The sequence below is a fragment of the Antechinus flavipes genome, chromosome 5 (genome assembly GCF_016432865.1).
Source record: "Antechinus flavipes isolate AdamAnt ecotype Samford, QLD, Australia chromosome 5, AdamAnt_v2, whole genome shotgun sequence".
In the NCBI taxonomy this organism is placed as follows: domain Eukaryota; kingdom Metazoa; phylum Chordata; class Mammalia; order Dasyuromorphia; family Dasyuridae; genus Antechinus; species Antechinus flavipes.
Window position 1 is genome coordinate 171,460,606 of NC_067402.1, and position 288,358 is coordinate 171,748,963.

The 288,358-nt window shown below is 35.0% G+C and overlaps 1 protein-coding gene and 1 non-coding gene across 5 annotated transcripts; one reads left to right on the plus strand and one right to left on the minus strand.

The window, feature by feature from the left end:
- The first annotated feature begins 8,374 nt into the window (after positions 1–8,374).
- Positions 8,375–197,277, plus strand: PRKCQ (protein kinase C theta). Of its 4 annotated transcripts, none has more exons than XM_051961551.1 (18): positions 8,375–8,720; positions 74,675–74,800; positions 82,058–82,257; positions 87,743–87,803; positions 98,230–98,392; positions 100,642–100,673; positions 100,766–100,851; positions 102,279–102,408; positions 108,093–108,202; positions 109,130–109,253; positions 118,134–118,294; positions 123,796–123,969; positions 142,476–142,567; positions 143,960–144,022; positions 167,509–167,647; positions 178,339–178,527; positions 190,371–190,499; positions 195,855–197,277. In XM_051961551.1, exons 2-18 carry the CDS (start codon positions 74,683–74,685, stop codon positions 196,008–196,010), a joined length of 2,127 nt encoding a protein of 708 aa, XP_051817511.1. In that variant the 5' UTR covers positions 8,375–8,720; positions 74,675–74,682; the 3' UTR covers positions 196,011–197,277. The 4 variants fall into 4 exon arrangements, with proteins under 4 accessions (XP_051817511.1, XP_051817510.1, XP_051817513.1 ...); XM_051961550.1 differs by lacking the exon at positions 8,375–8,720 and adding an exon at positions 47,708–47,724; XM_051961553.1 differs by lacking the exon at positions 8,375–8,720 and adding an exon at positions 74,209–74,458.
- Positions 197,278–268,794: 71,517 nt separating this feature from the next.
- Positions 268,795–268,899, minus strand: LOC127539571 (U6 spliceosomal RNA). The gene has a single exon (XR_007947996.1). It is a non-coding gene; the product is annotated as a U6 spliceosomal RNA (small nuclear RNA).
- Positions 268,900–288,358: the final 19,459 nt, after the last annotated feature.

The following is a 288,358-nucleotide window of genomic DNA, read 5'->3' on the forward strand; positions in this document are numbered from 1 at the left end:
ACATTTTTATAAATTTTTCAATTTTTTTATTTTTATTGTCATATTTGTTTTTTGAATCTTAGATTTTTTTTTAGTTTTCTGCTCTATTTTTTTAAATGCTCATCTATTGAGAGAACATCAGTTTTCTCTGGAATCAAACATAAACTCTTATTTTAGCATTTAAACTCAGTTTAAATGGTCTCTTCATATTTTTGCAGTCTTCTCACTCATTATTTGTCTCCATGTACTTGCCTGATGGGCTTTCCTCTCTGTTTTAGGCCAGGACTAACTCAGGTTAATTTAATTTCTAAAGTGGAATAAAATATTTTGAAAATATCTAGCAGTTTTAAAAAGTTGATTTTAAAATAACACAGAAGGGGTATTTTGCAAGGATGCAGCACTGATTTGGGTAAGGATTCCCTGAGTCTGCATTTTGCCATTAATCAGAAACACGTGTCAATTCTAAGAGAAACTCATGGCTCTTCTTGTACTTGATTTTGTAATTGGACAACCAGAAAGCAATGATAGTGGTTCAAGTTGCCTTGACTATACAGGACAATCCAGTTCCCTTCTCCTCTGTTAAGAGAAATAATTATTAATAACTAATTAAGATCAGGGAATATTGAGGGTTTTTCCCTCTTTTTATTTCCTCATTCTCTACTGGGTCAAGAAAGAGACTGATAATGAGATTGTTTAACATTCTCCTCAATCCTGGGTGAGATCCCACCCAATTGAGACATAAATGGTTTGGGTAGAGGTAGATTATATCTAAATTGGCCAAGGCAGGAATAGATGGATAGAGGTGTGTAAGTGTAACATAATCAAAGTCACATCCCCCAGCCACTCATTAAAATAAGCTCACTCTCATTATAATATTCATTCTCTTATTAACCAATCCAAGTTGATTTCTGCCTATCAGGAAGACCCACACTTCAAAACTATTTAAACTAGAAGGGGAGAATGGAAAAGTTTATCTTTGGCTTATGAGAGAAAGCCAATGACCATTATTTTATTAATTATTTGCTAGCTATGATTAACAAGTTGGTTAATTATCCAAAATTATGTCTGTTGGACTTTTCATTCATCACACTGTCTCAAAGGAACTCACATTTTAATGGGCAAACAACACATACAATGTATGTATTAGTGAAGGCACTTAACTTAACTTAAAACTTAAAAGGGAAGACTCTGGAGGCTGGGGATTGCCAATAAAAACTCCTGTAAAATGCAGTACTTCAGTTGTGTCTTAAAAAAGAAAATCAAAGAGGTAGAAGAGAAGAGGAAGAACATTCCAGGCATTCTTTTTCCTTTATATTCCCAAGACTTAGCATAGTGCTTAACATGGAGTAAGTGCTTAACAAATATTTTTGGATTAATCAATTGATATATTGATTGATTGATTTATTGTTTTTCCAAATTTTTCCTTAAAAGTTCTAATTTTATTCTTTATATTTTGCATCAATTATTCATTGTTTTTAATGTCTTCCATCCACTTTTGGAGTCCTTTTGGCAAATCTATTCTTCTATTCTCCGGTTCTACTTATAATTATTATAAAGTGATTGTCTTCTGAGATTTTATCCTGGGTTTTCTTAAGCCATAGTAATTGTTCATTGTATTAGGAGGTTTTTTAGATTTCTTACTGTTCACTTCTTTTAATCTGCCTACTAGAGATGGATGTTCTCCCCTTCTTGCTATTCCTTTCAAACTGTTCTAGGCTTTGCCTTGTTCTTATGATCATTCCAGTTCCTCAGTGTAGGGATCAGAGTGGGGATTGAGCTATAAGCAATCATAATCAGGTCTCACTCTTAACCTAGACCAGTCAGGTCAGGCTGAGAATGATTCTGTTCCATCCAGCAGTCATAGTCTGAGACACTTGTAATGGAGACTGTGATCCTATATAGAGTAAAGACCTGTCATTCTAGTGTCTGTGCTCTCCCACATTCCTAAGTGACCGAACTAAGCCAGAATCACAGTTGTTCTCCATTCTCTGAATACTTAGATTGTCATGCTCAGTGAGGTCCAGCAGCCTTGGATAGTATGGCCCCTCCCATTGTCAAATGAGGTTGAGCTGGTCTCGGATCTCTGACACAACATTGGATAGAATGGCAGATCTTAGGCTCTGCTCATTGACACAACCTTGTATGGAACCTAGGCTCTTTGATCTGTTTCCTATACTGGAAACCTGATATAGTAATGCTATTCTCTATACTCTGAAATCTTCCTCTATCCTTGTTAAGGATATAAGAAATGAGTATGAGAATTCCTCAGTAATGCTGCAGAACTGACGCTTCCATTTTTGTGATTTTCAATTTTATGTGGTTTTGATTTTTGTTATGTGAAAGTGTGTTCAATTGTCACAGTCATGTCTGACTCTATGGTCCCATTTGCAGTTTTCTTGACAAAGATACCAACGTTCTCCAGCTTATTTACAGATGAGGAAACTGAGGCAGACAGGTTTTTGCCCAGGGTTGCACAGCTAACAGGTGTCCAAGGCCAGATATGAACTCAGACCTTCCTGATTGTAGACCTGGTGCTTAATCCCCACCCTAAAATGTATACTTGATCATTATCAAAACATTGACTTCAGTTGATTCTTTGAACAAGTCATCTTTCTGACATCTTTTAATCACTCTAAATCAAGGCAGCTAATGCCTGCCTTCCTCAAAAGCTGACAATGATAAAATACTTTGAAAGTTCAAAAAACTTTAAAAATGTCAAAAACAATCAAGAAACATTATTTTTATTTTCTAAAATAATATATGGAGGAAAATGTTTTTCTCTAGCAAATGAAGTTGTGGGGGAGGAGAAGGGGCACGTGTGCACTTTCCCATCAATAACATGGAAAATCTGTTGAGAATCTTCCTAGTACTAACAGTGCTCCAAGAATGTTTATTTAATGAATGGCAGGCCAGTTTTTGCTGCAGGTCTTCAATATCTGTCTCTGGAGACCATCATTTCTTACTTTCAAGGCGCTGCTTCAACATTTAAGCCTCTAGATTTGTACCCCTGGAAGTAAGAAGAAGGAGAAAATACTTTCCTTGTCCCTTTGTCCCTAAATATAAAGTTAAACTATAAAACTTACTCAGTTCTCTGTGGGTATGAGGTACAACCTCTAAAAAGATTTTGGATATTTCTCTTCTTGGGTAAACATTTATGAAGCTCCTGCTCTGTGCCAAACGCTGTGATAAGTTCTGGGGGTACAAAAAGAGGCAAAAGAGTCTCCTTCTAGGAACATACAAACTAATAAAAGAGACTACAAAGGTTGAAAGTGGAGAAAGTTTAGGGAAAAAAATGAGTTCAGTCTTGGAAATTTTGAATTTGATGTCAACTGGACATCAAGATGTCTAAAAAGTAAATAGAGAAGCAAGATTGGAGATCAGCAGAGAGGTTCAGGCAGGATAGATAGATCTGAGAATCATCAGCATACAGATGGTAATTAAATACAAGGAAGCTCTTGAGTACTTATCAGTTAAGCAGTATAGAGGAAAACAAGTGGCCCACACTCCACACATCCAGTCTATTGCCTTCAATAGAATTTGTTTTTACAAATGTAAAATGTAGAATTAGTTCTACACTACTAATTAGGTGTCTGCAAATGAAGCATTGTCTTGCCAGCTATAAATGCCTTGTTTACTTAAAAAAATAGCAACATTTCAGCAGCCCTCTTTGTAGTGGCCAGAAACTGGAAACTGAATGGCTGCCCATCAATTGGAGAATGGCTGAATAAATTGTGATATATAAATGTTATGGAATATTATTGCTCTGTAAGAAATGACCAGCAAGGTGAATACAGAGAGGCTTGGAGAGACTTACATGAACTGATGCTGAGTGAAATGAGCCAGACCAGGAGATCATTATATACTTCAACAACGATACTGTACGATGATCAATTCTGATGGATGTGGCTCTCTTCAACAATGAGATGAACCAAAACAGTTCCATTTGTTCAATAATGAATAGAATCAGCTATACCCAGTGAAAGAATTCTGGGAAATGAGTATGAATCACTACATAGCATTTCCAATTCCTCTGTTTTTGTACCCCTGCATTTTTTATTTCCTTCACAGGTTAATTGTACACTATTTCAAAGTCCAATTCTTCTTGTGCAACAAAATAACTGTATGGACATGTATATCTATATTGTATTTAACATATACTTTAACATATTTAACATGTATTGGTCTATTTGCCATCTGGGGGAGGAGGGAAGGGAAGGAGGGGAAAAGTTGGAACAAAAGGTTTTGCAATTGTCAATGCTGAAAAATTACCCATGCATATATCTTGTAAATAAAAAGCTATAATAAAAAAAAATAAAGTCAGAATGGACATGAAAAAAATAGCCACATTTCAAAGTGGCTTTCTCAGAAGGTTCTTGTAAATGTTGTATCTTCTTGGCTATTTGGAGCATTTCCTATTTCTTTCTCTTCTTCCCTCCTTATCCATGTTTCCAACTCTAATATGATTTCAGCAAAAAGGTCAGGTCCGTTTCTGGCCCACAAAATTCTCCAAGTTAGAGCAGTCTCACAAAAAAGCGGCCTCTTTTAGGGTAAGGGGGTAGCAGATCAAACATCATCTCCAACTGTCATTAGAGACAAGTTTGCCGGTCCATTTCAAAAATAAGATGACATCTACATTTGTGTTTCTGAATTGCAAGGTTAATGAGTCAAAGAAAATGTCCCCAAATGACCTTTAAAAAATTTAGAACTCACAGGATACTCATTTTTAGCTCAATAGATGTCCCAATTCATAAACAAGAATCATTTCACCTATTGCTGAAATAATATCTATTAGCCACACAACACAAAAATCTTTAGGGCAGAAAAAGGGAAAGAGTAAAACAGAACATGACTGAAAACTCAATATATGTTTACAATGTCAGTAGAATCTAACCACCCATATTTGGTCTCCTCCAGGAAATGCCATTTCCTCTTCCAGGAAACAAAGGTGCCTCCACTTCTGAGCAGCAACAGTTTCTACCTACCATGAGTACTCTGTCATCACTTACAAATGTTATTAATGTAAAGTCATGAGAAAGCATGAAACACAAAAACAGAAGCATTTCTTAGAGGTGGGTGGAGTGAGGGAGAGGAGTTTGGGAAGCTGAAACTGAATCTGGGACTTACTTTAAAATGGCACCAAGGAGAACTACAAGAAAAACTGAAGGATGGTGCTTTATGTGAGAACAAAAAAAAAAAAAAACCCTGGTGTTTAAAAAACAACCCTACCACTTTGGAATGATTGAAGAAACAGCATGGCATTTTCTTTCTGGCTCCAAATATGGCCTACTCTCCCCAAATTTCTGATATATAAATAAAGATAAGGATTAAATCTGCAATTTCATTACTGCCAGAAAGACAGGAAGACCTGGGTCTCTGACTTACATGAACTGTTGCTAAGTGAAATGAGCAGTACCAAGAGATCATTATATATCTCAACAACGATACTGTATGAGGATATATTCTGATGGAAGTGGATCTCTTTGATAAAGAGAGCTAATTCAGTTTCAATTGATCAAGGATGGACAGAAGCAGCTACACCCAAAGAAAGAACACTGGGAAATGAATATAAACTGCTTGCATTTTTGTTTTTCTTCCCGGATTATTTCTACCTTCTGAATCCAATTCTCCCTGTGCAACAAGAAAACTGTTTGGTTCTGCACACATATATTGTATCTAGGATATACTGTAACCTATTCAACATGTAAAATACGGCTTGCCATCTGGGGGAGGGGGTGGAGGGAAGGAGGGGAAAAATGGGAACAGAAGTGAGTGCAAGGGATGATGTTGTAAAAAAAATTACCCTGGCATGGGTTCTGTCAATAAAAAGTTATTTAAAAATTTTTTTAAAAAACCCTATCTCTGATACTATTTATAGCTGTGTAACATTGAGCATGTTAGTTAACTTGTTACTGCTTTAGGCAAATATCTAATATCATTCAAAAACCCACTGAAAATCCCTATTACTGGGCAACTAGATAGTACAGTGGATAGAGTGCCAGACCTGGGATTAGGAAAAATTATCTTCCTGAGTTGGAATCTGGCCTCATATACCTATTAACTGTGTGATCCTGGCCAGGTCACTTAACCCTATTTACCTCAATTTCCTCATCTGTAAAATGAGCTGGAAAAGAAAATGATAAACCACTCCAGTATCTTTGCCTAGAAAACCCCAAATGGGAGCATGAAGAATAAGAGATTCAACAACAATGAATAGTAGAACCACTAAGGTTGCAGATTTCCTTCAATTTGGGGAGAAGAGGAAGTTTCTTTGAACAAGAGACTGGACTTTTTGTTTGTGACCAGTGGTGGGATGTCAAGGTTTGCCTCCTGGGCTATATTCACAACTCTAGTTCTGCTACATTCTTCTACTCATATGTGTCCTATTTTCAGTCAAAGATTATAGATATTTAGTCATGTCCTTTCAATTTTGGCATCCTCTTCTCCATTCGCTAATAGGCATCTTAACAATGCTCACTGAATGTTTAAAAAGAAAGTTTAATGTGAACTGAGTAACAACTATCCATAACATTTTTATGCTTTCTAATTTATCTATTTCATTTGGAGGTAGAAGAAATAGTGGAATTGGTGTCAGTTCTGCTTGGCTGTGAATAAGTCTCTTAATTTCTTTAAGAATCAATGTCTTTATCCTGTATTTTTTTTAAGAAGAACTAGGAGAAGGGTTTGAGCAAATGATCTTTTCTTTTCTTTTGGCAAGGCAAGTTAAATACCTGAGCAAGTTACTTGCCCAGGGTCACACAGCTAATAAGGGACTAATAAATGACTGACGATGGATTTGAACTCAGATATTCCTGACTCCAAGGTTGGTGCTTTATCCTAGCTGCCTTCATGCTGCCCTTTGAGCAAATGATCTTTAAAGTGCCTCCTAGTTCTAAATTCTATGATTTTTCTAATTCTGTATTCAGAAGTTCACTAACTAGAGGCCTGTATATTCAAGGTGGGTAGAATTCTGGACTTGAATTCAGGAAGAAATCAGTTCAAATGTGGACTCAGACATTTTGTTGCTATGTGACCTTGTATAAATCACTTTAACCTGTCTTCAATTTCTTCCTTTTTCAGTGCAGATTATAATAACTTGCACATGAGGGTGGGGGAGTTGCTGTGAAAACTAAAGAATATATGTAAAGCATTTTGCAAACCTTAATGATATATAAATTTCAGCTATTAATGTTATAACAACCTAACCTGTGTGGTTAGCTCTCAAAAGGGACTGTTATAGTATTGCTTCTCAGATTAATCTCATCTAAGCACCTTATTTAAAAAGTCAACATTAAGATTACCTATAGTGGTGCTTTCAAAAAAATTCTTTTTTATATCACAAATATCCAGAAATACTATCCCCTGAATCAAATGATACAGTAGTTCTATTAATATATCCAAAATTATTCCTCAATTGATATTCTTGTTAAAGTATTCAGATATACCGTTAAAAAGTCAATTATGAAAAAAACAACAGGATCCAAACAGAGTTGCTAAAAACAGTTCAACACTATCACTAAATAATAAAACTCTGAATAGAATCAGTCATTAAATTAAAGATAAGAAGCAACATCCAAGTTATCCTCAAGGAAAGGATTACCTGCAATCAGAAGCAGGATGGTAGAATGGAAAAAAGCTGGGTTTAGACTTAAAAAAAAAAAAAAAAAAAAAAGGTAGGCTTAAATCCTGACTGCAATTTACTAATTGTGAAACTCTGGGAAAGTCATTTCACTTGTAGTGTTAGATTAGTTGACCTCTAAATTCCCTTGGAGTTTAAAATCTATGATCCTATGAGTTATATGAGGGGTGGTTCATTAAAAAAATTTTTTTTCATAGTTCTGCAATGAGTCTAACAACCCTTACAGAAAAAAAATTTTTTTGTTAAACCTCGACTTCACACTGCAATTAAATATCTTTCATTTAACATTTTCATTGATAACTAAAAATATCTGGTGTCAGATTTGGAACTGAAAGTTCCGCCTTTGAAATGATTTAGTCCAACCTCAATCCATCATATTACAGGTGAGGAAACTGAGTCTCACAAGTTATAAGACTCCAATTCAATCAGATAACTAGTGACCTGGAACTAGTTACAGAGCCTAGATTTGAGTCTCATCACAAAGCTTCGCTTATTCTTCACCACAGCATCATGAATTGTATTTCCTACCTCATCCCGGCTCATCTCCAAACCTTTTTCTAAATTGATCCAAATCTGTCGTGGGTTTGATTTTTTTTTCCTGTAATATCCCTGGCAGAGAGAGAGCAATACGTAGAGCGTGAAGAAAAGAGTGGGAGAAAAGGGACTCTGGGGGAAAATCACTGAACATTTGAAAAGAGGGAACAGTTTGCAGCCTGTTTTCTGGAGAAGCTCAAATTCTACTTTCTCTACTTAGGAAAACGAGTATCTCTGATGGAACGGGAGAGACCCTAAGGGTCCAGGGGGAATGTGGAGACTGTGATAAGTCCCAACCCTGCGCCCTCCCTCCCCTCAGCCTCAGAGGCGGTAAGCGCAGCCCACACAGAGCGCAGCAAACTTGGCTTGCTCCCGAGCTGCCAGTCTGGGCTTAGCCGCCGGGGGAGCAGCATTGAGCTTGTTGGTCCCCTCCTCAAAGGGCGCACAAGCCGCCGAATTCAGACGGGTTCGCCAGGAGCGCACACAGGAGAACGCGCAGCTGTCCAGCAGACGGCCATCTAACAGAACAGGTTTCCAGCACACTTCAGCTCTCCGCTAGCCAGCCCGGCAGGTGAGAGCACTCTTTTCGCAAAAGAAAGAAAGCATAGGGAAAGGTAGAGAGGCGCCGTGGCTCCAACTTTTCCTCCAGACTGGAAGATCCGTCCGGCTGGGGAGTGGCGTGGCCATGCGGGCTCCGGGCTGTCCCGTGTGCCCTGCTGGGCCGTCGGTTCTCTGAGTCTTGGGGGCTGGCTTTAGAAAAAGCTTTTGGGCCTGAGGGGAGTGTAAGGGAAAAGGGGCGGGGGGTGGAGGCAAACGGAGCGAAGCCTTTGAAACCTTCCAAGAAGAGAGTTGAGGGTCTGAAGGAAACAGGAGTGAAAACGAAATTGAAAAAAAAAAAAAAAGGAGGGGTACAGCGGAGAAGAGAAAACACCCTTTTGTTTCTTGTGTTTGATTGTTAGTTGCACAGGATGTTGCTTAACAAGTATGGGAGGAAAGCTAAGTTTAGAGACAGAAAACCTGGCCTAAAATCCTGGCTCTGCCATTTACTAATGAAACTCTGGGAAAATCATTTCATTGTACAGATAGCCTCTTCTTCCCTCTTACCTTCCTATTGTCTTCATGTTTATAACATCCATCTATTCAGTGTGGCTGGTTATGTCTTAGAGGAGTGCAAATCCTTTAAAGCTTTGATGAACAGAGGAATTCAGAAAGGCGAATAAAAGTCAGATATACTTTGTTCTATGTTAGAATTCATCGGGGCAACCAACACCCGTTGACCACAACCATCGTTCCCCCTCTAAACCAAATTAATTTCTATTTCAACTGGTAAACTGAGGTGGGGAACTGAGGCGGGATCTTTGAAAATATCATAACTGAGTCAGGTTGCCTACTCAGACAAAGCAACCAACTTTGCCACTGTTTTAAGCCCTTGTTGTCAATATTCAGAAAATAAGCCTGTTTCTATAGTTAGAATCACATTTTGTACTCAAAAGATTAGCAGATAATTCAAATAAGTCTCTATGTTCTGTGGTGGAGGTTGTCTTGGTCCCATTTGAAGGATGACAGAATGGTAGGTTGGTCTTTTTCCTGGGAAACAATCCCACCAGGAGGAGTCTGCAAAGACATTTTCCAGCATCAATGTTGTCTTGTCCTATAGAAGCTGAGTCAGCTAACAATTGTAGGGCTAAGAGATTATTTAAGAATGTAAAGAACTGAAGAGGAGAATTGGTAACTGAGGGAAGGAACTAGCTAAATGAAAAGCAGAAAATGATGGGATTTTGCCAAGATAGCATTGAGGAAGAATAATTGGGGGTCACCTTGCTAACTCCAAGACTATTACTTTTCTAAGTATTTAGCAAGATGCAACTTAAATAGACTTTTTACTATCTATCTGCTCTTCAGAGTGACAGAGATGGTTCTTGTACTTTATTTCTTTAACCATTCTGTTTGTGCCAAGAGCCGATTTTTACACTCTAATCTAAGTGATTTAGAAGACTCCCTGAAGGAAGCTTGGAGCATAGTAGCTGACTATATTTCCTACATTTCCTCAGTTTTTCTCTAGAAATCAGATATTAATTCGTGTGTGTGTGTGTGTGTGTGTGTGTGTGTGTGTTAGTTTTATTCTCTATAGGGAATCATTATTTTGGAGAAATTTCAGGGTCACTCTCAGCTTTGACTGTCTCTTTTCACTTTTTGTTCAGATGATAATAACTCACAATTTCACAGTTACAATTTATAAAGCACTTTCCTCATGGACATCCCTTTGAGATGGATAGTGAAAACATCTGACAGATGAGGAAACTGAGATTGAAGGGCAAAAAATCTTTCTAAGTCTCTTTCCCATCTTTTCTCCAAACCTCAACACTTTACCCCGTCAGCTATATTTTACAATGATATATCTTGTGTGTATAATTGTTTGGACGTTGTCTGTCTCTGCATTCTGCCCATTAAAATATGAATTCCTTTAGAGTAGGGACCATGTTTTTGCCTTTATTTTTATTTTTAGCACTTAGCACAGTGCCTGGCACATAGTAAATCTTTAATAAATGTTGATTGACCCACTATTGAACCAAGAGGGTATCTTTGGCTTCCACCTCCACATTCAGTGAAAGTACCACCCTAGGATAAATAACCCTACTCAATTATGTTGCTCCACTATAGTCCTCTATAGTCTCCATTTTTAAATGGGAATATTTTATATTTACATTGTTTTTTTTCTAAACATAACTTTGTGCATTTTCTGTCCTTTATAACCAAGAATTTTAAAAAAGTTTTTTTAAAATAGTTCAGCAAAACCAAACAACGAATTAGCAGTAAAATCTGACAGTACATTTTATTGTTGGATGGTTTCGGTTGTCTTACTAATCATGACCCCATTTGGGGTTTTCTTGACAAAGATGCCAGAATGATTTGCCATTTCCTTCTCCAGCTCATTCTTGTGAAGAGGAAACTGAGGCAAACAGAATTAAGTTACTTGCCCAGTATCACATAGATAGTGCCTGAGACCAGATTTGAACTCGAGAAGATCAATCTTCCTAACTCCAGGCCCAGCACTATGTACCACAGTGACTAGCTCCCAGTATATGCAATGTCCCACATAGTTTCCTACCTCTGCAAAGAAAGGAAGCAGGCATATTATTTCCCCAGGACCAAGCTTTTTGTAAAACTTAACTCTAGTAATTTTCCAGGCTTACTGCATATGCCTGATCTACCACTGTAAAATGTTATATCAAACAGGATGGAGGGTAATATTTGTTGATTTAATAGCAAATTACATTTAGGGTTATTCACAGCAGTTTTAAGCTGTCTAGTTTCCACTGATGCCCATATATTCTATTGTTTTCAAGCAGGTGTTTACTGCTTAATTATCTTGTTAATCCTTTTATTTTGTTGATTTTGTATGCAGCCTTTTAAAGACAGGATGGAAAAGTTTTCAGAGACCTTACACAAAAACCTCAGCTGTGAAGCTCCTCCTTCAAGTTAGTAATTATGCTTTGCGTTGAGGATTTTTTTTTTGTCTTGAAAACATTCATCTGAGATATAAACAGTAACTTGGACTTGCTCCTCCCCTTGATTTGTTTCACACTAGCTATAGATTTTTTTAAATCTATTTTCAAACTGAAAAATCCTCCAGGATGATTTTTGGGTACACTTTGCTGTTGCCATTTTCCTTTTTTTTTTTTTTACAAGGCATACAAGTTGTGTTTTCTACTCTTACTCCTACTTAGGGTCTTAGATTTGGAGCTTTTATGGATAGCAAAGATAATGTTGTCCAACTCCCTCATTTTACAGATGTGAAAACTATCTAAAAATCTTCTGGAGTCTAAAAAACAGTACCACCATTTTAGAATGGATGAGCATAATTTTATTCCTCTGGCTCCAAATGTGGGCTACCTTTCTCAGTTTCCTATCTATCATATAAAGAAAGATAGAGGGAAAGGAATAAAATTGAATCTGCAATTTCCTTGGTAAGGGAGCTAACCTTAAAGCCAGGAAGAACTAAGTTTCTGTCCTGCCTCTTGCACAGTCTGGTTGCATGGCCCTGCCAATATTCTCAGCATCTCCTCTTCTACCCACTTGTGAGACATTATACAGAAATTAAATGACTTATCTGCATAGTAACAAGCACTAGGAGTAGTATTTGAACCAGAAATCAGTCTCTATTTCTTTTGAGTTCTCTATATACAATGTATCTTCAATTCCTATGTCCTTTGTTTAAAGTACATGCCTTTGAATTCTTTTCATTTGGGTCAAGTATTTGCAGACATTCTCCCTCCATCTCATTTCTTCTGACCCTGTCTTCTAGGGTCCAAATTCTCCTTCTCTTCTGCTAAGAAGACCAAATCCTTCGGCACCCAGCAATGAAGCAGTTGTTTTCCCTAAAATCCTCTATGGATGTGATCCAAAGTCTGAGGCTTAGGGTACAAGTCTGTAACTGGGATTCAAGAATGCTAGATGTTTTGATCCTAAAAGCATTCCTTAAGCAAAACAATTGGCTTATAACATTTCACAATAAACTTTTATTGTAGAATATTCCTGCTTTTAAATTAAGGATGATTGTCCTCTGGTTTAAAACTCCTCCTATATATCTGAAATAGTATATTTATAAAGACTTCTCTAAAAGCTTTTCACTGCATTAGTCAGGCTTAGATGACAAAACCCTTAACTGAAGCTTTATTTAATTTCAGGTGTCTTCTCCATTGTTGTGATCAACTTTTTAGTTCTTTTATTTCCAAAAGTTTTCCCCACATGCATTTTTAGGGTGTGATTTGACTATGAAAATTCAGACAAGAATTGTAGGCAATCAGCATGTGGTACATTTATTTTCTCTTGATTTTTTACCCAAAATCAAATCTATAGTTGAAAACAAAGAAAATTACTTCCTTCATTTAAGGCCATGAAAATCGTACAGTCTCCTTCCTGTATTTTTTATTTTAAAATTTAAAATCTCCCATTTAAATTTCCTTGATTGCATGAGTAATATACAAAGAGAATTACATTTAGTTTTCCTTTCCCATGTCTATCCAATGATTTACAAGAACAATGAATGACTTTGGTTGAGAAAGAAAAAATATGCTGAATTAGCAGGGGGACTTGAGGTACTAACTTACCCTGAAATGTCTCTTCCTTTGTTTAAGGAGCTGATTCTTTATTTCATGTGAATGAGCAACTATATACAATCATAGGGTGAAAAGGAAAATGGGAGTGGGGGAAGGCCATAGTATTATAGACTGTGACTTCAGGGAAAGGGCCAAGGATAATGCTTGACTCTCTATGTGTAAAAAACCTGAATACCCACATCCAATCCCAAAGCACACAGCCTCTAATTTGAGTAAACATTTCCCACTGCTTGATTTGTATATACATCCTTCTCAAGACCAATCAGGATTGATTTTAGAATATCAGAGTAGGAAGGACTCATAGAAATCTTTCGGCCAAATCCCCTAATATTACAGTTGAAAGTGTGGAAAGCCCAGAAAGATTAAATAACTTGTTTAAAGTCACACAGTCAGCTATTGGCAGGGGTTGCTCTAAAATTCCCATCTCCTAATCCCTGGTCTTGTGGCCTTTCTACTCTGTTGGCTGCCTCTGATGCCCATTATATTGCTTGGGGCTTTGATGCTTACCAGCCATGTACTATGAGCCTTCTTGTCCAAGCCTGTGTTATATTCTTCTGAGCTGGGTTAGGAATATGGACTTGCTAAAGATTTATTGATCTGGGATAATTAATTAGCCCTTGCACTGGCTAGTAGAATTTATTTTAAGCAAACCAGATTTGTGAAGATCTGAATTTTCAAAATAGCATGGGGAAATTTTAAATGGATACATGATAGAATTTCTTTGTTCATGTAATGGTCAGTTCAGTGTCAATGGTTGGGTTCCCTGCATCATCATTCACATTTTTATTCTACATCTTATTTCTAAGAATAATTCCTACTCACAGACTTAGGAATCTAGTTTTGAAGACTGTAATCATTTAAAAAGGGGATAGAGCATTATCAGAGATTCCCAAGTCTTTAAACAGCAATATAATTATGCAGGGGTTAGGGGTATAATCCAGTGATCTGGAAAATACACATAAAATGATTTGGATGTCCCTACATACTGAGAAGTCTGAATTTTTTCTTTTTTATGGGATTTTTACTTTAATTTTTTAAAAATTATACATATATTTTATGCATTTGAGTTTCTATACTTTTTTGTCATCTGCTGGCTTTGTATGAGGTCTGCAGTTTCCATGAAACTCCAAAAAAATCTCATTTAATTGCTTATATCAAGCCACAATATATTAACACCATGATTGGGAAAATTGCTGTGTAGAAAGGATAACTGTACAACCTTATAAACTTGTTGAAATTCAACTTTTTGGTTTACTAAAAGTTTTCAGCCCTTATCTACAAAGAGAAAAGACAAAGAAGTAGTATACCACTTTTAGCTGTTTAGACCTTATTAGTGAAATTAGTAAATAGTAATAGACATTTATTCAGACCTACATTCCATATGCTAAGTGCTATCCTTAAGACAAGAACAGCAAACCTTTGAAAATCCAGTGCTCTCTAAACTGTTGGTACCCTATGACACAGTGATACCCCTGTATCATAGAGAGAAAACATTGGACCTGGAGTCAGAAAAACTGGGATTTAAATCAAGGATCTGGCCTCAAACTCGCAGGCTTACTAGCTGTGTAAGTTAAATCACTTAACCCCTGTCTCCATTTCCTGGAAAGATATGTTGGATCTACATTGTAATTGGATCCTAGAGGGAACTGAGAACCAATAAAGATTATTAAACAGGGAAAAACTTTGGTCAGACGCATACTATATACAAATACAATTAGGCTGACTAAAATATACTATGTAACATTTTAAAAATTCAAGACATAATTTTGAGTTATTTGAATCTTTATATTGATAATGTCAGCATGCCTATTAGTAAAAGGATGGTCATTTGAACATCTCTCTTAGTCCAAAGACCTCTACAATTTGTCCTTGGCAGAAAGTGACAGCCAACTCTAATCGATTAACAATTAATGAGATAAATAAGGGCTATATTTCAGGAAGGTTCTTGGGGTATTTGAGTTGGATCACACAAATCTTGGTCAAAATGACTTATCAATTCCCATATCACTTGCCTGACAAAAGGAAAAATCCACATTTTCCCAGATCTGTCTGAGCAAATATAAGGAGCAGGAATACACCCATGAACCTAACCTGAGAAGGTCTTTTACAGCCTTTGATTACATCTCAGCCATAAGTCTTTGAAAGAGATTTCTCCTACTGATTGATTTTAGGATGAGGAAATAAAAAGAGGGAGAACTTTGGTCCTAATCCAAGAATTAGTAATACAAGAAAGAAATAATCATTTCTCTTAAGTATATGCCTTGTAACTAACCAAGAAAAATTGTATCAGGAGAGTTTTCTAGGAAAATCCAAGGTCCATGTGGTTAGAATTACTGACTCATCAATTCCAAACAGTCGGAAGAAAGGAGGTGCAGCTAGGTGGGGAAGTGGAGTGGATAGAGTGCCAGACTTTGTCAGTAAGACTCATCCTCCTAAGTTCAACTCTATCTCAGATGCTTACTAGCCATGTAATGCATTTGCCTCAGTTTCCTCAAAGATGAGCTGGAGATGGAAATGGCAAACTACCTCAGTATCCTTGCCAAGAAAACCCCAAATGGGGTCACCCAGAGTCAGACATGACTGAAGTGACTGAACAACAACAATATTCTCTTCCTTAGAAAATAAACCACAAGAATGACCTTATTTCTAAAGAGAAGTTCATCTTCATTGTGTGTTCAGAGATGCCATGTGTTGGTTAGTTCATCATTTTAAGACAATGCTTTTTATCTTTTTCCATTTTGTGGCTGGTCTCCTTATGTATTGTATCCTGGTCATCTTGATTTTTGTCTTGTAGTGGCAAAACTTTGGTAATTCTGGAGGAGAGAGTGGAGCTGATGACTCTGCAAAGCTCTGGCTCCCTTAAATCCAGTTCACATGCAAGTCAAGATATCACCCTCGTGGTGCCATTGGTCCTTTTCAAGACTGAAGGACAAACAGCAATAACATATTGTGTTAGAGCTGCACGTATTTATTTGATGCTCTATAATTTTTCCCAAAGCTGATTTCCTATGTAATGTATATTGTCTTACCACTTCTTTATTGACTTAATCAGCGTAAAAAGAGTGATAGAATTTGTAAGTCAGTGGCTTGAAAAGTGTGAACCTGTTTTCTCATGTAAACATTCTCAAAAATGGAAGCTACTGTAACTGTCATGCCACAAAAACTCTATTTGGTTAAAATGTAGTTGAAGAGTAGTGCTACTATTTCAATCAAATACATATTTAACAAATGCCTGTCTCCCCCTCCCTCCTCTCATTCTCCTCTCTTCCTTTTCCCTTTCCCTCTCTCTTTTCCCTGTCCTTCTTCCCCTTCTTCCTCTTTCCCCTTTCCCTCTCCCCCTATACCTCTCACAGAGGCAGGGGAGAATGAGAGGGGGAGAGAGGAAAAAAAAATGATTGGACCTGTGATTTCCTCAGCAACAATTTGAAATTTCTTTTACCAGTGTGTGCTAGCACCTTCTTTTAAATTTATACTTAGAGACACCTTATACCCTGATATTTTAATTTTTCTTCTATGTGTCCAAAATGGGACATGAGCTGTTTCTTCATGGTTTCAAGGCCAGTTCTAAGCAATTTAGGTGGGGAGGAGCATGATCTCAATGCCCAAGATCACACAGCATTAATAACAATTTCTAATTTATTCATTTTTGGTTCTTTATCATGGTAGAAGCCTGGACTTGGAGTTAGATTACCAGGTTTTAAGCTCTGGTTCTGTCATCTGCTAGTTCTTTTTTAAACTTTTAGTAATTCACTTTATCTCCTAAAATCTCAGTTTTCTTCTCTTTAAAGTCGTAGGAGAGAGGGTAGACTGTGTAATCTCAATGGAACTTTCTAATAATAATTTATGATTCCCATCTTTAAGATTATACCTTCATCCAGCCTTCCCTCCTTTTTCCCACCATTACTGAAGAAGAAAAAGAAACAAAAATATTGGAACAAATAACATATATAGACCTTTGAAGAACTATTGTTGATTAGTATCGCTTGCATTCTTCCACCTCGAAAGATCTGAAATTTCATCACTATGAATGAAAAGAGCTCCTGAGGAGTAATTGTGAAAGATAGTTGTATGCATTATAAAACAAAACGCCTTGGTGAATTTTTGTGTGCAGAAAAATTTTTCTCCAAGTGCCCAGCCTTTCGGTGAAGGACCTCTCAGAATTCAGGCCAGTTCCTAGATGGCAGACATAGTTCATCTCATTCTGGGGACCTTTTCAAATAATGGGACTTCAAGGTAGCAGAGTGAGTAGAGAACTGGACCTAGAGTCAGGAGGACCAGAGGTCAAATTTGTCCTTGGACATTTAACTGGGCAAGTCACTTAACCTCCATTTTCCTTGGTTTCTCCATTTGTAAAATGTGGTTAGAATACCTACCTCCCAGGATGGTTGTGAGGATCAACCAAGATAATAAATATAAAGAGATTAGCCCAGTGTCTGACACATAGTAAGTGCTACATAAATGTTAACTATGAGCTATTATTTCTGGATCAGTAATATCTGCCAACGATTATACTTTGAAACCATAGCTTTTAAGATTTCAGAACCATCTCCATGCTCCAATGATATTAGTATTTAAAATGATATAAGAAGTATACTAGTTTCCAAAATGAACTGTTTCGTGAAAGAATGTTGTTTTTAAAAGAATATATTTCTATCTTTTGCTTTCAAATCACTAGATTTTTCCTTGTCCTTTCCTGTTCCCTTTCCCAAATAACCAGTTTTCATAACAAAAAATTGTTAGAAGAGAAATAAATTCAGCAAGACTGTGAGACATCAAAAAGTTCTGGCACTATATAAAATGTTCCACAACTATGCACCAACATTTACAGAGGTATGAAGATAGCACAGTGAGTAGTAGAGGTATCAAGGTATTTCTGTCGTCTTGAGGGCCAAACTTTAAGTTATAATTTTGCAGCTGTCAGTTTAAATTTTTTGATTATTCTTATTTGTTCTATTTATGTTATAGTCATTGCCCATATTGTTTAGTTGGCTCTGCTTCTCTTTGCATGCATTAATGTCTTTACATGCTTCTTGATATTTATCATATTCATTATTTTTCATGGCACAATAATATTACATTATATTTATGTCCCACATTTTGTTTAGCATATTTGTGTTGTGTATGTTTTCAGTTCTTGGCTACTTGAAATTTGTAAATTTGCAAAACATACACATATTCATGTGATGAATGAAAAAGCTTTTTATTAAGTGCTCCCTATGTGCCAAGAAATGTGCTAAATGCTAGAAATACACCTAAAAAAAGCAGGATGATCCCTGACTGCCTTGAAGAAGCTCATGTTCTAATTAGAACAATCAGCTCATATTGGAGGCTTCAGCTGTAAGCCAAATGAAATATTTTGCAGTGTTATTTTCATCATTAAAAACATTCCTGTTTTTGATGTTGAGCCCATTCAGTAGTACCAGGGACTTTAGTGCCTACAAGATGAGAGCAAAATGAAATAGCTAAATGTGAATAAGTTTTTATTTTGTGGGAACTGTTTGTCCTTCTCCAAAGAAGAAAATGATTTAGAGTAGAAGATAGAATAGCAACCAAATCCATGATTTCATTGGTATAGGAAACTCCAAGGAGAGGAAATTTACTCTACCAGTTCATGCTGACCTCTTCTTTGACTTAGAGAGTTGCCGAAAATACTCATTTGAAAATTGGTTGCCCAAGATCACACAGCCAGCACGCATCAGAAGCAGTGCTTCAACCTTTTTTTCATAGCTTCAGGGTCAGCTCCCTAGGTACTATTTTATACTGCTACAGAATAAATCCAATAATATTCAGAAAATATAGAAGATATGGTATTAACCACCATAGCAAAGTCTTTTATGTTGGTGAAAATGATGGCCCCATAGCTACTTAATTTTGTATGTGAGGCAAGAATACAAAATTCCTCTTCATCCTAAAGACATGGTATTTTTTTCCTATGTTCTTTACCTCACTTGCCTTTCCCTAATTGTACATCTTAAAGAACTTTTCAGGTAAATTCAGGCATCCCACTTTTTCACTTTTATTTACTACCAGTGTTCAGAGAACAAATGCTACATAGTGGATAGAGCCTTGGTTAGAGTAAGCATAGATTTGCATTCAGATGCCTCCTCTATTACTTGCTGACTCTGAAGCTTACGAAACTCGCCAGGGGTCCTCAAGCTTTTTAAATAGGGGGGCCAGACTATAGTAAAAACAAAAACTTTGTTTTGTGGGCCTTTAAATAAAGAAACTTCATAGCCCTGGGTGAGGGAGATCTGCATCTGGCCCACTGGCTGTAGTGTGGGGATCCCTCATCTAAACCAAGGGTTCTTAACCATTTTTATGTTAGGCACCCATTCAGCAACCTGGAAAAGCCCAGGAACTCCTCAGGATATTTTTAATATCCAGAATAAAATAAGATCACGATGGAAGCCCATCATGTCAAAATTCAGTTATCAAAATATTTTTTAAAAGTTCACATACCCTGATTTAAGAACACCTGTTAAAGATCAGCCCCTAAATGTTTGCATATGAGAGTCCTCTGGGAAATCAGAAGTAGGTCCTTGACTTCTCTCTCTAGAATTAACTATGTATAAGTGGTTTGGGTAGGAGTGGAGGGCAAGGGGAAGAGAATCCGATTTATAATTACAGAAATGGGAAGTAATACATTAAACAACTTACACAATTTCACCTAGTGATTTAGTGGCCAAGAAAAAGTAAGAACCCTGTTGTGAAGCTTAAGAAGTGTTAAATGTTTACCAAAGTTATTTAAACTTCTATTTCAGTTTTTTCTCTTAGTTTTAAAAAGGATTTTTAATAATGTCCTTTCCATTATCAGTGGAATATAATATTTATAGAACACTTAATCTTTAGAAAAGGGTACTTTAGAAAAAAGAAAAATGTCTGAGATGGGGAAAAGATTTCCATTGCTTAATATATTACATTCGCAATTCAGAATTCAGCAATTACTATATAACACTGAGTTAACATGAAATCTTTTATTAAAAAAACAAACAAAAACAATTTGATAAAAAAAATCATAAACAATGATCTGTAGATAAGATGATAGGAAGTGGAATTAGGAAGTAGAAGGCAGGGCTCAGTGGAGCTTGGATCCAAGCTGAGGTCTCTGAACTTGGCTTCAAGAAGAATATAAAATTCTGCCTCAGTTACTTGCTGTTTGCCCCCTTGGAAAGTCACCTATGATCTGTGTTTCCATTTCTGTATCTGTAAAATGAAGGTATCAGATTTTGTACCTCTAAGAATCTTTCAAGCACCAAATCTGTGATCTTTCTATTACACTGCAATTCTTATGTTAGTACAACAGAGCTGATAGAATAGACGTCAACTATGAAAAAGAGACTGTAAGAATCTATTAAAATGTTCATTAATCAAAGGAAAGTGCAAGTGTGCTCAGTATAGACCTAGCATGCAGACATTTAAATATATCAAGTGGGTGATCTTTTCCATTGACAAAGTGTTCCAAATTTTTCAGTGCCATGTCTAGCCAGAGATGAAGCTATTTTTCAAATTGTTTAGCCAATTATAACACTACATTTGAAAGAACAAGTCGGATTTGTGAGAAAAAAAAATTGCAATCCTCTTTAGTAGAAAAATCTTCAAAACCAAGAAGAAAAAGATTTATTCATTTAGCTAGTTCCTTTCTGAAGAGGCAACTCTAGTATAGTGGAAAGAACACTGGATTTGAAGTCACAAGGCCTGGATTCCAAAGGGTTCTAAAACTGCATTTAACCTTTGACCTGGTAATACCAGTGCTTAGTTTGCATCCCAGAGAGATTATAAAAAAGGGGAAAGGACTTATATATACAAAAATATTTATAGCAGCATTTTTGTACAGGCAAAGAATGGGAAATTGGAAAAAATGCCCATCAGTTGTGCAATAATCAAGTTGTGTTATATGATTGTATTGAACTATTGTGCATGAGAAATGATAAGTAGAATAGTTTCTGAAAATTCTGGGAAGACTTGAGTAAACTAATGCAGAATGAAGTGAGCAGAACCAAGACAACATCATACACAACAATAGCAATATTGTAATGATCATCAACTGTGAAAGACGGCTACTCTGATTAATACAGTCAATCTGAGACAATTCCGAAGGACCCATAATGAAAAATACTATTCATTTCCAGAGAGAGGTCTTATGAATTCTAAGTGCAGATTGAAGCATATTTTTCCAGAGTTTTTTTTATATTTATTGGTTTTTGTTGTTTGTTCATTTTTGGTTTTTTTCTGCATTGTGACAAATGTGGAAATATGTTTTTCATGAAAAAACAAATAAAAAACCTGTATTCATTCTGAGTCTATCTGATGTATCTCAAAGAAACCTCAAATTCCAGTCTGGAAAATTCAAATTGGACTTGGTTCTTAATTATTCAATATCAAATCCTGTTTCAAATTTATTTTCTACCCAACAGATTGAATTTAATTATTAAAAATGAAATAGTTTTAAAATTATTCTTTATGGTACAAACTACCAACAGAGACCAAGTAATGTCTGAATTAAAATTCTCCAGAAATCAGTTCAAAACTGCCTTTTCCTAGTTTTCTTAGTGATAGATTGTTTTTAATGTTTTACAGAGTAATTGTGTGTGTGTGTGTGTGTGTGTGTGTGTGTGTGTATACGTACATATATGCAGTTTAACCTATATATCAGATTGCTTGCTATTTGGGGGAAGAGGAAGAGGTTTTCAACATTCATTTTTGTGTGTATTTGGAAAAATAAAATACTATTGAGAAAAAAACTTAAGTACTTTGCAAATCTCCTCCCCAAAAAACATAAATATATGCACATACATAATTATGTATACATTCCTATATATTCTCATTTTATCTTCTTAATTCTATTTATTCTGTAAGGTAATTAATGAAAGCATTATTATTCCCATTTCACAGATCTCTCTGGCTCTCATTGATTGACCAAAAATAGGCTTAGGGGCTATGTCCTATTTGGTTATTATTTGGGCCCTGATGGGCTTTTATAGATTTATATATATTATCTTTATATATTATATATAGAATACAAACAGCAGGTATTTCTCTTTTGACCAGAAACCCTTGATTCATATATATGTGTGTGTGTGTGTATGTATATTATTATGTATATATGAGACATATGCATATACATCTGTGTGTCTATGTGTGTCTAGCTCTTTATATTTTTAACTAGGTAAAAGAGGTCATTCCTTGTCTCAGTTCTTAGCTAGTTTTAATTGGACATTTCCTCCATCAAACTGAGACCTATTAAAGACCTTAGCCAGTTTGCTTTGCAGGGAAACAGGAGGCAGGTGATCTTGCACAGCCCTCCCTCATTCAAATCCAATTCACTTACATGGAAGGGTGTCACCTCCTATGTCATGGTCCTCTTCTAGAATGAAGGATAAACAAACAAAAAAAAAATGAGTTTTAGGTGACTGGAAATATACTGAAGGCAGTTAGAAGTATGGATCTGAAACTCAAAAGAGAAGTGAAGACCACAGATATAGATTAGATATAACTTTCTATAAAATTGCAGGTTGAAGACATGGGTGTGAATGAAATTGCCACAAAAGATAATATAAAGGGAAGAGGACAAGGGCAAATGCGGAAAGAAATAATCTTAAAGTGATAGAAAAAAAAAGAAAAGAATTCAAGAAAAAAATTGAATTTGACATTAGGAGGTCATCAGTGACCTTTGTGGGGACAGATTGAGTAAAGTGGGTGGAATCCAGATTTAGAGCACTGTGGGTAGTAAGGAAATAGAAACATTGTATCTAGACAAATTTTCCAGTTTAGAAATTTAGAAGCAATATGGAAGAAATAAAAGGAAATGGTGAAAGAAAAGAGGAAACCTCAGCCTTCATCTAGTTTGATCTGTATTTTAACAAGGATCCTCTCTAAACTCTCTAAACTTGCCCATGCCTTGAAGATGTCTAGTAAAGGAAAACTTGCCATTAAGGATAGTCTATTTTGCATTAGTTCTGTTAAGAAAGTTTTTTTCTTTCCTCTAGTCTAAATCTACCACTTTGCAATTTCTATCCATTGCCTCAGATGCACAAAAAGGAGTCTAACCTTTCTTCCATAAAACATCATTTTAAGTATACTGTCCTAAGCCTTCTCTTCCCCAGAATTAATATCCTTAGCTTCTTCAACCCCTCTTCAGACTTTATTTGATTCCCTAGAGTGTTGTGTTCAGTTCTGGCTCCCACCTTTTAGGAAATGGGATAGAGAACAGAGGGAGAGAGATTAGCTTTAGTGAATAGCAGGGATAGCTCTTGTTAACAAATAGGAAGGAAATGGTGATACTGAGTCCAGAGAGGAAAGGGGATAAAAGTAGGAGACAAAGCCACTGGCACATGTGAGATATTGGGGAAGAGGAGAAAAAGAAATTTTGGAACAGACATTGAAAGGAATGAGAATGGTTGATTAGGATAGAACTGAAGAACGCTTTGCAGACTGCTGGATGGTCCAATAATTTGGTCTCCAGATGTGAAGTCAGAAAGATTTATCTTCTTGAATTCAAATCTGGCCTCAGACTCTTACTAGCTGTGTGATCCTGGACAAGTCATTTAACCTTGTTTGTCTCAGTTTCCTCATCTGTAAAATTATCCGGAGAAAGAAATAATAAACCACTTCAGTATCTTTGCAAAGAAAACTCCAATTGGGGTCAAAGAGTCAGATACAACTGAACAACAAGAATGCTTGTCAAGCAGCAGTAAGAGTCTATGTGGGAAGTTATGTAAAAAATATGGATTGGGAAAAGTTGGCTCAACTTTGTGAGTTTTTTCATTATTGGTAATACTCAACGCCCTGGAACAGTAGTAGAGAAACTGTGTGCTTGTGGTTACCCAAGAATAAGGATGTGATGGCTGAGAATTTCTTCCAAGATATGAGTTCTCCGTTTTCCTAAAGGATTTCTGTAATCTTCATTCTCTATCAGTCTTCATTTTAAATTGAAATAATCAACTAATTTTTTAGCTCTTCTTATTAGGTTGTATTTCACAAGTGCCTGAGTTTTGTTTTGCTCTGTATGTGGTTTGGGGGAGGGAAAATGGAAATTATTTAAAAAAAAAAAGAGGCAACAAGACAGAGTTGAGAGTAAGTTTGGAACTAGGAAGACTCGAATTAAAATGTGTCTTTTGGATCATCCCAGGCAAATCATCTGAAGTTCTCGGGGTTCTCAGCCACCCTCTCTAAGACTATAACCTGCAAACAAAGTGTCAGCCTATACTGTGAAGGAACTAATCTCATCTGAGAGTTTCTTACATCAATTAAATCACAGATTCAGTCCCTAACCCTATTTGGTCTAAGCAGTGTTCTGGGACTTATCTCTGTTGTAGAGTTTTTGCATGACTCAGTTCCATATGTTTAGTAAATGTTATTGTAATTAGCCTTATGTGCCTGTTTTCTTATTCTTATCATTGGAACGACTGTCTCTGCACAGCTGTGTGAAAATAGATTTTTTTCAAAAGCTTTTAGACAAATCCAAAACTGTTTATAAGTACTCTTTTTTAAAAAAGCCAAGATGAGGGGAAAAAATCTGGTTCAGAAATGTTTTTTGACTGTGAAGAACTTTAACTACAATGTAATTTCCTTGAAATTTTCAAAGTAGTTTAACCACAGTGGTATGAGCTCTCCATTCAGAAATCTAACTTTAGGACAGTAGACAAGGTCCTGAGTATTCACAGAATTTTAGAGCTGGAAGGGACCTAAGATCATCCTGTCAAGTGCCTTCATTTTATAAATGAGAAAATAGATTTGTTTAGAAAAGGCAGACACCAGGTAATGATGAGGTTGATCTATAACAGACCATAGAATCATAAGACTCATGCTGGAAGGGTTCAGAAGCCATCTAGTCTAATTGTGCAGCATCTATGGGAAGAACATGGTAAAAATCACAAGGGAGGAGAAGGTCAAGCTTGGTTGTGATCCACACTGATGGAGGGAATACTGACATTGAAATCACATGCACTGATCTACATAGGCACAGACATTTAATAGCTGTGTCACCCTGGGCAAGTCATGAGTTCATATCTATCTTCAGATACTAATGAGGCAAATCACTTAACCCTACTTGCCTCAGTTTCCTTCTCTCTAAAATGAAAAGATACTCCAGTATCTTTGCCAAGAAAACCCCAAATGAGTCTCTAAGAGACAGATAATATTGAAACAACTCAATAACAACAACTAAGATAATAAATAATATACATATAAAGCACTTCGTAAACCTTAAAATGTCATATAAATGCTAACTATTATTAGTTGGCCATTCAGTAACATTTGCTAAATGTTTTCCATGTGTCAGGCAATGTGCTAAGAGCTGGGGAGGCAGAGAAAAGTAAAAGGACAGTTACTGCCCTCAAAGAATCTATAATTTAATTGTTATTATTATTATCATTATTAATTATTTTCTGCCTTCTAGTTAAATATGATCATACCACTGAGACTAGGTCTTTTCCCTTGATAGACTATACATCTGCTATCATTAAAATAAAATAAAATGCTTGGTAAATTCACAAATAAATGGGGAGAAGAGTAAAGTACATTCTTACATTAGTGCCTATAAAGTAACAATGAAGGGAAAGGAGTAGAAATAATAATAATAATTCACATTTTTATTACTATTTATGATCTACAAAGTACTTTTTTTCAAACTTATGAGACAAAGTACAATTATCATTATTCCCATTTTAGACACAAGAAAACTAGCTCAAAGTGTGTGATTTGTCAGTTTATCAGTTATGAACATGGACTTGAAGCTACCAAGTCTCTCAATTGCAAATCTCAGAATTCTTACTACAATACCTTACTGACTCAATGAACAAAGCAGGAAAGATAAAACAACCAAAAAGTAGTCATCCTGACTGCAATTCCATGAAAGCTAAAGAGGATAATCTTTACATATTCCATATTTTTATATCCATAACATAAATTACATGTATATGTATTCATTCTTCAAGATTTCATCCATCAATTAACACATCCCTTTACAAAGTCTCTACAGTATTCCAGGCTCTATGCTAAATGTTGGGGATATACAAATAAACAATGAAACCCCTACTTTCAGATAGTTACATTCAAATGAATTTACATAGTCTATAAATAAGTATAATGCATAATTGCTAGATTATTTCCAATTAGTTACAGGATTTGGGACACCCAAATATCATCCTCTCATAGCCATTCATAATGGATTAGATATCATTCATAATAATGTGCATTCCTATAGATATATGAAGTACTTTCTTTGAAACAATCCTGTGAAGAAGGTGAAATCCCATATTCCCCTTTTCTGGTCTCCCCTCAGGTGACACTAGATCATAGATTTAGAGCTGGAAAGGACATTAGTTCTCAGAATTACAATTTCCTTTTTTTTTTTTTTTTGTTTTGATGAAAATATATAGGATTAGAGAAAAGAGCCCTGTACAGGTCTCCTGAGTTGATTATATTAGCTATGACTTTTTCCAGTTGCTGATCCAGTATTTATACCCAGGTCTTCTTACTCCAAATCCACTATTATTGTATTATTTTCTTCTGTTTCACAGTCTGATTCAAATGATCAGTTTACTCATCTGGTGAGGTCATGTTGTCTGAAGTGACTCTTCCTAAAAATAGCTTGCAGATTCATCTTTCTAAAGTAAGGGGTTTCACCAAAGAGATATGCAAACAAACAAAAGTTCTACCTCCTGCAGGAAAGATGATGCTGACAGATCCCACCGCCGAGGTAAAGAGAAAACAGATGTTGCGATAATAAAGTGATTTATTCTACTTGCAGATGATTTTCCTTCACAATTAAAGTACGTGTTGCTGTGAGACAGGAAAATACCAATGGATTTTGGTAGCCAAGTGTGAATCGCTGGGACCTTGCCATCCTGAGCAGCCCTGACAAGGGGTAGCTAGGATCATAAGGAGCTGTGCTTCTTTCTTCAGCAGTCTGCAGCGGATGTGGGCTGAGTCGATGTCTTCCTTCTCTCCTTTAAAAGGCTCTAAGGGAAATGACTGTCAGCAACTACAGAATTCACATCAAGCCCATCTTAGTCTTTATAGTGTCACAGACATCCCTGATACATGGGACAACCAAACTTTTGCAGTCAGAAGTTGTAGCAACCAACCTTTGCTGATCCAGATTTTATCCATCTTTCAAGTGCCAGATCAAGGTTCTTACCTGTTCCATGCAACTTTCCCAAAAGACTTTAACCTTCTGGGAAATGCTGGTTGTGCTCTGAGTACCACACCCCTTGGCACTTGATTAGATACGATTATCCATAGTGTGATAGTATTATTAATGCACACTCAACTAGGTTATACATCCCTTTAAAGCAGGACATGTGATCATAGAATTTTATACAGCATTATATATGTAGATAACTAGAATAATCGAGCTGGGGATCTTTGTGATTATCCTGATCTCCTCATTTTAAATAGGAGAAAACTGAATGCTAGGGAGATAAAGGGATTTGCCCAAAATCACACACACACATTAGTGAGTGATTGTTCACCTTTTTTGTACCATAGATCCTCTGATAGTATAACTTATATAGGTTATACGCCTATAACTCCCTTTTTATAATAATGTTTTTAAATTAATAAAATACATAGGATTATAAAGAGAGCCAGTTATAATAATTTACCATTATCAAACTTAATTAAAAAACAAATCTCTATGGAGCCCAGATTAAGAAACTTTGAGTTAGTAAAATAGTTAGGACTAGAATTTGGTTCTTCTCATCCCTAATCCACTACTCTTTCTATTCAAAAGCCAGATTTGCTTCCTTGTTATCCCCCATAGTGTCCATTAGAGTAAACCTACAAGTTACATGATTTGGAATTGGACAACATGAATTTCCATCCTGGCTCTTCTGCTTGTACATTTCAGTTAATCTCTTAGGTCTCAATTTTTTTTTTCATTTGAATGAAACAGTGAAAAAAAAAAAAAGCTAAGTGCTTGCTATGTGCAAAACAATAGAAAAGGAAGATAGTCCCTGTTGTCAAGAAGTTCATATTCTAATGAAGGAAAAAACATATCTGTGGGTTTTAGCTGCAAGTCACATAGAAGATCTCATGGTCCTCAAGGTACAGAAGCAAAGCAGGTGCTAATGGCTCATCTTTTTGCCATTTCCACTGATAAAATCATTTCGGTTTCTGATGTTGAACCATTTAACAGTGTGAAAGCCTTTGGTGTCAAAACTTTTTCCCCCCTGAGTTTTCTGTAGGTATAGCTTGAGTAACTGCAGGAGCAGTTGCCAGGTTACACCTCCACAATGATTGCTTTTCAGGATGAAGGTTGTGGGCACCAGATTGGCTGTATTGCATTCCCAAAGCTTTTGGATTCATGGTCCTAGATTGTTTCCATCAGAGTCTAAAAAATGATGGTAAAAATGGGGGAGGTGGTTTGACTTGATAAATATATACTTCCTCTTGCCTTCTTCCCAGAATGCCTTGTTGCTTCAACTAGATTATAAAATGAAAAGATTAGACAAGAAGGACAAGAAGTCCTTTTCACCTCTGAATCAATAATTCTATAATCCTTTGATATTATGGTTTAGTCATCATTATAATTAAGTGCTAATTTATCTTAGGATAGTGCTTTCACAAACTCCCTTTGTACCTCTAATTCAATCACTGCCTGCTGAGGCAAAAATCCCCTTTCCATGTCAATATTCCCCATTCGCTTATTTCCAATAAGTTCTGTTCTGTTCCTCATTAGCCCCAGATTTGTTCAAATATATCCTTTGGAACTCCCATTCTTTCATCAACCAAACTCTTCTCCATCCTACGGTTCTTCCTCTTGTAATCTTCTCATTCCCTTGCCCTCAGGGAGACCTAGTTCTCTGTAAAAGATATTTCATATTCTATCAAGTCAAATAGAAAGGTTCCTCATTATATCTTTGCCAAAATTGTGAATCCTATCCACAACATTTCCCCAAATGGTCACATTGTAAGTTTTCTGAAGTTTTCAAGAAGAAGCTATCTTCAGAGGCAGCTCATTTTATTTTTGGATGGCCTTTTTATTAGGGAAGTTTTCTCTTACATCAGCAGTTCTTAACATGGGATTCACAGACCTCCATAAACTTCATAACATCTTTATTTCATTGTAATTATTTTCCTGTGCAATTCAGTGCATTCCACTCATGCATTTAAAAACATTATTCTGAAAAGCAGGCCCATAGGCTTCCAAACTTTCAAAAAAGCCCATTCCATAAAAAAGGTTAAGAATTCCTGACTAATGTTGAACTAAAGTCAGCACTCTTTCACATTAGTCAATTAAATATTTAAAGAAAGCTATCATATTCTTTCCTAAACCTTTTCTTCTCCAGTCTATTTTTTAAAAAGTGCTTTCGGTATCTCCTTGTATATCACATGTTTTCTAACCACTTTACCTCATTTCCTTTGTACATGTTCCAATTTATCAACATACCCTCTATAATGTGGTATATGGTCCTGGACACAAAACTGCAGGTGTGGTCTAGTTAGGAGAGGGCACCAACTAATCAACCTCCTACTCTGGACACTGTAGTCCTATTAATGAAACCTTAGTCCATAAAAAACGGCTTTGATGCCTGTTTGTGGGCTAGAGGTAACTCTAGGTTCTTGAAAGCACATCCTCTCCACTCTCCTCAATACCAGATGATGCTCTACCTAAGCCCTTTCCACCCACTCCCCGATAATGGGACAAGAAAAGTAGAAATTCATGTTTCCTATAACTATTTAAAAACCACTCTTCTTCTATCACCACACAACAATCTCTTCCCCTTTGATGTTCATTACATGTATTTATGTTGAACTGTCATCACTGAAGTCTATAGGTCCCTTCTCAAGGTGCTCAGAAACTATTTCACATTTTTTCTTCAGTGAAGGGACTCCTTTCAGTTTTTTTTTTTTTTTGTTTTGTTTTGGATTTTTGGTACATAGCATGGTATGTCTTATTCATAGTAAACACAGAATTAATATTTGTGGAATTGAATTAAAACACTTCTGTCATTAATGTGGGATTCCCTCTGTCTTTGGCTCTCTCTCTGTGTCTGTCTCTCCGTCACACAGATAGATAGTTTATGCATACAGTTATTTGCATGTTGTCTCCCCCATTAGACCGTGAATTCCTTGAAGGCTAGGATTGTTTTTTAGTTTCTTTGTATCCCTAGTGTTTATTACAATATACAGCACATAGAAAGTGCTTAATAAATGCCAATTGACAACTTGTAATTAACTTATCTATGAAGGGACAAAGAAAATGCCTTTATCTATACAATTACATACTGAAGAGGTCTTATTTGGAAGAAAGTCAAAGCTAATAACTTAAACAATAATAAAATAAAAGATTTATAAACTTCATATAACATAACACAATATAACATATATTAAGTATATATGCTAAGGTATGATACACTTACAAGATCAGGAGTACAAAGCACATTACATTGGTTTCTCATTTAATCTTTATCATAATTCTGTGAGAAAGATTAAACAAGTATTATTTTAAAAAATTTTCACATGACAAAACTCAGCAATCCAAGGCAGATTTTTTGATGTCAGACCTTGAGCACCCCCAAAAAGTTTTTATATGGCTTATATCTATCATCATTTAATAGATTAAAAATTAAAACATCTTAGTTTTATTATAAAAGTAGTTTTGATCTTTGTGGATACTCTGAAAGGGTCTTTTGCAGGGGTCCTCAAACTTTTTAAATAGGGGGCCAGGTCACTGTCCCTCAGACGGTTGGAGGGCCAGACTATAGTAAAAATAAAAACTTTGTTTTATGGGCTTTTAAATAAAGAAACTTCATAGCCCTGGGTGAGGGGGATAAACATCCTTAGCTGCCACATCTGGCCCGCATTTGAGGACCCCTGGCTAAGGATCCCCAGGCATCCAGGACCTCTCTTTGAAAATCACCAGTGTAACATCACATACAACAACTAGTAAATGCTTGAGCTGGGATTTTATTTATTTGTTTGTTTTTTGATGAGGCAGTTGGGGCTGATTTGCCGAGGGTCACATAACCAGAAAATGTTGTGTCTAAGGCCAAATTTGAACTCATGTCCTCCTGACTTCAGGGCTGGTGCTCTGTACATTGTTCCATTTTACAGCCTCTTGAGCTGGAATTTTAACCCAGGCCCCTGATCATAAAGATGTTAAACAACAGGTTTAGGTTTTTCATGCTATTATTTTTAATTTGTATTGAAAAACATTTTATTGGGTATGAATTATTTGATTTCATATATTCCCTGAATGTGCCCTATTCTTTCCTGCTTTAGAACTTTGGCATATACTGTTCTCTTATCCAGGACTACTTGTCTCTCTTCTCACCTCCATCCATCTAAATCCTACCTACCCTTCAAGATCCAAATTAAGTCCCATTCTCTCCAAGAAGCTATCTGTCCAGCATGATTTCTTTTTTTTAATTAAAACTTTTTATTTTCAAATATATACATGGATAATTTTCAATATTCACCCTTAAAAATTTTATGTCCTAAATTTTTCCCCTTTTTTCTTCCCACTCCCTCCCCTGGATGGCAAGTAATCCATTATGTTAAACATGTGCAATTTTTCTGTATATCTTTCCACAAATATCATGCTGCACAAGAAAAATCAGATCAAAAAGGAAAGAAAATGAGAAAGAAAACAAAATGCAAGCAAACTACAAAAAGAGTGAAATGTTGTGATCCATGCTCAGTTCCCACAGTCCTCTCTCTGGGTGCAGATGGCTCTCTTCATCACAAGATTATTAGAACTGGCCTCAATCATCTCATTGTTGAAGAGAGCCACTTCCATCAGAATTGATCATCACATAATTTTGCTGTTGCTGTGTACAATGATCTCCTGGTTCTGTTCATTTCACTTAGCATTAGTTCCTGTAAGTCTCTCCAGGCCTCTCTGAAATCATTCTGCTGGTCATTTCTTACAGAACAATAATATTCCATAACATTCATATACCATAACTTATTCAGCCATTCTCCAACTGATGGGCATCCATTCAATTTCCAATTTTGTTTTGTTTTGTTTTTTGCCACTACAAAAAAAAAAAAAAAAAAAAAAAGCTGTAACAAACATTTTTGTACTCAGCATGATTTCTTAATAAATGTATAATAATATTTTTTCTTTCCTCTGAATTCAACTGCAATTCAATTCAATAAAACCAGTGTTAAAGTTCTGGAGATGTAAGACAATTCCCTGACCTCACAGAACTTGAACTTTGCTAGAGTCTGTGACAATCCTTTACTTATTAGGTGTCCCCATATATTTCCATTTATTTTCTCTTGATCATATATTATTTTCCCAACTATGTTGCATATTTATTAGGCGCTCCTATATGCCTTACATAGTGACTGAAATAAAGCAATTACTCAAGTATCAGAATTAATAATTAATTTTAAATATTTAGAAAATAAATGATTAGAAAAGGGCTTGAGTTGATAAATGTTAGATCAACCTGGAATTCATTGGATTATACAAATACCTAGCTTAATCTCTATCTCAATCCCTTTCTCCCTTCTCTACCAAATTGATAAAAAAATAAAGGGAATAAACCTGTCCCCAAGGCATTGGGGGGAAATGTGAATTAATTATGTCTTTTAAGCTAAAGGAGGGAGTGAACTGGATGCTTCTCCAATAGATTAAGTCACCGAAGTGGTAAATAATTTAGATTTTAAAAATGCTGAGGATTTATGGGGATTTATTTTGTATCCTGCTACTTTGCTAAAGTTATGAATTATTTCTAATAGCTTTTTAGTAGAATCTCTGGGGTTCTCTAGAATACCATCATATCATCTGCAAAGAGTGATAGTTTGGTTTCCTCATTTCCTACTCTAATTCCTTTCATCTCTTTTTCGACTCTTATTGCAGAGGCTAGTGTTTCTAATACAATATTGAATAATAATGGTGATAGTGAGCAACCTTGCTTCACTCCAGATCTTATTGAGAAAGGTTCCAGTTTTTCCCCATTGCATATGATCCTTACTGATGGTTTTAAATATATGCTCCTGACTGTTTTAAGGAAAAGTCCATTTATTCCTATACTCTCAAGGGTTTTTATTAGGAATGAATGTTGGATTTTATCAAATGCTTTTTCTGCATCTATTGAGATGATCATATGGTTTTTGTTTGGTTGGTTATTGATATAGTCGATTATGCTAATAGTTTTCCTAGTATTGAACCAGCCCTGCATTCCTGGTATAAATCCTACTTGGTCATAGTGTATTATCCTGGGGGTGATTTTCTGTAATCTTTTTGCTAATATTTTATTTAAGATTTTAGCATCAATATAATTCAGATTTTAAAAACAAAGATTTACTACTAAATCATCCAGAATGGTTATCTGGATTTGGTCTTGATCTATTAAAGCTAAATACAATACACTGCAATTCATTATAGTTTAACTTCCTTGAAAGAAAGAAGGAAGAGAAAGAGATAAAGTAAAAGAAAGGCTGAATTAATTGTTTAGGCATTACATGGTTAGAATGAGATAACTTAGTACATAAGATAACAATAGACAAAATGTGTGTGGTTCATTAGAATTGGTACTAATGAGTAATCTTAAGACATTAATTTGCAGCTTTGAAAAAGAGAGAAACTTTTTTGACACTATATGGGAAATGGACTATTATCTTGTTTTTAAAGGTACCAGCCAAAAACAGAAATTCCAGTCTTCAACTTTCTTTTATCTATACTCATATGACTGATTTTCTGTGTGGTCTCTAAGAAAAAATGAACGTAGTGTTGCAATTCAAAATCCTACAGACTATGAGTCGAAATATCTGGTATTTAATTAGCTGTATGATTTTTGGCTTCTGTTTCCTCATCTGCAGTATTGAGCTGGGCTACATAATCTTTTGCAATTCTGAAACTCTGTGATCCATATGCTTTCCCCATTGGTAAGGCATCTATAATAAAGAAGCTATACATACATGCCTATTTTGTACATCGAGAGCAGTAATGTAATTTAATCACTATAAAAGTTCCCAGGATGGGAATTATAATAATTTGGCAAAATATGATTTTAGGTTTATTCCTTTTTCATACTGGGAAAGTAACAAGATAAGCTTGTTAAATAGAAAGCAATCTCAACTTCATTGTTCATGTTCTGACGTAAGTACCTCAGAGAAGGAAAAACAGACTAGTAAACTTTTGGATATGTTTTTTTATTTATAAACCTATCGTAAGTAACATAGCTTTCTTCCGCAGTTGCCTATTTTAAATGCATTGCTTATTTCTTTCCTCCAAAAAAGTTGTATCTTAGAAGTTCATATCTGAGATCATAGGATCTCATATCTAGAAAGCTCCTAGTGGCCATGTAGTTCAATCCCTTAATTTTATAAAGGAAACTGAGGCTCAAAAGACCTAAACCTCAGTAACTTTCTCAAGATCATATAGACATCAGAAAGTAGGACTTAAACCGATCCTCTGAATCCAGAAACTGTCCACTGTGCTACTCAGTTATCTGTGACAAAAACATGGAAAGAATGTTGTTTGTTTTCTTGCCCCATTCAACTCAGGTCTTTAGTAAGCAAATAATCAAGTGTCTATTAATCAATCAACAAGCATTTAACTGTGTGCCAAAGTGCTGAAGATACAAATATAAAAATGCAAGTACTTACCTAAAAAACATTCTACAGGGAGGATTCAAAATATTCACAGATAAGTAAGTATAAGATATATGCAAATAAGGATATAGTGATTTGAGGAGTTGGGGAAAACAACTAATTGGAGGAATCAGGGAAAACCTATTGAAGGAGGTAGATCTTGAACAGGACTTTGAAGAGACATGGGTTCCGAGAGTAAGAACAGAGAGCATTCCATATAGGGGATCAATAAGTGGCCAAATTGGGTGGGAGAGAATAAGATAGAGGGGGCAGTTTGAAAAAGAAATTGAAAAATAGGAACTCAATTATTAAAGTTTTAAATGCCAAATAGAGCATTTTATATTTGATCACATAGACAATGGGGAGCTATTGAAGCTTCTTGGGCACAAGTAGCACGATTAGATCTGTGCTGTATAAATGTTAAGTTTGGCAACTGTGTAGAATCAGGTGTCCTCAAATCTTTTAAATAGGGGGCCAGTTCACTGTCCCTCAGACTGTTGGTGGGCCGGATTATAGTAAAACAAAAACTTTGTTTTGTGGGCCTTTAAATAAAGAAACTTCATAGCCCTAGGTGAGGGGGATAAACATCCTCAGCTGCCACATCTGGCCCACGGCAGTAGTTTGAGGACCCCTGGAATAATCAGAAAGGAGGAGGAGGAAAGATTAGATTCAGGAAGATCAATTAGGAGATAATGGTAATAGTTCAGACCAGAAGTCATTAGGACTTGAACTAAGAGGTTGTGGTGTAAATAGAGAGAAAGGGGTCAGCTGAGAGATTGTTGAACTGTTGGAACCCCCAAAACTTGACAATTGATTGGATAAGGAGGTGAGGGGAGTGTATGAGCAAAGTAAAACATAGTCTCTATAGAGATTCCTCAGAAAACTCAGAAGACAGGAGAAAAATGGACAAATACCAAACTGATGACAATAATTATCAAGCCCCTTCTATGTGCCAGGTACAACTAAGTGCTACAAATATATTTTTAAAAGACCAAAGACAAACCCTGCTCTCAGAGAGCTTACAATCTAAAGTATGTGTATGTGTGTATGTATGTGTGAGAGAGACAGAGGAAGGAAGAGGCTGGGGGGGGGGGGCAGAATGACTGACAGGTGGACAGCCCGAATGACTGACAGGGAGACACAGAGAAAGAGAATGAACACTATATGCAGGATAAATAGGAAATGATTAAAAGAGGGAAGACACTAAAATTAAGAGAAATTGGGAAAGACTTCCCATAGCAAATAGACCTTTGGTTGGGACTTAAAGAAAGTCAGGGAGATAAATAATGTCATTCAATTAATAAGTCTTTATTAAGTGCCTTCTATGTGCCCAGCACTGTGACAAGTAATAGGAATACAAAAAGAAGTAAAAAGCAGTCCCTGCCTTCATGGAGCTTACTATCCAAATGGGAGAGAGAACATGCAAACAAACATAACAAAGAGAACTAAATACAAGAAAAAGAGGAGAAAATTAAAAGAGGGAAGGCACTAGAATTAAGAGGGATTAAGGAAGCCTTCCTGTAAAATATGGGCTATTAGTTAATATTTGAGGAATCCAGAGAAAGAGTTCATTCCAAGCATGGGGGATGAGGAGTCCTGCCTCCTTTTTGCCTAGTATCCTTTCCCTAAGGACATCATCGTCATCACAGATAAGATATTTATCTTGGCTGTTCAACAAAAATTGCTGCAGAATTGAATGAGAGCAAGTACTGATGACTAAATCTTTTGATGTGTCTTATCACAGCCTTCTGGAGAAGATGCATTATTGACTTAAAATGAAATGGTCTAATTTATAATATCAAAAATGGCCATTACCATCTTACTGATATTTTTATTGGCCTGTTTTTCTTCTAAGAGATATACAGATTCTGGCAGTTAATCTGAATTAGTAATCAATTTAGAAGAAAGGGGAGATATAGAGAGAGACAGAGACAAGAAAGAGAGAGAAATTTAAATACATACAAATATGTATAAAAATAGGCTTTTATATATACATACATACAACACATGAATAGAATCACGCAGTCTTAGAGTTGAAAGAGACCTTGGAAATAATCTAATTTAGCAATTCTTTATTTTGACCCATAGCTTTCTAATGACAAGGTGTCATGAATTTTAAAAATAGATAAGACTGATATATAGGGCAGCTAGGTAATAGAGTATAAAGTAGAGAGTTTAGAGTCAAATCTTAGTTGAAATCCTGCCTTAAATACTGACCAGCTGTGTGACCCTGAGAAAGCCACCTAACCTCTCTCAGCTTCAGTCTCTTCATTTGTAAAATGGGGGTGATGATAAAAGCATCAAACTCATAGGATTATTGTAAGGATCAAATGAGATAATATCCAAGTGCTTTGCAATATTAAAGTGCTATATAAATGCTAGGTATTATAATTTTATTCAATAATTTTTCACTAATGTCCAGTTCTTCATGACCCCAATTTTCTTGGCATAGATACTGAAAAGGTTACCATTTCCTTCTCCAGCTCATTTTAAAGAAAAAACTGAGGGAAACAGGGTTGTGTGACTTGCCCAGGGTCCCACAGCTAGTAAATACCTGAGGCCAAATTTGAACTTAGGAAAATGAGTCTTCTTGATTTCTGACCCATAAATTTATTCATTGTGCCATCTAGCTGCCTCTACTTTATAATTAGCATGCATGATGATTCTAAAGTAGGAGGGATATCAGAATCATTCTGGGGAGCCATTTAAACAATCCTCCTTCTACAGTTTTATGATTTGTCCAAGAACATCTCCCCTGAGTTAACAATTGGCTTTAGCCTAACTGTGGGAATCATTATATATTTCAAATTAGTGGAGTCCTTATTTAGAGGTTTTATCACCTAAGCAGAAAAAAATAGCCATATTTTATGAATTTATATAAAAACAGCTTTTTCATTTTATAATCCTCTAAGATTCATAGTCAGATACCTTAAAGAGTCTTCTATTCCCAAAGACAAGGAGATTGTACTATTGATATACTCAATATACAAAGCAGAGATAAAACCTAGCCACTGAGGAATTAGGGACACTTCTATGGACAAGTCATCCTGCCATCAACTTTTCCCTTTCTCCTGAACTGATGCATCCACTTGAGGAAACTAAGTCCCACTGAATGATTTCTCCCTTCTCACCTCACAGAAGTTAGGGGATCCAAAACCCTGACATCTGGAAAATCCATGTAAAAATTTGGGGCCCTTCCTCCATAGGAGAGAAGCCTGATTTTTTTTTTCTTTTATGGGATGTTTATGGTACCTTTTTTAAACTTTTGGGTTTAAATATTTTTCTGAGTCATCTGTTAGCTTTCACATGTGATCGGCATCTTCCATAAAACTTCCCCAAAAATCCATTTAATTTATTATGCCAACCCATGAAATATTGATACCATAATGAGAGGAATCATGATATGGAAGTAATAGCTACATACTCATTTAGGTCCCATTGAGTACAGTGAAATAATCTGCAGACATCAATTAAGTACCTGCTATGTTCCAGCACACCATTGAGCAGTAAGGACCTAAGGATGAAAATGAAATCTCTTTACTCAAGCAGCTTATGGCCTATTAGGGGAACAACTTGTCTTCTGATTAGTGTTACCTTGGCATTCCTCTGCTTTGGAACTCATTTTATTGGTATTTAAAGCATTAAAAGGAGAAAGAAATGCTTCAGCACTTGAGCTTTGCTCAGCACTTGTTGCTCTTGGTTGTTGTCCTGATTGAGCAGTAGGGAAGTGTCTCTACTGGGCCTGTATCCCAAAGCGATCATTAAAAGGAGTAAAGAAGTCATTTGTGCAAAAATATTTATAGTGGTCCTTTTTATAGTGACAAGGAACTGGAAACCCTATCAATTGTTGAATGTCTGAATAAGTTATGGTATATGAATATTATGAAATATTATTGTTCTACAAGAAATGATCAGCAGGATGATTTCAGAGAGACACGGAGAGACTTATATGAACTGATTCTGAGTGAAATGATTAAAACCAGAAGGACATTGTACATGGCAACAACATTATACAATGATCAATTCTGATGGATGCAGCTCTTTTCAACAGCAAGGTGATCCAGGCCAGTTCCAATGGTCATGTGATGGAGAGAGCCAACTGCATCAAGGGAGGGGAGACTGGTTATAGATCACAACATAATATTTCCCCTTTTTTATTGTGTATTTGGTTTTTTCTCATTTTTTCCTTTTTTGATCTGATTTTTCTTGTGCACCATGATAATTATGGAAAAATATATATGGAAATTATGGAAATATGGAAGTATAGAAGAATTGCACATGTGAAACATATATTGGATTAATTGCTATCTAGGAGAGGCGTTGGGGGACAGGAGGTAGAAAAAAATTTGGAACACAACGTTTTGCAAAGATGAATGTTGAAAACCATGCATATGTTTTGAAAATAAAAAGCTTTATAAAAAAAGGAAAGAATTTAAAGCTCCTAAAAATTTTCAATTTTTAACAAAATTTTACATGTAACTGGTTATCAAAATAAACTTTAAAAAAAATTTAAGTAAATAGAAATTAAGGGAGGCTGTTGTAAACAAGCTATTAGCATGCTAAGAGTTGATTTGTTTGAATCAGCATTAAGTGTGCTTTGGACTTAAGGCTTAGTTATTGTTTTTGAAAATGTAACCACAAAACCAGTTTTACTATCTAACCTCATAAATTGTTCAAGGTGTTGAAATGATGGATACAATCTCATTCTGAAAAGTAAAATTAGAAATGCTCTTTCTATTTTACATATTTCTTTTTTTTTTCCTTTTTCTTTTTCATTTTTTTCACGTGTTACAGAGGAAGGAGCTTCTCAGGGCTCCTGCAGAAAGTCACAGGAAGCCCAGCCTTGCTGACTCCATGGTGTTAGGTATTTTCAAATGCCGAGACTCCACCTGTGTGATTTTTTAAAAATTCTCTTTTTAAAAGCATACCCAGCAGGAAGTGTACTAACCAATTACCAAGTGTACAGAAATACAGGAACTGCTGGGCTAACGAACATCACTTCAAAGGGGATAAGCTGAAGAGCTACCCTAGTTCATAGCCAGGCCATCTTGACTTGGAGGATGGCAGCAGTTAAAAGGCTCTATTGAACTATTTCTTGCCTAAATGATGCCTTCTAAATGAGGTAAAGGTCAACAGGTTGAGAAGCACTTTTTTCCCCAGTAGCTTTGGTGCCTGCCAAAGGGCAGAAGAATAAAAACAGTAGGAGCATTCATCATTTTTCCTTTTTCTTTTTTTTTTTAGCAGAAACAATAAAACGATAGGACTTTGATTTTTACATGGTAACAAGTGCAATAAGGTTTTGCTCAATTTAACTCTAAGAACAATCCTACTAGCTTTGCTGGAGTTGGCACTCCACCTCCTAAATGAAACCTTTCCTGATCCCCTCTCTATCTACATATTAGCTTCAGTTTTCTCACTTTTGCTGTGTATGTGTGTGTATATACACTAATATTTGGATGTAAATGGATGGGACACAGACTTGGGAAAACATGGGTTAAAATCCTATCTCAGTTTCTTCTTAGTTATGTAATAATTCACTTTAAAAACATCTATCTGCTTTGGTTTCCCCAGCTGGAAAATGAGGTTGTTGGGCTCCATAGCTTCTAAGGTGTCATCTAACTCTAAGTGCATGGTCCTGTGAGTATACACTTGTTATTTGTTTATATCCTAAACATCTAGCACAGAGCCCAGAATATGAAAGGCCCTCAAGAAATGCTTATTGAATAAACCGATCGATTTCTAGTTGAGGAATCTGTGGTACAGAAAATGAATCTAAGCTCTGGGAGATCAGTGATAAACTAATCTTCCTTGCATCTCTGTTGTGAGCTGATTATCAAAATATGGTTTGCTCAAAGCCTCATAGGTGAGAGACAAATTATACTGTATTCCAAGCCAGTTGTTGAAGTATTGCCCAAAAGTTGACTGTGGTCCCTAGAACCGGAGCTGCTGACTCTACAAAGTTGGTTTCTCTGAGTTTTTGTATAATAATATTGAGGCTTTTATAAATATTCATTAACCTTAGCTATAGTTTGGGGTATTACTGGCACATGCTAGGCAGTAATAACACAACCATAGAGTCTTAGGGCTAGAAAGGGAACATAAAACACTAACTCTTATTTCACAGAAAGGGAAACTGAAACTGGAGAGATCAAATGATTTATAAAAGGTCACACAAGTAAATAACAATTAAGTCATAACTGAAATCAGGTCTCATTCCTCCCCTCCCTCAGCATACTACATTTTACAATATTCCAATATTTTAAAATTCATTGATAGGTCTAAAAACAACTAAAACCAGAAATCTGTAGTTGAGATAAACGATTGATTGGAGGGAGCTAGATGACACGGATAAACTGAGGCAAATAGGGAATAAGTGACTTGCCTAGGAACATACAGCTAGTAAGTGTCGATAGCTATATTTGGACTCGGATCCTCCTGATTCCAGACCTGGTCCTTGCCTAGCTGTCTCCAATGTGTTATATAAATGCTGACTATTGTTATTATTGGTGTTGTTATTGTTTTTGGCGAGGTAATTGGCATTAAATGACTTGCTCAGGGTCACATAGCTAGGAAGTGTTAAGTGTCTGAGGGCATTTGAATCCAGGTCCTCCTGACTTCAGGGCTGGTGCTCTTTCCATTGTGCCATCTAGCTGCCTCTGTTATTGCTATTATTATAATTACCACCAGAGCAGCAAGGTGGAATAGTGGATAGAGTTCTACCTGGAGTCAGGAGGACTCATCTTGATTTAAATCTGGTCTCAGACCATGTGACCCTGGGGAAGTCACTTAATACTGTTTGCCTCTGTTTCCTCATCTGTAAAATAATCTAGAGAAAAAAATGGCAAACCAATGTAGTATCTTTGCTAAGAAAATCTCAAATGGAGTCACAAAGAATCAGATACAATGGAGAAAATTATTATTACTATCATTATTTTAGCCAAAATTAACTGAATGCTTTTTAAATTAAATTTTGTTTTTTGATTTATGGAACAAAAGAAGTGTTTCTATGACATAGTACAATAAAATAATGATTGCACTAGAACTTTAAATGCACTATATACAACTTGCTGTTTCTTTCAAATATACAACAGTATTATCATGTAACTTTCTATTTTTTTCTTCCCCCCCATCCTAGAGATGGCTATCATTATACAAATAGGGGTATGTGCATGTGTCTCACACACACACACACACACACACACACACACACACACACATTTATTTATATATTTAAAATTATTTTGTGACTACTTCTATTTATCAGTTCTGGATGCAGATAGCACAAATACTCCTATACTTGCACAACCTTAATAGAATCCTCCTTCCTTTTCTTGTTCCTCATCCCCAAACTTTCTCCTTTAGAGTTAAACAGATTGCTAGGTGCTGTTCCAGTGCTCAAAAAACTAATTATGATATCTCTCTGAGGCCAAAAACCCAATATTTTTATGGCATTTATGCAAATATGGAGTATGGTAACTCAGTAAACATTTGCCCTTACTCATCACTACAGTGGCTGCAATGGAGTCGGGCAGCTGTCATTGATCACAGGAGCCACTGGCTTCTTGGCAATAAGGAAATGCAATTGATGTTCAATCCAGCTGTAGCACAGAGCACAGCTTATATGCATGCTTACGTAGAAGTTTGATTGTGGGATCATGGTAACCTGGAGCTGGAAGCTGCCTGAGAAAACATCCAACCCTTTCATTTTACAGAAGGGGACACTACGGTCAAGGATGTTAAGTGACTTGTCTAAGATCACATAGGCAGTGAGCATGAGAAGGAAGGGGTGAACCTATAACTTCTCATTGCACTGCCAGTGCTTGGAGAAGAATGCAGGGATCTTATTGCTGGGAATGACACCCATCTCCTCCAAAGCACTATGCAAGAATCATTTAATGACATCACTTCATCTTAATTTTGGCTTATCTAGAGTGTGATACTATCAGTCTCTGATTTTCTCTAAGAGTTACAATTTTTTTAAAAGAAAGCAGAAATTTTCTGTTCCCTGTTAAAATGTTGAATAAGTTATTTTGACTATAAGTACCAATATTAACTATAAAAAACTATAAGAACTGAAAAATAGAAGTTAACACATTTATTCTATACCAACTAAAAAAAAATTATGTGTGTGTTTCTATTTGTGTCTAATGATAGCCATCTCTGAAGTGGGGTGGGGGGTGAGTGGAGAAGAAAAAAAAATTCACATGATAACTTTATATATTTAAAGGTAATAGCAAATTATATGTAATAGATTTGCATTTTCATGTGCAATAATTTTTTATTATACTATGTTATGAAAATGCTAATTTTGTTCCATAAATTTAAAATATTTTAAAAATGTTGATAAGCTAGTAAGTTATTTTGTGAGCAGATGGATTTTTAAGAATACTATTTTCCAGAATATTTCCAGGTCTAAGGTTTTAGATAGAGAGTAAGTATATCATTAAGATGATCCAGTCACTTCCTTGAAGGTTCAAATCACTATTGTCTTTGTACTTGTGGAGCAAATGGTCTTGATACTATAATAAAAATCAACTAGCCATAATGTAAGGCTCAAGAAACTGAGGCAAGATAGAGATTAGAGAGTTTTAAATATTTTATTTTAGAGAGAGAGAAATTATGCCGGGGGCATTTTGCCCCCAGGACTGATGTCTCAAAGCATCCAGCAGAGAATATGAGCTTCCCATGAAATATATATACACATGGCTCTTAAGTTATCAGGACAGACAGAAGCAGGAGTGGAGGCCTAGCATCGAGAGTCAGAAGGGACCACAAATCTGGTTCTGACAGGGTGGGGAGTAGGACTATAAATTCTGATAAATTGGGATTAAGAAGAACAATGACAGAATGGGGGGAGGCTCCGGACATTTTGATAAATTGGGAAGGTCTGGAGTCATGATGTCAAAGATAGTCTTTCTCCTTATCTGGATTAAATTTAGGAGGGAGGGGTGATGTTTCAACCAGGGGAATTAAGGCAGATTTAAGGGGGATTAAGTTCAGGGAAACTGAGGCAGAACAATAAAAGGGAACTGTGACACAACAATCCTAGTTTCCGTCCAAGGTTATCAACTTGTCAGTTACTTAACCTTCCATTCCATCCTACACCTAAATTAAGACAGGTCTTTGCTAGAAAATAATAATTTTACATATGTTTTTAATTTATGGAATAAGATAAGCATTTCCATAACAGTATAATTTTTAAAAGATGATTGTACATGAAACTGCAAATTATTATGTACAACTTGCTACTCCTCTTAAATTTATAATAAAATTATCATGTAAATATCTTTTCTTCCCTTTTTGGGATAAGAATTCATTATTTGTTTTAAAAAAAATATATTGTTGGGAAAAGTAGTATGGCAGAAATTGGGCATAGCCCAATATGTTAAACCCTTTATCAAGCTAGGATAAGGTCAAAATGGATAAATGACCTGGATATAAAGAGAGATATTAAAATGATTTGAAGGACATAGAATATATTATCAGATTTATGAATATGTGTGAACAATTTATGAATAAATGAGATGGAGATCAAAGTGAAATATAAAATAGATAATTTTGATTATATTAAATTAAAAAAGATTTTGCAAATAAAACAAATGTAGCCAATCTCAGAACGAAAACAGAAGATCAGGGGTAGGGAAAACATCTATAGATACTTTTAAAGAAAAAAGTCTCATATCTCAAATGTAAAAAGAACTTTATAAAATCTATAATAATGAGTCATTCCACAATTGATAAATGGTCAAGTAGGCAGTTCAGTGAACAATTTATAATCATATTAAAAAACGTTCTAAATTATTACTGTGTAGAGAAATGCAAATTAAATTAGAACAGTCTTGAAATAATAACTATTAATAACTCATCTTGTGCTTTTTCCTCACAAAACCACTCTGGGGTGAGTAGTACAAACTTTAGTATCCTTATTTGATAGAGGAAGTGACTTGCCCAAGATAACACAGCTAGTAAGTGTCGGACACAGAGTTTGCTGTCTCCTAGTTCAGTGGTTTTTCTACTATACCAACTCATTCATTCCTTCATCAAATCAACAAATATTCACCGAGTTCAAAGGATGGTGGCATAGCAGAAATGTGCTGGAGTTACTCTAATCCTCTCAAAAGCTGATGTTAAATGTTTGGTGTGAGCTTGTACAGTTCAAAAATCAGCCAATGTTATGAATCCTGGATTGATTTATAATTTTGCTGATTATTAGACTTAAAGTAATGGAGAGAATGTTAGTAATTCAGGTAAAACTTTAAAATATGTCTTACATAAAACGTGAGTGTAATATATATACATATATATCACACACACATACATATATATGTTATATATTTCAGTCAATCAAACATTTATTAAGTGCTTACTATATGCTACATCCTGGGGATACAAAGAGAGGCAAACGATACTGTTTGCCCTCAAGGACTTTACAATATAATAGAAAACTTGTTGTTAAATATTTACTAGCCCCTGTAGGAACTGAAGGAGTTACAGAAAAGTCCTGCCTGAATTGTGTAGTGGAAAGAATTCTAGACTTGAAATCAGTGCATTTAGATACCCTACTGTCCAATTTATTTACTGCCTAGTACCAGTCACTTAAATTATCTGGACCACCCTTTTTTTCCTCTGTAAAATAAGTGAATTGGCTGGATCACCTCAAAGATAAAATATCTATATCTCTAAACCTATGGTTCTAGGATAAACACCTTAAAATTTAGTAGTACAAGCTATTCCCAATTTACCAATGGGAAATTATTTTTTTTTAATTTGTTATACCTACTCATTAAATTCCTGGGAAAGTCCACAAAAGATTATATAACCTACAATGTCCCTGATGTTTAGGCCTAATAAAAATTTCCTCCATAACAACAGGATTACGAGGATCAAATGGGAATATATTTGAAATGGCTTTGAACAATATAATGTACGCTTTGAATATAGTATATCATTATGGGGGAAAAAGTCCATTTGGACTTAGAGGAAGCAACAGCCCCAGAATTGAAAGCCAATGTTTGACCTTAGCTGAATCACTTAAATTCTCTAGACCTCATTTTTTTCATCTAGTAATAAAGAAGTTAGATTAGATCCAGGGATCTTCAAACTTTTTAAATAGGGGGCCAGTTCACTGTCCCTCAGACTGTTGGAGGGCCAAACTATAGTAAAAACAAAAACTTTATTTTATGGGCCTTTAAATAAAGAAACTTCATAGCCCTGAGTGAAGGGGATAAACGTCTTCAGCTGCGAATATGCCCGTGGGCTGTAGTTTGAGGACCCCTGAAAACATTAAAACTTCCTTTTGTGCTAAATTTTCATGAATGTCTTACTGATAATTAGGGATAGGGACTAGACTTGTGATTTCACTGACATTGGAAACTGGTGGGTAAGGAAATGCCTTCTATCAATGAACATCATGATGTTCTTCTGAAACTCTATTTTTGCTATTCAGTCTTTTTTCTGTCATGTCTGAGTCTTCATGACCCCATTTGGGGTTTTCTTGGCAGAGATACTGGAGTGTTTTGCCATTTCCTTCTCCAGCTCATTTTACAGATGAGGAACTGAGGTAAACAGGGTTAGCCCCTAGAAAATGTCTGAGGCCAGATTTAAACTCAGAGGAATATGAGCTGTCTTAACTCCAGGCTCAGCACTGGATGCATTGTGCCACCAAGATGTGCCTTGGAGTTCAGAGGCTGTAATTTGCCTAGAGTGACATAGCCAGGACAGGTCCCAGTAAGGATTTCAGCTTAGGTCTTTCTGGCTTCAAAGCTGCTCTCTATCCACTATGCCATGTTGTGACTCTTGAGCATATGGTCATAATTCTATGATAACAGAAACTAGCAAACTGAGGCTCCAAGTGTCTTGTTAAGAGATTAAGTGTCTTGTCATAGAAGGACTGTCAGTGGTAGAGCCAATAATTGAAGGCCAATATAGTAACTGACATTTAAAAAGCTTTTAAGGTTTACAAAGTCCTTTCCCCCGCAACCTAGTCATGTTCCCACTGCTTCCCTTGGTCTGTTACCACTGGCCTTGTAAGACCCCCAACACAGTCCCACAGTGCACAGTGTGACATGTGGTAGGAAATGAGAAGCCACTTCTTTGAAGAACAAAAATTTTCCCTTGGGTTTCAACATTTGAAATTCAAATTTATCTGATTACTTGGAAAAGAGCTCCAATTCCCTCAACAGTTAAGACTAAAGGGGGAGGAACCATTAGCAAACCTAGTGCCCTAAATCTTGCCATTATATGAATAGCTCTACTCTAATCTGTTAGAACCTGCACACTTTACATTCCTACTTCTTAAAATTTTCATGAGTCTTTTTGAGCATTTATTTCTCCACAAGCCCAATGACAGGGTCTCCCATAGGGTAGGTATCTACTAAAAGGCTTATTGATTGATTGATTGAAGTCATGTAAGCATATGGGCTAATTGCGATCTGTGACCTTTTCTTGGTTCTCCACCAGTGATACTAACACAATGCATTAGAAAGAGTGCAAAAAATAATAATCTGAAAACTGAGTTCTAGTCTTGACTTGTCACTTGTGAGTTATAAAACTTGAGCAAATGCATACTAGTTGGGTGACCTCCGGGAAGCTACAAAACCTCTAAGTTAGTTTTTTTGTATAACCTTGCCTCGTTTAAATCGAATTCACTTATAAGTCAAGACATCACCTTCCTGAAGCCATTGGTCTAATTTGAGAATGAATGATAAACAACAGTTCTTTTATGTGCAAATCATTATTCATCATCAGAAGGAAGGAATATCCAAGGTTAGAGCAGCAGTCCAAGTTTACATGACTTATTCTGCTACTAGTTTATCTATGAATTATAGATGCCTGCCCAGTCAATGTGCCATTATTTCATTTTACAGATGGGGGACCATTCATCAACTCAACTTAATCATAGAGGTAAGACAAAGGATTTTAAGAATAAATATGGAGAATATTGTCTATTTAGCCTTTAGTTTAGGTATCCTCTGGGGATGCAATCCACTAGCTAATGTAATCCAATAAGCAAATTTCCTTTAACTTGGTGCTTTTAAGGGAATTCAGGAGACTGAAGATATCCCATATAACTAAAGGGGCAGCTACAAGGAAGGTTTAGGAAAGGGAACAATGGTAGGCCTCTATGTCCCCGTACTGATTTTTCCACATTCCTTTTTATACCTGCAAAAATCTAAAGATAATTGCCTCTGATTCTCAATGGATACATCTATTTCAGAAGTTAGTTGATTTTTCCTAATTGAGTAATTTATTAGCTGGAGACAAATGCATTCATCCTGGCAAACCAAGAAGATCAGATCAGATCCATTGTTAATTATAAATGCAGTAGTAAAAAATGTAAAGACCCTGGAGAGCTCCAGTTGAAGTCATTAGGTTAATTCAGAATAGACTGACAAAAGCTTTAAGTGGATGGTGTCAATTTCTCAAGGATGCTTTTACAGGTTTTCAGAAACCTGAGAGCTTGAGGAAAATTGTTTTGCCAATAACTTCTTTGAAAGAGCTTTTGAGGTCTTGTCTTGTAATAAAGATGGCTTTTTGAAAGCCAATTTTTTTTGCAAGTAACCAAATAATTAAACAGTATGTTTACATGGCTTTCATAACCTGTGGATGATTGAACTAAATAACCATGGTTTTAAAAAATGATGCTAATGAAACCAAGGTTAATGGATTCAGCAACTTCGGTCACATTACAGAGCAGTTAGCTTTGTTCTGTTGTATGGTAATAGTCTCTGCCCTGCTCACCTCCAGCAGTCATTTCATATCTTTGTGCACCTGCCCGCAGGGAATAAACAAGAGAAAGTATGGATAGGTCAGTTCCAATTCACAGCCCATGACCAAGCACATCCCCAGTCTAAGTCAGTAGCATCAACTTCGTATTGAAAAAGAACATTTTAATCCCTCTCTTTTTTTTTGAGATTCATTTGCATTTATCAAAATTTTGGCAAGCTATTATTCTATACTCTCAACATCAAAAATTTTAATGTATGTTAGTGGACATGGTCTTTTTAAAAAAACATTTCTTTATTTTATTTTTAGTTTGTGGAATAAGAAAAGCATTTCCATAACATAGTATAATATTAACAATAATAATAAATATAACTGCCTACAAAACTGCAAATCTATCGTTTACAACTTGATATTCTTTTTAAACATATAATAGTTATCTAAAAATAGCTACCATTGGACACAAATGTATATATTTACATATACACATAGGCATACAAATATATGTAAATCTATTCTATGCAAATTTTTTTATCAGTTCTTTCTCTGATAGTCTTTTTTTTCATATAGCCCTTATAATTTGGATATTTATAGCCATCAAAATGACCTATTCCCTCAAACTCCTTCTTATAAAACAACATTGCTGTTTCTGTATACAATGATCTTTTGGTCCTATTCATTTCTTTTTTCATTTCTTCTACAGGTTTTTCCATGTTTCTTTTAAGATCGTTGAATAAGTTGTGCTATAAGATTATGATGAGTTTAAGATTATTAATGGGCTTAAAAATTAAGGTTTATCTCAGAAACTGCTCCAGGTCCTTATAAGCATATTAAATGTAAGGAAAGAAATTCACTTCAAAATCATGTAACATCAAAAACGTTCAAATGACATATACAAGATATGCGTTATTTGATAATATTTTGTACTTCTGTAGTACTCTCTTAACCTTGCTAATATTCTTTTATATAATATATATTATATATTATATGTCTCTGGGCAAATCATTTAACAGAATATTTTATTCTAAGCCCAAAGTTCTTTTGATTTATTGACTTAACCAAGTCTCAAAAACACTTTTGACATAGAAAGCCCACACAAAAAGCCTTCTCTTGTGCCTTATGGTAGCATGGAGGAGAACTTGCGTCCTGGAATGCTTTATTAGTAGAACACAGCTTTGAGCATAGGACTAATGGTGAACATATATATATGATTATTTGCAAAAGACCAAATTAAAGAGAGGCTGGTCTCCAGAAGGTTAGTCCTCTCCTGATGATAAATGATTTGGAGCATCAAATAAATGTTCTTGGGATTTGAATTGATGAAGTGATTTCTTCTATGCTTGAAATTATTCATCTTTGAAGTACTTAAGTGATACAAAGGAAAACGGAAGGTCTATTAATAATAATAAATAGAATTTCCCATCTCAAAATATTTAAGTGAACATTTTATTGGGGTTTTTTGTTTGTTTTCACATCACAGTTTTTCCCCCGAGTATGTTACTATCGCCTATCTATCTTTGAATCTTTTCTTGTGGTAAAGCAAAATAGTTAAATGAAAGCAATTAAGGGCAGCTAGTGGCTGATTCCAGGACTGGAATCAAGAAAACTCATCTTAATGAGTTTGACTCTAGCTTCAGACACTTACTAGCTATATATATAACCTGGGCAAATCGCTTCACCCTGTTTGAATCCATTTTTTCCTAAAAAAAAAAAAAAAACCCGAGCTGGAGAGTGAAATTGCAAACTATTCTAATACTTTTGCCAAGAAGGGGAGGAAGAGGGAGGAAGGGGGAGAAAAGGGAGAAGGGAGGAGGAAGAAGGAGAGAAGGGAGGAGGGAGGAAGAGAAAAAGGAGGAGCAAGGAGGAAGGGAGAGAAAAGGGAGAAGGGAGGAGAAAGAAGGAGAGAAGGGAGGAAGGAGAGAAGGGAGGAGGGAGGAAGAGAAAAAGGAGGAGCAAGGAGGAAGGAGAGAAAAGGGAGAAGGGAGGAGGAAGAAGGAATAAAGGGAGGAGGAAGAAGGAGAAAAGGGAGAAGGGAGGAGGAAGAAGGAGAAAAGGGAGAAGGGAGAAGGAGAAAAGGGAGAAGGGAGGAGGAAGAAGGAGAAAAGGGAGAAGTGAGGAGGAAGAAGGAGAAAAGGGAGAAGGGAGGAGGAAGAAGGAGAAAAGGGAGAAGGGAGGAGAAAGGAGGAGAAAAAGGAGAAGGGAAGAGGAAGGAGGAGAAAAGGGAAAAATGAAGAGGAAGGAAGAGAAAGGGGAGGAGGAAGGAGGAGAAAGGAGAGGAGGAAAATTTAACAGCTATAGTTAAGAATATTTAAAATGTCAGCTAAAACTCAATTTGAGCAATAATTAAGTCCATTGGGCAAATAACTACCTGTGGAAGATCTATTTGTGGATTGGGATAACATGTAGCCTGAACAAATAGCATCGAGTAGTAGATAGAGGATGGATCTTGGAGCAAAGTCTTAGGTTCAAATTTTACACCTAGCTATATGACACTGACTAAGATACCTAATCTCTTAGTGACTAGAAAACTCTTCAAGTCTCAGACTCAGTTCCAGAACAACTAAATCTGAATTGGTGGAAGAGATAATTTCCACATCAAGGAGATCTCTCCTAAGATAAAAATCAAAGGTCTAGAAGAAAAGAGCCTGAACACATAAAATCCATAGGCAATCATAAGACCTTATTTTAGTCATTCATTTGAGACTCCTCCTCCTGATGATCTTCCACAAGAAAATGACTGTTAAAGGTTAAAGGAGCAATAAATCATGAACTAGCAAAAATAGACAAACTGGAGTAAAAGGGAATGCATAGACCTGGAATAATCTTCAAAGCAGGTAGCCATTTCCTGAATTATGAAAATCTGATTGATCCCACAAGGATCCTTGTATTAAATTGTCACAGACATATCCACAATAGTGGCATCTGCTTTGATTTTTACACCAATCTTACTTTATCTTCTTAACAACTTGCATGCCAGGTATCACAGGTATATAATACTGGTCCCCATTTTTACAGCTGGAGGAGAGAGGTATGATTCAATGAAGAAATAGAAAAAGTCTTTGGTTTTTAGAGTCTAAAGACTTCAGTTCAAAACCTTATTCTGCTCCTTATTACCTGTATGATTTTGGAAAGATGAAGGTAGTGCTTCTTAGTGGTTAGAGTAATGAACTTCAAGTCAGCTGATCTATCATCACATTCTTTGATACTTATGGAATGTACAAATACCTCAACTTCTCAGATTCTCCTTTTTTCATCTTTAAAATGAGGATGATGATAATACCTATGCCATCTACCTCGTCATCATAGGAAGAGTGCTTTGCAAATCTTAAAGTTCTATATAAAGATGAGTTGTTATTCTAATTTCACTGAGCTTGTCTCATTTGCAAAATGCGTGGGTTGTACTAGGTAATTTATCTCCAATTCTTTCAGCACTATAAATGACTTGTCTGTAATCATATGTGCAAAAAGTTGCAGAGCCAGGAAGTTACCCCTGATTTTCTTGGGGTTCAGTTTTGTTATCTCCTAGTCTTCAAGGTTTAGGTGTCAGGCACTTTTCTAAAGTTTTATCTACATTTAAACAATGTTTTTTTTTTTTTCCTCAAGCATGGGTGTTTAATTTTGCTGAACCCAACTTGAAATTATTAGTCATTCAGCTTTATGAATCAGATCTTACTTTCCAAAAACCATTTCCTGTGTGTTTCTCCTGTATTTGCCCTCAATTAGCAGGTCATTTAGCAGTAAAGTCTAGGATTGCAAGCACTTAAAAAAAATCTTCCATTGATGTCTTCAATGGTCGGAAAGAATGTGGCACAGTTAATCAATCATTCAAACTGGGTTTATGTGGTAATATAGAAATATAAAACAGAACTGCCTTATGTTTCTCATAATTTTTTTTAAAATCTTACTTAATATTTTATTATTTTTCCCAATTACATAAATATAATTTGCACATTCTTTTAATTCAAAATTTGGAGGTGCATATTCTCTCCAGCTTTCTTCTTCCTCCTCCCCACGATTGAGAAGGTAAGCAATTTGATATAGGATATACATGTGTAATTACACAAAACACATTTCCATGTAAACCTTTCTATGAAAGATTTACAAAAATTACCAAAAAAAAAGACATAAGAAAATGAAAGTAAAGAAAAAGAATCTTTGATGTCCAATGAGGCTCTGAAGATGGGCAGGATCTTTCATCATAAGTCTTACAAAATTGTATTGGATCATATTGCTGATATTGCCTCATAATAATTCATAGTAGGTCATCATACTGCTGTTACTGGGTATAATGTTCTCCTGATACAGCTCATTTTATTTTGTATCAGTTCATGTGAATCTTTCCAGGTTTTTCTGAGATCATACTGCTCATTATTCCTTTAAAGCACAATAGTTTTCCATCATAGTTATATGCAACAATTTGTTCAGTCATTTCCCAATTATTTTTGTATACATGTCTTCTTCCTTTTAGATTTTTAATTCTTTGGAATACAGACCTAGTAGTAGTTTTGCTTGGTCAAAATTTATTTTATAGCACTTTGGATATAATTCCAAATTAGTCTCTAATAGTTGAATCAGTATACAACTTCATCAATAATACATTATTATTTTAATGTTCCCACATCTCCTCCAGTACTTGTCATTTTCCTTTTCTTTGATATTAGCCAATCTGACAGATGTGAGGTAATAGCTCAGGGTTGTTTTAATTTGTTTTTCTCTCATCAGTAATAATTTAGGGCATTTTTATATGGCTATAGTTGCTTTGATTATTTTATCTAACTATTCATATCCTTTGACCATTTATCAATTGAACAGTGGCTTTTATTTCTATAAATTTGATTCAGTGTTTTATATGTTTGAGAAATGAAGTCTTCATCAGGAAAACTCATTATAAAATTTTTTTTACAATTATGATTACCAACTATATATTTCCCTCCATTCTATTTTCCCGGTTTTTCCTACTCTTTCCTTTTATCCTATTCATTTTCAAAATTGTTTTGCTTTTGAGTTTTATCTCCTCCAAACTTCCCTGTCTTCTACCAGTTTCTCTGTGTCTTCTCTTGTCCCCTTTTCTTCTTACTTTCCTGTATGGTAAGATAGATTTCTACAACTAACTTAAAGTGTATATTATTCCACCTATAAGCCAGTTTCAGTGAAAGTAAAATTTGTATGCTCCTCTCTCTGCTTTTCCCCCATTTTCTCTTCCTGTATAAAATCTTTTAGCCTCTTTTACATCAGATAATTTATCCTATTTTACCTTCAGTGCATTCTTTTTTTCATATCTTAATTTTATTTTTTAGATTTTTTTTTTTAGATTTTTATATACTGCTGCTTTCTTGTCTGTGCATATACCTAACTGCCCCAACAATGAGAAAGCTTTTAAGAGTTATAAATATCATTTTCCTCTGTAAAAATGTAAAACTTTACTTTACTTATTACTTTTCTTTACTTTATTGTATATACTTATCCTTATGATTTCTCTTTTCTGTTTATATTTTTATACTTCTTTTGCATCTTATATTTGAAAGTCAAATTTTCTATTTAGCTCTGGTCTTTTCACCAGAAATGTTTGAAAGTCCTCTGTTCCATTGTATTTCCATTTTTGACTCTAAAGGGTTATACTTAGTTTTGCTGGGTAGGTGCCTCTTGGTTGTAATCTCAGGTCATTTGCCCTCTAGAATATTATGTTCTAAGCCCTCCAATCCTTTAATGTAGAAGCTGCTGAATTTTGTGTTGTGATTACAGCTCCACAATATTTGAATTGATTCTTTTTGGCTACTTGAAGTGTTTTCTTTTTGATCCAGGAGGTCTGAAATTTGGCTGTAATATTCTTGGGAGTTTTCATTTTGGGATCTCTCAGGAAGAGAAAGATGGATTCTTTCAATATTTATCCTTTGATGCTAAAATATCAGGTCAATTTTATTTGATTATTTCTTGAAAGATGGTATCTAGGCTCTTTTTTATCATAATCTTTAAGAAGTCCAATAATTCTCTGGGTCTGTTATCCACGTTAGTTGTTTTTTACAATGAAATATTTCACATTTTCTTGTATTTTTTTTATTTCATTTGATTGTTTCTTAATGTCTCATAAAGTCATTAGCTTTCCCCTGCTCAATTCTGACTTTTACTGAACTAATTTCTTCAGAATTTTTGTATCTTTTTATCTATTTGACTAATTTTACTTTTTAAGAAGTTCTTCTCTTCAGTGAATTTTTGGTTATTCTGCTTTGCAAGACATTCTTCTTTATTTGATTTTTGTGCCTTTTACCATTTAGCCAGAATAGGCTTTTTATCAGAATAGATTTTTAAGGTGTTTTTGTTTGTTTGTTTTGTTACTTCCTTTTCCAAGATGTTGTTTCTTTTTCACTCTCATTTCTCTTTCAAATTTTTCTTCTACCTCTCTTAATCTTTAAAATCCTTTTTGAGTTCTTCTATGATCTGAAACCAATATATGTTTTCCTTTGAGGCTTTGGATGCAGGAATTTTGACTTCAAAACACATACCTGAAAGAAGAGAATGATCTTCCCTATCACCATAAAAATTCTTTGGTCAGAAATTTTTCTGTTTGCTCGTTTTTCAGTGCATTTCTTGATTTGTAACTCTATGTTAACGTGAAGTTCTGCTCCCCAAATGGAGGGGGCACTGTCCAAAAATTAAGGGCTTTTATGCAGCTGTTTTCAGAGGTAAGTTTTTGACTTTTCCAAGGTGATATGATCTAGGGAGAGGTGTGTTTACTACTCTCCTATACTATGCACTATTTTCAACCCTGGAACTGTGACCAGGTCCCCTTACCCTCTGTGACCACAAACTCTGTTAAAGTGCTCCTTCTTGACTGGAACTAAGACCCAGGACTGTGACCCAACAGAGTCCTCTCCCTGGTGTCAGCAAAGGGACTTGTGAACCTCCTGCTACCCCTTGTCCAATCCCCCTTACAGTCTGTGGGCTGAGAGCTCCAAGCAGCCACTGCAATTGCTGATTCAGTTAACCCTGAAGCTTGCTCCCAGTTTATTGGATCTAATCTGTGCTGCTGTCACCTGGGTTGCATTGTACCAGGTCTTTCCTGTCAGCTTTCTAAATTGTCTTGGAATGGAGAAGTGTTTCTCTCCATCTTTTTGTGGGTTCTGCCACTCTGGAATTTGTTTAGAGTTAATATTTAAAAGTATTTGGAGAGTTTGGGGAAGAGCTTGGGCAAGTTTCTCCCTTTAATCATGGCTCCGCTTCCCTGAGATTTTTTGTGTTTGTGAAACTTGGTAATGTGAATTTTAACATAAAAATTTAAGGAAATAGACAATATTAGGAGTGAGAATGGGTGAAGAGATGTAACATGACACATTTCTTTCACAAAATGATCTGAGTTGTCCTCCAAGTTAGAGATGTCCTTCAAGTTTCAAGAAAGCTCACTACTCTTTGCATTTATACCCAATCATGGTGATCATAGATCAAGTTTTCTTTCTTCTATAGAACTACCCTTTTTACTTGATTTTAATCTGTGATTTAACATATTCCCCTGTCAAAGTTTCTCTCCATGGGGCAGATTTCTTAGGAAAGTTTTCAGTAAAGAGAAATCAGCAGATAACCATCCTTTTAGAAATTATTTATTAATCACCCATTATGTGCCAGGTTCTGAAGATAAAACTGCACTGAATGAAACAAAAGGCAGCAAGAAGTGATGCCCCATTTAAGAGTTCATAGTGGGGTGATTATGGAGTGCAATGGACAGAGCACCAACACACATCTGAAGGGCCTGAGCTTAAATGTGGCCTCAGACAATCACTGGCTGTGTGCTCCTAAGCAAATAATTAACCACATTTGCCTCAAAATGAAAAAAAGGACTCCATAGTCATACTATAAAAGCGTAGATATCTTCTTCCCTTACCCTTTTTACTTTCCCTTCTATAGCAACCCTGAGAGTCCCATTCCTAAAGATAAGTAGATAGACATAGATATACGTGTGTGTGTGTGTGTGTGTGAAAACATCATAGATTTAAAACTGAAAGGGACCTTTAAAAAAAAGTTAAGCCCAACTCCCTCCCATTTTTCAGGTGAAGAAAATGAGTGGTTAAATGAGTTGCCTACAATCACTTCTCATTCTATGAGAGACCTCATACTTATGTGAAAGCAAGTGGCAATGAGACCGTGGGGTTTTTTTTCTTTGTATTCCCAGTGCTTCGTGCAATGTCTAGCGTATTATATTAAGTGCTTAATAAACACTTGTTCATTGGTTGATTGATTAAAAAATCATGAAATAAGTCAACCCAAATTCATCTCTCATTATGGGCCAAGATTGGTTATTATGGGCTAATAACTGGGTATTTGTAAACAAGAGAATTATTCTCTAACTTTTGAATTTTTGAAGTTGAAATCCTCCCATTCTTTCGTGCTTACATTTCTCAATATATATTTAAATTTAATTGAATTTTCTTACTTTGTTAAACCTCCTACACCATTTCTTCCACTCAAGTTCTCGCTTCTTCCAAGAAACCCACAACTATACATCATCTGGCAGATACCACCATTTCCTTTGCCATGCAGAGTAGTATGATTATAGTTTCACTTCAATTCTTGAAGACTAGGAGGGAATAAATGAGGAAAATGTTGGGAAAGTACCTCAAGGTTTGAGAAGTCAAAACACTCTAATCCTTCACATTACCACATGTATAACACACATCAACTCCTCTGATCAAAAAACTTCAGTTTTTGCCAACTGTCTACTGAGTAAAGCTCAAACTATGCCTAGCATCCAAAACCCTCCACAATCTGACACTACCCTACTTTTCCAGCCTCATCTCCTATTTTTCACATTTGTCCAAACTGTTATTAGATTTTTGTTGTTTTTTCCATCATATTGTAATGCCAGAGAAACTGAGGCAAGATAGAGAGTTTTTAATATATTATTTGAAAGGGAGAGATTTACTGGAACCAATGGATCCATGATCCAGGGCTGAAGGAGACAATTGTCTCCAAGAATCCTGCAAACAATGTGAATTCTCAATGACATATATACACATGATTCAGATACAGAGGTAAACCGAGGCGGGGGCAGAGTCAATCCGTAGACTGAGAGCAGGAACGGGACTAACAATCCACTTTGGACAGGGTCAAGGGAATCATTCTGATAGGTAGGGAAGGGGTTGGGATCATGATGTCTAAGATAGAAGGTCTTTCTCCTTATTTGATCATCATGATTAGAAGGGAGAGGTGGTATTGCAGAACAATTAGGAACTGAGGCAAGACAATTTAGGGAAACTGAGTCAGGGCAATTTAGGCAATCTGAGTCAGGACAATTAGGGAAACTGAGTCAGGACAATAAAAGAACTGTGGCACAACAATGTCTGATTCTTTGTAACCCTATTTAGGAGCTTTTTTGGCAAAAATACAGGAATGGTTTGCCATTTCCTTCTCTGGCTCATTTTGTAGATAAAAACCAGATTAATGATTTACCCAAGGTTATCCAACAGTTAAGTGTCAGAGGATTTAAACTCAGAGAGAAGAATCTTCCTGACTCGACATACTTACTATCCACTGTGCAATCTAGCTGCCCAAGTCTGATTTAGATCTTTCAACCCAATTGTAAGTTTTCGAAGGAGAGTAACAATGCCTCTTAACTTTCTTCCCTAGTGCCATTTCATGCATTTATTAAATGTTGAATTAGTGAGTTTTTCCTGCCACCATGACATTTACTACCATTGATTGAAAATCACCCTCTGTGTGAGACATTCTAAGGGGGAAAAGTTGGATGGTTATTGTTCTGGGCAGAATCAAGTCAAAAAGCATTTATTAAGCTCTTGTTATGTCAGAATAAAGAAGAGGAGAATAAAGAATAAAGAATTAAGTAGGAGCAGAAACAGCCCCTGCCCTCAAGGAGCTTACATTTTAATGGAGGAAACAACATATAAATAAACAGATGTATAAAATAGATGGGAGTAATGCCTGCATTAACATCTGGGTGTTAGGAATGACCAGCAAGGATCTCATTTAGGGGATGAGATTTGAGCTGAATGATGAAGAAAGCTAGAAAAGCTAAGCAGTGGGGATGAGAAGGAAGAACATTGAAGACATGAGGGACAGCAGTGCAAGCCATGGAGATGAGAGATGGAATAGCACTCTACTCATAGCTGCTTCATAGAATACCTGAAAAGGAATAAAATGCAAGAGGACAAGAAAGGTAGAAAGGGACCATGTAATGATTAAATTGCCCAAAAAAGGAATTTATATTTGGTCCTCAAGATAGGGAGACATTGGAATTTGTTGAGCAATCTAGGAGAGGAGGATTCTCTATGTGGACAGACACAAAGAGTAGGAAACTCATAAATGATCATTTGCAACTTGCTTTGGATTTTTGTATGAAAGGATGTATGGAACATCTGTGTTGCACTTTTGTTTTCAAGATCAGCATCATAAAGGCCACCCCTGAAGGTTTTTTTTTCAGAATACAAAATTAGTAACACAATAGTAACAAGATGATCACATAACTCTTCTCTCTTCTATTTATAGATACTTCCCATCCCACAGTAATAGCAACAAGGTAACACAGAATACAAATGATCGTTTTACAAGATTCTGTTACTTAAATTGTCATATTTGGTTAGGAAGTTTTAACACTGGTGTTATTAGATAAGTGGCAACTATGATTATCTTTTTTCTATTTTAGATATTTGGCTTTTTTTTAAAAGAAGGAGAGATGTTACAAAAATAAGTAGGTTGTATGGCATTTGAAAGGGATTTCCCCCTGGAAACAGTATTGTTGATTAGTTTTTGAGGTCAATATGCAAAAGCCTATTTACCGCATCATTTAACTAGAATGCTATGCCAGAAATTTTGGTCAAAACCAAGGAGCTCCTTTTCATCAACTCAGAACAATTAACACCGTACCAAATAAGAGCAAACATATATATATATATATATGTTAATTAATCTTTGTTCTTAGGTTTAATTTATGCAGGAAAGGCAAGAATAGTTCAATAGAGAAAATTAGCATACTATATAATAACATAAATCATATCAATTAAAAATAATAAAATCTCAATATATTAATAGAACCAAAAACCCTTCTGATAAAATATTAAAATATAATATAAATAATAGAATAGAATATAAATAAATGATATATAAATATCATATTGTTTATATATTACATAATATATAATAAATATTTTAAATGGTTTCAAAATAAACCTAAAAAAACAGTAAGATGCAAGTAATTGTAATGAAGAAATACCTAAAAATTTCTCAGTCAGATTGGAATTTAAAAAAAAAAGTTGTTCACTTTCTCCACTATTATTTGACAAGGTATTAATAAGGTATAGCTAATGCTTGTTATGAATGCAAATTTTATTTTAGTTGTAAATGATATGATTGTTTACTTAAAGAACCCAGAGTAACAATGAAAACAAGTCTTTTTTATTTTATTTTATTTTTTGTTGTTGAGGCAGTTGGGATTAAGTGACTTGCCCAGGGTCACACAGCTAGGCAGTGTTAACTGTCTGAGGCTGGATTTGAACTCAGGTCCTACTGACTTCAGGATTGGTGCTTTATCCACTGCATCACCTAGCTGCCCCTGAAAGCAAGTCTTGATAATTAAAAAAGCTTTGATGAAACAGATACAAGATAAATCTATATTTAAAAAATCAAACAATAAAAACAAGAGAAAAAATTAGTAAAAAAAAATGCAATTTAAGATAACAAAATGGATTAAATATCTGGGACTTAATCTACCAAGTTATGTATAAAAGCAACCATAAAACATTTTTAATGTTTATCACTACTTCCCATCAGTAAACATGATAATTTTGTCCAATTATTCTACAAACATAGCTATAATGATTCCATTTCCAATGGTATAATTTACAGAAATACTGAACCTGGGCAACAAAAAATAAGAAATAATATCACAATATTATATTCCACAATAAATCTAAAATGGATATACAGCCTGATCATTAAAAGTTACACTGTAAAATTAGAAGAGAAGCAGATTATTTACATTTGATAGTTATGAATAGGATTTAGATTCTTAATCAAATGAAGAATAGAGACAATTGCAAAGAGCAAAATGATAATTTTGATTGCATCAAATTAAAAAAAAACTTTTGTCCAAAAAAAATTAATACATCTAAGATAAGAAGGAAAGTGGTTGACTATTGGGAGGCGGGGGCAATCTTTGTATCACATATAAATATATATATATATACATATATATATATATATGGGTTTGTGTATCCAAGATAACAATTTACAAATGATCTGTTAATTTACATAAAGACCCAGAGTAACAAAAACCATTAACAGCTTCAGTAAAGTAGCAGTAAAGTAGCAAATAGGAATATATTTTTTTTTAAAATAAGTCCATAATAATTAACATAAATATATAAGATCAAAAGCCATTCCAAAATAGATAAATGGTCAATGACAATGAACACAGAATTCTCAAAACAAGAATTGCAAACCCAAAACAACCACATGAAATAATTCTTCAAATCAATAATAATGAGTCATGTAAATAACAGCTATCCTGAAGTTATGAATATATAAAAAACAAATTTGGCCTCAAAGAAGATATAATAGAAGATACTTTCTCATATTTCTATTCAGTGTTGAGGGCTCCATGCATGTGAAACATGGTATATAAAGTCAGATTCTTTTTTTTTTTTTTTTGATGTATTGATTGGTTTTGTTTAAAAAAAATTTTTTTTCTAAAGGGATGGCTCTCTGAAAGAGGAAATGATGAGATTACAAAAGGAAATCTGGGCAATATTATAACAAAAGAAAACAAATATCTAGGAAAAGGCAGGAGAAAAAATAATACTATAACAATTATGCCTTGGGTAGTATGAGTTAAAGAAAGGTTGGTCTGGAGATCTAACCACCATTTATAATATTGATTTTTTAATAGGGAAAAATGTTTTTTATTGTGCATGAGGAATAGGGTATATGAAAACTCTGTACAAACCTCCATCCAGTCATAGTCTTAGAATTTCAGGGCTGGAAACTTTCATCTTCCCAGATGTGGAAACTGAGATCAAGAGAAATTACATGATTTCCCTTAGATCACAAAGTTAAGGTTAGTTTTTCCTGAAGATGAAGACTAATTGCAACCCTATCCATGAAGAACAAGAGGTACTGTACCATTATAAACCTCAAGACAATCATTGTTTTCCCCCCTAAATTCAAAATCATGCCTTTCTTCATGGATTCAGAGGAAGGTTACTCTTCTTTACTCTTTACTCTTGGCACCTACTACCACAGTCTGACTTTCTCTGGCAGAACTGAAATAAGATACATCCCTAAATATGGTTGGTATTCACCTTTCCCCAGAACTCAAGCTGCCAGATTAATCTACTACTCTCTGTCCTGAAGGGAGTAGGCAACTTCAGATTAACTCTTTATTATCCTCTTCCCTATCCTCTCAGTTTCTGATTTTATTTTTATCACAGATGAAAATCTGGCATTTGTTTAGAGAACTAGGTAGTACAGTGGCTCTGGAGTCTGGAAAAGCTTAATTCAAATCCAAGCTCTAATACTTACAGACTATACAACCATGGACAGGGTATTTAATCTTTGCCTGCCATATTTTCCATAGTAAAATGGGAATAATAATAAAATCTCCTCCTAAGGTTGCTGTGAGGATAGAATGAGAAAGTATTTGTAAGGTGCTTTGCAAATCTTAAAGTACTATATAAATCCTAGTTGTTATTTAAGATTTACAAAATATTTCACATACATTATCATACTTGAACTTCACAACAGTCTTGAGATTGAGTAAGTTATATCTTCTCTTAGAACTTAACCTTAGTCTCATAGCTAGAAGAGTACTTACTCTTACTATCCTTATTATATAATTAAGGATTATAATTCAGATCTCTCCTGACTTCCAAATCCAATGCTTTTTTTAAAAAATTTAACATATTGCTTCTATCAACATCATAATATCATAATAGTTTAATTGTGCAATAAATAACCAAATTGTTATTGAAATTCCAGATATGATAAAGGAAGAGGTAAGTCCCAGATTTCTTTAAAACATTTTAGATTTGAACTGTATTTTGAAGATTTTATAAAGGAATGTTATCTGAAATATCAAGTTAGCTAATGGGAAAGGCATTGAAAGACCAGTTATGTCTTTCTCTGTGAATTATAAAATTTTATATAAATATAAATTATTAGTAATAGTAACACTATATTAATCCTTGCTAATTATTTAATAAGAGAAAGCACTTATGGCACTTGAAGGTTTAAAAAAAATCATAAGATTGTGAGGTAGATGCTCTTGTTATCCCCATTTTATAGATGAAGACATTGAGGCGCAGAGAGATTAAGTAATTTTTCCAGAATTATACAACTAGTAAGACAGAATTGAGTCTTCCCAATTCCAGGTCCGACATTCTATTGTACCACTAGGAACTGAACCAATTAGAATCTAATAAGATGAACGTTAATGGGAATAAATGTAAAGTCCAACTCAGCTTCAAAAGATTAACTTCAAAGGTCAAAGAATTTTAGTAGAATATAGTTATGTAAGATTAATTGTCATTATATAGTAAAATAATGAGAATTAGCAATCATCAACACCAGAACATAACTCCTGAGAGACAGAAGATGTCCTATCAACCAACCAATCAGCAAACACTTATTAAGCATCTCTTATGTGCCAGGCAGCATTCTAGGTAATAGAGATAAAGAGTGAAAATCAGAATAGTCTTTGCTCTCAACACTGTAGTAGAGGGAAAAATCATGTGCACCATACAAACATAAAATAAATACAAGGTGACTGTGATGGGAGACACAAACAGCTAAGAGTTGCAGGAGAGACTTTTGAGTTAGAGATGGCTTTGTGCTGAACTTCAAAGGATTCTAAGAAGCAGAAGTAAGGAAACAAAAGGGAAGTTTTCCCACTGTTAAACAGTGGGAAAACCAATTTAGGTGAACACACTTTATAGGGAAATGACATATAATAAGCTTGTTGGAGCCAGGTTTTAAATGCCAAATGGAGGGGTGAAGCCAAAAATCCCAAAATACAGACTGAACTCTCCCTACATTCCATTTCCCTCCAAACAATCTTTAAAGTTTTTCCTCAAAACAAATTTTGGAGGAAATAATTGGAGGACCAATTAATGGTCAGAGGGAGGCATTTTTCTAGCCTAAGACAACTTTTAAGGTACACAAAAGATTTTATAGCTCTAGAACGGGCACAGATCTGAAACACAGCAAGAATACCAATTGGTAAACTTGGAGACAACAGCAACAGCTTTTGGGATTCTCAGCCAGAGATGGTAAGGGGGACAGACAACTGGTCAGAAAGAAATTATAGAGAACCTGTTGCTGGTATTGAATGCAGCTGCTGTTGATTGGCAACTCTATTGACTATCAGCAGTTATGGGTCGTAGTTCTGGATCACAATTCCAGAATGTAGAGGAGTGCTTGTGATTGGTCACAAGGGAGCAGGCATGCTGGTCATAGTTTTACTTGTGGCTGTGGGAGAGCAAGAGACCTTCATGGTTCCAGGGACAAGAGAGCTACCACCGCTGCAGGGGAGCAGGGGTCCTTCCTGGGTAAAGACCAGAAAGCATCTCAGGAGAACAGTGATGACACTTCTCCCAGGATAATACCACTTTGGAAGCACCAAAACTTGCAGAACCCCAGAATTAGCTTCCAAAACAACAGCATCAAAAAGCCTGAAGTGCCTCTCTACTTTCAGGTAAACAGAGGCTAAAATGAAAAAATAGGTGGGGCAGAGAGAGAGAGAGAGAGACAGACATGCAGACACAATCAATTTGACATAAAAAGCTACTAATGGCAAGGAAGCATAAAGTTAGAAAAAAGCAGCAATGTAAAAACATCTATAAGCAAAACCTCAAAGAAAAATGCTAATTAGATTCAAATCCAATAAGAATTCTTTGAAGAGTTAAAGAGATAAGAGTGGTAGCAGAAAAACTGGAAAAAGAAATAAATGATGCAAGAAAATTGTGGAGAGATTAATAGCTTGATAAGAGGCATGAACATTTTTGAAGAAAATATCTTCAAAAACATAATTGGCCCAATAATTTTTAAAAGGCATAAAAATTCATAGAAGAAAAGAACAACTTCAAAAGTAGATTAGATCACATGGGAAAAAAGTAGTACAGTGTGCAAGAATGCTCTAAAGAATGGAACTCTTTAAAAAAAAAAAAAAAAAGCAGAATTGGCCAAGAAAAGAAGTATGAAGGCTCATTGAAAAAAATAATTATTTAAAAATTGGAATTGGTCAAGTAAAAAGTATTTCTTTCTAGAAAGCGACTTCAAAAACAATCAGATGAAGTCAAAAGAATTTTTAAAAAAAGAAAATATGACCTCTTGAAAAACTGACTTAGAAAAACAGATTAAGTAGAGAAAATGTAAGAATTATTGAAGTCTATTATGTTTTAGCTGAAGTAATAAAGGTAAGGTTAGCAATCATGATGTCAGACAAAGCAAGATGAGACCCAATTAAAGAGTTAATCAGGAAAAGTAGCTTTTTTGCTGAAAGGTACCATTGACAAGGAAGTCATATCAAAAAGTTTTACAGTAAGTTTTTCCAATAATGGCTTCACTTCAAAATTGAGTCAAATTTGTAAATAATAATAATAATAAATAAGAGCTATTTCCCAAGTGATAAATAGTCAAAAGATATGAATAGGCAGTTTTCAGGAGACATAGGAGCTATCTATAGCCATATGAAAAAATGTTTTATTATAATGGGTCCTTCATAAATCTGTTTCTACTCACCAACTCATGCTCAACTTTACCCCTCATATCCAGTCATTTGACAAGTTCCAAAAGGTCTCTTTCTGCAATATCTCTTTTATTTATATATATATATATATATCCCTTTCTCTTTATCTCATAGGAGAGATTGATTTAGGATTTCAATGCTTATCTGGGCTATTTTAATAGCCTCTTCATTACTTACTTTGCTTCCTGTCTCTTTTCTAACTCATCCTCCCTACAAGAGATAAAATATTATCCCTAAAACATAGGTCTGACTATGTCATTTCATGATCTGATTGATTGACTTAATGATACCTCCAAGGTCATTCTATATAATCCACTCATTTTACAGCTAAGGATATTAATATCCAGGTTGCTTAAGTGATTTGTTTGTGATCCTACAGACAGTAAATATCAGATTTGAGATCTGAATATTAATACTTCAACTTATTTAACATTCATCATACTGTGGTTTCGGTCTCCCCTTCCAGACTATTCTATTATACCCATTCACATATTTTGTATTCTGGACAAATTGGATTATGTACTTTAATATCCCCTCAAATCTCTGACCATTCAGATCATTTCCTGTACACTTCTATTCTATCTCAACCATCTCAAATCTCACTATATTCTGTGGTACAGAACTCCAGCATTCCTCCGATTATAAAAACCCGTCTTTCCATATCATTTTCAGCCTTTGGCTTCCTAAAATAGTTATTTATCCTTATTGTGCCTCGCAGTCATTTACTCCACCACTAGTTCACTTCTGATTCACCAATTGCCTACTATATATTTCTTATCTGATTGCCCTGTAGACATTTCAAACTTAAATAAAACAAATCCAATTATCTTTCTCCCTCAAATGGATCATGTAGCATCTTGGTCCTGACTTTCCCCTGAGGGCATCAAAATTTGAATCTGGGTAGCTTCTGTTAACTTTAGGATTTGACTAGTGCCTAAGTCTGCAGATCAAAAGAAAAGAGATTGTAATTGTCATGTTAGAAATCAGGCCAACAAAATGTCAAATATTGGACAGGTAAAACTTCAACTAACAAAAAGAAATTCAAGCTATAAACAACTGACCCTTGAGTGTATAGATAGCCAAGAAAACTAAGATAAAATACTAGCTCAGATAGTTTCTTTATCCTGTAACTTTAAAGTTTCAGCACCAGAAAAGGGAAAAGCATATACATAGTAGATACTAATAAATGTCAAGTTAAATCTTGAGCAACAGATTTCAGCTTAATACAAGTAAATGCTTCCAAACAATTAAAACTACCCAAAAGTGTAATGGACTGATTCAGGAGACATTGATGCATTCTTTATTCCCTGAAATTCTCCAAGTAAAGACTAAATGACTACTTGTTTGGTTTACTTTTTGCTTAATCATTTTTTATTTTTCCAATTACATATAAAGATAATTTTCAACATTCACTTTTGGAAGATTTTAAGCTACAAATTTTTTTTTCTCCCTCCCTCCCTTATCTCTTCCCTCTGCAAAAGAACAAGCAATCTAATATAAGTTATACATACATACAACCACTTTAAACATATTTTCATATTAGTCATGTTGTAAAAGAAAAATCTACAACAAAAGGAAAATGAGAAAAACAGCCACAAAAGTAGAAAAGTATGCTTTGATCTACATTCAGTCTTCATAGTTCTTTCTCTATATGCAGATGACATTTTTCCATCCAAAATCTATTGGAATTGTCTTGAATCACTCTATGATGAGAAGAGCTAAGTCTGTCATGGTTAATTATCACATAATCTTGCTCATGCTGTGTACTCCTGGTTCTGCTTATTTCACTCAGCATCAGTTCATGTAAGTCGTTCCAGGATTTTCTGAAGTCAGTCTGCTCATCATTTCTTATACAATAATAATATTCTATTACATTAATACACCACATCTTATTCAGCCATCCCTGAAATGATGGGCATCCCCTCAATTTCCAGTTCCTTGCCACCACAAAAAAGCTACTACAAACATTTTTGCACATGTGAGTCCTTTCCTTTCTTTTATGATCTCTTTGGGATATAATCCAGTAGTGATAGTACTCCATCAAAGGGTATGTGCACAGTTTTGTAGCCATTTGAGCTAGTTCCATATTGTTCTCCAGAATGACTGGATTAGTTCAGGACTCCAACAATGCATTAGTTTCCCAGTTTTCCAACATCCCCTCCAACATTTATCACCTTAGCCAATCTGAGAGGTATAAGTCCATACCTCAGAGTTGTTTTAATTTGCATTTCTCTAATAATGATTTAGAATATTTTTTCTTACGACTATAGATGGCTTTAATTTCTTCATATGAAAATTGTTCTGAACATTTATCAATTGGGAAATGATTTGTATTCTTATAAATTTAACTCATTTCTCTATATATTTTAGAAATTAGGCTTTCATTGGAAACACTGGCTTTAAAAATTGTTTCCCAGCTTTTTACTTCCTTTCTAAATTGTTTTTTGTGCAAAAACGTTTTATTTAATGTAATGAAAATTATCCATTTTGCATTTCATAGCATTCTCTATTTCTTATTTGGTCATAAATTCCTCCAAAGATCTGACAGGTAAACTATCCCTTACTCTCCTAATTTGCTTTATGTCTACTTTGACCTTATCTTGATATTGAATTGAATGACCACTTGTTAGAAAAGATTCCTGTTCAGCTATGAAATTGTTTTAGGTGACCTCTTGAGGTTCTTTCTCTCTCAGTGATTTTGTGATTCTGTGACTATGCAATGAAAAGCTCTGGTTTTGTAGTCTTTGTTTCTATTTGTGCAAATAAATTCTTCTGTAAAGAATTTTGAACTTTCAGAAGAGAAAAAATGAGGACTAGCTTTGAAAATGAACTAAACAGGGCTCTTAACAAGACTTGAATTTGGGAAACATACTGCAAATTGCAATGAAGGGGAAGTAAAGATGATCTCACAACATTAACTGTACCCCTCCCACTCACCTCCCATACACACCCCCATAGAAAGAATTAACTGAGGACACAGGGAGGACAGAGATCTTCCAAAAATAGAATCACATGGGGGAAAGGACCTTTTATTTTTTATTAATACATGATGCTCTGCCACGAGTATTTTGTTACTTAGGGAAATTATCTTCCTTTTCCTTCCCTTCAGCCCTACTATATACAAAGCTGACTAAAGAGAAAGATCAAAGAATCACAGAACTTAGTACTTCCCATTACTATTTCATTTCTGTCATAATGCTGGTTTCAAGAACTGGTGATCAGCTTTAAAGTTCTGAATATCTACATAAGAAACTCTATATTTGTGAAATGGTTAATCACAGGAGTGTGCTAGAGCCAATTTCTACTATTTGGGGACAGCTGAATGTTAAATTTTCAGCATTGGCATTTACACCTCAGAAATCAACAAACACTGCAGATCATGGTTTGCTATATTGTTTGTTGATTGTCTAGACTTAGAAAAATAATGGAGAAAATATTAATAATGCTAATTAAAATGAAAACTGTATCATGCATACATAGGGAGAGGAGGGAGTAAGCCAGTTGTTAAACATTTACCAGTGCACCCTTGGTTAGTCACCTCCAGCAAAATCATTCCCTGATGTCTCATCGTGGCCTGGAAGTGATCCTGGGTTCTGAAGTTTTTGGCAGCAGAACATAAGCTCTGGCAGATCCTCCATAGCTGGAAAGCTTTCAACATGCCCCCAGTGATCATCTGTGTCAGTCATCTGATCATCCTTTATAAGCCCCTACCAGATGGTTGGCCACTAGCTAAAGATTTTTTTCCAGTATACCAGCTAATTAAAACATCTAAGAGAAAGACTTTTTCTGATATACAGGCAAAGCATCTTGCATGCATTATTGCTATTTGATCCTCATAACAATTCTTTGAGGTAGATGCTACTGTTATCTTCATTATACAGATGAAACTGAGTGGTGTTTGTAATGAAAAAAATCTCTGATAAGTGTATCTTTAGATCAGGGGTTAAGAGGTCTGTATCTAATATTTTGATAATTATTTCAACATAATTGGTTTCTTTTGTAATCCTACATATTTTTCTGCATTTAAAAATATTATTTTGAAAGCAAACATAAGCCCTACCACACAGCTAGGCAAATGAAACTGCCACTGCCACCTTGATGACCATTTCCCCTCAGACTCTGATGGGTAACATCTAGGACCCTGAATCCAATAGCCTTGGAAAAGCAATGCTTCAATAGAAGCCATAATCTATATAGAGATGCAGCCTTGCTACTATTACTACAGGTATTACAGCTATATCTATTGAAGATCTTAAAAAAGAAAGTTATCAAAGTCCTTGGCACTGTCAAAGAGTTCAGCATCAGAAACTGGTATGATTTTATCAGTGAAAATGACTTTAAAGAAAAGACATTACAGTTGGTAATTGCTTCACCCTAAAGATCATGAGATGTTTCCATCTGAAAGCTATTGCTTTCTATTTATCTTGTTTCACCCATTAGAAAGAGTTCCATGAAAATTCCATGAGTTCCATTGTTTGTATCCTCAATGTCTAGCGCAGGACTTTTTGCACATAGTAAGCTCTTACTAAATGATTTATTTATGCATTCATTCGGAGGAGACGATGACACAAAAAAGTTATAAGCACTCACTTTAGATACTGATTTCTAGAGAAATAATTTTCACTTATGTATGTTTAATACTTTGTGGTACTGAGTGTATAAGAATCAATGTTTGATGTTCCTTTCAACTAAAAAGGGAGTTTTAAAAACTTGAATTTTTGTCAACATCTTTTTCTTAAAATAGAAATAAAGCCATTTGAAGATGCAAAATCTGAATGATAGAAAAGTCAATATTATATCAAAGCACCATTTGTACTAGCTACCTCACAAATCTGCTTTAAGAAAAGGATTTTGTAAACCATCAAGAATTCTATAAATAGTCATCATCTTCCAAGTCTTAGAACCGTTTTGATCATTGTCAATCAAGGAAGTGTCCCAGGTGATGTAATCACAGTTGTCAAATAATCATATTCATCATCAAAAAACATTTATTAACTAGTTTACAAAATAAAATGAAAAGACAGGGTTTCTCCCTTCTCAGATCTCAAAATGCACATCAGATCCTACACCACATTTAAAGAATACAAAGAGACCACTACTAAAATATGGGACAAATGTAGAAATGAGATTAATAAAATGTTTACACAATGATCAAATAATGGTATCAATACGTTTGGTGAACTGATGGATGAATGATGATTGTTAAACTTCAGAGGAAAAAAACAAGGGTCAAGTAAGTCAGCCAATTCAAGTTGCAGGGAAGAGGAGATATTAGAAACATGCTCCTATGCATAGTAACTTAAGCCCTTGGTAACTCTAGATGTTCCTTACTATTCTAAGGCCAGGATTTCCCCATGTCAATCATGAGCTAAGATTGCCCAATTAGGAACACCTTGTGAAATGGCAAAACCCAATTTGGCTAAAGGTCACTGTAATACTAGGATCTACAAATAAATAGTCGATACAGTGTTTTAGTCTATTTCAAGGGTGTTTTAGAGAGATATATCTCCTAAAAAGTCACAAATATGGCAAAAGATGAGGGTTGTTACTCAATGCTTTGTCTTGAACTATGAAGTCATGACCTACCTTATCAAAAGACCTTATCCCTTAAGGAATAAATTTAAAAGTTTTATTTGTATTTATTTTAACTACAAGAATGGCACATTGCTTAGCAGTCCCTGAAGCCCATGAGGGCTCATGAGCTGAATGAATACCAAGCCCAAAAGTCACAGGACTATAAAATTCAACTTTGTATTATCAGAAAGTATAGTCCCACCAAAGCTTGCACTGACTTATAATTCCCACTTGAGTAAAACCCTCTGAATTTGCAGAGTAAATTGATGGCCAGGAAGCCTTGGAATCGGGCAGACCTGGACTCAAGTGACTATATGACCTTGGATGACTCATTTAATTTCCTAGTTGCCTTCAGGTGGCTCACAAAGAATATATGCTACTTATTTGAAGGTATTACTCAGGGAAGTAGCATCCCTTGCCAGGATCTATCTCTTTATTGACCCACAGGTAGAGATACTGTTCAACTAGTTCTTGAATTAGAGAACTATTGATAACAACTCCCATTTTATAGCATTTTGAAGACTTATAAAATACTTATCTCACAATAAATCCAAGAGGTAGAATATATAATGCAAGTAATAATGATTAGCATTTCTTTGACCCTCATAGGGACCACTTGATAGTGCAGTAGATAAGTGTCAAGTCTGAACTCAGATTCATCTTCCTGAATTCCAAACTGGCTTTAGACATTTAATAACTGTATGATCCTGGATAAATCATCTTAGCCATGTTTGCCTCAGTTTCTTCATCTGTAAAAATAAGCTGGAGAAGGAAATGGCAAATCATTCCAGTATCTGCTAAGAAAACTCCAAATGGGAATCACAAAGAAGTGGACATAACTGAAATCAACTCAAATAATTTGAGACACTTTTTGATTTGCAAAAACACTTCACAAGTATTATGTTATTTGATCTTCACAACAATCCTGGAAGATAAGTGATAACATGATCCCTGTTTTACCGATGAGGAAACTGAGATAGGCAGAAGATTAAGTCACTGGTCAATGATCATACAACTAATATGTGTCTTAAGACAGAATTTGAACCAAAGTCTTCTTTCAGGCCCCATGCTCTATCCATTAGGCCACTTGGTCATCTCATATCATGAAGAAACTGATGTGCAGAGGTTACCAGAATTGTATGAGTCACAAGGATAGTATGTATTAGGGATGTCTTTGGAACCCAAGTTTTCTGATCACAGGTCTTGAACATTTTAGAGGTACACTAAAAAGAAGGCATGAGTTGGACAATCTCACTCAGCTTCAGTTTCATTATTTACCAAATGGAAATTATCAAATTGTGGTGAAGATTAATGAGATAACCCATACAAGACACTTTACCAACCTTAAAATGCTATGTAGATGAGAGCTTCTATCATTTTTCATTATGACATAAGCCCTTCTCTTCTTTGCAGATAACAAAAGATGAGAAAAGCCCTCTGAAATTTTTTTTTGGAGTGCCCAGATTTCTAATTATTGTCCCCTATTTTTTATCCTAAAATATGATTATCCTTAATCTTCTCTCTTTAGATTAAGATGAAGGATGAATTGAATTGGTGCTATTATTGTCCTTGACTATCATGACAATTAAGGAAAGGCCTCCTGAAAGGCATGCTTCCGGTCAAGTCAAGAAACATTTATTAAACTCCTACTTTGTTCCAGGCATTGTCCTAAGCACTAGCGATATAAAGAACGGCAAAAATGCTATTTGTCCTCGAGGAACTCATGATCTAATGAAGGAAATACATGGAAACAACTACATACAAATAAGATAAACTAGAGATAATATTAAAGGAAAAACACTAACATGAAGGGTGATCCTGAGAGTAATAGAGAGCCACTGGAGCTATCTAGAGGCCAAATTTCCAGAAGAGAGACTCTTTTCCACTAAACCACAAATGATTAGGTATAGATATAGAAGAACAGGGAAACTAGGTGATGCAGTAGATAGAATGCCTGGAATCAGGGAGACTCATCTTCCTGAGTTCCAATCTGGCTTCAGAAACTTAACATCTTTTTTTTTTCATTTTTTTAAAATTTTTATTTAATAATTACTTTATATTGACAGAATCCATGTCAGGGTAATTTTTTTTTACAACATTATCCTTTGCACTTGTTTCTGTTCCAATTTTTTCCCCTCCCTCCCTCCACCCCCTCCCCTAGATGGCAAGCAGTCCTTTATATGTTGGATATGTTGCAGTATATCCTAGATACAATATATGTTTGCAGAACCGAACAATTCTCTTGTTGCATAGGGAGAATTGGATTCAGAAGGTATAAATAACCCGGGAAGAAAAACAAAAATGCAGATAGTTCACATTCGTTTCCCAGTGTTCTTTCTTTGGGTGTAGCTGCTTTTGTCCGTTATTTATCAATTGAAACTCAGTTAGGTCTCTTTGTCAAAGAAATCCACTTCCATCAAAATATGTCCTCATACATTATCATTGTTGAAGTGTATAATGATCTCCTGGTTCTGCTCATTTCACTTAGCATCAGTTCATGTAAAGAAACTTAACATCTTAATAGGTGACCCTGGACAAATCACTTATCCCTGATTAACTCAGTTTCCTCACCTTAAAATGAGCTACATAAGGAAATAGCAAACCACTCCAATATATTTGCCAAGAAAATCCCAAATGTGGTCATAAAGGGTCAGACACAACTAAAAACAACTGAAAATAGAAAGAAGATGAAATAGAAATGAAATGCACTCAATTGATAATGTGGAATCAAAAGTAGTAAAAAATTAAATCATGTGTCTTGACAAAGTCATTTAAGGATTTTAGAGATTTGGGACTGCATTCCTGGGTGGCCATATATTAATTAAGTCATACGTGAATCCAAACATTAAGATAATTGATTTATATTCATGGAAAGGAATGGTTTTGGTTATTTAACATTTATGAAACTTTTGATCATTGGACTCTTATGATATCCTCCATTTTCAAATGTTTCAAGTTACTTTTAAGTATTTCACACTATCCATGGAGAACTCTCATTTTAAAGAGTTGGGACGAAAATCTTTTCAATATAATTTGAGTAGGTGGTATAGAGCATGACACCTCATGTCAAGAAGATTTGTGTTCATACCTGTTCTCAGACACTAGCTGTGTAATACTAGACAAATCACTCTAAGTTCTTTCTGCTTCAGTTTCGTCATCTGTAAAATGAGAACAAAAATAATAATAATTGCATCAAAACCTCCCAGAGTGGTTATGTAAAATGAGATATTTGCAAAGTACTTTACAGATCTCTAAGAACTATATAAAGGTTAACTATGATTAGTCACTGGAGTCTGCTCCACCAAGTACATAAATAGGTCATGCAAAAATGATGTGGTATCATGTGTACATGTATATTCAAGTCAGCAGGCACTTCCTAAACTCATTTTCTTCTGTCTGTTTCCTGAGTATATACTCCAACACTGACTGAACAAAGAAATGACATGGCAAAAAAAATCAACATCCTAAGCAGTTCAACCGTTGAATCCTGTTTTTGTCATGGGCAGCCATAATCCCATGAGGTTATTGTTCCCACTGAGTTGAAATTGTCCTTCCAGAAGCATCCCAGTAACCTGTTATCCAGAGCTAGACAAAGAAGTACTAGTGCCCAGCTGTGTGTGGTATTGTGGCTTTGTGTTAGACCAACAAAATATGTTTTGCAGAAGGGGAAATAAAAAGCAATTGGCCACTCAAAGGGATTATCAGCCCCATTTGGCTCTGGCTGTCAGTGATAAGGCACTGGCCCCGGGTGGGTGACAGGAGGAATAAGTCTGAGAGACCTGAAATAGCCTTTGTCTTTTGTCTTTTGTCAAGGAGCTGTCATGTCACCTTTTCTTCGAATTGGTTTGTCCAACTTTGACAGTGGGCCCTATCAGCCGTGTCAGGGAGAAGTGGTCAGCCCTTACTGCGCTGTGCTTGTCAAAGAATCTGTTGAATCAGGTAAGTGACTGGAATAGCTTATTCAGGGGAAGAGAGACAGGAGGACTGGTACAGGAGGGCCCTGGAGGCCAACTTTGGGGCATGACTAGGGCACGGGCATTCACAGAACATGGCATTTTAAAACAGGAAGTGATAGCCAGGTTCAACGCGCCCAAACAGGGCACAGAGAGGTAAAGAAATAACAAAAGTCATATGGTTAATAGCATAGTCAAGACTAGAAATCAAGTCATTCAACTCCTTGGGCTAGAATTCTTTTCACTACGGTTCGCTGCCTCCTTTTGCTATAAATTCTGTTTCTGCCTTGAAATCTCCCTAACACACTCTATGGAGAGAGTCAAAAAGAGAATGAGGTACAGTTGGAGAAGTAGGGAAGGACTTCCTTTATAGAAAAAAAGTTGAGGTGGAATTGCCGACCTAAATTATCTAATCTGGCTATTTACACCCATCAAATTTCTTTCAGTTTGCTGAGTAGACTGTGTGACTTTAAAAAAAATCTATAAAGGAAGAACTTTCAACTATCTGGATGTCACTCAATCTCCCTAGCCTCCGTTTCCTCTTCTTTCAAATAAATTAAGATGAACTAAACAGTCTCTCTGAGGTCACTTCCAATTCTAAATTTGTATTCCTCTATCAGATATATAACTTCTGCCAAAATAAAAAATAACCACATGTGTGTGACCTGAATCTTGAATATATAAATGTGTGTATGTGAGAGAGAAAGAGAGGGGGGGAGGGGGAGAGGGAGAGGATGAGAGGGAGAAGATGAGGGGGAGAAGGAGAGGGGGAAGGGGAGAAAAAGAGGGGGAGAGGGAGAAGGGGAGGAGAAGAGGGGGAAGGAGAAAGAAAAGGGAGAGAGGGAAAGAGAGAGAGAGAGAGGGAGAGGGGGAAGAGAGAAAGAGAGAGAGAAAGGGAGAGGGAGAGAGAGAGAAAGAGAAAGAGAGGGGGGAGGGGGAGGGAGAGGATGAGAGGGAGAGGAAGAAGATGAGGGAGAGAAGGAGAGGGGGAAGGGGAGAAAAAGAGGGGGAGAGGGAGAAGGGGAGGAGAAGAGGAGGAGAGGGAGAGGGAGAGGGGGAAGGAGAAAGAAAAGGGAGGGAGGGAGAGAGGGAGAGGGAGAGAGAGAAAGAAAGAGAGAGAGAGACAGACAGACAGACAGACAAATAAAGGAAGAGGGAGAGGGAGAGAAGAAGAGAGGGAGAGAGTGAGAAGGAGAGAAGAAGAGAGGGAGAGGGAGAGGAGAGGGAGAGGGGGAAGGGGAGAAAAAGAGGGGGAGAGAGGGAGAGGGAGAGAGGAGAGAGGGAGAGGGAGAGGGAGAGAGAGAGGGAGAGGGAGAGAAAGAAATATAATTACAACAAGATCCTTTTTGTTGGCACCATCAACAAATATCCAATTAGTAGTTACTGAGTACCAAGAACTATGCTAAGTGCTGGATATCCAAACAGTGAAACAAATTCTATTCACAAGAAACCTCCATTTTAATTGGAGAATATAACATACAGAATGTTATTTATTTAGTTGTATGAAATTTGAGTTCTCTTCATCACTACATTTTTTCACTCTGCATCTCTTCAGGTCTTCTCTATCCTTATTCCAACCTAAATCTTGTGTTGTTTGGAGCCAGAAAAGGGAGGCAGCCTGCCTAGTGGAAAGAACATTGACTTTGGAGACTGAGACAGTCTAGTTTTGAATTTCAACCCCTCCTCTTTTCTGCTTCTGTGATCTAGTGCAAGTCAGAGAAATTATGAATTCCTCATTTATAAGGAGTTTATAAAATAAAAAAAAATTATATATAAAGTGAGTTTCAAAATATAAGATCCTTAAGGTCTCTTCCAATGCTACATCTCATGCATGTTAAGTCTAAGCCCTTTCCAGACGCCCCTTCTTTTATTATTACACTGTTTTTAATTTCTCACATCAGCAGATATGATTTATGGAGTTACTCTGCCAAGAACTAACTGATGTCAGTCTCCAATAAATCTTTCATGATTTGACATCAGAATCACAAATATAGAACTTGAAGGAGCCTTACAGGTCATCTAGTCCGACTCCCTTATTTTATAGATGGGGGAACTGAGGCAGTCTGAGATGGAGATTTGTGTAAGTTTACCCATATCATAAATAGCAGAAACAGAATTTGAACTCATATATTCTAACTCCAAATCCATCACTCTTCAGACTAGGAGCTGATGTGATAATAATGTGAATATATGAAGTACATTTGGGAGAGCATAATAGTTCAAATTTCAACATGAAACAATCATGACAGAGGCATCTATCACAGAACAAAGATTTGCCATTTATTATGTGAAATAGCTCATGGGCTTAGCTAGATGTGACGAAATAAGGCAGAATCATAGGTGATGAAGCAATGTTCTGAGTTCAGGGAACTTTATGGTCTCAAGGAATAAGAGGAACAGGTAGAGTCTAGAGCAGTGGTTTTCAAAGTGTGGTGCAGTGAATCCTGGAGGGTCTCTGAAATCCTTTCAGAGGGTCTACAAATTCAAAATTAGTTTTTTTTTCTTTTTATGATAAATATCTATTATGTAGCCCATATAAACAAAAACTCTTTGGACATATTCTCAAAAGTTGTTAATACCGTAAAGATACTGAGAAAAAGAGTGATCTAGAGAGGAAAGGGAGGAGTGTGGAGAAAGGAACCTCCCTTCCTAGGGAGGAACCAGGTAGTCTATGTGACTTACCATACCTCAGTCTTGTCTAAAGGTATGCTAATCAAGATAATCTCAGAGGCTGAAGACAGAATGGATGGATTGGAGTTACTAACAATGGAGGCAGGATGAGCTAATAAGAGTTCCAGCTTCACATCATTATTGACTAACAAGCCAGACTGGGAAAACTGATCTCTGGCATTTCCTGACTATGGGAACAGAATGTATTGGTTTAGAGTTCACATCATTGCTACTCTAAGTTTTGCATATGAGGAAACCCTAGTAAAGTATGTTGCAGATGGAATTCTCTAGGAGCATATTCCAGAAAATCTTTGTTTTCTCATATTCTCCAAAATTAAAAGTTGCTTGCTTCATGGATCATGACATTGTGGCAGTCACTTTCAACCTACCCAAACTGAAGGAAATGGTTTGTTGGCCATTGATCATCCATAGTCTCAGCTGAGTTTTCCTCTGGTTTGGTCTTTTGATATGGCCACCTCACTACCCCAGAAGTGAGTATACAGCTGCTCCCAAATGAAAACCTTTCAGATGTCACTGAAGTCTTTGAAATGCAAAATGCCTGCTTTTTAAAAATCAGCTTTTGACCTAATGGGCCTCCTGGATCTAGTTCTCTTTATAACCACAGGTCTCATTGACATTTGCCTCCCCCAGGGGGGGAATTTCTTTTTGGCTGAGTGTTTGAACTTGATCTAATCAGTAGTGTGGATCAAGGAACCGACCTTCTTAAAGAAAAAAAGTGGGGAAACTTTGCTTTTTTGAAAGGTTAACCTGTGGAATTGTTGAAGGCTTTTTTTTTTTTTCAATCAAGACCTAGTACAAGATCACACTGAGATTAAAGTAGCACTTCCTGGCCTCAAGACACATCAGGCTTTGTGACCATATTTTCCATGATAAGTCAGGCCTTGTCAGGGAAGAAGCTGATTGAAAAGTCCCAGGAAAGGGCAGGTGAGTGAAGGTCAAGCTGGTATTTAGGCTGTAAGAGTATGAGACGTCCAAAAAATGGCAAAGATTTCTAAATTCTCTTGTTCTTTCTTGGGTAGCAATTGATCTCAATTTGGTGTTAGGTACTTTTAGAAAATGAATGGGTATAAAATTCTGTTTTGAAGTATTTTGTTGGTGGTAGTGTTTTGATGGTGAATGGTTTGAGAAGAGAGAAAGAAACTGGAAGACACTAAAAGCCTTTTGTTTTTATTGGTATTGTAGACTTAAAACTGGAAAAGGCCTTCCTCAGAAGTCATCTAATCCACTGGTGTTAACTGAAATAGAAAGACCAACTGAAAGTCAAGTAGTGACTACACCCTTCAAGCTACATATTACTTAGAAAACCCACATACTAACATTATCAGTGTTCTGTTGTGGGGCAGTTGGTGGTGCAATGGATTGGGCTTAGAATCAGGAAGACTCGTGAAGTCATGATTTCAAATTCAACTTTAGATACTCATATGATCCTGGGAAAGTCGCAACACTCTTTGCCTCTGTTTCCTCATCTATAAAATGAGTTGGAGAAGGAAATGTCAAACTGCTCCACAGTATCTCTGCCAAGAAAATCCCAAATGGGGTTACATAGAGCCTGACGTGACTCAACAACATGTTTTATTGTATTTTTATTAATTTTGTTAAATATTCCTAATTAGGCTGTTATTAGGGAGTGTTAAAAGCTACCTGTCTATTTGACATCTCAGAAGTCTAATCACTTTGTTGTGAGGTTAAATGACTTGCCTAAGATCGCACAAGATCACTCCTATTTCCTGCTTCCCTATTACAGTAAGTGAAAATGACACAGAAACAACCACTTACCAACTCATCAAACTCATCATTTTTATTGTACAATAAAAGTATCATATCTTATGCAAGAGGACCAAAGTAACTCCCATAAATTAGTGTTTCCATCTTTACCAGAACTCATGCAGGCCCCACATTAGAAAGGCACCATGGTGTAGTAAATAGTGAAATGGAGTTAGTCAGAAAACTTGAGTCACATCTTATCTCAGACACTTATTAATTCCATAACTAAGGCAAGTCCTTTTATACTCATGGATCTCAATTTCCTCTTCTGTAAAATGAGGATGTTTGCCTCAATGGCTTCCAAGTCCCCTTCTAGCTCCAAATTTGTGATCTTATTATTATCTTCTCCCAGTCTATCTTTTGAACCTTTTTTTGTCCTTCATAATTCTATGTGTTGGACAGATTGGCTCAAACACTGTTACTCTCCATAATATTCTATCTTCCATGACTTTGTGCATATTGTCTCCAATGTCTGGAAAGGCACTTACTTGCCCCTTTTCCTCTCAGTACCTCCACATTCCTTCAAAGTTCAGCTCACATGCCATAGGAGGCTTAGGCTCTTCTTCTCGATTGCCTACTGACCATCTCCCCAAGGGAAATTACTTTGTATATATTCAAAATTTTCTATGAAAATACATATTGTTTCCCCCCCTCCAAAAAAAAAGTAGTCTTCTTGAAGCCAGGAATTGTTTTGATTTTATCTCTATATTATCAGAACCTAGCACATGTTAGGAATTTAATAAATGCTTGTCAAAATGAATTGCTGTTCAGGACACTTGTTTCTTACCCTCCAGAAATTTAGATTCAAGTAGTTTGTTTTTAGGCCATGAATCTGTCCCCTAAAGGAGGAGCTTTATCAGTTCCTTTGAAGGATATAATTTGTCATTTTATTTGCTTTAAGTGCGAAATCTCCACTACATTTATTCTAATGTCTCATCATGAAAGCCCTAGATTCTTAAAGCATATATGGGTAGCTAGATAACATCATCAATAGACCACTAGGTCTGGAGTCAGGAGGACCTGAAATCAAATGTGGCCTCAGGTACTTACTAGTTGGTATGCCTCTGGGCAAATCATTTAACCCTGTTTGTTTCAGTTTCCTTATCTGTGAAATGAGCTGGAAAAGGCAAACCACTCCAGTATTCCTGCCAAGAAAACCCCAAATGCAATCAGGAAGAGTTGGATATGACTGAAACAATAAAATAATAAAAAATTAGAGCACAATTCTGGAAGACTAGGGCCTCCTGGGCTGAAAAGTCTTTGACTAGAAGAGGGAAAAAGAAAAGTGAACAATTATTTATTAAATGCCTGTAACATGGCAGGCACCTTGCTAAGTGCTTTAGGGTTTCTATTTCATTTAACCTTCATAACTCCCCTGGAGATAGGTACTGTTATTCCCATTTACAATTGAAGAAATAGATGAAAGTTAAATAAATTGTCAGGGTCATTCAGCTGGATTTGAATTGGATTTTTCTAACTCCATTGCATCACCTAATTGACAGTAGCTGTACCTTTTATACAAAAACTAGCATAAATTCAGATAGATTTGTCAGCAGAATATTGGCCTAAAAGGTGACAAATTCATGGAGAATGCCAATCAAGGCTTAGAAGGATTGAAATATACCCAATTAGAAAAATCATAATATCCATATAATGAAATCAGAGCTTTTTGAAAAACTGATGCCAATTCAGAGTCATCATTTAAATATTGATTGACTGATAAAGAGGACACACTGAAGTACATCTTGGGCAGATGAAAAATGTTTGCAAACAATGTAATATTAAAAGTAATCTATCTTTAAAAAATTTTTGAGTTCCAAATTCCTACAATATAATTTAAAGTTCAAATATCAATAGATAAATTGTATTTCCTAGGAAGGATACTTTTAGGTAGTTAATCCCAGCTGAGTTGTATTCTTTAATAGATTCTATTACACAAGATTATACTTGCTAAATGAAATTTTTTTCTATATTTGGACCCCATTTTAAAATTAATCCATAGCCCTCTCTCTACTAATCTGATTTACTTCTACTATCACTATGCTGAAGTGTTGTACAGTATAGCAAAGCCAGGTGGCAATTGTACATAGAAATATTCTTATCAAAGGAAGGTATAGTCCTGAAGTTTAAATGATGTTGCCCTAAGATAGTGTAGTCGATACAGAATGTGGAATAGTTTATGATTTACTCATTGTAAAAGACTTTATAAAAGCCACAATAAAAGAGTGCTTAGGATGGTCTCAAAAGCATGCTGTTGTATCTTTCAAATAGGATACATAATCTTTTTCGATTAGTCATTCTTCCTCAGGTGTCAATGAGCTGGGTCAGCCACATGGTCTCCCTATTACACATCAAGAAACCGAAACCAAAAGAGCTTCAGTAATGTATTCTAGGTCACAATTCAAGTAATTGGTAGAACAGGAATTACTTTTCCAGGAGATAGAACATTAGTTCCAAAAGGGAAGTAATGTACTGATAATCTTACATATAAGAAAGAAGATCCATTGCATATAATATAGGGAGAAAAGAAGATTTTAAGATTTTTGTGACCAGAATTATCCAAATAGATTATTCAGATCATTTGCTTTGCTATGGATCTAGGACTGAAAAACATGCTGTCATGTGACTTAATCTCATGTCTCTGCTTTGATGTTTCCCAGAGTTAAGGACTATATTTTTCAAATAGTGCTAAGAGGTTCAGACTCTCAGTGAATCTTTGTTTAATTGAACTGAATATCATGTTAATCTAGTTTAAGGGAATATTATACAAATGTTTTTCTTTTTGCAGAAAATGGGCAAATCTACGTCCAGAAGAAGCCTACCATGTACCCACCCTGGGAGAGCACTTTTGATGCTCATATCAATAAGGGGAGAGTGATGCAAATCATTGTGAAGGGAAAAAACATCGACCTCATATCTGAAACAACCATAGAACTCTACTCATTGGCAGAGAGATGCAAGAAAAACAATGGAAAGACAGAAATCTGGGTAAATATATTATGCATTTAGTCAATTGAGCATTTATTAAGTGTCTCCTGTATATTAAGTGCTATACAAAGATAGGCAAAAGATAGTTCCTACTTTCAGGGAGCTTATGGTCTATTAGGGAAGACAACATGAAAATGCATAATGAGAGGGAGGGCAGAGAGAGAGAGAGAGAGAGAGAGAGAGAGAGAGAGAGAGAGAGAGAGAGAGAGAGAGAGAGAGAAGGAGAGAGAGAGAAAAAAGGAGGATTTGAGTTAATCGACAGGGGAAAGGCACCAGCATTAAGAGTTATATTATATAAAGGATTGTTTGCCATCTGGGGGAGGGGGTGGAGGAGGGAAGGGAAAAATGGGAACAGAAGTGAATGCAAGGGATAATGCTGTAAAAAAATTATCCTGGCATGGGTTCTGTCAATAAAAAGTTATTTTAAAAAAATTTTAAAAAGAGTTATGTTAAGCTTTCATATTGATGACATGTCATTACTAGAATGTGGTGATTGTCATCTTGTAGAAATTCACTGAGATCAAAAATGTCTATTGTCTCATCTAAAGATAAGACGGAACTCAGTCTGATTGGGTATAGCAACTCTGTAATTTTCACACAGGTATGTTTTAAATGTGATTTCTTAGCCGTAAATGTGAAGTAAGGATAATAGGTATGATGCAGAATAAGAACATATGAAAGCTTGGAAATTTGATGCACATCAGCTATATTTTAAGAACATACTGGGCTTTGATTATGCTCAAAATGAAAGAAATATTCCAAAGACTGATAAAAGTCTTACACTTCTAGTCACCAGTCACTTCCTACCTATGTGACCTGGAGGAAATTGTCTGTTTTCTTCCTCAGTTTACTCATCTGTATAAGTAGGGACTATATTAAATGAGCATTAAAGTCTCTCTCAGTTCTAAATCTATGAAGTTGATTTAGAAAATGCCATCAGTTCCCCAATTATGAATATTATCCACCTGCAACCTTTTGTTTTTGTTTTGAAAAGAAGAATAGCACAGGGTGAAATAAGTAGAGAAATAAAGGGTAGAAAAAGAAGGTAGCTTTTTAAAGTTTACATTTAATTAATTTCTTTATGTCTATCCTTAACTAATTTACCATTCTACCATTTGTTCAATGATTCTGTAATTATTTCAGCCTAACCTTCAGTGTTTATCCAGCAGCTATTTGGAAATTTAGGCTAAAACTTTGTCTTGGTTTCATATGCTATGAAAATTTTTTAAAGGGTGGGTCAAGTATGGGCCATACTGAAAAGTTTAGGGGTTCAGAAATTTTGAACATTTTATATTTAAGAATTAAGTTGAGGAGCAGCCAACTTGTAAGAGATAAGAGCATTTGTTTTGTAATATAATTAGAATTTAATGTTCTCCTAAGCCATAAATTATTGTGTGCATGTATATTTAATTTAATTGGAGTAGCTAGGAGTTGCAGTATTCAGAACGTCAGGCCTCAGTCAGGAAGACTCATCTCCCTGAGTTTAAATCTAGCCTTATTTACTTACTAGCTATGTAATCTGGGCAAGTCACTTAACCTCGTTTGCCTCAGTTTTCTCATCTGAAAAATAAGCTACAGAAGGAAATGGCTATCTTTGCCAAGAAAACCCCACCTGTGACACAGAGTTTGATACAACTGAAAATGTTTGAATTGATGATTTTCAATTTATGCCACATGTTTTACACACATCTCATCTGATTTATATGTCTTAATATTGCTATAGTACACTAAATAATCTTTATAATCCCCCCCCAAAAAAAAAGCTCCTTTTTTACATTTCAACTTAGGCATAGGAAGTAGAGAGAAGATTTTTTTTTCCATGAGCACATTAAGATTATGAGTTTGTCAAATTATTCAATTGTTATCATGAGAAGCAGGGAGAAATAGAGCCTAAAGAGAAGAGGGAGGGAATTAGGACTGAAATGAGATCAGAAGATAAGCATAAACATAGCAGCTGCAATTCAGAATTGGAGAAGATAGTGACCAAACAGGGACAAAGAAAGAAAAAGGAGAACAAACCTAGGTGAGGTGATTTGAACATTTGGGAAGGAAAATCTGGGAAACACGAGAAAGGAAGCAAGTAGAACTCATTGTTGTTACATAACTCTGTCTTTCTGATGATTTATATTATTCTTTGGGAATTTCACTAAATGTGTAACTTGTTGTGTTCAGCTCTTTATGTAATCATGGTTTGTTATCTTTTCCAACATTATTCTACATGGCAATTTTTTAAAATTATTTTCTAAGCTCAGTGATTTCCTATTACCTCTAGAACTAAATATAAACTCCTATGTCATTTAAAGCCTTTCACAATCTGACTCCAGCCTATCTTTCCAGTAACATTTATTACACATTATTCCTCTTCATGTACTCTATGGTTCAGTCAAACTGGTCTACCTACTGTTCCTCAGATAGGACATTCCATCCAGCTCCTTGCCTTTGTACAGGCTATCTGTTCTATGGATCCTGCATTCACTCCTTACATCAGCCTTCCAGAATTCCTAACTTTCTCCAAAAATGAATTCAAGCACCACCTCCTACTTGAGGCTTCTGATTCCCCTAAATTTTCAGTACCTCATTCCTCCACCATGGAACAAAATCTTGTATTTGTGTGTGATTTGTAGATACTTCTATGTGTACGTGTTGTTTTCTCTAACAGAAAGCAAGCTTTCTGAAGCAAGAGAATGTTTGGTATTTGTTTGGTGCATCCTAATGCCTAGTATAGTATCTGTTACAAAACAGCACTTAAAATGCCCTTTGGCTTATTGATTTCATCTCTCTGTAATAATGAAAAACACTTTCTTAAAACTAATTCTGTTTTCTTTTTGCTTTCTAAATTCTAAATTTGTGTTTGTAGTTGCCTTTCTCAAGTTTATCATTTACCTATAAGCTTTCAACTGGCTCTTCCTGTCTAAGTATCAAACCCAGTATGTTTACTAGTTATTTGATCTTTTGTACCAAAATGCTACCTTTTATGCAATAACAAAAATTGACTCACTCTTAACATATAATGCAACATTTTTTTTAATTTTTTATTCTGAACTTAACAAACACCCAGTGTGATGAGCATTTCCATATACACTGTGGAACAGAAGGAAAGGAGGATTATACATCAAACTGTGAATTTTTATTATGTAGATTTTGCTCTTCGAGTACATAATAAATTCAATGTGTAACTTTCAAAGTTTCCTTGATTGTATGTAATTCCTTCTGACTTTCCTTCTGTTTTGTTCTCATTTGAGGGAAAAGGGAGGGAGACAAAAACAGTATCCCTTTTCTCCCATTCTCCCCATAATGCATTGTTTTTCCAGGGAATAACTGCTTAATTAAAGCCCCTCATAAACCACAAATACTACACTTATACAGCTTTGCTAATAAGGTATTCAAAGAATGTTCAATTTTCACCATTTTATTTTGATATCAAACTCATAACCATAAACTTCATTTGTAACTAGTAAATATTTACTGAGAATCCAGTAGATGCAAGTTATTTTTTCCCTCGGCATATGTTTTTATTTTTTTGTTTTCTGTCAGTTTACATCTGATATGCACAGCTAGGTGACATAATGAATAGAGTCCCTGCTCTGGAGTCAGGAGGACATAAGTTCAAATCCAGCCTCAGACAGCTATGTGACCCTGGGCAAGTCACATATTTAACCATTTGCTTCAGTTTCCTCATGAGCTAGAGAAAGATATTCAAAATTCCTCCAATATCTTTGCTAAGAAAATTCCAAATGTAGTTTTTTTAAAAGAGTCAAACAATTGAGGTGACTCAATAACAAAACCTAGTCCAAAGAGTGAATTTCTACAACCCTGAAAAAGACATTTACTCTTTTACAATTTTAAATTTCATCCTTTAACAGTCTATGGTAGGCTAAGTCCTTTCTATATCCTAAAAAGAGATTTGTCCTCACATTTTCCTCATATTACTCACAACTCAATTCTTAACTGTGACCATGAATCAAGGCTTTCAATTATATTTTTAAAATTTCTTCTGCTATCTGTAGTATTGGGATAATAGCACTAACAATTTGGTTCTTTTTGTCTTTGCTTTAACAAAATAATTTTCCATAAATCGTGGTTGTAACTGTGCTCAGGAATTTTCAGTGGCTCTCACAAATTACAAACTTTTCAGGCTGGCCTTTAAAGACCTCCATAATCTGACTCCATTCTATCTTTCTAGTGTCATTTCTTATTTCCTCACTTCTCAAACTAAAACACTAGGTCTTTCCAGAACTTGGCATTCTGACTCTGTGTTGAACTAGACCATCCACTATACTACCTCATTTCTATCTCTTAGAATCCTAAGCTTCTTGGTTGTATTTCTTCTGCTAAGCCTCCATAGTGGTTAGAGTTCCCTTCCTTCTCCAACTTGCTTCCTATTGTCATTAGATTGTGAGTTCCTGGAAAAAGATTGTATTTTGCCTGTCTTTAAATCCCCAGCACTATCCATCATACTGGCATACAGTAAACTTTTAATAAATGTTAATTGATTATTTATTTGATTTTGTATATGTTGTTTCCTAAAAGAATACATAGACTCCAGAAAGATAGGAAGCTTCACATTTTTTTGCCTTTGTATTATCTCCAGTGTTTTATTTATATATAGTAAATAATAAATGTTTGTTTAATTTTTCACTTATTTTTAACTTTTTTTACATTTTGAATTCCAAATTTTCTCTCCCCTTCACCTATTGAGAAGAGATATCAATCATATATGTGGAGTCATGCAAAACACATTCCCATATTTACCTTTAAGTATTTGTTGAAATGACTTTAATGATTTCCTGATTTTCCCTAGCAGTAATATTACTGTATGCTACGTGCTGACTGAATCATTTTGTTATGGGAATTTTGCATCACCTCCTGGACCAGTCTAGCTTAAAATGTTCCCTCTTGGGTTACCTGGTCCTTTGTTGAGGAGACTTCTGATTCTTTGATAAATTATTTTTCTTTGCCTATTCAATACCTTTTCTGTCTGGATTGACCATAGTGAAGAAAGTTGAATACATCTACTTACAAAGTCACAATTTATCTGTCCTTATGCTCTTTCCTTTAGCCTAAAAATTAAAAACTAAAACCTGTACCCTTTACCTAATCCCTTATAGTCCTTCAATTATGACCAGCATCTGACCTGTAAGTACTCATCAAATAAAAATTTTAAAAAGAAAAAAAAAAATCCAAATTAGGTCAGTGAGCCTCTCTCAAAAACCTAGTCTACTTTCCACTCTAGATTTTGACTTCCAAAAACCAGTCATGAATTTTGAGGTGTTCTAAGTGTCATTGATGAGAGAGCTGTCCTTCAGATCACTGATATTTCTAATGGTAATGATGAATAGAGAGAAGATAGGGAATTGAAAAGTCTTCCATAAAGAACTATCAGTCCCTGCAATAACCAACCTTTTCTGCCAGAGAACTTTAAAATGCTTAGCCAAAGGTTCTCTTCTCACTGTCTGACTGATCTTTCTTTCTTTCTCTCAACCAGTTAGAGCTGAAACCTCAAGGCCGCATGCTAATGAATGCAAGATACTTTCTGGAAATGAGTGGCAAGTGACATTTTTTTCTTACTATTTGGGGATGAGAAGGACATGGCTTTTCAAACATGTGCCCTTTTAAAATTTCTATAATGGTGGGAAAGGATGGGAGTAGAAATAGAAATACTCAGACATTCCATGTTGTTGACATTTCCAATGATGTTCATAGTTTGAATGGATGAACTTTGTAGGCCACATATGTAACAGCCTATTGATATTTTTACTATCATTCTTTCATTCTCTGACTCTTGGTAAACAATGCTTTTAATTCTGTTTTTGAGTATAGTTGTGAATCTAATTTCTACTTTCTAGTGTTAAATCCAAACTAATAATGAAAGATGGATGCCATGTGATAATGTTATATTATATATATTTATCATATATGCATTACATATATAATATTATATAATAATAACAATAGCAGCTAACATTTATATAGCACTTACTATATGCCAGGTACTATGCTATGCACTTTACAATTATTAAGTTATTTGATCTTTACAATAACCATGGGAGGTAGGTGCTGTTATTATTCCCATTTTACATATAAGAAAATTGAGACAGAAGTCGAGTGAGTTATCTAAGGTCACACAGCTACTAAGTCTCTGAAGTTGGATTTTAACTCAAATCTTCCTGATTCAATCCACCATCCAATGCCCTATTCACTGTACCAACAGCATCTTGTAGATTACAACAATTTACGAAATGGCTTAAAGAACATAGAGAGGATGGGATTTGTTTCAGTGTTGGATGTACCCACATGACTGAAATCACACATCCTAGAACTGTTAAAGTATGTGTTTATTATAAGTATGTAGGAACACACATTGAATATATGGGTGCAAATGTCTTCTGCATAAAAGTAACGTGGTATAAGATCTGAGTTTACTTCCAAGACATACAGGAAGAGTTTAAATGAAATTAATAATTGGGAGTATTGTGGAAATGCTCTGAATTCAGAGGTGTAGGACATGAGAGTAAATTATGGCTCTCATTCCCAATGTAATTTAGGGCAGGTGGCTATGTGCCTCATTTAGTCATCTATAAAATGGAACACCTGGGCTAAATGACCCCTAAAGTCCCTTCTAACCCTAAACCTAGGGCTTACCTGTAATAGAAAGTGTTCCAAACCAGGAGAAATGAGCTATGTCCTATAAACTTCTTATTCTTAGGTCCCTCACCTAGGTAATGAAGATGATAGATTAGGTCAAGAGTTCCTAACACAAACATCCACAAACCCCCTTCAGGGGTCTCTGACCTTTGATAGGAGAAAAGAATCACATCTTTATTTTCACTAATCTTTGTATTTCTATGTATATTATTTTGTGCCTTTAAAAACATCATTCTGAGTAAGGCTCCACAGGCTGTACCAGATGACCAAAGGGGTCTATGACACACACAAAAAAGGTTAAGAACTCCAAAGCTCCAAAAGAACTCCAAAATTAAAGCATTTTAAAAGTTTTCTTCCAGCTCTGTAATTCTGTCTGCCACCATAGCAAGTATCATATTAATCATTTCCTATTTAAAAAACACACAAAAAAAGATACAAAATGTTATCATGAATTTAAATTATGTATAAAAAAGGCTTGTATCATGAAAGCTATATTCACATATATATGCATAAGGAAATAACCTGATGCCACAGAAGCAGCAAATGGCTGTGTATAATGTATATGTGTGTGTATATGTGTGTGTGTATATATATATGTGTGTGTGTGTGTGTGTGTATTGTTTGTATATATACATATATGCATATTTATATATATGTATAGATGCACATATATACATGAGGATAAATACACACACACACACATACACACATTATATACACACACACACACACACACATATATATATATATATATATATATTATATATATATATATATATATATATATTTACTGAGTATCTAGGTACTCACATTAATTACTGTAACTCCTAATATCCTAAACCTAAAGAGAGAATTCCGATGATAATGAGATGTCACTTATCCCTAATATTTTTGGTGGGGACAGTGGGAGGTAGGGGGGATGTCAAAGAAAAGGGAAATTTTAATTTAGGCAAGTCTTAAGTAGGGCACCGAGGTGGAATATTGGATAGAACACCAGTCCTAGAGTCAGGAGGACTTGAGGTCAAATATGGCCACAGACATTAGCTGTATGACACTGGGAAAGTCGCTTAAGCTCTTCACCTTCAGTTTCCTCATCTAATGGAATATTAGACCTATCTTGCAAGGTTGTTTTGAGGATCAAATGAGATAATTGTAAAGCACTTAACACAGTGTTTAGCATAAAATACTATATAAATAATTATTATTGAATAAATCAAAATCCTTATGAAATAATTTAAGGCTTTTTACTCTAAATATAAATCACATATAACTATAATGTTTTGAAAATATTTTGTTTTGTATATATATATATATTGACTTGGGACATCAGAAAAAAAATTTCACAAATAAAAAGAAAAGAAATATCAATTACTGGCCTAACATCTTAATGTACATGTATATGTGTGTTTTAAAAGCACCTTTTCTTAAATATAAGAAAAACTACACTGTTCTCACTACTTCTTTCAAAATACATTATGTAAATTGAGAAATCATTTGAATGCAAGTTATTTTAGGAAAGAATTTAGATTTCTCTTTTAAGAAACAGCTTCATGAATATTCATACTGCTACAGTGAAACTTGAATTTTTCATTCCAATGGAGAAACAAATGCAGGTGAGAAGGGGAAAAAATACCATAAAGCTTTACCTTAATTGTACATGCCCAGAAATCTTTTTTTTCCTCTTAAAGATAAAGAGGCAATAGATATCTATTGGTAGAGTGCTAGTCCTGGAGTCAGGGAGACAAGAATTCAAATCCTGCCTTTTACACATCAATTACTTGAATAAGAGAAAAGTAGCTAATTCCCTAGGTAGAAAGTTTTCACCCAAATAAAATTACAAATAATTGATATATTGATGTTAATGTAGGGTTCCCATGTCCAAGGCCATAGTTAGTGGTTTTTCACCCATATTTTCAATATATACTAATTTACCATGTGAGGGTAAAAAGAGAAAGAAGAAGGTGTTTGGTGTGAAATATTTATTATAATGCTAGGCACTGTGAGGGTTACAAAAAAGTTTGTCCAATGGTACTCTCTTTCTGCCTTTGAAATGTAATTATTTCTTAAAGCTCTGATCCAGAGTTTTTTGTCTTTTTTTCTCTCTAGAGTGTCACCCTTGGCAATCTCATTTACTCTTACAATTTCACTTACCACTTTCATATGTATGACTTAAACTTCTTTATTTCTAACTCTGATAATTCTCTCAAGATCTACACCTAACTTTTCCATCTGTCTCTAAATCTAAATGTTTCATCATTATCTCCAAATAAATATGTTAAATTTTATCAGCTCCCTCTACCTCCTGCCTTCCTTATTCATATTAATGAAATCAACTTTCTCCCAATCACTAGCTCATATCTTGGAATGGTTTTTTGATTCTTTCCTTAGCATCAACCCTTATATGTTGATGTGTGATTTTAGTGATATGGAAACAAAATCCAACCAGTTCTGACTCTACAATACTTCTCAAATCCATCCCCTCCTATTTGTCCCCCAATGCCCTATTTTGGGTCCTTAATACCTAGATTATCTCAGAAGCCTTCTACCCAGTATCCATTCCTTCAATATATCTTTCACAGTAAGACCAGATCCATCTTCCTAATGTACAAGTTCTCATTAGTCATTACATGACTTAAAAACCTTTCTGATGATTCTTGAGTAAAGTAGGAATTCTTTAGCCTAATATTGAAAACCTTCCCAAACCTGACCCCCATCTATCTCTCTTCTTAGGCTTACTGCATATTACTTGTCTGACTTCTCCCTTTTCTTCTATCTTATGTACTTGTCTTACCCTATTTCTATCATACACATCATATTTGTGTATATATCATCTCCCTTACTGAAGTTTAAGATCCTTAGAGATAAGGATATATTTATTGCTTTCTCTAAAGTGCTGAGAAACATTATAAGGGAATGAAAGAATAAATGGAAAAGCATTTGTTCAACATCCAGTATAGACAACTAGATGATAAAGTGGATAGAGTGCTGGGCTTGAAATCAGAACTACTCATTTTCATGAGTTCTAATCCAGCTTCAGACACTTCCTAGCTGTGGGACTCTGGACAAATCACTTAACCTTACTTGTCCCCATTTCCTCATCTGTAAAATAAGCTGTAGAAGGAAATGACAAGAAAACCCCAAAAGGAGTCATGAAGAGTCAGACATCATTGAAATAACTCAACGACATGTACCAAGAATATATTGTGCTAATCACTGGGAATACAAATAGAAAAAGTAATACGGCTCTCAGATGCCAGTTTCTTGGATGAAGTAGGGAATCAATCAGTATTTGCTAAATTGAAGCATAAGAGGTGGTCCTGCCCTCAAGCAGTTTTCATTTTTCTAGGAGAAAGGGAAAAACAACATAATTTAAACAAATAACAAGTATAGCATAATATAGTACTGATTATAACCATAAAGAGAGCTCAAAGAAGAGAGTGCGTTGGATTGTAGAAGTTCATGTCAGAAAAGGTATTTAAACAACATTTTAAAAACTGAGCAAAGCTTTTTTTGGCAGAGGTCATGAAGGTTGTGTATGTGTAATATCCAGTAAGAACTGCTGACTGATTAAACCCTACTGGAAAGTAAAAAAGAAGATAAGGCCCTATGGGGAGAAGCCTTAGAGAAACTTGAAAGCCAGACAGAAGACTCTGAACCTGATTCAGAAGGCAATGGGAAACCATTAATGAGTTTTGAACAGAGGGGTGATATAATCAAAACTGTGTTTTAAGTATGTCATTACTGTCAAAGTTAAAACAGAGGATGGAAATATTAAAGATAGGGAGACCAGCTACATGAGTATTAAAGTCATTTAGGAATGAAGTAATGAGGGTCAGGATTTGTGTTATAACAAGAGAAATGAAAATCTGAAAGCATAACATGTCTTGGTGACAGTTTGTTGTTCAACTGTGTATAATTCTTTATGACCCTGTATGGGTTTTCTTGGCAGAGATACTACAGTAGTTTGCCATTTCCTTCTCTAGCAGATTAAATCAAATAGAAGTACTTGTCCAAGGCCACAGAGCTAGTATCTGAGGCTGAAGTTGAACTAAAATCTTCCAGATTTCATGCCCCAACATACTATCCACTGAGTCACCAGTGACAGGATAGCTATGGCTAACCTGTGTAGCTAAAATAAAGGGCAGGGGATAGTCGAAGAGACTATTTGACTTCACAGCCCTTTGTCCCTCTAGATCCTAGTGACCTTCATCACTGTGCCATATTAGCTAACTATCACTACATTTATATCTTATCTTAACTCAGCTTTCAATATCTCAAATTCAGAGTTTGCTCTTTCTGATCACAATGCTCTTACCTGAAAGTAATACTTACATTTGACTTCCATCAATCTTACTTTTTGTTCTCTATAGACTCCTGTTGCTTAAAACCTCCAACTTCTTCCTTCCTAATGTCAATTGAGTCTTACGGTTATTTTGGTGTTGAACTCGCTAGTAACCTATGTTCTCTGAACACCTTTATCTTCTACTGTGTCTCATTGTACCCAAACTTAGTGCTAGAAATGTATCCCACTCTCTATTTTACATTGCTAGAAAAAGTCACAAATCTGTGTTGAATGGGATCCCTATCAATATGTGCCATCTGATTTAAAATGAGTCTTATCTGATGCTCAGAAGTCATTTGATTCATCTCCAATTAACTCACTAACATATTCTTCATAGTGGTCCTTCCAAACTTATCCTCAACTCCCTCTTCTCCTTGCCTCCTTATTCGTGGCAGGTAACCTTGATTGAAATGGTCAAGACCCACCTCATCTACCCTTTCTGTTTCAAAAATCACTCCTTCCTCCTACTCTGAACTTCTATATAGTTTCTTGGTTTCTTCATCTGCAGAATGGTAATAATAATGATACCTGATGCATTACTTGCAAAGATTTTGTCAAGATCATTGCTTTATAAATCTTAAAATAATTACAGATGTTTTATTACTATTATCTTCTCTTCTTTTTCTTCCTCACATGTTCTTTTTATTTTTCGAGGCTAACTTTTTTCCTACCCCTTCTTTTCAATCTTCTCACTGCTTCCCAACTGCTCCATTGTCTTCTACCTTAACCTTCAAGTTTTTCCTTTTTCCACTGACTCTTTCCTCTCTTAAATATGCTTAGATATCCTTTGTCCTTGGGGAGGAGGCAATTTCTTGCCTTGAATCTTCTACATCTGTAGCCTATATCTCCTTTTGCCAAACTCCCAAGAGTATAGTTTATGCTTTTTGCCATTACTCAGTTCTTATTTCTCTGTAATCTAACTTCCTTCCCTACTATTTTATTGAAACACATTTATCCAAAGCCATTAATGAACTTCTAATAACTAAATCCAGTTCCCCTTTCTATCCTTAGTTTCCTTTATGCAGAATTTGCTACTATTGAAAACTCCCATCTTCCTGAAATCCTTTCTTGGTTTCTAGGATATGATAAAGATATCATCATTCCCTAAATGTGAACATACCCCAATTCTATGGACTTTCCTTATCTGCTAATTTATATCATTAATTATCTTTATATGTGTACTCCATGTCCTTAATTAGATGTCAAGATCCTTAAGGGCAAGGACCTTTTTTGTGTCCTTCCATAAGAATAACTACAGTGCTTTGCAAGAACATGATAAGCTCTGAATAACTCTCTGTTGACTGATTCCTTGAAACACAGGTAATGAGAAATATTTGGAGATGTCATTTTGGAATCATCCATGTGAAAGCTGTGAAAGTGGATGAGCTCATGAACATCACCCTGACTAATAGAGAGGATTCTGAAAAATATACGAAAATTGCCTTTTAGTAAATAAGACATATTAAGGAAGAAAAAAGATATGGAGGGCATAGTGAAGAACAAAGAAACATTTCTAGGATACACAAGTACTGAATAACAATGCATGCAAATGATTTTTTTTTACAGAACTATAGTGAGGATGCTTAGAATGAATCATTTCCATTCATGCTCCCGATTTCGCATGTTTCTTTTTATTTCTACCCAAAAAGAGGAATGGGTGTAAATTGTAAATCTCTTTACAGTAGTCAACACTAGCTATAACTGTGTCTGTATAATTATGTCATAATTAAATAAGTACCCCAGTAATAATTATCTTGACCTCCATGTCCACTAATTCTGATTCTTTTTCAGGCCCAACCCAACTACAAATATAGAGATTCCTTCTAGCTCTAAGGGATTTGTCCCAGTCTGAGATTATGATCTGTCAGTCAGTCAGCATTTACTAAGTATCTATTATGTATCAGGCTCTTTGTGAAGTCCTGGAGTTACAAAGAAAAGCAAAAGGCAATTGATGCTCTCAAAAAGCTCCCTATTTAATGGGGGAAGTAACATGCAAACAACTATGTACAAATAATTCAGGTAAAAGATAAATAGAGTAATAAACAGAGGGAAGGCACTGGAATCAAGAGAAATACATGCATACACACACATGTGTCCAGACCTGCTCCCACCATCATCACTACTTCCCTTTTCTATCTTAGAACCTAAGATTTTATATGGAACACTAGTGCAGTCCAGGGAAGATAAAGAAATTTGTCTGTTCTGAACTAGTTGAACTTTACATTTATGTGAAGATTCTGAGGCCCATGGAAAGCAGTTTTCTGGGACATTCACCCAATAGCATAAATTGATCAGACAACATATCCTTAACTATAGTTAAAACAACTTAATTTAAATCTTTATCAAACACTTCTGGCCGCTTAGGCTCTTCTGTGGGCCCTTCATCTCTGACAATGAGGTTCAAACCATATTGTTTCTAAGATCCTTTCAATTCTATAAATGTTTATAATTTATAATCATTTAAATGAGTTATCTTACTCTTGCTACTCATTCCTTATCAGAAATCCTATAAATCATATTATGCTGTTTATCCATCATAGCTTTGCCTGTCTAAGAATGGCTCGCATTTCTGTATCTCCTTAACTAATCATTTCCCTACTGCATGTCTGAGAGGCGGTGGTTAGTGCAAATATTATCTTCATTTCACAAATGTGGAAACTGAGACTCAGAATACAAATGGGACTGATTTTACCACCACATAGCTAATGAGTGTCAGAGCTAAGATATATGAACTTGGTTCTCCTAACTCAAAGTCCCAGTATTCTTTCCACTGCATGATCATGACCTACATTTTTTTTACTTTATATAAATAACTTTTTATATGTATACCACAAAAATATTGCTTAAAGCATTACGATTGCTAGTTTCTAACAATTTTCATAATAATCATATGTGTGTAAAGTACTTTTATCATTGTTACAGATTAGAAAAATTATATTTTTGCCTTTCTATGTCTCCCTAGTGCTTAATAGGATGCCTACCTAGCACATAATAAGTATTTAATAAATACTTGTTGACTGAGTTCATGTGTGTTTGGAGTAGATCGAATATCAGGCCTAAAGTCAGGAAAACTACCTTCCTGAGTTCAAATATGGCCTCAGACACTTCTTAGCTTATGGCTCTGGGCAAGTCACTTAATCCTGTTTGCCTCAGTTTCCTCATCTGTAAAATGAGTTGAAGAAGGAAATAGCAAACCATTCTAGTATCTTTGCCAAGAAAATCCCAAATAGGTCCTGATGAGTCAGATGTGACTAAAAACAACTGAACAAAATCTGTACATATAGATATATACATATGCTAGTCTGCCTATAGTTAGAAATTTAATTCACATCATAGCTAAATCTAGACTCATCCTATGTCATATTTGTCTTTTGTTTCATCCCAAGGTAGGTCATAATTTGGTCTTTTTATTTCTCTGATTCTCTTAGGCAGATTACCATAATAGGCACTGATATACATATACCTATATGTATGTGTTTGTGTATATATAATATGAGATGGATAGATTTAGATACACAGAACATTCCAAAAGTCTTAATGCAGTATTAGGTTACTAAAACTAAACTGCACTAAGACTTTTAAATACTATATATATATATATATAAACACACACACACACACACACACACACACACACACACACATATATATTTAGTATCTCCATATCCATGTTTGTGTATATAAATGTTTATCATTCCACATATGTAAAATCAGGAAAATAATACATGTACTATTAATATCAAAGGATTGCTGTAATATATTAATATATATTATCAATATATAATTATAATTAATTAATATAATTAATGTATCATGTTATTAATATAATAATATAATATATTAAGCACACATACATGTGTGTACATCTACATCTACATTTATACATGTGTATATGTATACTGTGTGTGTTTGTGTACGTATACATATACATACACATCCATATATCCCCATATTCCTGGAATGCTCTTCCTCCCTATCTGTATCTCCTAACTTCCTGATTTCCTTCAAGATTCCATGCAAATCTTACCTCCTACAAGGTTCCCTCTGAGATTACCTTCCATTTACACTAGTTATATCATATTTGTGCAATGTTTTGGTTTGTCTTTTTTTACATTATCTCTCCCCGTTAGAACATGAGCACCTTGAAGACACATGACATGTTTTGGCCTTTATTTGTAGTAATAGGATGCATAGCACATAATAAATTCTTAATATTTGTTGACTGACTGATTATACACACACAGACATACATTGATTTTATATCTCTAGATACAAAAAAAATCAGTCAGCAAGTATAAATGAATAGATATGATATAGATACTTTGTGGTATCTATATGTCTATGTATATGCATATGCATATATCTGATCATATGTATACATACACATATTTGTATTGTACCATGTAGAAGTATAGTATTTGTCATATTCTGTCTATCCAGGTTGATGAGCTAAAAATATTTACTTTTATGATCACTGTGAAGTATTTAAGTGTCCTAGTTTGAAACAATTATCCCTAAACTGTTTTAAGTCTAGAAATAGTTAATTTTTCTATTGCTGATAATGACCACATTTTTCTCTAGAACTGGTAACTAAACTGAACTAGAATTGTCATTTTTTGTCTCCATTGGCTGAATCATCTTAGGCAATAAAGAAAAGGGACCAACAAATGCTACAAAAATTTATCCCTTAGGAAAAAATAATCTCTGGAAAAAAGTCAGCTCACAACTACCCAAGGGAAGTAGAGAGCTCAGTTTGAGTTTTGGCCAAGAAAATACATATCATAGGATGTAGAAAAGACAAAATCCATGACTCATGGAATTTGTTACTGAAATATCATTTTGAGCAATCAGTACTCATCCTATTTGCCTCTGTTCCAAAGGATCCTTCCTCCCACCCTTCACATCCCAGTTCCAACCCTGCTTAATTTACCTTTGCTCAGTCACATCACTTAACTTTTCTTTTTCTCCCTTTCTCCTTTATACAGATGCTAAAGACCCAAGTCCATTTGACACAGAAGGCTTCTTTACATTGCACCATCGCCGAGGAGCTATAAAACAAGCCAAAGTCCACCATGTCAAATGTCACGAGTTCACTGCTACCTTTTTTCCTCAGCCCACTTTCTGCTCTGTCTGCCATGAGTTTGTCTGGTAAAATGGTTTGGATGTTTCATAGTCAGCTTTCAAGTTAGGCTTCTCACTGCATTCCCTTCACCCCAGCTTGTAGAGAATGATTTAGTTTGGAGGTCATCATATGTAGCTTAGGAGGTTTCCAAATGTTTCAATGGAATCACAGTGGAATTTAGAAAATATCATGGGAGGACCTTCCCCAGACCTATTGGGTGATGTTTGTTTGCAGTAAACAAAGGCAAGGTCTAACTTGGGGGAAAAATGCTCATGAGTTGTAAGAATTATTAAGGGTAAGAATTATTAAGGGTATGGAGCTGAATGGAAGAGTTTGGGTATCTTATTCCAAGTATATTTTTGCATTGAAATCATAATTGCCCCACCTCACAACTCCAATTTACCAAAGTAGACATTTGCATTGGTCAGTTTTTCCCCACTAGAATTAACAGGAAGAAATGTTTAAAAAAAAAAAAAAAAACCTCTGAAGTTGTCTTTTGTTATTTATTATTAGTGAGTCATTTGGGGTTTTCTTAGAAAAGATGCTGAAGTGGTTTTCTCCAGCTTTCTCCAGTTCATTTTACAGATGAGGAAACGAAGGCAAATAGTGTTAAGTCGTTGCCTACATCCACATAGCTAAGAAATATCTGAGGCCATATTTGAACTCATAAAGATGAGTCTTCCTGATTTCAAGCCCAGCACTCTATCCACTATGCATCTAGCTGTCCCAAAAACCTCAATGATGTTATAGGAAAAACTGTGGTAGAATAGAATAGAAACTAGAAATTACTCCCATATCTTTGAGTCTCAGTATCCTTTCTATTTAAAGAGGTATATTTTCCTTTGTGACACTAAGATCACTAATGAGATAATGCATAGAATTAAGTTCATAGATACAGCCCAAAGGTTAAATAGGCTTGGTAGATCCATAGTTATTGATTAGTTTTCCTCTAATCACAGGGGTCATAGATTTAGAGGTAAAAAGGTCTTAAGAGATCATCTAGTCAAATCTCATTATCAGACTTAAATAAAATTAAGTCTCACAGAGATTAATTGGCTTACCCAATACACCTGGAGAGTAAATGCCAGAGAACCTAGATCATACTTCTGATTCCAAATCCAGCACTCTTTGCATTATTAAATAATGCTTTCTTGCAATTAGTGAATATCTCAATAAACATCTTAAATCATTTTTGGAAATGGGGAGGGAAAGGATTCCATCATTGGAGAGAACTTCTCATCTAGAAATTCCTTCTATTGGTATTAATCAAAGACTCATCTGAAATTAGTGTCTTAGAGTTTCCTAGAACTCTGAAAAATTAAATGACGTATGCTGGGTCACACAGCTAGCTTAGGTCAAAGAGCAGAAATTAAGTCTTCTTGACTCATAGACCACCTCCCTATTTTCTATATTCTCTTTCTTCACTTGAGGACATTCGCCCTTAAGTCTCTTCTTTTTAATAATAGACATTCCCACGGTACTAAATCAATTTAGTTACCTTGAAGGGTGTTTAAGATTATTAGATGATCATGAAGTGAATATAAATCATTTCATAGATAACTACCTTTGACCTGTCTGAAAGGATAATACAGCATATTAGCTTGGAAGTTAATAATTTGTTGCAGCAATCTGGAAATTAATAAAGGCAGTCAGGTAGTATAGTGGAGAGTGCCAGGCTGGACTGAGAGATTCCTCTTCCTGAGTTCAAATTTGGCCTCAGATATTAGCTGTGTTACCTTGGATAAGTCATCTTACTCCTGTTTGCCTCAGTTTCCTCATCTGTAAAATGACAAGGAGATAGCAAGCCATTTCAGTATTCTTGTCAAGAGACATGACTGAAACAACTAAATAACAACAGTCTGGCAATATTCCTCAGAAGTCCCTTTCTGCTTTCTTACTTTAGCTTCATTAAGATCTTTCAATTTCTACCTAGTTATCTATACAATGAATAAGGCAAAAATATAGCACCCCACAGCCACTAAATTCTTTAATTATTTAATTCCTCAAACATTAACTCCAATAAATGCCATGTGATAGTTGCTCACTGGTTATGTGATATGCCTGATAAATAGTTGTCTACAACTTGGAATACTAAGAAACAAGCCAAAAATATACATGTATAACCAGAAAAAAAAACAATTAAAAAAAAGAAATGAGGGGAAAAAAATAAACCAAAATGGGAAAACTTGATCTAATGCAGCTGTGAAATGTTTAAATAAAATGTGGAATTCATGGTGTCTCTGGCATTCAATATAAACTTTGTGTTTTATTGCAGGGGCCTTAACAAACAAGGTTATCAGTGCCGACGTAAGTAAGGAAGCTTTCTATCTTATTTCCCTCTTTTTTTGGTTTGTTTCTGACCTCTTTTGGTACTTAAACAATATTTCTTTTTCTTCCAGAATGTAATGCAGCAATTCACAAGAAATGCATTGATAAAGTTATTGCCAAGTGTACAGGATCCGCTGTCAACAGCAGAGAAACGATGGTGTGTGTTTTGATTTGTAGCAACTGTGAGTTTGTTACCAATTTAGGGATTTAGAATCAAAAGACATAGCTGGAATTCAAGCTTTCTCATTTATTAGCTGGGTGAGGTAGTTAACTCTCTGAATCTTAATTTCCTCAACTGAAGGTGAGAATGGTAAAAAGCTCAAGAAATACAATAAATAATTGTAAATTAATAACTTTTAGTCAATCCATCAATAAGTAAACATTTATTGCATACCTACCCATCAGACATTATGCTAAGCACTGGGAATACAAAAAGAGACAAAAGATAGTCCCTGTTCCCAAGAAGTTTAGAATCTGAGAATACAGCTAGATAAACAAGCAAAACTTTATTTAAGATAAACAGGAAATAATTAATAAAAGGAAGACACTAGACTTAAGGGTTGAGGAAGATTTCCTGTAAGATGGGACTAAGTTGGGATTTTAACTAGAATTTAAAGGAAACCAAGGAGGTCAATAGGCAGAGTGGAGGATGGAGAGCTTTCTAAACATAGGAGACAGCTAGAGAAAGTGCCTCAAGCCATTTGTTCATGGAACATCCAGGAGACCAGTGTCACTGAATCTATGAATATGTGTCAGGGAGTAAGATCTAAGAAAACTGAAAAGAAAGTAGGAATTTAGATTATGAAGGGTTTTGAATGCCCAATAGAGCATTTTGTACTTGGTCATAGAAGCAATAGGCAGCCCCTGGACTTTATTGAGTAGGTGAATGACAAGGTCAGATCTGAATTTTAGGAGGAGAGAAGAGAGTGTATTCCAGAAAATACTCAAATACATACAAAGAAAAGTAAAATATTCTCCCTTTTCTCAAGGATGTCACCAATCTAACGAGAAGGAAAGCATGCAAATAAATAGATACAAACCAGATAAATACAGAATAAATAGGAAATGATTATTAGAGGGCAGTCACTAGAATTAAGAGGGATCAGGAAAGAATCCCTCTAAAAGATAGGATTTTAGCTGGTACTTTAAAGAAGCCAGGAGACAGAATTATGAGGAGGGAAGAACATTTCAGACATGCAAGGAGAGAAATTTATAGAGGGAAGAGCAAATATCTATACAATAAAAACTGTAATGAGAAATGCAAGTGAGAAGACTTTTAGTCACTAGTATTCTAAACAGCTCTTGTTCCTCCTTTTTGAACTATAAACTCTGTCTCTATTACTGACTCAAAATGCAGCTATGTCCAAGCTACAGCCCCACAGTTTGTGCCTCGGGTTTACCATTTAACAAAGGGGTTAGACAATATCCTTTCATTGTAAAATGATGTGAAGTGACTGTATGCTCTTAGTAAATACAAAGTGATATTGCAAATACCAAATTGAAGTCTAGTCATGCTGTGGTACTTTGCTAGCTCTCTGAAAAGTCAGGCATTTCAGTGACCCTCATATGTTTGTTTCATTTTAGTTCCACAAGGAGAGATTTAAAATTGATATGCCCCATAGATTTAAAGTCTACAATTACAAGAGTCCAACTTTCTGTGAACACTGTGGAACCCTACTTTGGGGACTGGCAAAGCAAGGGCTAAAGTGTGATGGTGAGTATTACTCCCATATTAGGAACGTCTATCTATGAAACCCAGAGGGAGCATTCTTTGATTTCAGGGAAGGAGGGTTGAGAGGGACTAGAAAAGGGGTACAAGAAGGGTGAGCAAATTTTAAGAAGACTAAGAAATCAAATACTTATGATGCTTTTCATCTTCCAAGACAGCAACCATTGATGTTCTTTAGTTAGTCACTACAAACCCCAAAACCATCTTTTGTGCATTGAAATGGTACAAAAAGCAAAGATTATTTAATAACCAGTGAATATACAGTTGCCTTCTGCTGCCTTGGCAAAAGATGAAAGACTTCTCTTATTCATCCCTGATTTCATCTTCCCATATCTAATCAGTGATCAAATTTTGTGCCTTTATCAGATTTCTAGAGCAGGGGTCCTCAAACTACAGCCCGCAGGCCAGATGCAGCAGCTGAGGACAATTTTCCCCTCACCCAGGGCTATGAAGTTTCTTTATTTAAAGGCCCACAAAACAAAGTTTTTGTTTTTACAATAGTCCGGCCCTCCAACAGTCTGAGGGACAGTGAACTGGCCCCCTGTTTGAAAAGTTTGAGGTCCCCTGCTCTAGAGGGTCTGAGCTGAGGGTCTAACTTCACACTCTGAAGGAGAGGTGCCAAGTACATTTCCTTTGGAGTAAATGAAATATATTCAACCCTCACTCATCTTTCTATTTTGCTATAAGAAAAGGAAAAAAATACATATTAAAGCTTCTTTTATCAAAATACAAGAGAGCAGAATTAGTAGGTCTTAGAATCATCTTTATTTTTTTTTACAAAATTAGAAAACTAAAAAGTATCATTTAACTACTAATACTACCAGCATCCCCCCACATTTCTGACTTACCCTCATAAGTGGATTATAACATTGTCAAAATCTACCACCAGTTATTACTGCTTCAAGCAAGGCATGCCCTCAAATACAGTCTCCTTGGTACCAAAACTTCAATTCTCTAACTGTAATTGCTGCCTCACAACAAAAATGATGTGATACACAGTGGGAATTGGTGGGTAAGCTTTACTCTGACACTAATGCTTGAACCTTGGGATCCTCAGTGTGGAAAGGTGTTCACAGAAGATGTCTCCTTCCAATAGAACTTAAAAAAAAACTTTTATGCTTAGAAGGCACCGTTTTTACCTTATTTGTCCATTATTTAAACAGAATTAAATTAAATTTAATTATTTATGAATTTAAACTTATGCCAGTGTCCAACATAACCAGTTTATTTCTCTTCAGGGAATCAACTGAGGTAATTGACCTAAGATAGAGCATTTTTTAGCAGTTTCTTTGATTTTTCTTTTTGTTACACCTCTATAATACATACATATCATTTTCCAGACTTCTAACCTAAGCCTTCCTCCCCATCTCAGGATCCCTCCTTCATTCCTTGAAGAGCAAGCACCTACTTCTAAGGGCTCAGAACTTCTGGGAGAATTCCTTCATATTGTTTCACAGATCACATGACCAACTTTGTTCTATTCTTTTTTGACAACATTCTTTGTTTTCAATTCCATTCTTTCCTTCCCCCCCTTTCCTTCCCCCCTTTCTCTACCTCCCCTTTCTTATACTGACCCCTTCTGACCACTCCCCTTTAGCATCCCCTCCCCCTTCCCCCTCCCTTTCTTCCCTTTCTTCCCCTCTTCCCCTTTCCCTTTTTACCCCTGGAGTCCTTTCCTACTGTGGCCTCTCATCTGTATCCTCTCCCCCCCACCCCAAGCTCACTTTGCCTCACCTCCCTATGCCCTTGTTCTGTTCACCAGTTGTCCTAAATCCTTTCCGTGTTATTTTTTTCTCCCTTTTCTCTCTACTCCCGTTTCTTCCCATCTTAACCTATAATCACCCTCATTTTCTCATATATTGTCTCTATTTCTATCTATTCTTCTCTTCTTTTTTTTCTGCATTTCCCATGAAAATAATCCCAAAGCGGGATTTTATACGCAAGCACAAACCCAGACACCATCTGCTGGGTTAGTAGCAAAGCCCCAAGACGTCATTATGGTGGATATGATTGACTTTCTTTATAACAGTGTTCTAGCCAGATGAAGGCGTAGCTCTGTCCACTGCTATAAAGAGTGTGGAGAAATATTCATCAGTGTGGCCCTGATCCCTGCTGACTCTCCGGCTATGTGTCACTGGGCCACAGGGCATAGGCTAGAAAGTGTAGATGAAGCCACACAAGCCATAATCTTCGTAGACGACTCAAGCGTAAGTCCTGCTGACAGTGCAGAATCCGAGAGGGGTAAACCTCCATCAAGACCAGTTTTTGAAGGATGATGTTACATTGATACTTGATTTCATTTTCTTGATTGTGTATGAAAAGAATAGACAATGGTTTAATTTTTTTGTTTGTTTTGTTTTGTTAAAACATTTTGAGCTGGTAAAAATAATATGTATATATACATATGCATATATATACATGGGGGAAACATTGTTTCACTTTATATCAACACATATCTATGTATTTATCGTATGTATTTGAATGGGATACATGATAAATGCATCATTTTTCAAATGTTTTCTTAGACAAGACATTGAACTCTTTGAGTCTGTGGAAGGGTACATCCAATTCCATTACAACAAATCCCATGGGAGTTGTTCCTATTTTTCTGGTGGTGGTGAATTGTGATTTTATTGTATTAAATGTTACTTAAAATGAATAGGTTTTCTGTTGATAAAAATGAATAATTTTGAAAGACTTAAATTCTGATCAATGCAGGAATTAACTGTAATAGAGCATAGATGATAATGTTATCTACCTCCCAACAGACAGGACGGGCTAAATGTGCAAATGAGATACACATTTTTAAATATGGAAAACATAGGAACTTGTTTCGCATGACTATGTTTGTTAGAAAGGTTTTCTTTTTCTCTTCTCCCCAAGGGGGGGAATGTTAAGAAAATTAATGTTTGATAACTGAAAAAAGTAGTTTAAAAAATTTAAATATGAGTAGGATGTACTTAGACATCCCTTTTGTTATAATGGAAAACTTCTTTATTGTAATAGCGAATTGTCTTTAAAAAAAAAAAAGAAAAGAAAATTCTATCTATATGAGATTACATTTTACTTACTACATAAGGTAAATTTTACCACTCCATTCTCTTAATAAAAATAGAACCCTTATTCAGGTCTTGAAGAGAGGATTTTAGAGTAGATGCACAATGTGCATCAGATTTAAGTTAGAGAATTAGAGATCACACAAAATTATAGAATTTTAGTCAAGAAAAAACCTGAAAAATCTTGACAAGTCCTTTTCATTTGGGGAAGGAGGAAAATGTAGTCTTTAGAAGAATAATGACTTGTCTAAATTTGTGTAAAAGTGATAAAGTAGCCCAAGTTTTTAATTCTTAGGTTGCTGTCTTGATGCTATTATGGTTTCTTTAAATTTGCAAAGGCCTTTATCTCATTTGAGTTTCATAACAACTTTCTACAGTAGGCATTTCAGGTCTTATCCATATTTTACAGATGAAAAAACTAAAGCTCCTAGAGGTTAAGTGACTAGTCTTTGTCATATAACTATTAAATGTCAGCTATGTTGTGCATTGGGTAAAGTGCTACAGGGAAGATTTATCTTCCTAAGTTCAAATGTGACCTCAGACACTTGCTAACTATGTGACTCTGAGCAAGTCACTTAACCCAGATTGCCTCAGTCTCCTCATCTGTAAAATTAGCTGGAAAAAGAAATGGCAAACCATTCCCATATCTTTGCCAAGAAAACCCCAAATGGGGTCATGGAAAGTCATTAAAGAATGAAATAATGGTTTTTGTTGTTAAAAAAAAAAAAAAAAAGCTTCTTTCCATAATATGAAAATCCAGAAGTGAATCATGTCAACTTTTTCTGGACCTTCATAACTGGCAACAAGAATGGTATGGAAAAGTCCTGAATTTAGAGTCGTAAGACTTGGGTTCAGATTCTAGCACTGATAGATAATAATTATGTAACTTCAGACAAGACCTCCATCTTTCTGGGCCTCAGTCTCCCCATCTGTAAAAAAAATCTGAGGGTATTCAACTAGGTGATCAGTAAGTAAGGTCTTTTCAACTCTAAATCTATGATCCTATAGTCTATGAATGAGTCAAATCAGCAAAAATAAGCACTTACTGTATACTGGGCATTGTGCTAAAGTACTGAAAATATAAAGACAAGAAGAAGTAAAAACAATGGCTGATCTTGAGGAACTTGTATCCTAATAAAGGAAGACAACACATAAAGGGAGCTGAAAAGTGGATAGAGGAAAAAACAAGAGGTGTACTTTTATGCAGAAATGGGATATAGGCAATCTAAGAGAGTCAGGAATATAGCCTGCAGAGAAACAAAGGCACGGCTGGTCCATATATCCTCCTGAAAATTGGGGTCAATCAGTCCCACAGGATGGGATGGTACTTTGAAAATTCTATGGGTTGACTGAGGTTTTAGGGTAAAGAGGTTTCTGAAGCATTATAGAAAAATTCTGGAAGAGTCATAGAGAAGGAAGTAATAAAATTAGTCTAAGTATCTTCCTCAAAATGGAAGTTCTAGGAGGAGCCAGCCAATAGTAACAATTGTGCTAAAATGAAAATTCTTCCTTACCTATTTTTGCATATTTTGGGGGGTTAGGTATGGGATTAGGTTTCTGGAAACTGCAGGAAATGTCTACATGTGTTTCTAGGAAAGTATTTATTATAATAAGAGTTGGTATACATGGTTCTTAATCTATAAAAATAATATTCATCTCAAAGTCTTTACCACGAACCAAAGCATAATTGATATTAAAAAGAGTTGCATTAAACTCTATTAATGGTGATAATATATGCTTTCATGGCCTTAGGAAAAATACTTTTTCTGGCTTTCAACAGCCATGTTTTGTATCTGAAGATCTTAAATGACTCTTTCATTGATGCTTTAGTTAATGCTTTAAGTGGACTGCTCCTCAGCAGAGATTTAAGAGATACTATATATGTCTGTAGATTTCTACTTCATTTACTCACTTCTATACCTTCCCATTATTTTGCTCCCGGAAATCCCTAGAGTATCTGAAGTAATTCCAGAGATGTCTCATTCATCTATGGCTGTATCCTTAATTTGGTCTTAGAAATTGATCTTTACCAACTTAAATGGGGGAAAGGAGTTTAAAAAATATATGCTGAGAGAGTTTTTTTTTAAAGGAGTGGGTTAATTATTCAGCATTCCTGATACATAAATAGATCATAGGATTATAGATTTAGAGATAAAAGAGACCTCATGGTCCTTCTATTTGATTCTTTATTTTAAATAAGAGGAAACTGAGACCAGAAAGTGACTTGTGCAAAGATAACCAAATGGTACCAGAGCTGAGATCCAAACTAAACTCTTCCCACAGCCTTCTAAAAAATGTGGTTTTGTTCATTTTTTTTTACTTTGGGGCCAGACTGCCTAAAAGTGATAGCCTAGAGGGCTTATTCAAAATGCAGCCCAACACTGCAAAATGAATACTGCCAATATTTAAGGATTTTGTGTTTCTGTTATTAAATCTAATACAATAAAAGCAATTTAACACCTCAAATCCATCTTGGACACAAATAGTTATAAATAGATGGAAAGATGGGAAAAAAAGAAAAAATTATATATAATTCACAGTCTAGAAATATAATAGCTACTTCTTCAGGGGAGTATCACTGATCTCACCACTCCATTATGTTTTTCTTTTCAGCATGTGGCATGAACGTTCACCATCGATGCCAAACAAAGGTGGCCAACCTTTGTGGGGTAAACCAAAAACTCATGGCTGAAGCTCTGGCAATGATTGAAAGTACACAACAGGTAGGGATGCTCTTGACGTCCAGTGAATTGACCCTGGAAACTGAATTGGAGATGTATTTAACCAGTAGGAGCCTAAAGATATACCCAAAAAAATTATATATTAAGTTTTAAAGAGCCTTTTTAATCTCCTTTGGGAGGAAGTGAGGAAAAAATGCTCTTGAAATTATAACATTTCTTCCAGACTTTAAAATGAATATGGTTTCATCTGTGTGCATGTTCACTCTGTCACAAAGATTATAATCTCTCAATGTCCTTGCATCAATCAGTTAATTAAGAAGCATCTATTGAGTGCTTTAGGCACTGGGTCAAACATTTGTTACCCTCGAGGAATAAAGGTTCTAGTGGAAAGGAAAAAAAAAAAAAAAGATTTCATGGAGTGTGGTAGGAAAAGGCCTACTTTTAGGCCTCAGCTTTTAAGGGAGATAATAATTCAAAGAGGCAGAGGTGAAGAAAATGTTGAATAACCTAGGTAAAGGCCCAGAGATGGGAAATGGAATATCATGTAAAGAGTCTCCATGACTTTCTCTGGCCAAAAATATTCAGTTACTCAGTGGTGAGGGTTTGAATTTGGGATTGTCTTTTTACAAGAGACATAGTTTAAGCTTCTACTTAAAAGGCTTTTCAGCTCTGCCTAAGATATGGAACACCTTTTATTTCACTGCTATTATCATCAAGGATCCTGGGTTACTTCAAAGTGATGACAAATTGGAAAAGATACTAAGAAAGTTGCCCTCTCCTTAGACATTATTCTTTTCCTTCCCCAGAAAAGGAATGATACTGAACTTGAAATAGTATCCCCCAGTTTATTAATCCATCCAGGGTTCCAAATATGGAAATTTACCATGACTAGTACTTAATTGTTGAGCTGGTCCTTTAACAGAAGAGAGAATAACTTGTATTTTGTTTTTGTTTTTGATTGTAACCCAGGCTCGATGCTTACGTGACACAGAACAGATCTTCAGAGAAGGTCCAATTGAAATTGGCCTCCCTATCCACCTAAAGCAAGGAGCAACAATTCCATATTTGCCCATTTCTACAACTGGAAAAAAAGGTAACCTTAATGAGAGATGATGACAATGATACTAGTGAGTATTTACATAGCACTTTGACTTACAAAGAATTTTACATGTATTATCTCATTTGATGGGAAGTAGGTGCTGTAATTATTCCCATATCACTAATAAAAATCACCTGAAGGACAATTTGCCCAAAGTCACACAACTAGTAAGTTCAGCATTCTACCCATTATGCCATTTAGTTGCCCTTGGTGGGACTATTATTATTGATTAACTCTGACCTCATAGCTTTAAAGTTCTTGGACTGGCTGATCACTCTAGTCTTTATGCCATCCAGTATACTATAATTGAGCACAAACAAGGAGGTAAAAGACTAGGTCCAGCTCTGGTTGTTCCATGTACGAGATCAGAGACAATGAAAGTCCCCATTTCTTCATCTGTAAAATGAGAATCATCCTCACTGTCTACTTCCTAGGGGCATGCTGAAGATCCCTTCTGATAAGATATAATGTAATTATTACACAAATGGATAACTTTAGGTGAATTACTAAAGTTCCTTTGATCTTCCTTTCCTCATTAATAAAGTAATAGGTTTGAACTAGATGATATCTAAACTCTAAAACAGGTTTAGCTATTCTCCAAATGACTTCTACTATAATTGGAGTGGACACAGCTGATTAGAAAGGAGATGAAAGAAGAGGACATAGAGAACAGGAAGGTTTCCCTGGTAACAATGACTTGAAGGAGACAAGTGCAAAATTTTGCTTGAGAATAAAACTGGCAATAGTTTGTGGGAACTGTCAGAAAAATGGGAAGACCAGGAGAAAGTGCCAAAAACTTCTAAAACCAATCAGAAGAAAGATGTCTGGAAATTCAGCCAGATACCACCTCATATATATGAATCTGGGCTACCTCCCTCAGAGCAGTATTTTCCCTGAACTTTTGGCAAAATGCAACTAATTGCTAATGAAAGGGAATGATTGGGCAAACTTGAGGAAAAGTGGTAACACTGCTATTAATATAGCCTGTCTCAAAAGTTTCCTTTTTTCCTCTGATGATTTATCCCAGCAGATCCCTTTGAAAAATAACCACAAGCTACCAACAAGAAGTACAGAACATTCAGGATCTTCTTTATAGACAGTAGTATATAGGGCAAAGAGAATTTTTTAATGACTTGCTAAAATGTACTTTATTTGCCTTTTTTGCCACAGACAAGTAAAAGTTCTCTGGGCTCAAAGTGTACATTGATCTCCCTCCAGTAAGAAAGGGTCTATAGAAACATCTTTTTACTCTTCAGCATTTGGAGAAAGGAAAGGGGTTCCTTGAAAAAATGATTTCAAGGTGAAAATGAATTAAAAAATAAAAAAAGAAATACTGGCTTGTGTCAGAAGGTTAAATAGTACCATAATGTGATTTGGGGGGGCGGGAAGGAGCTTAGTAAAAGGCATGAGTTCTTTCCCATAGAGGGGAAATCTGGGCCCTCAGAGAAAGAAGCAACTGTTTATTCAAAGGAATTATAGACACAATGAATACATATTAAGTGTTCAATTAATGTTTGTGGAATTAAACTGATTGTCATGTTCTATAGGAAGAATGAAAGGAATAATAGCAGAGTAGTCATGTTGGTTGATTCCTTGCTGAAGGGGATCAAGGTGCCTCTTTTCTGCCTTACCATCAGGACTCTGCTATCTTCCTAGAGTATATACCTGGTTCATCACTGAGACCTTCTCAAGACTTCACAGATTTGATGATCACAATCCTCTTCTGATACTTCCAGAAAGAATCTAGAAAATATTGTAGAAAGTATTGGGAGAGAAAATTAAATCCAAGGCAAAAAAAAAAAGGAACTTTAGGGAATGAAATGGTGTTTTTATCCCTACAACCAAAAGGAAACAGGGGCTTCTGAAGAGAAAGGCAGATTTGGTAAATAAACATCTAGCTAGGAAGATGGAAGCTGAGAATCAAAATCAGGATTTTTGAAAGGTAGCTTAAAAATATAGAATTGAGGGCTTGAAATGGACTATGAATAATAGGACCTGATAAAAATGTATTGCCTAGTATCTTACAAATGTCACCAAAAGGATTTGAAAGCGAATAGAAAGAAAATTGTCTGTAAAGCTAAATATCATATATATATATATATATATATATATATATATATATACATATATATGGCATTTTATATATATATATATATATAAAACAACAAAGGAGAACAGAAATAAAGATGTCCCTTAATTCACCAGAGAAATTAAGAATCAGCAATGAAATGCATGTTTTCAATGTCTATTCACATATGTTGGAAATAAACAGTGTATGAACTGTTTGACAGTTCAAATTGACCCCATAGATATCATTGAGACTTGATGGAATGAGGTTCACAATAGGAATATGTAGCTCAGAAATGCATACCTTTAATCAAATGGAACAAAATGGGAAAAAATTAGGGCATAAGGGAAGAGCTAAAGATATATTAAGATATACTCTTATGAAGAAATCTAGAAAAAAGAACAAGGAAAATTGTAAGGAATATTTAATGGAATTAAATTCAACAAATTTTTATTATGCCTACTATGTGCAAAGCATGTAGGCACTGGAGATAGAAAGATAGAAATGAGTCTCTTCCTCCAAAAAAAGATCATGTTTCCCAGAAATGTCCTTGGAGGGAGAAACAGAAAATACATTTCTATCGAAGTAAATTATAGGTTGCCTATATTTGAGGCAATTTGAGGAAAAGGTAACAAGCCTGGAAATGTGATAAAATAAGTGTGGGAAACTTCAGTTATCCAGAATCTGCCAAGAGTCCTCCTTTCAATTGAGATAATATGTGTGAAGCACTTAGCATAGTGCAGTCTAGCACATAGTAGGCAGTATTCCCTCCCCTCTTGCAAAAGCATAGCAGCCAATAAATTCTTGGCTTATCTTAGTAAATTGCATCCATCCAAGTTTAGGAAATATAAAGGGAAATTGTTATTTTGGTCTGAAGCTGACTGATAGGAAAGAACTAGTTGCTAAAAAAAAAAAAATGATAAAAAATTTCTGAGGGAAGTAAGTATTCCATATTAGAATTCGTAGCCTAATATGCACCCTGTGAAAAAAATTTCTTTTAAGTAATCTAGAGCTAGAGCAAGTAGAATTCCATGACTTAAAATTGTATAGAGGAAATCATTCTAGAAGGAATGAAAAACCCTCAAAAATGATATTTAAAAGATATAACAGAAATATATTCAATAAGGTAGAAAGGTGAAATTATCTAAAACCCATTAAGACATTATCTTAAACTGTGGCCCATGATCCCAGATAGTCTTGTAAATGAATATAGGGGTCATGAAATTATGGTGTATTATCAGTAAATGTTTAATTTATATAACTATTTTGTATCCTTATATACTTGGGATCATGTAAAAATTACTCAAACAAAAAAAAGTCATGAGTGATAAAAGTTCAAGAAGCCCTGATTTAAAGAAAACAATGCGGATGTACAGAGAATTCATTGGTCAACTTGGCTTTTTAATATGTATCTATAAAATACAGTAGCATTGTGACATTATGGGAAATTAATAAAATTTAACAAAAAATGGTACAGTATTGTAAGAATTATATTATGAGTTCTCAGAATGACCTGAAGCTGATGATAAAGGTCAGCAAAATGTGATTTTTTTTAAAAAAGTTTTATTACAAAAAGAATGAAAGAAAAAACAGATTGCTATTGAAGATGGCAAAAAATACTCAAAAATTACTTTGATTTCATTTTCTCATTCAAGAAAATTGAGTTTATATTGGTAAATATACAGCAAAAATTATTAAGAGAACTAGTTACCTTATAGAATCCTACTTTATAGAAAGAATTAACTAGTGGATGTGATTTCTTAGATACCATCAGTGATCCTTGAAAGACCCTGAAAGATAAGTAAGGTACATATAATTGGAGAAGAACAAATGTATTCTTCTTTTGAAAAAGTTGAGAGTAGAATCTACAGACTGTATGCTAATAAGCTTGACTCCCATTTTTGGTAGAAATCTAGAAAGGATTCTTTGTAGGTACTTAGGACAGGAACGACTGACCTCTACCAGGCAACAGAATTTTATAAAGAACAGGTCATGTTAGACTAAAGTCAAGTTTTGTTTTGGCTCTTCTTTTTTAGTTGAATTATTATATTTGTACATGAGTTCCTAGACATTGAGAATACATAAATAAAACATTCTTTTCCCTCAAGGAGCTTATATTCTCTCAGTGGAAACAAGATGCACTTAAGTAAATATGTGCAAAATATTTTAAAATTAAATACAAGATAGCTGTCAGCATACCACCTCAATTGAGATGATAAAAGGTCTCAAGTAGAAGGTGACACTTATTTTGAATTTTGAAGGAACTATTTTGAATTTGAAGGAATTTCCAAGAGACAGGAAAGAAAAGGGAGTGAGTTCTAGGTAAGGGAGACAACCTACCCAAAAGATCAGAGATAGATGATGGAATGTCATGTGTGAAGAACAAGAAATAGGTTGGTTTAACTAAATTGGGAAGCATGTAAAGGGGATATAAGGTAAAATTAGTCTGTAAAGAGAGCAAGAACTATTTATTTGATCCCAAAGTAATAAAGAGCTCATTTATCTCCTTGAGCAAGGGGGGGTAACATGCTCACACCTATGCTTTAGGAATATTGCTTTCTTAGCTATACTAAAAAGAGATTATTTGGAGGCCAGTTTGGAGGCAAGTATGAGAGCCATGTGAATGGAGAAAAGAAAGCATATTAAGATGTTATATAGATGGAATCAATTAAATGGATATAGGAGAATAAGAAGAAGAGTGAAAGACCATGAAGAATTGAGGATGATTCCAAAGTTACAACTCTAGGTGCCTAGGAGAATTGTAATAACCTTTACAGAAATAGGGAAATAACAAAGAAGGGCATATTTGAGGGGAAAATAATTTCATTTTTGATGGGATAATAAACTTAGACATTTAAGGAACCTTAGGCATCATTGAATATGGCTCCCTTATTTTGTTGATGGAGAATCTGAGGCTCACAGTGACTTTCATAATGTGTCTAAGGCTAAATTTGTACCCATGTCTTTGAACTCCAAGCCAAGCCCTCTCTCCATTACTTCATGTTATATTGAATGTTGAGATACCAATAGGACATTAGGTCCTTATAATTTATTTGTCAAATTGTTTGATGAAGTCTTTCATGCAGATGTTGTGAACAAGACAGAGAGGGATGGGTTAGACAATTATATAATTAAGTAGATTCAGCACCAGACTCAAAGAAGTCATTAATCATTTGATTTAAATCTAAAGGATTTTATCAGAAAGGGGAGGCAGATGTTCCTGTTATCTGTCCCTGGCCCTTCATTGTTTAACATTTTTATTAATGATTTCTATAAAAACATAAATGACTTTTTTATCAAATGTTCCAGATGAGGCACAAGGTAGAAAGGTAACTAACATCTTGGATGACAGAGCCAAAATCCAACAAAATCATGAAAGACTAAAAGGATGAAGCATATGTAAAATTAAAATTTAATAGAAATAAATGCTAAGTTTAAAAAAAAAAGTTCCTATAAAAGATGGAATAAAATGTGGATTCCAACTCAACATGAGGCAATGGTATGATATGGCAGCCAAAAAAGGCAATGTGATCTCAGACTGCCTTGAGACAGTTATAGGCTCCAGGAAAAAGGAGATGACAGTATTTCTATACTATTTCCTACTCCAATCACATTAATTTCAATTCAATTAAATATGTATTAATTAAGCTCTTGTTATCTATTTGGCAATATGCTAGGCACTGACACTAGCCAAAAGAAAGTAATTTGAATTCTGATCTGATATATAGTCCAATAAATGGGGGGAAGGAAGAGGAGAAAAGGAGGAAGAGAGCAACAACTAAGTAATTCAATAAAGTCCTTTTCCTAGGACACAGTTGAGCTGAAAGTTGAAGGAAATTAGGGAATCTAAGAGACAAAGGGAGGAGGAGAAAATGAACAAATATAAATGAGCAGGCATAGAAAATAGCCCATTCTAAAGCACAAAAGGAAAAATTGTATGTATGGGGCATCTAAGTAGCACACTAGATAGAGCACTGGACTTGGAATCAGAAAGATTTATCTTCACCTGTTCAATTTGAGCTCACAACTCTCTGTGTGAATTTGGGCAAATTATTTCATTTGTTTCGGTTTCCTCTTCTGTAAAATGAGTTAGAGAAGGAAATGGCAAACTATTCCAGTATCTTTGCCATGAAAACCAACTGAACAATAGTGATATTGAGTAGCCCAAATTAGCAGGAAACAGTGTGTGATGTGATAATAATTTACATTCAATCTACAAAAATAGATTAGAGCCAAATTTGAGAAGATTTTACATGTCAAATAGAGATATGTATTTAATTTTAGAGGCAATAAGGAGTCCCTAAAAGTTCTTGAGCAGGGGAGTAACATTGCTGTGAATTGACAGGGGAGAATATTAATGAAGACAGACCTAATTAGGAGACAGATAAAACAGATATTATAAAGGAAGAATTTACAACACTTGACAGCAAATTAAATATGGGAAAGTTGGAGGAGTGTAAATAGCTGAGAAAGGCTCCAAGACTACAAACAAGGATAACTGGAAGAATTATGATGCCCTTGGGAAGGGAAAAAAAAAAAAAACATAAAAGTTAGAGGAAAGGTGGCTTTGGAGGAAAGCTGTATTCTGTTGTATTTTATATTTTGAGTTTGAAATGCTTATGGAATATACAGGTGTAGCTAAAGTTGAGGAGAGAGACAAGTGCAATTTGTTTATTTGAGAAAGTTAGAGGATTATAACTTGAGTATTGTCATAGATGGCCTCTAGGTCCCCTTACATTTGTATGACTCTGTAAATACCTGATTCAAATTTGTTGCCATTATCTGTTATACAATTAGGCAGATATGAATCTGACTGTGATAATAGTTAATGACTGATTGGCTGACCCCAAAGAATAGAATATTTTCCCATTACCTACACATTATGGATTTTAAAAGGCAAATAGAGATGGGTAGGAACTGTCAGTGCTTTAAGATTTCAATAAACCCATCATATTGTGTGGATATTTCCTCTGTTGGTGAAGTTCATAACCCATCTGTGTTTAATACTTTCTGATTTTTGTTGATGTATACATACACAAACACAATTCATCATATAGTGATCAGCTAATTCTGTCTCTCCTCTCCTAGGTAGTTTAATATTGAGACAGAAAATTAAGTCTTTTCAGAGACACTCAAATACTTTTCAACATGGTAAAACCATCCATATCTTAAGCTTTGCTGGTAGTACATAGTTTTCTGGGATGTAAGGGTCATCTTACACAATGATGAAATATAGTAGAACAATTTTGTGAAGAAATAGTTTGCCAGAACTCAAAATTCTATTTAGCAAGAATCAAAGGATTGTTGTTCAATTAACAATTTGAAGATAGTTGAGTTTTCACTTGAAAAATAAGTCAAAGGAAAATAAGGATATATGGTTGTGGATCTGGAGACCTTCTAACATAAGGATAAAATTTGTGTTTTGCCTTAAAAGAGAGTAGTATGTCCAGTGACTTGAGTTATTAAAGATAATAAGTGTTGTAACAAGGAAAACAAGAAAAAGATGTTTTTTATTTCTACTGATAGCTCAAGTAGGTTAAAGAGACTTGCATATCAATCTACTGCAGGTTGCAGCTCTAGGAATCCAATCCTTTAAATTCCCATTCAAATGTTTATTCCACCCTCTAATTAGCAGGAAATGAGCTCAGATTCTATTGAAAAGACCATAAAATACAATTTCTAGCATGAGATCATAGATTTAGGGATAGAAAGGACCTAAAATATCATCAAAAAGCATTTATATGGTGTTTTCAGGTTTGCGAAACACTTTTACCAATGCTATATCATTTGGTTCTCCAACATTCTTAGGTGCTACTATTATTAATCCCTTTTTTACAGTGAACCTTAAATGCCTTGTTCACTGTCACACAGCCAAGAAGTTTCTAAGTCTAGAACTCGGATCTCCCTCCCTCCAGGTTCAAGCACTCTGTCCACTGTGCCATCTAGCCCAACTTCTCAATATACAGATAAAGAAATTGAGGTCCAAGCAGCTTAAGCTTCTTGTGTAAAGTTACACAGGTAGTGAATGATAAGGGTTGAGATTTGAGCCCAGGATTTCTGAAGCCCAGAGCAAAAGGAGGAGGAGAATTTAACTTTTTCACTAAGACATTGATGAAAAGGAGGAAAGTGGGAAACATGTGTGAAATAACTTAAGAGTAAAGGAAAAGATAAATGGTTTGGGCACTTAGGGGAGAATGTTGTTCAAATACATGTGACAATGGGCAAGTCACTTTACTATTCTGAGTTTTATTTTTCCTAATCTATAAAATGGGGAAAATCTTCTGTGTAGTACTTACTCATAGGGTTGTTGTGAGAATCAAATGAGATAACCTATAAATTGTGTTTAAATATTAATTTAAATGTAATTGTTATAATAAATATTAATTTAAACATAAGCATTGTTTAAATATTGGCTGTTATTAATTATTTTCAGATGCCTTTCCCAAATTCACAGTACCAATGAGATAATATATCTGATAGCCATCAATCACAATATCACAAAAGACAGTCAAAAATATATTCTTTTATTTTTTTTTCAGTTTGGGTTCAGATCCCAATTTGTCCATACTCTGATTTTGGTCATTAAAAGTCAATGGATGATTGAGGGTTTTATCCATGATCACCAGCTTGTGAAACAGCCTCTACAAAGAAACTCAGACTGCATTTAAAGGTCTCTACCCCCATAATTAAATAGCACAATCTCCACAAATGGGATGTTTGAAATATAAAATACATGGAGTCTGTATGATTGGGAAAGTGTTGAATTTCCTGAAATTCATTTTCAGTAACTGGCTTGCTCATTTCAGAGCCTCAGGGAATCTCCTGGGAGTTGCCAGTGGAAGGGATGGTGAGCACGGAACCTCATTCAGGACCAGTACTGAAGACAGAACAACCATCCCTCAGGATGAAATTCAGTATTGAGGATTTCATTTTGCACAAAATGTTGGGGAAAGGAAGTTTTGGCAAGGTATGTTACAGGATGAGGAAGTCCATCTGGGCCAATTAAAATGAACAAGGATTCTTGTCAGTGGGGCTAATCATTCTGGGGCTGAAATCTTATAGAGTTGATTAAGCACTATTTAAATAAGGAAAGATTTGTGATTGGTATAAAAATCTAGAAGTCTTTCTCTGGATACTATCCAGCTTATCAATCTCTCTCTGAAAATATGGCACCTGTACTCCTGAAGCCATAGTATATAGAATATTGGTTAAAAACAAGGAAGAACATTTCAATTTGACCAACTTTTATTAAATGTCTACTATGTTCAGTGACAGTGGATAGAGTGCCAGGTCTGGTGCTAGAAAGACTCATCTTCCTAAGGTCAAATCTGGCCTCAGGCACTTTCTAGCTGTGTGATCTGGGCAAGTCACTTAATGTTTGCTCCCATTTCCTCATCTGTAAAATAAATTGGAGAAGGAAATGGCAAACCACTCCAGTATATCTACCAAGAAACCCCCAAATGGGATCACGGAGTCAGACACACTTGAACAAAAAATGTTCAAAATACAGTGCTAAGTGCTGGAGATAAAAGATTAAAAATAATATCCCTGTCTTCAAGTTGTTGCTGCCTATCTAGGAAGAAAAATAAGGGATTTTCAGAAATAAACTTGATACAAAAAATGTGGTAGAGGCAAATTATCCCCAGAAAAATTAAAGAAGGGAACATCAAGGCACAAAGGGTATGCTTAGCAGCTGGGAAGCAGAAACTAAAATAAGAGAGAAAAGCAAAGCTAAACGTAAAGAGCATTTTGGGGGAAGGAGAGTGCCAATCAATTACTGGCACTTCTATTGTGTTTTCTACTTTTTGTATATGAAGACAGAGCAGGGCTATTGCAAAGGCAGGAGCATTTAACTCCAAGAGGTATATAGATGGGCTAGTATGATTGGACATTCCTGCCTTTTTATTCACTACCTAAGTGCTTTTCCGTCCCACATTTCAGTTATGAGGAAGGTCAGAAGATAGGTCATTGATATCAATCCAGGATGCTTATCCTAAAAGTAAAATGGCATGGGGGCTATAAACTCAAATTTCCAGGCTGCTGCTGCTCCGCTAGGACCCTCAGTTTGCCAGGAAGGAATAGTTGAAAGAAGTTAAGGATATGTAATCTTGAGAAGATTGGGATGGAGGTAGACAAGAGCTGTCATTTAAAGGGCTTATTCTTTTGGAAAAGATTCATTCCATTTGATCTCACAGAGCAGAAACCAGAAGCAGTTTTTGCAAAGTGCTGAATAAGATCTAAGATTCACAGAAGGAAGAGCTTCCAAATTATTACAATTTTCTCAAAGTGGAATGGGCTTCCTTAAGAAGTCATGGATTCCCCCTCATTGGACAACTTGAAACAAAGACTGGACCATCTTTTGTCAAGGAAGATGGAGAAGGATTCTTTTCAGATATAGGTTGGAATAGATGACTGCCAAGGTCTCCTCAACTCTTACGATAACCAAAAAGGGGACTAAAAATCTTCTGTATATAATCTTGACCAATTATCATGGGCAATTAAAATGTGTCAACCCCAACATCAAGAAGGGTAGGGAATTTTCAAGCTAAGACATTAAGCCCTAGAAAAAGTTCACTGGCACTACAGCCCACTGGCATGGGTCTTTCCCCACCTGAGAAGGATCATACTGCTTTATGCATTTGTATAATTCCTATCAATGTAATATTTAGACACCTGTTCTCCAGACTTCGGCAGAGACCACCCAAATTATAATGAGCAAACTAAAATACAAGTTAGCACCAGCACCTGCATTAAGCTGTAATCTACTCAGAATTTGGGTGTCTACACTAGAAGTTTCTCTTCTTTTCAAACTGCAACCATTTAGATGGTCCTTGCAATAATAATATTATTTACTAGAAATTCATTTGTCATTAATCTGGGCACAACAATTTTATAGCTACTCTTCGTTATCATTTGTCATCAATTAATGTGCAATTATAACATATTATCAAAAATCCTAAACACATTCTGTCAATTTCAGTTACTTAGTTTATAGCTGGTTTGGGGTGTTTATTGAAAGAAATAATTATAGCAAGAGCAGTTTTAATTGTTAATGAAATGGTTTTTCCTTTTTGTCCCCAAGCCTGCACTCTTCCAAATTTGAATAAGAAAACCATTCAGTTAAATCTACAAATTATGTCAATATATGATGCACAAATAATAGATCCAGTTTTATTCTTTGTACAAGTACCTCATTATCTCATTTAGTCATCCACTCTGGAAAGTATCTGCTAAGTGCCTACTGTTTGCAAAGTGGTTTACCTAAAGAGCAGAAAATTTGAACTCTCAGTTCAAACTTAAAGCAAGAAGAAAGATAAAGAATAGATTTCTACATTTCTCACATTATTGTAACAGAGATCCTATTAAAGGGACTTTCCTTTCCTCCTCTCAATTTTTCTCTATCTTGACTCCCTCTATCTTGTTCTCTCCCATCTTTCCCAATTTTCCTCTTCTATCCTCATCTATCCTTGTAGATTCTTCCATCTTACCATCTTCCTTTCTAATTTACCTCTCCTCTCCTTTATATTTTTACTGGAAAAAAAAACATTAATCAATAAAAATCAGCACATCTTCACCAAGAAGGGATCATGCTAGATAACTTCATTTCCTTTGTTTAAAAAAAAAGTTACTTAGTATCCGAAGGGATAAATGCTATTGGTAATCTACCTAATAATAATAATGACTAATATTTATATAGTATCCATTCTGTGCCGAGCACTATTTTTTTCCTCACAATAGGTGCTATTATTATTTCCATTTTACAGATGAAAAGACTGAGGTAGAGGTTAAGTGACTTGACCATGTTCTCTGACCTGATCGTAGCTGTCCCCTATACTTTATCATTGTTTTGGACAGTCATTCATGCAGGCAAGATAAATAGAGTTGGACTAGAAAATGTAATAAGTAAATTCAGAACTGACTAAGTGATCAGATCCAAAGAACAGAAGTAGTTTATGTCATCTTAAAAACAAGGAATCTAGTATATACTCCAGGGATCATAAGCTGTTTAATATTTCTATCTATCATGGGAATGTTGTACTCTTTTGTAGGAGAACATAAATGGCATGCTTTTCAAATTTGCTAATGTCAGGAAATGGGAAGGTAGAGCTATGATCATAATTTAAAAAGATCTTTACAGTTTAGAACAATAGGCTAATTAAACCCAATGCCATTGAATAGGAACAAATGCAATTTTACATTTGGAATTTAATAATCAGTCATTCAGTACAGAATGGGAGAAAACTGAAAAAGATCTAGGTATTTCAGTGTACTGCAAGGTAACAGCACATAAGCAAAAGGCAACCAACTTGCCCTAATTCAATCAATCAGTAAACATTTTTTGTTATTTAGTTTTGTCCACTCTTTGCAAACCCATTTGTTTTTTTTTTGTTTTTTAAGCAAAGATATTGAAGTGTTTTGCCATTTCCTTCTCTAGTTTATTTTACATATGAGGAACTGAGACAAAGGGGGTAAAATGACTTGCCTGGGTTCACACAGATTTGAATGCAGGAAAATGAGGCTTCTGACTTCAAGGACCACACTCTATCTATCTGCCCCAAACATTTATTGATCACTTTCTATGTTCCAGGCACTATGCTAAACTCTGAAGTTACAAAGAGAGACAAAAAAACAGTCCCTGACCTCAAAAAGCTTACAGTTTAATGGAGAGATAACATACAAACAAATATATACAAAGTGAACTATAGAAATATAAATAGAAAACAGAAAAATAATTAATAGAGGCTTCCTAGAGATAGTGAGATTTTTCCAGGGATGGAGGATGATTGGGAGGCCATTGTCACTGAACTGAAGCATACATATTGGGAAGTAAGATGGGAGAAGACTGGAAATGTGGGAGAGGATTAAGTAATAAGGACCAGAGGACAGAACTAGGAGCGATGGTTAGAAGTCATAGTGATGGGAGTTATACTGGTGCAAGAAAAAATTCCCTAAGAATTAGAATGGAGGAATAGTCTAGTTTGAGAGAAATCCTGGATTCTCTACCCTTTCCATCATTAGAAGTCTCAAAGCAAAAGAGATGAATGACTATTTATTGATAAGTTGTAGAAGTAATTCCTATCCATATAAATTGGATTCGATGGCTTTTGAGTTATCTTCCAACTGAGATTCTATATCCCCTTTTGCTCAAATGCCTCCCTTACTATAATTTATGATTCCTCAGGGAAATATCTACCCTTTTCATATAAGAACAGTAGACTCAAAATGATTAGGGGAGAGGGAAGAGGAAGTATTTGAAAATAGATCATAATCCTTAGGTTTTCTTTTTTCAGTGGACACATAGTGATTTTAAGGTCCCGATTAGAATGAACAGTGAATCCCCTAAACCAGTCACCAGTATTTGAATTTATCCTATTTGAAGCTATAATTATGTAAAATATGGTAACTGGTTCTAGCCCAGTAGAAATTTGCAGTGTGAATTCTAATAATGTGGCCATTTCTCAGAATATATTGTTTCAAAAAATCAGAACCTAGCGGTAACTCTCATTGATTATTCCCAAGACCTTGGGGTTTAGTATTTTCCTAATCCAAAATCTTGATCTCCAAACTTTTCACAAAATTCTGCAGGGAAACAGGAGGTATGAATGAGAAACCTTTATGTGGTATATTTACCATAGTCATCCAACTTTTCAACACCCTTGATGCTGCTTCTCTTATAAAGGGATAACTAATCGCTTGAAACTAGCAAGATAACTTATCCACCAGTGCCAATATATGGGCACTTTAACTATTCAATCACCTCAATTACCTAAGATTGAGGTTCTCCCTAGTCCCTAGTCTGAGCACTGACATTAGTTTAAATTGTGGGGAGGGGAAACAGATGATAATAGAGAAACTTAAATACAGCTAGGTCCTAACTAGTAAGAGTGATTCATCTCCTGAAATGGCCCATTATTCTGATTTGCACTGCATATTTCCATTGGGCTCAACCATTACCAGGCTTTACATAATTATGCTTTAAATAGTGCCAATGTGAAAAGGAAATTTTATATTTGTACTTAGTTGGGATCTAACTTTTTGTATTCTGTATTACCATCACAGAAAAAAAAATGTGTATTTGTGATAGAAATGGGGACCTTCTCAAAAAGTGTATGTTGTATTTATTCTTACCTACCTTTCATCCTTCAGCCTAGTGGAAATAGAGAACTCAGTAGTTGCCGCATTTTTTAGGCCCAGGGAATATTATATCTCATGCCATAGTATTTTTAAAACTGTAATAAAACTTGAAATGAGAACCAAAAGTTAAATTTTAGAGCATTTTTTCATAAAAGAAACTTCAACAAAGGTTTTATAGTATTGAAATGTTAAGGAATACCCTAAGCCCGTAGAAGCAAATCTCTATTCCGGCTCAAGAGTAAAATCTTAACCCTTAGTCCTTAGAAGAGTTTTGTGGACTTTCTTTCCTTTTTTTATTGACAAATGTAAATCAATCACTTATTTCTTTCCAAGGTATTCCTGGCAGAATTCAAGAAAACAAACCAGTTCTTTGCAGTAAAAGCTTTGAAGAAAGATGTTGTTTTGATGGATGATGATGTGGAATGCACTATGGTGGAAAAGCGAGTCCTTTCACTGGCCTGGGAACATCCATTTCTAACTCATGTATACTGCACATTCCAAACTGAGGTACAGAATGACACGTTTATTTAGATCATTCGTCCCTAAAAGCATAGTGGTTGTAAGCTGTCCAGAACTGGGGTACCAAATTCAGCCATACTGTGAGAACCTCATCTCTAGTTCCACTGACTTCAAGTGTCAATCCAGAGATTAATTGAATTGCATCTATTTCTTCAACTGTAAAAATGAGGATAATAAGAGTACTTATCTCCCAGGATTACTAAGAATATTAAATAAGATAATATTTGTAAAGTACTTAGTTCAATACCTAGCATGTAATAGGCACTGAATAAATCCCTGTTTCCTTCCTTATCAATAACCAATTAATGGTATTTAGGCAAGGTGCTATGGTGGTATTTCTCACACTATGACAAATAGTCAAAGGATGCATGTGAGAGGAGAAGGGTACATGGAGAAGGCCTTCCCAGCACCACTTAGGTCAAAATACTTGTGTAATCAAATATTCCAAAAGGAAAATCCTGGGAGCCAGGATGGGGCTTAGTAAATATATAATAATGTGTTAAGGGGACCAGAAAGTAGAAACACCTGCATTTCCATTCCTCTTTCACCTATATGGACTCTAAAATGTTTATTTTTGAATAAAATTTCCTCTCCTAAATCATTTGTTTAAGTTGGGCCAGAGTGAAATAGACTAGCCAATATGGAGATTCAAACTCTTTTAGAGGATGAATATTAAAAACATCTGAGAGGGCTACATTTGCCCAAAAATCATGAATATAGATATAAATTCACCAAAAAAATTCCTGAACTAGGAGTTCTTAACTATTTTTGTATCATTTAAACCCTTTGGATCCTTTTGGTGAAATCAGTGGACTCATTAGAATAATATAATTATCCATTCCATATTACAACTTTCCCCATCACAGTTTCAATATAATGCAGATTGGCATGAGAAATTAAATGGGAATTTTGGAGAAATTTTGCATAAGCTGCCTATGAACAAAGAGTCTGTAAACAAAAACTTGACACAAATTTTATAATATGGCACAGTAAACACTCCATAAAAGAAAAAATTCAGACTTTTTTGTAATAAAGAGAAGGCCAAAAAAATTCATACCAGTTTTTCAGGTCACAGGAGCACTGCATCCATAACCCCAACAATGTGGAAGGGACATCTGTTCTTAAATACATAAAAGTCTGTAGAATTGAAAGGAAACTATATTAAAATATAATTTTTTTCTCCATCCAAATCTGCAGATTCCTGGGTGGCAAGGGATACAAATAGTAATCTATGGACTCTAGGTTAAGTTGATTTAGAGTTTTAGAATTTTAAAATTAGAAAGGATTTAGAATTCATCTCATTTTACAGAGGGCCTAAGCTACAGTAATGACAGAGTTAAATTGAAAACCCAGGTCTTCTGAGTTTTGCTCATTGGTCTGAGAGGCAGCATGGTATAATGTATGGAGTGCTGGCTGTACAACCAGGAAGATAAGGAAAAAACAATCCTGTTTCACACACTTAATAGCAGCTGGGTAGTATGATAGATACAGTGTTGAAGCTGGAATTATGAAGACCTCTTTAGGTTTAAATGCTGCTTCACACACTTGTTTGCTTTGTGACACTGGGTTACTTAATCCCCCTAAATCTCAGCTTCTTCATCTGTAAAAAGTAGATGCAAATACCATCTACTTAACAGGGTTGTCGTGAGAATGAAATATTTCGAAAGCACTTTACAAATTTAAAAATGCTATATAAACTCTAGATATTATTTTTTGCTGTTGTCAGGAAGTCAACATGGGTATTTTTTCCTCGCAAATTCAAAGAAAACACGTTTCAAATTCTTGTACCACTTTATCCTCTTCACTGATTCCATTCTCTTAAAATGTTGTGTTTCCCAAAGTTTTCTTCTGGACCATCAATTTCTTTTTTCTATTTATACTTTCTCCCTATTAAAAATTCATTCCAAGCATCAGCCATCATCTCAGTGCAGGTGCCTCTTCATTTCTGACTGCAAACTCAACTAATCAGTCAGCAGACATCTAAATATTGAGGGTACAAAAACAAAATCAATTTTTGACCTCAAGGCGTTCACATTTGGATGAGAAAGATACATGTAGAGTAAATGGAAGGCACTTTCCTGGGGAAACCATAAAAAGTCTCTTGCAGATGATGAGATTTGACCTGATTCTTGAAGGAATTCAAAGGGACTAAGAGGCAAAAGTGAGGCAGGAGAACAGAGGAGGGATGGATGGATAGCTGAATGCAAAGCAGAGAGAGAATAATTAATCAAGGCCATTTGAACTGCAGGTAGGCCAGTGTGGCTGTGGGTTATAGTGTAAGGAAAGGAATGAAATATAAAAAACTTAGAAAGATACAGAAGAGGCCAGATTATGAAGAACTTTAAATGCCAGAATTTATATTTGACCTACTAGGTGAGAGAGTTCAGTAAGCTTGAGCAAGGAGGAGTAGGGAGAAGGAGAAGATGGAGTGATTAGGTCAACATTTTTAAAATACTCTGCAGTTTTTTTACATGAAGGTTAAAAATTGTTTTTACTTGTGTTTTCTTTTACATGAAGATTAAAAATTGTTTTTACTTGTGTTTTCTTTCACAATGTGACTAATATTTAAGTTTTTGGCATGACTTCACATGTATAATTTATATCAAATTGCTTGCCTTCTCAAGGCAAGGAGGGGAGAGAAGAAAGGATAGAATTTGAAATTCAAAAAAAATTTGAACAAATGTTAAAATTTGTTTTTATCTGGAACTGGGAAAAAATTTTAAAAGGAAAGGGAAAAGGAAAAAGAAAACCACCCTGGCAGTTGGATGGGAGTGTCAAAGAGACCAACTAGGAACCAATTGTACTAGTCGCTAGGTGATAGAGGACTGCCTTCTTTGTCTTTGAAATTAATTTTATTGATTTCTTCTGAGTTCCATATCAAGGAGAATTTTTAAGTATTTTTTTCTTAGTGGTATAATTACCATTTTCTTAAAGATGTTCCATTTGTTATTCCAAAACTTATTTTAATATTTTAATCTTGTTTTAATACTTTGTCCTTGTTAGACACAATTTTCTAATCCTAGAGCATTAGGAAAATTTAGATTCCAAATCTGGACATTCAACCAAAATCAACTCATTCTGTTGATTTCCATAGTGAAATTTTCCACTGTAAAATCATTCATAAAACTGTACCATCTGACAGTGGGCATGCTAGACACATTCCACACAATTAAAAATGTTCTTTCCACATAAGTCATAATGTTGTTGTTCAATCATATCCAACTCTTCATGACCCCATTTGGGATTTTCATTGCAGAGATACTGGAGTAGTTTGCTATATCCTTCTCCAACTTATTTTACAGATGAGGAAACTGAGGCAAACAGGGTTAAATGACTTGGAAAGGGTCACAAAATTGTGTCTGAGGCCAAATTTGAACTCAGCCCTCCTGATTCCATGCTTAGCGCTCTCTCCACTGTGCCATCTAGCTGCCCAAGTAATAATTTTCAAAGTCACTTTGCTTTCAAAGGTCAGGTTCCCATCCATTCTTCTTGTACTAGCAATAGCAGAATCAGTAAATCCTAAAACATTTTTTACTTAAGTCAAAACAAATGACAAAACAAAAAAAATGGCATATTGTTTTCTACTTTTGAGATCTTGTATATTTACTTCAATGCCCCCCAAAAAATAGTGTTTCTTTTATTCGAATTTATTATTATCAACTATCAGAAACAAAATAATCAAGATAATAAAATTATCAACCTCTTTTTCACTTTCTGTCAGCAAATTTTCCTTAAGAGCAGAGTTAAATTTTATTTTCTGGGATGAATGAAGTTGGTTAGGTCAACTTGGAAATTTTGCAAATAATTATCAGTTCCATAAAATCATTAGCTAATTTCCCTAATAATGGGAAGCAGTCATTCATTCAACCCCAGTAATGTTACCCTATTTACTTAATATTTGACTAGTTATGTTGACATGGTTTTCATTACTTTCTAATTTTCCATGTTTTCTTTTTTTTCATGTTCCTATTAAAAAGACATTTACTTACTCTCATGAGAAAATTGGACTTTCTATCTAGTTTTCTGTCTATTTCAGAGCAGCTGGACCATCTATCCACCAATAATTTTTTTTTATTTTTTTCATTTTAACTTAATAACTAATCAATGTGAAATGAAATTCAAAACAAAAAATAACAATTGTCCCATTCTCCCTTCTCTCTCATCTATCTTTGTTCATTTCCCTTATGTATATTTCTACTTCAATAATTTACAAACCTGTGATTTTGTTTCTGTTCTACAGCAATTTGGTAATTCTTCTACCCTTTATTAGATAGTTTTCAGGAACTCAGAGTCATTCTCATGCTATCAAGAGGCATCAAAATAAGACCTTTAATGAAAATCATTTATTTTTTTCTTTCTTTTCTCTCTTCCAATTTCCTCTCCCTTCATAATAATAATAGCTAATATGTATTATAGGTATATACATATTATGTCCACATATTTATATTTAGATATCATCATAAAACATTAATTGTATATGTAATAGTACATATTTAATTTAAAAATTCAATGTATATATAGTTTTCTGCATCCTTGTTTATTTTTAGTTTAATATTACTTCCATATATCTATTCCCTAGAATGTTTGTAAAATTTTATATATTCAATTTAAAGAACTATTGGGTTTTTTTAATATTTGTTTTAGAAAAGTGAAAATACTTCAAGAATTTTTACAATTTCTAGGCATTTCTCTTCTGCACATGATATTTCTGTATGTCTTATATGGACATTTCTACTGTTAGATATAATATTCCTATGTTTAAGTATATTCAATTACTCCCATTACAAGTATATGCTTCTTTAAATTTGTGGACATTAACAGAAAAAAGTATGAAGCCTTTATTTTTAGGATTTCCTATTCTTTTTAATATTCTTATTAAAAATGGATAGAAAATGCAAATGAACATTACTTCCCTCCTATTTCTTCAGTGTTTCATTTCAGGTTATCCATAGAGAGGATCTTAGAGATCATCATAATTTGACATAATTAAGACTCAAGAAAGTTAAGTACTTTACTAGCACTGTGCCTTCAGTTAAAGAAGAAACATTTATTAAATGCTTAATATACTTCACAGACAACTAGGTGGCAAAATGGATAAAACACTGGCCTTGGTATAAAGAAAGCTTTTATTTCTAAGTGCAAACCTGTCCTCAGACACTTATTAATTGTGTGACCTTTGGCACAGGGTCCCTCAGTTTCCTCATCTGTAAAAAGGCAAAACACGTCAGTATCTTTACCAAAAAAAATTTAATGGGGTCACAAAAAGTCAGACACAATTGAACAACAGTTCTAACTCAGTGTTAAGTACCAGAGATATAAAATCAAAAGTGAAACAGGGGAAATGATGTGTTCACATATAAATATATTTTAAATGCAAAATAATTTGGTAAAAATATCATTTGAGAGAGACCAGGAAAAGACTCATGAGGAAGTGACTCATTTTTTGAAGAAATACAGGGATTCTAAGAAACAAAAGTGAGGAGAATGTGCCTTTTATGCATAGGGTCACTATGATCAAAGAAATAAAGATGAGAAATGAAAAGGCATGTGTGAGAAGCAGCAAGGAGGACCTTTTGATAGGACTGGACTGTACATAAAGAGGGGTAAAGTTGAAAAAAAGCCTAGAAAGATAACATAGCCAGATTAGGAGGAGTTTTAAATGCCCCTACAAATTAATCTTGTACATATCCCTAAAAGTAAATGTCAAGGATATGGAGTAAAGAAGTGACATGATCAGACTTGATTTTAGAAATATCAATTTAGCAACTCACTAGAGAGTGAAAGGAGGAGAAAAACTAGAGATGGAGAGAACAATTGGGGCACTATTGGGATAATAATTCATGAATGATGGGGAGGGCAAGAACTAGCTTGTGAGCCTAGGAAGAAAGGAGATGTTGACAATATTAGCAGCTGATTAGAGATGAGAAAAAGTGTATTATCAAGAATGACTCCTAAACTTTGAAAAGAAAAAAGATGATGGGGTGGGTTAGAAAAAAGATAATTTTAGATTTGTTAAGATATCTCCCTGCCACCCAGTTCAAAATGCCTCATAGGCAGTTATTAATGTGAAAGTGGAATTTAGGAGAGAAACTAGGGAGAGAGAGATATATAATAGAGAGAGAAAGAGAGATTTATGAATCATTTGAGTAATGATGATTCTTAAACCTTAGGTGATCTTACAAAATCAACAAGTGAAAGAGAGAATAGGGCCTATAGAATACCTACAATTGTGTGAAAGAATGGAAATGGATAAGGTAATACAATCAAAAAGACTGAAAAATAGTCACATAGGAAAGATGAGCACCGAGAAGAGAGAAGCATCTTGAAAACTTGGAATGAGCTTAGGATCCAGGAGAGTGCTCTCAAAAGTGACATATTTAGCAGATAGGTCAATGAGGATGATAACTAACTAAAGACCATAAGATTTGACAATTAAATTGATTGTTTGAGAATAGGAGCCCAGGAAGAAGATGTTCACCCAAGCATTGGAAAGGATGCATTGCACATAATAGTTGCCTAATATATGTTCAGTGAATTGAATATGACTTAAAATCATGCAGATCTAGGAATCCCATCTTAGATGCTTATACCCTCAACCTACCAATAAAGACTTTTTGAGACATTATTTGATCCTAATACATTGGTTAAAATTAAAAGTTATCATCTATCATTGAGCTTTCTACAATTTGAAAATGAATAGGTTTGAAACTTAATTTTTTAAAAGTCAGAGATCCTATCTTTTTAAGCTATTAAACTAAGAATTAGAAGAGACCTTAGAGAATAGCTAATCCAAATAATCTAATTCTAAAAACAAGGAAATTGCGATCCAGTAAAATAACTTTTTTTTTCAAAATTACATGACCGATAAGTATCAGAGCTGTACAATCATTATGAATCCATTGCCTAATTTTAAAGATGAGCATATTGAGTCCTAAGATCACACAGATAGTAAATAGAAAAATCCAGGAAATGAACATTCGTCCTTATTTTCAATTTATTGTTAATTCTACTACACCAGATTGTCCTTATTTGTCACTATTCCAAGGGCATTGCTTTTGAAGACTCAGTGCTTTGATGGTAGAGTGGGGGGAAATGTGCCTCATGATGATGTGGGTTTTGGCCAGATTTCTTTTTTACAACAATAGCAATATAATTAAAAGGATCTGGTCGTGCAAACTGCTGAAATTAGCATACATCTGTTGTTTGAAAAAAGAGATTAAAATGTTTTTTACAGTTCCTATATTGTTGCCTTGACTTTGCATGTTAGAATACTTATGTCGAAATCTTTTGTTATTATATATCCTTTTCCCATTGTATTAGTACATGTTCTTAAATCACTAGTAAATATCCTTCAATTAAATATATGTGTGTGTGTATTCACACACACATATTATATTTGAATTTGCACCCAGATCTTCTTAACTTGGAAGCTCTTCAAGTCAAGATCTGGGTGTAAAAACATATTAGGTGTGTGACTCTAAACAAATCACTTAAAGTCTTGGTGCCCTGGATAATTCCCTAAAAACTCTATGTAGCAAAGTACTATCCTGCATTGATAAAAGGTAGTTCTTCACTGACAGATTCCTACAAAGGTGAAACCAAAGACCCAGTTGCATACAAAATTTTTACCAGGTCTGTGATTTCATTTGTGTAAAGAGTTCCCAGTGAACTAGATCCTGACATATGGTAACTTTAAATTACTTAATCTCTAACTAGCCCAAGAAACGCTCTAAGATTCTTTATTGCTATATTATAGAGAAACTGTTCATCTTCATTAGAAAAGGAGTTTCCATACCAGGAAATGTCTGGCCAAACATACATACATATTTTTGCAAAATCTAAGTGTCTCTCACTTTACAACTCTTAAAGGACTTGGAGGTTTAGTTTCACAACTGAAAAGCCTGGGAGAGCTATCTAACCAAATATTGATTATTGCCTTTATTGTATAGAAGATATAAATTCAAAGCCATAAATTACTATAATTTTTCGATTTTTTAATTGGTTATAGTGCCCAAAATAGAATAGCACGTTTATAAAATTGGATGTTAATAAATAAATACAGTTTATTAAATAGTATGTCAAATGCTTTCTTGTTAGACAGGAGTACTTCAGCATTACTCAATCATCTGCTTCTTTCCAGAGGCTTTAATGTAATTGTGCTGTCAGACATAAGCTAAAAATGACCTTCTTTATAGAGTGGAAATTGGAACCTCAAACCTCACAAGACAGTTAGTGTTTTATTGTGTCATTAGTACAGGCTGTGAATCATGAGCAGATATTCAGAAAATGCACTCCGATGACAGTGTACTTTATTAATTATAAGGCCTGATGGGAAAGCTTTCTGTAAAAGCCTATCTGTGATTTAATTGACACTACTAATGCCTCTAGGAACTCTAACCTCAGAGTGGCCTATACTGTGAAAAAATTGAGGTATAACAGTAAAATTAAATTATGAAAACACAAAGAAAAAAATTGTCCTGAGGAATAGTAAAGGAAGCAATTGTCTAATGAGGATGAGGAGCCTATTCAGGGAACTTACCAACCAAGTCAGACTTTTAAAAAACATATATAATCTTCTTTTAGAAAGAAGATTAAAGTGAACACAAAGAAATGCCTTGGTTCTGTAAGAATATTGTCCTGAATATTGGCTCAAAATGAGTGGAATTTGGAAAGGATAGCTAACGGCAAAAAAAGTTTGTTTTCTTTTAGCAAGAATGGGGAGAGAAAGCATGGTAAAGTGGCTATAGAGTTGGATTTGGAATCCAGAGAATAAATAGGACAATGGACAAATAGATGGTGTCAGAGGACAGTGCGAGGCAAGGCTGCTCAATTTTTATCTTGCTTCTGTTTTTCTCTGCCAAGAAAAGTAATCTTTGTATTGGGAAAGCCAGAACAAAAATGGCTTAGAGGGAATTGATATCCAATATAAACAGTATAAGGAGCATCTATAGCTTCTCTTGATCAGCTGAAATGACCAAGTCAAGATGGACTATATCATAAGTAATTAAAAGAATAGGTGCCTGAGCCACATGATCTTTAAAAGATGCTGGAAAATGGAATAGGTACCACAGAGGGAGAAAAAAATGTTGAGAGAATTCATCAACCAACCAATTTAAATTTTTTAATGTAGAAGATAGACACAAGATCTAATCCTATAATGTTTTAGAAATACTAAGAACAAAAAAGGGGAGCTGGGGGAGGGGGTGTTTCTGTTTTTGTAATTGAGAGAAGCAATAAGCATAAAAAGATTATCTGATTAAGGCAGATGAGGGATCAGGTCTAATGTCAGATACATACATACTGGCTCTGTGAAGCCCTTAACAGCCAAGGCTCTAGGCCAGTGGTATCCAGCTCAAATAGACACAAATCCTTGTAAACCCTATATCAGCTTTTTGTATTTTTATTTATTTTGTTAAACATTTCTCAATTACATTTTAATCTAGTTCTGCTACATTCTAAGAAACAAAAGGGTCTCAAGTTTTCACTTTGGCTTTGGGCAATTCTCTAAACTGATCTGCCTTGAGAGAAAATGTTTCCTCCCTGAGAGTTTGCTATCTCAATGAAATCCTAGGTCAACTTCATTCCTATTTTTGGCTATCTTGGGAAGAAGAATGTTGGACGATTATGAGGAATATCATCTCATAAGAGAAGCAGCAAAAGATAAAACTAGTTTACTTATTTCACCAGAAATCTTAGCTATATAATTACTCCCAAGAGCATTCAAAGATGAAAAGTAGGAAGAACTACAAAAAGAAGAAAAAATAGAAAAGATTTGCAAAAAAACACATCCTGACAGATTGTTGGTTGTTTTCCCCACATTGAGAATAGTGAACTAACCATCACACTTAGACCCTTATATCATAGTCCCTGAGGTGCTAACAGAGGAAAAAGAAATGGTACTATAGAGAATAATGGCAGAAAAAGCAACAGGATATAGAGAAAATCCATCCTGGAGGTAATAGAACTATGAGGCAATTGAAAATCTAATATATAAGATATCTGAAAGAAACATTCCAAAGGCAAAAATTCTCAAACTTGCCAGTACTTTGCAGCATAAAATGAAACATCAGTGACTACTGACCTATGTTCTATATAGACAAAAATTTTATGAGTGCCATTTATTGAGGCACCTTGGATAAAAACATTAGCAGGGAACAAGTGTGAGTCAGTCAACAAGTATTTAATAAGTACTTAAAATATGTTAGACACTGTACTAAGTATTAGTACTAGTATTATAAAGAAAGGCAAAAGTAATACCTGCCTCCATAAAACATACAGTATAATAATAAGAAAGATGAGAGCAGTTAAGGGACACAGTAGATAGAGTACAAAGCCTAAATGAGTCTTCCCAAATTTATATCTAGCCTCAAATACTTACTAGTTATGTCATTCTGGGCAAGTCATTTAATCCCATTTGCCTCAGTTTCCTCATCTGTAAATGACCTAGAGAAAGGCAGTGGCAAAGCACTCCAGTATCTCTGTGACAAAAACTCCAAATGGGATCACAAAGAATAGGATATGGCTTAAATAATAGAACAATGAGAGAGGGAGAACATATCTAGGGCAAATTGGAGAAAAGGCACTAGCAGTATAGGGGACACAAGTGATACTTAACTTGATATTAATTGGTAATCTCTCAATTGATTGAAAGATGTCAAGAATTTAAGATCTATTGTGATTATTGGTAATTTTTAAAAATTTTAAATTAATTTTAATTTTAATTTTAAAAAATAAGATACTGAGAAACAAAATTTTACCTTACAGGTTCATTTATAACAAAATATCTCCCATTCACACATCAAGTTTATTCAAAATTCCTTAGAAGATAGAATTAGAAATTACCTTTCTCAATAACTCTGTGCTAATAAATATTATATAAAAAATAAAACAGGGAAAGAGATGCTCGATAAAAGTGTTTGCCATTACGATTAAGAAGCTCTAGCACAGAGGCCGGGCCAAAGAAATATTTCCTGGAAATTATGAAGGGACTCTAGGTATTCCTGCTTGTGGATGATACTGTCTTAATTACATAAAATTCCAAGATTCATAATCAGTAAATGAAGTTTGCCCTGTTCATTCAGGGAAAACTGAATGTGAGAAGAAAGTTCATTGCACAGATTTCAATATGCATCCAAATGGATACTTTATAGAACTTGTCTAATATGTGTGTATGTATATGTATATATATATATAGATATATACATGTATATACACATCTGTATGTATATACATATATACATATACAATACATCCTATATATAATCTCAGAAAATTCAGATGACAATGGCCAAGCAAAGGGTTGAAAAGGAAAAAGAAAACAGGCTGAAATGCTTTCAGGAAATAACTCCAAACTCCTTCTAATAACCAAGGCCCATTTTTACATTGCAAACATTTTATCGATGTCTCTGTGCAGCAGCCAGACAAGGAACACCGCTGCTTTTAGATAACTAATGATGATCACACAGAGGGCCATGGAATGACAGATGTTTGTTGTAAAGAGCAGCAACATTTAGCTAACAAGACACTCCAGAGGAGGACAAGATTAAGAACATCTTCAAGGAATTATATGAAAGAAAGACAGCATGATATATGACTCCAAGGATGTGAATTTGAGTTAGGGGAAAGAAAAAGTTAGGAAGGGAGGATTGGGAGTTTTAAAATACTGAGCTCAAAGGACAGGTAGGTGGTATAATGGAGAGAGCAGGGGGTCCTGAGTTGTTCAAATCTGGCCTTAAACAGACCTTAAGTAAGTCACATAATCTCAATTACTCCCTCCCCCAAATAAATAAATAAAAATAATGAGTTCTGTTTGAGGAATGTTGATTTTGAGATAAATACAGGATAATTAGTTTTAAATGTACAATAGGCAGGTTGTAGGCCTATTGTTTGTTACATAGGCCTGAGGCTGAAGTCATTTTCATAAAAATGATAATCATAACCACATGAGCTGATGCATTTACCAAGAATTAGATTGTAAAGAAAAAAGAGAATCCAAGACTGAGCCTTGTGCAGCAAGAGAATTTAGAAATCATCTTATTTACTTGCTGTGTAACCTTGATAATAGCTAATAGTCATAGCTAGTACTTTAAGTTTTGCAAATGCTCCCGGGCCACTGTAATGGGCAGTCACCCTACAAGAGTCCAAACTATCCCCTGTCCTGAAGTCTTCTTGAGTTTGATTTCTTCTCCATCCCTTCATCAAAAGTATGATTCTGGGATATTTACCATTATTTTGAAGGCTGTAATTGAAATTTTCAAAATATTCATAAATCTCTCAAGACTTAGCCCTATTAGTTGTGGACACCTATCAGGTGCCTCAGTCTTACAATCATATTACTTATGACCTAGAGTTTAAAGTAACCATGAGCAACTTTCATTTTGCAGATGAAAAAAACTAAAATCTGGAGAACTATGTAATTTTACTCACAATTCAAAGCATACAAGGTAGTATTTCAACCCAGTCGGTGCTTTTTCCCCCGTACCATGAAACTTCAAAATTCACATTTTTTTTTGTTTTTGCTGAACACATATTTAAATTCATTATGGTAAATGATCATAATTCACCAGGTCTGGAATAGTAAAGCTTTGGCCGAAGATCAGCCTCGATAAACAATTATCTAAATTCCCCACAAGTGAAAGCCAACCTTGGGGTATAATTGTCATACTAAACCTTTCTCTATACTTTTCTTTTCCTTCCCATTTTTTCAAGAAATGCTAGCATGTCTTGCTGTTGGCTCAAACCCAAGCAATAGAGAAAAAGGAACCACTCTCAAAAAATGATGACAAACAAGTGATTTGGCTCGTCATAATGCCCCTAGCTTAGTATAAAATGAGGACCAGATTGAGCTGTTTTGACAGATTTATTGTGAAGCCAAAGAAAAGCGTCAGTAGTATTAAGTGTGACATTCAATGTGCTATATAAATCACCATTTTTTCTGTTAATACTTATTATGACAACCCAAATTTGTAAGTATTATCACTGAATTAAACTTGGATTCCATCTCAATTCCCAGATACACAAATTACAAATGGGAAATTATGAGTTGAAGTTAGACACTTGGAACGTACCAACTAGGGTTATTTATCCAACGCCTGTTTGTCTCTCACATACACACACACACATTTGTAAATTTTTAAATAGGACCCTTTGTAGGAATTCATTAAGATCTATAAGCTGGTTTTTTTTGCACTTGCATAGAATTTTTCATCTAATATTGTTGTGATTAGTTACAGTGACGAGTGGGAAAAAACTTGAAGAGGGGGAGGGAGCACATGATCATTTATTTTAAGTTATTACCATTTGTTCTTTGTAGCACTTAAGAGATTCCACCTACTCTGCTTTATATAAAGCTTATTGTTATTTTGAACAATGAGACAAGAAGGTTTTCATATTATACTAATGGGAGTAAATGTTACTAGAAGAATCTTGTTCTGGATGCTACATTTTAGGAATGGTGCTTGAAAGTCATCTAGGATGGTTAAAGGCCTTATAATTATGGTACAAAGGAAAGAGTGCTGACTAAAGTATCAAAATTCTGACTTTGATTCTTTCTTATTACTCATACAATGAGCAAACAACTTTACCATCCTGAGCTTCAGTTTCCTCATCTATAAAATGGAGGAATTCTAGAACTCTGAGGTTCTTTCCAGCCCTAGATCGTGATGGCGGAAACAGGGAAATATTTAGCTTAGAGAAGGAAAAGCTCACCATGGGGAACGTGATAGTACTATGCAAATATTTGCAGGACTATTATATGGAAGAAGGATTACACTTGTTCTTTTTACTCTAGTCGACAAAACTAGATGCAAGGATTAAATTCAAAAAAGGAAAATTTATGCTTGAAATCAGGAAAAAGTTCTAACAAGTATTGCTGTGCAAAGTGGAATGGAATGCATCAAAAGGTGGTAGATTCTCCTCCAATGGAAGTTTTCAAGAAGAATCTAGTAATAAGTATTCTTGTAAGGGGTGTTCTTTGGAGCATGAGTTGGACTACTGAGGGCTTGAAATTTATGCTTGAAATCAAATAATAAACATTTATTAAGTGCCTACTACAAGCCAGGCACTGTGCTAAGCACTGAAAATCTAAAACAAGGGGAAAACAGTCCTTGCTCTCAAGGAGTTTGCAATTTAATGGGAGGGGATAGCATGAAAATAAATATTTATAAAGCAAGCTATATACAGGTTAAATAGGAAATGATTGAATGAGGGAAGGCTCTGGAATTAAGAGAGGTTGTAGGAGGCTTCCAGTAGGAGAAGTTTTAGCTGGGCCTTAGAGGAAGCCAGGAGGTCAGTAATTAGAGTGGGACAGGAAGAGCATCTCAGAGATGGGAAGAAATTAAAGGAAATGGTCAGAGTGAAATTGAGGTGTCTTATTAATAGAAAAAACACTAGATCAAAGTACATGCCCGGGTGTAAGATGTAAGAAGACTGGAAATATAAGAAGGACTTATTTAGGGCTCAACACCAAATAAATCATTTTGTGTATGATCTTAGAGGCAATAGGAAGACACTGGAGTTTATTGAGTAAGGAGATGATGTGATCAGAGCTGAACTTTAGGAAAATCACTTTAGTGACTGAGGGATGGATTGGAACAATTGCGGAGAGACTTCAGGCAAACAGATCCACCAGCAAGTTGTTGAAATAGTCCAAGTGTAAGGTGATGAAGGCCTTCTCCATAGCGGTAGCATTCCAGAGTAGAGAAGGAGACATATTCCAGATATGTTGCAAAGATGAAATCAATAAAGCTTGGCAAGAGAAGAGTATGGGAAAAGATAGTGAGAAAATCCAATTAAAAGGTATGATCCAATGGCCCAAACCAGCAAAGGAAACAAAGAATAGTCACAAAGATAGGAAGAAAGCCAGGAGGAAGTGATATCCCAAAAACTCAGAGTCTCACAGAAAAATTAATAGTATCAAAGGTGTGGAGGGGCCAAAAAGAATGAGGGCTGAGAAAGAGGCATTGGATTTGGCAACTAAGAGATCATATAATTTTGGATTGAGCAGTTTGGGTGAAATGATCAGATCTAAATCAGGAAAAATGTCCTAATAAGTAGTGCTGTTCAAACTGCTTTAGGAGATAATATTGGAAATCTCCAGGAAGAAACTAGAGATGAGTATACTTAGAGGGTATATCCTTTGAGGACATGAGCTGGTCAATGAGGAGCCTTTAAACTCATAAATTCTCTTTGTAAGTTTTTCACAGTCTGTTTCTATATCTATAAAATGGAAAGGAGAATAGCAAGAGGACAAGGTAGGTCTAATTCTGATCTCCAACTTATGCTCTTAGAGATTTAAAATACTCAGGTTTTTGTTTTGTTGTTTTCCAAAATAATCCATAAAAAGATCTTTGTCACAACTTCAAAATGCATACACTCTCATTATCCCCACCCATATACACAATCAGCATTTACACATACCACCCACTTAAATCTCACACCACACACACACACATACCCCCAAGTATACAGGTTTACATCCACTACCCCTATTCACTGTCTCTGTCATATATGCACATACCTTCCACTCCCACTGCACACTTTATAAGACTAGTTTTTTTTAATGAAATAATAATTGTAAGCCTTGAAAGTCTTCTGTATTTATTTTTTTAAAGAAATACAGATTCCCATATAAAGCAGAAGAGTTCGTTTTAAGAGCAGCAGAGCCACACAGGGATGGTAGTTAACAAAGTTTATTACTACTCACAAGGGCAGGGGGAGAATAAATGTCAATAGGAAATAGTCTCAGTGCACAGCCCCATCACCCTGAGCCAAAGGTAACTTTACAGCAGCTTTCACATTATAGTCAAAGGTCCAGAGTCTCTGAGGCTTCAAAATTTTAATAGAGTTTTAGACAAAGAGTCAGCTGGTCCAACTCAGAGACTGTCCTGTCATCAGGGTGGAAAGGGGGAGATAACAATGTAGTAAGAATCAAGAAAAACAGGTTATTTCCTAAATTGTCTAAAGGAATAATGGTAAAGGACATAGGGGGAACTTAAATCTAACTGCCAATCCAGCAAAAGGCTATGGCAGTGGAGTTAGGTAAAATACTTTTATAGAGAGACTTAATAAAGTCTCTAGCTTTATTAGCTTTGGTTTATATGCATCTTGAGAGGCTGTAGCTATATCAGCCAAACCGCTTCATTTGATATTATAGCTAACATATCCTGGATGCCCTCAGAGGGAGAAATCATATCCAGACGGAGATAGGAACTGGAGGGAACTTCATATTCAGCTACTCTAGTCTCTTCAAAACAAACCAGGACTTCAAGCCTTCACTTATGTAGCCATATAATACTGACTTCACATTTCCCAACCAGTATTCTTTCCACTTTATCATGCTGCTATTTCATCATTACTACCGGTCCTTAGGATCATCAGAACAAATTTCTATGAAGAAAGAATCAATTTCGCTCCCCCCCTTTTTACAGATCACAACACCAAGAGTAAAAGGGGTTTAAGTGATTATCAATGGTCACACACTGAGTGTTGGAAGTAATGTATTGGTCTTGGAGCCAAGAAGACCTGAATTTAAGTCCTGTGTCATAATGTTTGGAAATGTGACTCTTGTCATTTTTTTCTTCTTGAGGAGCAAAGGATGTAGCATCTGGCTTGTTACAAGTTGTTTGGGTTTTAACTAGGATGGTTTCATACATTGTTATGTGTTAATCAAAACTGTGAGATAGGCTCATTCAGGAAGTGATATAGTGATGCTGGATAGAAAGAATCAGAGAGCAGTGGAGAGCAGTGAAACACCTAGTGACGGGAATCTCGGTTCACAAGCAACTGCCAAGTTTTAGCATTTTATTACTGGGTCAGTAGGTTCCCATTATCTACCTAAATCCTGTACGTTTAGCATTTTTTGTCTTGAAATACTATCTTGGACTTGAAAACTATCATGGATGGAAAGTCTGCCAGATTTGCTTATAACTTGAAGCTAGGAATAACAATACTGGATGACAGTCATGATCCAGAAAGGTCTTGACAGACTAGAACATGGGGCCCAATCGGATAGGATGAAATTTATTAGGGATCAATGTAAAGTGCAATGTAAAGTTCAAAAAATTAATATCAATTAGCAAAAAATTGATTAGGAAGTTTTCAAAGTATTCTATATGTGGGTTAGCTTGAGGAATCAGAAACATTTAGTCTGGATAAGAGAGGATTTGGGGGGAAATAATCAACAAGCATTTATTAAGTACCTGCTGTATACCAAGTATTATGCTAGGCACTGGGGATACACACATACATACCCCTCAGCAATATTTGTTCAAATATTTGAAAAGTTGTCAATGGAAGAGGAATCTGATTTGTTCTGTGTGACCCAAGAGGACAAAACTAAAAATAAAAGGTGGAAATCATAGAAAGGTAAATCTCAAACTAGTGTAAGGAAAAACTTCCCAACAGTTGTTTAGTCATTTAATCATGTCTGATTCTTTGTAACCCTGTGGACCATCACTTGCTAATATTGCCCAAGGATTTTCTCGTCAAAGATACTAAAGTGGTCTGCCATTTTGTTCTTCTGTGGACTGGGGCAAACAAAGTTTAAGAGTCCCACAATTAGGAAGTGTCTGAAATCAAATTTGAAATCACATCTTTCTGACTCCAAACTTAGCTCTATCCACTGAGTCATCTAGTTGCCCTCTAAAAATTAGAGCTATATGCAAGTGGAACGGGATGCCTCAGGAAGTAGTTGGTTCCCCAGCACTAGAAATCTGTAAGCAAAGGCTATTTGACTATTTTTCAGAGAAGGTATAGATGGGATTTTTGTTAAAGGATGAGTTGGATGAGATGACCTCCAAAGTTTCTTCCAACTCTAGGTTTCTGATATTCTGAAATAAGATGATCTACATGATTCCTTACATCTCTGATATTCTAGATTACTATATATTCATATAACCTATTTATACTATATTTATATAAGATGATAAGTATTTGACAGATGGGACCACATCTTCATCTTGTTACCTGTCAACAATTTATTAATCTGCACAGGCTAGGTACTCAATAAATATTCTGAATGAATGACTTACCACCATAGACTGCAGTCCCAGGTTTTTCTCATAGGGAAATAAGGCATCAATTAGTCAGCATCAATTAATTAGCCTAATTACATGGTCATGAATGCTTCTTTGTCTATCCTTTGTTACAAATTAAATCAGATCTATACCTTTGTCTTCTTTCTGTTTATTCCAACTAATTCAAACTAAAAAGTTTCCCAGTGGGACACACATTAACAAAAGAAGTTAAAAGATAACCCTCTAACTGATAATTGACACCATCAGGTTTATTGTATTAGGTGGAATGAGCAAAGTCCATGATACTAACCCAGGGAATGCTTTTTTTACATTTATGTACTCTTTGTACTTTGTGTACTCTTCATAAAGTTCTTCAACATTTTCCCCTCTTTCAAGTATAAGTAATTTTAAAAGAAATTTTTAAAATTTCTTGTATTATTTTGAGAAGAAAAAAGTCACAGTTATTTTATTTTCTCTTAGGAAAATCTCTTTTTTGTGATGGAATATCTCAATGGAGGAGACCTGATGTACCATATCCAAAACTGCCACAAGTTTGATCTTTGTAGGGCCAAGTAAGTGCCTTCTAATGGTTGGAATTTTCCTCATTGCTATGGCTACTAAATATATATTGAATGACTAGAGGGTAGAGGGCACCAAACCCCAAACCAGAAATCATTATCTTCACTCCCTGTATCTGCCTTTCCCCCAAATTTTCCTGTCCCTTTGAAAGCAATGACATTTCCCTAGTTAGTGATGTTGCCCTCAAATGAATCGGCTTCCACTATGGACGTTTTGCCTCTCAATGAAGCTTGAGTATACATTAGCTTAGTTTCTACTGTCATACCTTTGTCTCAGGTTGAGCGGACAATGTACTTAATTTCTACATGGCAAGCTTCTTGAAAGTAAGGACAGTCTTTTGCCCCTTTTTGTATCCCTATCACTTAGCACAGTACCTGGCAGATGGTAGGTTTCTAATAAATGTTTATTAATTGATTCTAATTTTTTTGCACAAATTATCTAGCTACTCCCCCCTTTTACTAGTACAATTGATTTTCAAACCCAGACATCTTGTCCAAAATGAAAACATCCTACCTGTCTTCCCTTTTTCATAAAGATTATAAGAAAGATTTTTGTTAAATGCTTTACTGAAATGTCTAGACATTCCCTGGTCTTTTTAGTCATTTTTTCAATTTAATATGATTTTTTGTGGCCCCAATTTGGATTTTCTTGGTAAAGATACTGGAATTGCTTATCATTTTCTTCTCCAGATCATTTTAGATTGAGTGACTTGCCAAGTCACATAACTAGTAAGGCCAGATTTGAACTTGAGAAGAGGAGTTTTCCTGACTCCAGACTCGATGTTTGATCTACTATACCACCTTAGCTGCCCCTTTCCCTGATCTACTGACCATCTACTGTCAAAAAATAAAATAAGGTTATTCTGTCAAGTCATTTTAACTCTCAGTGATCACTGCTTCCATTTTCTAAATATTTACAAGTCATAGCTTTAAAAGATATTCTTGAATTTTGCTAGGAGTCAAACCCCAAAAGAGTATAGTATACACATTCTATCCTCTTTATTTTTTTGAAAATCAGAACATCTGCCTATTACCAATCCTGTAGCATTTTCCCCATCCTCCATAATGCTGCAGAGATCATTGTTGATGGTTCAGAATCACAACTGATATTTTTAATACTTGGGAAAATACAGTTTTAATCCAAGCCTAGTAACTTGAACTCATTTAGGACAGCTGTATACCTATATACTTCAAAGAAATATTTTAAAATATTACTTTTGATATTTCTAATAATATATGGTCATATCTGAAAATCTAATTTAATTTTTATAATTTTATTAAAACCACAAAAGGAAAAAAGTGTGTTATTCAGTTCAAAAGTAGCCTGGAAAAGCAGTTGTTTAAAATACATAAGTGATGATTCCTGGTTCTCAATCCTTCCCCCAGGTTTTATGCTGCTGAAATAATTCTTGGATTACAGTTCCTTCATTCCAAAGGTATCATCTACAGGTATGTTCTGTTCCTTGAAAATAAGTAGGGTTTTTAAATTCTGCTTTATTCACCAGAGTTGCACTTATCTAATTATCTGTATTTGAAAAGAGGCAGCATGCATTCATGATTGGATATTCTGTACCCATGTCTTGTGCACATATATCAATACATTAAGGATCTAGGATTTTGCCAGTTTGGGAGCTCCCTCCATCTTGCAGTCTTAGCCTAAAATTTAGAGAAGTTAAGTGACTTTGTATATGATGACACAATGAAGTAATATTTTAACCTAGGTTTTCTTGATTCCAAGTTTAGTGCTTAATTCATAGGGCTTCCTTATCTCTCAGACTTTGGTATCTATCTGGAGAAAATAGTGCCTTATTTCTGTAATTTTCATCATTTTTTTCTTTTCTTACCCTTTTCTTTATTACCCCCTTTCACCTTGGTGCTGGCTGCTTCTTGTTATCTATGCTAAAAATAATATCTCTATTTTTAAACTCCATTCTTGCTTCTTTACATGTAAATCGATAAGAGGTCAAACTTTAAAAAGGTAGAGGGAGGAGGTAAAAGGGGAAATGTCCCTAGAGGAAGCCTGCAGAATTATATTAAAGCAAAGTAAAATTGCTATTGTTAATGATGATTTCTAAGTCAACAATGGGCCAACTAGGTGACACAGTGGAGAGAAGCCTCATCTTGCTGCATTCAAATCCCTGGCCTCAGATGCTTAATAGCTATATGAACCTGTTTACCTCAGATCTGTAAAAATGAGCAAGAGGCAGAAATAAAAACCACTCCAGTACCTTTGCTAAGAAAATCCCAAATAGGGTCTCAAAGAGTCAGACAAGACTGAAAAATTATTCAACAAGTAAATTTTAAAAAGTTTTTATGTTTGCCACAGAAAGAAATTCAGTACTCTGCACTTTAGACAGTAATCTGCCAAGAACAATTTTTATTAAATTTGAGTAATCATTTTTGCTTAGAGAGAAATAGACCCAAAGACAGCAGAACCTATCCCTATGATGCTGAAAATCTCTAACACAAGTCATTTCACAGTTAAAGGTATATCATTTGCAAACAAAAAACAAAACTCCACAAAGAGATAACAGTTGTAGTACTGTATGTAAAGTTCAATAAACAATTGCATCATTTTAAAAAACCCAATAAGTCATTTCATTTTTTTAAACACAACCTTAAGGAATCATTTTCTTAAAACCATTCCATCCCTTTTTTGATCATTCCCTTTAAGGAAGCTCCCTTCCAACAGGTCCAAGGTAGAGATACTTCCTCAAAAGTAATCGAGATTTCTTCCTTCCTTAATTTGATGATCACCATAAACTTATTAATGTGGATCAAAGCAGAGACGCTATACCTGGTGTAGGAATCCTTTCCTGGTATAATCTAGAGAAAAGGAAGCAGGCTTTCTTTTGGAATTAATATTTAAAGAAAGACTGATAGGGGCAGCAAGGTGGTAGAGTGGACAGAGCAACAGCCCTGACGTCAGAAGGACCTGAATTCAAATCCAGCCTTAGACCACTTAATACTTCCTAGCTGTGTGAACCTGGGCAAGTCATTTATTGCCTCAGCAGAAAGAAAAAAATAAAAAAGACTGATAAAATTTCTCTTTTAGACTATTTCAAAGGCTTTACATAATTAAAAAATATTGAATGTTTCTAAGCGATGTAGGGGGAAGAAAAAAGGGGACGGTTAGTCTCCATGTATATCAGTGTGCTCTGTTTAAGAACAGAGAAATTTTAAATTAATTTTAGAAAGATTTCCATTAAGAGCGGCAAAACAATGTCCATTTTGACAATAAACTTTCAAATCTCTATCATATTTGTATTATGTACTAGGTGCTATACTAGAGATAGAAAAATATTGCAGTCCATACATTTAAGGAGATTGTATTCTATAATCTACAAAGACTAGAAGTGGGTAAAGGAAAGGAGACTGAATGTAAATAAATATTATATGAAGTAGAAGAGAATATAACTAAAATCAAACTGGTTGCATCTTAAAAAAAAAATCAGTAGTCATATGAAAAATATGATTGGCTCTACTAGGCCTGTAGACCGGTCTTAATGATGCCAAAATTTGGATTTTATACCGTTTTATACCCAGAAAAAAAAACAACAACAAAAGGAGTTGGTGTCTTTTGCCACCAGTCCAAGAAGACCCAGGGAAATTATGAATAAGGTATGAAAGAGAAAAGGCAGGGATTTATACAAATCCATCCGTGATTACTGGTTTGCACCTATAAATTATTCAATTGTTTCTATCTTTATGACATTCCCCAATCTCCAACTCTTTCCCTCCAGGGAAGCTATCTAGTTTGACCAAAGTACCACAGATAAATTTGTGATGCTTCTGGGAAATGTCTAGAAGATAATCAGTTGTAGAGATAGAATTTAAGGCAGAATCTAGATCAAAAAGTCATCCACAGAGAAAGGATCACTGAACTCCAGAAAACAAGGGAGATCACCAAAGAAGATAATAAATAGTGAAAGAGGCAAAAATAAGTCCTCACTAATTAGAGATCAGAAGAAAATGATGAACCATAGGAGAGCAAGATTCCTTTTATTTGATCAGACAAAAAAAATGAAAGATTAGGAAGGAATATTCACTTTCTTGGAAGCTGAAACAAGACAAAATATCTGAGAAGAATAGAGGATGAGACAAATACAGAAAGACAAAATGTGCAAGTAGAATGGGGGATGATTGTTAATAGTCTTGAAAGCTAAAGATAACATCAAAGGGGATGAAACTTTTAAAAGGTCATCAGATATAGAAATGGAGATTGTTGATGATTTGACTGAGCAGGTTTCAGCAGCTTAATAGGGTTAGAGACCAGTTTACATAGAATTAAGAGAAAATAGAATAATGCAAATTCCTTGGGACTAGGGACTAGTCTCATTTTTCACTTTGTATCCTTAGGCTTTATTGGCCTTTCACAGTGCCTGGCACTTTGTAAATGTATGCTTAATAATGATGTTGAATAAAATCAAATTTGGAAGGTTAATGAAGGAATAGACACAAATTGTAGCTGACTAAAATACTGTGGCAGTAAAAGGAAGGATACAAGGAATGATAACTTGAAACAATGGCAGACTCAAGTGAACTTTTGTTAATATTGGAGGGGACTGGAGTATGTTCGTATGCAGCAGGAAAGGAACCAGTAGATAGGGATTGACAGTGAAAAAAAAAATCAGTGGATCAAGTTCATGAAGAAGATAGGAAAGAGAGGATAAGGAACACAAGTAGAGGGGCTAATATTGACAAAAACTTAAGTTTTTCCTCCTTTAAGACTAGAACAAAGGAAAAGAGAGAAAAAGGAGTAGAGAGGTTTTGAAATAAGAAAGAGAAGGGATGAAGGCTTTATAATGATTAGCCTTGATCTTCTCAGTAAAGTCAGAAGTGGGGTCCACTGCTGAGAGAAAAGCAATTGGAGGTAGTCCTGGGGACTTAGAAAAAGGGAAATGTAGGAAACGGCTCATTGTAGATGTCACTATGATAATCAGACCTTGACAATGACAAATAAATGAAGCAAAAGTTCTTTGGATACAGATTATAAAGCTGTTCTTATGGGATAGTTTTATAGTTTCACCCACTTAAAAAAAACACCCACTGAAAGAGTATTTATCAAAATCATACAACTTTGCTATGAAAAATGAAAACCCTCAGGATATTTCTAATGATGGTTAGCAAAAGAGAATTACATATAATGTTATAGCTGAAAAGCACAGTAGAGGACTGAAGATCAGAAAAGTAAAATCGCATTTCTAATATCATACAGGGTCAGTTTGAGAAATAACTGAACTAGAACATAGAGGATCCCATTTCCCTGTCCATCATATCATTGTATACAGGTTTGATGGTTACATGGAATCTTCATATTTCAGTTGAGCAGAGTGTGTATATGCACATAAATGCCCTCCACACATATATACATATGTACATATATATTTATATTTGTGAGAGAGAGAGAGAGAGAGAGAGAGAGAGAGTGTGTGTGTGTGTGTGTGTGTGTGTGTTTGTGTGTGCACTGAGGCAATTGGGGTTAAATTGCCCAGTAAGTAAGTTAACATATAGGAAATGTTAAGTATCTGAGACCAGATTTGAACTCAGGTCCTCCTTACTTCAGAGCTGGTGGTCTATCCACTGCACCGCCTACTGCCCTCCACATGTATATTTTAATAACTCAATTTCCTTTGTGGGTAGTAGTTTTTTTTTAATGTATGAACTGTATTGGTCTACTTACCATCTAGGGGAATGAGGGGAAAAGTTGGAACAGAAGATTTTGCAAGGGTCAATGCTGAAAAATTACCCATGCATATGTCTTGTAAATAAAAAGCTATAATAAAAAAATAAAATTTAAAAAAAAGCATGAGCGCATCATACAATATGTTTTTGAAGCTTTAGTAGGTGCTTAAAGATAATTAAATTATCAGGCAAATAATTTAGTTATAGATATTGTACTTGAGATTGTCAAAAAGAATGATGTGTTAAGAAATTACTGTTTCCTAAGTACATTTTGACTCATTTAATGTGTTTTGTTTTGTTTTTAGCTGTAGACTAAGCGAGGGCCTAGCTTCCCTTAACTACTCTTAATTCTTTAAGCATAAAATAAAAATTAAGTAGTGCCAAGGGAGCAAGAAATAGAAAGTTTTCACAGAATATAAGGATAATAATCATAAATTTTAAGATGAAAGAGACTTCATAGATCTTCAACTCTAGACTAAATCATGAACTCTGTTTACAACATTCCCAAAAAGTAGTCCCCCATCCTCTTCATAAAACCTCAGGTAATGGGGAATATTCCTACAAAGCAGTCATGGGTATTTCTAATGGTCAGGAAGTTTTTCCTTAAGTTGAGCTCAACTTTTTTTTTTCTCTATTAGTCTTTTTTTTTTTTAACTTTTTATTGACAGAACCCATGCCAGGGTAATTTTTTACAGCATTATCCCTTGCACTCACTTCAGTTCCAATTTTTCTCCTCCCTCCCTCTACCCCCTTCCCCAGATGGCAAGCAGTCCTTTATATGTTAAATAGGTTACAGTATATCCTAGATACAATATATGTGTGCAGAACCGAACAGTTCTCTTGTTGCACAGGGAGAATTGGATTCAGAAGGTATAAATAACCCAGAGCTCAACTTCTTTAACTAAGCTCGACATAAAATGAGTCTACCCATTTATTTTAATTCTATACTTTGGGCCAAGCAGAATCTTTCTAATCTTCTTTCCCCAAGATGGTTATTCAGCTATTTGAAAATTTCTTTCATAACACCAGTTCTTTCAATGGATCCTCATAAGAAATACTTAAGGTTGCTTTACAGTCTTGTTTCATCTTCCTCTGAATGAGGTCCAACAAATCAAAATATTTGTCTAAAAAGGGGTACAACAGAATAGAAACCAAATGTCCAAGTGTTGTCTAGCTGGGGCAGCATAGAGTACTGTCTCCCTTGCTGTAGGCCTTACTTAAAAAGGCCAAGGTATCCCATTGCATTGAGGGCCATCCCCAGTCATCCTGCCACTGGACCCAGATGGCTCTGGAGGGGATGTGAGGCAGGTGACCTTGCACAGTCCAAGCCTTAAACCAAAACTAATCTAATTCTAATTGGCCACCAATAGATCCTAGGCCAAGCCACATTTGGTCATTGTTTGGGTCCTGATTGGCTCATTTTAAATGTAAATGGAAGTTATTTCTGCTTTGGCCAGAAACCCAGAGGGCTTTTCCCTCCCTGATTCAGTCATTTATTTTCTTATTTATTTAAATTTTTTTGGACTAGCTGAAAGAGGAGATTCTTTGCCTCAATTTCTCCCTAGCCTTAATTACTGAATGGATGTGGTCTTAATCAAACTGAGATCTTCAACAGGTCTGGCCACTGGACCCAGATGGCTCTGGAGGGGAAACTGAGGCAGGTGACCTTGCACAGCCCACTCTCCCTCATTTCAATCCAATTAACTTGCTGATCATAGCATCACCTCCCTGATGTTATGGTCTTCTTCAACAGCAAAGGACAAACAACAGCAAGTAGATCAAACATCTCCACAGAAGTCCTAATTCTATGACTCATCATGATAGGGTAGTTACTTGTAGTCCCCAAGGCAATACTAATGGACCATGAGGTCTGGCAGGTTCTAAACTTTAAATACAATCCCAATGACAGCCTGTGTCTGCCTTCTGAAAATCAAACTAAGTACATACAGGCTTCTGTCAGTAGGATGACTATTAGGTGATTAATTCTTTGACTATGGAAACCTGTGAAACAAAGGAAAATATCGGATATATCATCTCTGTGGGACTTCATTCTGTCTTTTCAATAACTGACAGAATGAATGAAAGGAGTACAGGTTGCTAACTCACACTGTTTCTAGGGGGTCTATTAACAATAATAACTCTTGCTGCTCTAAATATGAGACCTTTGTCCAGGGTACAAGAAATCAAAATATTACTAGAAGATCTAAGTCATAAAAATTAACATTTCTAATATAAATGAGGAATCACAACTAAATGACAGAATGGTTCACAGACTAACTGAAGAGAAAAAGAGTTAGTTTCTAATTGGATTTCCAAAGATAATGAGAAACATAGGTCATCCTACCTTACTAATGATAAACATAAGCTAATACCACAATGGAGATAATTACAGTTTCTTTGTAAACATCTGTTGAAGAAAATAAAGATAGATTAAAAACTCTTCCTCAGGGGCAATTACAGATTCTAACTGAAGAGACAAATAAAAGTGTTAATTTTTAATCAGATTTCCAAAGAGAACTAGAAACACAGGTCATCCTGTTTCATTATAGGGTCTTCTAAAGGAAATCCAAAATCACTCAAAAAAATTAAGTTCAGTTATATATATATAAATGAAAGTCCAAATGGCTGATAAATGCTGAAGTTGGACACATAGTCCATAGAACTTGTCCATCATTACTACAAAATGATGTACAGTGAAGTTAGCCCAGAATTGAATGGAAGAAACAGATGGGACTAAATTGTATTTGTGCAATGATTTTAATAACACCAAGACTCTTTCTGAAACAAAAACTTTTCTTCATATTCTTCCAGTGAATTTGTCATACCACCATTTCAGAACAATTGCAGGTTACCCAAAGAGCAATATAGATTTATAATGGATACAAATGAATTGTAGAATATTAACCAGTGAAAGATTATGCATAAAAGTTATGAAAGAGATTTATAACTGGAAAAAATGGTGAGCTGCTCACATAGCAAAGATAAAGAAAGAATAACAAAGTCTGTGCTCCACTGATAAACACATTAATGTCAAGAGACCTCTAGAAGGGGCTCAAGATATTGTATGAAAATACAGAAAGTCGTGGACAAGAGTTGATAAAAGATGAAAATGTGTGGATTGATTTCAGGTTATACCACTGAAATGTACACTTCTATTATTGAAATTATAGACCTATCAAAACAATATAACCTACTTCAACATGACAGGATTTCATTGAGATTTTCAGCGACATATCACACTCCTTCATACTGAATTTTATTCCAAAAGAATCTTAACTCTTACCTCCACAACTAAACTGAAGCAGCTCTCAGAGTACCATTGTCATCCTTGTTGTCAGATCTGGCTTATTTTTAGTTCTCATTTTCTTGGACCTCTCTGTAGTTTTTTGACACTGATAAAGACTCCCTTTTATAAGAAACACTTTTCTCCCTTGACATCTGGGATTGACTTCAGTTTTCCTTTTCTTTCTCTTCTCTATGTCTCCTTTGCTAGTTCCTCTCTTCCTCCTGATTAACATCGGTATTATATAACATTATGTTCTTAGGATATACACACATATTGTGTGTGTGAGTGTGTGTATGCATATATTTACAAGGGTTCCCAAAATAAATAGGGATGTCATCTACATAAAGATAATAAGTAAAGCCATATTTACATAATATATGTATTAGTATATACATACATACTATTTATCTTGGTCTTTTCATTCACTCCCCCTGGCTTTCACTATTACCTTTACATAGTTATATTGGTAGTCCCAATTTCTCATTGGAGTTTCAGAGCTTCAATTCATATTATATCTTCACCAGAATTTTCTACTGATATCTACTAATACTTAGGATCCCAGATCTAAAGGATTTATTTCCTAAACTGAAGAGTTTATCAGTTTCTCTGACTTGTTCCCCATTGATTGACTCTAAATGAATGTATGTGTAGTCTTCAAGCACTACTAAAAGAACAATCATATATATTTTCTAGCTAAAGAGAGGAGGAGGGTTTAAAGGGAAAAAAAATCCAGGAAAAGTGTGGCTTATCTCATGGGTAATATATGAGAGGTCAGCAAATACTTCCCCTGATAATAAATAAATTGATAGATAGATAGATAGATGAAAAAATACATAAACAGAAAGGCAGGCAAGGGGAAAAGTCATTAAAAGTTGATCCATGTCCTGAAAGCATATAACAAATCTTAATTCCTCTGAGTTTCTCTTCAGATTTAAAGTATGCTATATAAATTAATTAGACAAGCTAACATTCATCTAGAATTTTTGTTCAATACTGTATGTGTGTGTATGTGTGTGTGTGTATATATATATATATAATATATATAAAACTTTCCAATAAATTTTGTCACTGTCTTCTAAGGCAAATAACAGTATAGCTGGCCTTGCTTTACAAGGACCCAAAGGAAAAGAATCTCCAGAGCATAACCTTGGGGTCTTCTAACTCAAAGTTTCTTAAACTGTGGATTGTGGCCTCATATGGGGTTGCATAACTAAATGTAAGGGTCACAAAATTATGATTTATTATTATTATGAAATGTTTGATTTGTATGCCTATTTTAAATACCTACATCTCTTTTTTTTTTTAATTAACCAGGTGCTACAAACAGTAGAAGCTAGGTAGTACAGCCCTGGACCTGGAATCAGGAAAATCTTACTTCAGATACAACTTAGACACTTATTGGTTATGTGATCTTGGGCAAGTCACTTAATCTATTCATTCCAGTTTCCCATCTATAAAAATGGGCATAATAATTCTGGTTGTTGTAAGATTCAAATGAAGTGGTAATTGTAAAACTCTTAGCACAATGCATGATACATAATAGCTGTTATATGGTTATTATTCTTATGACTTTTATTATTTCCATCACTGGTAATAATAGAGCCATTATTCATGGCACTTAGATATATTCTTTATGCATTAGAACTTATTGTGTAAAGAAGAAAGATTATATTGATCCTATCCTGTTGGATATGAATCAAAGAATTACATGCTGATCTCCTTTGGTGCATTGGACTCCGTCCTCTCAGCTGTCTTTGATCCTGAGTATAGTTTGAGTTTTATAAAATAGAAACATATATTTAGAACTAGAAGGGACTTTTAAGGTCATCTAATTTATCTCCACCTTTTTCATGGTCATTCTGTGCACTAAAACTGAGCAAATTTCAAGAGGGACAATAGCTAAGAGTGTGGTCAACTAGGTTAGAGCTTTCCTTTTTAAAATTAGGAGAACAAACAAGAAGAGTAAGGGAGGTCCTATTACTAACTTTATGAAATTGATTTCCTGATTTTTCTCACTGATGTCATTCATCTACATGAAGTTGATTTAATATTCAAAAATCTTCAGAATATTTTGATGATGTAAGTAGTAAATATTCTACAAACATTATCTTCCTACATGGTAACTTGATGATTGTCATGAACAACATTTTAAAACTAAAATAACTTCCAATGCCAACTTATTTTCTAATTCAGTGAATATGAACAGAAGTGTCTAATTAAGACAAAAAAATCACAGGAAAAAGTATCTACAATTGTATTGCATACAACCCTTTATTATAAGCTTTGCAGTTTACCGTCATTACAAAATATTTACTACTATGCTGTTGTTGAGTTGTTTCAGTTGTGATTGCTTCTCTGTGACTCCATTTGGGATTTTCTTAAAGTGTCCTGAAAAGGTTTGCCATTTTCTTCTCCAACTCATTTTAAAGAGGAGGAAACTAAAGCAAACAGAATTAAGTGATTCCTCTAGGGTCTTGTCCAGAGTCACATAATTAATAAGTGTCTCAAGCCAGATTTTAATTCAGGAAGAGGCGTGTACCTGACTCCAAGCCCAGAATTCTGTCTACTGTAACTCTAAGCTGTCCTTTAATCAAGAAGTAGGATCCTCTATCTACTCACTCCCACCCAGAACCTATGCTTATACGTGTTATGAAAATCAACATCTATCACTTCTATCTTTAAATATTTAGGAAAGAATCACATATTTTAAATTTCAAACCATAATATAGGTATTTATATGTCTGTCTGGATAATAACATCTAAAAAAATTGACAACCAGATATCACAAATGGTTATTAGCATTGGTATTAATAAACTTATTCTACCCCAATTTTGCATTTGAATTCCATTTCAAATATTCCAACTTCATGATCTAAATTATTTCTTTTTTGAGGGGAAAGGGGATAAAGCAATTAGGAGCAAGTGACTTGCCCGGGGTCACACAGCTAGTAAGTGTTAAGTTTCTGAGATCAAATTTGAACTTGGATCTTCCTAACTTAAGAGTCAGTGCTCTATCCACTGTCCCATCCAGCTGTCCCAATCTGCATTATTTCCAAAAGAACTCAAGTTCTGTCCTCTTTTCTTGGACATCCAATGATGGCACTGCAAGCAGCTTTGCAAACAAGTTATTAGAAAATATGAATGAATTTAGAAGCAAATCAGCTCTTAATTAGCTATCAAGTCATCATCCTTCTATAGGGGAAATTTAAATATCAAGTTTTATAATCCAAAAATGAATTTCCTTATTCTTATATTTAGACAAGCTCTATATTTCAGTTCAAACATATGGCCATTTTTCTTTCAACTTTCTTTTCTCAAGCACACAAAAATTTAATGGAAACTTTTTCCCCCACACATCAAATCAGAATTTTGACATTCTTTCTAACTTCTTAAACTTCCTTCTACTTTCCAGTTGCTAAGGAAATAACCTTCCCAAACCATAACACATTAGCTGGTATGCACACACATTTAAACATTAGACACCCAAGACCACAAAAACATTCACAGGAATCATTCAGAGAAGGATACCAATTCCCTCAAGCAATGTTCCCAATATTTGTTGCCTCAACAAAAGAATTCTTGCTATTTTTTCCAACTCTATCTCAGGATTCCAAAGTCTATAAAATTAAGTTTAAACACCATTATAAGTCTCTCTAAATCCCAAGAAATAGGGCAACCAAAAAAAAAAAAAAAAAAACCCCACACGACCACAATTGATATAGTAGCTGACTGGAGAAAAGACTATTTCTAAATTCTCCCAGGCCACTGATTGTTAACAGGAATTACTATATTTTCACATCTCAAGACTGTGTTTTATTTATTTTTACATTCATATCGGGGGGACACAGACCCATGCTGATTAGTGTCAGATTTGTCACTAAAGACTGCTTGCTTTCCAATTTCAAAGGCTAAGCATGCAGAAGGGTAGCATTCAAAATTGTCTCTGTTCACACTTGCAAATGCAGCATTAGTGCTCTGAGAGAAAGAGAAAGCTGAGTCAAACTTTGCTAACACATTGCCAGCATTGTTCAGAGATATTCATGAACACATGCTTATTTTACAGAAATTCCCAAAATCTCATGAATTCTGAGTTCTGGCAATAGTGTGTCTTGGCAGATTATAACCGACAACTTGTATTCTCACAAGTCTATTTTGAAAACAGTAATGTAAAAATTACAACATTAAAATAAAATATGCATTATTCCTATAGCAAAACTTGTACCTACTAGATTATTAGAGGGATTATCCTTCATTAAAATGAGAAGTTGCTTGATCAGAGAATTGTTAAGGGCTTAAATTGAATACTTCTAATATTAAACTAATAAAAAAAACTATCAGAGTCCAATGAGAGCATGAGGACATCATGAAGAGCTGACAATCAAAACAACTTGTTTTAGTCTTCTCTCTGGCCATACACACTAGTGACTCTAGGCAACTCACAGTTTCTTAGCATTAGAAGCAATTCCTATGACAATAATTTGCAGACAAGACTCAGACCTGAATTGTTAAGGCATTTTTCTTACCCATAAGTTCCCTATAGCAATGAAATCATAGATCAAATCATTCCTCTCCTCTCTATCCCAGACTTGGGATATTATCCAAAATAATACAGAACAATAAAAACCAAAAAAAGGTTGTCTGAGCCTCAACCTACAAAAAGATGAGCATTCTTAAAGCATGAATGACTATCTATTGTAAAGTAAATAAGTAGGGCACTACATGATTTGCTATAATATCTGTATACAACAATACTTCCATAATAAGGAGCATTCATTATAATGGTAGGAAAAAAGCAAAACAAAATAAGAGTGCTAGCTTACTCAAACATTCTGAGTACAAGTAGCCAAATGCTTTTAAATTTCAGTTTCCACTAAATAATCCATACAGAAGCATATCCAAATGAATTTAACCATATTGTTTGATATATATCTAATATAATCTTATTAAAGTCCACTTTTTCCATCATAAATTTTACTAACCTATCAAATTCTTATTTAAACAAAGAATCATGCCTGATGCTTTAATTCCTTGGATATAAGGAAGTTTTTATTCTGTTTCATAAATTTAGTCTTTCATTCACAGTAATAAATTTTGAAAGCAAAAGATGGAACCTTTTTTTTCATTTTCTCTCATTTCCATCTCCTGCTAAAAGAATCAAAAGTAGACAAAATAATATATAGATAAATATGCTCAAATAATATAGGTCAGAAGTCTTAGTGGAAAAAAAAATGCTGTTTTTTTCTTATCCCTGACTCTAGTTTTATTAGGAGCTATTTCCCCCTTTCATTGAAGTGTGTGTTTCAGTAAGAGACTTCTAATGTAAAATAGACAGACACACACACACACACACACACACACACACACACACATACACGCAACACATGTATCTTGGCATTCATACAAAGAAGGAAAAAAATACTTTTTTAAATACTCACCAGCCAACTGTCTTGGTTCTATGTCAAATTTTACAACTTTTCTATGTTCCTTTTTCTAAAGATAAGATGGGGACAATAAAGGAAAGGCTCTTATTACTGATTTTTTTTCTTTATATTTCCAATCATCTTTTTAAGCCCCAGTAATAAGCTGAAGTTTGTGGAAATCTATCTTTGAAATGGATTAAATAGCTAACTTCATTTATAAAAGACTCAGAATTTGGAGACTGTTTTTTTTTTTCTCTGCAGCTTCTATGTTAGCCACTTATAATATTTTTCTTCAACTTTGGTAAAAGTTCCAAAGTATTTAAGAAAGAAGGAGACATCCCTACAATTTGATAATGTCAGAGACAGTTCGGATAAATAGATAAGGATGCTTATAGGAACTTATCTCTCATATTTATCTCTCATATTTCTAACGCTGACCCATTTTATTTATTTATTGGCCCTATTTATTGCTACAGAATTTCTAGTTCTGGGCATTTTTTTTGTAAGTTCTGACAATAGAAGCAGAATAGACTTATTAAAATTCCTGCTCCACATCACTTATTCTAGATTTAGCCTACAGAAGACTTTCCTTTGTCTTGGTTGACTGGTTGACAATAGATTAATACTACTCTCATTAGGACTTCAGGATCTATTTTAAAAAAAAAACATTGAGAACTTTTGACCCTCTGATAAGATATAGCCCAAAAGATCCCTTGATTTATGGTTTAATTACAGGAATAATGGATTTTCTTAAATTTGGGTGACAATCTCCCAGAATTAAACCTACTCAGGCAACCAGTGGAGGAATATGAATCTTCAGTTTTCAGCTTTCTGGATACAGTGTGAATTAGCTACCATGTCTCTTCTTGCTCTAGGAATAATTATGAAATGTCCACAATTTAATTTCATAACTACCCATGTTCATAAATACCCACGTCATGAATACTTTTATGTGTAACAGAAGAGCAAACTAAGGGAGTCATATTATTTAAGGAGTAAAAGGGGAAATTCCAACTATTGTCTTTTACTCTGAGTGATAGATTACTATAAAACAATCCTGTCCAATGTGTCAGATGTTATGAGTTCAATTGACTTACTGTGGGAGCTTGGAGACATGATAAGTCTTTCCTCTCCTTCCCTACCATTTCGTGCTCGTTAAATGAGTAAGTTTGATAAGTATGCCATGGTGCTACAAAAATTAAAAGGCATATCCTACTAAAGTTTATGAAAGGATATATCCTAGTAACATATAGCCTAGTAAAGTTTACAAAAGAATATAGGAACAGCTGGCTAGGACTCAAAGAACTGAAAACAAAGGATACAGGTGCTAAAATTTTCTTACAGGTATTTGTAGAGGAAAGAATGAGTTCTTATGTAAGCCTGTAGATAAAGTCAGAGTACTCAACTACAAGACTCAGCTTTGCCATTTACTACTTATATGACTTCACGTAAATTATATCCTACCTTCAGATTCTTCAGCTGTCACATGAAGGCACTGGAGAAGCCTTCCAGCTAGACCAACTATAAATAACTGACCACCTGGGCCAAAAAGCCTTTGTATAACTCACATTAGTGGGAAATACAGCAGCACAAAAGGGGCATCTTACTTTCCTAGAGATGTAAAGAAAAAGAGACTATATTCCCATCTTCAACACCTGTTGGTATTGTCTCATCAGTTTTACCTATTCTAGGTCTTGCTTTGATTTTCATTTTAATTGGTAAGGACACAAGTTGTAATCTGTTGCCTTCATCCCCCAATCTGTATTATAGGGCAGCTTGTTGGTACAATGGATAGAGAGAACTGAACCTGAAGTCAGAAAGATCTGAATTCAAATCCAGAATCAGATACTTGTTAGTTCCCTGATGCTGAACAAGTCATTTAATGTCTGTTTATATTAGTTTCCTCAACTGGAAAATGGAGATAATAACAACACTCATCTTCCAGAGCTCTTGTAAGAATCAAATAAGATAAATTATAAATGTCTGGCATATAGTCCTATATAAATGTTAGCCATCATCATCATCATTATGCTTTGAAACTATGGATTTGTAAGTTTAGAGCTAGAGGACCTTAGAGTTTATCCAGTTAAATGTCCCTGTTTTATAGAAAAGAAACTCACACTCAAAGTGATTTGCTCATGGTCACAAAAAGTTAGCAAATAGTACATTAAAGTTGATTCTAATTCTAAATACAGTATTCCTTTAACTGTATCATTGGCTGAAAGGGCAAATATATGGGAAGGAAAGGAAGTGCCAAGGGACTGGCACAGTCCGTGTCTCTTTGGGCATTGCTCTTTTTATATCCCAAGGTACAAAGGGTACACCCTCTACATACATATTTTATATCTCTAAAGTTATAACCCAGTGGAACTTTAGGCAGGCAACTTAATAGCCAAAAGCCAAGGAAATATCAAATTGGTCCATTGCTTTAACATATGACACCCAAACCAATATTCAAACTTTAAATAATGCATTATGGATTTCAGTAAGCAAGTAAATGTTCACTGGGGAATTTTGTTCAATACTACATATGCTCAGCTGTCTTGCACCTTTGAGGTGAATCAATAGGAAAACATGGGGATGGAGTTGGAATGTTTCTATTATGGATATATAGACAGATAATGTAGATAAATTAAATATGATTATATATATATATGTATATATACACATATATATATATATACACCTAAGCTTATTACTTTCCCAAATATTTCATACCTCTTACTGACCTTTTTTTCCTACCCAGTAGCACCTCCATGTATTCAAGTCTCCCATGCTTTAAACACTGGTAACACATAATTCTTCTCACTCAGTTAAATACATTAAGTCTGCTTAAATACAAAGAGTCTGCTATATGCAATAACACTAGGTGTTGGAGACAAAAGAAGCATAAAATGTAATCTATATGCCTCTCTTGTTTGCCAGTTTCTTAGAAACTTATAACATTTGGGGAAAATGGAATAAATAGCCATGAAAAAGACATAATAATTGGCAAAGTCTGGCTATGTTAAGTAAAACTATTATGTGTATTTCTCATATTCAGTTTGCGTTGTAGTTATTTGTATGAGTCCTAGCCTCCATTAGATTGAAACTTCCATGAGGACTGGGACCTGGTCTTGTAATTCTGCATCCCTCAGCACTCAGTGTGGCATTCTATCCATAGTTAAGTCCTTAATAAGTGTCTGTTGCCCTGAATTGGAAGCAGTATTGATAAGGAAATAGAAATGAATATGGTTTTACCTGAGTGCCTAATAACTCAATAACCAAGGGGAAGAGTCAAGAAATAATTAGAATGGGGCTAATTAAATAGAAGAAAACTTGCTGGCAGAAACTAAGAATATGTACAAAATTAGCAAAGTAATATAAAATCACCTATTTCTCAGATTAGTGATGGTCAAATAAGATTATATTTGTAGTGCTTTGGAAAAGGGCTCTATAAATGCTAGCTATTCTTACTGTATCATCTAGACTTTTGTTCGGTCACTGGAATTCAAAGACTAGAGAATGAAGTTGATGATGTTGCATAACTCTGCCTCACTTAAATCCAGTTCACAAGCAAATAACATTCTTGATCACCCATCACATTTTGAAGTCATTGGCCATCCAAAAACAAAAGACAAATAACAACAGCTATTGTTGTTATAGAGTAATTTTAGAAAGAAAAAGAAGATTATTAAGAAAAATTTTGTCTAGAAAGTGGTACCTGAGTTGTTTAAATCAGTGGTGTCAAATTCAAATGGAACCACTAAACCTAATATAAGAATCTTAAAAAGTACTAATATTATCTATCTTCTATCATATTTCTATTTCTCTTGTCAAATATTCTTGATTACATTTTAATTTTAATCAGAAGTCTGGACTGCAGGTCCTATGTTTGACACCACTGTCTTAAATAGAAGCAGGGATTCTACGAGAGGGAGATTAGAAAGGAATGTATTCCAGGAGTGGGGAGCAGAAGCAAGAAATAGAATGTCATATATGGGAAAAACCAACCAGGACAATTCAACTTAAAAAGAGAGTATGGCAAAGGAAGTAATAGAAAATGATTGGAAAGCTCTGTGGAAGTAAAATTGTAAATTTTTTAATGGTTTTTAAATGCCAAGCTAAGGATTTTGTGTTTTACCTGGGAAGTAGTAGGGAGCCATTGATGATCTGTGAGATAAATAGCATGAACACATTGATGGCTTTGGAATGGCAATTTGTTAGCTGCAAAGAGGATGAATTGGAGAAAGACCAGAGCAAATTATATATGAGCACTTTACCTATCACATGCCTGATAGCATCTGTAACCTTTCGATTCAATGTCTTTCTCTGTTATCTAACCTTTCTCCCTGCCCCAAACTATCTAGTATTTAAAAACTGACTGAATATTCACAGTCAAGATGACTGATAGACGTTCTTAGGCTAAGGTACAGAGGACATCTATTTTTGGAACCAGTAGGATGAATACTTGCCATGTATTCATGTTTATTCAAGTCTCCCATGCTTTAAACACTGGTAACATGCCATGTATTCATGTTTAATAATAATTGGCAAAGTCTGGCTATGTTAAGTAAAACTGTATTATGTGTATCTCCTGGCAGTCTTGACAAAAAGGGAATGACTCAGTGGTAAACTCAATGTACATGGACTTGCATGTTGGAAAATAATGGTTGGAGTTGGGGAAGAAGGTTCAATGAATACTCTCCTGTCACTGAGAACTGAACACCTAGTCAAGATTCTAAACTCTAGACATCTGAAACATAGGATCTATCTACTCACCAAAAGTGTCTTTAAGTACATTCAGATATATCTAATATATTAAATGTTTATAATACATATGTGTGTGAATAAAAGAAACAGAGATGAAAACCATAGAGAGGCTGTTATCTATAGCAGGGAAGAGCCATTAGCAAATTTTTATGAATTGCTATTCTGCTCAGGTCTCTTTTTTGATGGAAAACCATTCATTTAAATTCTTATATTTTTCTAAGAGTCATTATGAGAAAATGTTTTCTAGATTTCTTCCTCTATCTTCAGTGTTTCTGGGATCTGGAATTTAGTCAATATGGGGATTATGATCCCCAGTAGATAGCTTCTGAGAATTTCCTATGGCCAAAATAAGCCATCCCCTTACATCCCATCTGATTCTCTCTGACTATTTAATCTCAGAAAACAAGCATAATTGGTAGAACTTTGTATAACTGGCTCTCTGCTGGCTTCCTTCAATCATAAAGAGCTATTAGAATAAGAGCAAGTTTGAAACTATCATTTTGCTATTAGAAATTTAAATAAATAAATTTAAATTCCCATTTGCTAACAAATAATAAAAATTAATGGAAGCTAACTAAAAAAACCTCTTGATGAGGGTAAGGAGAGTGTAAAATCTGGCTTGAAACAACATCAGAAATAAAATATAATAAAATCTTAGCAACAGTCCCATCACTTCCTGGTAAATAATAGAAAAAAAAATGAAAACAGTGTCAGATTTTATATTCTTCAACTCAAAGATCACTGCAGATGGCAATAGCAGCCATGAAATTTAAAAAGACATTTGATCCTGGAAAACAAAGCTATGACAAATCTGGACAGCATACTAAAAAGCAGAGACATCACCTTGCCAACAAAGGTCCATATAGTCAAAGCTTTGCTTTTTCCAGTGATGTTGTGGCTATATATAATGTGTGTGTGCATATGTGTATACCTACACATATATACATACATATATAAACATATGAGTGTAAGATTTAGACTATAAAGAATTAGACTATCACAGAATTGACTGTTTCAAATTATGTTGCTGGACAAGATTTTTTAGAGTCCTTCAGAAAGCATGCAGGTCAAATCCATCAATACTTAAGTTAATTCAGGGTATTCACTAGAAAATCAAATACTGAAGACAAAGCTTAAATAGTTTGTCCACATAATAAGAACACAGGGCTCATTGGAAAAGATGTTGATAGTAGGAAAGATTGAAAGCAAAAAGAAAAGGGGATGACAGAGGATGAGATGGTGAAATAGTATCACAGAAACAATGAACATGAACTTGGATAGATTTCAAGAGAGAGTAAAGGATAGAAGGCCCTGCTATATTTATGGGTATCACAAAGAATCAAGCACAAGTGAACCAACCAAACAGAAGTTTTCAGTTAAAATTGGCAAATGCCTCGACTTGATAGAACACTCAAATTAATGAATTGGTGAATCAAGCAATAGACCTGGAGCTCAAGACATGGGCTTAAGTGCTACCTCTGATTTCTGTTAGCTCAGTGACTAAGAGAAAACCAATTAATATCTCTAAATCTATTTCTTCATTTGTAAAAATCAAGATAATAATACTTATTTTAGTTATCTCACGAGGTTGTTGTGGAAATGAAATGAAATAATGTATTAGGTGCCCCAGAAGTCTTAGTACAGTTTTAAGCTTTAATAGCTCTAGCTAGGGCACCTTATCTATGTAAAGTACTCACTCTGTAAGCCCTAAGTGCTACATAAATGCCAGATATTATTTTTATTAATTTCCTAAGTGATTTTCTTCTGTTAAGATATTAATTCTGGTCATAAGTCATGATACAAGCGTATTATATGTAGGCTAATATATTTTAAAAGCTCATGAAGATATTCTCTTTTACATGAAGGCTTCCAATTTCAAATATATTTCATTGTTCTTAGTGATCTACATCACTTAATCCTAAGAGCCATTTAATGGCTGAGGGAACTGTAATGGATGAGGGAACTGAAGCTCTTTATAAGCGTGTTACTCTTTTTGAGTTACCTCAGTCTTGTCTGAATCTGTGATCCCATTTGGGGTTTTCTTGGCAAAGACACTGGAGTGGTTTAATATTTCTTTCTCCAGCTCATTTTACAGAGGAGAAAACTGAGGCAAACAGGTTAACTAGTTAAGTGACTCCTCCAGAGTTGCACAACTAGGAAGTGTCTGAGACCAGATAAGAGCTCTATCTCCTCTGATATCTAGCTTGGGCTTATAAATAGGGATTAATTCATTGCATTTTTTTTGCACAGTATCTGGACCCAGGCTGGTACATAAGAGATGCTTAATAAATACTTGTTGGTGGATTGAATACGGTCACAAGGCTAACAAGCATCAGAAATCAGGTCTTCCTGATTCCAACTCTGGCAATCTCTACACAAGACCATCTTGTGCTGACTTGTATGCAAGAAATGACATGACATGTATCATACAAGAGAAATGAAAGGGAGCTAATACTGTTATAGGAGGAAAGATAGTCTACAGGATGGGAGGAAGCCCCCTCCTCTGTCCACTAAATGGATCCCCTGTAGAGAATTTATCCTAGAAATCCTAGATTTAAAGCTGGAAGATCATGTAGTCTAACACCCTCATTATACAGGGGAAGTGAAGTCCAGAGAGACCGAGTTACTTGGGCAGCATCACTCAGCTGGTAAGTGCCTGCCATTGAGAGTCAAACCGAGGTCTTCCTCAGACTTCAGGTTCAGAACTCTTCCTATTCTCCCACATGGTTTCAATCTGGACTACTGCAGGGAATACCTACATGGCCAAAGTCATATATAGCTCTGTTGCAAGGAGTCCCGAGTATTCCTTCCTGTCATAGTACCATGCTTAGTATAGGTTCTCAATAAATATGAATAAATAAATATGACTATATAATGTGACTTTTTGCTGAAAAGAAGGCCCAGATCCACTACATTTCTACGAAGTAAACACTCCTTTTTTCTTTTTTTTTCCCTTTGTTTTTGCTTTAAATACGAAGCAAGTGAATCAGAGAATACGTAAGTGGTTTGTACCTGCATATAACATGACATGGTAAAAACCACATCCTCTTCATTCCACTTCTGCTCCTTTCTCAGACCTTTCTGCCCCTAACCAGAAAAGACCACAGAGCAGAATAAAGGTCCCCAGTTTCAGGTCTTAACCACATTGTGTTAAAGTTTTATATCATAGTACATAGGATTATAGATTTAGAGCTGGAAAGAGCCTTAGAAAACATTAAGTCCAACTCTTTTGTTCTACAGATAAGGAAACTGAGGCACAGGAAAGTTAAATAATTTTTCAGGGCCATTCAGCTAAGTATTTGAACTCTAGTCTTTCTGACTCAAAGTAAATGCTTAATAAAGCTTGTTGAGTGGCTCCAAGCACTCAGTCATTCCAGAATGGTTAGGGTAAGAAGCCCCTTGAAATATGATGTGATTCAAATCAGGTCAAAGTACCCTATTGCCCCAAACAAAAGACCTTCTCTGATACCTAAAAGTATGAGATGACAAAGGACTTTAAAGATCTCTCATTTAACAACTGTGAAAAAGTCTAGATCCTTTTTACTGTCAAAGGCCATTTGGATGTTTATAACATCATTCTCGGGCCATACAAAATTATCAACTTACAGAACTCAAGCAGAGAGAGGTTATATCTAACTTTCAGCTCATCACCGCCTATGGTTGCCTACCTTACCCACCTATGGTCTAGAGCATGGAAGTGGCTCACCAAGATTACACCAACAGAATAGCAAAGCCAGAAGTTGAACTTACCTTTTACTTTAAACCAATTTCTCTTTCCACAATAGCAAATGTTCATGAAACCTTCTCCGGCTCCCTAAATCATAAGTTCCCTAAGTCTTCTCTCTCAGAATTTCTCTTGCCACTTTGTTTGGACCTCCTTAATTACAATATTATAAATTATTGTGTGTTATATAATACATGTAAATATATATAAATATATACATACATGTGTATATACATAACACACATGATAAGAGGTCCAAACAAAATGATAGAAGAAATTCTGAAAGTATCATTTATGATTATATATAGGGAATTACTGCTACTCAATATATCTATAACTTGTAGTAAATCACTTTATTAACTCATTTTTCAGTTCAGTTCAAATCTCTATAACCTCATTTGGGTTTGTTTTATTTTTTTTTAGCAAAAACACTTTAGTTTGGCATTTCCTTCTCCATAATATTTTGCAGATGAGGAACTGAGGCAAACAGAGTTATGTAATTTGCCCGGGTTTTCACACAGCTAGTAAGTGTCTGAAGCCATATTTGAATTCAAGAAGATGAATTTTCCTGATTCCAAGCCCACTGCTCTATGTACTATACCATCTGGCTGCCCAAGTAAAATCGCTACTTCAGGGTTGTTGTGTTTTTTCCTATTTGTAATTGTGTTATCTGGAAAGGAAAAATATTAATCTATTAATGTTTACTTACACACTGGCATAGCTTATTTCTAGAAAAGAACAAGTCCCAAGAAGAATAGAATACAGCACAAGTGCATGTTGATGAGGAAGATAAATAAGGAAAAACTCCAAAGCATAGGTAAAGTCTAGAAGGAAGGGGTTTAGAGTTCAAGGGATGGCATGCATTCATTCATTCGTGTTTACATGAAACATTTTACACTCTAACAAAATGATAACTAAATTAGAATTCCTGTCTTCAAGAAGCTTGTTTTAGGTGTTTCAAGGAGAATAAATACAGAGATTTATAAAATAGAATGTGAAAACTTTATTTTTTATTTAAAAGGAATAACAATAAATTTGAAATTTCATGTATAATGTACAATTTTTTTCTATTCTGTATTATGGAAATGCTTGTTTTATTTCTTAAGTTCAGAATAAAATTTTAAAATATATAAAATAGAATTAAGTTTATAAGAAAAGCACAATATACTATTAATCAAAATAATTTCAGTTGAAGGAAATCATTGAAAATTTCATGGCATGAGGATTCCCTGTATTGGGGATGAGTAAAGCAAGGGAAGGAAGAAAGCATAGGAAAAAAATTTTGATGAGGAAACACTGACGTCTTCTTCAGAACATTACTTCAATCTCATCAGCTCTCAGCTGAATTATTACAATAGCCTCCTAACTGGGTTCCCTATCTCTAGTCTTTCCCCCTCTTCAATCAGTCCTTCAGAAAGCCCCATATTGAGGGTTCTAAAGTATAGCTCTGACAATGTCATTCCCCTGCTCAAAATGATCGACTCACCATTCACCCTAGGATAAAATGCAAATTCCTCTCACTGTATTTAAGATCTTTCACAGTATGGCCTCCATCTATCTTTCCAGGTTGATCTTCCATCACCGCCTCTTATACATAATTTAGGCAAACTTGTAGGCAAACTTGCCTACTTGTTGTTCACCAAGCACTATATTCTCTCTTTTTCCTCTACCTTTGTTGTATCTCCTTCCTGCCATGGAATTCCTAACTTCTCCCAAGGCTCAGCTTGAGTCATTTCCTATATGAAGCTTTTCCTGAGGTTTACCCATCCCTCCCCACACTGTCTACCCTCCCTTCTGGAAGTACTATGTTTTTATTTTGCATATATTCTATACTAGTTTAATCTCTATAAATGCCATTTCTTTCAACACTCATAATGTAAGCTATTTGTCTTTTTATCCTCAGCATCTGCACATAATAGACCCTTAACCAATGTTTGTTGTATCATTCAACCTGATCTTGTTTTTCAATTGCCAGTCCTGTTCTGGGACTAGCTGAACTACCCTTGTCAGTTGTGATAATACAACAGCTGAACTAAAAACACAAAATGTTTTCCCTTTTATTGTACAGGGACCTGAAATTGGACAACATTTTATTAGACAAGGATGGACACATCAAAATAGCCGATTTTGGCATGTGCAAGGAGAATATGTTTGGAGACATGAGGACAAGCACCTTCTGTGGAACCCCTGACTATATTGCTCCAGAGGTAAACAGTTCAGCAGATGCTGAGCATTCCCTTTCAGAACACCTATTTGTTAGCTCAAACATTGCCAATTCTCCTTCCTCTTAATATTGAAGGTAGGAGGATTTGGGTTGTGTGAGCTCAAAGCATTTGGACTTTATCTTCTACAAAGCTTTTATATCAAAATTTCCTAGAAATCATTTCAGTGAAATATTTTAAATAAAGCTATTTCTCAGTGAGTTGTTAGGAATCCAGCTTTATCCTTCAGTACTTGTTCTCAGAATATGGCAGTCATTAGTTAGGGAAATGGACCAGAAAGGAAAACTGACAAGAAATCACATGGAAAGTGGCTAAGTCTAGCTTCAAGTGTACACCTTAAGTGATCAAAAATATATTTCAGTAATTTAAATTAAATACAATAAATATTTCCTAATTGTACTATATGCAAAGCACTGTGAGAGGTACTGGAAGAGGTAAAAAGTTTTGTTAAAGACAATCTCTTCAAATATGAAGTGAATTCAGTCAACAAATATTTATTAATAGGAGGAAAAAAGCACATACACTGATAATAATAATTAATACTTCAATGGATTTGTGGTTTTTCTTCTTCCATTCTAATAGTACAGAATATAATTTATCTGTGCTTTCTCCATCTATGAGACTTGTCTTCCCATAACTCCTCCAGGATGTCTACCCAATATATTGGAAATCTTACTCTCTCCCCTTAATAGATATGTCAAACATGTGGTCTGGCTTTCAGTTATCCTTCAATCTTTCCCCATGACGGTTCCACCTTCTTTTTAGTCATACAGCTCTCTCATGATATTCTTTATGTCCCTTCTCCCATATTATCTTCATTGGTTATATGTTCTTACCCACTCATGCACACCATTTGTATTTCCATTCTTTTTTGGGATTGACATTTCCTGACTTTCAGCAATACAAGCATCACTTGAAAGATAGAATTGCTTAAAAGATAGAAAGCCATGTTGAGGTCATTGAAAGCACTATATAATGGATGGGGAGAAGAGAGGGAGGGAGCAAGGAAGGAAGGAGGAAAGAGGAGAGGAGAGAATGAGGGAAGGAAAGAAGGAACAAAGGAACAGGAAAAGAGAGAGGGGGGAAAGAGGGAGGGAGGAAGTAAGGGAGAGATGGAGGAAAGGAGAAAAGGAGGAAAGAGGGAGGAAGGAAAGAAGGAAGGAAGGAAGGAGGAAAGAGGAGAGGAGAGAATGAGGGAAGGAAGGAAGGAACAAAGGAACAGGAAAAGAGAGAGGGGGGAAGGAGGGAGGGAGGAAGTAAGGGAAAGATGGAGGAAGGGAGGAAAGGAGGGAAGGAGGGAGGGAAGAAGGAAGGAAGGAAGGACACAAGAAGAGAAAAGAGAAAAAAGAAAAAAAGACTCATTAACCATTATGTATCAGTCACTGTGCCAACCACTTTACAAATATTATCTCATTTGATCTTTACAAGCAACACTGTGAGGGAGGTCCAACTTAGATATGAAGTAACTGAGGCAAACAGGATTAAGTGACTTGCCCAATTCAAATAATTACTAAGTGTCTGAGAATGGATTTGAATTTAAGTCTTCCTGACTCCAGACCCAGTATTATATCATTAATATGGAGTCCAGTTTCCTTTCCATCCACAGTATTTGTTCAAGATACATGTGCTCATATTTTAATAATGTTTTTGCTTATTGCATTGAGCATGAAACATTTCAAACTCTCCTACATTGTTGTTATTTTTTTTAAATACTGAAGAGGAAAAAAAAGTGTTATATTCATGTTTCACAACTCTCCTGAATACCAGGACCAGATTAAAATGTAATTGGGAAATATTTAAGAAAATAAATGAAAATACAGTTCAATGTAGATGGTGTTAATAAGGTGGTTTTCTAAGTCAGTATGCAGCCCACAGAATTCTTATGTATGACCTTCAGTTAAGTCTATTTATTATGCCTTACTAAAGACCCAGAAAAAAAAAACATAAAGACAAGTATGATAACACAACACAATTTTGCAAAACAAAAAAGTTTCTAAGACCAGAGATAAAAGAAAGTGTTTATTAACACTGGGGAGCAAAAAGGCTTCATAGAGGAAGTTCTATTTTAATTGGGCTTTAAGGTATAAATAGTAATTCAATAGGCAAAGATGACATTCCAGGCACAAGAAACATCATGATCAAAGGTATAGAGGTTAAAAATTGCAGGCATTTCTGGCGACAGAAAGTGATTTGGTATGTCTAGTGCATATGTAGTATGAAAGGGAATAAAGCTTGAAAGAAAAGATAACACTAGATTATAGAAGGCATTAAATGTAAGGCAATAGCATTTTAATTGTATTCAACGTATAATAACAAAGAAATAAACAAAAACACCTGGGCTTATTTTTTTTAAGCAGAAAAGTATTTTTTGTTTGTTTTGTTTTTTTGCTGAGGCAATTGGGGTTAAGTCACTTGCCCAGGATCACATAGTTAGGAAGCGTTAAGTGTCTGAGATCAAATTTGAATTCAGGTCCTCCTGACTTCAGGGCTGGTGCTCTATCCACTGCATTACCTAGATAACCCCAGAAAAGTGGGGGGTTTTTTAATGTTTTCAAGTGACTAGATGTCTATATATAATAGCTTCAGGATCCTTTTCCAAAGAGACTCTATATGCTATTACTGTGTCTTTGAGAGAGAAATATTGGACAATTACAATTTAATTCACATTCTTTGGGGATCTGTGAGGAGATTAGAATTTAACTGTCCTTTTCCAGAGATAGTTAACTGTGTAGCTGAGGAGAGGATAAAGAAAAAGGACTAAGAGAACTTATTTCTTGATGGAATGAATATAATCATCAGCTTACAAAGAAATATAAAGAGAATTCTTAAAGAGATTTTAATTAGTATTTTTAGAAATTTTAAAAGGACGGCTAGGTGATACATAGAGCACTGGACTTGGAATCAGGAACACTCATCTTCATGAGTTCAAATCTGGCCTTAGACATTATATGACCCTGGACAAGTCACCCTATTTGCCTCAATTCCTCATCTATAAAATGGTTTGGGGACAGGAATAACAAACCACTTCAGTATCCTTACCAAAAAAAAAAAAAATCAAATAGGGTCAGAATCAGATACCCCAGAAAAACAACTATGCTATGTAAAATGTTAGCTATTGTTATTATAAGATTCAAATAAAGGTTTTTTTTAAAAGGATTTTTGTAGAGAGTTGAGAAGGAATTAGTAGGGAGAGGAGGAAGAAATAGAAGGAGGAGTGGGGAGGGAAGTTGAATAAGAAAGATTGTCTGAATGGTAGAGTGAGTTCCTAGAAGGGGTAGAAAATAAGATGACAAATAGAAGGCCTGGCCTTAGTGAACAGTAGGGATTAAAATAATAATGATGATGATAATGACAATCATGTTCTATTTGAAAAAGAACAATTTTAAGAGATTTTATTTTTTTTCCTGTTGAGTAGATGGAACACTGGTGAATTTGCAGGCACAGGACTGGTTTCAAATTTTGACTCTATCATTTTGATTAGCACAAGTGTGATCTTGGGCAAGAAAAATCAGTTCTGAGCTTAGTTTCCTCATGTGAAAAAAGAGAAGAGTGGATCTTTGAGATAACTTACAGATCTAAATTAAAATGATCCATTGATTCTTTCCAAAAAGACCAGATTTGTCACTGACAGTAAGATTGGTTTTGAAAGGACTTCTGAACTTCCTACAAAAATAACCTTAAGTAGGCAGTAGCAAATATTCAGTGGTTATACAATAAATGTTCATTGAAGATACAACTATGTCCACTTGGACAATTCAGAGTCAAAACAAAATACTCCTTTACCTTTATTACCTGCCCTGTAGATACGGATGTGGACTTAGCTTAAAATTACATGGTTTCCCATTTTAAGTTTTCTTTATTTAAACAAAGTTCCACATCTGTTAAACAAGAAATGACAAGTTTTATCTTTTAAAAAACTGTTGAAGCAGCTCAGCCCATTGTTTTTGGTACTATGATTGGAAATTCTTCGTGTATATTAACCTGTAAATATCAATGCATTTAAAACCTCTTCTAACTAAGAGTGTACAAGCAAGAGAACAGGAAATGTCTCAAACCAAGAGTTCTCTAAACAATAGACATCTCCACAGCCTCTCCCTTTTCCTAGTTTTATGTGACAGATCAACTTTTATAATCTTTTCCATTTATTTATTTCCACTTTCAGCATATCTTACCTGCTGCTCAGGCATAGTGGTATGGTGCTGGATATATAGGATATGTAGGAAGATTTAAATTCAAATCCAGTCTTAAACACTTACTAATTGTGTGACATTAGTGGGGCAAGTCATTTAACCTCTCTCTCAGTCCTCAGGTTCCTCATCTGGAAAATGGATTGTTGTGAAGATCACATGAAATAATATCTATGCAAACTTGAAGTACTATATAAATACTATTTATACTACTGTTGTTGTTATTAATATTATATGCACAAATTAATTTTATTAGCCATGTAATCCCTCAATCTTCCTGTTCCTCACCAAACATTTCTTTTTTTCTTTACTCATTTGCTACATTTTCCTCCTCACCCCAAAAGTCCCAAAAGTATCTCCTTTTTAGACCCTACCAATAAGATTTTATAACATCAATTATTCCCTCTCTATAAATCTGGATTCAACTAGAAGAGTAATTCTCAAATTATTTGCTCTCAAGACTCCTTTACACCAAAAACAATTTTTTAAAAAGTATTAGGGACCCTTTCAAAGAGTTTGTTTTTACATTGGTGACAGAGACAAAGAGGAAGAGCAGCTCTATGGGAAATTAAAATGTATAAATATCATTATGAAAATAGTTTTAACCTCACAGACCTTCTGAAATATTCTCAGGGGCCTAGGGGTCCATTTTGAGACCACTATACTTAAACTAAGCTTAACTGTGTCATTTGACACTTTTGACCATGGCCTTTCTGCCCTTGGTTTGCACATCCTTGGTTTTCCTCCTGAATTGATTACTGTTTCTTAGATACCACTGATTCTTACTAACCTTTAAACACAGGTAAGTATTCTGTGAGGTTCTATAACTGGTCATTTTCTCTGCTCTTTCTCCACATATTCCCTTTTATGATTTTCATTTATTCCCCCGACTTCATTATAAAATCTAAATTTCTTGCCTAATCTCTAGTCCTCATCCCTGACCAGCTGCTGGATATTTCCACCTGTATACCCAATCTCCATATATCTCAAACTCCACATATTTGAACAAAAACTCATCTGTGCTCTCACCCCAAAAGAAGCTCCTTCTGACTTCTCATATTCGTAAAAAGTCCATGACCTTTCAGGCATCACATAGAAAATTCAAATCATCTTCACTCCTGCCTATATCATTTTCTCTCCCCTTTCCATTCTCATTATTCTGTCAGGTTCTCTTCTCACTTCTCATGTAGCCTACTAAAACCACTTTCCAATTATTTCCCTCCACTTTCAGCTCCTCAACCAATCCAATCTATATTATTTGCTGCTTCCAGACTAATCTCTGCAAATGCAAAATTCCAACATCAACTCTCTGCTCCCCACCCAAAAAAAAAGGAAAGGCAAAAAACCCTCCAAAGAGTCCCTATCGCCTATTGAATGAGATCTAAATTTGAGTTTGCTAGAGCAGTCTAAATTTCCACTATTTCTTCTACTATACCCATATTTCAGGTTACTTATTGTTCCCCACACACACCTTGGGTTTTTCCTCTCTACAAATTCACTTATAGTTTTCCCTCTGCTTTAAATGTCTCCCTACAGTTCCTCAATCTCTGCCTGCCCAAGTTTTATGACTTCATTCAGTGCCCAACTAAATCCTCACCTTCTTTATAAAGCTTTACCTGACGCCTTTAAGCTTTAAGTGATCTCACTCACTATGACCTTCCATAGCATGTTGTTATGCTTTTCTTATACATTTGTCTAATTCTGCTTTGAATTATATTAATATAAAAGCTTTTAATATCTCCTTGAAGGCAGTGAAGCCTGTCATGTTCATCTTTGTACATTCAATGGCACCTTGCACAAAGTAGATGCCCAATTAAAATTAATAGATTGAATTGTCAAAGACCAAACCCTCAGAGCTATTTTGAATTTCAATATGTAGGATTACAAATAAAATTGGTGTGAAAGGGGACTGAGGGAAAGGATTAAAGCCAAGTTGTGAGAACAAGATAGAATTAAAAATTGAATGTCAGATGTAGTCAAATAAAGTCATGCCAGTCCAGTGAGTAAAGGGTCAAGGAGGCCATGTGGCAAGCACAGAGATCCATCAAAGGATTACTCAAACCATGTAATGGGCTCCTGGAAGAAAAAAATAACTCCATTTCTAATATATTCCAGACATGATATATGAATCCTCACAGTTCTCCCCACAGCTAGGGAACATCGCCATTAAGCCTGGTTAACCATAAAACTCATCCAAACCTTGTACAGCATTTGATTTATTTGATATTGATAATAAAAATGTCGTACCTTAGAATGCCCATCAATTGGGGAGTGACTAATAAGTTGTGGTATGGAATTGCAGTGGAATACTACTGTGCTATAAGAAGTGAAAAGCTCCTTGATTTTTAAAAAATATGGAAAGATTTACATGAAATAGTGAAGAATGAAATGAGAAGAACCAAGAGAACACTGTATACAGTAATAGCAGTATTTTTTTAAGAACAACTTTGTGTGACTGACTCATTCTGAAAATTATAAATACTCAAAACTGCAAAAGATCTGTGGAGGAAGGTGCCATCTGCCCCAGAGAAAAGAACCAATAAATAAAAGTGTGTAGAGTATAATTCTACACATATGTGAGCATGTATATGCACATAATACATACATATATATACATATATATATATGCACAGGCTAGGGTGGGATATGAGGAGAAAAAATATAAAAAGTGCACAGCAAAGACTAAAAGAAAACTTGAAGGCAGAGAAAAAATATTAAAAGTGCATAGCAAAGAATAAGGGAAAACTTGGAGGCATAGAAAGGAGAATAGCTTTGAAAATTATGTATAGTAATTATTACATAGTCTTTCAAAAAAGAAGCAGTGTAAAATATAAATTCATGGTTTTATAATGAATTTTCTTTTTATGTTGTGCTGTATAGATGAAAACTTTTTTGTCTTTATGCATTTAAGTTTAAAATGAATAATGAATAAAAGCTTTTAAAAAGCAATTAGAAGTCACAGCAAATAAAATGTCATTTTATTATTTTTGCCCAAGGTTTATATATTTTTCTATTATCAAAATAAAAATAACAACAACAAAAATGCCACACTTTATATTTTCTTGATCCAGCCCCACAGAATCTCAGAATTGTAAATGATTTTAAAGCTTAGGTAGTCCAAATCATACCTGAAAAAATAATTCTCATTATGACATTTTCTACAAGTAGAAAATGAACCTCTGATTCAAGGGGAGTGATTCCTTACACACCAGATGCTGTCTGTTTTAAGGTCTCTAATAGTTTAAAAAGTTTTCTTTAATTCTAGCCCTCTCCATTGCCCTCACAATTTGAACACCTCTACCCATAACCAACACACTCCTAGACCTCAACCTAGGACTTATTTTCATCCTTTCACTATCTGAACTATCAGTATTCTCAATTTTATATCAAAGCAAATTCAGTTTCTCTGAAAACTTTGCCGTTTGCCCTGTGTTCTGTACAGGGCTAAATGAGCTTAATCTCTCTTTTTTTATGATATCTTTTTGAATCTGTGACACCAGCTATTAGGAGGCAGCTTAATACTAGCTTTAGAATCAGAAGACATAAGTTCAAGTCTCATCTTTGCCACTTACCACTCCCTGCATAAACTTGTTGAGTGAGTTAATTAATTGCTCTGGTCCTCGAAGATCCCCATCTGTAAAATAGGTTGAATTAAAGGACCCTTGTTATGGTCCTTTCCAGCTCTACACCCCAGTTCATTCATATCTTTCTTTTATAAGCTAAATTACCCCAATTCTATTCATCAGTACCTATATGTCATGATCTCCATCTCCTCACCAGCCTAATAATTGATTTCCTCTCCCATCCCCATGAGCACAGTCCAGATTGTCAATGTCCTTCATAAATTATGGCACATATAGAAATTGACTACTTCTGATGGTAGTCAAAGACACTACCATCCTTCCAGTTTCATAACTTCGTTGTCATCTTCAACTCTTCACTCTCACATCCTGTATCCCATGGTTTTTAAGTCTTGCTGTTTCTACCTCCATAGCTTCTATCTTCTCCATTTACACAACCATCACTAAACAAGGTTCTTATCAGCTCTCACCTGAATTATTGAATTTCCTTTCCAGTGCGGTCTCCTTGCCTTGCCTTAAACTGTTCCATCCTTTGCACAAACTATCAAAGTTTTTTTTTTTTCCAAAGCATAGGTCTGACTCACTTCATTTGTTTTTAAAACTCCATCAATAAACTCCAGCAATTCCCTGTTACCTTCAAGATCAACTTTGTCTTTAGCTCCATCCAACTTTTTCAGTTATATGAATATCATATGCTCCAACCCCAATCTCTGTGCCTTTCCACCATATAAATAAATTTATGTATAAAACAACTAATTTCATATACAAACATATATATAATATATGTACATATATTATATATATAATATGTGTGTGTGTATATATACACATATATATACATATAGATATATATATAAAATCTCTGGGAGGCTTGGTGGATTGGTAGTCCACTGACTGGATGAAATGCATCCCTTTGACTGTACCTCTTTGTATACTTAGTTTCCTTCCAGATTCAGCTCACATACCACCATCTACAAAGTGACCTTTCCCCTTACCCACCCCTTCTGGTGCATTTCCTGAAGAAGTTTAACTTATATTTGTTTTTTGTGAAAATACATAAACAGATGTATATATATACATGTGCATATGTATGTATACAAATATACTTCTGTATATGTATGTGTATATATATATATATGTATATATATATACATATATATATACATGTTGAATCCCCCTTTAGAAATGTAAGTTCCTCAAGGGCAAGCATGATTTTATTTTATTTTTCTCTTTGTGTTCCCAGCATCCAACATAGTTCTGGCCTGTGAATGCTTAAAAATAATTGAATAATTGATAATATTCCAAATTTACTTTAATCAGGAAAGGCAAAGCAGAACTAATACTTTCTTTGCTATGGCTACACTCTTAAAGTCAATTTAAAATCACATTTTTTTTGGATGTTGCAGTGTTGATTCATATTGAGCTACCAGTCTACTAAATTTTCCAGATTTTTTTCTCATACATGATTTTTTTTTATTTTCCTACATAAAGTTATTTCTTCATGCCTCTCCCCATCCTTTACTTATGCAATTAATTCATTTTATTCAAAGTAGCACACATTCTAACCTATCAATTCTTTTTCATATTTGTCATCCAATGTATTAGCTATGTCTCTAACCTTCAAATGCAAATCAGATAAGAATGCTCTGCATGCCTCCAAAATAATCATTGATAAAATTACTAAATAGCAAAGAACCAAAGCCAAATATTTGAAATGCTTCCTAGAAGCCTCTTTCCAAGATAATCTACCATTAATCCCTGATTATTCTTTGGGCCCAATCATTCAATCAGTTCTGGATTCACCTAGTTGCACTGTTATCTAGTCCATATCTTTGCATCTTGTCCACAAGCCTACAATGACAGATGTTGTCAAATGTTCTGCTGAAATATCAGTAGACTATATCTACAACATTCTACTTCTCTAGTAACACTATACAAAATTTAAAAAATAATTTTTAAAAAGAAGGAGATTAGTTTGAAATAGCTTATTCTTAATGAGCCTACCCTAGCCTTTAACAATTACTGATTTCCTTTATAAAAACAGCCAGGCCTATTCTGCCAGGATTTGTTACTAAACTCCCTGGCTATAATTTGGTGATTCCTCCCTATTTTTTAATGAAAATTTGTTGATGTTGTGCAGTCATTTTTGTCATGTTCAATTCTTCATGTCCTCATCTGGGGTTTTCTTGGTGAATAAACTAGAGTGGTTTGCCATAAAACTGAGGAAAAAGGATGAAATGATTTGCCCAAGGTCACATAGCTAGTAAGTGTCTGAAGCCAGATTGACCTCAGGAAGAAAAGGCTTCCTGATTTCAAGCCCAGCACTTTATTCATCTAGCTGCTCATCACTAATTTTTTCAGATCTCTCTCCTTCCCTATAATTTTTCTTTTTTTCTGAAGCTCTTTAGATATATTTTATAAATAAAGAAACCAGAAATCCAGTGGGGCAATTGATTTCCTTGTAGTCATGAAATAGTCACAAATGAAAAGTAGGAATATAATCTTCATCTCTGATTTCCAAATCAATTATTCTTTCCATCCCTTCATGCTATCCCTCCTATTAACTGAAATATATAGAACAAGGGAGGTTATCAGTCAATGGACCACATTTAGAAAGCTGTGTTCATTTCTGGGTATCATGATTTAGTAAATATTGACCAACTAGATTATGTCTAGTATAGAGCACATAATATTAAATTCTATTCAATTAATCTTGAAAATCTATTATATGAAAGAGGAATTATTAGACTTATTCTCTGTGATGTCAGAAAACAAAACATAACTTGGAAGCAGATTTTATCTTAATAAAGACTGTCCAAAACTAAAATGAGCTGTATTTACTTTTCTACTCTAGAATTCAGTAATTCTCTAATATATTTTTATGACTCTATTCCTTGTGGGTATACAGATCTTGTTGGGTCAGAAATACAACACTTCTGTCGACTGGTGGTCCTTCGGTGTCCTCCTCTATGAAATGCTAATTGGTCAGTCACCTTTCCATGGCCAAGATGAAGAAGAGCTGTTCCACTCTATCAGAATGGACAATCCCTTATACCCAAACTGGCTTCAGAAAGATGCCAAAGATCTTTTAGTAAAGGTAAGACATCAAATCAAAAGAAGAAACCCCTGAGCATTTCCATGTTTGAGATTAGATTTTTGTTTGTTGTTGACTCTTCCTCCATATTTCTTCCTATTTGTTTCCTTGCTTTTAATTGTTTTCTATTATCCTGTAGAAAACTTGTTTGTATATATTTGTGTTATCTACTACATTAGATTATAGGGTTCTTGAGGAAAGGAACTATCTTTTACTTTTTTTTGTATTCCCAGTGCTTAGTACGTACCTAACAGATAGTAGGCACTTAATAAATAATTATTAAGCTGGAAAACTCAAATGTAATAAGAAGTTAGAAAGTTACCCTAATTTTATTTTTTCTTAGTACTCGTTTATTTTTCCAATTACATGTGAAGATAGTTTTCAACATTCATTTTTGTAAGATTTTATTTCCAGTTTTTTTTCTCCCTCCTTTCCTTACCTCCACTCTTCTCACAATAGTAATCTGACATAGGTTTTATTTATATACAATCATTTTAAACATTTTCATATTTGTCATGTTGTGAAAGAAAAATCAGAACAAAAGGAGAAAAAAAAACATGAGAAAGAAAAAGCAAACAAAAAAATGAAAATAGTATGCTTCAATACTCATTTATTCTCCATAATTGTCCCTCTGGATGCAGATGGCATTTTCCATCCCAAGTCTATTGGAATTGTCATAGAATGCTGAATTGCTAAGCAGTGCTAAGTCTGTCATACTTGATCATGACACAATCTTGCTGTTCCTGTGTACAGTGTTCTCCTGGTGCTGCTCACTTTACTCAGCATCAGTTCATGTCAGCCTTTTGTGAAATCAGTCTGCTCATCATTTCTTACAGCACAATAATATTCCATTACATTCCTATTCCTTAACTTATTCAGCCATTCCCCATTTGAGAGGTACCACTCATTTTCCAATTTCTTGCCACCAGAAAAACAGTTGCTACAAACATTTTCAAACAGTTTCCCTTACTTAAAAAAGTTCCAAAAATCTTTTATCAATTATCTATTTTATGTTAAGTATTATGTTAGAAGAAAGAATATAAAGATGAAAGATGAAAAATGATAATTCCTTTCCCTTAAGCAGTTTTTTGTTAAATAAGGAGGATACAGCATGTTTCTAAATTATGTGAGACCAAGGAGACCTCAAGTGGAGTCAAGAAGAGTCAGACATAACTGAAACAATTCAACAACAAAACTATAGTCACAGGATGTGGGTTCAAATCTTGATTCTGATGAATGCTACCTGTGTGCATTAAGATGAGTCATTTAACATCCCTGAGCCTGAGTGACCTCCTCCCTTAATCGAAGAGTCATGGTTCTCTTCCAGCTCTAGCTCTGTGATCCTGTGAAATCTCAAAAACCATATTGTCTGGGTTATACTTAAACGAGAATCCTCTCATGGTCACTGAGCCTTTGGAAGAGCTCCAGTAATTTTACATTACCTCCAGTAATGTATAAGTGACTTCCAGGAACTTACAACTGAAAAGCAGGATAGGTGGTACAGTAAGGAACAATAGCCTTGGAGTCAGGAAGACCTGAGTTTAAGTCCAATTTCAGACACTTGATACTTACTGGCTGTGTGATTCTGGGCAAGTCACTTAACGACAATTGCAAGGAAGAAAGAAGGAGGGAGGAAAGGAAGGAGGAAGGGAGGAAAGAAATAAGGAGGGAGGGATGGAGGGAGGGAGGGAGAGAGGGAAGAAAAAAAGGAAGGAGAGAAAGAGGGAGGGAGGGACAAGGAAAAGCAGAGGAGAGAGGGAGAGAGGAGGACAGAGAAACAAGGGAAGAGGAGAGAAAGGAGAGGAGGAGAGAGGGGAGGAAAGGTGGGGATAAACATGTTTGATAGACCATGAAAATTCCCTAAATGTGCTAAAGGAATGTGAGTAGCTGATGACAGGTGGAATTAATCAGTGACTACTTCAAGAAGTGAATTTTGAATATGATTTTAAGAACCTTTGCAGAGGGTAGGAAAGAGTTCACTTCAGGTTATAATAATGTCATTTCCAGAGGCAGAAGCTAGCATGAAATCTGAAGAGTACAGAAAATAGATTCTTTAGCCTAGGGTGGAGCACTTATTAAAGGAACTAAAATAAATCGATTGAGGATATTAATTGGTAAAGGAGCATGAAACTTGGGCTGACATGTGTTTTCATTAAATTATACTCTAGCAGATGAGGATTTCATGACCTTTTCCTAGGCATAGTTTGGACACATTGTCTCACTCACAGGTTCTAGCAACTGTAGCCTTAAATATCACTGTTATGGACCATTATATTGACCCACTATCCCCCATATGCCTTCCTTTTATTAGGTGACCTTAAACAATTAATCTCACATCTCTGGGCCTCTATTTCTGCTTTTATCCAATTAATTTGGATGAATTCACTGGGTGGGAGAAAAAATATACAGAAATGAGACTGATAATAAAAAATGAAAGATTTCATAAAAATAAGATTTTTAAAAAGTATGAGATTGAATCCCAGTTCAGTCACATATTAACTCTGTGTAGATTCGTGATGTTCAATCTTTGTGCCTTTTTTTTGCTGAGGCAGTTGGGGTTAAGAGACTTGTCCAGGGTCACAGAACTTGGAAGTGTTAAGTGACTGAGGTCGCATTTGAACTCAGGTCCTCCTGACTTCAAGGCTAGTGTTCTATCCATTGTGCCACTTAGTTGCCCCCTGTGTATATACATATATGTGTTTGTGTATATAATAAAATATATATGTATATTTTATATGATGAGAATTACCCATTATCTATATAAGCATGCATATTTAATTATTATTATTATGACTTGCACATATATATAGCACTTTAAAGCTTAAAAATCATTTTCCTCATCATCTAGTGAGCTAATAGAAGATAAATATTATCTTAATTTTATATATTTGGAAACTCAGACTCAATAACATGCCCAAGATCATGCAAAAAGAAAAAAATCTGAAGCCAAGTCTACTGCTTCAATCCCAATACTCTTTCTTTATTGATTCCATGTATCCTGTAGGACATATAAAGTCTAACAATGTAAAATCTTCCAGGTGCGAGATCTTCTAGAAATGCTGCTGAGTAAGACAGAATTTTCCCCAAAGGAAATGGCATTAGACAATATTCATACCAGAATTCTATAACCTTTAGCATTCACAAAGTATTAACATAGTATAGTAAAGATGAACAGTTAGTCAGGCGTGGAGTCATGAAGACCTAAGTTCAAATGCAGCCTCCAACACTTACTAAGTGGTATGATCTTGAGTAAGTCACTTAATCCCATTTACTCTGTTTTCTCATTTGTAAAATGAGCTGGAGAAGGAAATGGCAAACTATTCCAAGAAAACTCCAAACAGGGTTACAAAGAATCAGACATGACTGAAATGATTGAATAACAGCTTATTCAATATATAGTGTCTTGTACATTTGTTTGGAAAATGATGGAAATCGAAAGCCCCAGAAAAACATCTTTTTATAGAAGTATCTTTTTTATTTTCTTTTAAATCTCTTATGAAAGAAATGCTTCTGAGAAGAGTTGAAAGATAGAAGACAAAATTTCTCAGGCACTTATATGTCACCAGCTGACAAGTGCTGAGCACTGGTGGCAGACCTCAATAGACTTGAGCTGATTCCCCTCTGGACAACCAGATAAATTTAACAAAACCCAAACTGCATGCTGGCTGTTTATGTAACAGGCCTACTATTTCCTATAAATGTAAACCAGCCTTCTTGACAGCCTTTATGGACAAAGGCAAGTCTTTCTTCATGAGAATTTATTTCCCCAGCCCAGCTCCCTTCCCCAGATCTGCTGATTCCAACCTACATGAAGTCTCCTGCCAAATCCAGGACCCTGGGGCACTCTCTGATTTGCTAAAAAGAGGATAGCAATTTACTCTGCTGTGTAGAACTAGAAAGAAGAATGGACATGGAAATCAGAGTCTCAGGGTGCCCCCCCCACTTATAAATTTTATTTTTATTTTTCCTGGAAGATAAAGAAATACAAGAATAAATATATTCAGCTCACAAGACAATTTTTCGTTCTATAGAATGGATTCTGAGTATAAATTCAACATGGTGAGAAGCTATATCATATACATGGAAAACACAATGAATTTGAAGTCAAGAGACTTCATATCTCAGCATAATACCTAGCTTAATCTATCCAAGCCCCAATTTCCCAATCTGTTAAATAAAGATAATACTTTCATTATCTTTTCTCACAGGATTATTATAAGAATTTTTTTTAACTCTGAGAATGAAAGGGCAATGTGCATAGTGGAGGGAGAGTTGGTCTGTATTCAAAACCTGCCTCTAATATGCTGTGGGACCCTGTGTAATTCTCTAAAGGAATTCTCCAAGACTATAAGCTGAAGATCAGGTACTTTTCTATGTTGCTAAATGAAGCTTTTTTAATCCAGAATTCCCTACATCTCTCTTTGCCTCAGTTCCCTTTATAAAATGGAATTGAATTTCATTATCCCTAAGGTCCCTACTAACTCTGAATCCTATGATTATATGATTCATATTTGTTTTTGAGTTATTAGCAAAACATCTTATGTGTACCAAAAAGAAAGAAATATGTTTAAAAGGGAAAGACAAGGAAGGATAAAAGAATATACAAAACAGAAAAGAATAGAGTATAGGTTGATAAAAGATTAAGAAAATTTTAAGGAGATGCCCTCAAGAGCTACCAGCCATAAGCACTCCCTCCCATCCCAGAGAAAGAAAATCTGGATACATAAAAGAAATAACTGACACCCAAAGGAACACAGATAGACACAAAGAACCATAGAGACCAAGACTGGAGACCCACACTCTGATGAACATCAGTCCATGATGTAGCAGTCAAAGGTCTGCCTTGCTACCCTGTTCCAAGAAGATAGATATTGGATTGGATAGGGAAGTATGGGAAAGTGTCCATTTCTTTTGCTTCCTATTTTCCAAAGATACTTTAAAATGAGGTCTCAAGAAGTTTTGCTTACTGACTCACATTAGCTGTTCTTTCAGGATTTGAATATTTACAATGAGCTATGGAACTAGTTTTGAATCTGTTAAATTGTAATATGTTTAAAAATCCAATCAAGATACTTTTTAGAGTGGTAAATTATCTTTAATCACCGAGTTAGAAGTTAAAACATGGTTAAAATTGTAAGCAGTATAGAACTTTCCAAATCCAAAATCAGAACCAGTAGAAATGAAGGAAGGAAGGGAGGGAGTCAATAATAAAAAACAAATAAACAAAAAGTAAAAAAAAAAAAAAAAAAGTTATTTACTAAGTTTTCCAATTGATGAACTTCCCTAAGAATAGATCATCCCCATACATACACTCTAAAAAAAATGGAGCCGGTAATAAAACCACAACCTCTCTCTTCTCACAGGCCTATATTCTTTACATTATATTAGTGTTGATCAAAATGGAACCCAAAGACCCCATGCTATTTAGAAAGATTAAAGGATACTAATAAAGTAGAAGATGAATCAAAAGAAGGACTGGCTTGTTACCAGCATTGTGTTGTAGGAAGGGTTTTTTGAGTAAAATTTATTCTCCTCTCCAGAAAATTAGCTGCCAAGATATTTGAAAAAAGTGGGAAACAAAACATTATGATATGTGTGAAGGAGGGCAACTGAATTTTACTTAATAAAAAAAAGGCAACTTTCTGAAATAGAAAAATTTGTTCACAATGAGAAATCAGGGAAATTTCTGGTTCAACTTTAACAAACAAATCTATGACTATATATATTAAAGGTATAATTCTTCCTATAACCCTCAAAATTAAGAAACAGTGTGGCACAGCAGACATAGGGATAGCTTTGAGGTCATGAATAACTGGGTTCAAGTCCTACTGTTGACACCCACTTACTGTGTGACCAAAAACTTAATCTTTCAATGTCCCAAATGACTCTCAAAGGTGAGTTGCAGTTCTACCTCAGTAGAAGGGCCCCAGATTCAGCCCAAAATAATAACATACAAGCTTCCCAGAAAATAAAATGATTGGCTCTCCTAGTGCTGGCTGCTGCTTTGCCCAAAAGGAAAGGAAGTCTCTCTAAACTGAGTTTTGGCATAGAGCTAGAGAGAGAAAAGGGAGCCACTATAATCTGAGTGCTCCTCTAACTCCTGGAAAGTCAAGTCAGCAGCATTTATTAAACACCTACTGTATACCAAGCAGTGAGGCTATAAAGAAAGATAAAAACCAGTCCCTGCTGTCAAGGAGCTCACAGTCTAATAGAAGGGGCAATTTGCAAACAACTATGGACAAACAAGATAACTACAGGATAAAGAGGGCAAAGAAGAGAATAGAATGCTTGCATTTTCAACTCTATATCTTCTTCACTATTTCTGGTCTAGTCAAGTAATATGTTATTACCATCCTTTTGCAAAATTGAATTACTATATAGCTTGATCCTTGGTTTCTGCAGAGGGTTGGAAGGAAAAATCCTAACTTATTCATCTGAAGCTAAATCCTTAGGGACATTGTAGATATAATTCTTTTCTAAACTCATTGGATTTGAATCAAGGAGGTCATTCCCTATTGGCAACAGAAAGCTGTCTTCTCAATTCAGTCTTATGATCTATTACTGTCCCCATTTGAATTTGTTTCATTTGGTACAAAGTATGTTGACTGTTAATACAAGGAGTGGAGAAGAGAAGGGAAGGGAAGGAGAGGAGAGGAGAGGGCAAGGGATGAAAGGAGAGAAGATGGAAAGGGAGAAGAAAGAGGAGGAAAAGGAAAACCTAAGAAAGATGAAGAGAAGAAAATAAATACTTACATCATCATAATTATAAGTAGTAATAGGTCTTAAGGTTTTGAAAATACTTTATAAATATTATCTCATTCAATCCTCACAGCTACCCTGGAAGACAGACACTATTCTTATATCCATTTCACAGATTAGGAAATTGAGGCAGATAGAGATTAAATGACTTGTCCAGGCTCATACAGCTAGTAAGTATCTGAAGTAGGATTTGGACTCAGGTCTTCTGGGATTCAGGTACTGCAATCTATCTACTAAGCCAACTACCTTAAAGGTAAAGGTGTATTAGATAGAGATTCATCAGTCAGCAAATATTTATGTATAAGGGTTTTTTTTTTTACTATATTCAAAGAATTGTGCTAAATGTTATAGGCAAAACAAAGAGGTACGAGATGTGATCCCTGCCCTTGGGGACCATCTGATTGAAGAAATAGGATACATTAGGTATATGGATATGGAGTTTTAGCTTTGTTTTTTATCTGTTGTTATCTAAGGCATTTCTGCAGCTTAAATGCAAAGTCCAGTGTAGATTGTTATAATCTGATAGAATATAAACTCTTTAAGAACCAGAACTATTTGGTTTTGATTTTTTTTAATCTTTGTGTTCTTAGCTTTTAATACAATGACTTACATGTAGTGGGTTCTTAATAATTATTTATTGGGTTGTCTTAAATAAGATAACTGACAATATGATACAGAATACAATGGAGCAAAGAGATCAGCTGAGGAAGAGATGACTGTAGGCTTAAATAGTCAAGGGAAGATGCTCAGATAAGGTGTGACCAGAACTGAGGCATAAAGAATGAGCAGGGTTTGGGATGGAGGGCAGCCCAAGCAGAGAAAACGGAATGAGTAAAATGCAGAGGCAAGAAGATACATGACATATGGCATGCAGTGAGTATACTAATGTGACTGGGACAGAAGTTTCATCCAGGGGAGTAAAGAGTAACACAAGGTAACACTGCATACATACATTAGTGCCAGACTATGGAAAGCCTTGAATGCCAAGCTAGGAAATCACAAAGTAACAGTATAAAGAATCACAGAATAACACATAGTAAAACTGGAAGGAGACTTAGAAATTATTTTATATATGAGGAAACTAAGTTGCAATGAAGTGACTTGCCATAACTCACATAGTTAATTAGAACAAAGCTGAGCCTGAGCTGCATTCATTAGTGACTAGACTTGATTCTTTAGTAAAGGAGAGTTATTGAAGATTTGAAATTGGAAAATGCAGCTAAGGTACAAGAAATTAAAATAATATCTAGAATATAAATGCCAAAAGAGGATCAGCCTTTGATTACTTTCTTATTCAGGTTCCTGCCAATTATCTTTCATGGCTTGACTTTAAAAATAATGATGATCTTTATAAACAATTAAGAATAACTTTTAAGACTAATTTTTAAAACCTAAAGTTGTCCAAAAATAAACCTAGACACCCAGGAGAACTGTTCTTTTTCTAGGTCCAATGTTTAGACTTTATTCTTCCTTAAAGTCCTAGACATGTTTTATTTAAATCTGAAGTTTTTTCAATTTCTTTTCTGTCCTTTGAAATGTTAGCTTTAATTCCCTGGGGGAAATCAAATAGATAAAGGACAATAGGAAAAGAGGGAATACATATATCCTCCCTGGGAGATCATGAAAGAGAACCTTTGAGTTATATTTCTCATATGGGCAGGTTTGCAAGCAAAAGCCGTAGTGATTTGGTGAGGCAATATGCCATGTGACTAGCCTGCCTTACAGCAAAAATATTTGAAAAACTTTAAAAGGATGTTTTTCAGAATGCTAAATTTGTATCCACATGATGTCCATATTTACAGAAAAAGAAGGAATTAAGTTAATTTTCTAAAATCTAGCTTTGCAAAAATTCCATTCAAATCAACAAACATATCCTATCTGCCAGGTACTATGTGAGGCACTAGGGATATAAAGAATAAATGAAACAATTTCTGCCCTCCAAAATCTTCTGCTTTAACAAGGAAACTATGCCACAGTATAAGAAGTATAGCAAAAGGATTGATATGTTAAGACAAATGAGAAATCCCAACAAACTGCTCTAGAGAAATTTGAAAAGGGAAAGAATTTTCAATTAGGAATGGAGGAAAATCAAAGAAGAAAAAGGATTTAAAAGGCAAGAGTTGTGAAGAGTATATGTTTCAGTATGCAGGATGGTCTATACCAAGGGTTCTGAACCTTTTTTATATATCTAGGACCTATTTAGCTGACTGGTGAAAGCAATGGCTGCTTTGCAGAATCATGTTTGTAAATGCATGAAATAAAATGCAAAGTACAAAGGAAGTCAATTACATTGAATTAAAGAAATAAATTTTCCCAACCAGGTTCCCCCTGAAATTATGGAACCAAGGTTAAGAATCCCTGGGCAATGTGAATGCCCAGAGAATGTAAGAAAAGAACTGGGAACAACTGATAATTGTTAAATTGGCCTAAAATGTTGAGTATGTGATGGGGAATATCATGAAATGAGTCAGAAAAGGTAGAACAGAGCCAACTTGTAGAAAACCTTTAAATATCAGGCTAGCAACTTTATATTTTATCCAGGAGGGAATCTCTGAAGGGTTTTTAGTATGAATTTAACACAATCATATCTATTAAATTAGGAAGATTAGGATTAGAGATTTAGAATTGAACCTATATATGAACCTAAAGGTCATATAATCCAATCTTCCCACTTTACAGATGAACAAAGTGAGGCTCAGAGGGATTAAGTCACTTGCTCAGAGTCACCAGTAAATTTAATAATTCAAACTTGATGGTCAGGAGAGGAGGTATGAGTCAGACTGGGCCTTAAGGAATGAGCAAGGTTTTGTAGATAAATAAAAGAGTAACATTCCAAATGTAGCAAAGAGCATAGGCAGAGACATAGAAGCAGGCATGTACAAATCAGATTTAGAAGACTGGGAAGAAATTCATTTAACTGGAATTTAAAGCTTTGCTAGGAGGATGATGGAAGGTAAGATTGGAAAGGTAGATTGGACATATTTTGTGAAGGTCCTTGAATGCCACATTTGGGAATTGGTACTTGATTCTCTAGGCCAGAAATTCTTAGCCTGCGGTCCATGAACTTTTTTAAAAATATTTTTATATCTATTTTAATATAACTGGTTTCTTTTGCAATCCTATGTATTTTATTTAATATATTAATATATATACATATATCTATAAAATACATTTTAATTATTATTCTAAGGAGAGGTCCATAAGTTTCATCAGAATGCTAATAGTTCAGGGTGGGTAATAGAAATCCATAACACAAAAAAGTTGAAGAACATCTACTCTAGGCAGTTGGGAATCACTGAAGGTTTCTGAACAATAAAGTTATGTGAGAAAAGCTGTTTTAAGGATAATCTTTTGATATATGGAGAGTAGAATAAGAAAATGTTCACCTTTAAGAAGAACAATGAAATTGGTTATAAGGATATTACATTATTTCAAGCATGAATTGATAACAGATCAAAAAGTGACAGTAAACATGGAAAATAAGAAATAAATAAAAGGATAATTACAAAGAATGAACAGAGTTCAAGAATGTATGGGGTATAAGGGAAAAGAATAAGTGAAAGATGACTGAGATCTTAAGTTTGGATAGCTAGGAAAAATAATTAATTTTAAAAAAAAATCAGAAGACAAAGGTCAGTTTTAGATATGTTAACCTTGAGGCTATGGCTATGAGTTCAAGCATGCTCAGCAAGAAACCTTATCTCAATGCCTGTTGAAGACTGTATTTTGCAGATTTGAAGAATGGATTTGGAATCTAGACTCAAGTTAAAATCACAGCTCTTCCACTTAATACCTGTGTGGTCTTGAGCCAGTCATTTCTCATTTTCTCGCCTGTAAAATGGAGGTGAGGGAGGGATATCTACATGAATTCTAAAGTTCATGAATTCTAGCTCTAAACCTATGAGTCTATGGCTCTATTCCTTTCCACATATTTTTTGTGTAAACTAGACTATTGGCCACCTTCTATATATGTGCCATATAACGCCATACCTTAGCTCATGCTGTTCCCTATGCCCAGAATGTCATCCTTCTTCTCTCCCAATTCCCTATATAATTCCTGCACAATCTTTAAAGCTAAATACAAATATCAGCATTTCAGGAAGTTTTCCCTTATTTCCTCCTTAGATTTCATAGAACACATTGTAACTCTCTTACACACTTAGCATCTCTCATTTTATATTAAGAGTTATTTGTATATATGTCACCTCTTCCTATTGGACTCTCAACTCTAACAGGACAGGAAGGGTGCATTAGTGAAATTTCCTGCCTAACAATGCACTCTGCTCACAGAAGAGTATTTTTAAATATCTGTGAGGGTGGGGGCTTTTTAGATTTGATTTGGATTTGTTTTGTTTTGTTGGAGTGACTAGACTAGTGATTTCATTGGGAATAAATTAATATTTCCAATTAAGATATTCTTCTCAATACAGATTTGGTACCTGCTCTACAACTTATAGACTTAGGGAATTACCTAAAATAACAAGAAAATAAGTGACTCCCACAGAGTCATACAAAAAGTATGTGTCAGAGCAGAAATTGAACCAGATCTTCATGATTAAGCTGTATTACCTTTCTATTTTTTTCAAAGTGGGGCGGAAGATTATACAATTAGTGTGAGATAGGATTTGAACTCAAGTCTTCCTGACTCCAGGTTCTATGCTCTACTACTGTGTTTCCTGACTCCTCCTCCATTATCTTTTAAATATTTGTTAAATTATTTAAATTGCTAAATTATTTCAAAATCTGTTACTTCAAATTTTTGTTTTTAAATTCAGACATGTTAAATTGTTAAATTTTACCCAGAAAGAGCTTAATGATATCCATTTTTTGCTTTTCTTATGATGTTCTGTGTTGCTAAATTAATATCAAGTGTTGAATTTATAAGACAAACCAAGGCCTAGTGAAGATGAATAGCAGTAATATAATGGCTGAGAGAAAAATTGTTCTCTCAAGGGGCCAACTTTGGAGTTGGTCTTCTGAGTTGTAAATATATCTCAGGATTTGTGAAACCATGATGTTACTAGTACCAAGAAGAGAAACACTTGCCAAATGAGAAATAAATTGCTTCTCTTTCTACAATTTCCCAGCTTTTTGTGAGAGAACCTGAACGAAGACTAGGGATAAAAGGAGATATCCGAATGCATGCCTTCTTCAGGGAGATCAACTGGGAAGACCTTGAACGAAAGGAAATTGAGCCACCATTCAAACCAAAAGTGGTAAGGATTTAGCACTCCTTTTATACATCCCCAATCTCTTCCAGTTTGATTAATAAAAACCTTTATAGAGCAAATTTAAAATCATGGCCCCACAAACCCCAACCCTCCATAATTTTAGCTTATGGTATCATTACTAGGTTCCAAAAGGAGAGTGGAAACAAAATAATGGAAGTTTCTATCACTGGGACATTGAGAGGGCCAATTCACATCAGCTAAGGATTCATACCACACACAGCATATAACTGTAAACAAGAAATAATCTGACAAGTGTATGCTTAACTTTAGCTAAACATATTGGTTCAAAATATGACTATAAGGCAGCAAAATAAGTTTTATCTTATGGGGTTATTCTCAATATTCTAGATTTATAATGTATATTACCCATTACTAGATAGCACTCTCATCTCATACCAAGAATTTGTAGTCAATTTTCTTTCTACTTACATAACAGTTTTCTCAGAGTTAACCTACATCAGATAAGTAGATTTTGTCTTCACAAATAACAACGCTGCCTTGACTGCAGGAAAAGACTTCAGGTGAAATAATATGAAAGGAAGGATTTATGCATTCAGCGAATAAACATTTGTGCAGAATATGGGGGAATATAAAAACAAAACTGAAGAGTTTCTGCCTTCAGAGAGTTTATATTCTACTAAATGAAATAGCACATACACAGATGAATAGAAAGTAATTTCAAAGGACATTAACTATGGTGAATCGTAAGATGTAAAATGTTGGACTAAAGTGACCTAGGGATTCAAGGAAGTAAAATTTAGGAGGGAATGCATTCTCATTGGGAGGGGGGGGAGCTTGTGCCCAGACCCAGGGGAAAGCAAAGGAATTTTGAAAGTGGGGGGGGGGGCTATTTTTGCCCACCTGCCTTTTGGTACAGCAAAATAATTGTATGGATATGTGTATGTGTGTGTGTGTGTGTGTATATATATATATATATATATACGTATATATATATATATATATATTGTATTTAACTTATACTTTAACATATTTTACATGTATTGGTCAACCTGCCATCTGGGGGAGGGGGTGAGGGGAAGGAAGGGAAAAATTGGAACAAAAGGTTTTGCAATTATCAATGCTGAAAAACTACCCATAAAAAGCTATAAGAAAAAAAAAAGGAAAAAAAAGTGGGGAGGAAGTAGATCATTTTGGTTAAAACACAGTAGAACATGTGAAAAAAATGTAATATGAGATCAGCAATGGAAATGTAGGTTGGAGGCAGACTGTGAAGGGCTTCAAATATCAGACATAGGAGTTTGTATTTTATCTTCGAGGCAGCAGGAAGCCAAGGAAGTTTCTTGAGCAAGAGGGTAACATGGTCAGACCTGTGTTTTAGAAATACGAATTGGAAGAGTGAGTGGCTGGAGGTAGGGAAACCAAATATAACTATTGCTATAGTCCAGCTGAGAGGAAATGAGAGCCTGAACAATAGTAATGCTTCTATGAGCAGAAAAAAGGGAATAGATGCAACAGATTTTGAGGAGATAGATAAAAAGGACATTGAGCCACCATTCAAACCAAAATACCTCTTTTATACCTCTTCCTCATTCTCCTATGATTTGATAAAATCTCTACAGGACCCCATTTAAAAACATGCCCCAACTATCCCCATCTGTACATAATGTCAGCTCAATGTAGCATTACTGGGTTCCAAAATGGTGATGGAAACAAGCTGGGATTTTTTTTAACGTGGGGTAAACAACACAAGCCATACCTTAGATACACATCATGAAAGATACCATCAATTAGGGCTTGGTAGCATAAGGAGCAAAGTCTGGTCTATGCAGGGAAACAGAGACTCTAGGATATTACAAGTCACTGCTTTGGAAACAACTCAGTCTGCTCCACTCCAAAGGAAGAGGACCATTAGGTAGCTTTCCATTTAGAAACTGATCCTAGCACCCCATTGTAAAGTATAATGATTTATTTCCTCAAGAAAAGCATCCAAGAAGTTTCATTATGAGAGGAATGGAGTGATAATTAGATACATGCTTTTGGGAATCAAGACCAGTCCCTTTCCAACGAAAATCTCACAGTGTCATGACAGTGCTGAAAGGATCTTAGATATCATTCAGCTCCTCAGTTTTACAAAATAGGAAACTAAGGGCCCAGAAGAGGGACTGAAGACTAATTTTATGGTTGTCTTTTAAGCTTTGTATCAGTAATCTTTTTGTGAAACTAGATTGGTCAGATCCCACGTGTTTGTGGGATATATCTGTAGTTACCATCTTCAGAAAAGGTGAATGAGAGAAACATTCTAAGCTATATTGTTGTTTATAAACTAATATAAAGGGATATAAACTAAGTAATATAAAATAATATTTTAGAATAGGAAGACCTGAAATACACAAAGTTCACTAAAAAAATGAAAAGCTAAGTGAAACAAAATTAGTGACCTTCTAAATTGTCAAGGGTTTAGCTGATAGTTAAGGCATTCTTTACCTCAGCAGATTATAAATATTCTCTCCAAGACTGAGAGATAGTGAGAATAAAAGTAGGATTTCTCAGGGGACAGGTTTCTTTATCCCAAGACCAAAAAGGTCTCAAAAGGAGAATTTGTAAAAATAAATAAATAAATAAATAGGAGAATAGAATAGTGCTCAAAATGAAGCACATTAGAGAAAATTCATTAGAGAAAATTTGGGGATCAGTGAGGTTGTCATTGTTTGTCCTTCATTCTTAAAGGTGACTGATCTGGGAAGTGATGCCATAAATATGCAAGTGAATTGGATTTAAGTGAGGAAAGATAGTACAAAGTCATCAGTCTCATTTTCTCCTCTCGACTTATCTGGGTATAGATATATATCAGGACAACCGAAGATGCTGTGGGAGACTTTTGTCTTTTTAAGCCAAGATCTTTAACAGATCTCAATTTGATTGAGACAACACCCAATCAGATATTAAGATTAGATAAGAAATGAGGCAGAGAATGTCCTCTTTTGCCTAGTTAAAAAAAAAAATCAACCTGGGAGGAAAAACAATCTTGGTTTCTGAGCAAAATTAAAACACTTGCTATTTACATTCATTCTAAACCAATTATGGCTCAAAGAAAGACCAAGTGGGACTTGGCTTGGGACCTATTATTGACCAATCAATAAGAGCCAGAGGGATTTGGATTTAACATGATTCTTAAGAAAAAAACCAGCCCAAAGAAGTGGATGAAATGATCTAAATGGCTGAGACCCAAAAGACTGAATTGCCCAGTGTCCAAGCAGTATGGACTTTTAGGCTAAAGTTTTTTTTTTTTGTTTGTTTTTTTCTTAATTTTTTTTTTATTTTTCTAAAGTTTTTATGTAAACATCACTTGGAGTTGGAATATGGATGGAAATATTAAATCTGTCCAATTCGTTTATGTTTACATTTTTCTTCTATGCTGAGCTTGTCTTAGATTGAAAATGTTACCTAATTCTTCTTATAATTTATTCTTTTTTTTGTTTCTAAATTTTTCCATAGTAGTTGGAGGCAATGTCATATTGCTAGCTTGATTACCATTCATACAGACCTTGAGTAGCTAGGGAAATGGGAAGGTGAGGTGGGAAGCTAAAGGTGGGGAGAAAAGGAAGTGGGCAAAAAAGGTTTCAGTGTCTTTCCCCTGTCCTGTTTGTTTTGGAGATGGGGGAAACAGATGGAAAAGCCTTTTGGATCCTAGTGCTCTCTGCCATTCTTTTATAGTAATACATGATTCAAAATACTCTGGACCATGACAAAGTTTAAAAATCATGTCTATTAATGAAATCTTATATGTTTACAAACCTGTATACTTTGAAATGTAAAATTTTTAACTTTTTTATTGACATCATCATCATAAATCAATCCTATAGAAGGATTTCTTGGAAAGGTAGATACTCTCAAAGTCAGTTATTAGAGCCAAAACCTACGTATTGTTCAACATGTTAGAACACTGATAAATTCAAATTTACCCCTGCTCCTTGGGGCTATCCTTATGAAGGCATTCAATAGCTTATCCACTGTTGTCATGTTCAAAATATGAAATATGTATAATTTGGGAATTTTTATCTCAATTTAAGAATTACATTTAGCAATACAACCAACTACCACTCCAGTGGGTATCCATTTATCCTATATCTCAAGATAAAAGATGACATCACATAATATAGGTGCAACCTGAATTTTTCAGCATACAAAGAGGTTTTGAACTAAGTATTGACTTCATCATGCTAATTTCAGAAATTTCAGCCATCATTCAACTCCTCTAGCAGATTGCTTGGGATCACAATAGAATGTAAAGAGGATGCCACTATTTTTTTTCTTAGAGTCAATTAGGGGGTTCAGTGGACCTAGAGTCAGGGAAACCTAAATTCAAATCCAGCCTCAGATACAAATTATGTACGTCATCTTTGGCAAATCACTTAAACTGAGGCAGATAGTATTTATCACTTATAAAATGGGGATAATACTAGCATTTTCCCCATCCCACTTCCTGGCCCTTTGTTGGTATGAGGACTGAATGAGATAGTATCTCTTGCACCAGCTAAGAGCTAGCTCTAGCACATCCCTTTGGCTTTCCCTTTTAGGACTGAGACAAATTTGTACTAAAAAACATACTCACTTTTCTAGAGGCAATTGCAAATTTCTCCATGCCCTCTGCACCAGCTTGAAACCAAATGCTCAGTCCTGTGTCTTCTTGTTGACAGCCCTCTTGTTTAAGCCTCCTAGATAACTACCTACTTGCCATTTCTATTCAATAAATGGGAAGTTCAGTTACCTGGAGCTGCTGAAGGAGGCTTAATTTATTTATGATTGGCTTCCCCAGTTTCTAGAGATTGGATGACAATATCTGCTAAACTGCCTTTAATTGGTGACTAGTACTGTCTCTCTCAGTCCAGAAATAACCAAAAAGTCATTCATATGCAGAAATTTGATTGCTAATAGATATCATTGGATTTCCCCCTTTGATTCTTCTTTTCCACTTGAGTTCCCTGATATACCTTTATATAAAAAGACCAACTGACTCTAACCTAGCAGTTGCCCACTATACCATATGTTATGATGACATGTATTCAGATGTTTAAAAATCATCTCCTTGGGACTATAGCAATTGTACCCAGTAAAAGAATGTTGTAACATGTTTAATTGCCCTATAAAATAAGTATCAGTCCTAACCCCTGTCACCAGTTACAAGAGAACTGTTTCTATGTAAAATTTTAGGTCTGGTTAGGAAAAAAGTTAACAAATTAAGAGCCTGATCCATCTCTCTCTCTCTCTCTTTCTCTCTCTCTCTCTCTCTCTTTCTCTCTCATTCACTTTCACTCTTGCTTTCTTACTCTCTCTCTCTCACTTTCCCTCTTTTTTTCCCCCTATTCTAACCTGCTGAAGAAATCTCCAAGTGACTGCAGCAACTTTGATAAAGAATTTCTGAATGAGAAGCCACGGCTATCATTTGCTGACAGAACACTGATAAACAGCATGGACCAAAATATGTTCAGCAACTTTTCCTTCATTAACCCTAAGATGGAGAGGATGTTATCCTGAGGATTCAGCCTTTCAGAGCCTCTCTGGCTGAAGGAATCTGCTCTTTGAACTGGTTCAAGCAACACTTATCATGTCCCTTTTTCATCTCAGAAAAGAAAAGAAACACTCAGTGAGGAATCAGAGCTTTTACCAATATTCCCAACATTTATCTGTCGAGTAAGCCACCTCTACTTCACTAATGACAAATGTCTTTCGTTACATCTCCAGCCATCTTTTACAGAATACTCTCGAATTTCAGGGCATTAGAGAAAGGACTTGCGATGAGGTTCAGATTTGCCACCTCACTCCCTGAACAGTAATTTACTTGAAAGATGGTACTGCGAACTGTGAAAGATTGAACAACTTAATACTGCCCTAAATTAGCCCCTGCACTTGAGTACAACGTGCCGATCAATGGAGTCCTTGATGAATCGAGGCACAAACTGTGTACGAACAGTCTCGAGACCATAACATCGCTTTGCCAGATGCCATACCAATTGTCCTCCAGCTTCAGAACAGGAGCTGCTGACCTATTTTACCCCATTCACATCGATGGAAACTTAAATGGCCAAAAGAAAACAGTAACAAGGTTTTCATGGGAATCCTTTCACAATAAGTGTAGCCTGTCACTTGAAATTTTCAAAACCATTCATTCTGATTATCCACGTCCCCCACACTGTTTTGCAAGAGATAACAATGGTAAGTTGGAATAACATTTCACCTGGTGTGGTTTTCCTTGGAAGTCAAATAGACTATTTCATCCGATTGTCTTGGCAATGAAGAAATTAAATGTCGAATCTACTAAAGATGATATCAAATTATTTCCCTCAATTAAAACTTGCCTCGACTGGAAATTCCACTAATACATTTTTCACTATATCTAATGGTGACCATCCTCACTTTATAAAAGGAAAAGGAACAACTATCATGACAACTGAAAATATCTAATGTCATAATACACCAGGGAGACTTACCTGTTATCTCTTACGTCTCTTTCTGTGCAACATTCAAGATAAAGAACCATGCGTGTTACTTACAGTAGTCAGCTAATTAGAATTCTTAACTCCTGCACTATGAAAATGCCATTGCTGTTTGTACAGTTTAATAAAATGTTGTGACTTAATGGCAAATTGTATGTGTGTGAAAATGTAATTTTAAAAAAGAAATTCAAAAGGCATTAAATTTTATAACTTTCCAACAGTGAAGTTTTCTGCCCCTCCGATTCTGTGATTTTCAGTCATAAAAATTAGCATCTGACTATTAAAAAAAATCTTCTGGGTACTTAAAATTTGTTCTTTGTGGGTTTATTGTAAAAGAAAAACATAATAAGCATCATGATGATGATGATAGATCTCTTTATAAAGTATTCTGCATTTACAAAGCATTTTCCTCACCAAAAAAAAAAAAAAGCAGAGATAGTATACATGTGTTTATCTCTATTCTTCCAATAAGGAAACAAGTCCCAAGAAGAGTCTCAGGATTCAGAATTGGAAATGACCTCAGAGATAATCTGATTCAACCCCTTCATTTTACGGATGAAAAAAGCAAAGCTCAGAAAGGGAAATTCCACTAATGGAAAGCATGAGAGACATAATTTGAATCTAGGACCTCAGATTCTAGAGCCCAGGCTCTTTGCGCATTGTTCTTTGCACATTGCCAATAAGAAAGTGGCAGATTAAAAAATAATAATAATAAAAATTAAAAATATATGAAAAATAAAAAATATATAAAAAATTAAAAAGTGGCAGATTATTAACCATATGTATTGTAAAAAGAGATTCATAATCCATCATTGAAAGAGCTTGCTTGAGATGGTGTTAAGTGATACTTGTCTCTGCTCATCTCCATTTCAAATGCCTTATGTCCTAAATAGAATGATAAGCTTACTTATCTGAGCCCTATAATTATTAACTGATTATTTAGCCTTCTATTATGTGGAAATTCCTTTCATTTAACTCTCCATTTCAATTATTTCCCGTTCTTTGCCTGTGTGTGTGTGTGTCTGTCTCTTATCTGCCTTTTTCTTGCTCTAATTCTGTGTGTGTGTCTGTGTATGTGTGTGTATCTCTGACTGTATCTCTCCTCTCCTCCCGTCTCCCCATCCCCTTTTTCCTCCCCCCTTTTCTCATTTCCTTTCTCCTATGTTACTTTCCTCGTATCCATTTTTCTATGGCTGTTGAGTTTGCATAAGATTTGCCTAAAGTCTTTCCTGCTTTTATATTTTTTGAATCAGTAGCCATTTCCTTCTTTGGGTAAGTTATCCATATTGCATAATATTTCCAGGATCTATGATTTTTGACAAATTGGTTACTCTGTATACCAGTGCAGACTCCAAGCCTCCTAAGATAGTCCTAGAGAAATGCTGTAGCCAAAATAGTCATTACCCTGTGGCCCACTTCCTCCAAGCTTCCCAGGAGCCAACTTAGTGATGGAACTGCTCTAATCTCAGGTGACTTCTGCTGCATTAGGCTATACTAGCTCTATTAGCTGAGATTTTATAAAAACTAGGTTAGGAAAAAGAGAAAACAACCTTTTTTTTTTTTGCTTTTTGCTTTTTGCTAAGGCAATTGGGGTTAAGTGACTTGCCCAGGGTCACACAGCTAGAAGTGTTAAATGTCTGAGACCAGATTTGAACTCTGGTCCTCCTGACTTCAGGGCTGGTGCCCAATCCACTGCACCACCTAGCTGTCCCTACAATCTGTTCTTGAGTCATAAAGACCACTGTCTTACAATAGATCTATCTCCACTCTAAGAGATCTTTGAATAATAGAATAGAATCTAACAGGTTTTATATTCCTTCCCAATCTTCCACCCAATGAAGAAATCCCTTATTTAACACCCAAAAGTTGTCATAGTCACTACTTAAACAATTCTAATAAAGGATAGCCATCCCATGTTTAGACAACTCTTAATGGTTACTCTAGCATAGTAAGTTCCTTGAGGGCAGGCTTTTCTGTTTACATTCCTACATAAGGTTTATTAATTATTTGTTGAAAATTACCTGAAAAGATAACCCAGCATAAAGAACTGGGTTCAAGTTACACCTCCTGACACCTACAGATTGGGTGATCATGGACAAGAAACTTAACTTCCCAGGATTCCAGATAACCCTAAAACTTCAATTCCCAGATGCCAGTCTGCAATAGTAGACAATGTGTCCCCACCGAAAAGTCTTTAAACCAGTGAGATTCAGATCCAATGCAAAAGAAAATACAGCTGAAATCTGTATCTGTTTAATTTCACACAACGGTTATTATCCTTCTTGTTTGAAGAGGACCAAAATGGCATCATTATATTAGAATCAAGTTTCAGTAAGTCCAACTATGGCTGATCAGATCAGCATGAGCTCAAAATGTTCTGCCACAGGTGGGACACAAATAATCCCTACGAACATTTTGGGGTACTTTCTCTAATTTTGCATATTTTGCATTTTCTTTGGGCTAATTCAATTCTGCTTTGCTCATAAAGCACAGCACCTTCTCTGATAAGAGCATACCATGCTGGTCAGTCCTGTGCTAGTGTCTCCCATGTCATATAATCGATTCTAAAGTTCTTAAGAGATAACCTTGAGAATGTCCATGTATCACTTTTTTACTGACCACTTTGTGAGTGCTTGTGTCCATCTGATCCAAATAATTCCATAAAGTAACACTATTTTGGCTCTTTGAAAAAATAAATGTTCTCCATCTTCCATGTTTGGAGATAGCTATGATATTTCCCCAGTGTTCTATTCTTTAGGCCAGGGTTTCTTAAATTGTGGATCACAACCTCAGAAGAGCATATAACTGAATGTGGGGATCACAAAATTATGTTTTATTATCAATAAATATTTAATTTGTATATATTTTATAAACCTATGTATCAGGGAATCATATAAAAGGGGTCATGAGTAGAAAACGTTTAGGAAGCTCTGCTCTAGGCTAAACATCCCTAGTTGCTTCAGCTCTTACTGATATGGTACAATTTCCTTTTTTTGTTTTGATACAATTTCCAAATTTCTTACAACCTGTGAGATCTTTACAAACGTTCTAATTTATCAATATCTCCTTTAAAGCACACTAGAGCTGGATACAGGAATATACTCCAGATGAGAGCTGATCATAACAGAACAGAATGTAATTTTCATAGACGTTGATATAAACATTAGGTTTCCATTAGGAAAGAGCTGTGTAGTAAGAGTTAGAAGATCTGGATTCAAACCTCTGTTCCACTATTTATGAGCTACATGACCTTGAGCAAGTCTTAGTTTCAGTTTCCTCATCCATATAATATAGATCCATATAAAAATCCATATAAATCCACTAATTTTCTAAAAGAGTTAAGTCAAGTGAATCATCAAAAATCAACAATCATGAATCAAATGCATGTTTGGCTATTGCCTCTATGCTAAAACTGGGATTGAAAATAAAAGCAAAAAGAAAGCCATTATCCTGAGAGGGCTTACATTTTAATGGAGGAAGAAGTGTGGGAGTAGGAAGATGGTTAGATAAAAAGTGCAGTTACAGGGATGAAATGCTCTAAGGTCGTGTTAGGAAAAAGAAGCCTAAGAATAAGAAGCAGATCCCAGAGATGAGTAAAGAAGTATGCATGACTGACCTAGGAACTTTCTTTTAAATGAAGGTTATGAGAAGAATAAACCAATCTGCATTTATACAATTAGTTTTTTAAATTGTTTTGAATTTTAAAATTATGTCAATTAAATTTATTCCTATTAGGTGACAAATCATTCTAGATTGCCAAGATTTTGTGAGCTCTTGACTTTGTTAACTGTCATGTGTTGGGCTGCCCTTCAAGCTTTGTTTTCTACACAAATTTAATAACCATGAAAACCGTGTCTTTAACAAAGATGCTGTTAAAAATATCGAATAGTGTTAAGACCACAGACAAATTCTTATGGCATTTCACTAGAAATACATTGATTTTTAACCAAGCTTGAATTAGTTTAGCTGTGCTATAATCTAGGCCACATCTCTCTGGCTTGTCACAAGATTATCATCATAAACTTAGCATAATTGACCTCCCAAAAGCTATTTGACAATGCTTTTGGTCTGCCCCTATCTACTACCCTACACAAACTATGAGAAAATGAAATGAGGTTAGTCTGGAATGACCTATTTTTAATGAAGTTATTCTGACTCTTAATTATTTCTGCTTCCCTTTCTAAATGTTCACAAATCATTCCTTTAATAATAGATTCTGGAATTTTGCCAGAAATCAAAGTTTAGCATATTGACCTATAGTTTAAAGAATTCACCCTCTTGTCTTTTTGTAAATTGGGGACATTTGCTGATGTTCAGTTCTGAGGAATCTTTTCTGTATTTTTTCTAAAATCACCAACATCAGCCCAGTTGTTTAACTATTTGGTACTTTCAGTAAACATTTACCATTACCAAAAAATATCCTAAAGATATTCATAAAAACCCACAAGATTATCATTCCATGCTGGAGACAATTTGCTTCAGTGGAACAAATTGGAATACACACATACCCTCTCATGCCATGAACTTCTCATCTACAATCTCTCATAAATTTTCTATGAAGGCTCTACTCAATGAGCTGGTGACATTCTTCTTGATTCTTTAATGTTCTTTGTGTACCAGTGAAGTATGTACATCCTCCATCTTACTTTCCCTATATGACCAATAATAGAGATACAACAATGGGTATAGAAAGTAGAATGAGAGATTTCATCTTGGAAGTCATACTACATGTGTATCAAAATTACAATTCTGCAGGGTTTGTTCTTGATTCTTTTAATATCTTAAAAGTATCGTTATAGACCTTGGGCTGACCATCTAGTGTCTCTTTTTCATGATTCATCATCACTAGCATTTATATAAAGTCTGCTTCTTGCTATTGTAATTGTTGTGTTGTTATTGTCAAGTAATTTTTCAGTCATATCCAACTCTTCGTGGCCTCATTTTGGGCTTTTCTTATCCAAAGATATTGGAATGGTTTGCCATTTCCTTTTCCAGCTTATTTTACAAATGAGGAAACTGAGGCTACTAGGCTAAGTAATTTGCTTGTGCTCATAGAGCTAATGTCTGAGGCTGGATTTGAACTCAGGAAGATGAGTCTCTTTGACTCTAGATTTGATACTCTTATTTACTGTGCCTTTTAGTTACCAAATAATCCCCATTTTACAGATGAAGAAACTAAAGCAAGAAGAGGTTAAGTCACTCATCTTGAGTTATACAGTAAGCATTTGAGGTCAGATTTAAACTCAGATACTTCTGACTCCAGACCCAGGACTCCATCCAGTATGGCTTCCCGATGCCCTTATATACAACTAATACAAGTACTACACAGATATATTCCCTTGGTAATGTCTTTTATGATTTATTTACTCCATAATTAATCATTGGTACCATGTGGCTGCCCATTGAGCTATCATGAGTCTTTCCATTGCTCTTAGGATAAGTTGTAATTTTAATGTGCTATTAACACACAAGTTATTTTAAGTTCTTAGAGTTCAAAAGCGTCTAATATTTTTGTGGCTTGGATTAAGAAAGCTTTATGGAGAACAGTAGGTTTGAATTTGGTCTTAAAGAATGAATAGGATTTAGAAATGTGGAAAGATCACCAAGTCACAGAAGCTAATGTAACCCATACTTGAATGCCCACAATAACATACATAACAAGCCATCTTCCAGCATCTGTCTGAATGTCCAATGAGAAAGAATCCATCATCCCTTTGATGGGATACAGCTTCTAGGGAAACAAATCAATGAGGAGGTCCCCTGATTTTATAGTGCTTCATCTGTCAATGATTCTAAAATCTTCTGTCCTTAGAATAGTCCTACAAACAGATAGATACTCTGTTGGTCATTAATAACCAGATTCCTGAGACAATAGTGAATAAGACCATCCCTCAAACCTATCCGTAAGCCATAACATTAGCAAATAAGTGAAATGAAGCTCTGGTCTAACTTTGTCCTATAAATCTATCTTCTTTCTCTTGGTTCCTTGCTAATCTCTTTTGGAACTTAGCCAGCTTTAATTGGTATTACAATTACAATAAATTTTGCCCCTTGATTTAGAAATAGGTTCAAGACTGCAAATTTATTTGAGACACTTTGCAACACCAGTCTGCAACCCCAACCTTTTGGGGACCCTTTCCAACTTCAATATTTGATGGCCTTATATGGGGAGAGTCTGGCTTTCCCTGGCTTGATTCCCTCGTTGTCAAGATAAGCTCCCCATTTTTTTCTCCCTCAATACTATAGCTGGAAAAAAATTATATAAATATGTTTACACATATTGGATTTAACATATATTTTAACATGTATAACATATATTGGATTGCTTGCCATCTAAAGGAGGGGGTGGGGGGAAAGAAGGGGAAAATCTGAAACACAAGGCTATGCAAGGGTAATGCTGAAAAATTATCTGTGTGTGTTTTGAAAAAAAAGAAAACCACATAAAAAAAAAATCCTATAGCTGGGATCCCCAAGCAATTTGGAGAAGGCTTGTCTGGGTCATCTTGAGTTCCATGCTCAGTAAATATTCCTTAAACGGGGACACCCAGACTTGGAAATTTTTGCAATTTTCAGGAAAGTTCCTAGGGAAATTTTGTCATCTTTCTACCTTCTCTGAGATGTCAGAGGAGACAAAGTGCTATAGGATGACTTTTGGCAAAGATGGGATAATCCTCTTTCATGTCATTTTTGTCTGTGTCTACGTCTCAGTGTAGAACGTCTGTGTCATATTTGTTCTATGAGCTAGATTTTGTTACCTAGAAAGATTTAAAATGCAACCAGCAAGAAAAAACTTCTATGCTACAGTTAAAATGCTGGGAAGATTTCTTAACATCCTTGATTCCCACTTTAAAAAGGGAAAAAGCCTGACTTTTTCCAGTGAACCTCAGTTCTGGTCAAGCTGGGGGCTACAGAAATAAAGTAAGCTAATTAAAATTAAAATAACATCTTAGCAGATTGTCAAAATTTTGAGAGCAATGACTAAGAAATTTGGCAATTAGTCATTTTAAGATTGCAAGAAAAGTTCCTGAAAAATTGGGGATAATTCCAGATATTTACCCCATTCTGAAAGAAAAGAAAAAGCAAACTAGGTAATTAGTAACTTTTTGCTAACCTTTCCTTGATTCCTGTCTTGTCCGGAGTCCCCTTCTACTCCTTTAGGAAGACACCCCAGAACTATTAAGGGGGTTGTGGGGATTGCTAACAAGATCAATATAGCCCAAGTCCCTCTGTTTTCTAACTCCTCTCACCTCAGATCAGATTAAGAAAAGAGAATGCTAAAAAAAAAAAAAAAACTAGAGGTACTCAAATTCTGGCCCACCTGAGGAAATAGGGGAAGCAGCAACAATTGTAGAGACCCCACACAACCTTGCCCAAACAACTCTGCAACTCTGCTTGGGGGAATGGAGATAAAGTGGACGTCAAGCTCCATGGATAGCATTCCCTGAGCCCTGGCACCTGAAACTACCATCAAAGGAGATCGTGGCACTAGTCACCCAGCCTTCAGCAGGTTCTATCCAGGAACTGCCTGGGAAGAATCCAGGAAGAATCCGGCATGGCAGTGTGAGGTGAGAAAATCAGTCAGCCTCTGCATCTGGTAAGCCCACCATTTTCTGTTTCAGTTGTGGATAAGTATTAGCTATGTAATTTATGGCAAATTATTTTATCTCTGCCCAGTTTTCTGATTTGTAAAGAGAAATAATAATGGTTTCTGTAAACATGATAGCAAAAATGCTTAGCACAAAACAAATGCTATATGAAACTGCTATAATGTATATAATTGCTTCATGTTTGATAACTTTAGATGGGTTTTAAAATGTGACCAACATACAATGATTGGCCGATGTTGAAATAAATGATTTGTGTGTGTGTGTGTGTGTGTGTGTGTGTGTGTGTGTGTGTGTGTGTGTGTGTGTAAAGTAATTTGGAAGCAAATTCAACTAAATTAATGTCTCTCCAGGACTAAGAGGATAGTACATAGAGGGAAGAGAGTCTATTCCTCTTTTTTTCCCTTCCTTCCTTCCCTGATTTCAGCAGAGATATAGGAATGAAGGGATGAGAGGAAGAGAAAGAAAATATATTCAGTTCAGTGAAATTTGTTATTTGAGATATGATAGTAAAAGCAGTTTTAAAGAAGCTTTAATCAAAGCCCACTAAAGAGATATGTACATTATAACCTATTTGCACTAATAATGTTAACAGAAAATTTAGGAATTTGGGAACTTTAGGAAAATAGAAAAGGAGTTTGCTACTACTTTAAAGATTTTGACAACAAATAGTCTGCTTTTGAGTTACTGAGGGTGAGACTTCTGAGGAACCTGTTAGTAAAAAAAAAAAAATTGAAACTTTAGACTTTCATGGCTCACAAAAGAGAAATGGTTTGTGTGAATTGGAAAATAACCAAATGACAACTCAGTTTGTCTAGAACATTTAATTAGAACTTTAGGAATCTCATGAATTAAAGCTAAATCAGTTTTAAAATCTGTTCTATCTCAATTTTAAGAATTGTCTTGTTTCCTCCCTAAAACAAAAGGAAAACTTATTTAAGGGAATAGACATCTTTCCAGAGAACTTCCAAAGCAGCAACTGTCTGGGGACAGAAACAGCAAATTCAGTCCCTTCTCTGTTCCTTAATTTGTAAGTTTGCCCATTTTCTTGAAACCATTAGAGTAATAAGTCATCAGCCCTGAGAACTAAGACTGTTTAGAATGTAGTTTCTAAACAAGGAATGTGTTTACTAAGAATCTATATGTTAAATAAAATCTCCTATGTGTGAAAGTCCTGCTAAACTTTTAAAAATAATGTATTTAGCTCTAAGCTGCAATTAGTAGAATTTTTTATTAGAGATAAAATCTTTTGGGACTGTAACTGATACTCTTTTGAGTTTTGAATTCGATTGCCTGATCATTAAGTCAATAACCCACTATTCTAGAGAAATGCCATCTTCCTGAACTGTCATAGGTAGATGTATTATCTGAGCTAGAGCTGGGAGGACAACCTTAACCTCTGCTCAAGGTGGGATCTTTCTGACTCAGTTTCCCAGTTCTGTTTCTTTGTTTTGCACCTGATTGTTCCTGAGTCTGGCTATAAGGTGGAATTGTTACTGAATGATTGCTTGTCAAACAGAGATAAAGATGCTTTATCCTGTCATGTATGTGCTCTCAGGCTGAAGCCTGAAGGATCTATTTTGATGCTATTACAATCATGTCCCTGCTTTTTACTCTTATAGCAAATTTCTATAATCAGAACAAATGGTCAGTAGAATCTATTAGCCCAGTACAAGTATACCAGAGGACATAATAATGGTTTTCTACCTTAGGTATTTTTTTAAATGATTATAACTTTTTATTGACAGAGCTCATGCCTGGGTAATTTTTTACAACATTATCCCTTGCACTCACTTCTGTTCCGACTTTTCCCCTCCCTCCCTCCACCAGAGGCAGCAGTCCTATATGTGTTAAATATGTCACAGTATATCCTAGATACAATATATGTGTGCAGAACCGAACAGTTCTCTTGTTGCACAGGAAGGATTGGATTCAGAAGGTAAAAATAACCCGGGGAGAAAAACAAAAATGCAGTTTATTCATTTCCCAGTGTTCTTTCTTTGAGTGTAACTGCTTCTGTCCATCATTGATCAATTGAAACTGAGTTAGATCTTCTCTTTGTTAAAGAAATCTACTTCCATCAGAATATATCTTCATACAGTATCGCTGTTGAGGTAAATAATGATCTGGTTCTGTTCATTTCATTTAGCATCAGTTCATGTAAGTCTCTCCAAGCCTCTCTATATTCATCCTGCTGGTCATTTCTTACAGAACAATAATATTCCATAACATTAATATACCACAATTTACCCAACCATTCTCCAATTGATGGGCATCCATTCATTTTCCAGTTTCTAGCCACTACAAACTGGGCTGCCACAAACATTTTGGCACATACAGTCCCTTTCCCTTCTTTAGTATCTCTTTGGGATATAAGCCCAGTAGAAACACTGCTGGATCAAAGGGTATGCACAGTTTGATAACTTTTGGGGCATAATTCCAGATTGCTCTCCAGAATGGTTAGATTCATTCACAACTCCACCAACAATGCATCAGTTTTCCCGCATCCCCTCCAACAGTCATCATTATTTTTTCCTGTCATCTTAGCCAATCTGACAGGTGTTCTACCTTAGGTTTTAAAGATGCTTTCTTTTGCATACATATTGCACAAAGACTCATAACTTCAGGGCAGCTAGAAGATGGCACAGTGGATAAAGCACCAGCCCTGAAGTCATGAGGACCTGAGTTCAAATCTGGCCTCACACACTTAACACTCCTAGCTGTGTTACCCTGGGCAAGTCATTTAACCCCAATTGCCTCAGGAAAAAAAACCTCACAATTTCTTTTTGCCTTTAAAGGGACAAATCCAGGGGTACATAACCCTCACCAATTAACATGCACAGTCATGTACATAATATGGAGTGTAGCTTAGGGTTTCCATGACAGCTCCCACGTATTTGGACAGGCTCTGGCTATCCAGTATATAGATTTTATCTTGATCTGCAGCCCAACCCGAGAGGTTTCTCTGGCTGTAGCCATAAAAACCCTTAACTTCCAGGCTCCCCCTCCAAGGCTATGAAATTTCTTTGTCTAAAGGCCTATTTTGCCTATGGGTCTGTTAAATATTTGGGCCATGAATTAACTCCCACAACTTGTCTTCTCCTAGTGGAAAGCAATGTTATCACTCCCTGAACTTTCCTCAAAGAAACAACTGGATACTTTCCTGGACATGGCAGGGTTTTGTAGAACTTGGATACCTAACTTTGGTTATTGCCAAACTCCTCTATGATTCTATTCAAGGCCTGACACAATTCCCCTCAAATCAAGTCAAGACTTTTTAAATCCCTGAAATCTAAGCCAGTCTCTGCCCCAGTCTTAGACCTACCTAAAGCCTTTTACTCTGTATGTTGATGAAAGGCAGGGGGGCAAGTCACAGGAATCTTCATGCAGGGGAAATTCTACAATTATTGCAAGCTATCCATGGACCTAGAGAAAGGACACAAAAAGGGGGATTTACTTCAGGCCAAGGGAGACAGGCTTGCAGGTTCAGCTGCCCATGCTGATTCCTATTTGCCCCTGACCAAAGCACTTTTAATTCCCTAGCTCCCAGGAGACCCTTTCTCTTTCTGGGTAACTTCAAATGCCTTCAGGCCAACTTCTAATCCCAGAGGTCAGCCAACCAAAACTTCTCTTTGGCCTCCACCAAGCTACTCCCTTGGGGAAAAAATGCTTTCCAATCCCTTGTAAAACCTATTTTCATTGGTCACAAGCTAGGAGTGCTGTCAAGTCTGCCCAGTTTGTGCCCAAATAAATACTGAAAGGGCTTTTAAACCTCCCCCGTCTCTCCTGAAGCCCATCCAGAAGAGGGGTACATACACAGGGTAAGGCTGGCAGATAGATTATACACATGTCCTCTCTCAGAGGCTTAAAACTGCTTTTGGTTTTTGTTGACACTTTTACTAATTGGTTAAAAGCCTTCCCTTGTAAACCTGAAAAGGCTCAGAAGTTTTTGCTAAAGGAGATCAAACCCATTTAAGATTCATTATTATCTCCACTCTGCATGTCATCTTCTCTACCCAATGCTTAATGCCTTTTAAACATTATGGTGCTTGAACCCCAGGCCACTTGAGCACTCTTTTTATTGTGTATAATGTCAGTATTCTACCCATTATCCCTACTCATTTGAGAAGACAAAAGCAAGGATTTTGAGGAAATATTCTTTGGTATTTATCCTAGGAAAAATTGTCTGAATATGAGACATTCATGATAGCCTCATGTACCCTCCCAAGTCCTCCTCTGAGCTAGGTTCCTGGTTACCTAGTAACCCCTATACTAATTCCACTTCTAATTATTTTTTTTGCTCCTATTTGGCCCCTGCAATTGTAATCTACTTGTGAGATTTGTTTGCTCCAGACTCCAAGCTATGAATTTCCAACTACTCATTCAACCCAAATATCATCAGCTAACTAATTCAGACACTCAGCACTCCTCTCCAAATGCTGCTGCTGCCATCATCAAGTCACTCAGTTTGGACTACACTAGGTAGGTACAGCTCTAAGCCCTTTGTTAGCCTGAAGCAGCTCCAGAAGATGAGATTTCCATCCCATTGTCCCAAATGAATTTGGGGTTCAAACTTCTTGAGACGGGGAAAATGATGGGTACAGCTTCTAGTGAAACATAGGAGTGAGGAGCCCTACTGGCCTTAAAGTACTTCTGTCCTAACAATCTGTCAAAGATTCTAAAGTCTTCTGGCTTTAAAATCAGTGATTTTGAGGTCCCCCAACCTTAGAGTCCTATTGTTCTAATAATCTGTCAACAATTCTAAAGTCTTCTGGCCTTAAAATAGTCCTACAAACATTACTGACTGTCAGATAGATAATCTATTGGTCGGTGATAACCAAACTTCAATCCTACCTGCGAGCTATAAAATTCGCAAATAAGTAACATGAACCTAACTTCATCTTATAAATCTATGTTCTTTCTCTTGGTTTCTTGCTAATCCCTTTTGGAACTTAACTGGCTTCAATTGGCATTACAATTACAATAAACTTTGCCCCTTGACTTGGAGATGGGTTCAAGCCTGCAAATTCTTTTGAGACACTTTGGACATATATCTACAACTCCCAATCTTTTGGGGTCTTTTCCCAACCTCAACACCTTGAAAAAGCACAAATACTTTTTTTAACAGTTCTAATTATTAGGAAAATCAAAACTGACACTGAAATCAAGCCAAAGCTGCCTTCCTTACAGCTTTTACCCATAACTTCTGGTTCTGTCCTGCTTCTGTTCTGAAAGGCCAAACAACAGATCTCATCTCTCCTTGTACCAGCTTTTCAAATATTTAAAGAAAATTATTTTGTCTTTTCAAAGTCTTGTCTTCTCCAAACTAAACATACCCATTTCCTTCAACTAGTCCTCATGTGATGTTGACTCAAAACTTTTTGCCATATTGGTTGTTCTCAATATACTCTTCAATTAATCAATAACATTCTTAAATTTTTGTGTCCAGAATTTAATACAATATCCTAGGTGATATGTAAGGAGGGCAGAGTAGTGTGAGATTGTCATTTTCCTATTCCTGAGACTCTATGCCTTATAGTTAAAAAAAAAATTTCATCACCCTAGTCTATCTAACATAGTAATGGCTACTTTGCCTCCTCTCATAAATCCCAGAATATCTATTTGCGTGGTTAGCCGTGTTTACTTGGACAACTGATTTGATTGCTTCCTTGATCCTGTATTTAAATTTCACCAATAGACCTAATCACATCTTTTTCTAGCTGGAAAGGCCCTTGGTTGAAGGTACATAAAATACAATTCAAGTAGAGATCTGCCCAAAGTCAGAAATCAAATTATACTTGAAATAGATTGTTCATTGGGAGAGAAGGAGAAGTTATTAGGAGAATGTATAAATTCGGTTTACCAAATCTGCCTCTTAAAAATTTTAGCTTTTCCTTTGCAATGCCCAATTGGAGTACCAGTTACAGAGAGAATTCAATTTTGTAAGGCAAAGTACGCAATATTCCCCATTCTAATCACCTAAAAAAGGCAAAAGGCAATCACTATCTCGGGTGTCTAGTGCATTCAGCTGATTTCACAAGAACAAATCCGCTACAACTAACAAAATCTCTGAATTGTTCCCATTAGACTTTACAGTCATTAGCCATTGTTCTAATGATTCGTTGGCTTGCTGTTTAACTGCCTCCTGCTATCGCCCAAGTTCCTTAGTAGTAAAAGTCCATTCCCATCCCCAATTCCCCTTTAAAGGAAGCCATTCATTCCTCAGAAGGTAGTAACAAAATAGGGCTTTGAAAAGTCTTATCCCAACATTTCCAAATCCTCCTTGTGTTGGCTCTCATTCTCTTCCCTTAGAACTCTTTATCTCTGCAGCATTTAACATTCTCCAATGGACCAGAAATCATTTTACACATCTGCAAACTATTAGTCTCCGCTCTCATTATTCTTACCTTTTTAATCTGTGCTGTTACTGGATTCAGAGCTGCTCTTCTGTCTTGAAAGTATGAACCTTACAGATCAAAAGTTCATTCATCTCTGCTTATAATTAGAAAAATCACAGGGACAAGTTGTCTTGGTTTTCCTTATTTGGCAATCCAATTTTCACAAAATCTTGAAAAAACCAAAATATACTGAGTTTTACTATACTCTCACATCAAATTCCCTAAACATCCATTATTCTAATGATACTGGGTGAATAAAAGCTTCTCAATACTTGTCCCACAGGTTGCTAGGATGCCTTATCTAGCCATCTCAACATTCCCTTTCTGCCATACTATCTCCTCTTACTTCAACAATGAATTTAACCAAGAAGTCATTGCAAAAATTCCTGCCTGCACTCATGAACCATTAAATGCAATTTTTTAAAGTATTGTATTAACAACAAAGGATAAGAAGGATAGCATTTCTAAGGTTTAAAAATTAGTAATCCCATTAAAGTAGCTACTCTCCTGTACCTCTGAATTTATCATCCAAACTGGTCATGCAAGGTCAGAAAGGTTTTCTCAGAGGGCAGAATGATTCCACAAACACTTCTAGCACCTCTACAGACTAGGGTTTTTATGCTTTAATACACAAGAAAACAAAACCAATGCTAATGCCAGGACATCCTACCCACCTCTTTAAAGAGGAACCAACTTAGCCTACATAAAACAGGTGTTGCTCACAGCAATATAATTTGAAAAAAAAAAAAACAGATATATCACAAACATAAAAATAACAGCAATCGTATTCCACAATCTAACAATAAAAATCAGGTTTGAAAATTATATTTATTATAACTAGAACAATACAATAATCATATCTCTTAAGAATTCATTGTTCTTGTACTCACTCCAGTGGGAAAAAGGCAGATAGCAAGTGCTTGGGATTGTGTACACCTACACTTCTCTTGCATATTTTCATAAGCTAGTAAGGTTGTCTAAAGGAAAAAACAACAACAACAAAATAACAAGAATTAGGAGACCAAATAAAGATACCAAAAGACAGGAAACATTGAGATCCTATACAAACTGAGCTCTTCATCTCTACTTAAACTAGAAGAGAATATCATCACTATTCAGAGTCATATGAAATAATCAATGGACAACGTTGCATCATTTGAAAAGATATTGCCTCTCGTTAAGAAGTCATGGAGAAAATTAAATTATATTCTATCAGATATTGGAGTCTATCATCCAATTGTTTTAACTGTTCCCTTTAATGGTAGTGCCTTCCCTCTGAGATTATCCCCAATTTAGCCTGTGTTTATCTTGTGTGTACATAATTGTTTACATGGTTCAATATGAGCTTCTTGAGGACAGGAACTGCTTTATGCCTTTCTTTGTTTCCCCAGTTCCTGGAACACAGTAGATTAATTAATGATTAATTAACCTCACATTTTCAAATGCCTTAAATGATAGAAGTCGGTGATGACTTTCACTAAGCCTGAAAATTAGTTTTCCTGACATTTTCTGAATTTTTCAGACCATTTCATCAACTCTGAACGGATTGCACTTATGCAAGTTTATTGTTGTTTACATTATATTGTAATAATAGTACCTATTCCAGGGAATTGCTATTTATAAGCCATGAAGCAATATATTATTAATTTTTGACTAAACTATCCTGTGTGACTTTGGGAAATACATTTTACTTTTCTGGGCCTGCAAAATAAAAAGGAATTGGACTAAATTATTTTCAAGGACTTTTTAAAATTAATATTCTCAACAGAGTTTTATGGAATCAGGAATAGGTTGGTCAAGAGACAGTGTTGATCTGGGTAGTACCTTTTCTTTCCAAAAGACATAATAATAATCAATTATCTATTATAATGATGGGGACAGGAAAAGCATAGATAGGTGACTTGCACTATGATCCAACTTAACTTAATATACTTAAAACTTAAATAGAAACTGATCCCTGCTAAGGCAACAAATTCACTTTTTTAAATTATCTATATTATACTGTATTTTTACTAATTTTGTTTAGCATTTCCCAGTTATTTTTCAGTGTGGTCTAGTAAGTACACTGTGGATTGCTTAACAATTTGGGCCTTCTGAAAGTGTCAGAGCAGAGATATCAAACTTCTGATCAAAATTAAAGTGTCATTGAGAAATGTTGAATAAATTAAATAAATTGCAATGCAATAAAGATAATGTTAGTTTGTGGTTTTCTAAGTCAATAAGCTACCTGTAGATATCTGCTCCAATTTGAATGATTCTGCTGGCCTAGAGGACCATAAATCCAAAATTCTACTGGAGGTGACTTAAAAGCCAACTGTCAATTTTTAATGGGAGTATTTATACCCAGAAATTGGCAAATGCTATGAATCAGAGCTTTATTTATTGCTTTGTTTATTATCTAGACTTGAACATGATGGAGAAAAGGGTCAGTACCTTACTATCAACATATCTGAATGACAGGTTCTTAAACTCCACACTAAAAAAAAAAAAGAGTATCCATGACAGAGAGTAGAATGAGAGGATATGTAACAAAATGACCTACAAAATATGGTGTGTATAACTGCTAATGACAGATTTATTATACCTATGGCAAGATAATCAAAGAGATTGGGGAAGGGAGATTTTTTCCACCTTTCAAATTCTACCACCTAGGCTGCCAAGATACCTCCTCTTCCTTTACATAAAATTTGCCTTTTAGACACCATATGAAACACTATCTCTTTTATTCAGTTTTACTGATACCTTTGGTGAGAGAGGAAGGGAGGAAGAGAGAGAGATGAAAACCTAACTATCTGTGAGCTTTGATTGATGAGTTCTAAATAAAATCCAAATCAAGTTCATATCATTAATACTTTTGTAAGTTCCAAAGATATTAGTACATTAAGATAAGTCCATAGTTTTGATGGTTTCAGAGGGCTGGGAAAGTCCTATCCTCAAATCCTCTTCAACATCCTAATTTAGCTGAGGTCCAACTTAGTCAATACAGATACAGATAAGGTACTAACTTATCAAATACACCAGAAAGATAGAAAATTAATATTGTATATTTAGAAATATGTATTCTTACTATCAGAGTCTACATTAATTAAAAGGTTTCCTTAGTGCTCTATTAAATATTTAAGGATTCTCTTCAATTAGAGTTGCCATGATTTTGGTGTAGATGGGTTTAATTAGCATTTGTTAGTAGGGAAAATGACAAGAAAGAAAGTCATGCATTAGAGAATTTCATTCTGCAGTCAGACTCCTGACAGAAGTAAAAGTTATAGACACTTATTTTCAGTTCAGGTGTAGGTTATTCCAAATGTTCATTTGTACTAGTAATTATAAACAAAATCCTTCAACCAAGATAATATAGAGGAAAGAAGCTTAAAATGGGGCTGGATCTCATTACCTTTCAAGAAGGAACTAGAAGCATTTTTCCTGATTTGCCAATAATCCAGGCTATTTCATGTTTTCTGGTTCATCATCTATGCCAAAACTGATAATCATATCGAGGCATTAATGATAATCAAGACAGAAACATGTAATCAAACAATTCTATTGCAATGTATCCAGACATTACAATATGCCAAAATCTTAGATTTAGAACTACCTCAGTAGCCATTTAAGTCAATAGATCCTGTTCAGAAACCCCCTTTATTGCACCTGACAAGTTGTCACTCAGCCTCTGTTTAAAGACTTCCTGTAATGAAGATTCCACCTTTCTTTTTTCTGAAGTCTTTGGAAAAAAAAAAAAGATTCTTTCCAACTCTAAGGTGCATGTCCTAGAGCCAAAAAGACGAGAGTTCAAACCTGCTTCAGATACTTTGTAGCTTCCTGACCTTCAGCAAACCCCTCAATCCCTCCCTGTCTCACTTTCTCATCTATAAAATGAGGAAAAGACTAGCACCTACCTCCCCAGAGATATGAACATAAAATGAGATATTTGTAAGATACTTAGCATTGTGCTTGACACATTGTATGTACTTAATAGGCTTGTTCCCTTCTCCCTACTTCCTTATTCATCAGAAGTAGATCCAGATTAGTTTTCCATAACAGGTGTTTTCTCTACCTATTAAGGAATGAAATTCTCATTAAAATAAAACAGATATTTATTATTAATTTAATTTGAGGAGATGGAGAGGGAGATTTCCAATAGATATGCAGAGAGTGAAAGTGTAGTTTTCCTGAAAACTACAACATACTTCTGTGATCTGTTCCCGGAATTCCCAGCTTCTTTTTTCTCCTAAGTGGTCTGTAATCCAGCTTCTTAAAATGTGCCACAGGACCCCCTTGAAACTGAATGTAGGGTCTTGTAAGTGAATGTGGGAGTCATGGAATTATGATCTATCATCAATGTTTGGGTTATATATCTATTTTATATACCTATATTCCTGGAATCACACAAAAATTTCTCAGGTAAAAAGGGATCACAAGTGGAAAAAGTTTTAAGAAGCCCTGGTCTATAGTATACTCTAGATTCATCTATTTTTCCCTCTTTTGATCTTTATCTATGTACTCTCTGTCCCATTTCCTCCTGATTCCTGGATTTTCTTATGAGAGTATTTATTATCATTATGGGAGTATATATTATCAAAGAGATTGTAATATATTATTCCATAGCCTTCTTATCTCTTCTATCCCTTTTCAATAAAGTATACCCTTTCAGAAATATATTCCATTCACAAATTCCATATCTCAAAATTACCTGTGTTTCATAAAATTGTGTATAGAAATGTAAGGTCATGGGTTTTATATATGGAGATTTTCCCTTTCAAATTATTAGACTTCTCTATTCCTATCCTGCTATCAGTGGCATCTAGTTCTGTGTATGTTATTGGGAGGAGAGGGGGAGAGCAGAGGAAGTATCTGGACTTCTATTTCCTCATGTATAAAATGAAGTATCATAGGATAACAAATTACAAGAGACCTTAGAAATCAACAAGTCCAAATCCTTCATTTTAGGTACAAGCAGTCAGATGACTTGCTATAGTCACACAACTAGTATGTACCCAAAGCAAAATTTAAACTTTGTTCTTGGTTCCACAGATAATGCTCTATTTAAGCACTTGAAGTGGGGGTAGGGGTGGTTTGAACTAAACAGACTCTGAAGTCTCTTCCATATCCCTAGGTCCATGATCCTATGATCAGAATGCAATTAAAGACAGGCTTACAAAGACTATGATAAGTTTTACAATATGATATCCAACTTCATTAAATATCCAACTGTTCTATCTGATAAATAGAGAATATGAATATTTACTAAATAGCACCATATGCAGTACCACCTATGCTAGGTGACAAAAGTTCAAATAAGATATGTTCCCTGGCCTCTGGGAGGTAAATAAGATACCTACACAAATAATTATCGTGCATAATACTAGATTATGAATATAATAGGTAGAAAACCAAAGACTATCAGTTCTGATGGGAAGAGTTGTTACCAATGAGGGGGATTGTGGGAAAAGTTTTACTTGTGTTAGGCTTTAAGGAAGACATAGGAACAGGTAAGGAACATTCGGAATGGGGATAGGAAGTGGGGGAAGAATCCAAGCAAAAGAATGAAAACCAGGAGGTTTTTAAAGGACAAAATCACTGTCCAGCTTGGTTGGAGTATATGATACATAGAAAGGGGATAACTTGAGATTATTGGATTGATTGGATGGTTCCAGGTTGTGGGGAGTTTTAAATGCCAGACAAAGAAGGATGAAATTTATTTGATAGACAATAGGAACCCACTGAAGATCTTTGAGCAGATCTTTTGAGCATAAAGGGATATGTCTAAATATATGTATTTTCTAAGAAAGATTATTCTGTAAGTAATATATGAAGGATAAATTCTAAAAGAAAAGAGATTAAAGACAAGAACACTTAAGTTATTGTATTAGTCCTCAAAGGGGTAGATAAGGACTTAAACAATTTTGGTATTAGTAAAAATAGAAGTGAAGGGACAAAATAGAGAGCTATTGGATCTATGATTGATTCAATGTGAGAAAAAAAGAAATGGGAAGTACAGAAGATGGCCTCAAGGTTATGAATATAGTAGATTAGGTGAGTATTGCTACTAAAGATATAAATATAGTATTCACTAAGAGCAAGTTTAAAGACAAAGATATTAAGTTTGGTATTAAATATGATACATCAAATGGGTAGAAAACTATTAAAGGCAATTAGAGATGAGCCAGAGGCTAGGGAGAGATTGAAAATTCTTGATGAATGATGACATGAAGTCCTGTAGGATAAAATAAATGGGTTATAGATAGATGGAATAAACAAATACATGAAAGGCAGCATGGTCATATGAATAGAGCATTCCACCTGGCGTCAGGGAGACTTTGTTCAAATCCTGTTCTTAGATATTTAATCGTTTGTACAACACTGTGCAACTCATTCAAATTCTCTCTGCCTCGATTTTCTGATCAATAAAATCAAATCAGCTCTGATAGGCTCTCTAGTCCCTTTAAATCTAAACCTATGATTCTATGATCTATGTCTTTACATATACAGTGCTTTGACAAATCCAATACCTGTTCCCTCTAATTTCATGCACCTGTAGTCTAGAATAGTTGTGAGAAATCCAACTGCAGTTTAATATATTTTCTCTATAGTCTCAAGTCAGCTAGCCCAAATAAATAGAGCATAAAGTCATTGGTGTTGAGGGACAGGGAGATGCTTTGCCATTGGCCTATGAGTCAGAAGACCTATACCTCTGACATTTGAAATTCTGACTTGATATCAAAGCCTTTTCTTGCCTTTTCTCCAGCTCTGTAGTATAAGGAACACATAAAGCCCCCAGATGCCTGAGCATATGATTATGAACGATGTGGCTGATGTGACACCAAAAGTGTCATTACCTCCAGTAGTTTACCTGTGGAGCATCAAATGCTTCAGCCTTTCTTTGTAAATAGCATAGGCTGAGCCCAGAGGAGACGATCACTTTCTTGTGAATATAATCTCTTGCAAAGGACAAATCCAACTAACAACCCTTTGTTCTTAGCTACCATATGAAGAAGGGCTGGAGGGTATAACAGCAAAACTAAATCCATTTCTTCTGTACCTTCCCTGCTGTCAACAAACAAACACTAATCTACCTCATCTTTAAAAAAAGAAAAAGAAAAAAATACTCTTTTATGACCCTGTCATCCCTTCAAGCTCTTACTCCTATCCTTTTCAAAGACAAACTCTTAGGGTAAAAAAAATGTATATTTGAGTCTTTCACTTCCACTTTTCATGCTCATTTCTGAACCATTTGCAATCTAATTTTTAACCTTGTTACTTATACACTACTTTCTGAAGAGGCAGCCCACAAAGAATCTCTCCCACCACCATTGGAGCTTAAAGTTCTTCCAGCTCAAAGCACTATGGGAAATGTAGCCTACCATGTGCCCCAATAGCTACATGCTTACTTGACATTTATTTATATGCATATACAATCTTATACTATGGTTTAACTTTTATCTTTTGTGTGACTTGTAAGCCATCAAAACTTTAACTCCTTGAAGAGTAGGGATTTTATAGTACTCTTTTTTAAAATATCCTAGAGGGTGCCCAAAGTTCACTACACTCATAATAGACTCTCATAGAATATTTGATGAATGACTAAGAGGGAAAGAAAAGAGAAAATAGGAAATGAAACGTGTAAAAAGATGGATAATAAACCATTCCATATGCAATTGTACAATTTATACACTCCTTTGAGGCAATTAGTGCATCAGTATTCCCAATTCACAGAGGAGATCATCAAGGTTATATAACCCTAGTCCCATAACCAGTGAGGGAGACCCCAAGCTTAAAGCCAAATCTTGAGACTCCATATCCAGTGCTTTTTCTACTATCATGGGAATGAAAACAGAGATCAAGTTGTAGAATGGTGACGTTACAGATTACTACTGGCTAAAAGGAGTTCCATTAAAGCACATTTTTTACCAAGACACTTCCTTCTTAAGAAGTTTCAGTGGATCCTTATTACCTAGAAGAGCAAATGCATTTGCCTCATTAAGAATTAAAAGTCCTTCATGGCCTGATAGCCCACCTTATTTAACATTACTTTCCTTCACACCACTCCACATTTTCTAACCAAACTGTCAGAGTAGCTATTCCCTAACATTAGTGCTGAATCATCTATCTCCATGTCTTTGCACATCATTGTCCCGTATGCCTAAAATATTCTCCTTTCTTACCTCTACCTCTTAGAATTCCTAGCTCCCTTCAAATCTCAGCTTTCTGAGATTTGAAAATCCAAAATCAAAATCTTTCTTGTTAGTGTTTCCTTTTCAAAAATTCTTCTGTTCATTAATCTGTATAGTAAGTTCTATTCTTCTAACTGGAATGGAAGCTAACTGAGGGCATGAAAAAGTTCATTTCTTATCTTTATAACCATGGTGCCCAACAAAGTGGTTCATGGAAAGCATTAAAAAATTGCTTTTTGAATTGAGCATTTCCTCCATGCCTGACTGAATGTCACAGTTATTGGAGTGCTTTTTACTGAATATACAGAAAAAGATGCTTTAACCAAAACACTAGCACATCTGCTACAGATGCAATCAATTACAAGAATAAGAGGCACTGAACCATTTGAACAAACACAAACACACAAGCAAAAAAAAAAAAAAAAAACCCAGCACTTTCTATTTTTAATACATCTTATTAAGGGTTTTTACTTTTCACCACAGTTTATACCTGTCTCTCAAGACTGAATACTCCCTTTTGAAAAAGAAAAACATTTAATATAGAAATGTCTGACAACGTACATGATATTCTATCACCATTGTCTCCCACTTCTTTGTTATAAGAGAGGAATGTGTTTTGTTTTTGTCTTTCTTCTGTTGGAACGTTGTTGGTTTTTCCATTACTCAAGAGTCCAAATTCCTTTCAGGGATCTTTTCATTTGGTATAATATTCTCTTGGTTCTATTTTTTCCCTCTGTTTATCTCTACATGATTCTCTGAATTCCCCAAACGCATCATTTCTTACTATACAATAAAGTTCTATTGCAGGGGTCTTCAAACTATGCCCGCAGGCCAGATGCAGCTGCTGAGGATGGTTATCCCCCTCACCCAGGGCTATGAAGTTTCTTTATTTAAAGGCCCACAAAACAAAGTTTTTGTTTTTACTATAGTATCTATATTGTATCTATAACCATCATTTTTCATCCATTCCCCAATAGATTTATGGTGCAGAATGATTTATACATATATATATATGTATATATGTAAATATATATGTAAATTTATATATATATATATATTATATTGTATGTGTGTATATATTATATACAATATATATATATATTTATATATATATGTAGTATATATATATTTATATATGGTATATATATATTTATATATAGTATGTGACCATTGAGGATTTTGTTTTGCTTTTCTATGCATATTTGGTACAAGAAATATAAATTAGAGTGGTTTTTATGCTAAATAGAAACACAGATATCACTTGTTAAACTTCAGTTGGTTGTTTTTCTTTTTTTATTTGTTGTTGAGTCATTACAGTCATATCCAACTCTTTGTGACCCCATTTGGAGTTTCCTTAGCAAAGATCCTGGAGCAGTTTGCCACTTCCTTCTCCAGCTCATTTCACAAATGAGGAAACTGAGGCAGAGTTAAATGACTTGCCTAGGATTACATAATTAGTAAGAATCTAAGACCATATTTCAGCTAAAGAAGGTAAGTCATACTCAAGATCTGATACTTTATCCACAGTACCTTCTGGCTGTTCTTTCCATATTAGGGAGTTTAAATGTTCTTTCCAATATACATAACACATCTAAGAAGTTCCTAGGTTATGTCATGAAGTTTTAAGGACCTTTTGCAGTTTAAGAAAATGTAGAGATACTCTGCTATATAGAGTACATGAGAAAATATGCAAGAATATTAATTTAGGAAAGCGCTATTCCTATGGCAGTTTCATGAGTACACTGTAGTAGCTTTAAAATAAGGAATTGAGTTAAATAAGTTAAGAGATCTCAGGATTATTACCCTTTGCAGGCACATGGGTTGGGTTTTTTTTTAAATAATAGAAGTATATATCCCAAGAATAGAGAGGATTTCATTGGAAAGTAGAACATTGAAGGTTGAGGGAACTTTAAAGATTATCTAGTTGGTTCTTGTGATTAAGATAGTGACATGAAAGGTTTTAGCCATGCCCAGGTCCCAAAAAAAATCTCCATCAAATATTAGAGGAAACAATAATCAATGAAGCAAAAGTTAATCCTGCAAATGCCATCTAGGCCATCAACATTGAGGCAAAACCCTCCTCCAGCAAGAAGATTATGTCCCATTGAAGACTCAGATGATATTTAGCATATTTAAGCAAAAACATATCTTTAAAATTAAGGTAAATACATTTTTTGCAAACTTAATAAACTACAGTATAATGTAAACATAACTTTTATATGCACTGGAAACTAAAAATTTTGTGTGACTCATTTTACTGCAATTTTTACTTTATTGCAGTAATCTGGAGTCAAATTTGCAATATCTCCAAGGTATACTTACTTATACTTCGGTTTAACCAGGAGACATACACAGCCAACACTCAGTGGGTGAATGTCCAGGTTGAGATGATTTAAAGATATGCAAGGTGACCTCAATGATATCTCTGACATCTGGTCAGGGTTTTTAAAAGCCACAACAGGGGAGAGAACCAACTCCTGATGGTACTAACACCTGCATTGAAGCACCAGAAGACAGATAGAGAAATCAGAGACAAGGCCCGATGATCACTCCTCATGGCCAATATTAAATAAGGGGGGACAGAGTCTGGTCTAGGTTTAAAGTTCCCATGTAGGTACTGAAGCTAGAAATAAGAGCAAACAAAGGAAAACTCAACTATCATGAAGAAATGCTGCGGGGTTAAAAATAAAAACCTAAAAAGGTTTGTGTATAATAGGTACAGGTATAGAATCTTTCCAAAATTGTATAGAAGAAATAAAGTAACATATGAAGATATATTCAGAACTCTTGAGAGATAAAAACAAAATGAAAGGAGAATAAATAGTTTAAACAGAAGGTGGAAAACACTGCTCAAGTAATGAACTCATAAAAATGACACTTCTTGTCATATAACAAAGTCAAAAACTGAAAAATTATAAAATGTAAGCATTTACTATCAAAAACAACCAACTTGGAAAACTGATTAGAAAAAATAATCTTGGAATCATCATATTCTCTATAAACTAAAACTATGACCAAATAAAAGAGTGTTACATTTCAAGAAATCATTGAAAACAAAGGGAAAGTGAAAAACAGAATTCACAAAATACCTCAAATCAAAAAAACCCAGCCAAACAAATAAAATTTCTGAAAATAAATTTTTAAAAAGTGAAAACAAAAAAGATTGATTAAAAAACTAGAAACTAATTTTAAAAACTAATTAGATGAAAACTGATCATTTGATTTAAGAAAAAAGGAAAACCCAGCTTTCAAAATCAAAAAGAAAAAAGAATTCACAACAGATCTATTTAGGAAATCCCTATTTAGAAAATACATTAAATTATTAGAAATTATTTTACCAAGTTAAATGCTAACAAAACCAATCAAAGTGAATGAAGTGGCCATATTTCTCAAAATATCTGTTAGAACAATAAATAACAATCTAATAACCCTATCTCAGAAAAAATAAACAAATCATCAGTGAAGTTCTATAAGGAAAAAATCCCCCACAAACATAAAGATACAGATCCAAACAGATTTTCAAATGATTTCTATCATTCAAAAAATGATTAACTCCAAAGCTACATAAATTTTCTGGATCATCCCACCCAAACTGCTTATCTTATCTGATGATCCAGAAAAGATATAATTGATAATCAGAATAGTGGAGATCTTATGCATTCCCTCCTCCATCACACATCATCTTACCACATATCACAACTGGGAAAAACTAGAAATTCCAGGGAGGAACCGAGATTTAAGGAAGAGGGTCAATATAAACATATATTCACAGACTCTTAAGTATTAAGACTAAACGGTCTTCGCTCACTGGTTCTCCAATCTAATTAACAACCTCCCTTCTGGCAGGAAAAGATAAAATTCAGAGCTGTGTGCATCTTCCACTAAAGGAAATCTTCTATAAAAAGAGGTTACTGTACCAAAATTATCATTATTGTTATGGTGGTATTGGTGATTGTGATGGTAGCATGTGTATGTTGTGTATTTTCCTAAGAAAAAAATCTAAAAATTAGGTTTTAAGCTTTGAAAGGTCAAAAAAAAAAAAAAAAAAAAAAAAGACATAACACTTAAGTCTGAAAAAATTAGTGGAAAATCTCTATGTCTTACAGTAAGATACCCATGCAGCAGAAACTAAAAAGGGCCCAATTTGAGCTTGATCTCCACTTCAATCCTCCTTACAAGTACAAAACAATTTTAGCCTGTTCCTATGGTAAGCTAATTTCTCCCCTGTAGGCTACAAGAGGGTTTTTTAATGTGGTGCTTTTGCACCCTCTAGTGTTCCAGATTAAAATTTTCAAGAGGAGAGCCGATTGCAGTGAATTTATATAAAAGCTGATGGTACACGTTAGACTTATCCAGGTTCTAAAATTCTTGGAGAGCAAAATGCAAGCAAAATGAGAATTTTGGATATTTATTCAGCTGTTAAAAGTTAAGGAACAACAACGATACTGTTTGAGGATGTATTCTGATAGAAGTGTATCTCTTTGAAAAGAGCTAATTCAGTTTCAATTGATCAAGGATGGACAGAAGCAGCTACACCCAAAGAAAGAACACTGGGAAATGAATATAAACTGCTTGCATTTCTGTTTTTCTTCCCGGGTTATTTATGCCTTCTGAATCCAATTCTCCCTGTGCAACAAGAGAACTGTTCGGTTCTGCACACATATATTGTATCTAGGATATACTGTAACCTATTCAACATGTGACTGCTTGCCATCTGGGGGAGGGGATGAAGGGAGGGAGAGGAAAAATCGGAACAGAAGTGAGTGCAAGGGATAATGCTGTAAAAAATTACCCTGGCATGGGTTCTATCAATAAAAAGTTATTTTAAAAAAAGTTAAGGAAACCATTTTCTAGGACCATGTTTATGGAATTTGGGGCTGAAAGGGGCATTAGCTCATAATCCGTTATTTTTATTGGTTCTTAAATCATTTTTTAAAATTATTGTTTACAGATGAAGAAACTGAGGCATATAAAGGCAGAACGATTTCTCTAAATGTCTCACAGGCAAGTTACAAAAGCAGGATTAAAATTCAAGTTTATTCTAGTCCTCTTGACATCAAGTCAGAAGGACTTAAGTTCAAATATGGCCTCACACATTTCAGTTATATGATCCTACATAAATCATTTAATCTCTTGTGTCTCATTTTCCTTATCTACAAAATAAGGACAATAATAGCATCTACCTCTGAGGGTTTATAAAAATCAAATGAAAGATAGATAGATGGATGAGATATAAAATGTTTTGCAAATCTCAAAATGCTAAATAATATTAGCTTTTAATTATTTCAATTTTAAATCTATGATCTACTAACCTTCTTATTAAGGACATTATATAGGACCTACTAATTTCCCAAAATACATTTTATAATGGAATTTTGCTAGACTAAATGGATAAAAGTAGCTTGGCTCTCCATTGATCATTGTTAATATGTAAAAATAACAATTGTCATTTATTTTTAGGTAATCATTTACAAAACACTTCCTGAAAATAATCCTATGAGCAAAAGTTACCTAACTTTTTGTTATTGTTCAGATTCAGGTTTTCATTTGAAATTCTTGGAGAGAAGACGCCCTCTATCAACAGAGACTGGCAAATAATTTGCAATTCATAATCTCAGAAAACTGCATAGGCCACTGAGAGATTAACTAATTTACCCAAAGTCACACAGCAAGTATATGTATGATATAAGTAGAAGTTGAACTTTTTAGATCTGAAGTTGGCTATGTTTACTACATAATGAATGATACTTCTCCCCACAAATATCAGTAGTATCTTGAGCTACCCTCTCTTCTCATACTCCTTTTTTGGGTCTACTCCAGGGGGTGGCTATTACAAATGCCAATTATTATGTGGACATGCACTTATAAAGCTATAGTTCACAAGGCACTCAGTAGTGTTTACCTTTAAGATAATTAGCTCATAGCAAAGACATTTATTGAAATGGCATAATATGGGCAGTGGTAACAATTCCCCCAATAAATTTAGGATATGCTTTCCCACAAATATATTCAGTCAGTGGAAATAGTGGACATACACAGATACAATGGCAGAAAAGTACATATATAGAAAAAGCACATGGCCAAGACAACTTATACTTCTTACACTACAGGGACTTCTCTTCTCATGATGGCCATATATTGTGACATCTGAGCTAGGAATTTTCTTGGGCTTGATCTTGTGGGACAAACATTCCTCACTCCACTGCTTCTAACTCTGTTGTGGTCAGTAGCCAGAGTCTTGCTTTGTTTTTTGAGAAGGAGCAGAAACCTTTATCCTAGGACTAGCAGAAATTTCCTCAGGTCTGTTATCTCAGAGTCTCATCTCTGAAGTCTGTCATCTCATCTACTAGGAAAAGAGGAGAGTAGGATTATCCTGGTAAATCAATGTCCTTAGTCTTAACCACTCCCTTCAACAACTTTTCTTAGTGCAATGCTGAGTATCCTAATGAGATACTTCACCCTAACTTATTGTGTCTAGCCAAAACATTTCCCAACTATTCATCTATTCAAGCTAGGCCATAAGCAGACAATGACCATTTGCCTAATAACTTAGTGACACAGGGTTCCCAGTTTTTAACTTTTAAGTATCACCACTTGTCTATTCAAATGAGTGTGTGTGGAGAAGTTAAAATCTGTATTCATAAGGCAAATTATTTGTCTTTTTTTTAACCAGTCTGTACATCCTGCAATTTCATCATACTCTCACAGGATTTGACAAGTCAGACCCGAACCTTCATCTAATCCAAGCCATACATGATAAAATTCCCAAAATATTAGAGTGATCATCCAGGCTTCTTGAAAAATTCCAGTGAAAAAGAGTTCTCTGCTTCCTAAAGCAAACTACATCATCTCTGGACAGTTCTCATTGCTAAGATTTTCCCAATATATCAAGCCTTAATCAGCCTCTGCACCTTCTATCAATTTCTGTTACTTTTCCCCTCTGAGGTCAAGTAAGGCAAGTCTTTATCCATATGGCAGACCCCTTGGTACTTGAGGACAGCTACTATATCCACCTTAATTCTTCTCCTCTTCAAACTATGCAACTAATGCTGCTGTGATAAATCACCCCATCATTTCACCCCTATTTTCACCTTGTAGATTCTTTGAATCCTTTTTTAAAATATGGTATACAGAAGGGGCAGAGCCAAGATGGCAGAGAGTACACATGTCTTTATCTGAGTTCCTCCTAATGTCTCTCAGATCAATACCACATCAAGTCTCTGAACTGGTTTTGGAGTGACAGAACCCACAAATATTTGGATTGTAACAAATTTCCAGCAGAAAATATTCTGAAAGATCTTTAGAAAAGGTCTGTTTCAATCAGCAGTGGGGGAGGCAGCTAAGCACAGACACAGCACAGGGAGCTGTAACAGGGAGCCAAGGCATTGAGGCTTCCACCCACTGAGGAAATCTACTGGGAGGCTCTTAGGCTATTTGGTTTTGGTTACAAGTCAGTGGATCAGCAGATTAACTGTAAAACATACAAAGCAAATACAAAGTGCAAATAGTGAGCCTCTGAACCCCAGAAAAACATGGGACTTGGCCATCAAAAAAACAAAAAGAACTCTGACCATAGATAGCTTTTATGGAGAAAGAGATCCTCAAAACCTGAGGATCTTAAAGGTAAATCATCTCCAGATGAAGCCCCAAAGGGTGATATGAGTTGGTCCCCATTTCACAAAGTTCTCTTGGAAGAACTCAAAAAGAACTCAAAAAAACTTAAAAGAGATCTAGAAGGAAAATGGGGAAAGGAGATGAGAACTTTTTAAGAGAATTTGGAAAAGGAAAAACAAACATTATTTGAAGAAAACACCTTAAAAATAGATTTGATAAAATGGGGGGAGATGGGGAAACATATATAACTCCTTATAAAATAGGTATGAAAAAGAAAACAATTCATTAAAAATAGACTTTGTGAAATGGAAAAAATGCAATGAATAAAACACCTTATTTAAAAGTTCAATTAACCAAATTCAAAAGGAGATTAAAAAGCTAACTGAAGAAAACAATTCACTAAAAATTAGAATTGAACAAATGGGAGTGAATGACTCAATGAGACATCAAGAATCAGCAAAACAAAACCAAAAAATGAAAAAATAGAAGAAGATGTAAAATACCTCACTGCAAAAACAACTGACCTGGAAAATAGATCTAGGACAGTCAAGCTAAAAATTGTTGGACTTCCTGAAAACCATTATGAGAAAAAGAGCCTAGATATCATTTTCCAGAAAATCATCAAGGAAAACTGCCCTGATGTCCTAGAACCAAAGGATAAAAGAACCATTGAAAGAATTTACCAATCACCTCCTGAAATAGACTCCAAAATGAAAACTCCCAGGAAAATCATAGCTAAATTACAGAATTATCAGATCAAGGAGAAAATATTGCAAACAGCCAGAAGGAAACAATTCAAATATCGAGGTACCACAATCAGGATTACCCAGGACCTAGCAGCTTCCCCCTTAAAGGATCAAAGGGCCTGGAATCTGATATTCTAAAAGGCAAAAGAACTTGGACTGCAGCCAAGAATCATGTATCCAGCAAAACTGAACATTATCTTTCAGGGAGTAAAATAGGCATTCAATAAAATGGGCTAATTTAATTTATTTCTGATAAAAAGACCAGAACTAAATAGAAAATTTGATCTTCAAATACAGTACTCAAGAGAAACATAAAAAGGTAAAAAAGGAAAGAAAAAATAACTTTCTTTTAAAAGTTAAAAAGCTTGTATCCCTATATGGGAAGATGACATGTTTTAACTCTTGAGATCTGTATCTCTGTTGTGGATATACTTAGAGGGTACAGGTATAATTTGATTTTATTGTGATGATATAAAAAAGAAACTAGAGGAAGAAAGGTGTTTCTTGAAGAAGAGGGAAATGGAGTTAAAATGGGATAAATTACTTTTCATGAAGAGGCAAAAAAGACCTATTGCAACTGAGGGAAAGAAAGGAGTGGGGTTAGCATTGTGTAAATCTTACTCTCATCAGATTTGGCTCAAAGAGAGAATATCAGACACATTTAGCGTCACAGAAAAACTTGTCTTACCCTACAAGGAAGTAGGAGGGGAAAGAGGAAAGGAAAGGGGGAGAATCTGTAAAAGGGGAGGGCTGTTTGAGGGAGGGGGTGGTCAGAAGCAAAATATGGAGGAGGAGGGAAAGGGGGAAAGGAAAGAGAAAAGTATAATTGGGGAAATCAAGATGGCAGAAAATACAGAGTTAGTAATTTTAACTGTGAATGTGTAAATGGGATGAACTCTCCCATAAAACAGAAATGGATAAAGGACTGGATTAAAAGCCAGAATCCTACAATCTGTTGTTTACAAGAAACACATTTAAACCAAAGTGATACATTCAGAGTAGAGGTAAAAGGTTGAAAAAGAATCTATTATGCTTCAGCTAAAGTTAAAAAAAAAAAAAAAAAAAAAAAAAAAAAAAAGCAGGGGTAGCCATTCTAATCTCAGATCAAGCAAAAGCAAAAATATATCTAATTAAAAGATATATGGAAGGAAACTACATTCTACTAAAAGGTACCATAGATAATGAAGGAATATCAATACTAAACATATATACACCAAGTGGTATAGCATCCAAATTCCTAGAGAAGTTGAGAGCTGCAAGAAGAATTAGACAGCAAAACTATACAAGATATATATAGATATAGATAGATAGATATCAACTTTGTTCTCTCAGAACTAGATAAATCAAACTACAAAATAAATAAGAAAGACGTTAAGGAGGTAAATAGAATTCTAGAAAGGTTAGTTATGATAGACCTTTGGAGAAAATTGAATGGAGACAGAAAGGAATATACTTTTTTCTTGGCAGTACATGGAACCTATACAAAAATTGACCATATATTAGGGCATAAAAACTTCAAAATCAAATGCAGAAAGGTAGAAATAGTAATTTTTTTTTTCAGATCATGATGCAATAAAAATTATATTTAATAAAGGACCAGGGGAAAATAGACCAAAAACTAATTGGAAACTAAATAATCTAATCCTAAAAAATGAATGGCTAAACAACAAATCCAGACACAATCAATAATTCACCCAAAAGAATGACAATAATGAGACAACATATCAAAATTTGTGGGATACAGCCAAAGCAGTTCTTAGGAAAAATTTTATCTTTAGATGCTTACTTGTATAAAATAGAGGGAAAAAAAGATCAATGAATTGGGATTGTAACTTTAAAAAAAAAACTAGAAAAAAGAAGAAATTTACAATTCCCAATTAAATATCAAATTTGAAATTCTGAAAATAAAAGGGGAGATTAATAAAACTGAAAGTAAGAAAACTATTGAATTAATAAACAAAACTAAGAGTTGGTCTTATGAAAAAAATCAACAAAATAGATAAATCTTTAGTTAATTTGATTGGAAAAAGGAAAGAAGAAAATCAAATTGTTAATATCAAAAATGAAAAAGTAGAACTTTCCACCAATAAAAAGAAAAATAGAGCAATAATTAGAAGTTATTTTGCCCAACTATAAATCAATAAATCTGATAATCTAAGTGAAATGGACAAACACTTACAAAAATATCAATTGGCCAGATTAACAGAAGAGGAAATAAATTACTTAAACAGATCCATTTTAGAAAAAGAAATTGAAAAATTATTTTTAAAAGTAGGGAAAAGAGGAGTTCTATTACATCTCTTTTATGATGCAGATATAATGCTGATATCTAAACCAGGTAGGGTCAAAACAGAGAAAGAAAATTATAGACTATTTTCCTTAATGAATATTGATGCAAAAATCTTAAATAAAATATTAGCAAAGAGATTCCAGCAAGCCATTCCCAGGATAATACACCATGAACCAAGTAGGTTTTATACCAGGAATGCAAAACTGGTTCAATATTAGGAAAACTACTAGCATAATTATTTATATCAATAACCAAACTAACAAAAATCGTATGATTGTCTCAATAAATGCAGAAAAGGCATTTGGTAAAATCCATTACCCATTCCTAATAACAAACACTAGAGAGTAAAACAATAAATGAAAAAAAAAAAAAAGAATAAATGGAGTTTTCCTTAAAATGGAGTTTCCTATTTAAAACCATTAGCAAGCATCATATATAATGAGGACATAGTAGAACCATTCCCATTATGATAAAAGGTAAAATAAGGCTGCCCACTATCAATTCGCTATTACTATTACTATTGTATTAGAAATGTTAACTTTGGTAATAAGAGAAGAAAAAGAGATTAAAGGAATTGGAGTAAGTAACGAGGAAACCATTTTGGTTTGGTTGATTTGGTTTCCTCAAATCATCATTCTTTGCATATGATATGATGGAACACTTAGAGAATCAACTAAAAAATTACTAGAAACAATTCACAACTATCAAAATTGCAGGATACAAAATAAATCTACATAAATCATCATTATTTTGGACCAACAAAGTCCAGCAACAAAAGATACAAGAGAAATTCCATTTAAAATAACTGTAGATAATATAAAATATTTGGAAGTCTGCCTGCCAAGGCAAAGTAAAGAACTATATGAACACAATTACAAAACACTTTCCACACAAATAAAGTCAGATGTAACCAACTGAAAAAATATTAAGTGCTCATGGGTAGGCCAAGCAAATATAATAAAAATGGCAATACTACCTAAATTAATCTATTTATTTGGTATCATACCAATTAAACTCCCAAGAAATTATTTTACAGAGCTAGACAAAAAAATAACAAAGTTCATCTAGAAAAACAAAAGATCAAGAATTTCAAAAGAATTAATGGAAAAACTGCAAATGAAGGTGGCCTTGCTTATTAAAGCAGCAGTCATCAAAACTATTTGGAACTAGCTAAGAAATGAGTAGTCAATCGGTGCAATAGGTTAGGTTCACAGGACAAAAAGTCAGTGACTATAGTAATCTAGTGTTTGATAAACTTAAAGACCCAAAGTGGGATGAGAACTCATTATCTGACAAAAACTGCTGGGAAAATTGGAAATCAGTATGTCAGAAACTAGGCTTACACCTAACACAGTATGTCAAGATAAGGTCAAAATGGATTCATGATTTAGACATAAAGAGTGATATAAGCAAATTAGAAGAACAAAGGATAGTTTACCTCTCAAATCTGTGGAGAAAGAAGGAATTTGTGGCTAAATAACTGAATAGATAATTTTGGTTATATTAAGTTAAAAGGTTTTTTATACAAATGAAACTAATGCAGACAAGATTGAAAGGGAAGCAATAAACTAGGAAAACATTTTTACATTGAAGGGTTCTGATAAAGGCCTAATTTCTAAAATATGTAGAGATTATAAGAATTCAAGCCATTCTCCAATTGATAAATGGTCAAAGGATATGAACAATTTTCAGACAAAGAAATTGAAACCATTTCTAGTCATATGAAAAGTTGCTCTAACTCACTATTGATCAGAGAAATGCAAATTAAGACAACTCTGATGTACCACTACATATTTCTCAGATTGGCTAAGATGATAGAAAAAGATAATGATAAATATTGGAGGGAATGTAGGAAAACTGGGACACTAATTATTGGTAGAATTATGAACTGATCCAATCATTCTCAACAGCAGGAATTGTACATGGCAACAAGAAGATTTATTGATCTTATTGATCAACAAGAAGATTAATGATCAATTCTGATAGATGTGACTCTTTTCAACAATGAGACAGATGTTTCAGGCCAGTTCCAATAATTTTGTGATGAAGAGAGCCATCTCCACCCAGAGAGAGGATTGTGGGAACTGAGTGTGGATCACAACATAGCATTTTCACTCTTTTTGATTTTATATGCTTGCATTTTATTTTTTCTCATTTTTTATCTGATTTTTCTTGTGTAGCATGATAATTGTATAAATATGTATGCATCTATTGGATTTAATACATATTTTTAACATATTTAACATACATTGGATTACTTGCCATCTGGGAGAGGGAGGAGGGAAAGAGGAGGAAAATTTGTAACACAGGGTTTTGCAGGAATCAATGTTGAAAAATTGTCCATGCATGCTTTGAAAATAAAAAGCTTTAATTTAAAAATGTGGCATCCAGAAGAGAGCATAGTACTAGAGATGTGGCCTGAATAGAAGATTATCACTTCCCTAGATCCCTTTAAATTCCTACTAAAATTCCATCTTTTGTAGGAAGTTTTCTCCAATGCCTCTTCATTGCAATGCCTTCCTTCTATTAAATATTTCCTGTTTATATTGTATATAACTTTCTTTATATTGGTTTAGCTAGTTTACATGGTTGGGGTTTTTTTCTCATTAGATTGCAAGCTCCTTGAGGACAGGAACAGTCTTTTTGCCTCTTTCTGTGTCTTCAGTGCTTTGCACAGATGTCTGGCACAAAAAAAAAAAAAATGTTTATTAAGTGGTTGACTGATTAACTTCCTTCACTATGGCCACTAAGCCTATTGCAATCTCATTCCTTTCCCTTTACATACACAGTGCAAGCTGAACCATGTGTCTTTATTTTTACTCCCATCTACAAAATATGTTTGTTATATTTATTATCAGATATTGCTTCCTAGTAGCCATAATATGAACAATATTGACAATAATAGTTATCATTACTAATTACTTTAAGGTTTGCAGTGTTCTATATGTTACCTCGGATGATGTACAGCAATTGTCCAATTAGAGTTCCTGGCCAAAATTCAGAGATAATTGAAGTTTGTTATCTAAAATGTTCTAAGTCTACAGTTCCTTGTTGTCCTACTTCCTTCCTCTCTTTTTGTCCAATGGTCTGACATCACAGACATTTATCCCACTGGTGTAATGAAGACAAACCTTTTCTAGTAATTGTTATGCTAGCTCCTTCTAGGAAACAGAGCAGGGTCTATATCCCAAAGTGGGCCATAGACAAAAATTACTTCAGCAAGTACAGTCCCAAAGCATGAATGAATATTAGATGTCTCAAAGTCCAATATCCTCATTGGACAATTGAGAAAATTGAGAGCCAGAAAGATTAAACACTTAAAGGCACCCAGTAAGTAAAAGAACCAGAATTTGATGACAATACCCCTGAAGAAATCCTTGCCCTGCTCCTTGGCTATTTCCTCTTATTAATGGAGAGCTTACACCAAATCCAAAGATTAGAACTCCACAACTACCAAATGATAGCCATTTAAGGGCATCTTAACAGTTACAAAAAATTTGTCCTATGTTATTCTTATAAAGTCATTAATCCAAGTACTATTATTATCTTTTCATTCAGATAAAACAACTTATGCTCAGGTAACTAAAATGGAATATTCAAAGTCATCCAGGCAGCAGCAGAGTCAGTCAACAAGCATTTGGTGCTACTTTGTCACTAGCTAAGTCAGAAATAAAAGCCAAGTCTCACTTCCACGTTTAGCATTCTTTCCATCATAACGTGTTATCTCCCTGTCACCTTAGCTCCTGCCATTCCAGAACTAAAACTAGTGATTTAAGATGACTGACACTTTCTTAGTTCTTTCCTAACATGGTAATTAATATTTTAAAAGAATGTCATTGAAGGGAAAATATTAAGGAAAATCTTCCTCCAATTTTTCATTTCCTTCATCCCCAAGATTCCATTATTCTATCATCATTCCTTTAATGTTGAGACTTTATTCTTTTTTTTAAAAAAATTTAAATCTCTCTCTCAGATCTTTTCAGTTATTTATAATTTATCAGTTCTTTATCCTTCCATGTCAATGCATTGTCAAATCATCTCAGAATCAAGAAAGCTCTATGGGAGGTCTGGCGATTACTGAATGAGTACCATAGTAAGGCAATAATGTGAAGTTAAATATCTCACTTTCTTAAGATTTGAGAAAGAGGCAAATGAAGACATATACTAAAAGATTGGTTGGGTCCTTGCCCCAAAGTCTCTCTTCACCATTTACATTAGTTTTTACCAACTTTCTTTTTTCTTTTTTTAAGAATGCTTTTATTTTATTTTTTTGCAATCACAAATAAAAACAATTTTAATTTTTTAAATAATTTTTGAGTTTCAAATTCCCTCCTCTCTCCTTGATAAGGCAAGCACTTTGAAATAGATTTAAAATGTGCAGTATGTACAGTCTTGTAAAACATACTTCCATATTAGTGATACTGTAAAAGAGATCACATATCAAAAAAAAAAAAGAAAAGAAAAGAAAGAAATAATGTAAGAAAAAAAAGAAGCATGCTTCAATTTACATTCAACTTCTATCAGTTCTTTCTCTGGAAGTGGGTACCATTTTTCATCCTAAATCTTTAGAACTGTCTTGTATTATTGCATTGCTAAAAATAGATGCCATTCATAGTTGGTCATCAGACAATACTACTGTTATTGTCCTAAAAGCTTTTTTTATAGTGAAAGGTCATCTCAAATAATGTTCTATAACTTTAGTAAATTTGTTTCAGTCTCCTTCAAGAGGGGCAAAATGATCCTCCTAGTTTAGGGAATTGTAATATTGCCATTCAACTAACTATTTTTAAAAGACTTTATTTATTATATTCTCAGTTTCCCTTTTACTTTTGAAACTTCTTTTAATCTACAATGTCAATATCATAAGCATAGTTTTCTTTTTTAGGGTTTTTAGTGCTATATATCAACAGTCATGACTTACTAGCATTTCAAAATGCAAAAGGTAAGATATCCATCTGCCATTGGTGGTGTTTGAACATGGTCCTGGAAATTCTAGATTTTTAAAATTTTATATATTTCCTCCAGGAAGCTTGGAGGCTTGTATATGAAATATATAAGTGGAAAAAGTGATACTGCTAGATGGTACATAGAATCCGGCTTTAGAATCCAGGACACCTATATTCAAATCCTGCCTCAGATACTTATATACTATATAGCCATAGGGAAGTTACTTAATTCCATCTATAAAGTGAGAGGTTGTCTCTAAGGTCTCTAAGCTTTAAATCTCTGATCTGAAATATTTAATGATCTAAGAAAATCCTGATTACTTTTTAGTTAGGGTCCAAGGAGGACTCTATTTGGCAACTAATCAATTTTAGAGATATAAAAAGAGATATAAAAATTCCCAATATGTGATGTAGCTCTTTTCAGCAATACAATGATCTAATTCTAAACAATTCTAAAAGACTCAAATTGGAATATGCTATCCACATCAAGAAAATTAATTATGGAGTCTAAATGCAGATCAAATTATACTATTTTTACTTTGGTTGTTGTCTTTCTTTCTTGTAGTTTTCCCCTTTTATTCTGGCTTTTCTTTCATCAGATGACTAATGTAGAAATATGTTTAATATTATTGCACTTGTATAACCTATGTTAGAATTATTATTATCTTGGAGAAAGTAAAGAAAGGAAGAAAAAATGGAAATCAAAATGTTATAAAATTAAATGTTAAAAATTAATAAATAAATTCATCCTTTAAGAGAAGAGTTCAAAATAGGGTAATTCTCTTCTAGAGCTGATTCTCCTTAACAAAGAGGAACTATTTCCTAGGGTGAAATTTATAGGAATCTTGGGGGAATTATCCTTACTAGCATCTATGAAAAAGAAGAAAAATGCATAGGGTCTCTCATGAAGTCTAGATTTGGGAGGAAAAAATTTTAGAGTTGAAAAGAAGGAGGTTAAAATCCCATTCACTGACTTGAAATCCTTGAGGGTAAGCTAGCCCAGAAAAGATGGGAAATACTTTTTTAAAAATATTCTAAAGTATTAGAATAAAATAATGAAGACAGGAAAGGGAATGATCCCAATAAACACTTTGCTTAACATAGCATTCTACCAGGCATTGAGTGCTAGTATGAACTTGTTGACTGTCTGAGGAGAAATAAATGGAAGTTATCTTAATAGATCAATCTAAATGTACTTGGAACTCACCAACCAATTTGGGTTTTTTTTTAAATATGTACAAGAGGGTGGAGCCAAGATGGTAGATGGCCAAGATGTGTCCTAAGCTCTCCCCACTTTACCTCAAAATCAACACTAGATCAAGGCTCTAAATGGATTTTGAAGTGACAGAATGCACAAACATTTGGAGTGTAATTATTTTCCAGTTTAAGATATCTTAAAAGGAAGAAGAAACAATCAGCAGGATGATTTCAGAAAGGCCTGGATAGAATGCTAAGATAAGTGAGTAGAACCAAGAGAACATTATACACGGCAAAAACAAGATTATATGATGATCAATTATGATGGACATGACTCTTTTCATCAATGAGGTGATTCAAGCCAATTCCAATAGACTTGTGATGGAAAGAGCCATCTGCACCCAGACAGAGGACTGTGAGGACTGAATGTGCATCAAAACATAGTATTTTTACCTTTTTGTTGTTGTTTGCTTGTTTTTTATTTTCTTTAACATTTTCTTTCCTTTTTGAACTGATTTTTCTTGTGCAGCATAATTGTAGGAATATGTATAGAAGAATTACACATGTTTAACATTTATTAGATTACTTGTAATCTAAGGGAGAGAGTGGGGGGAAGGAAAGGAAAAATTGGGACACAAGATTTTGCAAGGGTGAATGTTAAAAATTATCTATGCATATATTTTGAAAATAAAAAAACAAAATTTTAAAGAAAGAAAATATCCAACCATCACCTCCTGAAAGAGGCCCAAGGAAATGAAAATGAAAATGAAAGTCCAAGGAAGATAGTAGCTAAATTCCAGTCCAAAGAGAAAAAAACTGCAAACAGCCAAAAAGAAACAGTTCAAATATCAAGGGTCCACAATCAGGATTGCCCAGGACTAATAACTTCCACATTAAAGGATCAGAGGATATGATATTCCAATAGACAAAGGAGCTTGGACTACAGCTAAGACTCAACTGTCCAGCAAAATAAAGTATTACCTTTTGGGAGAAAAGATGACTATTCAATGAACTAGGGGATTTTCAATCATTTCTAATGAAAAGACCAGAGATGAACAGAAAATTTTATTTCCAAATACATGATTTAAGAGAAACATAAAAAGATGAAAAGGAAGAAAAAATATGTTTTTAAAGGTTAAAATGTTTACACTCCTACTTGGGAAGATGATACATGTAACTGTTGAGAAATGTATCTTTGTCAGGGCATTTAGAAGGATATACTTAAAGAGTATAGACATAAGTTGACTTTAATGTAATGATATAAAAAAAAAAAAAAAAGGTTGGAGTGGAAAAGAAGCATTGTTTGAACCTTAATCTCATCAAATTTGACTCAAAGAAGAAATAACATGCATACTTAGTTTGATATGGAAATTTATCTTAGCTGTAGGGAAGTGTAAAGAGAAAGATATAAGAAAGGGGAGAGGGACCTAAAAAAGGGAGAGCAGATTGAGGGAGGTGCTAGAAGCAAAACACTGGTAAGGAGGGAAAGGGTGAAAAGAAGGAGAAAAATATAACTTCAAAAAAAAAAGAGGATGATGGGAAATACAGTGAGTAATCATAACTGTGAATATGAATGGGATGAATTCTCCCATAAAACAGAAGCAGATAGCAGAGTGAGCCAGAATCCTACAATATGTTGTTTACAAGAAACATATTTGAAGCAGAGATATACATGTAGAGTCAAGGTAAAAGTCTGGGGCAGAATATATTATGCTTCAGCTAAAGTTTAAAAAAAAAGTAGGGATAGTGATCCTAATCTCAGATCAAGCAAAAGCAAAAATAGATCTAATTAAAAGAGAGATAGAAAGAAACCACATCTTGCTAAAAGGTACCATAGATAATAAAGTAATATCAATATTAAACATATATGCATCAAATGTTATGGCATCCAAATTCTAAGAGAAACTAGTGTGAGTTACAGGAAGAAATAGACAGCAAAACTAAACTAGTAGGGTTTCTCAACTTTATCAGAATTAGATAAATCTAATCACAAAATTAAAAAAAAAGAAGTTAAGGGGGTGAGTAGAATTTTAGAAATGTGAGGTATGATATATACACCTTTGAAAAAACTTGAATAGGGACAAAAAGGAATATACCTTTTTCTCAGTGATACATGGCACCTATACCAAAAAAAAAAAATAATAATAATAATAATAATAACCATGTATTAAGACATAAAAACCTCACAATCAAATGCAGAAAGACAGAAATAATAAATGTATCCTTTTCAGATCATGATGCAATAAAATTTACATGTAATAAAGGGCCATAGAAAAATATATCCAAAAATAGTTGGAAACTAAATAACCTAATCCTAAAGAATGAATGGGTGAAACAACAAATAATAGAAACCATCAATAATTTCACATGAGAGAATGACAATAATGAGATAACATACCAAAACTTATGGGATACAGCTGAAGCAATTCTTAAGGGAAATTTTATATCAATAAATGCTTACATGAATAAAACAGAGAAAGAGAAGATCAATGAATTGGGCATGCAACTAAAAAAGGAGAAAAAGAACAAGTCAAATTAAAATATTAATTTAATTTAATTTAAAAATTAAATTAAATACCTATAATCAAAGGAAAGATTAATGAAACTGAAAGTAAGAAAATTATTGAACTTATAAACAAAACTAAATTGGTTTTATTAAAAAAAATAGATAAACCTTTAGTTAATTTGATTAGAAAAAGGAAAGAAAACTAAATTACCAGTATCAAAAATAGAAAGGTTGAACTTACCACCAATGAAGAGGAAATTAAGGCAATAATTAGGAGCTATTTGGCCCAACTGTATACCAATAAATCTGATAATCTAAATGAAACTGATAAATACATATATTATATTTATACAGATTGCCCAGATTAACAGAAGAGAAAATAAATTAGTTAAATAGTCCTATTAGACAAAAAGAAATTGAACAAACCATTAATGAACTCCTTAAGAAAAAAATCTCCAGGGCAGCTAGGTGGTGCAATGTAGGTGGTGCAGTATATAGAGCACCAGTCCTGAAGTCAGGAGGACCTAAGTTCAAATCTAGCCTCAAGACACTTAATACTTCCTAACTGTGTGATCTTGGGCAAGTTACTTAGCCCCAATTGCCTCAGCTAAAAAAAACTTCTCAAGGGCCAGATGGATTTATAAACGAATTCTATCAAGCATTTAAAGAACAATTATTTTTAATATTGTACCAACTATTTGAGAAAATGAGGAAAGGAGTCTTAACAAATTCCTTTTATGACACAAATATAGTGCTGATACCAAACCAGCAAGGGCCAAAACAGCAAAAGAAAACTATAGACCAATTTCCCTAATGAGTATTGATGCAAAAATCTTAAATAAAATAGTAGCAAAGAGATTACAGCAACTTATCACTACTATGACCAAGTAGTATTTATGCCAACAAAGCAGGGCTGGTTCAATGTCAGGAAAACTATCAGCATAATTGACAAACTAACAGAAATTATATTTATCTCAATAGATGCAGAAAAAGCATTTGATAAAATACAATATCCATTCCTATTAATAAACACTAGAGAAATAGGAATAATGGAGTTTTCCTTAAAATGATAAGTAGCATCTATCCAAAATCATCAGCAAGCCTTATATGTAAAAAAAGAAAAACTAGAAGCATTCCCAATAAGATTGAATTGAAGCAAGGTTGCCCATTATTACCATTACTACTCAATATTATGCTAGAAATGTTAGCTTTAGCAATGAGAAGAATTGAAGGAATTAAAGTAGGCAGTGAAGGAACAAAGTTATCACTCTCTTTGCTGATGATAGGATGGTATATTTAAAGAACCAACTAAAAAAATACTGGAAACAATTAAAACTTTAGTTTTAAATAAAAATAAACCCACATAAATATTGGTATTTCCTTATGTTACCAACAAAGTTCTGCTTTAAGAGAGAGAAAGAGAAATTCCATTTAAAATAACTGTAAACAACCTATGGAGAAAGAAGGAATTTGTGACCAAAGAAGAACTGGAGCTCATTATTGAACACAAAATAGATAATTTTGATTATATTAAAAAGTTTTTATACAAATAAAACTAATGCAGATAAGATGGAAGGGAAGCAATAAATTGGGAAAACATTTTTACATTCAAGGGTTCTGATAAAGGCCTCATTTCTAAAATATACAGAAAATTGACTCAAATTTAAACAAATTCAAGCCATTCTCCAATTGATAAATGGTCAAAGGATATGAACAATTTTCAGATGAAGAAATTGAAACCATTTCTAGTCATATGAAAAGGTGCTCTAAATCACTATTGATCAGAGAAATGCAAATTAAGACAACTCTGAGATACCACTACACATCTCTAAGATTGGCTAAGGTGACAGGAAAAGATAATGATAAATGTTGGAGAGGATGTGGGAAAACTGGGATAATAATACATTGTTGGTGGAGTTGTGAGCTGATCCAACCATTCTAGAGAGCAATTTGGAACTATGCCCAAAGGGCTATCAAAATGTGCATACCTTTGATCCAGCAATGTTTCTACTGGGCTTATATCCCAAAGAGATCTTAAAGGAGGGAAAGGGACAACATCTGCAAAAATTTTTGTGGCAGCCCTCTTTGTAGTGGCCAGAAACTGGAAACTGAGTGGATGCCCATCAACTGGAGAATGGCTGAATGAATTATGGTATATGAATGTGATGGAATATTATTGTTCAGTAAGAAATGATCAGCAGGATGATTTCAGAGAGGCCTGGAGAGACTTACAGGAACTAATGCTAAGTGAAATGAACAGAACCAGGAGATCATTGTACGTGGCAACAACAAGATTATGTGATGATCAGCTATGATGGACTTGGCCTTTTCAACAATCAGGTGACCCAAGGCAATTGCAATAGACTTGTGATAGAGAGAGCCATCCATATCCAGAAAGAGAACAATAGAGACTCAATGTGGATCAAAGCATAGTATTGTCACCTTTGTTGTTATTGTTTGTTTGTGATTTTTTTCTTTTTCATATTTATTTTCCCCTTTTGATCTGATTTTTCTTGTGCAGCATAATGAATATTATATTTAGAAGAATTTCACATGTTTAATTTATATCTGATTGCTTGTAATCATGGGGAGGATGGAGCAAGGAAGAGAGGGAGAAAAATTTGGAACACAAGGTTTTGTAAAGTTGAATGGTGAAAACTAACTTTGCATGTATTTGGAAAAATAAAATACTATTAACTAAAAAAGAAAAAAAAAATTGTGCATGGACTATTTTGTTATCAGTCATTTGGATCATGTCAGATTCTGTGACCCTATTTGGGGTTTTCTTGCTATAGAGATACTAAAGTGATTTGCCATTTCCTTTTCCAGCTCATTTTACAGATAAGGAAACTGAGGCAAATAGGATGAAGTGACTTGCCCAGAGTCACACAGGTAGTGTATGAGGCTGGTTTTGAATTTAGGCCTTCCTGACTCCAGGTCCATAATTCTATTCACTGCACCACCTAGCTTCAATATTGCCTATATATATATTTGAAATGGTCTTGGTTTTTCTTGATTTCTCAATAGGTGGAGAATTTGGAACTAAAAATAAAATAAAATTTAATTTTAAAAGAAACGATAAATGTAAGAACATGGCATAGTCCCATAAAATATCTAGAGTTTAAAAGCTAAGAGTAAGCTTAGGCTGGTGAAAGAGCTAAAATATGCCCTAGTGACACTGTCAAGCACATAGCTTAATTAAAAACAATATTAGCTAGAGGTCATATAGTGCTTTGAGGTCTGCAAAGCATTGTACATTTTCTCATTTAATCGTCAGAACAAGTCTGTGAGTAGATAATATTCCCATTTGACAATTTGAGAAATTAAAGCTAAAGATGTTAAAATACTTAACAGCTATTAAATACTTGAGATCACATTTGAACTCAGTCCTTCTACTGTCTAGGTTCTATTCTTTACATTACCTGGCTATCAGTTAAAGAGTAAAGACAATATATATGGAAACAAAAGACCTTCTACTAGTTACTGTCTTTCTGTCTTTAAGCCTGAATTTCTGAATTTCTTGGATTTTATCTGTTAAAATAGGGCAACTAGGTGGTACAGTGGAAAGAGTGCCAGGTGTGGAGTCAGGAATATCTAAGTTTAAATCCACCCTTATACATTTACTAAGTTGTAAATGTATACATTTATACAAGTCCTTTAACACCATTTGCCTCAGTTTCCTCATCGATAAAATGAGTTGGAGAAAGAAATGGCAGTATCTATAGAAAGAAAACTCCAAATAGAGTCACAAAGAGTCATGCCCAATTGAAATGACTGAACAACAATATCTCTATTAAAATAAGGCATTTAAACTGAATAATTTCCAAGATACCTATCAGTTCTAAACCCTAGGAAAATTTAAATTTCGCCTTTTATTAAATCTCCAAGTCATTCAGTCACCAATCTTCAAGGAGAGATTGTACCTATTCTACAATTCATCAACAGCATGGCAGATATTCAATTTAACAAAAATAGCTTCCGCAAAAACTATCTCTTTTGGCCAATTATTCTACGACAAATCATTTAACAGCCGAATCTTCAAATGAGCACATTATCTGAGGTTTTCTTTAAAATGATCTGTTAAAATTCACAATTGTCTTTTGGTTGCTAGATGCAACTTTGCCTCTGGTTTTTTAAATTAAGTTTAAATGATCATTCCAAAGGGCTTCTTTTCCTGCCCTCCAGGAAATGAAAGTACTTCACTATGGCTTAGATAGTTGAAGTATATTCCTTCATTTCAACTGATCTCCTTATCTCTTCAAATCATTTTTTTCTGTTTTTTGAAGTATTTGAATTTTTAATTGCCTTGGGTTTTTTTCCAAAGTAGTAATTGTGTGATTAACTGTGATTACTCATCAAACATAAACTAAATAACTTCACACCAGACATTTTAATTGGACTATATTCTCTCTATAGTTTAACCAATGAAACCTGTGATCTGGGATTAAAAGTTTTTGCTGATAAGCAATATTTGTTTGGATTTGGATTTTTTGTTTATTTTGTGGTTGTTTTTGGTTTGAGTTTGGCCTTTATTTTTTTTTTTTTTTTGGAAGGAAGGGAAAGGAAGGGAAGGTTGGCACTTTCTTCTTGTTCAATTAACCACTAATTGTCCACATGGCGATCTAAATTTGTGTTAATTCACAGAGTCTCAAATAGTATCTATAAAAGGGACATACAACATATGATAAGACCTACATTCAGATAATAAGGCTCTTATTTCTGAAATATTGCTATTACAAATAAAAACCATGCTAACTTTTTTTTTTCCTTTTTTTTTTTTTTTAATTTTTATTTAATAATTACTTTATATTGACAGAATCCATGCCAGGGTAATTTTTTTTTTACAACATTATCCTTTGCACTCGTTTCTGTTCCAATTTTTTTCCCCTTCCTCCCTTCACCCCCTCCCCTAGATGGCAAGCAGTCCTTTATATGTTGGATATGTCCATGCTAACTTTTTACCAACAGTTCACTTTTCTACCCAGAAAGCTTTGGGAAATTTGGTTGAGGAAAATATACTCATAGTAAACAATTGAAAGAGGTAGAGTACAATTGATAAATAGTCAAAGGATAGGAACAGACAATTTTCAGAAGAAAAAATTGAAACTATTTGTAGTCATATAAAAAGGTGCTCTAAATCACTATTAATCAGCGAAATGCAAATTAAGACAACTCTGAGATACCACTACATACCTGTCAGATTGACTAAAATGACAGGAAAAGATAATGACAAGTGTTGGAGGGGATATGGGGAAACTGGGACACTGATACATTGTTGGTGGAGTTGTAAGCAGATCCAACCATTCTGAAGAACAATTTGGAATTATGCTCAAAAAGTTATCAAATTGTGCATACCCTTTGACCCAGCAGTGTTTCTCCTGGGCTTATATCCCAAAGAGATCTTAAGGGAGGGGAAGGGACCCACGTTGCAAAAATGTTTATGGCAGCCCTTTTTGTAATGGCCAGAAACTGAGTAGATGCCCATCAATTGGAGAATGGTTGGGTAAATTGTGTTATATGAATATTATAGAATATTATTCTTCTTCAAGAAATGACTAGCAGGATGATTTCAGAAAGGCCTGGAGAGACTTACATGAACTGATGCTGAATGAAATGAGCAGAACCAGGAGATCATTGTACAAGGCAACAAGAAGACTATACAATGATCAGTTCTGATGTACGTGGCTTTCTTCAACAATGAGATGATTCAAACCAGTTCCAGTTGTTCAGTGATGAAGAGAGTCATCTACATCCAGAGAGAGGACTGTGGGAACTGAGTGTGGAACACAGCATAGCATTTTCACTCTTTCTGCTGTTGTTTGCTCACATTTAGTTTCTTTCTCAGTTTTTTTTTTTTCCTTCTTGGTCTGATTTTTCTTGTGTAACAAAATAACTGTATAAATATGTATACATATATTGGATTTAACATATATTTTAACATACTTAACATGTATTGGACTACCTGTCATCTAGGGGAGAGGGTAGGGGGAAGAAGGGGATAATTTGAAAGAGAAGGTTTTGTAAGAGTCAATGTTGAAAAATTACCCATATATATGTTTTGTAAATAAAAAAGATTTAATTTTTTTTTTTTTTAAAAGAAAGAGGTGGAGTAGAGGGAGCCTAGAAGATATATGTCTTTTTGTCTCTGCAGAGATTTTTCAAAGCCTAAGGAAATTATTTCTGCATGAAGGATAGTGGAATAAATTCTGAGATTCTGACACAAGAAATGGATTGCACCTACTTCATAACCAGGATCCCAATGATTCCTTTGTAGCAAAAGTAGGAGTCGTACAATAGAATAGAATACATTTTATTTGTCCTTATTGACATCTTCTTTTTTGAGATTTTGAGGAATTTGAGATGACACCACCAGGAGACAAAAGACAAGCAGGATTTGGGAGATATCAGATACCTACCTAGATGAGGTTTAGGGAGAAAAAAGAAAGCCCTGATAAATCATCAGCCAGAGTTTGTAGAGATGCCATAGATAGTGCTGATGCAGGCTGCTTAGCCATCAACCAGGGTCCAATTGGGAAAACCATGAGTCTTTGTTCCTTGTCCTTGGGGGATACTGCCAGTCTCTCCCTCCTCACTAGTCACATGAAGCAAAAGGGAACTTGCTTAAGAACTTTTCAAACCCTCACCAAACATCTGGAGGGAGAGGTAGTGACAAAGGAAAGTGTGTATTTTCTTTTTCTTTTTAATTCTTCCTCATTGAAACAATGTGAACACATACTGAGAGTCTACATCTATGAATGCTAAGGGAAGATATCTGAGTGAGTGGAATATCTCATAAGAAAAGGGAAATGAGCCAAAAATATAGAATGAATAAAATAGTAAAATTCATTTTTATAAAATTTCATTTTTTTAAACAATCAGCATTTCATCTCTATGGGCAACTATGTGGCCCAGTAGAAAAGTAATGAGCCTAGAGGCAGGAAGACTCATTTTGACTTCAAATGTAACCTCAAACATTTACTAGCTGAGTGAACCTGGTTAAGTCATTGAACCCCAATTTCCTCAGTTTCTTCAACTGTCCAATGAACTGGAGAAGGAAATGCAAATCACTCCAGTATCTTGACAAGAAAACCTGAAGAGGGATCACTAACAAGAAGTTGGACACAATTAAAAAGACAACGATTTCATCTCCTAGACAAAATTATGACCTAGGAATAAGGTGAAAAAGTCACATGGAAAGCTGCAGGGAAAACTCTTCTGGCATGTTCAGGCTACTAGCCTGAGGTAGCAAGCAGCAAAGAGAAAAGCAGCTCCCTCAGATATTGTGCTCCACTCATTCAAACCCTTGGATTAGATTTTTTTTTTTTTTGTGACTACACAAATGTGCCAGTATAGCAAAAAAGTGCCCTATCAGAAGTGCTTACTTCCTCCCATTTATATACCACTTTTATTTATGCTACATATAGTGTAAAAAATAATGGTTCAGTGTATAGTAATCTGGTTCTTTTTTAAATTAACTCAACAAATAATGATTTAATTCCTGCTATGTACATACAAGTTCTGTGGGAGACACACATAAAAAAAAATTTTTTTAATCCATAAATCCTACCTTTTTTTCTTTTTTGAGGCTGGTTTTCCAAGTCTTGCCAAGGCAGGAAGTGAATCAACTACTCAAAGACCTAAATCCAACACTAAGCTTTAGCATGCTTTGTCTGACCTGATCCAATTTAGTGCCCCAGTTCCAAGAAGGTCACCATATTGGTACTAAATTTGATGAGAGTTGAGAACACACTATCAGCTTGAGTCAGAGATATGCTGGTAAATGTTTAACAACCAGCTCTCCGAAGAAAAGAAAGAATTGTATTCATGATATACTTTTAAATTTAATTTGCCTGAGTAACATTCCTCAATCCCTTTCTTAAGTGTAGCTAATTAACAAAACAATAAATTAGGACCAGATTTGCTGATTTCCTAGAGTAAATGGACGGGAGATTTAACAATCAGATTTTTGCTACTTCAAGCATATTCCTGGATTTAGCTCCTACTGAAGCTCAGAGAAGCAATCTATGAGCCTCAGCAAAGATTCAAGGTGTTTTCACCATAGCAGCTTCCTGGGTCCTGCTTTTTTTTTTTAAGTTACAACTTATTTAATAAGATGTTTTTTTTAAAGCTATAGTTTTTTATTGAGGCAGTTCAGATTTTTAAAATGGCAATATAGTTAGAGCTTCAAAATAAGCAATTCCTGATGTGACATGAAAATTAAGATAAATTGAGAAGCCATGGTCTGAGCATGATCAATTTATGAGTTAGGCTAGTGGTAACCAATAAATTGGGTCAATGACCGCTCTCAATAACCAGAGATTGAGATCACTGTCAGGGTCTTTTTAACCAAGGTTTGTCTCCCTACTGTTTGACTTGGCCATATTTCTATTTGGACATATCCTTGCAAAAATAAGATAATCTGAATGGTAGACATTTTAATGAGGAGCATGGCTGAGTCACCTTGCTTTCTCTACTTTATTTCCTGATTGGGAGATGAAGTAATCCTCAAGTGATAGGATTTAATGAGCAGGTTCTAGTATAATCTAGGAGGGATTTGATCGAATCAACTTGAATTTAAGTGATGTCTAACAGCTTTTCTGGCTAGCTAACTAGGTTAAGTTTAGTGGAGACTGCGTCATAAAACAGCTAAAGAAAAATTCTGGGGACATAAATTGACAAGTTGTAATTCTCTATCAATACAGAAAAGAAAATGCATTGAATCTGAAAACCCGAAGATGGCAGCAGAGAACAGCAGCTGGACAGAGATTCTCATAAGAAGTAACAGTTCAGTTGCTTCTAATTTTTTATGACCCTTTTTTCAAGCTTTTTTTTGGGCAAAAATACTGGAGTGTTTTGACATTTCCTTCTCTGGTTCTATTACAGATAGGGAAATTGAGGCAAATAGGATTACACAGCTTGGATGTCAGATTTAAATTCAGATGAATCTTTCTGAGTCCAGGGGAATATTCTATCTATTATTCTAGATTTCCAAAAAGACAGAAACCTCCCATAGTTGAAATCTCTTCTAGCTACAGTGAATATCTTTCAATAAAAGGCTTATGTTTCTAAGTTTTATACACTTGTTATTTCCAAAGAATCTGGAGGTTAGTTTAATCAGTCATTTAGAGGGCAAATGTTGCTTAATGCAAAAAAAATCATAGGAATAAAAGAGAATTTGATTTATCCTCCCAATTATTTCTCACAACCTCATCTGCACCTTTGATTCCTTTCATTTCACAAATCAAATGCATTGCTAAATTTTGTTATTCCTACCTTCACTATCACTTTGGCTCTCATTGATTGGCCAACAATAGGTCCCATAGTTTAGGGCCAGATTGAATCAGGGTAAATTTAAATAACAATTGTTCTGTTTTGGCCAGAAATGCTTAAATTGAATTTTTGGGGGGGTTGTTTTGTTTTGGATTTTGTGCATAAACACAAGAGTAAGCCTGACTTATCTGGGGAAAGAAAGAAGGCACTTAAACATCTTCAGAAGAATGTCCTTGTTCTTTCAACTGTGGAGCCTATTTAATATCTTGAAAACACTTCTTTTGATATGCTTCAGTTCATCTATATCCTTTCTAAAATGAGATGTCCCAAATGGAACAAAATGTTCCAAATATGTTTCAAATAGGGTGAAGTTCAAATAGAACAGGCTATAAACCACATATTATGATGATTGTCTTTTTTAATGCAAACTAAAACTGCATTAACTTTTGTTCACTGCCCCCAAAAAACTATACATATAATGAAATTCAGTCTATCATTGAAATCTTTTAGAATCCCAGTTCTTTATTCCAAGATGTACTAGCTACCAAAAACAATTCTGATTTCCTACAAATTTGATAAAGATGAAAAAAAAAGGAAACTGAGGATTTATTGAGCACCTACCACATGCTAAGAGTTTAACAAATATTATTTCATTTGATCATCATTACAACAACCTTACAAGGTAGGTGCTTCATTATCCTTATTTTAGAGTGGGACAAAGCAAAGCAGACAGAATTTAAGTAACTTGCTCGGGATCACAAAGTTAATGCATTTGAATTAATGTCTTCCCAATCCAAGACCCAAGGCTCTAACCATGTCACTACCATCCATATCCACCACCACCTAGGATCTATGCATTTATTAAATTCATTAATAACAGTATTTAATAGGACAAATTCTTTAAAGAAGAAAACCTTGTAGCTCTCCTATAGGGATTTCCTTCAAGCCAAAATCTGTATCAGTAAATCATAGAAACACAGAATCACTTCTGTGACTCAAGCAATTATGTTCAAATTCACTGAAGCATATTTTCATCCAGCAATCAACTCTCTCTCTCAAGTCCTCTTATATTATATGAGAGACTTGGTCAAACGTCTTACTGAAATTCATATACCCTTTATGGAATCCCTCTGTTCCATCACTTTAGTAATTCTATACTTACTGAACTATCCACTCAAGAAATAATTTTAGAAGTAGTAGGGTTTATTCCCATGATAATGCACAAACATCTATTAATGAATAATTTAGCTAATCTTATAAAATAAAGAGAAGTAGTAGAGAATTTAAAGAAAGCATGGTGAGAAATCCAACCATGCAAAGTCATCCTTATTTAAGAATAAAATTTAAGGAGGGCAATGAAGAGATCTGCAAAAATTTTTATAATAAACTTTTCATCAAACCTTACCTGATTATTTAAAAAGCTGACTAAAAGAGCAACAGTAACAACAACTTCCAATCTTTGCATATTTTCCTAACTATGTAAAATTAGTATTAAAAAAAGGGGGAATAGCTAGGTGGTGCAGTAGATACAGCATCCACCCGGAAGTCAGGAGGAACTGAGTTCAAATATGACTCAGACATTTAACATATACTGCCTGTGTGATCCTGGGCAAGTCATTTAACCCCACTTGCCTTAGGAAAAAAAAAATGAAAAATTGGTATTAAAATAATCTACACATACACTGAAGGAATGGGTATTAGTGGGAAATATGCAGATTTTCACAAGTGATGCTCTATTGTATAACCACCTTTTTACCACCACACAACTGACTAGAAAACATGTAGAAAAGAATATAAGTTTTCATTCCTGTTTGCTGTTGTTAAAAACACTTAGTTCAAGACAAAAAATTCTCTAAAGTCTTTCTTCCAACCCATAGTCTCTTATCAACTGGGAAACGAAGGAGTTGACTTAAATGGAGTCAATGGCTTAAATAGAAAAAATTCCTTCCAACTCTATATGGAAGGTATTATAGAATTCAATTGCATCATAGCTCTTGAGAACTTGGTCTATCACAATAAAAACATCTGTGATTTCAAGCTTTAGCCATTAGAGGGAGGCAAAGGAACACTAATAACAGAATTGGAAAATAAAGAGAATTTGACTTGGATGAAATCTTTGTCCAAACTATAACTGAACAAGAATGCCCTTTTTATCAGATATGATAGGTGGTCGTCCATCTTTTCTTTGAAGTCTTCCTGTGAAAGGGAACCTGCCACTTCCCAAGGTAGTCCTTTCCACTTTTGAAGATCAGATTAAAATTGGTAGTGTAGTTGATGTTCTTGTACTCTGGACACCACTTGCCTAAACCTGAAGGCATCTAGAATCACAAAAACAAATGTAGCATAGTTTTGGACTTCAGGAAAAAAATGGTTCAATGAATTGGACTATTTCAGTCTTTTAGAATTAGGTAATTTCTACCTACTAGAAAGCTGATTAAAACTCAGAGAAATCTGGTCTGTGAAAATTAAATATTTGTCATGTGAACATATTTACACTACAAAATATTAGTAATAAAAAAGACCCCATAATTATGGGGTCAAGATTAATCTATCTATTCTAACCTACTCATGTTACCTAGCCTAGATGAACTACATCTTTGGATTAAAATAGCAGATAAATACTATGTTATATCATTGTCGATTGTATTTGAAATAATTTGGAAAATAGGAGATGAGAAAGAAAAACATCCTCGTTTTCCAAATGTGAAAGGAACAGAGTCTCCAAACCCATAAGCTTGACTTTGATTACAAGGAAAATTCTAAAATGAATCATTAAAGAAATGGTTACAAAGAACAAGTTATACCAGACTTAATTTTTTATCAAAACTTCTGATTGTTTCAACTATTTTGTGGAGAAAATGGAGAGATACAGAGAGACAAGAATACAATTGAATTATTTGGAGAGCCAGATTCAGAGCAGTTGTTGATAATTCAATGTCAACATTGACATTGGAAGGTCTCTAACAGAGTATTATGGAGGTCTATACTTGCATTTAGCATTTTTATCAATGATTTGAATAAAAGCATAAATAATATAGTTATCAAATTTGACACAAAACTAGGAGAGAGAGCGAATAAATTGAATGAAACAGTCAGGATTCAAAAGGACCTTAACAGGCTCAAATATGGGACTAAATCAATTAGGGATAAATGTAGGGATTTATACTGGCATTAAAAAAACCTTTCACAAAAATAAGATGGGGAAGACATGGATAAACAGTGGGTGTTCTGAAAAGGTTTAGAGGGATTAGTGAGCTGCAAAATTTTGAGTGCACAACATGATTAGCCACCCAAAAAAAGCTAATCCAATCTCTGACTGCATTAGGAAGGACTAAGTTTTTAGTCCCACTATGCTCTACACAATAGACCATATCTGGAATATCTGTTTAGTTCTGGATGATTTGAAGGACACTGATAAAATGAAGACTATCTAGGTGGAGTCAATGAAGATGATAAAGGACCTAGAGTTCATGATAATATATAAGTCATTTAAAGAAATTTGGTATAGGCTAGAGAAAGGATTCAGAGGGAACATGATCGATTTCTTCAAGTATTTGAAGGGTCATCATGTAAAGAAATTAGATGTGTTTTGTTTACCCCAGAGGAATGTATTAAAGTTGCAAAGAAGTAATTTTAGACTTAAAGTCAGAAAAAGCTTGCTCACAAGTAGAACTACCCAAAAGTCAAATGACTTATTTCAAGAGTTGGTGAGATCCTGCTACAGAGGTCTTCAAGCAGACTCTACATAACTACTTGCCAAATATCTTATAGCAGAAATTCCTTCATGTATGGGTTGAATTTTAAAACTGCTGGGGTCCCTTCCAATTCACTAATTCTATTACTACTTAAAAAGATGGAAATTCTATAACTCCACTTAATTACATATTATGATATCTAATCATATTCACTATGTATTCTATATCTTCTATAGTGAGCATCATTAATTCTTTGTCTTATATCCCTAGGTTAAATATAGGTTAAATCCCTAGGTTACATATATGTATGTGTGTATATATATATATATACACATATATGTAAAATCATTATCTTACTTTTGGATTTTTGATCTCTCTCTCTCTCTCTCTCTCTCTCTCTTTCTCCCTCCCCTCCACCCCCCACCCCCTTATTATAAGGAGATGGTAGTTCTAGCAGAAATTGTTCCATGTTTAATTGATTGACCCACCCAAGCCCTGGGAGTTCCTTTGTACACAAAAATCAATTTAGTTAGTTTCATTTAGTCGATAAATAAAGCTCTCCTGATAATAATCAGTTTAGTAAACTTCATCTAATCCAGGTATACAATGTTAACAAACTTTCCTAATCAAAATGACCTTGTGGTCAATAACCAGGGTCACCTTCTGAGCCACCCACAGGTTGACGGCAACTTCATCCCACTTGGTCTGCCCAGTGGGAATCTGACCAGTAATAGCCATCAGGCACAAGTTCAGAGATTCAGAATTTGGGGCCAACTGAGATACTTAGCCTCTTATTTGCATGTCTCTGGGAAATAAACTGACATGATTCTTGAGCACTTGCATTTCTTCTTAGTACCTCACCCACAATCACCTCATAATCACCACCACAGGAAACTGAGTCAGGGAAGTCAAATAACTTTCTACAGTCACATTCTCAGAGGTGGGATTTGAACTCAAGTTTTTTTTTAACTCCAAAGAAAAGAGTCAATTCTCTTTATACTATACATGAGACATGATTTGTTCTCCCTGACACTAAAAGCTCTTCCCCTTGATTCTTCTATCTCATCCAGATATTGTGTTCTCCCAAATGTCACTTACTACCAGTTGTGAATATTCAAAGTCCTTAGTTCCCTAGGAAACTTTCATCACATATTCTCTTTATGTATACTTTCTCTTATTACTGCTTTGCTATGCTTTGATCGAATGGCATTCTTTACTATTCATTATGCTGTACACAATTATTTTGGGACTGGTATTTGGTGGAAAAGGAGTCAAGTCTTGAAAATAGAATTTGGGTTCCTAACTTCCTCTCCCCAGTAAGGACAAAGCTTTCAGAAGTTAATTAAATCCAATAATATCCTCTAGACTTACAATATATAAGAGAGAAGATAAATATAATTCTAGCCCTTCTCTCTTAGGAGAACAATGATCTTTGGCCCCAAATTCCTTCTCTTCCTCCTGGGAAAAATGAAAGTTTCCTTTGGAGAAAGATGGAGAGAGAAGAGCTTAACAGTATATTCCACCTGCCTTCAAGCCATATACGAGGATATCCCCAGGGCTCTCGTTATATGTAGGGGATCCTCTTTGATTATATTAGGTATTAGAGATATAAAAAAAGAGTCCATTAGGGATCTGGAATAAGCAACCCCTTACAGCACCTTCAGTTGAGTGGGGTAGCCAGGGAGAAAAGACAAGGACCAATTTGCCGTCTATGGAAACAACCCAAAACACTTTTTTGAGGCTATTATAACTTTTTCAAGAAGTATAGCTGCTAAGAAGACAATCATAGAATCATACAGGTTTATAAATTTTATACTATAGGGGAATTTTGAGGGCACCTAGTCCAATTCCCCTCATTTTTATAGATAAAAATACTTTTAACATTTTATTCTCCAATATGCACTCTTCAATCAAATGATACCAGTCTCCTGATTGTTCCACAAACAAAATATCCATCTGTCACTCAGGCACTCTCTCTGGCTATCTCCCATTCTTGGAATGCTTTCCTTCCTCTATTCCAACTACTGACCTCTCTGGCTTCCTTTAAGTCTCAACTAAAATTCCCATCTCCTACAGGAAGCCTTCTTCACATCCTCTTAATTCCAGTGCCTTTCCTGGTTAATATTTCCTATTTTATCCTGCTATGCATATATTTGTTTGCATGTTGCCATAACCCTCCATCCACTGCCATTAAATTTTAAGTTCCTTGAGGGCAGGGACTGTATTTTGCCTCTTTTTGTATCTCTGGCTTAGCACAGTGCCAGGCAGATAGTAGACACATAATGTTTATTGAAGTGACTTGCCCATGGTGGCAAGGGCAGTGCAGGGAGAAAAGGAAAGGTTCTGAGGAAGAGCAGAAGAACCATACATGGATAGCAGTTAGCAAAACTTTACTGCTAATCACAAGAGAATAGATACCAATAGGTATAAGCTCCATAGAACACAGTGGAATGGCTTCCAAAGAACAAGGTAATTACCCTCTTGTTGAAGACCCAGAGACCCTCAAGGTTCAAATATATATTGATTTTTAGACAAAGAGCAGATATGGTGCTAATTGGAAGATTGCCCCCAACCTAAAGTAGTTGGGTAATCTAGAACATTAAGATAAGAATATTTTCTTAAAGATTTAATAAAATATAGAAAGTGAGAGTTGCGGCTCAGGAAGCTTAACTTTATGACATACAAATAAGAGGCTGGGTGTTTGGGGTAGGAGGCATAATGACCCATCTCTGGGTTTATTAACCTTAGCAGACATCCTGGGAGGTTGGGTCCATGCCGGTCAAATCTGTTTCCACCAGCTTACATCAAGTGATAAAGCTGGGATGGGACAATAACTGGATGGGATAGAAAGGACAATGGGAAAAGGGGAAGGATTAGTGTTATTGATCAAAACAGAAATGAGTCAGTGGAGAGGAAGAGATTAAAGATTCAAGAGAACTAAGGGAGAAGTTTGATCCATCTAGTAACTTCGCATTTTAATTGCTCACTCTTGCTCACTGGTGATTAAGCTCTGGTGTGTTTCCATGTTGCTGAAGACCTAGAAATGCCATCAGTGTCCTCCAATGTCCTGATAGCCTAGGACAACCTGATACAAAGTCCTGATTACCGCACCCAAGTTACAGCTCTAAAGACAAAGTACTGAAAAATCTCATTTCTAGGAAATATAGAGGGCAGGAAGAATTTTGTAGAAATCTGGAGAGAATATGAAATATTTCTGCTCCTTCCAGTATGAAGAGAATAAAAGAAACTACAAGAAAAGATAGAAGGATCAAAGAAAAGAATCTGTACCTTTCTTTAAGGAAGAAACAAAGAAGATGTAGAAAAGGAATGGGGACTTTCCTCCCCTATAAGGAGATAGGAAGGGAGAAAAGGAAAGGATATATCTTTGCTTCAGGAATCTACTATTTTGGGCAAATGCCTTAATCCTTTTAAGTCTCACTTTCCTCAGGTGTTTAAAAAATGAGGGGAGAAGCATTAGACTTAATAATCTCCAAGGTCCTTTACAAATCTAAATTGATGATTCCATAGTCACATGATCCTTTTACTAAGATGTTAGAGGTACATTTCTTTATCGGCTTTTAGAAGCCATCTTTGTTCAGTGAATATTGAAATGTTTGTATTTATTAGTAACTATTAAGGTAATAATTTTTTTTAATTTATTTTCAAGAAATAAAAGGAGGGGAAGGGAAAAGGAAAGAACACTGAGCTTTTGAGTTGAACCATCTCAGAGAGAAGCTGAATCTTCACTCCTGGAATAATGGTGTATATATCTACAGTATTTTTGGAAGAGATGTTATCCAATAATGATCAAAGAAAGAAGAGATAATAGGAGTGGTAGCTAGTGTGACTGATGGTCAAGGGGAAGCAAGGAAGTTATTTTTTCTTCTACAAGCAGTATGGAATTCTGTTGTCTTCTTAGAGCATATCTAGGATTTATCAGCTTGTTAAACCCAAGAGAAACTTCCCTGCTTTTGATTCAAATAATTTTGCCACAGGGAACCCAGAAGACATTGCTAATTATTAGAACATGTGAGGGGAAGGGGGGACCTGAAAATTTTGGGACTTAGAGCAGGTATTTTCATCATTGTTGCCAAAGATACAAGAGATTGAGAAGAAAAAGGCAAATTGTATTTATGAATTGCTCATTAATATAGCTGATGCAATGGATAGAACAGTGGAGTTAGAATCAGGAAAATGCAAGTTCAGATAAAACCTCAGAAACTAATTGTGTGACACTGAGATAGACACTTACACCTTATTTGCCTCACTTTCTCATCTGTAAAATAGGGACACAATAGAGAAGAAAATAGTAAACTACTCCGGTATCTCTGCCACAAAAACTTCATGGATAAAGTCAATAGGGTTATTTAGAGTTTCAACACCACTAAACAACTGAACAAATGTTAAATATAAGTACAGAAATTGGATTTAAAATATAAACATGCTTGTTTATTTGAATGGTGATAGTACACAAACCCAATAAAGATAAATTTGTCTGGAGTATTGCAAATCTGATCAAGAGGGCATTAAATTGAAAATTGTGGAGAAAACTGTCTACATATACTTGCCAAGCCAGAGACTACACTGAAAAGTAGGGACAGCTTAGGAAGAAGAATAGCAAAATAGACAACTGGTTAATAACAGGAAAGAATATCCAAGAATAGCTCAGCAATAAAATCCATGGTTTCCTTTTGTCCTTTGGATAACAAGTCAGATAAACTAGAGGTCATAAGTGATGAAGACAAATTTGATGCCATAGAAATCACTGAAACTTAATATAATAGGAATTAAAACAAACTCTGGACTGCTAAACTTTTAATTTTTAAAAATTATGAATCTACAAGGATGGACAGAAGCAGCTACACTCAAAGAAAGAACACTGGGAAATGAATATAAACTGCTTGCATGTTTGTTTTTCTTCCCGGGTTATTTATATCTTCTGAATCCAATTCTCCCTGTGCAACAAGAAAACTGTTCGGTTCTGCAAACATATATTGTATTTAGGATATACTGTAACCTATTCAACATGTAAAGGATTGTTCTGTTTGCCATCTGGGGGAGGGGTGAAGGGAGGGAAGGGAAAAATCGGAACAGAAGTGAGTGCAAGGGATAATGTTGTAAAAAATTACCCTGGCATGGATTCTGTCAATAAAAATTTATTTAAAAAAAAAAAAAAGAAATGGGATAGAGAATAGAAAAAGTGTGAGAAGTCCTCATCTAATCCACCCCTCTCATTTTGCAAAGGGGACCCTGCTTTACCCATCATCACACAAGCAGAATCAATATTTGAACTTAGCTCCTTCAACAATAAATCTGCTTTATTTCTTAAAAAAAAAATTATGAATCTCAACACCAAAAAAATAATATTTCCATACACATGGCAAAACATAAAAAAGATGAATACATATGAAATCATGAATATCCATTTTGCAGAACTTGCTTAAAAAATAAAAAATAAATTCTAAATGTCACTTTCAAAACTATCTGTGCTTTCCTTTGAATTTCCTTCTTTTCTCTTTCGTGCATTTTTTTTAATGTCACAATGGTCCCCTTTTTTTGCCAATACCATTACATTCTCATTCTGATTCTCCCCAAATTAATAATTAAAGTGGGAAACCCCTCATGATAAATAAATATACTCAAGCAAAATAAATCCACACAATGGCTATACCGAAAAATGTCTCTATATCTCATGTCTGTTTATACTCTCTCAGGATGTGAGTAACATGCTTCCTCTTAGGTCCTCTGGAAACACAGTTAGTAATTGCATAGATTAAAGTTACTGTTGTTATATAAAGTATTTTCCTGATTCTGCTCGTTTCACTCTGCATTATTTCATACTATCCAAGACACTCTGAAATAGTCTCTTTGGCATTTCCTATAGCAAATAATAATCAATTGCCCATTCTCTATTGTCTAAGAGGAAATCTGAGGAATCCTCTCCCTACTCCAATTCAAACTCTTTGTTTTATTTCCTTTCCCTTTCCTTTTAATCCTTCCTTCAGAAAGAAGAAATTTCTTTTGCTTGCAATTTTTCCCTCCTTGATATTAATTTCTCTCTTAACCTTCCTCTTTATTTTATTCCTTTCCCCTTCCTTTTAATCCTTCCTTCAGAAGGAGGAAATTTCTTTTGCTTGCAATTTTTCCCTCTTTGATATTAATTTCTCTCTTAACCTTCCCCTCCCTACCCTTGCTTGTTGAGTTTGATACGTTTCTGCACCGAGCTTGTATATGTGTGTTTGCTCAACCAGAAGCTTTCAAGAGACCCCTCTCAGTCCTGTGACTTTCTGACCACACTTGGGTTTTCTCAGGGAAGGTATATGCTCCAGATATGGAGTCATGCAGTGTCCAGTCCCTGTTTGCATTAGCATTCACTTTGCTGGAGGGGCTCGTTATTCTTTTGTTTGCATATTTCAGATTTACTTTTTTGTGCACTTTGGGATTACAAGTTGTCCCTGTAGTTGCTGAGTGGATTTCTTGATTATTATTTAGTGTGGAACCAACTTCAGGATTTTGGTGGAGTAGTCATATAGGAGCTGGATGCTCTGCTTCCTTTTCAGGTACCCATTTTGTCAAGAAATCTCCAAGTACTACATCTTTTTCAAAATGAAGTGAACAGTTTAAAAACGGTTATGAAATACCATTGTATATTAAGAAAATACTCTTGGGAGAGTATAGTGAAGAATTAATAGAAGAAGCAGACAGAATATTATCATATGTTATACTACTACCTCATATTTAGCAGGAAAAATTAGGTAAGAATTTTGAGAAACATAACAAAACTTGCATGGAAGTATAAATATTGTAGTAATGGGTAGCTTCTACTATTGAGGCATCTACAAGAGTACACTCTCTCTTGCTCTCTTCCTCCCCCTCTCTCTTAAAAGCAGAACAATCAATAAATTCTTGATTTGCTCTAATGAAATTTTCATTCTTCAGAAGAGAAAATACCATGTTAAGTATGGCTGACCAGTTCAAAGTTAATTACAGAAGTAGACACAACAGGAAAATTGAAGGAAATTAATGACCCCATCATAGAGCATGTGATAATGGACAGGAAAGTTACATATGGTTTTCCATACATTTGGGGAGAGTGGATTTAAATTTATTTAGATAAAGCACAGATTGGAGCCGATGACCTAAGATTCTATAGCAACAAAACTTTTGAGAATGACATTACAAAGATACGAATAAAATCTATGTCAAAGAGAAGAAAGGGGAATCTTGAATTCATTAACTAATAGAGTTCAAAATGTAAAAAAGATGGAAGCGAGAACAAGCAATGGGAATGAACACTCAAGAGTACCATGGGCCTATAACAATATACTCAAGAATGCTCAAAGCCCACAATGAGCTAAGAGGATAATGAATCCTAAAGACTACAAAAGGGATATTTTCAGGTTTTTGTCTGAAGGAAGAGCAAAGAAAGATTAAAACTGCCTTCTTGAGGTTGCTAGGGCGATAAGAAATAATAGTAAGAAGGCAAAACTATTCAATTTTTACTTTATTTTCATTTTCTCTATCTAGAAAAGTGATTTTTGGACTAGAAAGGAAAAAATCCAGTGGTTAAATGGGAGTTGAAATCAAATCTAAGTAAAGAACTCGTTAACAATACACAATTGCTTTCAACGATTTACAGTCATAAAAATTGAATAAACTACATCCCAAGCCCTTGCTAAATCTGAGATCAGCTCTCTATCTATTATGCTATATTTCCTTTTGGAGCACACTTGTTAAATTTCTGTTGAATTAAATTAAGATCCGGGCTCACATATTTCCTAACATATTTATTAGCTATTTGACCATAAATTTATAACTTCTTAGAACCCAGTTTTCTGGGCAAAATTAGGATAATAAAAATGCTATTTAGTTCACCAGATTAGAATGATAGAGTGCTTCCCATATCTAGCAGCCCAATTTTCTTTAAATCTCCCACCTCAACATATATTGGATCACTTGCTGACTGGAGAAGAGAGTAAGGGAGGAAGGAAGGGAAAAATTAGAACACAGAGTTTTGTAGGAGTAAATGTCAAAAATTATCCATGTATATATTTTGAAAATAAAAGGCTATAATTAAAAATAAAATAAAATAAATAAATAAATAAACATCTCGCCTCACAGAAAATTCCCCCAATCAGAGTTCTCGCTTGGTGGCTATAGCCAGACATAAAGGGAAATAGGAGTCCAAGACATTTATCCTAAGAAATGACACTCTATGGGTCCAATGAATCATGGGAAATAAAGTGTTGGAAGTTTTTCTTTTCGGGCATAATTACTCAAGAGACCTGAGTTCAAATCCCATCTGGACAAATCAATCCATTATCTTTAGAGGTCTCAACTTCCTCATCCTTAAAATGGAGATGTTTCTAGTATGTCTACCTCACAAGGCTGTTCAAATCTAGGGCAGGTCTGTCTGCTTTAGTTTCTTCAATTGTAAAATTGGGATAATAATAGCATCTATCTTGAAAAGTTGTGAAAATCTAATAAGGCAATGTTTGTAAAAGGTGCTGAACATAGTACCTGTCACAAAATATATAAATACTTTATTTTATTTTATTTTTTATTATTTTTTTAATAATTATAAGTTTTATTGACAGAAGCCATGCCAGGGTAATTTTTTTACAATATTATCCCTTGCACTCACTTCTGTTCCAATTTTTCCCCTCCCTCCTTTTCTACCCCCCCCCCCAGATGCAAGCAGTCCTATATATGTTAAATATATTAAATATGTTAAATGTGTCACAGTATATCCTAGATACAATAATGTGTGCAGAACCAAACAGTTCTCTTGTTGCACAGGAAGAATTGGATTCAGAAGGTAAAAATAACCCGGGAAGAAAAAAACAAAAATGCAAACAGTTTGCATTCATTTCCCAGTGTTCTTTCTTTGGGTGTAGCTGCTTCTGTCCATCATTGATCAGTTGAAACTGAGTTAGATCTCTTTGTTGAAGAAATCCACTTCCATCAGAATACATCCTCATACAGTATCGTTGTCGAAGTGTATAATGATCTCCTGGTTCTGCTCATTTCACTTAGCATCAGTTCATGTAGGTCTCTCCAAGCCTCTCTGTATTCATCCTGCTGGTCATTTCTTACAGAACAATAACATTCCATAACATTCATATACCATAATTTACCCAGCCATTCTCCAATTGATGGGCATCCATTCAATTTCCAGTTTCTAGCCACTACAAACAGGGTGCCACAAACATTTTGGCACAAACAGGTCCCTTTCCTTTCTTTAGTATCTCTTCGGGGTATAAGCCCAGTAGTAGCACTGCTGGATCAAAGGGTATGCACAGTTTGATAACTTTTTGGGCATAATTCCAGATTGCTCTCCAGAATGGCTGGATTCGTTCACAACTCCACCAACAAGCATCAATGTCCCAGTTTTCCCGCATCCCCTCCAACAGTCATCATTATTTTTTCCTGTCATCTTAGCCATCTGACAGGTGTGTAGTGGTATCTCAGAATTGTCTTAATTTGCATTTCTCTGATCAATAGTGATTTGGAACACTCTTTCATATGAGTAGAAATAGTTTCAATTTCATCATTTGAGAATTGTCTGTTCATACCCTTTGACCATTTATCAATTGAAGAATGGCTTGATTTCTTATAAATTAGAGTCAATTCTCTATATATACAAAATATATAAATACTTAGTCTTTTACCCTTTCCCTAATAGTAGGGACTGGGAAGGAGAAAATCCAAATGACTAAATGGGATTTGAAACTAAATATAAGTAAAGAGATAGTTAATAGTACATAATTGCCTTCAATGATTTATAGTCATACAAAGTGAATAAACTATATCCTGATATTTTGAAATTCCCATATTCCCAGAGAAGCAAAACTTCTGTATCCCTTCATTGATATTGTGAGTCATATGGCCTGAAAAGATATTGTTGGAAAACTACATCCAACAGAGTCTAGGATTTCTTGTCACCCAGAGAGGAAAAAAGAGTTTTTCTAATGTTTGAAATTCAAGTAGAAGTTTATTTTCCTTCTTTTTTTTTTTTTGGTAGGAAGAAAGGATCACATTAAACAAAACCTATTCCATATTTGCTATCTTGTCAGCTTTAGTGCTTTCAGGAAAATTGAAATCATTTTGGGAGCCAGAAAAATGAACCAGATACTGATGTTTCTACTGTTTTCTCTGAATGGAAGCATGACTTCAAGTTTTTATTTGTTTCTTTGGTGAAAGGTTTAAGCAGATACCTTATTAGAGAAAATGCATTAGAGATTGAAGATTAGGTGTTCAGGAGCTAATGGAGGCTAAGTTCCCAGAGAAGACTAGAAGGAAAGAGATCAAGAGCACAATGGGAGAGGTTAGACTTTAAAGAGAGAAAACATATCCTCTGAGTCTAGAGAATAGGAAAAGAGGATAGTCATAAATGTAGAGAGGAATTTCACTGTGAAGGAAGAAAAATAAAGGGGGTCTAGTTAGTCTCAATTTTCTCAGGAGAGTAAGAGAACAAATTATCTACTAAGAGTGTTAGAAGAGTTGGAGCTTGAAGAGAGATTTTTAAAAGTCTAAAAAAAGAGCTTAAATAGAAATAAGATATCACTGTATAGTGGCTCCTGTCGTCATGGTTGTATAAGTTCCTCTAGTAATATTCCTCAGGGTGGGGAGTAGAAGCAGAGAAAGTGGATGGATGGTAGAAAACAAAATGAGTAAGAATTGAGGATTGGCAAGGCATGAATGACAAAAAGACAAAGAGGTAAGGGACCAGATAACTGAAGGCTCAAGATTGTAAAAACAGAAATATTGATCTTAGGGAATCATAAACAAAGATTAATGATAAATGCAATACTTTTAGTTGAAATATGCACACACACACATACAAATCAATAAACATTTATTTAGAATGTGATTAGAGAAATTAAAGACCTTAGGAAATCTTTTTGTCAAATAATGAAATAAATTCTAGTCTCAATAACTTAAGAAAGACTGAGAATTTGAGCTCTATAAGATAGCTCCAAAATACAGTTATTCTCATTGATGTCATAGAATTTTGGAGCTGAAAGGAACATTAGTCATCATCTAGCACTGGTCTCTCATTTTCAATATAAGGAAACTGAGACTCATAGACATAAGATGATTTGTCCCAGAAGTTGCCTATCCCTCTTGCTGCCATACCATACCATCTAAGAAAGAATAATAACATAATAATCTATTATATGGTACTTTAAGTTTACAAAATCATCAACAAGCATCTCATTTGAGCCTCATAAAAACCCCATGAGATAAATAATACATGTATTATTTTTCCCTTTTTACAAAAGAGGAAATTGATATTCAGATAAAATGACGTGGTCACATGGCTAATAAGAAAGCTGAGATTTGAATCAGGCTTTTTGACTCCAAGTCCAGTGTTCTTTTCATTTTACCATGTTGTCTCATTTTAAAGAATTTTTAGGCTTTAAGAAGACAAAACTAATAAGATGATATGCACCCCAATCTAGCCGACAAACTCAAGACAATCAGCACTAAAGAGATCCATTAAAAGAGAATATAATTAGAAATTACAATCATATAAAAAGATTCAGAAAAACTTTTGACAAAATACAACACTTATTTCTGTTTAAAAATATATATATTGTCAATGGGAATAAAGGAATATTTCTGTAAAATGATAAATATTATATATCCAAAATCAAGAGCTACCATTATATATAAAAATGAGGTAAATAAGATTCCTTTTCCATAAAACTAGAAATAAAATAAAGATTCCATTGGCTCCACTTCTATTTGCCATGGAAATAGAAATACAGTCTACAACAAGAATACAAAAAGAAATTGAAAAAATAAGCATAGGTAAGAAAGAAATTAAATTATCACTTTCTGCAGATAATAGGATGGTATACTTAAAGAGCTCTAAAGAGTTTTCTTTATTTTTTTTTCTCTTTTTCAGTGGGATGAAGTATGGCAAGAAGAGATTCTGTTCATTAAAAAATAAAATACTTTTAAAATAGAGGTGGAAGAGATTCATATGTAGAATATTGCATGTCAATGTAGTTTTGTTTAAATGTTTATACTATTTCGTCAGAAGATCTCTCTCGTGGAGTGCTGACAATCTGAAAATGGAAAAAATGAAACAATAAAAACAAAAAACTGGATAAATAAAAAAAATAACTTCAGGGAAAAAATATGTGCCTCTAAAACCATGCCTCTAAAAAAATCTAAAACTAGATTTTTGCTTGGATTTGAAATAAAGATATTTTGAAAATAAGAAAAAATATACGTATCTGGGGTTGGGAGACAGGGAGTATAGTGGAGGGGGAATAAAGGAAATGATTCAATATTAAATTCATGTAGATAAGGGTCAGCCAAAGGTCAGATTCAGGAAATCACAAAGACAAACAATCCAGAGAACTGAACAATCATAAACAGAGACATAGAGCAAAAAACGATGGAGGAAGAATCTTAGAGGAGCAAGGTCCAAAATGAAAGGGGAAGAAGTATGATTTATCATCAGTAGATTGACAGTTTATCTCAAACAGTGAATCACATCCTTTACCACAGTACCCAGGATAATAAAATGTCCCATCCCCCTAAGCTATGGTTATACATCCATTGGTTCAGAATACATAACTTCCTGACATCCTCTTCAGAACTGCTATTCTAAGTTAATGCCATAAGAAATATGCAATATCTAATTGAAATATGATTCATATAGCAGAAAGGTTTAAAGTGATGCTTGTTTGACGCATTATAATTTATGTGAAATAAACAATCCCATCATTTCTAGTTCCATCCATTTAATTACATGCATATGATTTAGCAGTATCACAATATCAGTTTTTCCAGTCTTGAGTAATTCAGCTCTATTCCCCTTGTGGACCTTTCTTCCCAGCTATCTGAATTGTGCCTTATCACTCCTGGAAACAGATAAGCAGGAAGGTGGGTAATAGCACTGGCCCATTGAACGATTAATTTATTGATTTAACAAACATTTATTAAGTACATACTGGAGCCAAGACACTGTAATAGAAGGACAGAATGATACAACAAAGACTCTGCTTTTAAGAAGTTTACCATTAATTACAAGAAAAAAAATTGTATACCAGTAATGATGATGATACAAGGAATAATGTCATAATTGCAAAAAAGCCCTAGCAAAGCATTTGTGAGGTATTTGAGGAGCAAGAGATCTCTTTAGTCAGTGAATGTGAGGCAGTGATACTTAGGAGCCAAGAAAAATTAGAGCTGATCTTTACCAAGATCTCTCACATACTTGCCATGGATTTGAAGGCATTTTCTTACCATGGTTCTAGGAGGCAAAGGGTAGCACAATGGATAGAGTGCAGAACTAGAAGTAATCTAAGAAATATTTAATCTGATGCCCTTATTTTAAAGATAAGGAAACTAAAACTCAAAGGTTAAATAGGTTGCCAAGGATGACTCAGGAAACAATTGGAAGAACCAAGATTCAAATCCAGTACTTTTGACTTCAATGGAGATTTGGACAATTAACTACCGTTGGAAAGAATCTTTGAGAAATGTAGATAATTATCTGTCCTTGAAAAACCAGAGACTACAGATCAACTTTCACTTATCAATCTTACTTCTATGAAAAAATGAATTTTGTCTTCTAATCAACTAACAAATAGAATTTTACATCATAACCTCTTTGTAAATTGGAGACTTTCTGTCCTTAAAATTGATTTGTTGACATACAAGCAAATGTTATATATCATATGTATATTATATATGTTATATACATATTAGAACTATTTGTTTTGACCTATGTATCTCTAAGTATCAAGTTTACACAAATCCTGAAGTTGCCAAACTATTCAATCAAGTCTACTTGGTACATGCTAGAACCTCATAACAGTGACACTGAAGATTAATACTCTTGACTCAGATCTTACAAGGCTAGTGAAGAAGGATCTGAAATCCTCTCCTGTCTCACCCCCAAATACCTGATGTCATCTCCTGTAATAGAATGAAAGCTCTCTGAGGGCAGGAGCTATCTTTTTTTCCTTCTATCTTTAGCATCTAGCATAATCCCTAGAATACTGCAGGCACCAGATAAATGTTCATTGATTGATTAATTGATAATGAATCTCTAAAACAGTCATATCTATAACCTTCACTCCAGGAACCCAGTAGATCCTAAGTGAGTAGTGAAGGAGGCAAAGGAGAATGAGAAAAATTCTGTATTTATTAGACCTTTAAGTTTTCCAAGAGTTTCACTTTCACCATTCACAAAAAAATCAATCCAATTTTCCCAAGGCACGAGTTGTTCCCTGAAAGTAATTTAAGTATCTTGGAAGGTACATTTCACTCTTGAATGGTTCTGAATGTTGCTTGTTGACCTACTCTCACTGCTAAAGCATAGTGCAGTCTCCCAAGAATCCTCAAAAAGAGTTTAACATTCAAAGGATTTAACATTTAACATGTCCAGGATGAAAATCCTGCCCTCAAAAACATCTCAGCTATCACGGATGCATGACTCCTGAAATGAAGGTTATAGATATGACTGGTTTAGCGATTCATTATCATTGATGACTTTCCCAGCAGAGTCACCGGTACCAGTAGAAATAGTTGTCACTTACCTGTACCCTTATTACAACCTGTGTTAGCCTTTTTAGTTGCTTTTCTCTCTCTCCCCTTCCTGACCTCAGAATTATCTGCTTCTCCTGGGCTGAACTATTTGGCAGGTCAGAGTGTAAACTTCCTTGAAGACAGGAATGGAATCTATTAATATCTTTTATATAATCTAACTTTAATGATACAACCTCCCCTACTTTCTCATCTCCCATTAAAATGTAAGGAAGTCCTTTAAGAAAGTGACAATATAACTTTTATTTGTACCCTCAGTAGCTTAGCAGTTGTGGTGACTTCTCAGACACCCATGAATAATGTCTGGAATTCTGTGTTATTTACAATACCACTGACTTCCTTAATAAACGACCTTTCATCCTCTCCCAGATTAACCCTGGGAAAGATAGGAAGGATAATGAGAGATCAAAGAAATGAGTTTTCACCTTGCTCCTAACATCTAAGTGTCTGGCAATTTTCTCTCTACCTGAAGGCATTGTTCTTGGACATAGGAATCTGAATTCTGAAATTCAGAATTCAGAAGATTTGGGTTTGAATCTTTATTCTATACTCTCTTCCCTTGTGACTTTGGACAGCACATCCAATCTCTCTCTAAATCTGTAAAATGAAAAGAAAAAATGCACCACATGCCCTCCTGGGTCCCTTTTAGCTCTAAATCTGTAGAATGAATATCAAATACTAATAAACACCAAGTTCTGGAAGCTATATCTCCAAAAGCAAGACTAGAGAACTGAGATCATTCTCCAAACCATCTAATTCCAGAATTAATCCTAAGTAAAATTAAAAGAGATTTTTTGACTCCTTCCTACCCTTACTCTCCCCCTGTCCTCTATGGAATCCCCTGCTTTCATACTGTCTTAGACTTCCCTGCTGCTGAAGACAAACAAAATTACAATGTAGAGATAATGGATAATAAAGAAAGAAGAAGCCCTAGAGATGAATCCTTTAGTCCCTACTCTACATTTTATAGACCAAGACTTCTAAAACTTTTTCTACTTGCAATCATTTTTGCCTGTGAAATTTTTATATGGCCCTGGACATGTAGGTATATAAAATAAGTACACAAAGCAACCATTTACTGATAATAAATCATAATTTTGTGACTCTCACACTCTGTTATAAGACCCCATATGGGTTTAAGAAACTGGGTTATAGATGATCAGAGAAAGGAAATTGTATACTTGCCTAAGCTCAGTTATAGCATTAGTGGGTAATAGGTGAGGCCCTGTAACTCAGATTAAATCCCTGTTGAGGGAGCATCATATTACCTTTTTTAAATAATATTTTTAAATGCTATAGAATACTAGGTCTATACCCCAAAGAGATCAAAGAAAGTGAAAGAGGAAACATGCACTCAAAAATAGTTATAGTAATTCTTTTGATGATGGCAAAGAATTGGAACCTGAGGAGAGAAGGCTCATCGATTGGGGAATGGCTGAAGACAATATGATATATGATTGTAATGGAATACTATCGTGTTGTGAGAAATAATGAGCATGGTACTTTCAGAAAAACCTGGAAAAATTTATATGAAACAATGCAAAATGAAGTAAGCAGAAACAGGATAATAATTTATATAGTAATAGCAATATTGGGGTAATAGGAGAGCAATACTGTAATGATAATCAAACTATGAAAGACTTAACAACTCTGATCAATATAATGACCCATGACAATTCCAAAAGACTCATGATGAAAAATACTATCCACCTCCATAGAGAGTATTAATGGACTGAAGCATTTTTTTTCTTTCTATTTTTCTTGCTTCCTCCCCTCCCACACATACACAACATGACTAATATGGAAACGTTTTGCATAATTTCTTCTGCATAATAGATATCATATTTCTTGCCTTTTCAGTGGGTGAGGGAAGAATGGAGGAAAAGAGACAATTTGGAACTGTAAATAAAAATAAAACTTTTAAATACTATAGCATATAATACTTAGCATTAAGAATATTTTAACATTATTTAGAAAAAGACAATATTTAACCTAAATGAATTTACCTCTAATAGGAGAATTTTGGACACAATGGTACTACTGTACTGGGAATCAGAAGACCTGCATTCATATCCCCTTTCCTGCCCCAACTTCTATGTTCTTGGCAAATCTCTTAAGTCTGTGAGTTTCATTTTTCCTCATCTGCAAATGGAGAAGATTGGGCTAGATTATCTTTAAGAGGCCTACCTGTGAGGATCAAATGAGATAAAGTTTGTGAAGCTTTTAGCACAGTGTTTGGCATATAAATAGGTGCTATAAAAATCCTAGTGATGGATAATGATGATGATGATGATGATGATGATGATGATGATGATGATGATGATGATGATGGAGGAGGAGAAGGAGGAAAGTATCAGGAAACAAACAAGAACTGAAAGAAGCATAAGGTATTTTCTGAGATACAAGTGCTGGTGGTAGCATAAATGATGTTCTTGGGCAATGGGGCATAGGACACTTGAACCTGGTTTTTGAAAAGAAGGAAAATAAATAGAAAGGAATTGAAAAAAAAAAAAAAAGAAGGTAACTTCCTGACAGAGAGAGATGATAAACTCATGGTGAATACAGACTGACACGTTTTTGGATGTGGCAATTGAGGGAATTTTTTGTTCCACTGTCAATCTCCACTGGGTTTTTTCTTTTCTTTTTTTTCAGTGGGAAGAGAGGGGAGTGGAGAGGGACAGAAAATAGATTTTTTTTTAATTTGTTGGAGAAAAAAAAGATTTAAAAGAAAGAAAAGGCAATCCAAAGCAAACTTTATCTGGTTCACAATTTGGTCTAGAACCAAACCTGGAACCATTTAGACCTCATCCTGGGAACCTAGTCTCTCTTTTATGTTTTACGAATTTGCATGTCATCCTGGAGAGGCCATTGCTAATCTTCTCTGTATCATTCCAATTTTAGTATGTGTGTTGCCAGAGCAAGCACTCCCTATGTTTTAGAAACTTTGGAGAATGAATGAGTTTTGTTCTGGCTTTTTTGAGAAGCATCTTTAACCCAAATGGCTGCCTAAGTGAGTAAGAGGCAGGAAGGGACTCGAGCTCACACCAGCTGGTATTTTTCCATCTGTTCCCCTTGATTACATAACAGTGCACATTTTTAGAAGCTTCATTCTCACTGCAGTGACTTTTGAGCTGCATCTTCAGCCTCCCGGTCCCCAGACTTTCAACACTTCTGACTCAGCAAGCCCAGGGAGACTATTTATTGTCTTTCAGATGGTGGGGAATCTGGGGGAGATTTAGGGAATTCTTTTGCATTTTGTTATAAAATTGATAAGCCAGAAAAAAGTTTCACAAATCACTTTGAGGTCTTTCACAAAACCTTATCTGTGTGTGTGTATGTGTGTGTGTGTGTGTGTGTGTGTGTGTGTGTGTGTGTATTTACCAGGCCTGGGATTTTATTAGCATAAAAAAATTACTGAAAATTCCCCACTGTCCCATGTAGATCAGCACTTGCACTACAGCACATAGACTTAAACATTGTCTGGGGCCTTAAGAGACTGAATGACTTGTGCAGGGTCACGCAGTAAGTGTCAGAAGCAACACTGGAACTAAAGTCTTTCTAAATCACTAGCTGGCTGTCTTTTACTACACCATAGGGCCTCCCCTTCCCAGATTCATTCATTCATTCATTCATTTAGATTGGGAAGTGGAGGAGGAGCTTCTCTGCCTCAGTTGCTACCTAGCTTTAATCTCTGAATGGGAATTGCCTCAGTCAGACCTTTTGAAGACCTTAGTTTAGCCCTTGGCTCCCATTGCATCCAGGGCCATCTTTGGTCATCTTGCTCTCCATCTGGCCACTGGACCCAGATGGCTCTGGAGAGGGCAGGTGACCTTGCCCAGCCGTCCCTCACTTAGAGCATGTCATGGTATCTCACTGATGTTGTGGTCCCCCCGAGGACTAAAGCTATTACCAACAACCACAACAACACAGCTCCCTAGTGGATACACATGGATGGGCTTCCTTCAGAGCTTTATAACAAATAGAATCCGGTTTTGGAATATGGGGACCTGGCTTCTACTTAGGTTACTCTCAAGTCACAAACTAGCTCCTTTGTTTCAGTTTTCACATCTATAGAATGAGGACATTAGACTAAATAGTCTCTTAAGATCCCTCGAGTTTACAATCAATGATCCTGTGATTTAGTGAACTTTCCCCAATATGTCAATAACTCTTGGTGTGGTGATTAATTAATTATTAATTAACTAATTATGTACTTAATAAATTCTAATTGACTGAATGATATATCGGCTGTAAAGGCTGGTAATTTCATAAATACAGAAAGGTAAGTCTCAAAGATAGGATTTTTGAGGTGGAAAGGATATTGGAAAAACTCAGTCCAAACTCATTTGATCTGCTTAAAGTCATACAATTAGCTCATCAAGAAACATTTATAAAGTGACTACTACTTTAGTACAGGGGTAACCCACTGTGCTAAGAACTGAGGTTACAAAGAAAAGTAAAAGATAGTCCCTGTGCTCAAAGAGCTCACAATCTACTGTCTGTCTGTGTGTGTGTGTGTCTCCCTGTTTCTCTATGTGTGTATGTGTCTGTCATTCTCTCTTTAAGTCTCTCTCTGTCTCTCAGTCTCTCTGCATGTCTCTGTGTCTGTGTGTGTCTCTGTGTCTGAGTGTCTTTCTCTCTGTGTCTGTGGCTCTCTGTGTCTGTGTGTGTCTCTTGTGTGTCTCTCTGTGTGTCTCTGTGGATCTCTCTGTGTCTCTTGTGTGTCTGTGTCTCTCGCTGTGTCTCTGTGTCTCTGTGTATGTCTCTGTGAGTCTGTGTCTGTATGTGTGTCTCTCTGTATGTGTCTCTGTGTCTGTGTCTCTCTCTATGTATGTGTCTGTGTGTGTGTGTGTGTGTGTGTGTGTGTGTCTCTGTGTCTCTGTGTCTCTGTCTCTCTCTTAGTAAAATGAAGAGACTTGCCTAAGGTCAAACTAATAGTCCATCAAGAAACTTTTATAAAACGGCTACTATTTGCCAGTCACTGTGCTAAGAACTAGGGTTACAAAGAAAGGTAAAAGACAGATCCAGCTCTCAAAGAACTCACAATCTAATGGGAGGAGACAGAATGTAAATGACTATATACAAACAAGCTAAATAGAGAATAAATTGGAAATAATCAACAGAAGGCAGATATTAGAATTGAGGAGGATTGGGAAAGACTTCCTATAACCGATGGGATATTAACTAGGACTAGAAGGAAGCAAGGAAAACTAGTAAGGTTCAAAATCAGGACTAGAGCATTGGTTACCAGCTCTTTTTTTCCAATAAATCACAACTCTCTCTACTTTTTGCCTTCAAATATCTACTTAATCAAGAGGACAGTCTGTCATTTCATAATTAGAATTAGGCTTGAAATACAACTATCTTTGAGATATCAAACACACAAGTTAATACTGAGGTAAAATAATAATGATGATATGTAAAGTCTCGTACTAGATGATCTCATCTGACTGTTACAAAACCCAATGAGGTAAATACTAGAGTTATTATTATCATCATCTGGAAAAGAGAGATAATATTAGCACTTACCTAACAAGACTGTTGGAAATCAAATGAGATGGGGTACAGAAAGTGCTCTGGCAACCTGAAAGTTCTATAGAAATGTTAGTTATCGTTATTTTTATCCTGGTTTTATGGATGAAGAAGTTGAGACTGAAAAAGAACAGTCTCTTACCTAACAGCTTGTTATCTGTCTCCACTTATATTTTTGTATGTCTCTGTGTGTCTGTCTCTGTCCATCTGTGTCTGCCTGTCTGTCTGTGTCTGCCTCCCCTTGTCTCCCCCTTTACCCCCTCTCTGTTCGTGTGCATCTCTCTTTGTGTGTCTGTGTGTGTCTCTCTCTGTATATCTCTTCTCCCTCTATCCCTTTTCTCTCCTCCCCTTTTCCCCCTCCTCTTCTATTTTTCCCCCTTTTTCTTCCTCTTGCCCTCATTTCTCCTCCTCTCTCACTCCCTCTTGATCTCCCCTTTTCCCCCTTTTTCTCTCTTTCCCTTTCTTTCCTTCTCCCTTTCTTTCCCTCTCTCTTCTCCCCCTCTTTCCTCTTCCCTCTCTCTGTCTCTCTCTGTGTCTATGTATGTGTGTCTCTGTGAGTATGTGTATGTGTTTGTGTCTGTATGTCTCTCCCCCTCCCCATGTGTCAGGAGGAGGTCCCCCAAAAGTCTAGCACCACCTTGTTTGTCCTCTCAATGACAGCACAAAGTGTCTGTCACACCAACTCTGTCCCTCCACATCAATATTTTTTCTGCCAATTAAGAGAGTCTCATGCATAATGCCTCAGGCTTAACTGGGAATTCAAGTTATAGAAGGAATAAAATACTGTGACATTACTCACAAGGAGAGAGAAAGGGGACCACAGCAAGATTCTGCCAATCTCATAGTGCAACGGAAAGTGCATTCAGTCCAAATGCTGGACTATGTGACCTTAATTCCCAGTTATTTAACTCTGTGGACTCAGTTTTTTTACCTGTCAAATGAGGATATTGAAGTAGATAGAAATTTTGCTAAGACTCCAATTCTAAATCTATGATCCTTTGAGGAAAGATATTAAATGTTTATTCAAAACAAATATACAATTTAAGAACTGTATAATAATAGAACTAAAAATGTATATGCAGAAAATATGTATCATAAGGTATTTCAAATACTTCAAATACATTAGCTAATTCTCATAATTTCCTTTGAAGTAAAAAGCTACTATTTTACAGATGGAAAATTGAAGTTCAGAAAGTCATTGTTAAAGCTATAGCTTCTCCAAGCTACTTCCAAGATTAAAAGTTTAACATGAGATAACATGGTGGCTCAATGGAAAGAGCACCAGCCCTACAGTCAAGAGAATCAGAATTCAAATCTGGCTTCAAACATTTAATATTTTCTAGCTATGTGATCTTTGGCAAGTCACTTACCTCCAATTGCCTCACAAAAAAAAAAGAAAAAGGAAAGAAAGAAAAGAAAGAAAAGTTGAATAAGAATTCAATCTCCTAAAATTAAATGATCCTCAGCCCCCAGACCCTTTTCACTTTGTCTTCAAAGAAATGAACAAGTCATTTTATAATCAATGATATGATGTCCCATGGCAGGAATGAAAATGAATAATTGACTTAAGATAGAAATTGAAGGTAAAAAAACAAGGAACATAACTTAAGTCACATACCCTCTTGCCATTTATTTCCCAAAGTACAATCCCCCCTCACCAAAACTTGGGAAACTGAATGATGCTAATTGGTGCACACATCTTTACTTTCCCAAGCTGCTTTTTGACTTGCTTGATTGATAAATGCTGAAATCTCAGTTCCTGAACCAATTAGTCTCTTCTACTCAACCAGGGAAACCTCAAGGTCAGAAGATGATAGGAAACTTTGGTGCAGCCAGTAGAGATGTCCTTGGCATCTCATTACACACTACAGTTGATCAAAGGAACATGGTTGCTTCACAGGACTGTTGACTCATATATCCTTACCACTCTTCCATTACTGCTGTTATTTCTGAGTATATTGCCCCACTAAGACCAAAACAGGGGTTATAACCTCCCTATAGTGTAGTTTTCTCTTCTGAACCTTCCCCCTCTCTAGTCTCGGCTCCCAAGCATTCTTATGAGTTCCCTTGGATAGGCAGAATTGATCTTATTCCCAAAACTTGAGGGAGCCAGTATTCTTACATTTAACATTTTTTCAATTCTACAAAGATATAAATCAAATACTGCCTTCTCCTCCCCTTGAAATTACCTTTTTTTTTACCTTCTATATATTTTGTATATACATATGTAGGTTGATGGGGAAGCTAAGTGGAACAGTGGATAGAATGGCAGACCTAGAGTCAAAAGTACATGAGTTCAAATGTGACTCCTAGACACTTCCTAGCTGTATGATCCTGAGCCAGTTGCTAAACTCCGTTGCCTTATTTCCTCACTTGTAAAATGAACTGGAGAAGGAAATAGCAAAGGATTTCAGTATCTTTGCCAAGAAAACCCCAAATGGAGTCACAAACAGTCAGATACGACTGAAATGACTCAACAACCACAAGGGAAGAAGATACACATTAAAAAAAAAAGTGTGATGCAACGTCATTTTGAAGGCATCATGATATAATGGGCAAGGAACTAGATTAGAGTTAAGAATACCTGTGTTCAATTCCCACCTTAGACATTTCATACGGAGTGACAAATCAGTTTCTTGATGCTTCTGTTACCTCATCTGTAAAATTAGCGTGGTTGACTCAATGATGATCTCCAAGTTCCCTTCCACATTTAAATCTATGATCCAGCATGGATCGCAGCCGCAGCTATTTAAGATCCAAAAAAGAAAGCTCTTGCCACCCAAATTCTTGGCATTGTCAAATGGTTCATCATAACCAGAAACTGATAGGATTTTATCAATGGAAATTTCATTAAAGGAGAGCTAAAAGCTGCTTTGCCACTGAGCCCTTAGCCCCTTCCATCTGGTTTGGAGTAGAAATCTTCCATATATATGGTCTCCAGAAGAATGTGAGCCCTTTTAAGCAGGGATTATTTTATCTGCTTATATTTCCCACTTATTACAGTGCTCTACACATAATAATTGCTTAATAAATGCTTATTCTATCATTGATATTATGTAGAATGTGATTGTGGTGAAAGAGACCCAGGCAAAGGGAAATTTGAAGAGAAAAACACTTTTCTCAGATGGGGAGATTTTTGTTGTTGTTCAGTCATTTCAGTCTTGTTTGACTCTTGACAATTGTAAATTGTAAATTTGGGATCTTCTTGGCAAAAATAGTGGAATGTTTTGCTATTTTTTCTCCAGCTCATTTTGTAGAAAAGAAAACTGAGGTTAAACAGTGTTAAGTGACTTACCTGGGGTCACACAGCTAATAAGTGACTGAAGTTGGATTTGAATATAGGTCTTTCTGACTTCCAGTCTGCACTTAGCTGCCCCATGGGAGCTATATCTTGCCGTTGGACTCAGGTGACTCTATAGGAGAAAGTGAGGCTGGTGACATTGCACAGCGATGAGTCATTTAAATCCAATTCACTTGCGTGTCATGGCATTACCTCCCTTATGTCATGGGATCTCTTTGAGATCAAAGGACAAAAAGCAACAAGCTTCATGGGGAGATTAGGGACAGATTTATTCCTTGCACCTAAGCCAAATCCTGAACAAAGAGAGGGATTTCACAGAATACCATACAGATACCTGGAATTACACATGGAGAGGCGAAGAATGCAACACGAGGAGATGAGGAAGGAATACATTCCAGATATGGTTAGATAATCAGAGATAGAAGAAGGAAGGGCAAGACTGGGGAACAGCTGTATGGAGGAGGGACTAGAGGCAGAGATCAAGTAGGAAATATGACAACAATCCAAGGGAAAGATGATAAGTGCCTGAATTAGGGTTTGACAATCCAAAGACAGAGGGGATAGATGTTAGCATTGTATCAATATAGAATCGTGTGATTTACCAATTGATCAGATAAAGAAAATGAGGGGACAGGAGAGACTCCAAGTAGCCCCAGTATGAGTAATGAGGAGGATCATGGTGACAACAGAACAAACGTGGCAGCTGGGAAAGGGGGTGTGTTTGGGGATGAATTTAGCTTTATAGTGTGGGGTTGGATGTGCTGGCAGAACACTTGAAGGGAGATTATAGCCTCACATATGTAGAGTTAAAAGAGACCCTTGAGAATAATTTCTTCAATTTACAAATGAGGAAACAGACTACAGGAAGTAAAATGATTTGCCCAAAGTTACACATCTCGTAAACCCATTTGAAGCAGAAATTCAAACTCAGATCTTTTAGATTCCAAGTTCAGAATTCTACACCACATAGTGGCCTCACAGTGCTTAGCAGGCAACTGGCAATTGAGGTCATAGTCTAAGGCAGTGGTCCTCAAAGTGTAGTCCAAAGAATTGTTGGGGCTCTCTGAAACCTTTTCAGAGGGTCTACAAATTCAAAATCATTTTTATTTCTAATATAGTAAATAGCTATAAATATAATCCATGTGAACAAAAACTCTTTGAACAGATCCTCGATAGTTTTTTTAACAACATGAAGATACTGAGAACAAAAGTTTGAGAACCATTGGTCTATAGACTATAGAGCTAATTGTTAGAACTATAAGAGTGAATAAGATTATCAAAAAAAGATCAAAGAGGGAGAAAAAAAAAGTCGGACTAAGAACAGAATCAGAGAGGTGCACCCACACTTGGGAGACAGCCAGAGGAAGATACACCAGAGAAAATAAGACCAAGAAGGAGCAGTCAGATATTTAAGAGAACCAGGAGACAAGACCGAGTACGTCAGTCAAGAAGCTTATTATGCTCCAGCCATTGCCGTTAGCACTGGAGATGCAATGAGTAGCAGAAAAAGATTATTTTGTTCAAGGAGCTTACATTCTAATGACCGAAACAAGATGCAAATAATTTAGCATATACAAGATAGATAGATAGACACACATACACACAGAGTATGAGACACAGAGTAGATAGAAGACAGATGGAAGGGGGAAAAGAGAACTAGATTTGGAATCAAGAAAGACTTGAGTTCAAATGTAGCCTCAAATACTTATTAGCTGTGTGACCCTGGCAAGTCACTCCACCCTGTTTGCCACAGTTTCCCTCATCTGTAAAATGATTTGGAGAAGGAAACAGTAAATCACTCCAGTATCTTTTGCCATGAAAATCCCAGATGGAATCATGGATGATCATATATAATCAAACAACAAGATGGAAAGCAATCTAAGGGAGAAGGCATTAGCAACTTGGGGAGAGTAAGAAAAACCTCCTGAAGAAGATAGAATGTGAGCTGAATCTTGAAGGAAGCCAAGGATTCTAAGGGGCAAAAGTGAGAGAATCAGGAAGGAAGGGGCAATCATTAATTTCAGGATCTAGAGAACGGTCAAGATCATGAACTAAAAAAAGGTAGGAGGGTATGTCAAAAAAGAAGTCAACAATGACCTCAGGGAGAATAAAAGCCAAATTGTATGGATAGAGGAGACAGAGAGTGAAGGAGTAAAGGCAGCAAATGAAACCTCTTTCTAGAAGTTTAGTAACTCAGTGGGGAGAACTATAGATTGGGAGAGCTTGATTTGGTAGCAGGGCAAGAGAACCTTTGCCAGGATAATATGCCTTTAGACAGAAGGGAAAGAGTCATTATGGGACATGGTCAGGGGTGAGATTGAAAATGAGAGACAATGAGAAAAGAAGTAAGGGTTGAGGCTATCCAATGAACAGGGGGAAGGATTAGGCTTAAGAAGGAGAAAATAAGGTAGAAGATAGGCAAAAAAAGAAAGGTTTTAAGATATGAAGGAGAAGAAATAATAAACCTCATAATAGATACCTTTGGTTTTTTCCTTAATGAGTGGAAAATATATTTATTTGCTTTAAAAAAAAGACTCTAGGGGCAAAGTTTGTGATTATCAGAAAAGCTTTAGAGCAGCCACTTTGGGGAAGGTGGTGGGGATTCAGTCAGAGATCCAAAAAAGGATTGTGGGAGCAAGGGCCCAGTTGAGGTTACATAACACAGCTGTGTGTGTAGTATGGATTTAGCTACAGTTTAGTAATTTATTCCAACGGTATTAGTATTATCCCAGAAGAAGGAGCTAAGAATATGGATGGTGGGTAGGAGAGAGGGTTTCAAAATGTCCCAGTATCAGGTTGTGAGGGAACAGGAGTGGGAGTGGTATGGGATGGGGGAAAGGAGAATGGAAAAAAATCCTGTTTTCCACTAAATGCTTTTAGCTCCCTTAGTAGCTTGCTGCTTTCAAAGGCCCTTGTTCCTTCAAAAATTCAGGATAATAAGATTAATATATAGTTCTAGGATTTGTGATTACATCAGAACAGGCACTTTTTTCCAACATAGGTCAGGACCAATCTGTACTTTAATGAATACACTTTATGAATTACTGTAGTTTAAATCAAATTCACCTAATTATGAAATAATGCAGTGTCAAGAAAAGAATAGTATGTATGGAATAAGAAGACCTGGATTCAAATCCTAACTCTACTCATTTAGCACCTGGGCTTCATTGTCCAAATCAGGTTAGACTCTCAGAGGTGATAAACTGCCAGCCATGGGTAACATGCCCATAGTACTCCTAGTAGCTAAACCAGATTAAAATGTAATTGGAAAACATTTAGCATAATTTATTTTAAAATATAATAGGATATAAATAATATTTATACTGGTTTTCTAAGTTAATATATTGTAGATCTTATTTATGGCTTAGTGGCCCCAGTTTCTATTTAAGTTGGACCAATGGATTTTCTAGATATCTAGATTTCTAAATATGTTACCCATGGCTGGCAATTTATCACCTCTGAGAGTCTAACCTGATTTGAACAATCTCTAGATAACACTACTCAATTCTATGGTCAGTTTTCTAGTGACAAGTTTCTACACATATATCTAAACTAGTCCTTGGATGCTGGACACAACCTTAAAAATTCCTGACTCTATATAACTTATTTGCTTTTAAAGCATCTCAATGTATGCATTTCATCTCATGATATATATGATTTAGAAATGTAAAAGCACTCTATCAATAGTTTAATAATATCTAGTATTTATAATAATTTTTTTTTATTTTTCTCAGTTGTATCCAACTCTTTGTGGTCCCATTTGAGGTTTTTGTTTTTTGGCAAAGATACTAAAGTAGTTTATCATTTCCTTTTTCAGCTCATTTTCAGGGAAACTGAAGCAAACAGGATTAAGTGACTTGCCAGGATCACACAGCTAGAAAGTATCTGAAGCTGGATTTGAATTTAGAGCTTCCTAATTCCAAGCCCCACTGCACCACCTTGCTGCCATATTTATAATAATAGTTAGCATTTACATGGTACTTTAAGATTTACAAAGCATGGGAGCAGCTAGATAGCCCTGTAGATAAAGTATCAGCCCTGTCCCCTTTTTGTCATATCCTGGGGGGAGCAAAAGCCAACGGTTCCCCAGACCATCTGTAGACAAAGTGATTTGCAAAACCAAACGTGGTAAAGGCTATAGTTATAAAGTCTAGTTAAAGACAAGCAGAAATCTCAGCTGAGCAATAACCCTGAGCCAAAAAAACCAAACAAAAATGAAAGAGAAGAAAAAACAAGAGAACTAAATGTGCTTCCTCTATACAGACACACTCTAATGAACTAGAGAAGGATTTCCTTCCTCTCCATGCCCACAGGCGCTGACATTTTGCCTACGTGCCAGGCTACACCAGTCTGCTCATCCAAAGGAAAACTTATCCCCCAGATGTTCTCAAGAGAAAAGCAACAGCCAGCCTCTGGAGACAGCCAGACCTCAAATTCAGCCTGCTCTGGCCAAGGGAAAGTTGGCTTCTGCTCTGTGTAAGTCATAGTTTGGTCTTGGCTTAGTCATCATGGGTTCCCATCTTGTTCCAGGGTGGCCTTTATTTATAGATTCATGTTGTGATCCCTATTAAACTACAAGTCTCTTGAGGACAAGATCTATCTTTTGTCTTTATTTCCAGCTCTTAGGGTCTGGAACCCAGTAGACATCTAAAAAATACTTGTTAACTGTACTTAAAGTTCAAAACTTTACTGATAAATATAAGCACAAATTGCCATCTATCGCATCCCCAACAGTGATGGAGAACTTACAACTCTATGATACAGCTTTCCACACCTACAATATTTCCCTTAGTCGATAAGCCCTGTTATATTAACTTTACAGGACATTTGTGCTCTGAGTTCTATGACCCAAGTCTTTTAACACACTCTGGCAACCAACCTCATGGAACGAAATCAAGAATCAACTGTGCAGCAAATTAATTATGTGACCTTAGGCAATTTATTTAAGCACTCTGGCATTCCATTTCCTCCTATAAAAGGGAGGGGAGGGAAAAGGGACCTTGATCCCTAAGGTTATCTTCCAGCTCAAATACACACACCACACACACACACACACACACACACAATGTCCAATCACCTCATTTTATGGACAGTGAAATAGAAAACATTTAAAAACCACATGCATATATATATATATATATGTATATATATACAAAAATACAACTATGTGTATGTGCTTATACATACATATATACATATATGGCAAAGAGGATCAAATCTTTATCTAGTAGACTATGAGAGAACTTTCACTTTAATATCTCAATATTCTACACAAGAATATGTAGTGATTTAAGAACCTAGAAATATTGTTCCATTACTTGGCATCTATCTGCATTTTTTTCATTATTCTTATATTTGCATGTGCATCTATATAAGATGTAGATGAAATATATCTAGATGGATACACACACATATACAATGTTCAATCCTTTCTTGGACAAAGAAATGGAAGACATTTTTTAAATGTGTATATATAAATGAATGCATTTGTATGTATACATATATATAAATATATGACAAAGGATCAAATATTTATCTAGTAGATAATGAGATAACCAGTACTCTGAATATTTCAATTTTCTACACAAGGATATGCAATGATTTAAGAAGTTAGAAACATTGTTCCATTATCTTATTTGTAATTTTTTCATTATTCTTACATTTGTATTTGCATGTATCTATCTAAGTATCTAGATAGATACAAACTCACATTTTAAAATACCTTGTCCTATATTAAAATACAATAATTCCTGCTCTGGCTACCCTCCAAGTCTTCCAAGATACTTAGATAAAATAAGAGATGAACATGTTCTATACAGAGGACTCCCAAAAGTCTTGAGGCAGTTTTAAACTATTTTGGGGGACATACTGCATAGCTATCCATCATTATCTTTCTGTGGAGGAAATGAAGATTTATAAAAATAACATGACTTTTTATAGCCAGATAGTTGGGCAGAAATCTAGACATATAACCAGGAAGACAGATTTGAATCCTAAGATTCTACCTGTGTGATCCCAAGTAAGTCGTCTTATTTTTCTCAGCTTCAGTTTCCTCATCTGTAAAAATGATCATAATAGTACCTAGGAAATAAAAATATAAAGTGCTTTGAAATTCTTCAGATGCTACTTAAAGCTTAATTCACTTATTCTAGAACATGTTTGTAGAATTTAATTTACTGTCATTACCAACAGCAGCTTAAAATTTCCATATTGCCAAGTCTTATCATCTGAGGAGACAAAGGGCATTTGGGTTGCTGATATAAAATTATTTGAATGGAATAAATTTATTTCACAAGCAAAGACTTGTGAAGAAATCTTGCTTGAGTCCCTAAAACTCTATTCCAAAAGAATCCTACTGGGCAAATTTTTTCTTGTCTTTGGTCTGAGAGACTATGTTTTAGAGAACATAACATCACTATGACTCAGATCAATCTGGTCCTAACTTGCTAAAATAGCACAGGTCCTGTTGGCCAAATGCATGCAATAATCTATTGTTGGAAAAAAAGAAATTAGAAGGTAAAATTACTGTCTCCTAAACCAGTGACCAACACTACCATGCTGTTTATGTTCATGAATTTGTTTTAACTATAACACAGTGCAGGCTATCATTTGTTTGATAATAGTTTGTTGTTCTGATTGTTCCTGAGAGCATTTTGTTGGTAACTAGGTTGCCTAATGGTCAGAAAGCTAGACTTGGACCTCCAACACTTACTAGTTGAGTGACTTCAAACAAATTCCTTAAAAAAAAATTCCACTTGCCTTAGTTTTCCCAACCATAAAATGTAACTAATAACACCTTTCAAGGTTGTCATAAGGATCGAATGAGATAATATTTGTAAAGCACTTAGGGCAATACCTGACCAATAATAGGAGCTGTATAAATGCTAGCTACTATTATAATTATTATTATTGTCAGCATTTTAGAAAACTTAACAGCATATTCTTTCAGTGATAAACCTTTTTATGTCCCACTCTCATCTGTCTTCAAGTCAAACTTAAAATTCCCTACAACATATCTTCCTCTGAAAATATTTTATTCCATTGTTCCCTTTTTCCTTATCCTGTTAAATTATAAAGAAAAGTGTCAGAGGGGAGTTCAAATCTGATGTAAACCTGACAGAAAGAAGCAACTTTATTAGCCAAGCCACTTGTGACAGAATATAGCAAATCTAAAGGCCATCAGATGTCACTATTATCTATTATAGTTCTGTCCTTTGGGTTCGGAAATTTTTATTTTTATTTTTTAAAGCCCTGGAATTCTACAACTTATATTTCCACAGCCAACAGTTCCAGAAAAGTGACCCTTTCATATGAGTGAAGAGGATAGTGGGAAGCAATCAGTCAATCAACAAGAATTTATTAAACACCTAAGTGCTAGGAATCCAAAAAAAAAAAAAAAAAGGCAAAATAAAGTCCTTGTTCTCAAGGAGCTTATATTCTAATGAAAGATAACATGAGAATAATCACATACAATCAGGAGCAATTACATATAATCAAATGGACAAGGGGATAGAATGCCAGGCCTGGAGTCAGGAAGATTCATCATCCTGAATTTAAACCTGGTCTCAGACATTTACTAGCTGTGTGATCTTAACAGTCACTTAACTCTGATCTTAACAGTCACTTAACTCTGCCATATATATGTGCCATATATATTTTGTGGTAATAAGGGACCATCCTTGGAGAAAGTGAAACCTACATTAACAAAGCACATCAAAACTACAACCCCACTTGATTCTTTCCTAGTGATCTGGTCCATACCAGAAAAAAGACCGTTCTGTCTGCTTATCCCTGGGGTGAGATTAGTTCATCTATGGGCCAAGGTTTTGTCCCAGAACCAGCTAACCTAAGTCAGCACCATATTTGTCCCAGACTCACGTATCATTTTAATTGAGACCTGAAGGAAGTCAGACAAACCAGGAGGCAGAGATCCAAAGAGATCCAGTTTGGAGAGCAATCAGAAAATTCCTGGGGTCAAGAGATGGACTGTCACATTCCAGGAACAGCCAGGAGACCAGTATCCCTGGCCAGAGTACCTGGAAGACAGTAGGGACCAAAAAATTGGAAAGAGTGGAGGGACCAGCCTACAAAGGGCTTGAAAACCAAACAGAAGATTTTATATTTGATCCTGGAGATAGCATAGAGCCACTGGGGATTTCTTAAATGGAGGGGAGAGGATGGATTCAAGTAGAGGAGAGACTTGAGTCAAAAAGAATAACCATCAGCCTATTGAAATGGACCTGGAACCCTTTTGATGTCACTAGATTAGGGTACCATTATCATTTTTGCAGAGAGGGAGCATTTTGCCCAGGGTCACAGAACAAAGGACATATAATCAAGTTCTAAAGCCATGTGTCATGATTTCGAATCTAGGGATCTTTAATCTTCTTACACCTTATTCTGCTTTCTCATTTTTCTCTAACTGTTGGCCACCAATAATTATTAAATCTCCTGCATGTATAGAACATATGAGAAATTGTAGAGAAAACTGTTTTTTCTTGAAAAAAAAAGATAAAAATGCTCACAGATAAGTAAATGGAGAAAAAAATAAAGTAATTTCAGGAGCTAGAGAGGATGCTAGCATCTGATATGATAAGGAAAAGCTCCCTGAAGGAGGTAGGACAGTAAAGGTGGGGGTTCTCGTAAGGTGGCTGGGAGGAGTGAGTGCATTCCAGGCCCAACATACCGCTTGCCTAAAGACACAGAGATGGAAGGTAGAATGCAAAAAAGAACAGCTAAGAGGTTATTTGGAAGAAACCATAGAGCGGCAGAAAAATGGTAATATACAATTAGCCTGGAAAGGTGGCCTGGAGCCAAAAAGCAAAAGGCTTTAAATACTAAAATAAGGAATTTGTTTTTACCTTCAAGGCAAGAAAAAGCCACTAAAACTCACTGAGGGTAGGAAGCAATGTGGGCAGACCCCAGATATGCATGCAATAACAGCAAGGCTGTGTACAAGTATGCCTGCTAGATTTGTGTGCTGTCGCACAAAGATTAGAACTCTAGAGTCCTTCATTCTCCATTCTTCTGATCCTCCATACCTCCCAGTGGCTTCCCTTCCCCTTTCCTTCATTCCAACCTTCTCTTTAATCCCAGTCTGCTTTCTCACCTTTTTTCCCTGTTTTCTAACTTGTTTATTCAATTTCAGTCATCTGGCTCTGACCCCTTTTGGGATTTTCTTGTCAAAAATACTGAGTTTGCCATTTCCTTCTCCAGCTCTATTTTATAGATGCAAAAACTGAGGCAAATAGGATTGATAGATAACATGTTCAATGTTCAAACTCATGTTTGAAGTAAGATTTGAACTGAGGAAGATGAATCTTTCTGACTCCACTTTGCCTCCAAACTCTCCCCTACCAACCAAAAGTATGTGACAATGTACCTCCCTTCCTTCTTTACAGAGGTAGGACAATACCATACAAGATGCTCAATTTAGTTGATGTCTTCATAAATTTTGCCCAACTTTTTTCTTTTTTTTTTTTTTTTTTTTTTTTTTGTTCTTTGTTATATAGGATGGTTCTCAAGGAGAGAGGCTATATTGGGAAATGAAGATACTATAAAAACAAGATAACAAATTTTAAAAGTTAATTAAATTTTAGAAAGGAAAATCTTGTCTAGAAAATCGTTTTGTTTCTCTGTGAATATGAATCAATGTGTTCTATCTCTCAGTAGGAATCACAGAGGCATTTTCATTTTAAGTTTTATCTTGAATTGTGGAGTGAATGATTTTCCCCTAGCACAGGAATATGTCTCCCATGCAGATGTTAAACTGATAAAAGATCCTTTGAAAGATATAATGACATGGATAACTATGTTCAATGAACCTCTGATTATTAAGCCAAACTAGGCATAAAAATGGAAAATGTAGGCTCAACAAAAATGTTTCCTGCTGACATGCTAAGCACAGTGCAGAGTCAAAGGAAGAAAGGCTTCACTATAGATGGTGAGATCCCATGTCTTCCTGTGAGCAGATTACGTTGTACTGAGTGCATCCTAAATGAGATCAATAATCACTTAGAAGAGTTCAACATAATTAGCCATGGAGCAAAGAGAGCCAGACAGACAGAGATAGAGAGAAGAGACAGAGAGAGAGAGACACATACAAAGAGGCAGTCAGATAGAAACCAAAAAAGACACAGAGAGAGAAAGAGACAGACAGAAACACAGACAGACACAGAGAGAGACAGAGACAAATGGAAACAAAGAAAGGGAGATACAGATTGACAGTCAGAGACAGAGACAGACACAGAGAGACAGACAGATGCAGACCAAGAAAGACACAGAGACAGACACACAGAGAGAGACACAGAAGCAAAGAGAGAGAGACACAGAGAGACAGAGAAAGACAAAGAAAATCCATTGTTCAGATTATATTATATGTAGTTTAATGAGCAAGCCATACATCTGGTCCATCAGTGTATATATCTCAATCAAGCATTTGTAGTTGGACAATGTACATTATACATTGTAAATGAACAAGGATTGCCTTTAGGAAATTATATAGTCTTTTCAATGGTTTTTAGCTTTTCTGTCATAAAAGGTCTGGTTTTGTTTGCATGAGGTTTTTTAAATTTATTTACATATAATGATATGCAAGTTGTAGAACACAATAATCTCTGAATAAATTGCAAGGGATTGAATAAAAGAGACAGGTCTGAGTAGGCTACAAGTATTACCAATCACTCAGTCAATAAGTGTTTAATAACTACGTATTATATGCTAGGTCTTATCTAAGAAACTGGGGAATGAATAAATTAAAAGCATTTATTAAGTATGAATTATGTGTTAGGAATTGTGCTAAGTCCTAGATAAACAAATGCAAAAACGAAACAGTTTTTCTTTTCAACAAACTTTAAAACTGTTATGAGGTAATATTGTATATACAGTAATGGTGATCAGAGAAGGATGTTTTAGCTTGGGATGTCATGGGGATGGTAAGTAGAGCCTTGTTATATTTCAACTCTTTTGTGTCTGACTTTTTGTGACCCCTTTTAGGATTTTCTTGACAAATATATCGGAAGGAACAATGATGGGCTAGAATGTTGAAATTGTAACAAAAATTAAGTTGAAGCCATTTCATGATCTTTTAGGAGGCACTCATAGCCAAAAATATATCACCAGAATTAGATGTTGTGCTTCTCAATACTATCAAAATCATTAACTTCATTAAAAATTGTGCCCTTAATGGTTATTTGTTTTCAAACCTTATAAAGACATGGATTCCGATTATAAAAGATGGCTCTTAAGAGGGCAAAATTTTAACAAATTATTGAAATTGAAAGATTAATTTGTTACATCTTTGAGTGAACAGAAATTTTGTTCATTTTTTCATAATAATTTATGGCTTCAAAATTGTATTATTTGTTGGATTTTTATTTTTGCTGAGATAATAAGGGTTAAGTGACTTGCCCAGAGTCACACAACTAGTAAGTGTTAAGTGTCTTGAGGCCAGAATTGAATGCAGGTCCTCCTGACTTCAGAGCTGGTGCTCTATAAAACTATATTGCAGCATCTAGCTGCCCCATTTGTTGGATTTAAAAAAAAAATGATTTCAATATTGCTTCAAGAAAAAAAAAGTAACGTTTAAGTTAAAACATAAAATTAAAAGTTTTACTTAAAAAGTTAACATTTGAAAGATTAGGGTGGGAAATGGTTTATTAGAAATGTTTACAACTGAGCAGCTAGGTGGCACAATGGATAAAGCACTAGCCCTGAAGTCAGGAGAAATTGAGTTCAAATCTGGTTTCAGACACTTAACAATTGCTAGCTGTGTGACCCTGGGCAAGTCATTTAACCCTGATTGCCTCAGCAAAAAGAAATGTTTACAATTACAGATGATTTTATAAAATAATCTTCCCAAAAATTTAATTGTAAAAGTTATAATTGATCATTGGAAGTGCCTAGAAACACAGTTTTAGAAACACTTCCCTTCAGAATATGATTTTTAAAAATTAAGTTGAGTTTAAAAACTACACCTAATTGAAATCAAAAACATCATTCATCTGCTATTAAAAATTTATGTGATACAGGCTTAAAACTCAAGCTTCCTAAAAATTGTTGAATGAATTTTGGCTTCAGTTTGGGACATAATTTCCAATAATTTCTGAAATAGCCCTCAACATACTTCTGTTTTGTATTTATGCTGTGTATTTATGTCAAGCAGTGTTTTCAGCACTGACAAATATAAACTCAAAATATCAATAAACTCTGAAAAATAATGAAGATGCTCTACATCTTACAGTATCAAATATTCCCCCAAGATTTAATGTTTTACATAAAAATAAACAAGCACATCCATCTCAGTAGTATACAAATTTGTTTCGTTTTTAATAAATAGCAAAATTATATAAATATACAAAATTTTAAAAAATTTTAAACATTTAAAACATTTTTAAATGTTTTAAAATAAATTTCTTTATGTTGAATTATCAGTAAATGTTTGATTTGTATTTCTATTTTACATACCAATACATCTGGGGTCACATAAAAGTATTTCAGGACAAAAGGGGTCACATATGGAAAAAGTTTAAGAAGTTCTGTTCTACAAAAAGCCTTCCCTAAGTTCTCTCACTTACAGTGCCTTTTCCTTTCTAAATTATTTCCTATTTATCCTGTATATAGCTTGTTTTGCACATAAACAAATGTCATTTCCCCCACACACACCTTAGATTGTAAGCTCCTTGAAAGCAAGCACTTTCTTTTCCCTTTTTTATTTTTTATTTTTTGTATTTCCAACAGTTCGTATGTCTCACACATTGTAGGCACTTTAAAAATGTTCATTGAATAAATGAATGAATGGTCAGATCCATGGTTTCTTTAGGAAAACTGCTTTGATGGCTGTGTGGAAGAAAAATTGGGGGGAGGAAGGCTTTGAGACAGGGAAACGTTATTGCCAGGGTCTAAGTGAATGGTGATTAGGACCTTAACTAGTATAACAAACATAAGAATGGACAAAAGGAAACTGACTCAGGGGATGTTGCAGAAATAGAAATGGTAAAATTTGGCCAATGAATATGTGAAGTAAGGGAGAACACAAAGTTGTGAACATGAGTGAATGAAAGATTCTGGTACTCTCAATAATAATAGGGAAGCCTGCAAGAGGAATGGGTTTTGATGAAAAGACAGAGTTCTGGTTTATATATGTTAGTTTGAGATGCTCACGCCCAATTTGAAATGTCTAATAAGTAGCTAATGATACAGGGTTACTCTCTGGAAACAAGTTAGACTAGATCTATACACTAAGCCTCAGAGCCATCTGAAAAGAGATACTAATCAATGAAAGTCAATAAAATCACTAAGGGATGATAAAGAGAAAAATAGAGGAGTGCATTAATACACAGCATAAATATAGAACAGCAGAAGTATGCTTAGGGTCATTTCAGAAATTGTTGAAAATTCTGTCCTAATTCCTAGCCAGAAATCATTTAACATTTTTAGAAACTCAAGATCTTTAGGAAATACCCACAATTAGAGCACATGACAGGGTAGCTAGGTGGTAGAAAAGTACCTGGACTACAATCAGAAGACTTTTCTTGAATTCAAATCTGGTCT

Bases quoted from the DNA above. Each gene is read 5' to 3' on its own strand.
- PRKCQ (XM_051961551.1), top strand. From the start codon at position 74,683: ATGTCACCTTTTCTTCGAATTGGTTTGTCCAACTTTGACAGTGGGCCC. The intron at 87,804-98,229 runs GCAAGTGACATT...TCCTTTATACAG, and splicing joins ATACTTTCTGGAAATGAGTG to ATGCTAAAGACCCAAGTCCA. The intron at 178,528-190,370 runs GTAAGACATCAA...ACAATTTCCCAG, and splicing joins CCAAAGATCTTTTAGTAAAG to CTTTTTGTGAGAGAACCTGA.